The sequence below is a fragment of the Chelmon rostratus genome, chromosome 22 (genome assembly GCF_017976325.1).
Source record: "Chelmon rostratus isolate fCheRos1 chromosome 22, fCheRos1.pri, whole genome shotgun sequence".
Classification (NCBI taxonomy): domain Eukaryota; kingdom Metazoa; phylum Chordata; class Actinopteri; order Chaetodontiformes; family Chaetodontidae; genus Chelmon; species Chelmon rostratus.
In genome coordinates, this window is record NC_055679.1 from 1,702,610 (window position 1) to 1,916,156 (window position 213,547).

General features: G+C 41.8%; 11 protein-coding genes across 14 annotated transcripts; 4 read left to right on the forward strand and 7 right to left on the reverse strand.

The window, feature by feature from the left end:
- Positions 1-18,914: 18,914 nt before the first annotated feature.
- On the reverse strand, positions 18,915-29,027 carry dera (deoxyribose-phosphate aldolase (putative)). The gene is made up of 9 exons (XM_041964148.1): positions 28,894-29,027; positions 27,095-27,192; positions 26,313-26,460; positions 25,217-25,312; positions 24,920-25,054; positions 24,305-24,433; positions 21,844-21,956; positions 19,682-19,831; positions 18,915-19,595 (listed from the first exon to the last, which is right to left on the reverse strand). Exons 1-9 carry the CDS (start codon positions 28,922-28,924, stop codon positions 19,539-19,541), a joined length of 957 nt encoding a protein of 318 aa, XP_041820082.1. The 5' UTR covers positions 28,925-29,027; the 3' UTR covers positions 18,915-19,538.
- An 18,630-nt stretch (positions 29,028-47,657) lies between these two features.
- hmga2 (high mobility group AT-hook 2) lies at positions 47,658-93,039 on the reverse strand. Its single transcript, XM_041963994.1, has 5 exons — positions 92,945-93,039; positions 91,408-91,494; positions 78,189-78,239; positions 58,414-58,446; positions 47,658-53,502 (listed from the first exon to the last, which is right to left on the reverse strand). The coding sequence occupies exons 1-5, from the start codon at positions 93,035-93,037 to the stop codon at positions 53,443-53,445; spliced, it is 324 nt and encodes a 107-aa protein (XP_041819928.1). The 5' UTR covers positions 93,038-93,039; the 3' UTR covers positions 47,658-53,442.
- Positions 93,040-102,909: 9,870 nt separating this feature from the next.
- On the reverse strand, positions 102,910-114,145 carry msrb3 (methionine sulfoxide reductase B3). 3 transcript variants are annotated; one of them, XM_041964123.1, is made up of 7 exons: positions 113,971-114,109; positions 108,406-108,556; positions 106,963-107,071; positions 106,195-106,272; positions 105,969-105,997; positions 104,225-104,322; positions 102,910-103,796 (listed from the first exon to the last, which is right to left on the reverse strand). In XM_041964123.1, the coding sequence occupies exons 2-7, from the start codon at positions 108,479-108,481 to the stop codon at positions 103,617-103,619; spliced, it is 570 nt and encodes a 189-aa protein (XP_041820057.1). In that variant the 5' UTR covers positions 108,482-108,556; positions 113,971-114,109; the 3' UTR covers positions 102,910-103,616. The 3 variants fall into 3 exon arrangements, with proteins under 3 accessions (XP_041820057.1, XP_041820055.1, XP_041820056.1); XM_041964121.1 differs by lacking the exon at positions 108,406-108,556 and adding an exon at positions 111,561-111,676; XM_041964122.1 differs by lacking the exon at positions 108,406-108,556 and having other exon boundaries at positions 113,971-114,145.
- Positions 114,146-114,745: 600 nt separating this feature from the next.
- lemd3 (LEM domain containing 3) lies at positions 114,746-131,662 on the reverse strand. Its single transcript, XM_041964374.1, has 13 exons — positions 130,306-131,662; positions 127,659-127,699; positions 126,278-126,347; positions 125,285-125,358; positions 124,367-124,446; positions 124,138-124,283; positions 123,355-123,456; positions 120,828-120,930; positions 120,500-120,678; positions 120,056-120,137; positions 119,837-119,942; positions 119,669-119,747; positions 114,746-117,735 (listed from the first exon to the last, which is right to left on the reverse strand). Exons 1-13 carry the CDS (start codon positions 131,645-131,647, stop codon positions 117,557-117,559), a joined length of 2,583 nt encoding a protein of 860 aa, XP_041820308.1. The 5' UTR covers positions 131,648-131,662; the 3' UTR covers positions 114,746-117,556.
- A 5,119-nt stretch (positions 131,663-136,781) lies between these two features.
- tmbim4 (transmembrane BAX inhibitor motif containing 4) lies at positions 136,782-140,987 on the reverse strand. The gene is made up of 7 exons (XM_041963533.1): positions 140,814-140,987; positions 140,219-140,327; positions 139,595-139,700; positions 139,158-139,191; positions 138,954-139,071; positions 138,782-138,827; positions 136,782-138,289 (listed from the first exon to the last, which is right to left on the reverse strand). The coding sequence occupies exons 1-7, from the start codon at positions 140,902-140,904 to the stop codon at positions 138,083-138,085; spliced, it is 711 nt and encodes a 236-aa protein (XP_041819467.1). The 5' UTR covers positions 140,905-140,987; the 3' UTR covers positions 136,782-138,082.
- Positions 140,988-142,947: 1,960 nt separating this feature from the next.
- Positions 142,948-145,094, forward strand: LOC121625460 (beta-2-microglobulin-like). The gene is made up of 3 exons (XM_041963534.1): positions 142,948-143,115; positions 144,020-144,292; positions 144,620-145,094. The coding sequence occupies exons 1-3, from the start codon at positions 143,052-143,054 to the stop codon at positions 144,631-144,633; spliced, it is 351 nt and encodes a 116-aa protein (XP_041819468.1). The 5' UTR covers positions 142,948-143,051; the 3' UTR covers positions 144,634-145,094.
- A 535-nt stretch (positions 145,095-145,629) lies between these two features.
- On the forward strand, positions 145,630-148,392 carry LOC121625561 (beta-2-microglobulin-like). The gene is made up of 4 exons (XM_041963689.1): positions 145,630-145,823; positions 146,342-146,614; positions 147,787-147,830; positions 147,923-148,392. Exons 1-3 carry the CDS (start codon positions 145,757-145,759, stop codon positions 147,798-147,800), a joined length of 354 nt encoding a protein of 117 aa, XP_041819623.1. The 5' UTR covers positions 145,630-145,756; the 3' UTR covers positions 147,801-147,830; positions 147,923-148,392.
- A 2,617-nt stretch (positions 148,393-151,009) lies between these two features.
- On the forward strand, positions 151,010-159,166 carry hspa14 (heat shock protein 14). The gene is made up of 14 exons (XM_041964063.1): positions 151,010-151,113; positions 152,575-152,655; positions 153,933-154,015; positions 154,202-154,250; positions 154,416-154,521; positions 154,607-154,697; positions 154,791-154,895; positions 155,123-155,284; positions 155,851-156,006; positions 157,374-157,476; positions 157,664-157,879; positions 158,013-158,177; positions 158,829-158,896; positions 158,985-159,166. The coding sequence occupies exons 1-14, from the start codon at positions 151,018-151,020 to the stop codon at positions 159,061-159,063; spliced, it is 1,560 nt and encodes a 519-aa protein (XP_041819997.1). The 5' UTR covers positions 151,010-151,017; the 3' UTR covers positions 159,064-159,166.
- An 872-nt stretch (positions 159,167-160,038) lies between these two features.
- Positions 160,039-162,773, reverse strand: LOC121625997 (prolactin-like). Its single transcript, XM_041964336.1, has 5 exons — positions 162,752-162,773; positions 162,305-162,492; positions 161,474-161,581; positions 160,952-161,128; positions 160,039-160,233 (listed from the first exon to the last, which is right to left on the reverse strand). The coding sequence occupies exons 1-5, from the start codon at positions 162,771-162,773 to the stop codon at positions 160,039-160,041; spliced, it is 690 nt and encodes a 229-aa protein (XP_041820270.1).
- Positions 162,774-169,986: 7,213 nt separating this feature from the next.
- Positions 169,987-186,229, forward strand: rint1 (RAD50 interactor 1). The gene is made up of 15 exons (XM_041964210.1): positions 169,987-170,211; positions 171,197-171,322; positions 171,930-172,045; positions 172,966-173,139; positions 173,288-173,428; positions 174,355-174,538; positions 175,400-175,510; positions 176,800-177,025; positions 177,389-177,526; positions 178,617-178,711; positions 180,068-180,172; positions 180,541-180,761; positions 183,192-183,372; positions 184,103-184,221; positions 184,681-186,229. The coding sequence occupies exons 1-15, from the start codon at positions 169,987-169,989 to the stop codon at positions 184,892-184,894; spliced, it is 2,376 nt and encodes a 791-aa protein (XP_041820144.1). The 3' UTR covers positions 184,895-186,229.
- A 3,906-nt stretch (positions 186,230-190,135) lies between these two features.
- LOC121626068 (microtubule-associated protein futsch-like) lies at positions 190,136-202,092 on the reverse strand. Of its 2 annotated transcripts, XM_041964427.1 has the most exons (5): positions 201,843-202,092; positions 194,521-195,625; positions 190,999-194,127; positions 190,803-190,865; positions 190,136-190,659 (listed from the first exon to the last, which is right to left on the reverse strand). In XM_041964427.1, exons 2-5 carry the CDS (start codon positions 195,578-195,580, stop codon positions 190,646-190,648), a joined length of 4,266 nt encoding a protein of 1,421 aa, XP_041820361.1. In that variant the 5' UTR covers positions 195,581-195,625; positions 201,843-202,092; the 3' UTR covers positions 190,136-190,645. The 2 variants fall into 2 exon arrangements, with proteins under 2 accessions (XP_041820361.1, XP_041820360.1); XM_041964426.1 differs by having other exon boundaries at positions 190,999-195,625.
- Between the last annotated feature and the right edge of the window lie 11,455 nt (positions 202,093-213,547).

A 213,547-nucleotide genomic window follows, 5' to 3' on the forward strand; every position in this document is an offset into this window, starting at 1 on the left:
CGCTGATGAAATTAAAGAACTTCTTTTCTGTGAAATTTCTCCCACAGATTTCTCCCCAGATTTATGTGTCAGGGGAAGAAGAAAAGGAAAAGAAAAAGTGAAAGTCGAGAGAAACTTTTCCGTTTATTATAGGCTCCATAAATCCCCGCAGCTTTGATGGTGTGTGCATCCCTCACCTGGCCTCCAGCCAGAAAATCAAGCTCACATCAATTTAACACGAAGGTTGCATGTGAGCAAATGGTCATCGTCGTTATTGTATTTACATTATTCACAGTGACAAACCCGCCGTCGTGCTGTGGCGGAACATTATGTGCTCATTGTGTGGCTTCCGTCATCAGAGAGCATCACTCAACTTGACACTTAATTTGCTGTTCACACACATGCTGGTAAATATGCAGACATGTGTGTTATGGGCAGATCTTGGGAATCCAGGACAGGCCTTTTAACAAAACAGCGCACTTGATCATCGTGTACTGTCGGAGAGGAAGCAGGAGGAAGTCAGCCCTCACCCCTGCTGGAGAGAAACTGCAAACTTTGATCTCGAATCTGAATTCTTCCAACTTGTCTTAGTGTTTTTTAAAAAAGGGCTACTTAAATTATTTCTGAGATGCTGTTATGAGGCTCAGTGGCAAAGGTAAAGGCCTCCTGTGGATAAGAGGAGATAAAAGAGGAAAAACAAAAGACATCAATGCCTGAATGTTATAATATTTAGCATAAGCAGCGCCAAACATTTCTTCAAGGAATACACGTCTTGTGCTTTCTTTTAAAAAATTAACGTGGAGGAATTGGGACCCTGTTACCCGTTGTATCATTCAACAAAAGCGACTGAACAATCGCTTATGTCAAAGTTTGACAATGACAGAATTAGAGCAGGGTTTTCTCGGCTCCCTGTCCCCCACAGGGAACCTGGCACACGCAACTCAGAAAAGAAGTTTACTTTCATTGTCATTTGAAATTACACTCATTTGCATTTTCTGGGAGAATGGGGCCACATGAAAAACAACGATGCCACCAAGCGGGGTGTGAAGAGATGCGGCGCGTCTTTGAAATGGAACCTTGGAGCACTTCAAGAGGACGAGCTGTCTGGTGATCACCCCTGCAGGGTTTTAAAGAACCTGTGATTCAGGAGAAGGAGAAACTTCTCCAGATAGCTTCCAGCGTTCTGCCTTCCTCTACTGCTTCGCTGACACTAGCGAGGGAATGTGACCACTAATGTTCTCTCCACCCCCCTTCAGCCACTGGGTGCGTTTAGAAGTACTTGTAGCATTTTGGGAAATCCACTTATTATCTTTATTTCCATAAGTGAGATGAGCAGCAGGATGTCAGTCTCGCGTCTGTGTGTTGAGTGTGGGGCTGGAGTCAGTAAATGGTTAACCTAGCCTGGCATTAAGACTAGGAGTTCAGAGTCCAGGGTTCAAAAACACACCTACCAACACCTCTGAAGCTCACCGATTAACAAAATCTGTACAAGCAGAAGTTTAAAAAGCCCAGTTTGTGGTTTTGGAGGGAGTTTTGTCTTGAAACTATTTCTTGGCAAACCACAGCCGAGCACAGTGACTGTGCGCCGTTTCCTGGAGTCTTGTCATCACGGGGAGGTTGCCAGGTTTGGTGCTATCGTGCCCGTACAGAGACCAAAACCTGTGCTCATGAATCATATCTGCCCTATACCAGGAGACACTGCTCAGAAGTGCTGAGTAGATGGATACATTGTTCATCATGAAGAATATATAACTGCTGCTTGTTCAGAGGCGACGTCCTCTCCGGTCCTGTCAAGGCTGCGTTCTTGGGGCGAACATTATTTGTAGGGAGGTGGTTTAGGTGGATGGTGCGTGTGCGAAGCTCACGGCTTCGACATCACAGACCGGGACTGACGTTCGAGTTCCATGTATGGTTAGCTGTGGGCCACTTAAACACTCTGGTTAAGGTTCGGGAAGGGACCTGGTTCCACCTCCTGCTTCAAACTGTTTAGTGATTTCTGCTTCCTGGCAATTTGCAACACTGCAGAATGCACCTTTATTTTTTTAATGTGTTTTTCATGTATTACTTTATTTAGAAAAAGCATGTTTCAAACCCTAAAAACCAAACCCTGAATCTGAAGTGCTTTGAGTTACCTAAATTAACTGGAGAACATTAATCATGATTTAGCTGCCACCAGTCCCATTTATTAAAAATGTTTCCTTCTTTTTTTTTTTAACCTAGTTTTTAATTCAGTTTCATTCAGAACATTACGAAATAAAAATGAGGGCAGAGCTATAGTGACAGAAAGAAAAAATAATAAATGAAATACATCAGAATGGGATAGACAAAATACAATAAAATAAAAATATAGTAAAAAAATGATATATAGATATCAGATCAATAATATTGATCAATGGGTTCCTCACTATAACAGTATAACCATTGCAGGTCTCCACCTTCTAGTGAACATATCTTTTTGAAGTCTTAGGGAGTATGTTATTTGTTCCATTTGGTATACTTCCATTATTTTTCCAGTCCACATACTGTATGTCAGAGGGTCAGGCTTCAGCCACTTTACTGTGATGATGTTTCCTTCTTTTAAAGCAGAATTGCATTCTTCCAAAAACGTATTTGCTGTTGCAAATTATAGAATATAAACATAATGAATATGTAGGAAACAAGGTTGGAAAGTGTCATTGTATCGCATTACATATAGCAATGAATCCTCATATATACCCAAAGTGAGACATAAACTGACACTAAGACTACAGAAGCTTCTGTAATTCTTAATATGCGGCTTTCATCAGCTGCAGATTTGACTAAAAATCACACAGCTGTGGTGGAGCTGCAGAACTTTGCTCAGCGTGGATCACCTTTGAAAAGAAGAACATTTTAAAGAAGGGAAATGAAAGAAAATCAATGAGGGTGGATTTTTTTTGTTTCAGCAGGCAAGTGTGAAAAATACAGCGGAGCATTTCACATGCTGGCGAGCCTAATGCTGACCTCCATACAGCCGGCAGATCAATGGATAGGACGGAGGCCACCGGGGTATTGATTGATTAATCAAAGCTAATGTTCTTTTGATCCGGAGGGCTGCCCTATTAACCAGCGACGACAAAGTAAAGCAGCATGTTTTATTTAGTCATCCGGGGTCCCTTGTTGACTCCTACTGCCGACTTCAAACATGCTGTGACGATTCTGTCATAGCTGTGATTGATAGAAAAAGTTTCCCGGTATTCCCAGAGGGTTCATTCAGCCGTGTGGTTTTGTTTCATTTCTAAGCAGCTCGCTTTTTGTTCAAAAATCACATTTTTTCCATCAGTCTCGTTTTTAATATGTGCTGGTTTGTGTTGTGTACAGCTACAATACGCTGTCCATTTAATAGCATTTCCCTTCACCTTATTTGTTAGTATTTTGGTGATTTATATCTACAGATACACACACACTGAATTTCCACTAATACCTCATATCATAGCATTTATGGGCTATATTAAAATAAACACTCAGATAATAGAGAGGCTGTTTCTACAGATACTGTTGCTCTCTGATGGTCAGCTGATGTGTGGGGGACACACTTACTGTACACGTACTGTAAATGTTACATTAACACACTGACTCTGTCCATAAAGAGATCAGCAGCTGCATCGTCGCTCACTCTGACTCCTCAAATGTGGAGGGAAGACTGGCTCAGACAGAAACGGCTCATTCCACCACAAATCACTGCAGCTGTTGAAACCAGAAACTAAAGCATTAATTGAAATACATTTGATCGGCTTTGCAAGAAATGCCAGTGTTTCCCCGTTTCCAGTCTTTACGACGGGCGAGGCTGACCACGTTCTGACTCCAGCTCTGTATTTAACACACAGACAAGAGACTGACAGCCGTCTTTTAACCCCTCCCTCAGAAAGCAAAATCAAAAAACATGCTGAGTTATTGCTAAAAGTTTGGGATTTGACTAATATTTATTTAAATCATAGAGGTTTTAGTGAATTAATACACAAAAAACAACTGCATGTAACAGAAGAATTCGAAAAAAAATGCTCCTAGTCTAACTAATAAATAATGATAAAATAATGTAATAAAATATGACAATAGTTAAAATTAGATTGTTGCACTAGAGGCAACCACGAAGACTAATTTCCACTACAGGTTACGAAGTGAAATAAAAGTTAATTGCAAAAAGTTCTTGAATCAAGATGATTTGTTTTAGGCAATTTAAAGACAAAAAAACTGGTGAATCTTTTATTTGGCAATGTACCACATCATATAAGAGCGCTTGCAGTGCATGAAGCATTTCTAAACAAGCTTTGGTAGTATTTCTGAGGATGAATAAGGATTGCATCAAGGCCTCATTGAATCGTGGGCTATGGCTAAATAACACACTAGTTTAAGAGGGAAACAGAGAACAGGGTCATGCTTTTAAGGGCTACACCAGTCTTAATCAGCCTCCCAAATGTTTCTCCCAGCATGCACAGGGAGACAGAGCAGATTCCTGGCCACAACAAGGTAATCAGCATCGCACATTGTGAGGTGGGAGACCTCGGGCATTAAAGCATTTGATAACAAATTCAAGGTTTTTAATGTTTTCCAGAGTCTTTTCTCCTTTTTTTCTGTTGTGGTTTATAATGGAAACATGTTTCTCTCAGCTCCCAGCTCTGTTTTGTTATGCCAATGTGCCGCATTGAAGAGAATGACAAGGTCCTCTGCTGAATCTCTGCTGTTCAGACCACCTCACTCTCCCGCTCAGCAAGTTGTTTGCAACTTGTTTCATTTTTAATGATCTCCACAAGTGCAGATATTCAGGTCTTCATTCGCTTAAGGACCCCGTCCCCTTCCCCCCTCCCGCGCCTCAGTTTATTCTCACAAACTTGACGGCGTCTTGAAAGCGCTGCTTATAATTTCTGAGGTGAACTCCGTGTTTCTTCATTTGAGAGGCCCCTCATTCCCTCCCCGCCCTTGAGTTTCTCCAATGTCAGCGCTCACTTCAAAAGCCTCGGAATGAGCTCTGAGGACTCCATTGAGATTTCCCATTGCAAACAATTATTCTGTCCATGGTTCTTTGACAGAGATTTCTCTAGATTTATATTACTAGACCATGAATCAAATATCTCTCTGGCTCAGTGGTGCCTTGTGCTTCGTGGTTATGCTATTGACCCAAACCTTGAGCTGAATGTAGATTATTCTCTATAAAGGGATCCAGGAACAAATTTAATTCAAAACAGTTCAGTCAGGAGATTTGGAGAGCAGATTTAAGGGGAAGCAAAGGAAAAGAGTTTGGCTGTTGGAGATTTTGCCTCTTTGCTTTTTTGAGTTTTTGGATAGTCTTCTCACAACTGCCATGTAACTTATAACTCACTGTTTCTCCTTCCACCTTTCCCCTCTTTGCCTGAAATCCTACACCCTCCATGGCCTCTGTACCTGGGATATCCACCTGGGCTGGGGGGGTCTTTCATGGTGTGTGGCTGTATCATCCAAAATAGATAAGAAGGCCTTTCTGTTGCTACAGGAAGGCATTGTGAAGTCTCCCCAGCAGTGGTCTCAGCAAAGGCCCCACGCAAGCAACCGGTGAGAACAAGGGCTGGCGGTTTAAAAGAAGCTTCACTACAACACAGCGCACCTCCCTCAGGTAACCTCCCACGCTGAGACACACAGACGCTGCAGCCATGTCCTGAAGGAAAAATGAATCTGAGTAAACATGGCTGCATAAATAAATGCATCAACTTTCTTTATTCTGAATTTCAGATTATTGCTGGAGGACTCTCAGGTGAAGTTTGAAACCAATCCAGGCCCACCTGAGATATGTTGCATTACAGGCAATTGTTGCCAGGCAAGCAAGTTCATAAATCCAAACAGATTTGACTGCTTTTTGTTTCTGTGCGAGCGAAAGCTAAGCTTGTACCAGCAGTATGTTACTGTACGATTATGATCAAATGTTTCTTTTGTTTTTACTGCAGTATTCTAAGTATCTGAGTACCTTCCAGCCAATGGTTTCTATTCCCTGTACACAATGAAGATCATCTCGACTCCCATGATCCATCACAGTGAACGTTATATGTGCTTTTTTTGCTGTCAAAAGGGCATTATTATTATTTTAATCGCAGCTGTAAGGGTCAGGTGCTATTGTCTTATGTGTCTGTGTAAATAGTGAACAGCTGCGGAGGACAGCAGACAAACACAGCATTTCCTGGATTATCTGGTTTATGATGTAATGACACCTGACCTTAAGGTGGTAAGACAGTTCAGGCACTGTGAGTTTGCTTTTTATCATAGTGATTGTAATGTTTCCAATACAAACTGAGGATGCTTGGGTTTATCAAATATACTTATACTGTAGCAAAGCTCAGATAACATGTGTATCCCACATCTTACAGGTGTTCTTTTACCACATCCTGCTGCTGTCTAACCAAGATGCCCTCTAGTGGTCGGAAGTATTAATAACCCCTATTGGATTTGACAGCTGTCTTGTCGCACACTGTGCTGCAGCAACACAAAAATAACATAGCTATGTCTGCATTAAGAAAGGAAATGAAGGCGACATACAAAAGTAATGAAAAAGTTACTTTCCAGAGTAACTACTTACTTTTATGTGTAGTAATTGGTAAAGTAATTTAATTACTTTTGTGAGAAGTAACTAGTAACTAATTACCGATTTTCAGTAACATGAACAACACTGATTACCACACAGTAATACCAAAAGCAAGTTCCCATAGTCTACTTAAACGAAATCAGCCTGCGCCAAAAAAAGCCAAAAATGTTTACCAAAAAAAAAAAGACGTAAGAATGTTATGGGCACAAATGGGCGTGGCCTATATCAGTTAAACTGACATCATCCAATCTACACGGTGCAAATACTGCCGTGCTACGCCTCAAGAATTCATAAGTTATTAGCCAAAACACAAGAACCATAATAAATAACCACATGGTGGTGCTATTGGTACCATGTTGTGATATGATACGCATTTTCAGAATAATAACAATAATATTTAAGAATAGGGAATGAGCAATAGTGTGAGAGCTGAATCTGAACGTCTGTCCAACTTCACCTCTACCTCCCTCTTAACTTATTGTATTTGAGATATATTACCCCTCACTACACTCTGTGGTCACTAGTTTCAGTATTTTCTATCCTATCTTATACCCTACCACATGTGCCTTTGAGAGTCTTTCACATGTATGTTCCACATGCAGTACATTTGTATGTGCTTCTTAATCCAAAAAAAATAATGATAATAATCTGGACTGAATAAAGCATCACTACAGCATCAGTCTGTGTACAGTAGCTATCAGCTGCCAGTAAACTGTGTTATTTTTCCACAGTGCACAGCTGTGTCTTGGAGCTGGGCTGGATCAATGCTGATCAACTTCTATAATGAACGTGGGCTGTGAAAACTGTGTGCCAGTGTTTGTGGAGACAGGTGAGCCTGGACTGTTTTGATCTTTCAAACATGTATTCCATCTCTTCTCTCACCACAAGGGAGCATCCAACCAAGGTCAGCGCTCAAAGGCAGGGTGCACCATGGGAAATGAGCCTGAGCGAGTGTGTGCCAGCCTCACGCTTTTGTGGGATCAGCACGGCATCAGAAGGATCGGACTGACACTAGTGAAGTCCCCCGGTATCGCCTATCACTACCTGTTTCTGCCACAGAGGAAACCAAAGGCCTGCTCTAATTGTATCATTAATATCATTGCAGTCTGAGGGCCAATTATTCTCTCTTTGAGTTTCACCTGGCCCAACCTTGAATCAGACTTTGCTCGGATATTTGAGCACAGACTGGCTGTGTTAGTGATGAAGGAGCTTTTCAGCCATCTGTGATCAAAGCTGTGTGGATGCTGGATACTGGCCCGAAGACACAGCCAAATTCAACACACAGCAGTATACATGCTTTAAATGGCTTCTAATAAGGAAACAATTCAGTGTGATGTACAGTATCTTATGGTGTACATGCACATTCTGACCTCTCTCTCTGTCTGCAACTGCTGTCTGAACACACACCTTGTTTTCACATCATTTTTGAAACTCACATTCTGGATAACTTTACTGTACTATGTTTTATTAAAAAAAAAATATATATATATATATATACATATACATATATACGTATATATATATATATATATATATATATATATATACGTATATATATATATATATATATACATATATACGTATATATATATATATGTATATATATATATATATTTAAAACACTGTCTCCTCTACTAATTTCTGCATGTAATGCAATGCCTGTTAATGAACATATGTGAAAATATCATTAAATGCTCCCTGACAACCTGTTTAATTTGTGTTCCAGCAAAATATCCTGTCTTGCAGTACAATATGTGCTCATAGTGACTGCACCATTTTTCAGCTTTTTTATGATTGATGTTCATCATCAGGTGATGTGTGGGTACAGTTGATCTTAAAATCTTTTATAGTCTTTTTCAGGTCAAATCTAGCCCTTTTTAAAAAGAACTTTTTGCATACTTTAAGACTGATTGGATGTTCAGATTTTAAACAGATGCCACATTTCAGCTTTCAGTCTCACACTTTGATTTGAACATTTCAGCTGCTCCTCAGCTTCTTTTATGCACCTCTTGATTGACATCTCTGCTGTATTCACAACAAACGACACTTCAGCTGCTTTCAGGGTTGTCACTTCAACTTTGACTACGTTCCACACTAAGCCGTTGTCATGGTTGCTTAGTGTGGATGCTAATTATTAAAACACACAGACACATTGCGGTTGAGACCACTGCTCACAGTGAAACATGAGACAGCTGAACAATCGGAAATGGCTGAATCTAAACACATTATCTGACAAGAGCAGCAAAAATATAGATTAATGAAAACAGCTGTGTTGTGTGGTCGGCTATACTGATATACTGACACACAGTTGTTACATTTACAGACCCACAACGTGGCTTTTATGGATTACAAGTGTGTGTTTCTATTATTTCCTCAGAACAGCTCATTGAGGAAACACTGTCTGGGGAGGTAAATGCATACGAAAAAGATTTTTACTCTGGAAGGCACATACTTGATTTGACAAACTCAGACTGCTTCAACTGAACATCAGAATGTATTTGTGCTCAGAATGAGGCCTGTGGATTTTGACAACAATAGTGTAAACTTATTGCAAGTCACACTGTGTGAGATTGGACTAAAATCTTGGTGTCTGTTGTCGGATTGGGCGGCGAATGTGTGGTGAAATGTAGAGGTATGACAGAGATAAAAAAAAAAGGATATTAGTACAGAAGTGCGTCATCTGCTCTCGTCATCCAGCCGCACTGTTCTTGTGTTTTGAAAATGCAGCAGAGAAATTAGCAACCTTTGGACACAGTGCTGAAACTGACATGAATCAGAAGACCGTAAAAAGAAGAAGAGTAGTAAAATACAGTCTCCTTCTTCATTTTGGTTTGTTTTCTTCAAAGGTGACATGATGAAAATGTTGCGCTGGCCAGCGTGATCTGCATCATTTCATGGTGTATTCTGATGGGCTTGTTTGCAGCAGCCATCACTGTCTCTCACAGCACAATCTCAGACCACTGTTTTAGATTGAGGAGCAAAGATGTGTCTTGAAAAAGACTTGAGTGTGACTACAAACATGACCACGTGTTTGTGGTTAAGTGGACTGAACTTAAAAAAAGTTGGGCCAGCAGTATAAACTCAAACTGTCACTGAGTGATGAAGGTACAAAGTCTGTTCCTGACTGAGTGATGCATTCACACCAGTGGTTTTCCCAAGTTTCCCGATTGGCTGTTGCTCCTTTAAAAGGAACAAAATGGCACAAGACTAGCCAGAACATTTCATACAAGGAAATTTCACTGATTAAAACAGAAATCAAAGACTTCTTCTGCTTTTTTTTTTTTTTTTTTAATGATCTCCTCTGGCTCACGCAGAACATTACCCTCACATTGAAGGATTAATCGGACTTGGAGGCCTCTATTGGTCACTGCTACCATCAACAACACAACATGGACTACCAACTGTGGCAGCAACACATCGAGAGGTTGAGATCGAGGTCACTGTCCTGTGCAGCATTCATAAAAAGCTTGGAATTTGCCCACAATCACATCACATTAAACATCAAAAAAATTAAACAGCTTACAGTCATCCGGTAAAACTTGAACCAAAAGGGCACTTTACATGATGAAAACAGCTGCAAACAACTAGAGACAGCAGAAGCAAATCAACAAATCGACTACCATGATGATAAAGGAGATGGATTAAAAGCAGATTTAAATAGGGAGGTTATGAAAGCAGGGGAGTGAGGGTTGATGTCTGAGGTGTTGGGGAGAGAGAGTTGCAGGGGTGGGAGCAGTGCCATGCTGCTATGACCGGGTAACAGGGGTGAGGAGGTTGGCGTCAGCGGATCTGAGGTATCTGAGGATCTGAGGTATGTTGGAGGTCAGTGAGGTAGGAGGGGGCTGGGCTGTAGAAGGCTTCTTAGGCGAGGAGGAGAATTTTGAACTGGATTCTTTGTTGAATGTGGAGCCAGTGGAGGTTTTGAAGGGCTGCAGGAATGGGTGAACATACGGACACCGTAGTTTAGAGTGCGTTGTAGTTTGTTGAGGATTTTGGCGGATGTACCTGAGAGAATTCAGTTGCAGGTGATGAAAGCATGGATGAGTGTTTCATGTTTTTAAGAACAGTGGAGCCGTCAATGCAGAGGGACTTGATAAGGGATTTGGGGCCAATGATGAGGATTTCATTTGTTGCTGTTGAGTTTAAAGTTACTTGCATGCAGGATTTCATACCCGTGAGGTAGTTTGTGAGGGTGCTGTGAATGGTATCAGTAATGGATTTGGTAGAGGTGTAGAGCTGGGTGTTGTCAGGGTAACATTGGAGATGGAGGCTATGGTGGTATATGATGGGACCAAGGGGAAGCATGCAGAGGAGAGAGCATGAAGAGGAAGGGGCCAAGCATCGAACCTTGGGGGACTCCGTGAGACAGTGGGGCTGTGTTAGAGTTGGATTTATTGAAACTAATGACCCTGTAGCAGTCTGAAAGGTATGATGTGAACCATGAGAGGGCAGTGCCAGTGATACTGAGGGAGGATTCAAGGCGGGAGAGGAGGATAGATACATGGATGGTGCCGAAAGGAAGGAATAGGAGGGAATGGGCATCTGAGGAGGTCGTTGATGAGGGTGGTTTCAGCGTTGTGTTGGAATTTGAAACCATATTGCTTTGTAGAGTTGGTTGGAGTCCAGGCGGGTTTTGAGTTGAGAGGCGACAGCGTTACGAGTATCTTAGATAGAAGGGGAGATCAGAGATGGGTTAATCTTGCGGATGTCAGGGACGAGGCCAGGCTTTATGAGGGCTGCTTTTTGAGGAGTTTGAAGGCGGGGAGAGAAAATGAGTGGACAGACAGCAAGAAGACAATCTTGCTCCTTTATGTGGAGGGGATGTGGTCCAGGTTGCAGGAGGCAGTCCTTATGGCAGACAGATCAATCTTAGAACAGATTGTGGAGGACTTTGCAATGTCCAAGACTTGCAAAATGTCAATGTTCAATTCAATTGGATTTATATAGCTACAAATCACAACCGAAGCTGTCTCAGGACGCTTTCCATATAGAGCAGGAACAGACCAAACTCTTTATCTACAGAGACCCAACAATTCCTTCATGAGCGAGCACTTGGCGACAGACCAGTGAGTGCAGAATCACAACACATTCACTGAACTTGCTGTCCGAATGAGATCGTAACCAGAGTGTACCGTGCACCTCTCTTCTCGCTTTAGCATGTGTGCTTGTGTCTGCTGCTTTATATCAATTATACAGCTCCACCTCGTTGGCCTTGATGATGTACACTGTTGCTTCTTTAAGAAGTGTCAGGCTGTTTAATTTATGTGGCTTTATAATGCCTGTTGCACCCTTTGTGGTGTCCATGGACTTTTTATTTATTGCTGATCAATCTGTTTGTCTGAGTTTTGTCTGAGTTTCTGGTTGAAGGCCATTGTATATTTATAATTGATAATCAGTTGTCTGTCCAGGCTGTGAATGTTCGTCTGTTCTGTAGAAACATGTAGAAATGGAATTTATTGCTGGTCAGACCTGATTGTGCTCATATTCCACTTAACCCAAGTTTACATTTATTGCCTCTTTTATTGTAGCCAAAACATGTTCTTTAATTTGTCATATATTAGATGTGTCATGCATCAAACTGAGGGGCTCATGCCCCACCAGAAGATAATGTGGAGGTGAGTGAATAAGTGAGTGTCATTTTACAAAACCATGACAGCACAAATGATTGACATGAAAATATCTAAATAAGTGTACATTATTTACCCAAATATAAAGTAGGAGATTACAAAAATGCAAAATCTGATTTATTAAAGTTTTAAAATAATCCAGCTAAGTCTCTAAATATATATTTAAGGTCAAATTGCAAAAAAAATTTACAAAATTATTTTGGGTTTTTTTTTTGTAGTTTGTTTGTTTGTGCTAAAGGACCCCCACCCCCTCCACTCTAATTGTGATCCCCCATTCTGGCTTGCATGACGCCCCTGTCATATATCATCATAAAACACCTTTACTTCCCTGGTCTACAAGCATTTTTGACTCAAATGTATCTTAACCATGCCATGTGATATGCTACTTCAGCACACTTTAAAATCAAATGCTAGTGGTGCCGCTTCAGAAAATCGCAGATGAACATTTAATATCCAGGAATTGACATTTTAGACATTACATCCACTACTTATGTAGCAATTTGGCCTCAATGATATCTCTCTGAACACATCTGACTACAGGCCTGCTCAGTCCTGACCTGCCTGCTCCATACATCACAGCTGACTGCTGGACACATGATTTGATGATCATCAGTCTGCAGCATTAGCTGCCTTGTATATTTTCATCATGTTAACCTCTGTAACACCACCGGCTGCTCTCCTGGAGGTGGCTGATGAATTTATGGAGCCCGAAGACGAAATGCATGGCAAGATTTGAAGATGATTTATGCTTGTTGGCTGATTTGAACATTTTATATGAGAAGAATATTTAAAGTGGAACCACATGGATGGGACATTGGTTTACATATGCACTGACGTGCTATGGATTTGTTAAAAACAGCAGGATCTATTGATGCTCTGGGAAAATGAAAAAAGAAACAAATATCTCTTTAAGAGATCCTCATTATATGTCAAGTTCTTATGTAAGCATTTTATCATTTTTCCCCTAAATCAATACACACACACAAACACACACTTTTGACTAAATGTAAAATGATATTTCATCTGCTGGCCATGAGAAATATCATTTACACACACTGACATCACTCCTCGGCGGTGACGGCCAATAGCAGAGCTGCATCCTGGGATATTAATAAAAGCATGTACATGGTGTTTCTTCTGCAGCCACAAACAGCATGACAAATCAGAACTGTGGCTCATAATGGATAGCCAGGGGGACAGTGTCAGTGTCAACTACGTGTGGGGTGTCAACTACGTGTGGGGTGTCGGTGGCTCAGAAACTGTTGTTTTTCATACCTGCTTCGGGCTAAAGAAACACTGATGAATTAAACAACAGGAAACCAATCAATCTGAGCGAGCCGATTTGTCAGGTGTGAGCGACTGGATCACCGCCCGGTGACAAATTCAGCCCAGGCTGCTGCTGGGTGTTCATCCAAACCAATGGGAAGTGAAAGTGCAAACAGACCTGCACACTGTCTAATAACGCAGCGTCCAATTCATATCAAACACCCACCTCATGTTGTCCTACAAGCCACCCGGCAGCAGCTCCAAACCCGCGTGGCCGAAAATCCCTGCGTGTTCTAAATGTTTCTAGAAAATTGCATCAATTGGATCTGTGTTTTCACTGCAGTATGTGGCAGATTTCAAAAATGCGCTGCTTCAGTAGAACTGAGAACTAACTTTTTTCCTGTGTAATACAAAAATCCACATTTTAAGAAATAACTCTGGTTTTATTCGCTATTTCATTTTCAAAAGGTGCCTTTCTAGTTCTGATTAAATAATTGAGAAGGAAAAGATCCTTCCCACAAAGGTTTCTTATCAGTACTGAACATTAAAAACAAATGTATGCTCATCATAATCCTAAGAATAAATACAGACATGATGCATTTGAAACAATCTCATCTCATCATCATTTGTATTTCATTCCCACAGTTTTTATTTCAACGTGCCTTTTCCAAAGAGTGGTGAGTGTTTTATTTCATGATGCAGAGAGTCACACTCTTTTCTGTCAGTCACGACAAACAGGCCACAGCCAGCCTGTGACTGCTGGTTTCTTCAGGCTGAATGATCAGACAGACGATCACTGGTTCATATCTCAGGATAATGAGTTTTAAAAAAGCTCAGGTTCGTTCACAAAGTCGTGTTTATTTTACATTTATTTTGTCCCTGTTTATTCAGATGATCTATTTTCCACAGTAATGCATTTAATATTGAACACTTCAGGTCATGTTCTAAAAAACACAAACATGTTTTCTCAAGCATTCTGAAACCTCTTCTTGACTGCATGTATATTATAATCAGGGAATATGTTATCCATGTTATTCCATGTGTTTAATCATTTTAACAGTGGAGCTGTACGACACAGAAACACAGACAGTACTGGTTACTATGATCAGCTGATTGTTGGCTGTGATCTCTGGGGGTTTGTTGGTAGCAATAATTTTAAAAATACTGCATCCTTTAATACTTTAAACCTCATGTTTCTCTAATTTAAATGAATAAATATCTGCCAGCTGGAAGCATTTAACTTGAAATTCTGCAAAGCACCCTTCAATGCAAGAATTTCAGTAGCTCTTTCATGACTGAGAACAATTAGGAACAAGGCCATTTGTTATTTATTTGCTGAATAGGTTTGGAAAAAGAGGCGAATGCTTAAGATGTCAGTGCGCTTCAAATGGACTGCTCGCAGACAGCTGAAGCCTCCTCCTTCAACAGCCGAACCAGGAGGGCCACGAAGTCTGACGGTTTTTGTAACTTTCTGAAAAAACAATCTGACAATCCCACCTACGTTATGCAGTTTGAAAATAGACAGGATCTGAGCTTTTTTAATCTATATAAATTAATACATATATGTTACTAGGAAAATGCATTAGTGTACAGTGTTCAAAGCCTTTCCAGTTTTTCATACATGGAGATATGCAAATGTACTTACATCTGACTATATATATTTGAAATGCTTCCAGCAGTATTCCACACCAGTGTTCCCATGCAGGTGGTGCTGGATTTAGCCTCGTGAATTTTACTTGCCACCAGAAGGGCCTGCAGACGCTTTGTATCCCTCCTCTGTTTCAAAAACAAAAGATAAAGAGTCTAAAGGAGTAATGGAGTCTTGAATACCACACTTAATATTTTGTGAATGCAATTCAGACATAAACTCAGTTTGGGACAATCCCAGAATATACGGAAATGGTTTGCCTGCATTGAGCCATGTTGTCTTCAACTCAAATTCTTGTATTTTTCCTGGTGTGGGCTCTTAAATATCTTATAACATCTTTCCAGCAGTAGTTGAGGACCACTGAAAATTGAAATTTCCCCTCAAGCCTCTATAGAAACAAGAGTGCTGCTTGTTTTTCTCACCTTTCTTTAATGTGCAATGTGTTTTCATTTTTAATTTAAAAGAGAACATTGTCCACTGTAGACATGGACTTATTAGGTATTTCAGGATTTTCTGAAACTCACATTCTGCTGTTGATAAGTCTGTAGGTGTGCACTTCTGATTGAAATGATCATACTCAGACCATACATACATGGTCATACTCAGAGATATCTGAAAAAGTCATTTTGTTTGTCCTGCAAAGACTTTAGAGATGGGCTGTTAGTTAGTTTCCCTATCCAGGATTCAAATCTTTGATCTCCTCTGTTTGGAAGAAATTCTTTGTTATACGCACATCAGCTGAAAAGTTGTGGATTCTACATGATTTAACCACATTCTCCCTTATTTTTAATGTCAGATTTATTCCGTTTTTTTTTTTCTTTCAATTGGGCTGCAAGTTCTCTATCAGCAATTGTGGCCGTAGAGGAAAATTAGTCATTCCAAATTCTGATTCCTTCCTTTGGCCTTGTACTCCCAATTGCACCAATAAGGCAAAGAAGTTAGCTGTGAGGCGCAGAAGTAGTTTCTTAGACAAGGGAGTGCCATTCCTCCTCTCTCTTTTCCTAATGGTAAGATATTAAATTGGAATTTTGGTTTCTTTTGTTGCCAGATAAACCAGGAAATCCATTTGTCCCATTCCCTCAATCGATCATTATTGTCATGTTGGAGTCCAGTTTTTTTGGACTCTACTGGTCCAAAAATGTGTAGTAGTGTTGGGAGAATGATAATCTTGACTGCACTTATCCTTGAATTTAGAGTCAGAAAGCAGAAAAGATTCAATCTATGCATATCTAATTTTATCTTTGAAGATAATGGCCCATAATCTGCTTGTAATAATTCTGAAAGGTCTTTTGTCAGTTATTCCTAAATATTTTAATGCTTCAGCCTCCCACTGGAGGTTGTATTTGTCCTGCAGGTCCTTTTGGGCAGTGAAGTTGAGAGTCATAACCTGCTTTTTTCAGTATTCTGAGCTCATAGACAGCAGACTCTGTGCAGTGTCCTTTCATTGTGTACGACCGAGTGAAACAACATGAATGTTTGCTATCCCCACATGTACGATTCATGGTGTTGACACAATGAACACAGAGTTGTTGGAGAGAGATTGGGGACGCATGATGTAGCCAGGAGGAGGTTATGATGGCCTCACCCTGCGTTCACCCTGTGTGAGTGTGTGTGTGTGTGTTTGATAGGGATCTTTATGGATGGCCCAGGGAATCAATCAAGCAAAATCAAGTTCCAGCCTCTGTGCCTCTGTCTGATCAAGTGGCAGTGTGCTGACCGATGGTCCAGATTTGAGATGATCTACATGCCTTTACGTAAGTGGGACTAATCCATCAACAGCAGACCACAGACGCCCACTCCATCATCCCCGCTTACACACCTCACACTGAGGGGGAGTTTTTGTTTATCTCCCAGGAGGAAACAAAAACTATTTTTCTGCAAAGTCGTGGAACAGTTTGCATCATTTTTTGAACATCACAGATGGCATCATAAACTGTGTCGCTCTCAATAAATCACGCGGGTCAAACATCGGTGCAGTTTACAGGTGCGCTGAATTACATCTGACACCTGCACTAAAACTGAAAATGGAAAAAGTTAAAGGAAAAGTACAAATTAAAATTGGAAGAGAAAGGACAAGAAGTGTGCTTTCAGCTCCAAGAGGCTGCAGTGTTGACTTTTCTTCTCTAAAAAGTCTTGGCAGCAGCGTTTTAAGGCTAAAGGTTAATTCTGCTCTATTATAAAATAGATCCCGAGCATGAAAGTTGGAGACAATACTCTGAAACTGAAAGTCCACTTTCAACCACATCTCACAGTCTTGACCTGCTTTTACTGTGACCACAGGTCCGTATCCAGACCAACTTGTATTATTCTAATATCACAGTTTGTCCCATTCAAACCCACGTCATAACTGCTGACTCAGCCAAAACAACAACAACACCCAAGCCGAAACAACGAAAAAATTTTGCTTCTGTGGCATTGTGTTTGTGGTGATCTCCATGGCATCACACAGATGACACAACTTGTACAAGAAGGAGTTTGTCTTGGTGGTGGTGCTGAACGTCTCCAGCAAACAGCAAGGGAATCCAACCAGTCTGAGACACTGTCACAAACATGTTGTGGAGAGGGCTTTTTGACCTTGCACTGGCACTAAAGATGTCATCAAAATCATCAGCATTATGAATATAGACAGCAAATTTCTTGGCAATCTGGCCAACATTTGAATAAAAAGTGTTGCTCTGGATCAAAGTATTGAACAGACGAATGTAGGGTGAAACATATAGCAGCAGACAGCAAATTTATTTCAAGGCTTCAGGATATTTGTCCTATAATCTGTGTCGACAGCAGAGGCTTATCGACCAGATCTCTGCAGAATATTATTCAAAATTCTGTATCTGACCACGTCGAAGCACCACCTACAAGTCCTGACTGAGCATGGCCTCATTCCCAGCCTTTCCAGTGTCCTGAAGCCAACCCTCTCCCGTGAGTTTTCCATCAAATCCCACGTTTTCCTCCAAAAGCTCACACCCCCTTCCCTCCACAATTAATTCACTCATTTATCCTCTGTTGCAGTCAAGGTCAAGGCCTGTGATATCTTAATTAAAGAGGAAAAGGAAGAAGAAAGTTTTCTGTCTTCAAATGAAGCCTCAAATTTGTGAGCTGTTCAATCACATCTTTTAAACTCACTTAACCCCTGATTAATCCCCAGCGCTCCTCAGTTGGCCGAGCTTCCCGCTAATGAAATTAAGCAAAGGAAGCCTCCATAACAGATTCTGCACACATCGCTGGGACAGGTCGGAGACTTGACAAGCATCAGAATCGCACAGGCAGCATGAACCAGAGGCTTCATGGATGCGATGGGAGCTCTGTGGCTCTCAGGGCGTTCGCCTGCTCATCCTTTCCAGGGTTCTCACTTACCAACGCTGTGCATGCACAGACACTTAAACCGCTTGTACAAACTCGAAGCAATTCCAATTTAACAAATTGTTCTTAAATATGGAAAAACTAAGGTGTTTAAATTTAAGCACTGCTCTGAAAACACACAACATCTGTGTACTAAACGGTCAAATTACTATCAATTAAAAGGCAGACTGGTATCACGGAACAAACGAGCAAATTGGCAACATAAAAAATGCAAATACACCAATAACTTGGTGACATATTTTGCAGCACTGTAGGCTACTAATAGTTTTCTTACTGTCACTGAGGTGTGTCTGAATAACTGATAGCTGTACCATACACACAGAGGAAATGAAGATGAGCCACCTGATAAAACGTGTAAATCAAGCAGTGAGATGATGGGTCAGATGTTGGGACTAGTGCTGAGAGACGGCCTGTCCCCCCAGAGGGGAAAAAAAACAGTCCAAATAAAAGCTCATGAATTGCCACAAAGTCCTAAAATGATCGATCATTTGATCAGTTTATTAATAGCACTGATGGTACACACCCTTTCTCCTCCGTTCATGTTATACTAATTTACTTTGTCAGACTAGCTGGGAGGAAACAAAAAATTGTAATCCAGGTTGTAGTACTGTTCCTAATGTGAGTGATACAACTGCAATGTAATTCTGTGTAAAGACTGTACCACTGGGTAGAGGTGGCAAGAACAGGAGCTAGTTTTCTTTTTCCTCATGTATCTTTTCACATACATCTTTTAGCTTGTAAGATCAGCAAAGCCCAAAGTTAAGTCTGTCAGGAGATGAAGGATAAATATTCTCTTCTTTCTTTTTCCTGCTTCACGTGAAACCCAGCACATCCTTCACACAGACATGATAAGCTGCTTTATTATGTCTGTAAGAAAATACTGTGACAAAGTTTATTCCACTGTTTGTATTTCACATGTACACTGTCTGCATGGACAAGTTAGTGCACTGCTACAGATAAGACGTGCTTTCTCTGTGTCACAGACGTTGGTCCAAGTCTTGCATCAAAGCATCGAACATGAGTGTGGTTAACTGAAAAGACGAGTCAGTGTGCTGCCTGTGTGATTGGTCGCTAAAACAGGACGTCCACGGCTTCAGGCCATAGGCAGCTCATGATAGGCTGCATACTGTCCAGTAACGTGATGGTAGATCTGTGAAAACAAGGACAAATGAAAAAAAAAATACTAATATGCAGAAAATTAAGGTATGGAAAAAGTACCGTGTGTTGAGTTCCCACCTGCCTCTCGATGTCAGCCAATAAGCTGCTGGCTCCCAGGCGGAACAGGTGAGGGCTGAGCCAGTCATTGCCCAGCTCCTCTTTGATCAGCGTGAGCCACAGCAGAGACTCCTGAGCCGTCCGGATTCCTCCTGCCGGCTTAAAGCCCACCTGACGAAACACACACACACCTCTGTCAACAGGACACACACTTCATTTAAAGCTGGGGTTCTCAAACTTATCACTCAAAGGTCCACATGTGATTTTTTTTATGGAGATGGAAATAAGAAAAATAACATTAAATCAATGAATTAATGTGACATCTCTTGTGATCGGGCTAGCACAAAACCCCAGGCAGACACGAGTCAGACAGTTAGTCCTTATTTATTTCTGACTCAGACATACACATTCACACTAGTTGCAGAAATTGTGTACTACAGAAAACACACTTTAGACGACACATTCTGTATCTGTGATTTAGGAGCTGATGGCAAATTCTCTGGTGTAACGTTAATGTGTGAACTCAGCAACTTTCAAATAAAATAAAAAAAAATTAGGTCTAATTAATGTGTTAATGTTTAATATTTTCACTTTCTTAATATTATTAAGAAATGTTATTATTATTATTATTATTTATGTCATTTCAGACTCCTAAAAAACATGGAAAATCCATGATTAAAGTGCTCAGTATAAAACCCACAGTTCAACTACCGGTGAATGAGTCCTTATCTCAACAAAAAACTCCTCTTCAGGATCCCAGGACGCAAACAAAAATACTCAGTTTGAGACTCAATACAACAGCTGGCCAGCAAAAATAAACCCAAGTGCATCTGACAAACAAGCTCCATGAGTCTCTGTGAGTATCCTTTGAACGAATGAATTAAGAATTCCAGATATTTTGGCTCATCACCAGGGGTTGGTAAGCTAATCAACGATCACTCTCAGGACGGACTGGGCCTCTTCCACTGGTGAGTAACATTAGATTGGGTGCAATTTCTGAATTCATGAATATTCTGTGGGCTTAATGGGAAGCTTTGGAATAGGAATATGATTTCTAAAAAGCTTAAAAAATGTTGAAATGCACAAGCACAACAATAAATAATGAATAAGGCGGAAACGTCTCGCTACATAACGTGGCTAATGGTACACCTCTATAGACGCTTCACACCATGCATGCAGCCGGACTGGGTGTGTTCTACTTCAACAGATGTGGACTTTATTCTTCCCACCATATCAATCACCACTCTTGTCAACATACAGTTGACACCACAATGCAGTTAATGATGAAGCAATGAGCACACATTACAGGACCATTAATTCAATTCCAGAGACATTAGGTGATGATTAACATTTCTGTTGAAACCAGGTTAAATAAAGGCGTGTCCTTGTTAGGCAAGTAATGACATGAAAATGTATTAGAACAATTATCTTGCCTGATTTTGAAATACATTATTTAATCATATGAAATGCATGCATATGCTAAAAACAAAACACACGCTACTAAAAAGCATCACTGTATGTTTGCTGGTAGCCACACTGACGAGTCTTTGCCTTTGGCTGCTGGACTGAAGTATCAACATATTTCAGACCGTCCTCTGATGAAGGACACACTTCTGTTGACTCTTTTTGTGTCTGCCAAACAAACACTGCTTTAATCCACCTTCTGCCATGATAAATGCGTAAACCAGCACGCCGCCGTCTAGTCTACAGTGTGGGGAGTAGAGTGGAGCCCCTCGTTTGTCACTTATTGTAATAATGTTTTGAAAAAAAACGACTAAATAAATAAAAACTAGACTGTAAGTCTTTGTAATTTCATCGAGATGTATAGAATGATCCAGATTATTGTCCCATCCATAGCCTGTGTCCATTAATAACTGTGGAAGTTTATACGAGACATTTTGACACATTTCCAGGCTATACTGTGTGAGGCTTCTTATACTCACAGACGACACTGCCTGTGCTTGGTGTGCATCTAATTACTGAAATTACTGAGCAGATTTACAAGTTTCAAACCTTTAAAATCCATTGTCTGGTTACTGAATGGAACTAGCAAATTAGACAATTCAGCTAGTAGAGAAGACAAACTCCATGCAGGCGATCCACAGCGTCTGGCCCACTTTATCTTCTCCTCATTAATCAGGAAATATTCACAACGTACAGAAAGGCAGGAGTGAGCACTGTACCTTGTGGCCTGTACACAAGAAGTAGTCACGGATGGCCCTCACCATCACTATGGCGACAGGGTAGGTAGCGTTGACAGCCTCCTTTCCTGTGGAAGTCTTGATGAAGTCCGAGCCTGTCGGGTTTAAAAAGGTGACATGCAGTCTTCAGCACGGCAACACACGGAGGGCAGCATGTGATACAGTCATGTTGAGCTCATCCTTCATCTGTCGGTATGTTTGCTATTCAGCTGCTCCGCATTAAAAGCTGCACAGATTCAACACGCTGCCAAAGTAGGGGAGCAGAGTCAGCGACACGGCGTCGGTGTGGGGGTGCAGAGAGAGGATGGACAGGGCATTACTCTGACAGTCTGGCCTGGCCAGACAAGAACATATGCTGCTGCTGATGGCTAACAGAGGGCAGCTGCACGCTCATCAATAAAATCCTTCATTTTTCCTTCCCTTCCTTCACAGCCAATTATGTTTTATCAGCTTTCCTGATAAAAATAGAAGATGAAATGAAGCTCTTTAATAGATTACCCACAAACTGTGGGCTGCAGGAAAGAAAAAAAAAAAAACAGCCCTTCTGCCTCCCTGGTGTATAATGACTGTTCATTACTGAACAGAGCAAGATGAACATTTTCCAGTTCATTAAAGACATGTTCTATGTATTTTTCCAGACAGGTCTTTCAGCCTCTCTCCCCTCGTCCTCAAACTGGCATAATCCTTAAGATTCGTTATGGGGAGTCTTAATTACCAGATAATGGATAACGGTTATTAAATGCGGGTGGCGGTAATGAAGCTCTATTCATTTGCGTGGGCAGGGGGATACTGGCGGGGAACAGCAGAGTAAAATAGCCTGCATCAGAGATTAATAGGTGAAATTATCATTCAATTTCAGGAATCTCATACGCAATTCATAGGAACAAGGGGAGATTAAGGAGTGAGTGTGGTGACAAAAGCAATGCATTTTAATAATGATCTCTATCAGAGCCCCTGACAATTTGGTTCTGTAATCTGCTTATTATGTGATGGCTAGTTAAGCATACTGCATGTGTCTGTGTGTGTGTGCGTACGTGGTGTGTGTGGATGTGCGCGCATGCATGAGAGAGGGAGAGCTCCATTCATCAGGTTCGCCTCTTCAAAAGGGAAGAGAAAAAGATAAGCAGCAGTGCCACAAGCCGGATGATGGCAGGAACTGCACAAAGACTTCAAACTTTTATTGACTTGAGACTTTTTGGACTTTAGTGCCACATGAAAATCTGACCAATGTAATCACAAAACAAGAAAAAAGGCCTCCAGTTAACAGCTGAAACACGTGCGTGGTGGCATCTACAGGACTGCAGCCTGTCTCTATAATGTGAGGTTCAGTGGAGCTAATTTAATATATTAAGCTTTGTGTGTTGTTCCTCTATGAGCAATCTCATCCATCATGAACCTCATCACAGTTTAACAGAAGTTTATCCGTAACATTTGAGAGACCTCAGAGGTCCATCAGCCTGAAGACCAAGTATATTTACCTTCATCTACAGAGAAGAATCTGAGGAGAGACTTCAGTCCGACAGCTGAGAATAAGGAACTACACAGCGTCTCAACACAGGAGGCGCAGCGTGAGCAGCACGTTAGCAGAGCAGCAGCAGCAGCTTACATCCTCTGTCTATGTCTACACAGGCACAGTACTGAATGTAGGTCACCCATGTTTTGGAAGCACTCAGAACCCAATACACAATCAATGTAGTTATGTGTGTGAAACAGAAGAGACTCCAGTTACACTTTGGCTCACATGTATGACTGATTCATATAGAAATGCTGCTGTTAGACACACCCTTAGCATCTATTTCATTAAGTAGTGGACCATATTAAAGCAACTGTAATTCTGTGTGCATAAAATAACAGAACCTAAAATTGAAATATGTTATAATTATGTCAAATATATTCCATTACGCCAGAAGAACATCTGTTCTATCATTCAACACAAACACATCAGGTCTGCCACACTCAGCTCAGCAGTGTGGACCAGTGCAAACGGCAGAACACCCACTGCTGCAGTGGTGTAGGTGGTTAATGCCAGTTCACTGCTGTGAAACCAGATGTTCTTCAGCAGACCATCCAGTCCATGATTCCAGGATAGCCCACTTTACTTTCAGACCATTTCCAACTGACCAATCAGAGAATGTGTGGCAGGACTGGTTCCATTTTAAGACTTCTAAGAAAATAAATAAGATAAATTCAGACTTGTTCAGATTTGTCCAGGACTTGCAGACACCCTGCTGTTACATAGTGGTACGGTCACAGCAGGCGTTCTCAAGCTACCGTTCAGGTTCCAGCCTCTTTCTGCTCTGACTCCCTCATCCTACAGCAACAAAATGTTGACTGACACAAATGCCAGCTCCTCTTTTCAATGACCATGTTCGTTCTGTAGAAGAACATAAACTGTGACTATGACAGACACAGACGCAGGTTGTTGAGTTGTGCTAAGACTGACCAGCCATCATGGCGACCAGGCTGGCTTTGTAGACGTTGGTGAAGGTGCCCAGCTCTCCAATAGCCAGGATGGTCTTCATGTGGGCATCACCGCAGGCCTCCCGGAACTGACGGATCTCATTATACATGGCTGTAGAGGGGGACAGGAAACATTTACTAAACATTCTTTATACATGATCAGTTAAAAATAACCAGCACTTAAACAGCACTTGACATAAAAAAAAAGTAGCCATCTGATTCCAAACCAAATTTCTCAGTGAGGAAAAATGATTGAAACACTTTCAGTTTCTACTCTTCACAATTGACACATAATCTTGAAAACAGCAGTTGACAAAACAGTCTCCACTCATGGTCCTTCATCCACTGATGAAGACCATATAATATGATTGAAAGCTAATAAATAAGTGGGCCTTGAGTGGATATTGTCAGTTTTCAATTTCCTCTGCAATGATTGGCCATGAACATAAAATAACACAAAGAAATTTAAATGAATAGTATTTTGTTATTTCCTTGCTCTTGAGAAAAGAATATTAATGTAGAGTTTTTAACTTAAAGCAGGCGGTGGTTTGTGTGGAGCTACAGGCAACAGGAGGCGACAGAGGTGGTCACAGAGTACCTTCCCACTGTCCCGTGAGGGCAAGCGTCCGGTTGATGACGATGTCGATCTCGGTGGCACCATCAGCCACTGCCATGCGGACTTCCAGCAGGCGGGTCTCCAGCGGTGTCTGGCCCGCTGGGAAGCCAGTGGCCACTAAGAGAGGGGGGAGAACGCACTGTCAGTGAAACTCAAGTACAAGTTTTACTCATTTTCTATACGTGCACTGCACACACAGTCACACACACTTCAGCTCACCATTCATTTCACTCCTGCAGTGAAGGGTTACTGGGTGTGATTCAGTTTCAGGGGACTCACCTGAGGCTACAGGAAGGCTGGAGTTGGCTGCTTTTAGTGACTTGACGGCGTCAGCCACACGAGACGGATACACACACACTGCTGCTGTAGTCACTCCTGACACAGGACACAACACAGGCAGCAGACCACAGAATGTGAAATATACAGATTGACTGGTCTGTGTCGCCCTCTGCAGGCTGAATTCAGGTCTGAACAGACAGTCTAACATGCTGAACGTGTTTCAGAGCTGCTGACGGTAAAAAGTTTAGGTTTGCCTTCACTGTCTCGTCTAAAAGTTTGACTAACACTAACAACAAAAACCTGTGTGATTGTCTCACTGTTATATGGTCATCCTGCTCATGCTTCCTGACCTGCCTCACTTCTTTTTAGTGATAAGACCATGTTCCCATACACCTGCTATCAACTTATTGAGTACAATGTTATTATTACTGATTGAAACCTGTACTGTGTCTTTAGTTGACACAATAAGTCAATTAATCAGTCAATCAAAAGATTTAATGGCAGAATCTTAGATAATTGATCAAATGTTTAAATCATTTATTAAACAAAAATCAGTTCGCTGCTTTTCTGTTTTACTGTACTGTACTGTGGGAAACTGAATATTTTTGGGTTGTGGACTGTTTGTAGGACAACAGGAAACACTGATCTCATTTGACATCTCACAGACCAAAAAACAATCCATTAATCAAAAATGAGAAGTGTTTGTTAGTTGCAGGCTTGCTATAATCTTAATAAAATAATAGAATCTTAAACATTTCACTACTACATTCTCCCTGTAGTTAGCAAAATCACAGCAAATAAAAAGCAGCTTTTTGGAGCTTTTGTGCAGAGGTGTTTGTGAAAGAGTTCTCTGAATTGGTGAAGTTGGAAGGATGAATGAGCGAATCTCTGCACATCAGCCAATATGGAGTTAAAAGTAGTGCACCCACAGGTGCTTTCTATTGAAATGTTCCCACACCCTCTTAAAAAACTCGAACTATGACCATGTGCTCCAAACCTCATCAGTCACATTCCAAGTCATGTTTAACCAATATGCAAAAAGAGCTTTTTTTTTCTATGAATTTCATAATCATCATGCGTGGCGGCAGAAGCAGACCTTTATTGTGCATATCCATCTTCTTGAGCAGGTCGTATCGGACCGGCTGGATGGCTTTCAGACACAGCCGATGGACATTGGACGGCGTGTCATCTCCACTCAGAGTTGTCAGGTCGATACATGTGGCAGCCTTTAGCAGCCAGGCGGCCTGTAGGACACAACAAACAGAAATGGCACCCAGCATCAGAGTAAATAGTTTTACTTTGTCTCCATCGTCACAGCTAAATCTCACTGCTGTCAGATGCTTTGTCAAACAGTGTGGATATTAGTGAGACATCTGTTTTCTCAGATCATCTGTAGCGCTGGGCGACAGAACGACATACTGTGAGACAATCTACAACCGATTTTGTCAAACTGTTAGTATTGTGACATCCCCTTCATACTACAAACAATTGTGGACTATGTTTAAAATTTTCAATCTAGAACCAAAAAACAGACATTCCTGTCTGATTATTTCATCATCAAAGAGTTTCACTGATTTTCCAAAGATTTAGTATATCATGATTTACATCAAAACTCCTATATAAAATTACATGTACTGGGATTGATGATTGTAACACCCACTCCTAATTACTGTTGTTTTGTGACCACATTTTTTAATAAATGGGGTCACCACAGTTATGCTAGAATAAAGAAAATAGAGAAATCCAAGAATAGAGAAAAATAAACAATCATTAACATACATATGCATACAGGTGCAGACATATTAATGCATATTTATGTAATTATCTGTTGAAGCAGTGTGTAACACACACTGAATGCAGGTGTAAGGTGAGCTCTACCTGCCACTGTTTCTTGGGGATCTTTTGCCCTTGGATGTGCTGAGCTCTCTTCAGGACAGCTTGTGTGTTCACTCTCACTTTGGATATCCACTCCAGGTCTGACGGCCATAAAAAGGAAATGTAGAGGAAACAATTAATTACATGTGATTATATGTCAGCGCATAAAGGTTTTCGAAACAGCATTTATGACACCTTAAAACTTTCCACTGACCCTCTTTGCAATAATTGAACTATTTCATATTAAACAGCTTTTTAAAGGAGCTGTCTAACATCATAAGAAATGGTTATCATCTTGGTACATCTAATATAGACACACTTCCCTGGTGTGTTTAGCCTAGCTTAGCACAAAGCACAAATATACAACTTACAACACGTAAACACGAGACCTTTGGAGTAGTTGGAAGTTGTATTCTTTTCACTCCTGATTTCTTTGCTTCCAGTCTTTGTGCTAAACTGGGCCAAACAGTCCACATCTGTCATTCATCATTAACTTGAATAATACTGATTTTCTCATGTGACTGTCAAACAGGAGGACCCCCTCAAAGGGTGACACAATTTTGTCATGCATTGTGCCTTTAATGCATGTGCATTGAAATTACAGTCTTACACTCAGGATAGATGAATGTCTCCATAGCTGTCATCTGGTGCATTGCATATTGCATACGTGCTGATATTTAATGTTTAACATTCAGCATCTAGCCCAGTATAAACTAAAAACAAGCCAGTCTTTGACAGACGAAGACAGGAAAAGATGGCAAAGAAACTGATGTGAAATCAGTGTAAGACAGTCAAGACAGCTGCTGACATGTGTAAACCACGTCTTGTCCTCATCAGAGAATGTCAGGGGTGGTTTAACTGCACTAAAACTAATACTGAGCTTAAGAACAGTTCAACTTTCACTTCAGTCTGTGTACACTTTACAAATCAGTGAAAAAAAAAACAACAGCAGAAAATAAAACCCATTAAAAGTACACACAAAAACACACCATCACATGCGCGCACGCACACACACACACATATACACACACACACACACACACACACACACAGAGGTAATGTTAATATGACAACAAGGCTGAGGTTAGTCACTTAAACACAGAGATCACACTGCTGGGTTCAACTGGTCAGCTGAGCAGGGAGGTCTGGACTGTCATGAGTTCTCAATTACACCATCACCATCTGCCTGTCCTTACAGCAGCCGTGTCAAAGATTACTGAACAGTATGATGGACGTGTGTATGCAACAGTAAAAATGAATTTATTATGTACATATGACAGTTTCAGAAACACAACCAGGCCCTGTTGGGCCAAAGCTACAGATTACATACAACGTTATATTTCACTTACTAACTTCATCTTTGTTGCTATTGCTTTAGAAACCCTGTCAAACAGGCCCTGTAGGGTGTAAGATACAAATATTTCACACACTAATGTTTGTAATGTGTAATTTTCGCTGTACATGTTGGTTTAGGCTGTTACACTGGGTTACACAGTGACATCTGGACGCTCAGCAGGTCACTTACCTCTAACACGTTACTCATTAAACTGTTAGCCTTCGCCCAACTTTCTTCACTTTTTTTTTATAAACACACATATCTATTTAGCGGTGCAGAGAAAAAAGATGTGATGCGATACACCGAATTAGCAACTGTCACATAATGTCACATATAGCTGGTAAAATGGAAAGTTGTGGGATGGTAACGTTAACTCACAGCAAACCCGTGACAACCACACGTGTTTATTAGCATACGTACAGGTGCAGCTGAACGGGGATTTAGTTTTTAGCTTTTAGCCTCTTACCTAGCTCACTTCCTGGGTTCCTGGCCGACATGTCGAAGGACAGAGAGAAACGTTATTTATTCCTGTACAGACACTGACATGAAGAGCGGCAGCCAACACTAGCTGAGCTCTGCACTCCACTTCCTGACTGCTCGTTGGTGTTCAGGAAGAAGAATCCCTCCGCAGTAAAACGACAACCACAAAACTGCTCGAATTTCCGGTTTTCTTAGTACTACTTCCGGTCTGACTTCCGTAAGCTTGGTCACTCTCTTTTCCAGGTAATATAGATAAGACAGCATATTGTAAGCCGATGTCAGTCATGAACTGGTCTCGGTAGGTGGGTATACTGTGGTCTCAACCTCCATACCATCAAATTCTGCCGCCACATTGATGCATCAATAGGCTAGTACTAACTTTATAATATAGAGCCTGTTGTATAGTTGTACACATGGTCCCTGTGGGGACATGCTGAAGACAATGTTCAAATATGGTCAAAATGTCCCCAGCAGTATACATAGTAAAAAAAACTGGCTACCCCTTTATCGGCTGCGACATTAAATTAATGTACGTATGAATAGAACATTAGTTATAATTCAATAATGTAATATGCATTATCCTGAAATGAGCCATTGCGCATAATATCAGTGCTGTACACAAAACATTTTATAATATAATATATCCAAGGAGAGGGTAGATAAGCTTTCTTTTCAGTGGACTGTCTTTAAAGAAACTCATTGGATGTCCTACAGGGAGAGAAAGATGGCAGAAAAAATGGCCATTACATTCTTTCCCTACAACAGCAGGAAGAAAAGGAGATGTGGGCAGCTGACTGTGTGCACTCAGAGTGCTTCACTAGATGATCACTGCTCCAGACATCTCCAGACGCACACACAACAATCACAGATCAACTGCCGATCCATACAATGAGAGCAAAAACATTCAAACTACACACCACAAGTAATGTTACGGTCCTAAACCGAAAGGAGACTGGGTCCTGAGTTGAGTCGAAGAAGAAAAGAGATGAAACAATATGAAGGTTAATACACTGAGGGACATAAATACACATCGAAAAACACTGTTTCCCAAACATTTTCATGAGGTTGACATTACAGAAGTCACACTACACACCTACACTATACTTATTCAAGATTCAAGATTTCTTTATTGTCATTGAGCATGACATGTCAATGAAATTTGCATTGCATTATTTAAGTGTTGGCATGATTTCTGTTATTTTGTGTTTGTATTCTGTACAGAATCTGAAGTTAAATCATGACTATGGACTTCATGTGCAAACTTTCCTCTCAAATTTATGGGTATTTTCAAATGTATCAAGCGAACCTAATTTCAGAGGACCACAAGTTATTGGACAAGTTCCTAGAAACCTGAATAAAATGGTCACATATAGCACTGGGTTGCCGATTCTTAATGACCAAATAATAAAAGACAGCAGTGGTGTCTTGGTAGATGGGTATACACAACATGTCAGCAGTTTCCTCTGCGTGTGACCTCCACTAGGCAACACCATGCAGACAGATCTGCTGACAAGCAATCTCCCCAATAACTAAAGTAACAACAGAGAAACAATCCTTTCTACATGTTATGGGCCCATCACTGTGGAGATTTGAATTATATGTTTTAGCATCAAGGTCATAGTTGCTGGTGGTGATGTACTGTGCTGTATTATATTCAGGGCTTTTTACAATGTTCTTGAACATTAGACATTATTGTGAAAGACAAAAACTCATTATCCATCCATCCATCCATTATCTATACACCGCTGAATCCTTTGCAGGGTCACGGGGGGGGGGGGGGGGGGGGCTGGAGCCTATCCCAGCCGTCTCTCAGGCGAAGGCAGGGGACACAAAAACTCATTACTAATTCAAATTAAAAACTAATTTCTAATTCCTTTGCTGCTCAACCAAAATTTGTGGCCCATACTGGACATCATTTGACAGTGGATTAAGTAGGAAAACTGGGGCCAAATACTTGGAGATGTGACTATGGATGAAGTTAGACATCAATCAAAGCTTTCTGGTGACAGCCTAATTAACGCTCACAACCTGTACCAACAAGCTAAAATGAGATTAGCAGCATAGCATATGAAATATGAATTTAATGTATCTAACACATTCATTTCACAGTTATAACTGCTCTTCTACAACTGTACTTCAAGATCTACCAATTTCAGATACTGAAGGTTTTGATTCTGTTACACTGATCTGATTCAAGTGTCGACATGATGTTTAACAGGGAGACTCTTACAGCCACACATTGGTGTTACAGCCTGATGTGTCTTTTTATTCACAAACTTTTCCTGAACACAAACCCCAGCAGAGAGCACATTAAAAAGGCAACAGCAAACTGTTCATTTTAGTTAATCAGCTACAGTTGATCTAATCTGCCATCACTGTGGCAGGTTATATATTACACATCAGCAACTGCTGCCCCAACAGGACACTAATGTTTGCTTTAAATTATGTCTGCGTAACATGATTGTGTGCTAATGCAGTTTGAATGGTCATCAGTTGGTCAGATGAGTTAAAACATGAAAAAAAAAATCTTTGTCCTTAAATACTTTGGGCTGCACAGCACAGCTTGGTGTAATCCATGACTGAACTATGGCTTTGGCCAAAATCACAGACCACCACACACAGTACAGTAGACTTTTTCATTATCCATAATAATCCAATAAACAGGGTTATTATCAAACTAAAAGATTGACTCTTTTTTGTGACGAAAGCAAGGAAGACAAAGCTAAATGACTGTTTCAGTTTCATCAAGAATTATATTACAAGTCATTTGTTTTATTATCTGTCTTAATATTTCCAAGGACTAAGAAGAGAGGCCTCACGTTCAAGTTAAAGGGCTGACATGTACTGACAGGCACTCGCCCTGCAAGCAGTTAAAAGCCTGCAAGACCAGACCCCAGCACAGTTTTACATGCTTGAGTAATTGTTGCATACCAGACTTGTACAGAGGCACACATAGGATCTGTGGCTGGGAAAGCCCAGGCCTGAGCCAAATCCTGCCCAGTTACCATGGAGCTGCTGCATAATATTAGGGATACATATGTTAGTGAGGCCTTGTATTGGAGTTTTTCACAAGGACTCTATAAGCAGTAAACGCAACACTGAGGCCGCAGTATTCATTTTCAGCTTTGCTCTGCGGTGACTGCGCTGTACAGAAGAGGAGGTGTGACGCTCAGAAACAGCTTGTTTGTGTGTGGTCCAGCACCAGACATTTCACAAGCTCGGAGGCTACGCTTGTTTCATATCTGAAGGGTTTTTATTGTTACTATAATTCTTTTATGGAGTATTGTTGCAAATACCCCATGAAATTTAAGTTTAAATATCTTTTATACAGGGGTGGTTTAGGATTAATCTCAATTTAACTAGAGTTGAGAGTCAAAACTGGAAAACTTGTATACAATAAGATGTTGTTATTCTTTCTACAGCGCTACATTAGCTGCTAGATAGCGTCCTTTAAAAATAAGTACATGTGACAGTCTGTTTATCTTGAACTCAGGATGTCTAAGATGATCTGCAGATGACCTTAACAAAAGGACGTCCAATCCTAGAAACAGGAAAAATAATCTCATTTTATTGTTGCTTGATTGAAAAAAAGTGTTATGACTCAGTAACAGATAATCAGTAATGTTTTTTGTATTACAGGTTAACCGGCTTAATGCAGTGTTGACACAGTTTGATAGATGGTTGTTTCACTTGCTTTATTTCCATTGGTTATTGTTGCACCAAATGACAGAAACTTCATTATCAGTCTTCTGCAATAAGTTAAAGAACATGTGGATGAATCGATAATGCCCCTGAGCTTCCACTAGGTGTCAGTGCAGTGATGGATTTACAGCGTCCTTGAATGTTGTTTGAACTCAAGAAAAGAAGAGACAAAAGTCACATTTTTCACATTTTTCATACCAAATACATTAAATGTATGAGGCTGAACATGGTGAAATGTGTTCAGAATGAAGAAGGAGGAAAAAATGTTGATAAATACATGAATATAAGCATAATTAAAAAAATTAAGAGAACAAGAGAAGTTCAAAAGCAATACACAAATAATCCTAATAATCTTCTTCCTGTCATTGCTTTGCAATAAAATATGTGACAAAATACCAAACGGAAATTAATGAAAATGTAAAAAGGAGGGAAACAACGTACAACAGTAATGTGACAAAGAACACTGAAATAATAATGAACTAAAATAAAAGCCAAACAAAAATTCAGCAGCATCAAGTGGCAGTTCATAAACAGCCCAGGTTGGACATGTAATGAGAGTGAAGTTACTCACTACCTAATGACAGAGATTTGGCCTTGTGCCCTGACCCCTGACCCCTGCCCACGACGGCCAGGTCAGGAACCTTCTGACACCTTCAGGTCACCTTTGACACTTGTCCTTTTGATATGATGAGTACTGACTGAAGACTTGTTTCACAATAACTGTGTCATCTCTGTTACAGTTAAAATAGCCAGTATTTTTTCCTCTTGAGCTGGTTAAACTAGTTTTGGTTTTGGTTAGTTTGCCTTTAGTTACCAATAGCTTTGAATTTGGGACATATTGATCAGCAGTGTAGGTATTACAAGAGTTCCATAGCGCTACAAAGACTGTTAAAGTTGTTTTAGTAACTTGAGTATTGTCTATGAGTATGAGGTCTGCTACTAAGGTTAAGCTAATATTTGTTAGTGAATGTTGGATAGTTTGTTAGCTAGCTAGCAAATGTTGGCTGAGGCTGTGATCACATACAACGCAGTTAGAAGCGGTTCTGCGCCTTTTTTCAATGGTTTTCAGTGGTTTGGACTATCAGGCATGTCTACCAAGTGCCGCACTCCGCAGTCTGACGCATACTCAGGCCACACAGGGCGCACCGGGTTGAAATAGTGGCTGCTTTTGTTGCACGCTGCATGTCATCTGCCACTCCATGGACAACAACCAATCAAATCACTCGAGAAGAGGGACTATGACAACTATAGTTATTTGACTACATTTACCCCAGACAAGAGGTTCTTCAAGACTGATGGGCCTTCTAAAGTTTGTCATCTGCTTATAAATCACCGGTTTCACCACCTCGCCAAGCCAGCCATCTTCAAATGGGCACTATCCAGACAGAGCTCTATGGTCAGGTCTCCCAAAGAGGGTGTCATCTACCCACATCCTCTGTTTTGAAATGTTTTTCTTCCTCTCTTCAATGGCAAGAAGAGGAAACACAAACTTTCTCTTGCCCCATACATTTGTATTTGTAGCAGCAATTACAGTACAGGCACCTGAATGGAGGCTTTGATCCCTTATTGGCTGTATTGATTATGACTTCTATTCTGTGTCATGAAGGCGCCAGAAGGCATTTTATATTGTTCAGTGGCCACAGATGTATACATAGATCCTGCATTGGCCGCTGCTGTTCGTTGGAGTGACACATCAACACAGCGGCCATATTGGAACAATGAAGCCACACTTCCTGTGGTTGTGTTAATCTGTTCTAGTAAACTACACAGGTCCTCTGTTTATGTTTTTTGTCTGTAATAGCAATGCTGTAATAATCTCCAATATTATCACAGGAACTGTCAGTCCTAACAAGGATGTGCTGGAGCGGATGTTTGTTTGTCACTTGTCTTTCACAGCATGCTGTTAAAGCTGAACAGTGTACAGTAAATGATAAGCCAATAAGCCAATAAGAAATAATAATAAATAAATATCCTGTCATTCTGTATTTTCAACTGTGAGTGAAGGCTCTGTGTAGGTCAATTAACTTCTGTCAATGAGGAATATTGTTGATGTGGACATATGGCAGGATGTGTGTTTGTGTATTATGGCTGTGTGCTGCTTTCATAATTTTGTTTGCACCTATAAACACTTTTTGATCAGTGATCACTAACAATTGGTCTGTGATGCAGTACTGAACTGTGCAGTGTTGTTTGCTGTAATATTGTTAGCCTATTGTTTGTAACCGTCTCACTTGTGTTGCTGAGGTATTATTCTGAGGAGGTTTGGTATCTGTATTCAATTCAAAATATAGCGTGCAAACCTTCATTTGTTCAGGTGATACCAAGTGGTTAAACTATGACTAAATATTTAGTCATATTTTAGCATGACGCCTCCTTTTCTGATCTGTTTTTCCCTCTGAGGATTTGAAAAAACACTCAAAACTCCATAAACAAATGAAACACAACACTAATGTGTCTGGGGGTCCATACAAGTATAGATTCATAAATGCAGAGAAATTCCACATTCTTTTTGAGAAGAAATTAGGAAATATATTATTAGAGGATCAAGATGGCCTTTCCTGTGAAGCATCAGATGAAGCAATCTCCTTTTCTCATGATGGTGGCAACTGTAGAGACTTGATGAATTTGTGTCTGCACTCATGTGCACTGGTCTAATATTAATAAAGGCACTGGACTCATACAGCTGTCTTTGTGAGAACCAATTTAATTTTAGACCTCAGGATGAGGACAGTTTTGGAAAGAAAAGACACTTTGGACGTTTCTCGCTTTTGACCCTTTGAACAGATCTTCAAAGGGGCGTTTGAAGGTTGCACTGTAGGTTGTAGTGATCAGTGATTTAATCCGCTCTCCACTGAACCAATCTGAGTATAGAGTGACAACAGTTTCTGTGATTTTGGCTGATGTATGTCTGTGATTTGGTCTTAGTACTACTGTTCATTCGTAGAATTAACTAGCAGTAACGAGTTGCCATGATGAATCTTCTCCTGTGTGCAATTCTTGTGATTCCACTCTCCAATATTGTTCATTTTGGAGGCTTATTATTGATTGCCTCAAAATGTTAAATATCAGCAAGATTCATAAGGGTTAAGCAGGGTGCAACATTTTTCATTAATGTTAAAAATAAAACTAATTTTTTAACTGATTTAAATGTGGAAAATGGGGGAGATCATCAGAGCGGTTGAGAGTTCTTTGAGCTGAGCAATAGTTTGACTTCACTTGCTTTTCTCACTGTAGTAACTTGGGACTTGCTTGTGACGTGCACATGTGTGACTTCTGGTGCACCAGTGTGCCAGTTTATCCTGTAGCCCATCGTGTCTGTTGTTAGACATTGTGATTAAAAGAATCGAAATGCAATAAAACTTAATTTTTATCTTTTATTTTGCAAAACAAGATGTTGTTTTCTCGAAGCCATTTAGATCAAATGCTCCAAAAGGCTTCATTTGATCAGTAGATCAGTACAATATTATTCTGGGGGAGAATGCAACACAAAAATAATTCCCTTGTGATGGTCAACTGGTTACCATATTAGGTCGTCTGTTCTGTTCAGTTGGTTTGATGTCTGTCTACTAAATAGTTGAACTGGCACAGAAGGTGGCTGAATCACTTAATTTTGGTTGTATTGCCCTTATCAGCCAGTGCCTAGACAGTATTTTGTTTCCTACTCATTGAATCCCACAATATTAATTATTTTTGTCATTTTGTTTATTTGTATAAAACTTATTTTTATGAATGTGAACTTACAGAGATTGTGATACATCAGTAGGAAATAGGTGCCAGTAATGTTGTAAAAAGTCCAAAAGGCATAAAAAAAAAGTTTAATAAAAAGTATACGTAAAGAGCAAGTTAAATATTTGAACAGTTTCTGTCGCTTAAATTATACAGAAGTAGTAGTCATAACATAGGAATTTATAAAAAAAATGAATTGCTGAAAAAACAGAAGTCTAAAATTAATTACTTATTTTGGAATTTCAGCCTTCTCTGTTACCCCATAGTCTTTAATCTGTGGCTACCAGGTAAGCCCTCTTACCATCTAGGGTGTTTTGTTTTGAAAATCCAGTCTCCTTCTCCTCATCCAAAAGACACTCAGGTCCTTTAGAGTATGTAGAATACTGTTAAAAACATTTTATGACTCTGTCTTGACTCTTTTACGCAGTGGTCTGCTGGGGCTGTGGGAGCTCTGAGAGGGACAGAAAGAGACTGAACAAACTGCCCTCTGGACACCACTGAGGATGTAGATGAGAAGATGTATGTGTGTGTGTGTGTGTTTCCATATCCATACCAACCATGTGCATTTTTTGTGCTATTTTTCTATATTTCTCAATATTTTCATTGGCAATATATGTTTTTATAGTCTGTTGTATAAAATGTACATATATATAGTCAACTTCTTATTTTCCATTGCCTTGCTATTGCTATTTCTATTGCTGCTGCCTACCACACAGAATTTCCGGATTGATAAAGTTTATCTTATCTTAGTGCCCAGTGTCATCTCCTGTTACCATCAGGGGTGCTTTTATTAAGTCTGTGGCCACCTTTCATCTATGTCTGTCTTTCTTTACTGAGACTGATTGTCCATGCAGGTGTTCAATAAGCCAGCTTTTCACCTTTGCTGTATTCAAACCGTCTACTGTACCAGTAGTATGTACTGATTTGGCCAAAATGTAGCATGCATGTAGTGTGCAAACACAAACAAAATTTGCAGAATGCTGAAAATACCTAGATGCCGTGCTGACTCAGCAAAAAATGTCCAGAATGCATCAGATCAGTTTGTCTCACCTACTGCACAATGCAAGGAGCTGAAACCGTCACAACAACCAGCCAGGTCAAAAACGGCAAGATTATTACAATTTCATGTGTTATTCAATCACTCAATTCACTTCTGAAAATTGTTGAGCAAGAAATCAACTGTGTAGATTTTTAAAACTGGCAGTTTCATGAATTTTTTTTGCAGAACCGAAAATGTGCTCCACTGTTTTCGGAGTTGAGAGGTTCCATTAAGTGCCTGTGGGGGTAGCTAGCCGGCCAGCCCCACAGTCCCACAGACCACTGCAGCCACCACAGCAGAGGAGAGCCAGGACCTCAACTGAAAGGTATTTTTAATTTTCACACCGCTGATATTACATTAAAATTCTGACAAAAAAAGGCTCCCAGTTTGATTGAAGCAAGGATAACGAGCATAACATTACGCTTCCAAAGCAACAGACACACTGAGAGGATGAGCGCCAACTCCCATTACATTTGCAGTGGAGTTTAAAAAAAGTCAAAAAGAAAAAGTAAATTGTGTACTTTTTTGTGCTTTTTATAGATAGATAATAGTCAACTGTTTGGTAGTTGTGAATGAGGGGAATGAGAGGAAGAGAGAAACGAGGACATTGATTGTCTCACTGCCTCTTCTCTGGAGATGTCCGGAAGTAGCACTTCCTGACACAAGAAGTGAGATATTTAGGTTATTTACTCAAGAGGTCTGGGGAAGTGCCTGTCTGGAGTTCGTGTATGGTATGTGTTAGGGGAGGTGGACAGGGTGGTGTGGTATAGCCTACAAAGTTCGTTTATCATGGGGTGCCACTGCAAATCCTGCTCAGTGTTTGTCTGCTGTGACAGTGCTCACAGTCTGTACAGACTTTCTCTTTCTAACATGCTCAGTAGTCTAGACGGCCTCAAGATGACGCTACAACTTATTTGCACTGACTTGAGTACAAAAGCAACCCACAGTTTCTTTAAATATACTGATTCTACTGCAGTTGCCTTGATTTAGTAAAGGACATGAACACTCACACTAATAATTTTGTTGTGACTCTCGAGTTCTAAATCTCGATTCATGAATCTTGATTTGACAAAAATCTTTAACGATTTGCTTCTCGACTTGGACTCAAACACCAGTGACTCATGACTTAACTTGACTTAAAAAATGCATTTGAAAAAACTGTGCAACAAACCAACTCCTGACAATAAATACAATGACACTGCACAAGCAGGAGGGAATGGTGTGTCTGGCAGTGCACACCAGCACATGCACATTCACGCACAGCCTGAGCAAGAGGCCAGTCAGACATGTTTCAACTCAGCTAGACAGACTGGGAAGGACGTCCAGCAATACCTTTATGGAAGCAAAGGGCATTAGGTTATTTACTGAAAAGTGCAACAAAGCAAAATATGAATCAGAAAAGATTTAATCAATTTTATCATTTGTATATTTTTTACATGTTAATATTGCCTCTTATAATATGCCGTGTAATAACGTACCCTATTTAATCTGATTGTACACATTAGTATTTTTATGCGTTATTCAAATGCACCAGTTAAACTACCATTGATATCATAGCAATAGTTTAAACCTCCTATTGTCTTCGGGTCAATTTTGACCCGTTTTCAAGTGTTTGCATATCATATAGTAGATGGGAAGACAATACTAATTAAATAATAATTTAAAATCTTCTGTCATTCATCTCACTTTCTGCTTTTTCCTATGGATTGTGATCAATAATCAGAAAGTGTATGTAGATAAAAGTAGTTGATTTTTTTTTTATTTAGCACCTTTCTAGATCAGGTTTTTCACTATGAAAGGCAAAAGGCAGACAACCACCATTGAGAAATTCTACAAAACATAGAGATTAAAAAAGTAAGTAAAAATGTAAGAGTTCAGTTTTTCTAAAGGTTATTTAGAAGTAATAAATACACATTTTAAATTATTTATTATTTTTATATTAATTATTAGACTCAAAACTCAAAGGTTAGGACTTGGAGTTGACTTGCAACTTGTTGGTCATAACTTGGGACTTGACAATGTATTTGTTGGCCGATTCTTCCCCTTAGCCTTTAGACTCAACCTCCTCCACGACACACATAAACACACACACACTCACGCACATACACACTCACACTACACAATGAAAAGACTCACACACTTGCATAATGTTTCATAGCAGTATTAATCTGCTTTTTTATGTTTTTTGTCCATAAGAGATGATGATTGCAATAATATCTTTATTACAGTGATTTTCGGTGGTAAAACGAGATTTTGCAACTTTTTACATAAAGTGACTCTATTAATTATTACTATTAATGCAGCATGGTGCAGATCTGAGAGGGGCTTTAGACATTTGTTTTGTTTTATATGTGTTTTTTATGTTCTTATTGTACTATTGATCTGAGTAAACACACTGTCATTCTGCAGTGCACTCTTAATGTGCATGGTAATAATGATAATAAATGATAATAATGATAATAAAGTTTACCTTGTAGAGCAGTTTCCTTATGTTGAATGAAGTCAGTTTAGGTGGTTTGTGCATCTGATAAGGATCTAACCAGAGCATCTACCTGTAGAGTATTTTGTACACATTAAACTGGCCATACCCAGAAATGCTTCGGTGAGATAACATATTCCACCTAGCCTGGAAATGCCTTGGAATCCCATAGGAAGAGCTGGAGGATGTATGGGCATATGACATATGACATATGCTGCTTTGTTTAGCTTGCTACCACTGCCCCTGTAAAAAAAAAGAAAAGGGAAGGATGGATGAATGACCACCATGAAGTGACAGAATTGCTGTGTGGATAATGTTCACCAGCAATGTTTTTTTTAATCCAAGAAATCTGATATTCTTATTCTGTGTGAAGTCACAGGGGTGTCAGTTAGGTGGTTGGTTTGGTGTACAAAGCACAAGACTTTGACACTGGAGACCAGGGTTCATGTCCTGTGTCCCATGTGTTGTTATTTTTAAGCTAGTCAACATGCACCATTTTTCCTAAACCTGAACCAAGTGCTTCAACTCGTCAAAACATGAAATAAATTAAGACATATAACATAAGTGATATTTCTTGTGAAGCATTTGCACATCATTTCCAGTTATAGTGCCAAGTTTTGTGTCTCGAGCCTGTTCCAGCTAATCACAAAGTCAGCAAAAGTCTAACGTAGCATAAAATGATAGATTATAGACTATGCTCACACGCAACAAACAATATGACACTTCAGATTTTGCTTCATACTTGCGCCCAGAGTATGTGCACCAAAATTGGTGTACAGATGAAGTAAGTGCGATGAAGCCCTCCCTAAATTCCCTCTCTCCTCCCTCGAAATTGTTGCCCTGGTTTGACCAGAGTTCAAAGAGAGTGCCCCTACAGGCAATGAAATGGTGGAGGGCCATGAGAAAGGAGTCTGTGTCAAGACCACAAAGGAGATCCAGCTATTGAATAAAAAGCAGGCTTTTGCTGAAGAAGATCTATTGGAAGGTCTACCATACGAGGAACAACTGGTTTTTCATGCCACCATTAGCAGTTAACACAACCATGTTGACACTTCTGTATTGCATCACTCCCTTTCAAAATGCAGAACCACCTTGCAGAGCTCAGTGAATACCCTTTCGTTTCTTCTGATGCAAAAGTGAGCTGACAGAGACTAGTTGACTGTAGGGTTTCAATGTGATGGTTTTACAGGCAAGGTCAACAATTTCAACAATTTGAAAGGAAAGAAAATGCACAAAGACAGAACAACAAAACTTAACTTACAAAATAAAACAAGAAACCGACGAAGGAAAACACCAAAATCATAACAATCAGTCTCATCAATCAGTCAATCTGTGCCTGTCTCAGATACTTTATGTCTGTCTGACCAGCTGCTGTTGGGGTTAAATGAGCATCTGGAGAATGTTTCAACTAAACTGAAACATCAATGAGGGCTTGACAAGTTTTGCAGTGTCTGAAATATTGGACAGATCTGACAGTGGCAACTTCTCCCCAAAATTTCAAACTGATGATAATCTACATTATTGTTGGGGGCATCAGGAGCTCACAGCCAGGTGTCAGGAGAGTGGTACAGGAATAGAGGGTCTTGGCTCCACCAGTTTGACTGCTGGGTTGTTGGCTGCATTATCATACACCTCCAGTCTTTGTAGTTAGTAAGTTCTTGTATCTTGGACACTCTGATACCAAAAAAGACCTTAAAGTGGTATGAATCAGCCTTCAAAGGAGCGAATAAGGTGATTGAATCTGACCAAGCGATGGTATGTCTGATGGAAGGAGTCAGTTCTGATCGTGAAAGGGATAGGATACCCTACCATTCATAAAGGCTTGCCAGGACATCGTAAATTTACTGCATTGTTGTAGTGGATAATTCCACAGGTTGTCCCAAAGAGCAGGACCTGCCATTTGTAGATGGATGGAGCGGTGTCTTTCATCATATCCCACCAAAGAAAACATAGGCTTGTCTAAATAGTTTGGTCTGTACCTGCTCTATAAGGAAAACGTCCTGAGGCAACTTCGGTTGTGTTTTGGCGCTATATAAATTACATTCAATTTAGAATCTAGTGGTCAGTGTGATTGAGAGAGCTTGAGGCCTGTGCAATTCTATCTAGGCTGGCAACAGGACTCCATGGAAAGTCATTCAGAAAGGTTAGTTGGCATCTACCTGGGCTCTGTGAATGTGATGTTTAAAGCAGCTGACCTGTTCATTTGGGAATTTCTCTACTGCCTATCTACATGTTAGCCACAGAGAAGTTCAGCATTGCCTTGGTCAGCCGTAGTTGTTAAAGCCAGTGCTATCCAGTGCTCTGACTTGCAGGGCAAAGGAATCAAGGGCATGACCATCTCCGGGATGTACAAGAACATTGAGTGCCAACTCTTGTGGTTGGCCATAATATTTATCTAGCACCCTTAAAGGATAAATTTCGTTTTTTACAACCTGGACTTTATTTGTAGCATTAATTACGACCATTTAGACACCCCGACAACTTTGGTGGTGGACGATGACTTTGTTCACGATGGACGTAGTTACCGTTTTGAACCAGAGTACACGGTCGAGGAGCTCGTTGAATGGAGGACGCGGAGGCAGAGAGAGGAACAGCTGGCCAAACAACTACAAACGGCTGCGCGTCCACGAGTAGACGGTAACTGGTGGTGTTCTTGTGGACAATGTTCATCGATGACAACAGAGGAAGGCCTCTGTTGCTCAGAGTGGCGGCCAGGAGATATGCGTCTGGATGTGTCAATAAATGTCTGTATCACAACACTGGAGGATTTCCGCGCAATGATAAACTTCTGGCAAACAAAACCAAGGCAACTAAACAATCTATACATGTGTGTAAGCTACTTACTCAATCTAAAGTTGCCCATTTGGTCCTGCAGGCTTTGGCTGGGCAAAATGACGTCATCCACATCAGAGGTAGTTGTCTAGAGACACTGGATGTTGATAACATGCCACCACGGGCTCAGAGGGGAATAGCACCAGCATATCTTAACAAAATATTGGAATATGAATGAGTTTCGCTGCAGATTATGCGTTTATAGAGGCTACGCATGGGTGCCCCGATAACTCGCATTATACGGATATACGCGCCGCTCCTCTGGGGCTAATTTCTTCAAAACGACTCCAAATGCCACCAAAGTTGTCGGGGTGTCTAAATGGTCGTAATTAATGCTACAAATAAAGTCCAGGTTGTAAAAAACGAAAGTTATCCTTTAAGGCTTCTGTGAATGGGTGATATGCATATGAATGGGCTAAAGCCAGGTATCTGGCTTGTTACACCTTAAGATGGTCAAGAAGAATCTGAAACTTGAATTCTTCAGTTTCTTCTGGATAGACTAGGTTGGTCAGTGCCTGTGACAACATCCTGTATCGCACATCATCCTCTCTAGTGAAAGTGCCTGGGATGTTGTGTTGCTGCCTCTCTGGAGGGGTACAAGGATCTAGGTTGGGAGGAAAGAGGGGATGAGAAGATGGCAACTGATAAGAGACGAGAGGAATGGCATCATGTTGAAGGATGTGAAGGCAAAGGACTAGATGAATTGGGTAATGAAGAGGGACTTGAAGATGTGATTGCATGGGGGAAAGAGAGGCTGAAGGATGAAAAGACACGGGCAGATAATGAGCTGGATGATATGAGATAGATTGTTGATGAGCTAAAGGAGGAGGGAGATCTTGTGGGTTAAGAAGAGGGGCAACATGAGTGGGCTTTGCTCATACATTTCATTCATGTTCATGGCAAATAGCTGTTAGGACTGGAGGTGACCCAACTAGATTCTGATTGGGTTTACTAAGATGGTTGTCTCGTGCTGGGTGTGATATATTTTGGTGACAGGTCAAAGACGAATAGCTACTTTCTGCCCTGGAGTCTTTGTTTTGCTCCATCCGTTGCTGGAACATCTCCTCTTGTTGCTTTACCGTTTTCACTGTTTCAAAGGGCTGTTTAATGAGATCAGCTTGACTGAGCTCTGGAGTGCCGTCTTGCTCTCTAGAAGCAAGTGTAGAAGGTAGTTGGGTTCCACTAGTGCTGATGGGTGGTGTAACTCTATTCCCATAGTCATGTCATAGTCCTCTAGATGCTGAGGTGGACAGGTTTGGCACAGATGATGAAGAGCTCCATGGCTTAGAGCTGACTTCCATTCAGCTACAGAAATGTTCACAGCTCTGGTTCACAGGAGCCTGAGCATCACCATAATATATTGATAAGAATGTAGGAGGGACAATTGATTTTTCCTTTAAAGCCTTTTATTGCCATCATGCAGAATACATATACAGTATATATTTAGTCACTCCCTGTCTTCATATATGAACATCTGTTCTTCAGCCTGAATGTATTTATGTGTGAGTGTTTGGACCAAAGTTTCTTCACTGTGGTATAAATAAGCCATTATCATGCTTGTATGAAACAGAGTAGTCAACTTAAAAGGCGTATGAAGCTGCTCCACTCCACAAATAGTCACCCCCACCTCTCCACTCCACACACACGCGTGTACCCACCTCCTCCTCTCATGGGTCAATCGGGAAGAATTAGCACAAGGCTTTATGATGAGTGCTGGCACTAACAACAGGAGGTGGGGGACGAAGGGGGGCTGACTGCTGAGTGACGGGACCTGTCAAGGAATAGCAAGTCGGCCAGCTTTGATGTGAAGGAGGGAGCCCCCCGTTTTCACAGAAAAATCCCATTAAGGTCAGAGGTTTGGGTCTCCAAGGTGGTCATATCCTCCTGAGCCCCACAGAAAAAAGAAGGGAAGGAGGGAGGTGGAGAGGAATAGAGGGTCTGAAAGGATAGACAAGGTGCAGTGTGGCATGGGGGGCCCAAATCTTTAAAACTCTATTTAATCCTGTCCAGGGACACTGCTTAATTCACCTGTATTGTAACTGGATACATGTATGCTGAAAACCTCCTCCCAAATCCACCACAGTGTTCAGCTGTTTTACATTCTTGAGGGGTTTTTTTTAATTTAACTACACAGTATACTTGTGAGGCATTTGTAAAGATTTACGTCTTCAGTGGGAACCAATGGGTAGGAGTGCCACAGACAGGGTAGGGGAGTCAGAAAGTATTGAGAACACATTGCTGCTTTGGGAGTTTATTTTTAAAAGAAAGATTTATTACTACTAACTACACACACAATAACTGATGGACGTGGTGCAGCTTTGACAGCATTTTGAATTTTGATTTTTCTAACTCTAAAGCTAGAAATAAAGGCATTTAGCTGCAGACAGGGCTCAAGAGCTTTTAAGTCAATTGATTTAACTGGAGAGCAAAAGAAGCACAAACCAAAGAAACTTTGGCTTCCTCTTGCTTGTGGTCGTCTGTTGAGAGGTGTCCCATGGTGTCTGGTGTTGAGGTTTCTGCCTCCTAAAAGGCGCTATATAAATAAAATTGAATTGAATTGAATTGGTGTCAGTGGCGTAAACCTTCATCACATCTCCCTTTAACTCACGTTAGCTTGTCCTTTTTTGCCCCAATTTCTTTCTTAACGAATGAAGAACCTTTACTACGGATGTAGTTCCCCCATATTTACTTACAGAGGGATACCAAAACACCTTTATAAATAACAAAAGATCATCCTCAATGATAAATGAGTAGTATACAGTATCAACCCAGGTTTGCATGTCATCATTTAACAACCTCAGCCTGGGAGATATTATGGCTAATTCTGGCTCAACGGATTTGTTGTGCATGGTCCATTTTACATTAGCCCTCATCAGAGACGTGCTTTTTGCCAATGATGCAACAGTTGCAATCTATATTGAGTTCGAACTCCAGGCTGTGATCACTTTTCCCAGGCTTGCAAAGACTTTGGACTGATCACCAGCCTGAAGAAGATGAATGTCCTGGCACTGGACATTGGTGCTCTGCCAGTCATCACCATCGACAACTATGAACTGAATGTTGTCCACCAGTTTATACTGAACCCCAAATTTCTCCAAATGCCTGTGTCATGTCTGAATGGGGGAATGTTGATGTGTTATAAAGTACTTTGAGTGGTTGATGGACTAGAATAGTGATATATAAAAGTTCATTTTACATTTAGAAACAACCTTACCTTGGATACAGAGATCGATTGACAGGATTGGGAAGGCGGTAGCAACACTTGCCTGTCTCATGATTGTGGGACAACACTATGCTACTGTCAAGATGCTAAAGCTTTGTCTCTTGTCCTGATGGTTCACAACTCGCTCAGCTTCATCTGGTCCTTCCCAATTATTGACCAAACTATGATAGTCCTTACTGCAGGTTCCAGCAAGCCAAAGGCCAGTCCACCAACCTGAACACTTGTGGAAAGAGACCCTACTTGAGATAGCAAGTAGGGTCTCCCTTCTGGTCTCAACCAGTCACATCCAGAAGGGAAAAACTGAAAACTACCCAGAATGTCTGGCCGATGTGGCACCACAATCAGCTTCACCCCTTCCACCTGAACCCTTCAAAGAATTGGCTGGAGAAGAGTGGAAGGAGAGAATGCATAGAGCATCCCACCCCAGATTGTCAGTAGAGTGCAGTCAACAAAGTGCCAACTCTCTGGAAGCAAACAAGGTGAGTTGTTGTCAAATGATGTCTGTGGGCTTGCTCTTTTTGTTGTGGAGGCACTGGCCCGGATTTTGAAGATGAAGACAATGGCATTGCACTTCCAAGACAATACAGACCAGCAAATCGTTGAGGTAACTGAGGAGCCCTTACTGCCTCATGAGCTAGGACTAACATGGCATATATGGCTTTTTAGCTTTTATGAGACAGAACAGCTATAGAGAGACAGGAAGGGGGCAAGAGGGAGGAAGACACACAGCAAGAGGCCCTGTGGTGGAACTGAACCTGGGCCTCTGCTGAGGACTGAAGTGAACACTGTGCTAAGTGAGCTACCAGGGCACCCCACAAATCCCCCATTCTGCTCATGTTCCAGGTAATAGCAGGAGAAAAATGCTTGCAGCACTTCTGCATGTTGTGACATCATTACAGGATACCTATGACAAAACTGTGACCAGTAGCCAGATGGGTCATGGTAAACCCCATCTTCAGGTCTGCTCCCTGGGGGAGCTAACAGGGCTAACAAGGGAGAGTGGCTGGGTTCTGGGAATTGTCAGGAGTGAGGAGGTCACTTTGACGGTTTCTGAGCCTGGGTAGCAGGTTCTCCTAATTCTCTTACTGCTGGCTGATACGCCTACAAAAAGCCTCCAGCTGGGGCCTGACGTTACCTTGTCCACATGGGGGGCCTCTAGCAACAGCTGAGGCAAGGATTTTCTTATTCCCCTTGAGCCTGTGGTGCATCTAAGAAGGGTAGCAGGACAGTCTCTGTATTAACCAGATGGGTTTGTGTAGCCTCTGTGCAACTTAGTCAGCATGCCAGCCATAATCCTATAGTTCCTGCAATGGTAAGTGGCCTTGCCAAGAATAGAACAGTCAGATACCTGACTGGTATGCTGTGGGCCTAAAAATAGGGGGTGACAGGGGGACATGCCAGGGCCTTGAACAGTCCCCGATTTTCTTTCTGGCTTTACCCATTTCCCATTTAGTGCACTAATACAACTAGCAGACAGTTTTTATTAACTTCATCCAGAATTGGAAAGAGATTGGGAGAGAAGGAACGCGTCCTGTTCAAGACAATACAGGTTTAAACTCACCTTTAACATTAAACTGCAGTTAAGATAATGAAAGAGCAGCCTGGTATAGTTCAATCTGTATTTTCAACAAAACACAGGATTCATCTAGACTGTAAAAAACTTAAAGAGCAGAAATGAAAAATTAAAAGAAAGAAATCAAAAAATGCACACACATCTATGTGATGGATGCCATACTTTTTATTGTGCTGAATAAAATGCAGTGAATATCTATAAAGAGTTTTAGCAAGCAAGCAAAATTTGTAGTGAAATCAAACACAGTAATACTATGTGGATAAGGGGAAGCAATAAAAGTTAGATACTGTAGAAGACATGAAATGATACACAAGCAAGGCAGAGGGAGAGCTGGAAAATCTTTCAACTTCCCTCACAGCTAACTACAAAACATTGCATAAGGTAAGAAAATTCCTTTTCAAAGGTACATTTCCAGTCTTACCTAATGGTGACTGAGAGGCAGAGAAAAACAGTCTTATAAAATGTATCCCCCACAAAAATAAACTATATATATAAAATTTTAAGATGTTCTCCATATGCTCTCCGACACCTGAATTTTAAACAGTATTTAAGTTTGGAAACGAGGTAAAAGTAGGCCTTTCCGGAGGTAGTAATGTGTATTTGATTGTACTAGGACATGAAATCATGAAGAGAAACTTCATTAAGACTCCCAGAGCTGAAAGCTCATCAACAGCGGCTTCTACAATCATTCTGCTGAACAGCAAGGAAATGTCACTTCCAGAGAACATTAACTGGCATTTTATACTCTACTGAACAAGCCCACATCCCTGAAGGAAATGACAAACTTCAAAAGAAGCTTGGAGCTTGTTAAGTTCAGTGGTCAGTTAGACCCCATGTACACCTGGCATTATCATGTGATATGCCCGGTCACATGACTGCAGTGCATTCCGTGTGCATTAACATGCCTTTTCCTTTATTTGGATGCATACAGATGGCATGTTAATAGCAGGTCTACATGAGGTCTGTCTGGCTGATGGATGGTGTGGTGTTTAATGATTCTTCAAATGATGAAGCCTGTCTGTTTCAAAGCCATTCGTTCAAAGCTACTGATCAGCCTGCTTCAACAGGCTAGTCTGTTCAGTACTTCTCAGCTAGCTGGTTTAACAGCAGCTTGTGATTCTCTCTGTTTGGTTTGGTTAGATTGTTAGAAGTAACATGGCCTGCACAGTGTCTCAATACATTAATTATTGAAGGTAACAGAAATCTTTTACATTACTCGGCGAAATGTGTGGGCTACCAGCTCCTAAAATTAAGGGTACACTATATACAATGATGAGATATGCTTCATCTCTGTTTGTGTGGTGCAGAGATTTATTATATTTATTTTAGATTTAGAGTTTAGTTAATCATCACACACGAGTGTAACTCATGTGTTAATTCCTTATTATTAACTTATTAATTTTTTGGACCTGTGCTTTTCCCACTATGATTGACTAAAAATGACTAAGTTGGAAAAGGCCTACTGTTGTAGGAGCAGTAAGCTGATGGTACTGCTAAGCTCTGTTCAGACTGAACGTGCAACAGATTTTATGAGTCAACATGAGCAAAACTCAAATTTGCCCTGAGTGGTGTGATGTGAGGTGAAGACACACCTGCACAAGCTCAGAATGTTTCAACTTGAGCAAAAAAATTCACGCTTAGGGGCAATACACAACAGCAGCATGTAATGTAATGAATATGTTGCTACCTAGCTACCAGCTAGAGCTAACATCTGTACAGCTGTTACAATGGCTGTTTGTGATGAATAAACACAAACTGCACAAACAGTACAGGGGTCAGATTTGAATTTAGCAAGGTGAAAATAAAAAATGCTTTGCATTCAGGGCGGAAACACTGTGCAGACTGTTGGTAAGTGAGAGTTCATCACGAGCTCTGTTAAATTGCTGCTATTCCATACTGGTGTTGCTGGTGAAAGCAGATTGACTGGATCAGTGGAGCTCCTCTGAGGCTCTACCTCTGGCCCAATTCAAAATACCATGGTGACAGCTGAAAAAATGATATAATCCATCACTAAGTATGAAGCAATTCCATATACAAGTACAGGTCTGGTTTAACCATATCACAAGAAAAGAAAATCACATTTGTGTGTAAAGTACACAAAACAGCTAATCAAGTATACCGATATCTACTAATTAAAAACAAGAAAACATTCATGAATGCAATATACAAAATCCAAACATATCTGTTTCAAAACCTGAAAGTCACTTTGAAGGTTTGAAGGACTTCTGCAGTCCTGATATAGATCATATCATAAGACAATGTAATTGATATTGACAGTAAACCGGCAAAGTCATTCTTTGTAAAGACTGGAGGTAGGTATTTGTCAATTGATGAGTCCATTTTTATCTGTCTGTTTGAGGTACTGTACATATATAGGTAGTACATAACTCAGGAAAAACTAGCTATTCAGAGTAAAAAAAAAAAAAAAACATTTGTAGTTATATCATGTAATGTCATACAAACACTTGATCCTTATTAAACCACGGTGTAAATCAGTACAAAATAAATTCAAGTCAACAGTCTGTCAAAAAGAAGTCCCAGTTTGCAGAAAATGAAGAATATGTTCATTACAATGTTGAGATACAAATTAATATTAAGGTAAATGAAAAAAAAAACAGTACTTAATAGGTTAGCTGCTTTTGTGTTTTAAGTATAAAAACATACCACTGAATCCAGGCTTTTTGTGGGAGTCTCTAAAGAAAGAAAATGTCAGGGAAGTCAGAACCAAGTGCTCGAGTGCTGGTGGAGACAAACTCTAAAGACTGCATCCCAACAAGAACTTCACTTAATTCATATTAAATGTTACATTTATAACATATTAAAAAGGAGATACCCCTGCTTACCAAGAGTAACATATATAGTATTCTTCCCAAGTATTAAAATAAAATTAGACCATTCACATAAAAAAAAGCAATTTTAGGAGTTTCTGCGTTTAGTAAGACATTTTGTATGGAAACAACCACAGCAACAACAATTTGAAGCAGAAAATATGAACATATGGATAAGGAAACTGCAAATGTTGGCCTGCAGGCTCTAAAGTCTGTCTCCAACTGAAGATAAGTTTCTTTTTTTAACAGCCTGTGTCTTATTTTCATCGTTTTGACCACTGTGCCTGAAGGTTGTGATGACGTTTCAGCCACATTGCTAAGATCTGGCATCTTCACATTCTCGTGATAGTGTTTGTTCATTTCTTGAATGTTTTAACTATATTTCTGCCCATATCTTACACATGGCACCTTTAACCATGTGATCAATATCACTACACAGAACTCTTATCACCTTTTGTAGGAATAAATCCCAGCCGTGTCGTACGTTTCTTATGCAAAGTGGCTGCTGCAACTCTTGTAGTCTTGGCCACTTGTGGTTTCACACGACAATGGGCAGTTACACATTTTGTTGTCACTTTAAAAAATGTCATTCAGACAATGTGGTTGAAGCTGAAAAGTTATTTTAGTTTGAATATTGTAATGTTATGTCCATGAAGCATGTGCACTCCTTGTAACATCATAAAAGCACTTGTCCTGTCACAACCAACAGGAAAGATGGACACAAGTGAAAAAAATAAGGCTACTGCAGCATCTGACTTTTGCTTCTTCAGGATTGTGTAGGGTTCACCTGACTGAATCAAACAACACAGATGCAGACAAATACCGCCGTGACAAGACAACAACCCGCATGACCTCGCTTTAATGTACAGTAAAAAGTTACAACACATTATGAAATATCTGAACGCACACTGTTTCGGTGTGCATTGGTTTGTGTCTGCTGAGCAACAGCGTTCATGAGCTGGTTGTCCTGAGTCAGAGGTAGTTTGAAATTAGGACAAGATATTGCATATCAGTGACCAGAAAGCGCTGGCATACTATCAGGTTTCCACAAATGTAAGGCTCCCTGAAGTTACAGTGTGAGATGAGTCGTCTAATGTCACCCTGCTACTGAATCCAGGTATCAGTGTGTCATGAGGTAATCTGTGGTTTGTTCTTGTGGTTTTTGTTCTTGAGGTTGCAGTTGACATCAGCGATGGAATCAAGGTTTTAAAGCTATGCTGCACAAAGAACAAACTGGATAAAGCTATGCGAATGAGCTTGTTAAGGTTGATCTGAACAAATGGTTTACAGTAGTCTTGATGCAATGTCAAACAGTGTGGTAGCGGAGTACCGACGGGGTGTAGAGAGGTTCTGTCATTCTCTGGACCAATAGAAGAGGCATGTCAGTCCACCAACAACAGGGAGAGCAAAGCAGAGCTCTGTAGTGCTCTAATGTTCTGGTCTATCCAGCATCCTGGACCAAGTCAGGTGTATCAAAACTAAAACTGGAAAATCAGTAATCTAATTGTCCAATACAGTATCATAAAGTTCAGGCCGAGGCTGTGCACAATAAATTCTGATCAATAATTTGCCCTTCACTTTGAAATCGAAATTGAAATTTTGATAAACGAATGAGAGTTTAAGTAGGAGATTGAAGCTAATACACTGCTTTTTGCACCTTTACGTTGGCTTCATTCTCCAGCCCTGAAGGTTGCCCCCTCACCTGAAATAAACTGTTTCTCTGCTGCATGTTATCACAGAGAGAAGACGCAGGGAGATGGCCTTTCTGTAAATGTAAAGATGATGTATACACTCAGTGCTTAAGTTAAACCTGAGTCACTTCTAACAACTTCAGCAAGTTTTTTTGTCTAAATGGGTTTAAGCCGACATGATGGATGAACCACTGTGTCTCCCTGTCCTTGGTGGTCTAGCACCTGTTTGGGTTAGGGGTCGGCGGGTCAGGGGTTGGTTTGTTTTACAACTAACACTGATATATTGAACAGCTGCCATTTGTTCTACATTTCTGTATGACAGTACCAGCCTGTTCCAGTCCCTTGTCCTGTCTCAGTGTCTTGAGAATTATTTAACAATGACTGGGTGTGTGAAAGAGTGTGTGTGTTGTGTGTGTGTGTGTGCAGTGACACTGTGAGTGCATTTGATTTGCACTTTTTAGAATTTTTCAGATTTTCAGAATGATGAATGGGTGTTATATGTTGTACAGATTGTAAAGCCCCTTGAGAAAACTTGTGAGTTGTGATACCAGGCTATATAAAAAAACGCTGACTGGACTTGACCCCCTGCTAACGCTCTTACTCATTTGAAGATGATGATGCTCTGAGGATCCTGAACCACAAATCTCAACATTTGGGTTTTGGCCACACTAACTCATTGTGTCTGTCTCACCCCCTTTACAGCTTGCATTAAAGTGTGTTCTGGCAGATCGAATTGCAGTCAGATTGTCCCTGACCAAATTAAAGTACACATTTGACGGTGTCCACGTAGGTTCGACACCCAGTTTTCATCTGTAAAGGTCCCCTGTCCTCGCCCACCAGTCCAAACTGTGGTCCTGCATCCCGATCGCCCTCTGCACAGTGGTGCCACTGACCACAGCTGAATAAAAGCAGCTGCATAAAACGACTCTGCTTTGAAGAAGCGTCTTCCCCCCGTTTCTGGGTGTCAGAAGGAAGGAGATCAAGACAAAGAAGAGTGACTGGAGACACATATTAATACCAGGTGTAAACGTACAGTGATCACGTTCAATCATATCTGGATGCATTTTAATGCAAGCTGTAAAGGCGGTGTCTGAGTCTGTTTTTAGTTTGGAGTGTAAGTTTGTTGACCAGAGCTGATGACGTGTCTGTCTCTGCCTGATTTGTCTGTCCTGACAGGTAGAATGCCTGGAGAACTGCTAATTACTAAAAGTTCCTGTCTGATGTCTCCTGTGTTGCAGCATTCTGTGTGGTCTGTGTAAAAAATGTATCAAAGGAATTTAAAGACTTTAAAGATGCACACGTAAATTGAACCACACAATGATGTCGGAAATGAAACCAAGTGAAATAACACGTGGAAAAGTCAACAATAAGTGGTCACGGCAGTCTTTTCCCTTTGAAAGACCTGACAGCTGAATGAGGTAGAGGTTTCACGGTGCCAAGGCTTAGTCTTCCTCTGGGGACTCTGTGGCCTCTTCCTCTTCTTCCTCTTCTCCTTCTTCTTCCTGTGAATAGAAACGAGACAGTCTCGTGTCATTTGGGACGCATGATCCTGTGAGTTCACACTGTATGTTTTTGTTTTGTGTGTTTTTAATGTTGGCGTGTATGCTGCTTGAAGCGCTGTAGTGCTGCTATCTCGGCCACGGCTCCCTTAAAAAGAGAGAGGCTTACCTGGTTAAATGAAGGTCTAATAATAACTCACATTTTGCTCTTTCAGTTTTGTTATATGTGGAACGCCTATTACCACAACTACAGCTGCTCAGCCACTTGTTCAGAGGGTTAATGAAGCAGCTTCAATAAGGTCACGGGGTGAATGATTAATCTCTGAAAGGAAATGCTCATGCGCATGATGGGAGCGCAATCGCTGATAAAGAGCCATCATACTGTCACGGTCGTGAATCACAAGTTAAGCAGAGGCCACATTTCAGCCAGTTAATGCTAACACAAACTCACTTTGCCGTCTGCTCTTCCATTCCTTTAATTTACAGGCTGACTGCACAGTCAGAACTGTGCATGTCCTGCAGGCTACTTAATGCCTGAATACACTCACATGTGAATTAATAGTACTACATACTATACATACTATCCAGTGTATGATCTGAGAGGGTTTTCATGAACATATGTCACTATAAGAACACTTGGCCATATATTAGCTATTTGCCATATGCACCATTACAATCTGTCATCTGACCGCGGTCGCTAACACAGACCGCTGGTTAGCAGCAGCGGGGCGTTGGAGCTAGAGGTCCGGATCAGTTAGTGAGTGGCCTGTGGTGTGGTCTTCATGGTCCTAGTCCACCCTCTACCTTCTGTGGCTGTGTTGGCAATGCTGTTAGCCAAGCAAACGTCAGAGCTCCCAATCCTCTGTCTATTAAATGTACTCTGTTATTGATTATCTACACTGTATATTGCAGTTTGTGTGTTTATAACTAGAAAGGAATAATTGTATCTATGCTTCTGTATCTATCAATCTATAACGCCAGTTCTACAAAAACTGGGAAACTGGGAAAAACAAATACAACAGAATGTGATCATTTGCTGAGCCTCTTTGACATATTCTCAATTGAAAACAATACAAAGGCAATATATTTAATGTTTGACCTCATCTACTCTGAAGAGATGAGAATGGAATGAAAGGAGATTAAAACACAGATAAAGTCAATTGAAAACAACACAATGAACTTAAAACAGGAAATGGATGGGATGTTTACCAAGATGGATTAAAAGGGACTGGGATTGAAACTAAGAAAGGAGAGTACTGGAGTGGATCAGAGAAGAAGGTTTAGCAAATGCTCTCAAGAAACCTTAGATAAATATTGATACTGATCGCAGAGAATGGGCCAAAACCAGGAGAAGGGAAAGCCCAGGAAAGTTATAAATGTTTTTAGCTTTTCTTAAATGAAACTTAAGAGGAAACAGAGGCTGCGAGACTCAGGAGGAAAGAGCAGCTGGACGAATTGAAAGCTGCCTGAGAGAGGGGTGACGCAGCCAGCTAGAAGAACGATAAGATGGTCATTGTGCCTGGGAGTGGACATCCTCCAGCGCCAACTTAAAGCATCACAGGTTTCAACATTTCTTTTATTGCAGGATTTAACTTTTTTTAATGTGTCCAAATATTAACTTTGCAAAGGAAGGGTTTGGTTCGACCTTACTCAAACACATGCAGCCTCAGGAACAAGGTTCATGAGATGACCAGGATCTGCTCCTCTGATAATATTCATGTCTTTGTCACAAACACACCTGGAATTGATTAATTTAACAGGGATTAACAGGGACACTTGTTCTTGTTTTTGTTTATTTTTTGTGTGTTTGGGACAGTTGTGCTGTTGTTATATATATTTGATTTATCTTGCATATTTTGGTCTAATTGATGCTGTGATTTGAAATAGCATTTTTCTGTTCTTGTTGTTTCTGTGTGGACCGCGGGAAGAGTCGCGATCACTTTGTGGAAGCTAATGGAGGCTAATGGAGGTCCAGGTGAAGAGTAAAGAATACAGAACAAGCACATACTTACATAAATCAATGAAGTTGATGCGGTAAAGTATTAATTTGATTGTCTTTGTACTGTTTTCAGTTGAGCATATGTCAAAAAGGATGAGCAAATGATCACAGATGGGTTAAAAAGATACCAGTTAATCATTACCATAGTAATAATATTAACATGAACAGCCAATGTTCCTCCACTTGCAGTTAGGCTGCCTGTGAATGGCACCTTTACTAGAGTGGAAGTGCCAGTGATTGTAAGACAGTGAAACAGGGGTTAGCGGGGACAGACGGGATAAAATCAGTCTCATTCTGACACTTTCTGCAAAGCTGCATCAACCTCTGTGTTTTTGTCTGATAACCATAAATTGACTAAATATGATCAAAACAAACAACATCTGACATTTGGCACATGACTAAGAAGTCCAAACTCAGCTGACAAAATGAGCAGTGCTTAAAGGATCTCTCCTGAGTGGATACCAACAGCTCTGTCAGCAAAGTGTTGATTCCTCAGGAGGACAGTGGAGGTATTGTTTTGTTGTTATCTGCAGCGTCTGGAGCTGAGATTAGCAAGCAGAAATGATGGTGAAGAAAAAGGAGGTGTATCATGTTGTTCTGCCCTCTTTTTCTTTTCTCTGTCTCCAGCTTGTAAAAAAAAAAAATCTATGTTGCTTTGTACGTCATGATTCAGAGGGAGCAAAAGCTGATTATCATCCCAACATGAAGTTCATGTCAGGAGCTTCTGTACTTCATGATTGTGATTGCCTGGATAGTTTTTTGGTGCATGTTTATAATAAAATCTCTGCAACAACATGAGGGTAATACCACACTGCATCATTCTCTGGTTTGCAAACCAGAGAATTTTTTATATATTTTTTATATTGTGTTGCGTTTAGTGTGAATAGTGAACTTTTAACATCTGAATATGCTGGTGTGACTACAAATTTTCTACATCTTATGGCTGTTTAGTCCAGCAAAGGCTCCCAGGTGTATCTCTCTCCACATTCTCCAAGAAAAAGACATTCGCACATGTTCAGTCTGTTATATTAAGTAGTGTTTGCCAAACAGGAGCTCTGGCAGCTAGCAGCAGTTGAAACGGTGCCGCGTGTGAGGCCGCAGCTTCCGGCTGGGTCACGCACCCACCCCACCTCACCCAGAGCGCTGGACTGAAAGGGTTATGACATTTTGTACAGGCTGGCGGCGGCGGGATTGAGATAAAGCAGCCTATCAAATTGGGAGAGCCAAATGACATTTTTATGGCTTGCAGCTCCCAGGGCCTCGCAGCGCCTCCTCAGCCCCGTTCCCACACAGCCACAAATCAGAGCCGAGTTATGCATTCACAAAGAGGAAAGGGCCGCACCAGCGAGCAGAGAGGGGCTGCTGGATTCCTGGAGTGTGAGAGAATGCTGAGGTGGGGGTCCTGTGACTCGTTTCGCTCACTTATAACCATTCTGCTTTCATTCTGCCTCTGATGGACACAAGTAGGTGCTCACACCAACAACACAATATAACGTCTAATTATCCGCTGCATGTGGACAACAGTGGGGTGGAGAGGTGGGGGGCTGGCTTGTGGGGCTCCAGCCATGAATGTTTTCTCAAAAGCTCTGAATCTTTCAGGTTTTTAGAATGTCGGTCATGTTTCATTCATTCGTGTCACCTCAGTGAGCATGCTTAGACTACGGAAATAGGTAAGTTTTTAACGAGGAGTCATCCTCAGCCACCGTTCACAGACAGCTCAGCAGCTTCAGCAAGGGGATGAAAGAGACAGAGGGGAAAAGAATGGAGAAGGAAACAAGTTTGGAAACTTGTGGAGAAAGCAGGTAAAGAGGTAGAGAGGAAAATGTGTTGAGAAGAAAGGAGTGAAGAACAGAGGAGGAAGAAAGCAGAGGTGCAGCTACAGTAAGTTCTTCAGAGTCGAGCTGAGAGAGTGAGAGAAGATAAGAAGGAAAGGAAAGGAAAGGAAAGGAAAGGAAAGGAAATAAGAACAGAGTGATCAGGAGAAGTACCTGAAGATAATAATGTATGCCCATGTTGTTCATCCTACCACGCTTTTCCCCAAAGAAAGCTAAAATAACTTGGATAAATGTTCCTCTGTTGGCCTAATATTCAGACATTATTACATTTACTTACTTACTTTGATTTGCCATTAAAGCGGCCCACATTATTATGGCATTGCAGCTGATTTATCACCTGTTAGGACAGTAACATCTGACAATATTTGCCTCTTGAAAATGAGTCATCTTCACCATTTGTTGTGCTGTGGCTTGATGATGAAGACAGTTGGAGAATAATTCGATAGAAAACAGGACGCAGGCTCTACAGGATGATTTTTTTTTTCCTGGGCAACTATCATGTTTTTCCCAAATGATGTTCAGATTTTTCTGTTATTTCAAACGACTTGTCTGGCTTGTCTGCGTGTGAACACCGAGCATCAGAGCAAAAGCCACTCCTGTATTCACAGATGCTACTTTCACCACAGTTCTCATCTGGTCCAACTCTTCAGAAGTAGAAAAGTCAGCACTGGTGCGAGCTTTAGCTACAGGCAGAGCTACTACTGCAGCAGCTGCATGGATGTTTCAAGCCTCTGAGAAGCACGACAAGAACTATCACTCATTACCTAAACTGACGACAAAGCAAACACACTAGAGACCCGAAATACGAGACGCATACATCACCAACCATTAGAGAAAGAGCAGTAACAGCCTATATTTATCTGACAAAGGCTTCTTGTTGTCATTAGTGCTGGAAAAACTCTCTGAGAGGTGACAGCAGGAACATACTTTGCTGTTCAGTTTGGAGGACCTGTTTCAAAATACAAATAACACAATCAAATGAAAGTCCTGTCCTCCCCCACCCCGAGCTAATGTGCTACTGTGCTTTTTGTTCTGTTTGGTTTTTAAACTCACGATCATTGTTCGATTAGGTTCTCTTACCTGAGCAGACTTTTTCTGGACGACTTGCTGTGGCTGCAAGAGAGCAGAAATGAGAGGTTAGTGTCGTTTCTCCACATGTATTATTAACAAGAAGAACAGTTCTTAGCTGTCGTTTTCCAAAAAACATCACATGGTGAGAATGATTTATAACTGGAAATGAGCCTGTGCCAGTGAAAAAACAGAATTAGACAGGGGCCATATGGAATACACAGCGTAGGCCAGTAGGTACATCTGCAGTGATTGGTCAGCAGAGTATGATGAGAATGAAATTTCATAGCAGTGCAGTTATGTACACTCAGTGCACCATTGCACGGGTCTATTTGAACCTGGCCCACGCTGCAGATTTTATTAATTGAACCCGACTACTAGAGCAACATTTTAGACCTGAATCTGACCAGAGACACAAACCTATATTTTTGCTAAACTTTAGCCATTAATGACAGCTAGTTTTAAAAGCTAATGCAACATGTTGATTATGCCTCCACCCACCTATCAGAGCAGTAACTCACTACTGCCACTGCTGTAATGTAACAAGCTGCACTCTACAATCATGTTCATGTGTATCTGGTATTCAGGAAAGTCGAATTTTTGCTTGAAGTCCACACCACACCTGGCCAATCAGGTAAATCAATGTAAAGTGGACGCAGCTATCACATCGTCTGCTTTGGGAGATTTTCAGAATCTGGCCCCCCATTCTGTCACTGGAAAGGTGGTTTCCAATGCTGTGAGGTTTTGGAGTCTCCAATTCACCAAACCTGCATGTGCTTGTAATATGGGAGGACACAAGAGAACCAAGAAGAAACCCACAGACACAGAGAGAACATATAAACTGCACACGGAAAGGTGCCAGCTAACCCCAACCTGTTTGTCTTTGCATCTCTTGATAGAAATGTGTAGATCACTGCATGCAAGCATGCAGGATGCACCTTCTACTGCAGCTCTCCTACCACTTTAGCATCGTCGCCAATCACAAATGGAAGCAGGTGAAACAACAAGCGTCACAAACCAACATGAAATAAGAATTTGCGGCCACTGCTTGTGTGTGAGTATCTGGGTTGGTTGATATAAATAAATGATAAATAGCTTGGTATATACACATGCACATAACCTGAGCTTGCTTTGACTGAGGCCTTGTGGCCTATGTTGGCCTTTAGCAGCACACTAGCTGTGTCATGAAGAAGGTGCCTGCAGCTCTGGACCAGAGCTGAACAGCTGAGCGCTCCAATAGCTCTGAGAATGTAAAAAGATAATGTGGAGTCCCTGGTGCTTCTAAGTCTGGCCAGCTGCTGGCCCTAAGAAGAGAGGACCGTGTCCCTCACCCCCGACACCCACCCAAGATCAGCTCAAACAGCTGGTGCTTTCTATGCCAGCTCTTGCCGGCTGGAATGTCAGCCAGCTCAAACGCAGTAATGGAGTCCGTGTCGACTCTGTCCTGCATGAGATGTGCAGGCAGCAGTGATTGGAGACCAGTGCAGTGGTGGATGCAGGCCTGTGAGACACCCCAACAAGAGATGCCATGAACACTCTCCCCTCCTTTGTTTTTGAGCAGGTGGATGCCCGACCTCTCCTTTCCTCCCTGAAACTCCTCCTGATCAATGATCAATGGAGGATGTTGTTGCTCCTTATTAAAATTAAAAATCCCCTCCAGCCTTGGGGCCACGCTTGTTCATTCATGTACAGCTTTCCCATTATTTCCATTGCCATTTTCAATTTCATCTTTACAATTTAAGCATTCAGTGTGATCATTTCCATTTAAGCTTTTGCATTTCAAATTTCATTTCCATCAATCATTACAAACGTATCCTCCATAATGTGCCTCTCTAGTGTGAGGCACCATGTTGCCTCAGTGGTAAGTACTGTTGCCCTTCTAGGGCAGGACCTTCCTTTATGGAGTTCACATGTTCTCTCTCCTATGTTGGAATATAGGTGTGGGACGTAGGGATGCTGAGGGGGCTGCAGCACCCCCTAAAACCAGGCTAGAAACCATCTCTCTGGAAGCTGATTGCAGGTTGATTCACTAATAACAAAATAACAAAAATGATCTAATAATTGTGATTTAATTAATCATATTTCCAAAATACTAACTCACAACTTTACAGTTGTTACTTATCTAAAGTAACAACATGTACACAATATGATTTGGAATGTCAAACACGCTGAGTGTAGTTACAATGACTATTAGGACAAATCCTCTGTCTACAGACAAGAGGTAATAAAATAGTACAGCAGCTAACAGGCTAACAATAGCAACTAGCTATATTAGCTATTATTTGCAGGCGTGCATGACGTTACGTTGACACCTTGACCACTTCCAAACAATAAACAGGCAGTGTCGAGCCAAACACTGAGAGAAACCAATGGTCCTCCTGCACTGTCATATGGATCTGCCAGGTGAAGCAGACGTCTGATTTACCAAAGGATGCGCCAAAATGGATTCATGGATTCTGCTGGTCTCATTGGGTATTAACATGACAAAACATAATCTGTCTTCTGTGGAAAGATTAAATGATCACATTTTACACAGTAGTTCAGTGTTACAGCTACTCATCTGAAGTAAAACAGGAGGAAGGAGCTATGCCACAATGCCATGTTTCAGTATCTTAATACAATATATAAGCCTCCTCATTTCAGAAACATCTGAGCATCACCATAACCTCCAAGTACTGAATTAGACACACAGCAACAGGGAAACAGGGTCACGTATCACATCGAATCATGTTTATTGGTCACTTAGCTGTATTCCCAAATATAAAGGCGGGTGAAAGTCCTGTATGTTTGCTTTGCAAAATTACTTGTACCCCGGCCTAACTTTAGGATAATAAAACATTAAAATAAGTGGTCTTTAATAAACTATTGTAGCAGCAGAAGGTTCCTGCACCATGTCCCAAACCCTAGTCTCCTAGACAACAGCCAAAACAATCACGCCTCAGCGTGGATGTCAAATTATGGTGCAGTTCCTTGTCTCCTCTGGACTGCTCTATCGCGCTCACTGTGTCCCCCTGCTGTCCATCCGGTGCCTCTGCACCCCAGCTGTCTTAACCCCTCCCTCCAGCCTTTGGCCACGCCTCCTGATTTAAATCCAGCTCGAAAAGCCAAAAGTCAGATGGAAAATGTAGAAGATGACATTTAAAATGCCAAATGGTAAAGAGCAAATGCAAAAAAAGACTTTTTTCTATTTAAGCTTTAATTAAATACTTAAATTTAACCATTTAACATTTTCATTTCCCATTTTGGATTTCATATTTTTGATGTTTACTTTTTCTTATTTCCATTGCCATTTTCAATTCCATCTTCACAATTTCAGCTTTCAAGTTGAATATTTACATTTAAGCGCTGGCATTTGAAATTTCACTTTTTTCGCATTACATTTTCCAATTAACATTTTATATCTTACAAGTTCTTTTACTTTTCAAGTTTAATTATGGCCTGATTATTCCAAGGATTGTAGCAAAAGAGTTTTAAAGTTTTAATTTTAATCATGACCAAAAATATCCTCCACATCCTCTGCCTCTATAACAATCACAGCAGTGTCTTTGGCATGCGCCGCAGGTCTTTGATGTTGCTGAACACTATGGATCACTGATAGGCCACTGCAGCTGTTCAGCCCTACAAGTGATTTGGGAGGCTGCTTTTGGCTGAGTGTGAGGACAGCATGGGTGCTAGGTAAGTATGACTCAATGTATGAGTCCTGTGGTGGAGCAGAGTCTCTGCTGAAACCCAATCCCTCTGCTGCTACAAGAATGCAACGCTCCCGGCTCTTAGCTCCAGCGCCACTCAGCAGCCTCTTTTCAGACGTCCTCCTCTGATCAAAGAGAGAAATGCCTCTGCTCTACTGAGCACCTTGTACAGGCCACCATTCACAGAAGTGCCACCCATCAGGAGAGGTGAAGCGCTCACCCTGCTCTCTCCCTATCGCCACACTGGCTGTCCTCATCACTTCCCGCTGCGCCTGAAAGTGACTGACTGACTTTACTGGTTCCCCAACTGGTCATAAAAAAATGCCGCAGTCATGCCATCACTTCCAGTGCCTTAAAATAAAAATAGATGTGCACAAGCACTTTGAGTTGCTCTTGAGGCAGCTTGTAGACAGCTGGGTGTAATCACTTTTCTCTTGTTCAGCAGACTGCCCAGAGACAGGAACCTCTCCCTATTGATCAGCGAAACAGAACAGGGCAAAGTGTAAAGCAAGCTGTGCTCTGTCCCACAGAGTCTGCCATGATCAGTGTAGTCTCACCAACTAATAAACAACTCATACACAAACAGAGAGGCCTCAGTCAGTTATCAGAGCAAAACAAAGCCATTAAAACAGTGACAGCTGCATCAGCACCACGGACAGCACTATGCAAGACTACGACAGCGTGCAGCTTCCGGAACACTTTATCCTTCCCTCATATATCTACTCGAACATACACTGACAAAGACCCGAGTTTTAACCAACTCAAAGCTGGAAGACAATTCAGGTAAACAAGTTACACAAAATGATATGATTGTGGGCAACTTACGACACTTTGGTGGCTCATGATGGGCCCATTAAAGCTGCTAAAGCTGTTTCCCAATTGAATCTCCTCAGTCAACTGTTTTCCACCATGTCTTGCATTTCTTAGTTAGCTCCTTCTCAAAATCAAGTTGAATTAATTTAGCTTTCTGGGGGTGTGACATGCTTTTCAATGCTCAGTGGAAAGTGGGAAAAGAGTTCTTAGAGCCTTTCACTGTAAACATTCAATCGCCTTTCACAGAGCACTCAAGCCCGGGTTGGTTTTTGTCCTGTGCAGTAGCAAAAGTGCTTTTCTTCCCTGAGAAGAAAAATGATTGCTAATAGTTAAAGTAAGCTAGCCAGACACCTGGCTACAAACGAAAGGCTGACGTCACTCACGCCGTTACGCACAACTCAAACCCAGCCCAGCGGATCACCAGCAGAGGGCGTACTTAGACCATATTATCAGAAACAGAGCCAGTTCTTTCAGCCTTTCATCCCGACGTGAAAACATGACAATCCATACGCTAATGCTGCAAGATAGTGGAACACAAAAGAAACATTTGGACACAGCACAGATATCCAATAACAACCATAATGATAATAATAAACGTCAGCCCAAAAAATATCCTAATTAAAAATAATGCTGATAACAGTGATTTGTTTTTGATCTCAAATGACTTAACTATCTGGATCAGGTGCAGCTTCCCCATGCACCAGCAGCCCAGGTCTTCTTTGCATCCAACAGTGGCCATTAAAGGTCCAGAACATTGACACTGACTTCTTTCTGACACTTTCTTTTTTTTGACATGCACCCTTTTGTTAAAGTTTTTACAGTGACGTTGGCAGCACTGTGTCAAAGATAATACAATGTTGGCGTTACAGCCAAAAGCCAAAGTTTGAGCCACAGAACACTATGAATGCAAACAGCAATCAAAGACGTCCATGCAAAGAGCAGTGAGAGCAGTGTGTGGGTGCTGGCTGTTGCACAGTTCTATTCTTCATGTTTGTGCTCTCAGCTGAGCTTAGTAATATCTGGTCCCCGTAGTATCTTGATGACATGTAATGTGATGTCAGTGAGCATTTCGGCTGGCTGCTGCATGAAGCTGCTGCGACCACTTTCAAACTTACAGGGGACGAGATGGCTGAAGGCCATGCAGATAAAGCTACATGTGTGATGGCAGCCTCAGACGTACAAAAAGGTTATATTCATTCAGCAACACCACAAACAACACCTTCGAGTTCACTACAGCTTTGTTTGTATAGTATTGCATGTACAGGACTAATGAATGTTAAGTATCTGATATATCTGTTATGTGTACTTGATGTGTCTATATGCAGTGTGTGTGTGTGTGTGTGTATGTGCTGTAGGTGTTCCTGCTCTGCTCTGCTGTGAGTCTGATCATTAATTATCCCATAAGACAGGTGCTGCTGCTGTTTGTTCTGGTTAACCGTTACTGGGCCTGCTAACCTTTGGACCCCCTTTAAAGCCGAATGGATAATTTGACCAACCAGGTTCAACCCTTCATCCACAAACACAAGTCTGCATGGAGGAAAAGTCAGTCATGTTAGATAGGTTTAGATGAACTGCGGTGTAGAGTATGAGGGTGTTAAAACTTGAAATGCTAACCATTTTAATTGTTAAAATGTAACAACTGTGCCTAATGGCGCACTAAGATTGGTAAACATTTGACCAGCAGGTTTGGAAAACACTTGACAATCCACAGTCAGCTGCAGTGAGATGTCTGGGAAACTTTAGGTATACGAGTCAATATATTACAGAAGATATAGAGTACTACTGAGATATTCTAGACTTTAAATCTGTTAATTATAATCCGTTTCTAAAAACAAGCCATTAACTGATTAATTAAATTTACCAGATGCTATTTAGAGATAATTATTGGTAAAAGCAACCAAATTCACCAATTATTACGTATATGATCATATATAAATATACGTATATATAATTATTGCTATCGATATTTACAAAGGGGTATTAAATAAGTTAACATCCATCTCTCTACTGTCAGTCCAATGATCCAACAGTTTGCTCCAGACTGAATTATTTAAACAGTTATTGCATTTACCGGCATCAGATTTTGTAAAGACATTTGGCTTTCCACCATGTTCAGGCAAACTTTTCGATTTGTGCACACCTTGCACCTCCCAAAAGCAGATGACACCAACTGAATACATTCATGCCCCTTCAATTTTGATGACCTCATGAGCCAGCCTGAGGACACATTTGAGACTTTTTGTGCATAATATGTCAATTTAAGAGACCAGATCCTTGTGACATTCACTGAGCAAATCCAAACGTAGTAGTTTTTGCACCACAAGTCATAAAAATCGAAACTTTTCTGTTTTTGTTTGTCATTTAAACTTTGGTGTCATTAAATTATTTCGCTGTCCCTGATTAAAACACCAGTTCACCAAAGCATGGCAGCATGACACCTGCGTCTGACTCTGGTGAAGAGGAGGGTCACCTGACACACACATTGACTCATTCAGAAAGATTAAATGGCAGTGCTTCCCCTCCAACAACGCTGCTCCTTTTTTAATGCAATGAATCACACAAAAGGAGATCTCTCTCTCCTCTAAGACGCCATGGTGCCTACTTTCACACCTCAGCACACCTGACCACTTCACTACTTAATGTGAGCATGACTGTCAGATGGTCTGTTACTAACATTGTCAGATGTAGACCCCGTCGATTCCACTGCTGGAAAAGTTTAGGGAGAGGGGGTCTCAGATGCTATCACACAAGTTCATTGCATTACTTTTATATGGCCGACGCTATAAGCAACTTATAGTAAGTGCATTTAACCATAAGGATACAACCTCATATGCAAGAATCATGCAAATACATCCACTCCATTTAGAAACAATAAGAGATGGAGAAGAAGTTTTTTTGTTTCAGTCTGCAACGAAACATGTTTTGAGTTTCTGCTGTCCTGATGTCAGCGGGGAGCTCGTTCCACCGTTGTGGAGTCAGGACAGCAAACAGTCTGGATTTTGTTGGTAGGTGGGCCCTCTTTGTAGTAAAGACTGGCAAGCCATTTGGCAGTAGCAGAGGCCTTGAACTTGATCCCGTGAGACTTCCGTACATGAGTGGTCAACCACATTCATGGCTTGCGGCTCCCGAAAAAAGCAGAGGTTATTAAATATGATCCGGAAAACCGTGGTAGCCGCTCACATGCCTTCTGTGGGAGAGTCTGATTACAGCTTGTTGTTGTCTGGGTGTCTACAGAACAGGCACTCAAACCTGCTCAAACATGCAGGTTGTCTTCTAAAGATTGTCGTATTGTATTCAAAAGGTTATGTAGAGGTTTCATGGAAAGTTTGGGAATTTCTGTTGACTCACTCACTGCTTAACCCCAGAGAGTACACAGAAGAAAACAATCCAAGACAAAAGAACAAACATTCAATTGACCAGTGCAAATTACACCAACACGGCACTACTATGATAACGAACTGGGCCACCCAGTAGCATGCCTCTTCTGAACAGCCATCATTATCCTGGATAAGGCCATGTGTTTTGTTACCTGGACGGCAGGAGTGATGGAAATAAACCCCAGATCTTACAGCTTCAGGCGAGCAGCATTGGCCTCGTCATCGGCCTGAAATATTTCGCTATTTTTTTAGATTAGATAAGATCCAACAAGCAAGAGAACAAGTGCTGGGATGGCAAAATGCATTTCACCATCTAACCAGATGCTAAATGTATACAGTATTAACGGTACAGGAAAGTGCAGCACTGGCAGTCGGGAAAACAGCTTGAGGTATGGTATGAATACACTATTGATTAGAAATATACAGTATAGATCAGGGCTGCTAAAAAGTCTGGACCTTGTTTCACATTCCCAGCTCTTTTCAGTGATCGTTAACTCTTTAGTCAGCAATCGGTCCTGCACAATATTCATGAATTCAGAAAATGTGCCCATCTAACATCTCACCAGTGGAAGAGGCCCAGTCCATCCTGAGAGTGATCACTGATTAGTTTGCCAAACACGGGCTACAAGCCAAAAAGTCTCTAATTCTTAGTTCACCTGCTCTACACAAGCAGATTATTCTCCAGCTCCGTCCCCTCTACTCCGTGGACTCACCGTCAAACCACCCAGCTCCAAGCTGGTCATTCCCTGGAGCTGACAGCGGCCAGACAACCGGAGATAACTTAGAGTCCGGTCACACTAATAAAAAGTTCTATTGAGCAATAAATTGTTATTGATGTTGAATATACAGTGTAGCTGGAGATCATTCAAGTGATCCTGTCCCATGATGAAGGCGGTTTGCTCCTACATCACAGATACAGAATGTTTCTTCTCTCTCAAGAATTAGTGTAAATGTAGTTGTAAGAACATGTTTGAGTCAGAAATAAATATGGACGCACTGTCTGAGCCACCTCGTCTGCCTCAGTTTCGTGCTGATCCAATGACAAGAGGCGTTACGTTAATTCATTGATTAAATGTTATTTTGCTATCACCTCTGACCTTGAATGAAGCTCTGATGCAGACCTTTGTGTTCAGACTGAGACCTCCTGGTGTAGACAGTGGGATAAAAATGAATACACATAATTGATCTCTTGGAAGATCCTTAATGGAAGTTGCCCTTCTCGTCCACTGTGCAACACCTCCCCGAACCCCCCACCCCTCGTCCAGTCCGGGCCTACATCCCAGCCAATGCCCCAGCAGAGTTATGAATTGTATCTATCAGGGTCCAACTAAAGGGGGAATTAGGGGGAATTTGCCGAAGGGCCCTTTGTAGAGGAGAAAAATGTCTGCCGTTGCGAGGAATGTGGAAAATTCCTAGCAGACAAGCAGCCTTTTGTTGGGAGGGTTTTGCGGGGTGCTCTGAAAGGAAAGAAAGGCGCAGACAAATTGGATCTGCTCCATTTAGGAGCCTCTGCTGTTTGATGTGAAATCTGTTCCCAGAGTATCTCAAAGGAAAAGAGGAAGAAACGCAGAAAAAAAAGGCAATGCAATACATCTTCCTAGACTTTACAAATCTGTCTTTGCTTATTGTTTGCTTCACTGTATTCTGCATTTATAGAATCTAAGGATTAGCAAACATGTTTTTGTTTTGCTCGGTCCACGTTTTGTTTGCGAGCTTGGCGCTCTTCGGCGTCTCGGAGCCATCCGACTCAAATGCATGTGGCTGTTTCTCAGCGTGCATGCGTGGCTGCTTCGAAACAGGAAGGACTCTGTGCATGGCACTCAGCTCTGCCTTGTTTTCACAGAGCGTCGCAGATGTTATGAATTAACCTGTTGTGCCTGAAAGAGCTCACTTCCTGCCACATAATAGTGTTAGCAGAAATCCTCTAATGACATAAATGTCCATATCTATTTAAGGAATTTGAAAGAACGGCATTGTGAAAGGAAGAGAGAAAACTCCAAGCCATAGCTAAACAAACAGGCAGGACACCACAGGACAGCCGAGTAACTTCCTGAGTAAAGCAAACAGTGAGTGAGGGCTACTCTAAGTAAGTGCTCTACTTCGCTAACTGCCCTACAGATGTTTATCTTTAGATTTTATGAGCAAGTTTGCTCATTTCATCACAATGTACCTGCAGAAGGACTAAAATCACTTATCTTGAAGTTTCCACAAATTCCTCCAAAGACTAACTGTGATGGACATGATTTCAGTGTGAAATCGACAAATTTGTTTTTATCCTTAATTTTCCAGCAATGTGTGTTTTAAGGTAGCCACATATTTGTTTCCATTTAAAGAAACGAGCAACTTGAGATTACACTACGTGTGCAAGAATCCTCTCCCTGGCAATTTAAACGTTTTGCCAGGTTTGCCATTGTGGTTTATCATTGCTCACGCTAACTGCTCAGGGTTTCCTCTGTTTATTCCTGACAGAGTGGAAACACGATGTGTGTGCCAGAGGATTTCTGTCAGCTTTCATACTGAATCACTATTTTGCTGAGGCAATGAATCAATAAAGTAAAAGAGAGCTGTGCTAAAATGTTAAATTATCACGAGATGGTGTTGTATATTATGACGACTGAGTAATCCCACGTTGTGCAGAATGCGATCTCCGTAGCAACCTTAAAACCTCAAACCGTAAACTTCTTTTTACATCCTAATCTGTGCAGCAGCCCGCTGCCATGTTGTTGTAGTTGAAGACTCAGAGTGAAATGATTAAACTCTTCCAGAAGCTGCAGCAGGAAAAAAAGGGGGTGGGAGTTGGGGGAGGGAGGCATAGGTGACCTGTGGAAATCCGCTAAGGTCCCAGAGAACTCCGATGTTTGTAGAGTCCCTCTCTGAACAAAAGCCTCTAGTGGCTGGAATTCAGCCTTTTAGCCCGGCAGCAGCCGAGGCTGGAGGAAGGTGGGGGGTTGAGAATGTGGGGAATGAGGCAAAACTGCTGCCCACCCCCAACTCCTTTTGGTGTCTGTCTGTGGTCTCTTAGGTCTTTCTTTCTCTTGCTCTCAGAAACAGGCTGGGGAAGGAGCACGATAGCAGCAACCCAAATAAAACTAAAAGCACCTCACCCAGTCGAGCATACGCACAGTAAACAGAAGTCATAAATGTAATTAGCTGCAACCGCAACACAAGAATTCTGTCTCCTTCGTGCAAGAACAAATGATTGTGAGTCATGTGTGCAACATATGACTTGAATGAGCCTTTTGCACGAGCTTAATGTTGCTTGTGCTCAGCAGCACTGCTGCACATTTTTCATGTGATAAGATAACCAAAGTGATACCCAGCGTTTTCACTGATAAAACAATAGCATGTGGAGCATTTAAGGTCTTCAGATTTGCAGTTCCACGCACTCTATATTGGTTGGTACTGTGCTTTAGATCGGCAGCTTGTTTGGGGGTTGCTTTGAAGCAGGTAGCCAGAAGCAGCCAGTGGAGGGATGTTCTTGCTTCTATGTGATGAAGACATTTCCGGAAACAGTCTAATCTTTTAAATGTTTCTCTGAAAACAGAACTCAACCACAGATTTAAAGTGTTTATCTAAATTGAGGCTGGTGTTAAAGATAATACCAAGAGTCCCATCATGTGAGAAAGAATGAGAGCCAATTTGAGAATAAAATATTTGCACTGTCTGGACCCATGAGCTCTGTCTTATCACTATTTAGTTGGAGGAAATTCTGTCTGTAACAAGATTCTTCTCCCTCACGGTGCAAAGCAAAAGAAGGCAAGACTCATGTAGCTACAGTTAAACTCAGACTAGCATTGATACTATCCAGCATGGTCTTTGCATAATGGTCCTGTTAAGTTACTGGGGCATCCTACGATCCATATTTCACACACCTTTTCACATATGCCATGGCAATGCCGGAGCAGGTGGAGCAAGGGACCGTCTAGCAGATGGCGATAATACAAGACTGACCACTATAAACGACAGGGTGAGGCTGAATGTACGTGTAAACGGTGGAAGAGGGCTCTTATTATTTACAGGAACATGGTGGGCTGGGAGCTGTTTATGTTTGTAGTGTATTTAATATTCAGGTTTGTGAGACATGTTCTTTTTTCATGATCTACATCAGGCATCTCAAACCGGTTCCATAAAGGGCCGCGTGGCTGCAAGTTTTCATTCCAACCAAGGAGGAGCACACCAGGCTGGAATCAATTAATCAGCTGATCTCAGTCTTCAGCTGATAACTAAGTGATCCCTTGATGTTGATTGGTTGGCCTGATGTGCTCCTCCTGGGTTGGAATGAAAACCTGCAGCCACGCGGCCCTTTATGGAACCGGTTTGAGATGCCTGATCTACATGAATCAGAAACATTCAATATATTAAAATGAACATTAAAAGAACAGTGGATGCTTGAGGATTTAAATATGTCATCAGCAGAGTGATTTGGTCACTCCGTCTCTTCGGATGGACGTAACCCTTAACAAACCTTCTTCCTGAAATCTTACTGGGTGTTGAGGAGGGACTTTGGTGGAACAGATTTCCCTGAATATCGATCCCTGTTCTATTCACACATGACCCCATGTAGGAAACAGTTCAGGCACAGACTGCAGGTCTGAAAGGGGCCTCTTTCTCTCTCTAACACACACACACCTTATTCAGAGGCTTCCAAATGAATGGACATGTATTCCTCTTAGGCTCTTATTTTTGCCTAAAAATATCAGGTGTTATGTTATGGCAGGTTTGTGAAGCTGTTGTCTCTCATAAATGGTTTCAGATCAGTCTGCAAAAATCCTTGATGGAAGTCAATTGTGTGTAAACTTGGGTGAATTCTCTGGTTATTGATGGACTTCATGCTTATGTCTCTTGTCTGTCCAACCATTTGTGTCCTCAAGGTGTGTGTGTGTGTGTGTGTGTGTGTGTGTGTGTGTGTGTGTGTGTGTATGTGTGTGTGTGTGTGTGTGTGTGTGTGTTCCCTGATCAAAAATGAAGGAATCATCATGCTTGAAGTCTTGTTTTTTCAGGTCATTAAAAAGACGCACACGCGCACACACACACACACACACACACACACACCGGATGTGTTTTTGAATTAATACGAATGTGAAATATCTGCTATCACACAGATCTGTGGTTGATCTGGTGGAATATGGTGGAATGTGGCCAGTTCGGTCAGAGTAGACAGCAAACATATGCAAAACAATATAAAATCAGCTTCTGTAGCCATTCAGATCAGATAAATATGACAGCTGATGGATGAGCAGCCACACCCGCCGAAAGGTCTAGCATGTCAGAATTTTCTCGTTTTGTCACTCCTAGTGCGACATCTCCCACGATGTGTTCCTGAGCGCTTACCAATCAGCTATCATGGCGAAGAAGAAGAGGAGGAGGGATGCTGAGGTTGCTGCTGTCACATCGTTAAAGACAAAAAATATCATGTAGTATGATCCCAGTAAGGTGCCCAGGGAGAAGCTGGAGATCTCGAGTGAGATCAGGAGGAAGTAACAGAGCTGCAGAGCGAGCTGTGTTAATAGCACCGGTCACATTACTGTCAAGGAATATGTATGTAGCCCAGAGGTGGGTCTGCATCCCTATTATCTAAACTCACATGCTTGTTGCTGCTTACAGCCAGCATGGCATAGGGTTACGATGTCATCCACTTAGTCACCGTCAAACTCCAGACACAACACTCCAGTGCCTTCAGGGTGATCTCTGGACATTTTAACAGGACACGAGACTCTTACCAGCCCCCTGACACCCTGTTTGTGGAGTCCCCCAGCAGAAACAATAAAACACAGGATTTACTATGTGCTAATGTCAAAGAAGTACAGTCCACAGATACACCGTGCTGTCTGTCAGGGGGATCCTCAAAGCTTTGAAGTAATTTTCAGCAAATCACAGTATAAACACAAACACAGCTCTAAAGTTTGCCACCAAATTACACAACTTCTGCATGCCCCGTGTATTAATGGTCTTGTGATTGTGTAAAATTAGTGTGGACGTAGCCTGATAATGTCCCACCTCAGGCCCTTGTTCAGACCAGCACAGGAACCCTGCACCATGAGGGTGAGAGAAGCTAACACGACCAACAAGCTATTTAGAAAGGCCAGCTAACTGATTGAAGGAGAAGCTGAGCTGGAATATGGAGGGGGTGATGGAAAAGAGGTTGCTGCCAAAGTTGGTTAGCATCCTGAAAAACATCTAACACCCCACATCTGACATGCTGGTTGGGAAGAGAAGCATCTGGGATGTGTTCATGACAGCTATGAGAACAGGAAGGCGAGAGAAGACAAACCGGCCATACTCTGAGGACAGTAAGCAGTTCTCAGCAAACAACTCTGGTTCTATCTGGAGGGGTCTCAGCAGATCACCAAATACGAACCTAAAGCCATTTGAAAGAGGACAGTCCTGTCACCATCCCCCATGACTTCATCCACCAGCTCCAGCCCACCAGCAACATCTCTCCCACCACATCAGGGGTCTGGGCCTCTCCAAAGCTGCCCACTGAAGAGGCCCCCTCCTCCCCTCCCACTACGCTGATTCTCTCCATCCAGAGGAAAGACATCAACAGACTGTTCAAGAGGCAGAACCCCCACAAAGCAGCCAGACCAGACTGTCTCTCCTTCCACTCCTGCTGGAGACACGCCATGTGTGAGCCAGCTTCAAAACCTCCACCACCCCCATGCAGCCCCCCTGCAGTCTACCTGCTCTTTTCTTTATACTGACCATCTGTTGACTTGGTGCAGACAGAATGACTTGATGAAAGCTCTGAAAACAGTGGAGACTTGAGGAACCGCCCAGCCCCACGTGCCCCATCACCCTGTATGACTCAGTCCACATTGTGGAGTCCTTTTGCTTCCTGGGCACCGTCATCTTTGAGGACCTCAAGTGGCAGCTGAACATCAGCTCCATCACCAAGAAGCACAGGATGTACTTCCTGTGGTACCTGATGAAGTTCAGCTTGCCAGTCAGTGACAGTGCACCTTTGCACTGCCATCACTGAGTCCATCCTCACCTCCTCCATCATCTAACCAGATGGTGCCAATGGCTTCTGCCACTGCCAAGGACAAGGGAAGGCTGCAGCACATCAGTCACTCTGCTGAGAAGGTGCCTCCAGGATCCTGAGGCGAGCAGGAAAGACTGTGGCCGACCCCTCCCACCCTTAACACAAAATTCTTAAGACGCTGGCAGGAAGCTGCAGTCCATCAGGACCAAAACCTCATGCCACAACAGTTCCGTCCCAACTGCAGCTGACCTCATCATCAAGGCCTGGGAACCCCCGACACAGACTCGTACCCCCAGTGTTTTGCACATTCCTGCACTAAGCTGCAGAGTTCTTTGGTTTTTAAAACATACATTGAACAGATTTTTTTCTATATATGTCTTTCATATTTTTATTGCTAACTTTTCTTTCTCTCTTTATGTTTCTTGGCATTTGCAGTGCTTTCTTTTATCGCTTGTTTATTTTCTCTGACTATGTTCATTGTTATCTATCTATCTATCTAATTAGCACTAAACACAAAGTACAGCTGAGGCTGATGAGAATGTCATTAGGTTTGCAGGTATTTGTATTGGACCAATTCCAATGCATTGTTCAGTCCAAATACTGATTGGTGGGCTGTGTACTAATAATATTTTCATACATTATTAGTTATTTTCAGATTTTCAGCTGCATCTCACATTTGCTAAGTTGCCAAGTTGAGAATGAGAATGACAATCCCATCCTGGTTTAAGGCTAGGAAGACACTATTAAAGTGACAAGGGTGACCAGAAGCATGCCAGTGGGACTCCCTCGTACATGGCTGTACTGTCAGAACATCTTAGCAGAGTCAGAGTCCACTCTCCCAGGATCTGTTGCCCAGAAACACTGGGGGCAAACTTCTATATTTTCCCTGTGAGGCGTTCCAAGGCTATAAAAGTGTTTTAATATCTGACACTGATCACAATAGCACAATTACCCCTGCCGTTCACATACACTCATTCCGTGGGGAGGAGTTTTCTCTTGCTGCTAGTTTTCTGAATACTTTCCAGGCCTCCTCACCACTTTCACAAAGCTGCTGAACAAACACCTAATGGTGCTGCTCATCACCTCAGCCAGACTTTCCTACTTTTCTTCTCCCCTGAACTCTGACTCCACTGCTTGGCACCTGCCTCCAGTGTCTGACCCGAAGCCAAGAGCAGCAGAGCCTTGTGTGAGATGGAAGATAGAGCGCTCCCCTTCACACTACATCAGCTCCCCTTACATACACTCAAGCCACGCCACTTGTGCTTCCTTGCTCATACATGGAGTCATTTCCGCGCATTTAATGCATTAGTCTCACAGTAGTAGGGGTGTAGCGGTGCATTCATTGTTCCGTATTTAGCTCAGTTGTGGGGTCATTGTTGGTACAGCAGGAAAAACAGAAAAAGCAGCAAACAATATCTTTGAAATTTATTTTGGAAAATGGAATCATTTGGCAGAAGCTGGCCTTAATTCTTACAATAACAGTTAAAGGTCCAGCGTGTAGGATTTCACTGGTACTGGGAATTTCTTTCCAACGTATCTTTACTGTTGAACAGTCTGGAAGAAATTCAGCTACTGGCTGATAAAAACAAAGACTTTTCTTCATCTTCAATTTTGTGCTTCGTGTGGATCGATACCAGACTGCGCTGCAGCTGGCAGGCTTCCAGCTATTCAGACTGGATTATGACACAGAATTTTCAGGTGAGGAGTCTGTCTTCACACTGACAGAGGCTGTAATGATGTGAAAGTGATCCTACAGCACTGTTCTCCTGATCTGGATTCTATTTTATGTAGCATACATGGCAGTCGTAATTAGCGTTCATGGAAACGACTGTATATTGTTTTAAAGCATTGAGTAGTAAAGGAGAAGCTAAACTTTCTCACTCAGCGCCTTTTTATTTCTGGGTTTACATGCTTACTGTCTAACAAAATAAACCTGAAGCGCAATTATTGTTCATGACACACATTTCTTGGCCTTTAAAAAACTAATGTAAAGGATCCTTATCAATATTGTTTAGAATGTTTCTCCAGTCGTATAAAGCTGTTCACTTTGTGCATCTCTGAACATGCATGCGAAAACTCCACCTTTAACTGAGAAGTTTCAGAACAGTAGAAAACACAAAAGGCTCCAGGGACAAGTCCCCTACCAATAAGCCATCACTGTGGTGTTTCCTTCCATAAAACAAAGCACAATTTTTGTTTTTAGAATTGTCATGTTATTGCCATGACAAGAGGGAATTACATATAGGCAGCCAAATGCTGAGGATGCCAAAGTTTGACTGTAATAGGGCTGCAAACAGGGACAAAGACTTAAGCTTGCCTGTTGAGGAACCACCCCATAAAATCCAATGGACAGCAGCCATTTGGCAACAGAAAAGGGGAACTGCTGTGCACAACTGATGAATGTAATCTATTGGAGAGCAGACCCCCTTGAAGCTCTTACCAGCAGAGGAAGCTGGTCAGCTTGGCAGAGGTCTGTCTATCCATCTCAGCACCTGCACACAGAGGACAGGACCTGCAGCCAGGCAGCGGAGAGCGAGAAGACACAGCGATGAGGGGCAGACTCTGGATCAGTCAAGTCTGATTAACCCTAGCTGTTCCTGCCAGCTTTTTGGTACAGAGGTATAAGGTGGATTACGCTTAATAACCCAAATACAAACCCCATAGAGTCCCTCCACCAGCTGGCTCACCTAATGCTTACCAGATAACTGTTTATATATATTATGATATACAGTATTGATCTATCCATTATATATAGCTACCTATGCACCATGATATCCAGCATGTTAAGCCATTACAGTCAACATCATGTCTTGTTTAAAGCACAGTGAAATACAATTCAGGAAGTCCATCTGGAGCGACAGATTAATACATTTAAACACTAATCAGATGTTAACACACTGCACAATGGTTTGTATTACTCAAAGACAGAAAAGTTATCTGGAAAGCTATCACAGTGGCAACTGCACAACACAGGGTAAACCACAGAAATACAGCGTTCATGTTATAAAGTAATTTACCAGTGCTTCTACATACATATACATACACTTCTACATTTGATTGGCCAGCACAGCGAATCACGTCACATTCAGTAAAAGCAATTTTTTTGCTGGACAACCATGTGCTGTTTTTGCCGGAGCCCTCTGTGCCATCCCGCTGTCCTGACTGACCGGCCAAATTCAAATGAATGACAGAGCTGCATTTTTTTCTTAAGGTCATCATCAGTGTGCAACAACCTAAATGAACTTACATTTTTTTTATTACATTGGATGAAATAGCCAACGTAATCAAATCAATCAGCAGAGAGCATCAACAGATGATCTTACCGCTGGATCAAAGTACAAAGAAAAAAAATGCATACAATAAAAATACAAATACATTACCATACGGTGACACTAGAAAGGGATGTAGCTACACGCAGGCACCCTTTAGCAGTTTGTGAAGAGCACAAAAACCTTCCATTTTCTTCTATTACTTTTTGTTACTCCAACCCTTGAGACCACTCCTGTACATGACGAATGCAATCGTGTGTTGTGAATGAGGAAAGAGGAATGGAAGAACAGGTAAATATGACTTTGTTTTCATTATATCATGACTATTTTAAATAAATCTTCAAATTGTCCTGCCATTTTACATTTCACTTTCATCTTTACGCCTCTATTTTTCAATTAATATCCATGTTCATCACCTCCAATTTCAGCAATGTATTTTTGTTACATACATGACTCATATGGAGGACACTGAATGTTTCATGTTCTTATCTTGGCATGTGGTTGTTTATCTCAACAAGGAGACAAACTTTGACTGCAGTGTTTCTAGCTGCACACTGAAGTACTGGGTCAGTGTGCTGGATACCTGCACAGAGGGGTAATGAAAAAAGGAATGAAATTAAGTGTATCTGTTGGTACCATCCACAACTGCTGACAATGGAAATGCAAAAATAGCCATTCTAATGTGCAACAAGCTGAACTGAACCAGACAGCTTGGTGCAAACGTGGCTATAAAGTCTGCAGTGTCATCCAGGCAGCTGTGGCCTGTTGTTGAAGGAGGCCATAAAGGCTAAGAATTCAGCGTGCATGCATGTGCAGTTAATTTACTTGCTGCAGACTTTAAATCCACCGCATGGAGCTGATAAGTCTCAGCAAGTGCTCGCACCAGTGAACCAGCAGTGTGGACGGTAGAGAATATGCTAAATATGCTGTCAGTTGATTCTTGGAATGTACCATTCCTTCCAGGAAATTAAAATAATTACAAAATGTTGTCTTTATGACCCTCCAAATTTGTACTTGTAGGCTTGGATTTGCTTTTTTTCTCACCTTGACACATAAAACTATGATATATGCAGGAGAAAGTTCACATTCCGTCACCCTTCCTGGTGGCACCTCTGCCTTCTGCTTTTCACTGCACAATCAATCAGGCCTGTTACTTCAGAGCTGATAAACACTGAGGCCTTCAAGCTGTCAGTGGAATTATTTAAGTATTCCTGCAGTCAGCGTGGAGGGTAAACATTTTCTTTGACTGATAACGCGAGCATTTCGGAAAACTCCCTCAACACACGCAGACCAGCAACAACCCTGAGAGGAAACTCAATGAAAGCAAACGAAAGTAAACGATGGGACACAAAATGCTCGGACAGTGAAACAGTCCATCTCAATACGCACTAAAACCAGGGAACACACCCACTGAGAGAACTCTTCATGTACCAATGTACCAGAAAGCTCTTGAATGTGAAGTGTGTAATAATAAAATCATTTGTTCAAGTGTCTCTTTTTTCTGTTGGGCTTTCTCACGCACATTTACCTCCTGCCACAAATAGGTTTCATTTACTGGCACAACTCCTCATTCACAGTCCCTCCTTCGTGGTGGACAACATGTGTTCCAGTACCCAGCATGCCAGCAGCAGACACAAGCTCAGAACCACTGACTCACCCATTTCCTGGGTCGCCCCCTCGGTCTTTTCTCCCCGGTTGCCTCGGCTTTCTGTGAAGACATAGATTCAGGGCAATATGATCAGTCTTTATCCTTACTATCACTCCATGACATGAAAATTGATCAGCCAAGATAAAAAAAGCATAGCACTACATATGTATACATGTTCCAGGGTTTCTCGTTTTGCAGGCCATTAGAACACGAACGGAGCAGAAATAATATACTGCTACAGCACTTCCCAACTTTTATTCATGATTGAACCAAATGGATCAAATTCTGTTAATACAAAGAGGCACTTCAGGCTGAGCGCTATGCAAAAAAAGGTATTATTAATTTTACAGCCATTCCATTTGTACAGAATGTATATAATGTATATGTTTAAGGTCAAAAAGCCCTACTGTGGCTATGATATCAATATTCCCAGCACAGAACTGTTTCTGAGAGCCACATTTTTCATGTCTTCCATGCAGCCATTGTTGCAAGTCCAACGGGTCAAGAAGCACGGGCAGTGGGACAATCAGCCCAAACAGTTCATCCAGATTATCTAAACCAGTTCAGGTTAGCACTGCATGTGTATTAGTCTGTGCCTGAAAATAGTCCCCATGAAATGCACTGATTCCTCCGTTTCAGTGATGTTTGATCACAAAACTAGGTTGAAACCTAGCATATGGCTGCACTGTGTATGGTAATAATCAGGCTGGATTATTGTAATTCCTTACTGTTGGGCTGCCCCAAGATGTTGCTAAATACTCTCCAGCTGATCCAGAATGCTGCAGCACATCTTCTGACAAAAGCCAGGAAAAAAGATTCACCCATTTTAGCCTCTCTGCCTCCTTCTCCTTCTCCTTATCTACAAAGCCCTAAATGTTCAGGCATCATACCTTACAGAGCTCATAGTACCCTACTACACCACTAGAACACTGTGTCTGTAAAACCAGAATGGGAGCCAGAGCCTTTAGCTATCAAGCTCCTCACTGTGGAACCATACTCTAGTGGGAGGCAGGCACCCTCTCTACATGTAAGAGCAGGCTTAAAATGCTCCTTTCTGATAAAGCTTGCAGTTAAGGCTGGCTCAGGCTTGACTTGGACCAGCCCCTACTCATGCTGCTATAGGATTACCCTGCTGGGGGACTTTCTATGATACACCAAGCTCCCCCTGCCTGAGTCAAAACATTTTACAAAAGCAGTGCATAGAAGTCATGTCTTCACTTGTATCTTTATGTTTGATTTAAAAGTGAAAATGAGGCAGATGACACTCAGTAATAGTAAACGGTTGAGTTTATTAATTTGCCAGTATATTATACAGTTTACACAAGCTGAACATTAAGAACATGACATACGCACGTAAAGTTTACAGTATCTAGCTTTCAGTTTTTTATTGGAGCATGTCTAATTAAAGAATACATTACATATTGGTGTGTAGGTTGTATTATTTTATGGAATTGTTTCAGAGGTTCCTGTATTTTGGTCATACACTTCTGAGCTGTAAATAAGGAAGAAAAAAGCAGACAAGCACCAGCACCAAGCACCACCATACATGGAAACCAACCACGGCCTGTTATATGTTTTGCAATGTGCAAGCCAACTACACATGATGTATATTTTCATCACTTGAAACTTAACAATATAACCATGCTTTTTCTTGATTACTGATGTGACGTGTTATTGTTGTATTTCAGTCACTATTGGTGTTCGTGTTCATGTGTCATCCAATCTGTATCTTGTAGTAATGTACAAGTGCCACAAGATGGCAGTAGCTATGTGAAGTACTAAATGGGAACAACGCAAGTCACTGAATTTTCCACAACACGGTTATGCAAATGTGTCACCATGAAAGCCTTATGAGGAAATGAAAGGAGTCTACCCACTGAAACGCTATAGGGCTTTCAATCTGAAACAGATACAAGTGTTAAGCCTGTATTAGCAGCATAAAGCAGTAACAAACATTTAAGGGGGAAAGCAGGAGCAAATCAGAGAACAGGGAATACTGAAATACGACCAAAAATACTTATCAAACAGACAGAATTACAAATAAAGGCCTGTCTCCAATACAAGTCTGCTTCAAATAGACTGCTTCTCTCTGCAGTAGAGGTAAACAGACACCCCGGGCTCTATTTGAGAATCCCCAGTGTTTAGACCTTCTCTTCATAACCAAGGGTGAAAGTACATTGAAGTTCTTGCCAGTACTACTACCCCCTAATCCTTGCAGTGTCATCCTGGCAGCTATGGCCTGTATAAGCAAACGTACATATGGATACGCAGAGTTACACAGTCCAATCCTGTTCTTGTGAACACGATATCTCAGGAACACCTTGAGGAAATTTCTTCAAATTTGGCGCAAACGTTCACTTGGACTCAAGCATGAACTTATAAGAATTTGGTGGTCAAAGGTCAAGGTCAATGTGACCTCAAGTTAGTCCCATTCATGTGAACACGATATCTCAGGAATGCCTTCAGTGAATTTCTTCAAATTTGGCTGAGACATTCACTTGGACTCAAGGATGAACTAATTAGATTTTGCTAGTCTAACTGTTGTCCAAACACTATTAAAAACACATTAATGAGCCACAACGTTGCAGTGGGTGACAAGTTCCTTCATTACCATGAATATATAAATACTGTACACCATCCTGCGTCCTGCAAAATACTCATGACAGCATAAAATGTGGATTAATTCACACACAGTCCCCAACAAGTGCACTATTTTCTTGAAAAACATTTGTTTAAAAATAGAATATCCAGCTGTTTTAGGAAATTGCTGAGCCTTTTCATAAAAAATTTGATTTTAAAAGGTTTATGTCTTCAGTAGGAACCAATGGGCTTGGGGCTGAGTGTCGCAGACAGGGTAGGGAAGTCAGAAAGTACTGAGAGATGGACTAACACCTTGTTGGTTTTGGTCTTTTCGTGATAATAATAAAAAACAGAATAATGCCAGACCAATCCTTTAAAATGTTCACTCGACATAAAAGAGAAGAAAACAGAGAGCCACGTAACTAACACATTTATATAGTGGAACATGACCTCAAAAAGCATGGACAGGAAAATACAAATGCACATACAGCAAAGCACCAAAGCTCTGATATTGTACAAATAAAAGTATACATAAGTATTTATTGTCTTTGCAAATTGGCTTTCATATTGTACTGAAATGAACAGAAAGCAGTGACTGCCTGGAAGGCAAGGAGAAACACAATCAAACATATAACAATCAACACTATGCCATTTGATAGAAGATGGCTAAAAACAACAATGGCATGTGATTTGTACAGTAGCTGCAACAGCTGAAACACATTTTTAGTGGTTTCATGGTGACCTGACTGTATTCTACGCCTGTACTGTATCTCAGCATCAGTAGCATGTGCTGGGCTTCCCCCCACAGGTCTCGGCCTGCCACTTCCACCTTGGCAGAACTCCAACAATAATATGTCCCCTTATCGCAGGAGTATTAATTTTAATAACTGTATCTATGTCTTACTGAACACAGTTTATTTAACCATTGTCTTGTCTCCTATCCCCTTCATCTGTTTGAGTCTCTACCTGCTGCCTCTCTGAGCTCCAATTCAGTCATTCACAACTGTCAAAAGAATAAATAATAATATGTTACAAATAAATGTATTCACTCTAGGTGTTCTTCAAAAACTGTCTTTGGTCTGGTGTTATTTTAAATGATGGGCTGAAACAAAGAGAAAGCTTCAAATGTGTCCGAATTAGCTTGGACAGTGTGTATGTTTTTACAGAGCATTCCCTTACTGTGAAATGGACACCTCCAACTGGAATGTCCCTGTTTGTTTGGCTTGAGGGGAGGGAATTACCTTTCTTACAAAGATAACAGAATGATTAGACATTTGTGGGAATGAGAAGAGACTGAGCCCTGCAGACTGTCCAGTGCAGCCAGAAGGCCACAATTAACAAGACCAGACCAGCGTCAATAATTCATCTGATATGTCCAGGCTCCACGGCTCTAGTTGGCAGGAGTCAGGTGAAGTCAAATTGCCGAGCTGCGATGAATTTTGCAGACGATGACCAGCAAAAGGCCAGTATCAGTGATATGGTGGTGTTGGGGCTTGTGTGTGGCTTTCTGCAGCTACTTGGCTCAGTAAACAACACCAGCTCCTTTGTCAGCCTGACACGGAGCACAAGCCAGCCAGCTTGGTCACATGGCGGCAGGGACCCAGAGTCAAAAAAGACAAGTAGCAAGACATCTTAGACCATGTCCACATTAATGCAAAGACATTATTATCTGTTTTGGCCATCCACTCGACGTCCTGGCTCACACTGTGGTGTGCACAGGATAACTGGGCTTTTCAAAGAAGAAAAAACATACAATTACACTTGTTAACATCCCACAGGCATGGCAGGCTACGTTCACATAGCTGGAGTATTAAGAAGCCAACTTTTTTTGCCTCCAACTGTTTAGGATCCCCAGTGTTGTGTGTGTTGTGCATTGCTGTAATGATTATTAGTAAGAGGTAGTGCAAGGAATTACTAATTAAACTTCAGTAACTGTATTACGAGTCCCAATAACATTCTGTTCACTTGTTTGCCGTCTTGCCAGGTGTTGGATGGGATGATCAACATCAGCTCTCTGCACCTTCGGTGGACAGACTGGTCCAGGATGTGTGGCTTTAATGAGGAGGTGGAGGGATGTGGCAAGTGTTCTTGGACAGTGGAACAGTCTTCACAGTGAACAACCACTCTGCCTTTTGAACTTCATAAAACCTAAATATATTTTTGGGGGAATTTATCTCAACCCTTATGAAGTCTATTTTAGAATATTTATAGTTTACTGAGTGTTGTTTATCTTTGTTCTCTAGTATGGTTTATTATGAGATATCTTTATACTTGGCGGAGGTTGTCTGGAACCTTAGGGATGTAATCCTATTGTTTCTGTGTTTGGTTGATGTATTTCCTAAAGAAGGGGATCAGCCCCTTTAAACAGCAATGTCATCATTTAAAGAAAATAATTAGAAATCTGATATAAAGGGTCTCAAAGAGGTTTAGCGATTTAACCTTGGAAATGATGGAAGTTGGAAGTCTGATTTATAGGCTGTACCTTTAAAGCTGCGAGCGAGCCACAGTGTATCTAGGAAATCACCTTGGTTTGTTCAAATTTGCACTGTGATTTGGTCTGTTCTTCGTGGGTTCTGCATGTGGTGATTATAGGTCGTTAATGGTCAATAAAACCCCTAAATCCTAGACTCGCTGCTTGCACCATGTCTCAATTAAATTTCTACACATTAAATACAGAAGATACAGCGTCTGGGTAGGATGACATTGGAGTTGTTGGAGGGCATCTTTCTCTTTTTGTGCAATGACTTTTTCAGTGAGCATTAAGCAATAAGTAGTAAGCAGGTATACTGCAAGTTTGTTTTGTCATAACCTCCAACACTACAGAAACCATCTAAGCAAAGCATCTACGTACAACAACTTGTGATGTTATGTGCCAAGAAAACGTCCCTTTAACTGAGCTTGAAAAAAAACCAAGTGTGGCTGAAACTAACTGGAAGTTAGTGCCATCATCTTCTCTTCAATATATGTCATTGTTCAGACCCTTCCATTTAATAGAGTCTGAATTGAATTGAGCTACAATGTTAAGTTACAACCAAAATCTGTTGAAGTCTGTCATATTTAAATGTCTCTGATCATAATGTCCGGTGAAAACATTGTGGCTCTATATGCTAATTTCCCCCAGTGCTTCTCTGATGTCTGCCTTCTTTCCTGATATTTTCACATCTCACGTGCAAAATTAAGAGTTTATTCAAACCTAAATGGAGCTGGTGGTGATTGTTGCAACAGTGAAAAATGAACCAAGAAGCTTTTGGCGAGTTTTATTTTGTTTCTGTCAAGTTTGAATGAAATGTGTTTACAATGATAAAATTACTGTTTCTCTAAATGGAGTCTGGTGGCTTTGGCGAGAGCAATATAGCGGCAGTTTCTGGTTAAACAAAAAGGATCTTACGCTTAAACAAAAAGGCCTTTCACTGTAGGGATCCTTTCCATAATGGTGTCAGACACTTAGAATAACAATCTGAGCCTGTCAGTGGCAAAAACAAACACTTTTACAGTGGGCGTACAATGACAGTACACAAAGCCCAGAGGGACTACACTGCAACCCGTTTCTGTAGCATCAACCATGCACAAAGAGAGAGACTTCAACGGTCTATAAATTAAGTTTATGGTATAGGTAGCTTATTTCAGTTATTTCATTTGTTTTGTTTTTTTAAATAAAGACATAAAGGCATAACTGAACATCATTTCTAGCCAATTTTGACAGCACGACTTGTCATGTGCTGTTCATTGGCAAGTCTCTATCATGACACATCACAATGCTGGCGAGCCAATCTGTGCACTGTAATTCCAGTTCTCTGTTTGGGAAGATGCATTTTTAATGTGGAGATTTAATGGTCTGAAAGACAACACCCTGTTCAATTAATCATCAGTGTGTTTTATATGTCTGAGCAGAGACACAGCACGTCTGCAGCAGCCCTGAATATCCAGGGATCTGATGCCCCTTTCGTCGGAAGCCTTCCAAGACCATTACAGATCACCCTTGCAAGAAAATTGAGACCATTTCTTGACTGACCACCGCCGTGGTTAAAATTTGGGCAAAAAATGCCTTGTTTGAGCTGAGGGAAGGATTGTGCTTTGGGCTTGAAAAAATACTTAATGCTTCTCTGATGTCTGCCCTCGCTCCTCTCCTGGTGTCTTCAGACCTAACGCTGTAAATTAAAGGTTTATTTCAAACCACGGTTAGCGGTGATCGTTGGAACAGTGGAAAGATGAGTTTTATTTTCTTTATGTCAAGTTTGAACAAAGTGTGTTTTAGGATGATAAAATTACTGTTTCTGTAAATGGAGTCTGGTGGCTTTGGCATGAGCAATATAGCAGCTGTTTCTGGTTAAACAAAAAGGATTTTATTCTTTAACAAAAAGGTCTATCTCTTTTGGGATCATTTCCATAATGTTGTAAGACACTTACATGGCGGTGCGCAAACACCCGGAAGGATTATACTGCCGTTCTGCGGCAACTGGTCGCAGCATTCTTGGTCAATACTGGACCAGTTTCAAAATGTGTTATATGTAAACCTCAGTTTAATAGAATGACAAAATGAAAATGCCAAATTTCTGAACTGATCTGTAACTGGAGTTCTACCTTAAAAGCAAGTGCAGTTCCCAGGATTCTCTGGATAGTATATTTCCAGAATAGAAACTGTCTAATTATCAGGAAAAATATCAATCCTTTGTAACAGACAAAATATTACAATTCACACTGCCACTAAAGGTATTGTCTGTTAAACATAAGCATTCAGGCATGTAAACACACAACTGATGCTGTTGGTTTCTTGAAGGGGAAACCCAGAGTCTCTGGGTTTGAAAAAATACTTAATGCTTGAATTTTATCTTGGATTAGATTAGATTGGATGAAATTACATTAAAATCTATTAATATTACACAAAGTACAGATGCTGAGATAACAGGAATCCAGTTTAGCACTTGTCATACCATACTGTGATGCAGCTAGGATGCTCTGGATGGTCCTCAGAATCTGAGGGGACAAATGGACCTTCATCAGTCTCCTCAGGAAAAAGAGATGTCGATGAGCCTTCTTGAACAGGGCTGAAGTATTGAAGGTCCTACAGAAGTCTCCTGAGATGTAGACACCCAGAGACAACCTTCATCCCGTTAATGCGGATGGAGGTGTGTGTACCACTTTCTGTTTTTCTGAAGTCCACAGTGGGTTCTTTGGTGTTCTTGGTGTTGAGGCCCAGGCTGTTGCTGGAGCACCTCATTGCTAGTTGTTGGACCTCATCCCAGTCGGCTGACTCACTGTTTTTGACGATGTGTCATCTGCAAAATTGATAATGGTAATGGAACCATGTACATGGACGCAGTCGGAGGTGAAGAGGGACTAGAGGACAGCGACTGTTCAGGGTGAGGGTTGAGGAGGTGTGGGTGTCTAATCTTACATACTGGGGTCTGTTGGTTCGGAAGTCCAACATCCAGCTGCAGATGGAGGTGTTGATGCCAAGGTTGATGAGTTTGGACATCAGTTTGGAGGTGATGATGATAATGAACACTGAACTGTTGATGAACAGCATTCTCACATAGGTTTTGCAGGTGTAGCACAATGGGGATGGCATCCTCCCCACTGCTGTTTTGGTAGTAGGCGAATTAGAGGGGGTCCAGTATGTAGACAGGTTATGAGCTGAGCCAGGACCAGCCTCTCCAAACACTGACATGATGGTAGAAGTGAGTGCAACAGGTAATTTATGCTTGCCTTGGGGACACTGTCATCCATTTGAGGCTAATGATTGAGTCCAGACTGGAGGATGCAAATGAATCAATGTCCATGAGGGAGTCCAGGGTGGCCTGAGTGGCAAATGTTCTCCAGTCTGTGTGTTCAAACTGGTGCTGCAGTACAGCATCTGGTCTCCCTGGCCACACTTTAACCTACGTGGAGAGGCGAATGGCTGTGTATCTCTCAGCATGTTGATGTAAACATGGTCCAAGGTCTTGTCTCCTCTGATGGGGCAAGAGAGTACAGTCTTCAGATGGGTGTGGTTGAAGTCCAACAACAATAAAGGCTGCCTCTGGATGTATAGTCTGTTGTTTTGCTAATTGTAGCTTGCAGTTCTCTCATTGCAAGCTTAGCATTAGCATCCAGGTGCTGCAGTCACAACAGTATATGTAAATTCTCTGATCTAAACATTTTAGTTCAGATCCAACCTAACCCTTTAAAACAACAACGTCACAAAATACCACAAATTAACCAACTGAGGCAATTGTGTCCATTCAGAGCAGGTCAGATGCCATCTTGTAGGACCTTGTTTGACTGAAGCATACTGAAGCCTTGACACAAACAGCAATCCATTCACCTCTGCACCCTAATGTAAGTACCGACAAAACTGTCATTACTCACAAAGCCTTGTCAGAAAGTTATTTTAAGTGTTTAAACCAAGCATCAACCTCGTGGCTGACAAATGAAGCCAACACTGAGGGACCATAGCTGCAGTACCAGGAAGAGCCACTTGAGGCTGCCTCCAAAAGCGAGTCAATCCCCATAGACCCCCATATTAAAATGCCCAACTTTTTTGTCTCTATAGCTAATTTCCCCATTGATGACAACTGAACGCAATTGTTTGAAATCTTGTATAACTCACTCATTTCAACTAAATTGAGTCTTTAAGTCATGCATAATTATGGACATGGCTACTTGAGTGACAGCTAGCCACTAGGTTTCAGCAACCAGACTTCTTTCCCCTGCTCCACCTTTTTGCCCATTTTTGGATTAGTTTCACAATGGCTCCTCAGAAACCTTCGGGCCATGTCACAGAGACAATGTCCATGATTTATACAACATAAGGTTTAAATAACCAATCCTGCTGATTTGCTTTTAAAGTTCAGATTTTGCCAAGAATTAATTTCTCATTTCCATGTATTCAATATAAACATGACATGTTTTATAAATTGTTTTGTTGTTTTTTTCAGAATGGTGTAAAATCTAGTCTGTATGTTGAAGTCAGGTAAGTAATCATCAGGTCAAAGTGTGCTGATTGCTTCTTCTTACAAGCTGCCATGATATCTGTCAGAGATTGCAGAAGTGATTAATATTGGGAGGGGAAGTGAACTTTTTCAAAGTATATGCTGAAGGTGTGGGCTGATCCAGAACTCGTTTCATCTGGAAAGATTGATAACTTCACTGTTTATCATAACAACGCCAGATGAGATGAGACTGGATTACGGCGAGAGCAGAGTGGTTCACTTTTCAAAGTGCTGGGAATGTTTACAGTGGTTCATGGTGGCAATGGAGCACTAAGGCTGCTGTCATTATGAGCCTAACACAGCTTCATCTAACTAATGAATGAAGACACAGGGACTTGCCCCGGCCTCGCTGAAACGTACAGTATCACAACCCAAAAATTCCAAAGCTTTTCTCCGGATCAGTTTTTCTTTGCCACTTTAATCTTTTCTCATTCATCACCTCTATCTCTCATGCACACTGTCTCCTTCTCTCTGTGGAAATATGTACACAAGTGTGTGAGAGGGCTGTCACGGCTGCATGTTTCTACCAACAAGGATGCACAAATACGTCGGTCTGTTCCTCTGTTTTCATATGTGTCTATGCTTGCAATAGCATTTTACAGTGAAAGTGGATTCCTGTTATTGGAAGATCTTGTTTGTTGAAGTATTGAGGTTGCTTTTTAAAACTGGAACATGCTTCTGTGGGCTGCACATAAGCAAACTCATGTCAGGGCTCGTGTAATGTGGCTGTTTTTTCATACTTGTACAGAACGTGAACATGTTTTTTTCTGTAACCCACAAACACCCACTCTGCATAAATCCATAGACGTGTCTTTGTAGAAATACTTTTCCATCCCTAGACTCTACCTGATCTGTGCCCAACATTAACAGTCAATGGGTCAGGATACTACTGCTGGTACTGCTATCACAAAAATGATAATAATAAACTTTATATATATATAGCACCTTTCAAAACACAACAAAAAAAGTGATTTTCAATAAAACCAGAAGCCAAAGACTTAAAAAAGTAAAACAAAATGAAGATGTCAAAAAATAAATGGAATCACCAAAAAGCATTTAAAAAGAAAAGAGTAACCCTGATCTTCTCAGGCAGCCCTAACTGTCACCTTTAATCTGGACTTTAGAACAACCAGGAACGATCTCAGGGAGCAGGAAGGAATACAGGGCAATAAAATAACCTGGCCTCTCAGGGTTTTGTAAGGAATCAATAACAGCTTGAAATCAATTCTGAATGCATCAGGTAGCCAGTGTAAGGAAGCAAGGAGCAGTGAAATGTGACTGTGTTTCCTGGTCTGAGTAAAAATCCAGGCAGCAAAATTTTGGATGGGCTGGAGGAGGGGGAGCGATTTCTGATCTCTGAGCTAGGAATTACAGGAATCTAATCAATAATGGTTTTCAGTTTTTTTGGTGGAAAGAAATGTTGAGATGAGGTTTTAATCAGGAATTACACCAGGATTTCTGCAATATTGAGTTACTGGAGGAGACAGATAAATTCTGTTTGATAAAGGAGTATTTGCATCTCGTGCAGTTATGATCATTATCTCTGTCTTATTAGCACTCAGCTGCTGGCAATTCTGTGACCTCAACTTGTGGATGTCATGAAGGCAGCTAAGCAGGTTGACGGTGTTCTGAGAGTTGTTTGCAGGGTCACAGCTTAGACAGATCTGAGTATTGTCTGCATTAAAATGGAAATTAATGTTATGTCTACAAATACGGTAGCCAATAGGTAGCATGTAAATGGAAAGGGGATCTGACCCGGCACTGAGCCTTGGGGCACCCCACAGTGAACATCTGTGACACCAACACACAAAGGCCTAAACCACTGACGATACCCACCCACGTTCAAGAGGATATCTTGGTCAATGGCATCGAATGCCGTGCTTAGTACAAGAATGATTTATGGCCAGCATCTAATATCTGGCATTGTTTGTTAGAGATAAATGCATCTATTCATTTGACACCTGGAACCTTTATATCATGGGATAATACTTTGACTCTATGAGGTTTAAAAAGTCTAAGCCCAGCAGGTGATCAGGGCAGCAGGCATGAACATTAAAATCTCCTATCTTACCAAATCTAGTAACAACAGTAATTCACTGATTAAAACATATATAGTGATCGATAAAGAGTTTGGCCTGCATGAGCTCTATATGGAAAGTGTCCTGAGAAAACTTCGGTTGTGATTTGGCGCTATATATATATATATTTATTGAATTGATATATTATTAAGTACAGACAAAGAGATTTCAGGGAAGGAAGGGCTTCAAATGTGCTAAACAGACCCAGATCACTGCTAGAACATTTGTACTTTCTTTATATGAAATAGCAACTCCAGCACCCCTGCCCCTTATTCTGGACTGGTTTAAAAAGCATCAACCGGGAGGAGAACACGATCATTTGGTGATCAGATTATTTGAGATTTTGAGACGTGATCTCACATTAGGAAGAGCTGACTGCAGTTGCTTGGGCAGAGTTGACAAAGGATAGGAAATAACTGCGGCTGCCCTTTTTGCTGTGAGGAACCTTTTCGTCAGAGTGCAGTTGATCTATTTTATGCTATAAATCTCTCCGATTCCGAAATACATCACAATGATCAATAAAGCTAAAGCTGGTGGCAGAACACAGGTAGCAGAAATAACACTCTTTTACATTCCTTTTTCAGGACGATCAATATGTTTATCCACATAACTTTTTCCGTTGAACAAAAAAAGCCAAACTTTCTAAATTCTAAATGTGGTTTGCAGCAGTGCACAAACTAACAATGCTAAGATTCCTATTTAAATCAGACAGCGAACGATCAAAGGAAAAGTAAACACAACCACACATCTGAATAGACAGTCCATGCCAGGTCTCAGGACTGGACAGTTTTTGATACTCTTTGCTGAAAGGTCTTTCTAGTATTTATGTAATCCATCTCATTTACATACATGAGCAGAGCAAAAGAAACAAATATCTGCTAATATACTGCAGAGAAATCTATTAGATTGTACAGGTAAACCCAACAGGCTACTGAATCAGTTGTGTGTGTGTGTGTGTGTGTGTGTGTGTGTGTGTGCATGCTGTGGGGTGGGGTTTCAACCAGTTAAGGATGAATGAAACGCTTTGTGTTGTAATTGTCTCGTTTTATGACATTGATGTTGAGACAGGGTTTGCAGCTCAAACCAAAAGTAAAAGTAAAAGCTATTCGAAGGCTTTCACTCAAATAACACACAAAGCGCCGCAGCCACATCTTTCCAATGTAAACTATTCTCACTGACATGTAGAGAACATAAGCGTTGAATATAATTAGAGTCACACAAGGCAACCACACAAATCCTGCAAGAACCATCAAAACCAAAGAATATACTGCATTTGGCCAGAAAAAGGGAGAGAAACTAAGAAAAAATCACATGTGGGTGAAATGGTGTTTGAAGAAACAAGCAACAGGAACTGTGGAGAACTTCAGCTGAGCTGAATGACCACGCTCTCACTTATGGTGCACTAACACATTTTTTGCAATTCTTACGATCTCAATTGAAGAAGGAAAATCAATCTTAATGACAACAACCAGAACAGTTAGAACCAGACGGTCACTGATCCGCTCCTCATGCCATGCATCGATGTTGGAATGTGTCAATCAATGTGCCCAAAACTAAGAGCAAATGTGTGTGTGTCATTCAGGTGCCGAGACTCCTCACCTTCTGCACTGCCTTGGAGGGGCCCTTGTTCTTACTTCCTTTGGGGCGGCCCCTCGGTCGCTTGGGGACAGGCTCTCCACTGGGCTCCTGAAAAGGAGGGGGGACATGACATGGGTGTTGAGGACAGGAAACAAAGGATTGAAACCCCCCACTTGGTCATTGCTTTATGGTTCAAGTCCAGAAGAAGGGACAAAGGTTGCATGTGTGTGTGTGTGTTCTTGTACAGCTACCTGTGTGAGAACCAATTTAAGTTTTAGACTCTGGGAGTGAGGACATTTTTGAAAGTGAGGACATTTTGGTCAGTCCTCACTTTCATACAGACCGAAGGGCTGTTTGAGGGTTCAGACGTGGTTTTAAGGGATAAGTTAGAATTAGGTTTAGTCCAGGGTTAGAGTTAGGGTTAGAGTTAGGCATTCAGCAGTGATAGTTGAGATTAGGGTGAGGGGCTGGGAAATGCATTAGGTCATTAAAGGTCCACACATGTGGAAGTACAATCGTGCATGTGTGTGTACACACTTTGTGAGAACCAATTTGAGTTTTAGACCCTGGGAGTGAGGACATTTTGCTTAGTCCACACCTTCGACCTGTGTGTGTGTGTGTGTGTGTGTGTGTGTGTGTGTGTGTGTGTTCCATAGAGGAAATGAATGACAGTCAGTCTGATTCTGCTCTAAAACTTCCCACTGAACGCTGCACAGTTTGTCATCAATATTTCTACTCGTCTGCTATCCTAAATGCCGCCTGGTCGTGTCACTTCTTCATGTTTAGAGATGTAGGCGATCACGTGTGTTCTTCAGTCTAACTCTGCATAAAACCAGCAGCAGGCTGAGCTTCCTGAGAGAAACCCCCTCAAACACAGCCGCAGTGTCCGGTTTCCACCGCCCGCAGCAGCGCTGCAGCCTGGGGTGTCACTGGACGTGATTTTGGTGTGAAACCCCGGTGAGAATGTGACTCACCATGAATCACATCCACAAACACGCTGGAAGCCCTCAGTTGTCATGGCATCTGTGATTCAGCTCACGGAAGAGCTGCAGGATTCCGTGAATCACCATACTTGTCTCTTTACTCATGTCAATTAAAGACCCCGAGCGGAGCCACGAGCGGAGGCGCATTCCTCTGCGCGCCGCGGAAGTCCTCAGCTCTCATGCAGTGTGTTTGTCAATAGCAGCCGTAAACTGCGCTCCACCACACACACACACACTCACTTACACACAAACACACACACGCACACACAGACTGCGCTTAAGACGCGCTATTAGGTGCAGAAGAAGGGAAGAAGCTGCGGTGGATTGCACGCCCTGCTTCAGTGTCAACAGGAAACAATCAATTACACATCCAGCGCATTTTAAGGCAGAATGTGCTCGGCTGAATCAGATCCATCTGACTACCTCACTGCTGAAGTTTTACCTCAACTCTCCCACCAACCCAAAAAAAAGTGTCACTAAATGCACCATATCTCGGTCCCAGCGGCGCAGACGCGATCTGGACTTGACTCTTTGTGTCTGTGCGCAGAGCTTCTTCCATGAACAGCCGCACTTACTTTCTGGGGCTTCCTCGGTCTCCCCGGCCTCCTCTTCTGGGGCTCCGCCTGGGAGCCGGAGCTCTCCCCGGCCTCGTCACTGCGCCCGCTCATGGTTCCCGGTTCCTCCGTGGTCGTTGAGAAAAAAATGAGGAGGAAAAAAAAAAGGAAATAGGGGAGCCGATGAGGATCGTTTCAATGCCACATTAACAGGTCTGTAGTCCGCTTTTAAGTGTCCCACAGGCGGCTGTGAAGCTGCCGAAACAGCCCGGGGACTGGCTCAGTGAGCAGGGGACAGAAGACCGGGGACAGCGGAGCAGCTCCAACTGTCCAACACAGCGCGCCGCCGGGCAGGAGCATGCAGCAGCGAGGCGTGACAGCTCGGCACGGCTCGCCTGAGAAGTGTGGGCATAACAACCCAGTCCAAGACGAGGCTCCGCTGGATGAGGATGGGTTTAAAAAAAGAAAAAAAAAAAAAAAGGAGGAAAAAAAAATCACCTCTCCCGTGGGTGGATAAGGAGGGGTGGAGGTGGTGGGTGGGTGGGTGGGGGGGTTCTGGATGGGAGCCAGAGAAAACAGAGGAGACGGAATCCTGGCTGCGGGCCACACATGGCAGGCCGCATTTATGAATTAAATTCACATTTTCACACGTTTCAATGGAAACTGTGGGACACTGGACAGCCATTCAGAGTTCACCTCTGTGAAATATGAAGTGCTGCTTCGTGCTGGGGGGACAGCATCCTCCACACGGATTCAGAATGAGTTCAGCTGCTGCCACAGATACAGCTGCTGCAGCATCAGGGACTTTTTTTTAGCATTCAGCCATTCAGCAGCAAGCTTATTCAAGCTTATTCTTCAGCCTGCTTTGAGGAGTCACAACAAAGAGGCCGAACTCTCCTTTTTCTTGCTTTTGTTTATGTGAGATTGAAAAATCAACAGTTGTGAGTTTGCATTTTAAATTAGGAAATGTGTCCCACGCAAAAACACTTCTGAACCCTGACTATCATTCAGCTCATCTGTGAGTGATGTCTCTCTGCTTAGAACAACAGCTCAGCGTCAGCACGAGGATGTAAAAGTTAAAGCTGAATGATGAACGGTGTCTGACGGGTCCATGAAGAAGGACTCCAGCGTGTTTTCCCCTCTCCTCATCATGCAGAGGTCGTACAGCAGGCTCACTCTCCAGAGTTTCTGTCCTCATCTTGCATTGTTCAAACCCACATTACTTTAATCTAAATTCTAGTGGAGATCCGACATTTTTCAAGGAAATATGTCAGGCTGGGATTTGGGAAATGCCTATAAAATGATGCACAGGACATATTTTCACTTGGGGTGGAATGGTGCAGTCATAAAAAGTGTGGGGCTTTGAAGCACTGGGCCATGGACGTGGAGTGAGATCAATTACACAAGAACAACAGACACAAAGAATAAAGTGCCTTACGTGGAGGACCTTTCCCACGGTCCTGCAGCACTGCAAAAGCAGCTTAATGCTCAGAGAGTATCAGCCACATTCTCAGCCTTCTGAAATGTTGCAGCAGTATCATCAAAACGCACATTGTTGCACAAAACATTTATTTTCATAAGTGCCGAACTTCCCCCGCAGACACAGTGGATTTACCGAGAGTGTGTGTGGTTAATTCGTAGCTGGCATTCGCTTCATTCATAAAAAAAAAAAAGAAAAAAAGCAGCCCTTAGACCCCCCAAAGAAGGGGTTTCTGTGCAGACCCCTCCCCTTCAGACAGAGCGGCGTCAGCATCAAACCAATACAATCAATGGCTGCACAGATCCATTACCTCAGGCTGGTTTCATGCACACGTTTGTGCTGGGCACACAGCTCCGTTTGAGCCGGCTGAGGCACAATGACACGAGGAAATAAATGTGTTATTGCACTGAAATGGAAAGCTTTGTGTGTGTGTGTGTGTGTGGCAGAGTGAACATTCATTTCAGCAGCAGGGACACACAGAGCACTCTTGTTGCACTGCTTAAGACAGTGACCTTTCACCTTCTTTGGCTGACGCGTCCTTCCAGACCACACAGATACATCACAGTTAGCATCATAACTGGCAGCACTTGAATGATTGTTGTTCCTGTTGTTGTTGTCGGTGTTCTTGTAATTATTGTTGTGAGAAATCTTACAAAGCTCCTGTTCCACAAGCAGTGATGTCCTCATGTTCATGTTGAGTTGAGGCTCAGTGGTTCACTCTTGCCCAAGAAAACAGTAGACTGACAAAAAAAGTCTTGATTACGAGATTTCTCCCTGAACTTTAAGCATCACATCTCATGGCCTTCATCAGTGGGTGGTGTTTGCTTGTCAACTGAAGAAATGCTCGATATATAATCAGTACATTCTTTATTGAAACACATGATGCATGGGAGTACTGAAAAACAAATGGTTCATATTCATATTCTGTATTATTACAGCTGCGCTCTTGTCAATAATTCATTATCTGTTTATACACCAGTTACAGATGCTTCTGTGATGAAGCGTATAATTCAAACAACTACTGTTAAAATCTCAGTATATTTGCTTACTTTTGCAGCTACGCATGTTGTGAACATGTATTAATTCTTCATACACTGCTTAGAAAAAGACAAGCACTAAAATGTGTAATATTTGTGCAAATCTGTACCATTGTTCAGGTGTGCTGTTGCAGTAGTAGTAGTCAGTTTAACTGTAATACAGCACATTACAATATTAAGACTAAGACATTATTATTATTATTATTATTTATTTGCATATTTTGCCTTGCATGATCATTTTGATCTTGATTTAGTTTATGTAAAATAATGTGTATTAAGATTAATGGTCATATTTATTGCTTTTCTCTATTTCTTTGTTTTGTTTTGACAGAAGCACTAAGTATTCATGCTCATACCTACAACAAAAAGTGTTTAGTATTAATTTCATTCTACTGCAGCAGAGATTTTGGAGCTCATCATAGTGGGCTTATGTCTGTCTGGTCAGCTCTGGTCAGACAGACTGATTTTTCTAAATGAAACTTCATTGTGTGTTGCAAATTCTTTACAGTAACAGTTCTTCCCCCTCCAGAGAGTGTAAAGAGGCAGGAGCTTTTAAAGCAACAATGGATTCCTATTGAAGAGCTCTATATTATGTGGGTTTATATGTGAAAAAACTAAAATAAAATGATTTTTTACTGTATATTTTAATGATGACGCTTAACGTTCAGTTCAGTTGAATTAACCGTGAGCTGATAGTGCAGCCTATTATAAGAATGGCAAAGTATGCAAAAGTCGTGTAGTCCCACCAACTATTAAACTTGCAATTTACACACAAACAGAGAGGCCCAAGTCAGTTATTAGTGCAAAGTCACGAAAACAGTGACATTGTGACAGCTGCATCAGCACCATGGACAGCATGGCCGGATGCTTCTTTGGTGCTTAGTGAACACTTTTTCAATGATGAGTCCTCACATCATGCTGTAAACGTTAAATCCAGCGACACCCTCAGCTGTCTGCAAAGAAACGATATGTCTCATTTCAATCTATATTCACATAGACTTCTTCTTTTTATAAACTGTTCTTCATCAGCTTCTTCCGTGTACAAACTTTCCATTGACACTAAATTCTGTACATATTAAAGTGATGGGTTTTTTGGGTTCAGCATTCCATCGAATGATCATATTTTACATCTGATGAGCATCATTTTATGGACGTTTCTGCCAAATTCACATTGACACGTTAGGTGCCAATGTTGTAAATATTAGCTCTCCAAGACCACTGAAAATACAGTCCTGTTGGTTTAACTGATGCCTGACAGCACAACATGACTCAGAGATGAAGCCACCAACACATACAGAGTATTTAATGGTACAATGTGTTTTAAAACTAATGGTAATTGCATTTAAAACTGCATTCGTAGTCCTTTTAACTGTTGCTGTTTTGTCTTTTTGGGTTTTTTTTTTTTTTTGGCGGGACGAGGAATTGTCCACAGCACACTAACATATCTGAGTTTGAGCGTATCCTCTTTGCCACCCAGTCAGTTTTAACTGTTTGCCCCCCAGATATGTTCCCCCCAGCTCCATCAAAGCAGCAGCACATGTGTGATGCATTTATGGCGCACGACGCTAAAAGGGCGTCTGCCACACACCTCAGACTGTTTAAGGATTTCTATCATATCTACTCTCATATGACATTATTTTCCAGCAGATTTCCAGGGCACCGCACCACAGCGTCGTCCTTGAACCAACTAAACGTAAAGGACGCAGTTCCTCTCTCGTTCCTGGACGGTTTGCTGGTTACTGTAGTGAGAGTAGAGCTGTCTCTGCGCTCATCCCCACTCTCAGAGAGGAAATGAACAAATTAAATTTAGAAGCTGGGAGATAAAATAAGCCATGCACGCGGCTGTGTGTGTGTGTGTGTGTGTGTGTGTGTGTGTGTGTGTGTGTGTGTTTATATATGTCAGAGGTGACCATAAGCATGTACAGTGCTTATCCAGACAAGTTCTGATCTGTACTAGATGTATTCTTCCTTTCTCTCTGGTGGACAGTTAGAACACAAACAAAGGATGAGTATGGGGTTCTTGTGAACTCCAGGCTACTCTGCTCTATTAATAGTCTTTAGGTTTAGTACTGCAGCAGCTCCTACTGTAAACGGACCTGTTGAGCTATGCATGCTGTAGATGAGACTATACTCCTCCCCCTCCCAAATGAACTCTCCTGCTCGTCAGATCCACAACTAAAAGGGTCTTCCAGGTACCTCGCCATGTTTGACGAAATCCTTCAGTATTCGTGACCCAGGTGCATCTGATAGACATTAAACTGATGCCAATGGGAAAAGATTTTAAATCACTTATCAGAGCAAAACAGTTTATTAGATCCACATTCTTGTTTAGATTCAATAAGAAGTTCAGAATGTCTGTGAAGACATCTCAGGTCATGGTACTTCTACGTGCCTCCAAAGGCAACTGGACTGAAGATGTTTCACCTCTCATTCAAGAAGCTTCTTCAGTTCTGAACCAAAGTACTGGACTGCCTTTAGAAGCACTTTAGAAGAAGCTCAGAAAGAAAAAAACGCTTATAAAACTGTACATATCTGGCAAATTCTACAAAAGGCCCAGGCATTTATGGATTTTAAATTTTATTCAGCATATTGGACAAAACGTGCACCTAAAACTAAACTTATAAGTCGTGGCCTAGCAAAGGTTCAACCTGATTTGATGCATGTATGCAAACAGGGATCATGAAAACCAGACACCACCAACCAAACATTAGGATGTATCCAAAAAACCATTGCTACAACTTCAAGTTGCAGCTCTGCATTATTATGAGGTACTTTATCTTAGCTAGTTTTGTTAATTTTTCAACTGCTCTGATTGACCTTAAGGAGGTCTGGCCAATCCTTCTTCACACTGAACTTTTTTTGAATTTACAAGTTGTCTCCAATTACAATTCATTACTTGACTGGTCTTGCACTCAAGCGCCTTCTTTGCTTCCATGATATTCAAATTTGGCCTCATATAACCAGGCTGCTGTCTGGTGACACAGAGCTGATTGTGACATTGTGACCTGTGTTAGGTGGCGTGTGATGTCAGTGCTTTGACTGAAGCTTCGCGACTTTTCTCTCCACTGAAAGAGCAGCTCAGTTTGGGAGAAACTCAAACGCAGGAGAAGATGACAAGAATTCACGCAGCAAACCTCTTCACACCCACCATGCACCAGCACGATAATTTTTTGAACCACACAATAGTGATTCTCCTCTACCCAGCAGCACAGACACAAGTTTTCTGTCACAAAGTGGTGCTTTTACTTCCTGTGAGAGATACAGAGGAAGCCAACGGTAAAAAAAAAAAAAAAAAAAAAAAAAAAGACCTTTTAAGCAGTGCAGTTGAACTCCAGTGGATTTGCAGTGGAATCCAGCCACCACACCCACAGAGGTCAGGGATCACATTGCAACAAAGAAGTCTCTCCCAGCGGCTCTTTGTCAGCGCTCTGCAGAGACGGCTGCTAAAGACACTGTATGTTGCAGGGATCTCATCAGACTGAACAGTGGCTTCCGACAATGTTCAGATCAAAACCAGTCATTTACAAAACACTTCTGTTGTAAGATTCATTCAGTGCTGATGTTTTACGTACAAACACGATGCTCACCTCTTTTTCTAATCAGCTGTAAATAGAATAAATAGTCACTGAGCAGGACCTGTTCTTGGATTTCCTCTTTTGTTCACAGTAACAACCCGCCACCTCTCATAAGGCTCTCTCTGCAGCAGTGTCAGTGCTGGCAGGGAGAAGGCTCCATCTGCTGGTCTCCAGGCCTTCAGAGCATGAATGTGCATACAGAAGATCTGCACCAGGAGGACCAGCGATTATAAGACCGGTGTTCAGATCACACCAAAATATCAATCTGCTAGTGCTGCTTAAAGTTAGAGGAGCAACAAAGTGGTAAAGAAAGTGTCAGTAGTTGTTGTGGTGGACCAAGCAGCTGACCCACGGACAGAGCCTTCTGGAAGCTGGAGCCAGGGACACACTTTGAGGACAATCACATAAATGCAAGCACACGCTCCTGGTGGATTACATGAAAAGTGTTTACCTGACCGATGTTGCAACGGAGGATAAAAACACTGTAGACGAACTTCTGTTGAAATAGTAACACAATGCGTGTTTTCTCCAAACTCTGGGATGCTCTCAAACTGGACGGCTGGTTTGTTTGTAGATATTTCTGAAAGCCTGTTAAGAGTTGAAGTGTCTATCAGTTCCTGTGCTGCAGCCTTTGTATGTTTGTGTTGCGGTGAGGTGGAGGAAATAGACCCAAAGAGACATGACAGCCAGATAATGTGAAGTATGAAATGTGCTCACGTTCATAGTGCAGTTCTCTTCATATATATTATAATGAACTGATTATTTTAAAATGTCATCTTTAATGACTGGATTGTACAAGTTATGATATGATAAGCAAACAACTTTCTTTCTTTCTTTCTTTCTTCAGGAACATTTGTCCCTCTTCAAAACAAGAACAGCTGCTATTATCTTTACAAAACAAACAAAGTCATCCGGCTCTCAAGGAAACTTTTGCCGCCTCCTCAATCTGCCTCAGTGCCCAACCCTTCTTTTCAATATTTTCTTCTTATTGGGGAAGGATACCTAAAGCCAGACAGGAAATGTTGCTTATTCTATGGGGCAGACACACGAAAGTGACAGCAGCAGCTGCTGGAAGAGTCGGTCGGATGAACTTCATTTCAAAGCCGAAGGCTAGGTGTTTTTCTTTTCACATGTTCCAGGCCTGTCTCCACCAGCGGATGTTTGAATTTACTCTAATCCACATTAAGAGTGTTCAGGTCATTGGTGTCACTTTGGAACAACTCCTCCAGTCCTGCACACATACACACACACACAGACAGACAGACACACACACACACACACGTCCCTACCTACGTTAGTTACCATAACCTTGACCATCAGAGCATTGACTCTACAGGCCTAACCTTGGCTTCCATGCTGACCCTGTGGGGGACCAGACTGGCAGGTATGAGGCGTCACAGGTGGCTTCAGTGAGGATACTCAGTTCATTAAACACTCTGTGTCTTAACTGAGCTGCCTTTCTCAGTGCGTAGCGACACACTTGATCCTTCCTACCTGTTTCTACACTAACTTTCCTTTCTTTCTGATGCCTTCAAGGTACCATTACTGTAATAGGAAATTCCATTTACGTCCCAATGTATACAACATGCAACAAAGTTCTGGGCCCATAAAGGAGGTCAACTAAACAGAGCTAAAGTCAGGCTATAACTCAACAGACCCTGAATAAAACTGAACAGACTTAACAAAGACAAAACGGACCTCACAAACTGAGCAAAAACAGGGACAGTATATAATGGCTGATCAGTCCATTATCGAAACAAAAGGGGTCCAGAACAAACACCACTAACTAAACTACAAAAAAAGAAATTAGAGTAGCTTTGGATAAACGTAACTCTGACAAAGTGTTAACTAAATGTGTGCACCACAAATAGAGACTAATGGACTGCCAAAAATACTGAATATACTATGAGGTGGTTTATGAGGCAAAAGTCATTGTAACCCAGAGATTACTCTGATTCAGTGTTAATAGACACACTTTCTCTCTCAGAGTCATGACCGCAAGCACAGCTGTAGGGCTGTAGAGATCTCATGGAAATGTATCAACAAGAGATTTTATCACTTCACTGGGCTGAATGGTAAAGAGTAGAGAGGACCTAGCCAAGTGTTGCCAGACGTTTATTAAAGGAAGATTCATTCCAGTCCACGACTTGATTCTTTGCACTTCGGGTCCTTCAGCATGTACCAGAGGAGATATGGTCAACGCCTCCAGCAGTTTCATTTTTTTTAAGTATGTATTCTTGTTTTGCTCTTGTAAAAACACTCTGTTGTGAAGGACAAATGAGTCAGTCATTTATGGGGGAAATAAAACATGTCAACATGGTCAGGCAGTGCATGCAGGATTTCCAACTTGTGTCAGCTTCCATGTATAAACACCTCAGCTGGCGAGAGGCGACCAGTTTGTTTTCTTCTTGTCTGGTGTGAGGAACTTCTCCAATCATTCAGCAACAGCGATTCCATGTATTTCCCGTCCGGCTCTTTGCCAAACACATAAAGCCAGTGAAAGAAGTGAGGAACGGCGAGCACAAAACCACTGGTGTTGTTTTGGCAGGGTCCACGGTAGCAGCATGCAATAAACCACAGGCTTGTGAGTTTTTCCTAGAAGGTGAGTGTTTTTCCAAGAGAGAAAATATTTCCAGAGAGGCTGAGGTGTTCCTATCACGCTCGCACAGTGTTCTCTCTGCGTCTGTCACACACCAGCGCTCACATTTTATCAAACGCCGCTGGTCTCTGTGCCAGACAGAAGCAAAGAAGTCCCTTCTGCTCCCCAGTTAAACCTGACTGCGGGGCTCAGCAGTGACTTTATTTTGGCTTTTAAAAAAATGTTTTCATTGTATTGGAAAAGGTTGTACTGGCACTGGTTTTCAGTCTCATCTTTCTGTCAGTTTTGGCGTGGACAGGAGGGGCTTGAGGGGAGACACGAGAGTGTGATTTACTTATCTGCACATTAATAACAATAACCTAAGCTAATATCAGCTGTCATAGCTAATGCTAGCTAAAAGAGCTAACGTGTCAGCTAACATTAGCTAATGTCAGCTAACATTAGCTAGTGTCAGCTAACAGAGCTAATGTGTCAGCTAACGTTAGCTAGTGTCAGCTAACAAAGCTAACGTGTCAGCTAACATTAGCTAATGTCAGCTAACAGAGCTAACGTGTCAGCTAACATTAACTAATGTCAGCTAACAGAGCTAACATGTTAGCTTGTGTCAGCCAGTAGAACTAACATGTTCGCTTATGCCAGCTAACAGAGCTAACATGTCAGCTAAAGTTAGCTAATGTCAGCTGTCACAGCTAACATTAACTAACAGAGCTAACATTATCTAATGTTAGCTTTCATAGCTAACATAGGGAAAAAAGGGAAAATGATGAAACATGGCTGTTTATCACATCTGAAATAATTAATCCAAGTCACTGATCATTTATCACTCCATTTTTCATTTATCATCCATTTTTACCCCAATTTCTCAATTCACATGCCTTTTCATCTCCTACATTTTTAACAATTGATTTTTGTTACTTCCACCCCTCATTACTCCCGCTAAAATTATGTTGGTAAAATAATGCTAACCATACCATACTCCACTACAGCATGATCTTTAATTCAACTGCATTGTTGTGCGTTTTTTGGGCTGTTAACCAGCTGCTGGGCCTGGTCACAGCCCCCGACTCTTTTCTACTCCACAATTCACAACAGTTTCATGGGACTCTCTTCCCTCCAGATAAGCCTTGACATGTAGTGTTACAGCACATACACAAAAAAATGACCATGCTACAGTAACAACAGAAATTTTGCTACTTCCACATGTGAAAACTAACTATAGCAAGCTTATGAGCTGAGAGATGCGATAAAAGCTCCAAAGAAACTGTATGAAAAAAAAATGGATCAAAAGTCATACAGTGTTTCCAGATATTTTATTCACCCGTTAAATATTTTAATGCAAGCTGTGCACAAAAACCGAAAAGATTTCCTAATGTAAAGAACTAAAGAGGGGAAAAACAGAGGAAGTGACCTAAAGGCCACAGTGCATTACTTGTCCACAATAAAATGCTATCTGTCAGAGAATGGTCTGTTTCTGCCTGTCTCAATGCTGATAGGGGCTCTTGCATATTTCAATAAATCAATCAATCAATTTTCTCTGTGCAATATGTTGTTGTTTTTTTGTGATTGTTGCCTGTTTTTGTTACTGCTGGCTGTAGAGCAATTTGCCCCACGGGGACAATAAAGACTCCTTGAACCTTGAACCTTGAACAACCTCTCAGTATCAAATATCACTTCAAAAATATACTCTCAGAAAATATATTTTAGTGGGAATATCAAAAGTTTTATATATATATATATATATATATATATATATATATATAGTTTGTTTTGCAGCTTTGACTGTGGCTACACAATGAAGTGTACACTTCCATTGTGATAGATTAGACATCAGTGTATGTATCTGGTCTGTGTCTGAGGCCTGAGTGCCTTCATCCCTTTCGCAAAATAACCACTTCCTCCATCTTCACTCTGCAAATCAAAAACACAGAACCTATACTACCTATTTTATGCATGTGAACTCCCTACAGGCACAGACATCATGCAGTGGTTCTTGGTTTTTCTCTCAGAGCTCCGTCTTCCCGTCACTCGCTGAGCTGCTGGCAGCTCCACCCTCGGCAGCAGAGCCGGAGGCGGAGGAGGCTGTGTGTTTGGGCTGGAAAGCCAGCGAGGCCGAGTTAATGCAGTAGCGTTTTCCTGTGGGTCTTGGTCCATCATCAAACAGGTGACCCAGATGAGCTCCACACTGAAATACAATGGGAACGATTGATGAGCATCTCTTTGCCATTTTCGTAACAAGTTGTACATGTGAGTACACTGGTGAGCTGTTTGTGCCTCTTTAGGCAAGACTGGTGACAACAGAGCAGCTGAAGGCACTGTGTGTAGGACATTTGTTTCAGTATTGCATTATTCACATGATTTTGATACATACATCATACATTTTGTTGCATAAAAATGACACAGCTCAAGTGTCTCAAATCAGGAGACACACAGGGGTACCATGGAAGTAAAAGAAATTGATATCCAAAACATTTAGAAACGCCAACAGGGTCAACCTGGGTGATCATCTAGGGTGATTTCATCAACTAGTCTTCGGTTGTCTGTGAAATGCTGCACAGGTAAAGGAGTAAACATCTGGTGGTGTGAGGGTGTAATGGAGTGTTTGTAGTGTACCTGGCTGCAGGTAGTCTCCACTCTGTGCATCCCGTAGGAGAAATCATCTGACTGACTGATGGAGTCCTCCTTCATGAGGTCATAGAAGGATGGCCAACCTGAACACATGACGTGTCGTGTTAGGAAGGTGTTGGTACAAAGATGAGGTGACATGCAGAGGACAGTAATAATCCCTGGGACAGCATTGGTCATACTGTGTGTTTGATGTGGCAGAGTTGCAGAAAACAGGATGGTAGGTCTGTGTCCAGATGCTGAACGACTGACGGCTTCATCACATGGTGCAACAACAATCACCTGAAACTCATTATCAGCTAAACCAATGAGCTTCTGGTGGACGGCAATGCCTCAAATATGGATGTTGCTTCAAAGAAGCCACAAACTAAAAGAAGTGGCTGCTTCATACACATCGTCAAACAGGCAGCACGAAGATCTACACAATCACCACAGTGTCAAGGTGGACACTCAGGATTTTAGTCAACAACTCAGTATCTATAGTTATCTATAGTTATGTTTTGGGAATAATGGCCAGAAAAGTGTTGTTGTAGAACATTATGATGTCACACTGAAGCTGACCTTTGACCTTTTGGACATGAAATGTCATCACTTCATCATTTTATCCTATTAGACAATTGTTTGAAATTTGGTCATAATAAGCATCAAAATTATTGTGTTGTTTTCATAAAAATGTGTTTTATGTAGTCACAGTGGCGTTTGACCACGAAAAACGAATCAGTTCATCCTTGAGACCGAGTGGACACTTTGTCCCAGATGTAATGAAACACTCTCCAGGCCCTCCTGAGATATTGCATTGACATGAATGGGACGGACGTGAGGTCACGGTGACCTTAACCTTTAATCTTTGACTGCCAAAAATTAGTTCATCCTTGAGTCCAACCAGACTGTTGTGCCAGATTTGAAGAAATTTGCTCAAGGCGGTCATGAGAATGGCACGGACAGCGGCCTGAAAACGTCATGCCTCAGACCGCGGCTGTTACTGGCCGAGTTTGTAGCCATGGCCGTAGTGAAGTATATATGCATTCTTAAAGGATAACTTTCGTTTTTTACAACCTGGACCTTATTTGTAGCATTAAATACGCCCTTTTACTCACCCAGACAACTTTGGTGGCATTTGGAGTCGTTTTTAAGAAATTAGCCCCAGAGGAGCGGCGTGTATATCCATATATCATAACAAAATATTGGAATATGAACGAGTTTTGCCACAGATTATGAGTTATATAGAGGCTGCGCATGGATGCCCCGAGTACTCGCATTATACGGATATACGCGCCGCTCCTCTGGGGCTAATTTCTTCAAAACGACTCCAAATACCACCAAAGTTGTCTGGGTGAGTAAATGGTCGTATTTAATGCTACAAATAAGGTCCAGGTTGTAAAAAACAAAAGTTATCCTTTAATCTTAAATTCCATTGTTTGGTTACCTTGTGAAAGCACTGCAAGCAGCATGAAACCATGGCTGAACCTACATGAACTACAATAACAACACTGGCTGTTATTCTGGTAGGTGACAGGTGAAAGATTTCTACGACCAAATGCAGTGGTCCTTGATTCAAGGGCCACAAACAATTTGTCTTGCTGTATGGAGATAAAGATAAAGTCAACAATTTTAGATCAACAGTTAGCAAATATCAGCTTTTAGCTCTATTCAAAAAAGAATGAAAAAACCAGGGCAGAGCAGAGCTGCAGGTGAGAAACTGGACAGCTGGGGTTATAGTGATCAAACTTACCTGATCCTGAGTCAAATTTAGTGTTCGAGCTATAAAAGGAAAAAAAACAACAATTAGAAAAAATATTAATTTCATTTTTAAATAATACTGCTTTTCTTTTATATTGTTGCAGAGCATTATGGCTCCCAACATATAGCAGTAAATTCAGTTTTTCAATGGAAGTTAAAACACACACAGACAGTCGGGTGACGCACTTGTTCACACACAGAAACAGTGCAGCTCTTACTTGAACAGCGGGGCCCCGCAGACAACACAAGTGTAGGTCCCCTCATCTTTATGGTGTGCGAACTCTCCAGTGAAGGCACTGTTGAAAACGGCCGTTTTAGTAAAACTCCAAGCCTCAACATGAGTGTTACACTGCCAACATGGGCTTGTCAGTGTACGACAACAAATGCTGCATTCATGGGAACAACCTCATTCCTTCTTTGAAAATTGCTTTTTTATTTTTTAATGAAAGGTTGAGTTTCAGCCCAAAAGGATGGTTGAAATACAAATGTATGGCATTTGTGGCATGCAAATGTTTGTGTTTACTGTGAATAGATAAAGGATGACCTCATTTCCAAAATGTAAAGATGATACATTTTGTTAATATTTCAAACGAGTTTTTCGATTCCTTTTTGGGCGATTTTGGCCCATTCCTCCTTACAAATGGCTTCTAGCTCTGTGAGATTCTTGTGCCGTCTTGCATGAACTGCTCTTTCGATGTCTATCCACAGATTTTCGATGATGTTTAGGTCGGGGTACTGACAACCATGGCAAGACCTTCAGCTTGATCCTCTTGATGTGGTCCACTCTGTTGGTGGGTCACGCACATAACATCCTTGTCTCATCCTTTACTAACTGCTCCACCGACTTAAAGTTAGAACAACAATGCCCCAATCCCATGTTCATGCCTTTTATATCGGCAACACAATACTGTGTAGATTTCATGCAGAGTTCATTTTCATGACAAATATCTTGATGATGTGAGTGGTCAGTAAATAAACTGTCCTACCTCTCAGTTCCCCTCTCCTGGGTTACATGGTACTGCATCGGTGTGAGGCGCTTCCTCAGCTCCTCCTGAGGAAAGCTCACTGGCCATGTCTTCTTAGTCCTACATGCTCCTGAGGGGCAAGGCAGGGAGGACAAAAAATATTAACTAGATAGTATTAACTTTCTTCTGATGGCAACAGGAAGAGAGCTGTATGTCACTATTACACTATGCCTTAAATACAGCTATTCTATAAAACAATCTTCCTGGTCTCCTCTTAGCTTTCAGTGGAATAATGACAATGAAAACTAAACGCTATTAGACAATGGAAATGTGCAGTTTTGTCTGAGAATGGTGGACATTAATATATATGACCGCATGTTTATTCCATTATTATTATTCACCAACTGTGAAAATGTCATAATGTCATAAATGGTTTTGAAACACAGACTCTCACGAGGTTCATGAGGAGGGAGCGAACGAATGAGAGATGTGAGCCTTTTATCAGAGACGATGCTTCCCCGAGGTAACGAGCAGTCTAGCTGTGTGTGTGTGTTTGTCACTGCCACATGTTCTGGAAAACCTGGACAGTGCTATGTTCTTTAGGTTCTTTACTACATGTGATTTATGGTAATGTTTTCAGACATAAGTAGATCTTGAAGCAACTCCAGCATCAACTTCTGAACACCCTGCCCGAGGCTTTTTCTCCTCACATCTGAGAGTCATCACTGCTTCATCATGCAGACACTTAGTGTGCAAGGAGGCAACTGCGTGACGCAACACCCCCCCCCTAAAAAAAAAGCACTTGTTTTCGTCCACAAACAAAACACAAAAAGGTCATATGAGCAATAAAACCCTTTAACATTAAGTGGAAACACAACCAAAACCACTCCATGCATGCAAGCTGCAAGGAAGCCAAGCGGGAAATCATTTGATTATTCTGTTAGCACTTGGAATTTCAGCTGTGTGACAACTGCATGTGAGTATAGCTAAAGACTCAAAGGAGAAAGGAACCATTTTTAAAAACTACCCTGTGGATTTTTAACCATTAATGGTACTAATGTCATAATTTCAATTTAAATAATTTCTCAAATGAAAAGCAAATGTTAATAGGACTATTACTAAGCTCCTTGCCTTTAATAGCTGAAATAATTGTTTTTCATTATGACATTAATATTCCATGCTACATTAAAATCAAATTACAACATAGAAAACAAAGAGGTGTACTGAATTTCACTGTTGTCCTGCAGAGGGCAGCATAGACTCAAGCATATGTCACTGCAAACATTTGAGTGCCGTTCCCCGAAGGGACCGATCAAATCTTAAGAAAATAAGTGAAAGCAGTTCACATCATTCTGAACACACACACACAGAATGGGGCAGTAAAGACATGCTGACACACCAGCCAGGTGTTAAGGCTTTAAGAGAGGCAGAGCACACCAGGCACACAGCACCCAGTCAGTGGACCTGAGGGAAGACTGCAGGACCTCAGAGCTACAGGCTGGCTCTTGGTTATTAGATGCAGCAGATTGAAGCCCGACATGACTGCTGGAGAGAGGTACTCCACCCACCACAAGAACCAAACACCCCCTCAGTAGGGCTACAACCAAGGACTGGGCTGGATGAAGAGGAGCAGACAGATGGAGAAAACAACACAAGACAATACAGGTCAAGATCATGAACAGCATTAGAGGTGTGGAATAAAAGCGCTGTCATCAGGGTCGTTTGGGATTCCCACTGTTCATGCAGAGTTTGAAGGACATTGGTTAACAGGCATGACGATCATGGACACACACCTAGAAAAACAGATAACATTAATGCCTTTCCTGCGTGGGTGACTAATTCCTTCATTACAATCCACATATCCAGAGTAGTTTCTGACTTGGAGCTGATGATGACTAAAAATCACCATGACATTTTTAATAAGTTAACATTCTGAGAAATTCAATATCTAAAGATTTCAATAAAAGAAAACTTAAATCAATGAGCAGTAGCTTCTCTCTGACTGCAAACCATAAGGAAAAACTCAACCAACCAATAACACCACCACAGATTTCTGTTTGTGAAAACATGCAGACTCTCAGTGCATTGGTTTATACGTCTACATAATCTGCTGATTTTGTGCTTTGCTCCAAAGTTCAGTTTCAACCAAAAGCTAAACTTAATCAGAGATAACAGAAGCACCCTTCAGTGATGGTGATGATGAGACAGATGATTCATTCATTCATTCATTAAACTGTAATGACTGCACGCACACACGCGCACAAACACACAGTACATGGCACTAATACTGTCATGTTATTTGATGATATGATTCCAGTTTGGAAGATTTCATAGTTGGAGTAATTAAAACAACATGGTATATCTGTGTAAAACCTTACTTCATCTTATTTATTCCAATGCAAACGTTTCCACAAATTAACCAGTTGTTAGTACAGTAGTAGGAGAAGCAGCAGGAGTTGCAGCAACAGCAGTAGTGTTAAACAGAATATTGAAAATGTACGCTGACAGACATAGAGACAAATGAGAAAGAGAGACCATACAAGAAGATTTTTCCAAACCCTCTGTGCTTTGAAACTGGAATAATGATCTTCTGACAAAAACAAAGCATGACTACTTGTTCACTGTGATGGGTCACCTCTCACAGTTGGAGAGTTTTAGCAGTGTGACACTCTTTTGTAATTGGTTAAAGATCATCATCACCAGCCCCAGCTGAGCCCATCATGGACAGTTCACCTGCACCCCAGGTTGGAGTTGATGGTGCCATCACATACCTCCTGCAGCGTGCCCGCTGACATCTGGACAGAGAACTGTGAGGATCATGGGGTTTTTTTTGACCTCTCAAGTGCCTTCGACACAATCCAGCCCCAGCTGCTGAGTGAGAGGCTCCAGGAGAGGCAGGCAGATGCCTCCCCCATCTCCTGGATTACTGACTACCTGACAGACGGACTGCCGTCTGTGCTGCTGGAGCATTAGAGGTTTTGAGAAGAAAATGCTGCACCAACTGTTGGGCTTTACAGAAAACACCTCACATCCTTTCCTGGTCAAACAGTGGAGCACTTTCATAACAGACTGATCCAGCTCCGCTGTGGCAAGGACCGCTCCAGGAGGTCCTTCCTGCCAGTTGCTATCTATCTCCCTGTGCAACCAGTCCCCTCTGCATCAGGACCAGGAGGTGGAGCCTCACGCTTCCTCCTGTAGGAGGAAGACTAATACAAACACTCTCACCCTGGACTCATACACCTTTCAATTATCTGATCCATAACTGCATTACAGCATTACAGCATACTTCCATTTCATTAGAATAGATAAGACTTTATTCTAATGAAATGCAAGTATGCTGTAATGCAGTTATGGTTTATTTCATTTTGCACTGTGTCCACTTCACTGGGTTTTATTTGGCTACTGCTGCACTGCATGCACCATCTGCATATATACAGTAAAAATTCTCTCAAAAAATCTCAAAGAACTCTAAATTCACACACACACACACACACACACATTCATACACTGGTGGCAGAGGCTACCATGCAAGGTGCCACCTGCTCATCAGGAGTGATAACCATTAACACACACATTCACGTACTGATGGCAGACACTGATTAGTGAGCCAGTGAATGACCACTGTATACGCTGCCATAGCTGATGGTATCACATTACTTTCAGATAGATACTATACTTTGCTGACTTTGCTGCTGCTAATCACACCACAGCATTGCTACAATTCATCATTTTTAACACAACTTGCTCATGTCCCTGACTTTTACTGGACGTACTGACCACTTCAATATGATTACAGAAGGCTGTTATATTATTTTCTTTGTCCATTCACAGAAATTATCTAGTCTAAGGAGTTCTTCACATTTGATCAAAAGCCATTCAATCAAATATTCGGATTTCAGCTGACAACATCAGCTATTCAATATATCCTCACTAAAGTGTCTTCTCTTCAACTAGTAGTCCAAGTTCACCATCAGAAAACTTGACTTCATCACTTTCCAAATGCAACACATGTACAAACAACCTGAAATCAGGCCTAGCCCAAACCAGCAGACCCAGTCCACTATGAATCCTTCACCAAACTCTACAGGTGGCACTATACATGTAGACAGGCAGCATTCTCCAGCTATCTGCCAAACACATAGTCCATTACACTGCCAGACAGGGAAGCATTTATCATGACTGAACAACACTGCTCCACAGCCCAATAGCAATGCTCTCGGCATTGTGCATATTGATCTGAAACATGTATCTCAATCACTGTTTGATATGCCCATAAGCACCTGAAAAACAGCTCTTGTTCTGATGTTGTTTCCAGAGGCAGTTTGAAACACGACTAATGATGGTGGCACTTGAAAAAAAAGTGACTGAGCTCTTCAGTACAACTCATTTTACTGTAGCTTGCATGGCTGTATGCTTGATTTTATGCATCTTTCAGCACTAAATGGTGTCCACATATTCTTGGCCGCGTAGTGTACAGCAGGTGAACTACATGATAAGCTATGTTATGTTACGGGTATATCATGATTGTGGTAGATGGACTAAAACATGCAAAACACAGATATGTTCCTCTAAGAAGCTCTACAATGTCCTGTCGCGCTACAGTTAACAGGTTACTCTACCTAGAAGAGCAGCAGGCAGTGCAGGCTGGCAGACTGGGCCGCTGCATTGCCGAAGGGCATGATGCAGGGCGAAGAGCCCACGTCTGAGGAGGACAGCCATGAGACACACAGTCACACTGAAGAGGAAGAGGGAGTGAGCGAGAGAGAGAGACAGAGACAGAGAGAGAGAGAGCAGTTGGATTATTCTGTAACCACAAAAATATCCACTGCCGTGATTTATTGACTGTTCATTTGGCTGATTTATAAGTTAGATCATACTGAGGTACTCTGCCCACTTCTGTAAACAAATGTTTCTGACTCTAATTCCACATAGCACAAAGTTATTCCTTGAATAACAACCAACAAACAAGCCTATTTATGCCGGTTAAATGAGTGTTTTCAGTCCCAGTTAACACTGTCTGCACAGATGAAGGCTGGGCTGTATTTAATAGGTCTGGATCGATGCTTTGAAAATGAGAAAATGTTAATGTAACAAGACAACAAAGCCAATGTCAGGCAGCCAAATTCCAAGAGGAAAATCTCACGCTACGTGAGTGAGGTGCCTTTGATAAATGCCTCTACAAAGATGGCCTTATATAGCCGTGTTTTCAGCAGTGTGGGACTAATACTAACCTGCAGTAAAGCAGTATTCTTCCATCAGACGTACACAGCACTCGTTCAAAGGCCATAACACACCAAGCCAACCTCAACGAACGATGGGCAGCAAAGCCTGACCGATCAGATGCTTTGTATTGCCTTACATCACCACGCAAATTTTTAACTAATCACACCAGACAGACTCCAGTGAACAGCCAGCTGGATGTATGTCAGCTCAATACGTGTGTGAGAGGAAGTTACTGTTACTGTATCTGTACTCTCAAACATCAAGACAAGACGAACTGCACAACACTGAATCTGTTTAAATGGCCAGTCAGCCGATAACCCATGAGGCTACATGCACCAAAAAACAACACGTAAAGGTTATCTACAGGCACTGCTGGTTTGGCGTGAGAAGACTACCACTCAGAGGCATGCAATAAGGGTGGAAAAGTTAGGAAAAGCTGCATTAGTAGGCCAATAGTAACGATAATTCTGCTTGTTTTTCCCTCTTTAATTAGCACTGTTAAGCATTTTAACAACATTTTGGTAGTAAGATATAAAAAATACAAGTTTAATATACTGAATAAGTTCCCAACCTGTCAAAACATTTGCAAAGCCAGCACATTCTGCCTTCTGTATTTCCATCAGTTCCGTCTCCTCTGTCGTAGTTAATGACATTACTTGACACACTGTTATAATTTGATATTGCACATTGTCGCAAGCTGAAACACACAGTAACACTTAATCCAAGTTATGGATATTTAACTTGCAAGCAAATAAATGTGACTTACTAGCAGGCAAAGAATGCTGCCACCTCCACAGTGCTACAAAATCCCCAGTCAGCTTTGACCGCTGAGGAAGAAGTTCCCAGTGCTTCTGACAGGTTTTTCCACAGTCAGCGCTCGCTCGCTTTGGCTCTGTTGCAGAATGAGGTCAGCCAAACCACTCCGTACCAAACAATGAACAATTCTGCCACAGTGTCCTCTGGTGCAACTAAAGCCAGGAGGGGCAATCCACAGCGCTTTGGTATTTCATCACAACACGGCTTCCACAAACACTTTGCTCAACAGTGTGTGAGGCTCAAGGGGAATGTCACATACTGACCCCTCCTCTCGCAGGTGAAACAAACACATGAACGGTTTGCATTGTAACTGTATCGTAATATTACACCGTGTGCATGCTGATAAGACACATCTGGAACTAGCTCATCACCACACTGCTCTAAAGTCTGTTATCAAAGAGGTGGCGTAAAGCTGCTGTGACAGCCCACCGCCACTAGATGGCAGCTGGGTGCAGCAGTTTGGAATACCTTGTTTTGAGCTTCACCTCCTGCATAATAACTTTATGATAGGTTTCATTAAGATAGGATTAGCTAGAAAAACTGTAGATTAATTCAAGTGAAGAAACCGAACTGACTCCAGACATCTGCTGTCTGCCGTGAGCGCGGAGCGTGGGCAACAGGGCTGGAAAACCGTCAAACAGTCCCGGCTTATCTGGGCTCACCAGGCCCGCTACCGCCTGATAGCTGATCCTGGATCACCAGTGCGCCATATTGAAACACACTGAGTGGGGTGGCTGTCCCAGACAGGCAGCTCCATCCGTGTACGGGTGTAGCTTAGTCATCTAATGACACTTAGGTTGAGAAATGTCGAAGTTACAGTACATTGTACAACATTGCGTCACAGCACCCATTACGCTAGTCTGTATCTCATATGAGCTAGCATGAAAATTATAACCTACACACAACAAGTATTTGACTCAATTTCTGACAGGCTGCCAGTCCTTGCTTAATGTTGGTTAGTATCAAAAAATACAGAAGATACTCCCATACCGGTGAAAAGCAGCAGCAGAAGCGCGACGTTGACGGTGAAGTGCAACGTTGATGTTGCCAGCGATGATGTGCCGGTCGGTCGGCACATGAACTAAACAGACGCACAGGCTAACAGGCTAACAGGCTAACGCAGTCCGTCCCGTCGACCAACAGGCTGTGTGTGTGTGTGTGTGTGTGTGTGTGTGTGTATAGACTGACAGCGGACCTGCACATCTCCAATTATGGCAGGACCCCACTCAGCCTCGTCACAGCATGATGCAACAGGACTACAAAGCAAACAGCCAACTCATTCACTCACTCGCTTTGTTTAGCAGGTAAAACGTTTCCTCCAGCACGAATAAAGCCAGTGAATCATAATTTATGATTCTGTCTAGAAGACATAGCTCTTTGTGCTTTTTCACCTCAAATGTTAGTTCACAATAACAGAAAGAAGCAGGATAAAGTAACACCTGATGAACTGAGCCTAAAAATGTATTGGATTACTTCACAATCTCATGTTTCTGTAGTTTGTCTGTTATTTATATGAATATACATTTCATAGTGTCTTATTTAATATTGAACACTTGCTGCATACATTGGATGACCGAGCAATGCTGCCTCAGTGAATCAATCAGAGTGTATAAACGGGAGTTTGTCTGACTAGAATACAACAAAATATCACAGTGAGTCATGAAAAGGCGAAGCTTTAATGAGGTGAAGGAACTAAACCCGGAGCTTGATGGACTGTTCAAGGCATTTAAGACACTGAATGGAAGGTATTTAGGACTTTAACACCTATTACTTAAAAATGAAGACAAATCATTGATGGATTTCATTTTAAAAAAAACTGCAAGAGCCTCAACACAGATGAAAAGCTGAAAAGAAACAAAGAGAAGACTTCAGATGGTTCTGCCCCATGTGTGCAAATGACAGAAAAGCATGACACAGTTTAAAAACCCCTAATAAACCTTTAATTTTAGCTGTTTGTACAATTGACAAATTACATTAAAACATCTGTATCTTTTTAAATGTCTGTAGTATCGTTCACCTCCCCCCTCTGGCTAGCAGGTTAGGGATACTGGTAACTCCAAACATACAACGCAATGGAAATAAAGCTGCATATAATAGTACATATTACAGTTATATCAATGTACAGTGTTTACATAAAATACATCAGAGGAAAAGAATGCATCCAGAAGGATGCATGTAGAGGTGGAGCACAAGCCTGGAGAGGTGCCGTCACATCAAACCAACATTTACATGCAGCCTCATTACAGTCAGTGTGGGCTGAGACGCTGCAGGTGCACAATTCTGCTGGAGACATACAAAAATAGATTGCAGTGATGCACTATCAACTGGCTTATTTATGAAAGTGTTCACTTTATTTTGATTTACACATCCTGACATTGTTTGGAAGCGGATATAAGGTAGATGACTCGATGTCTTGATGAAAAAAAAAACAATATATATATGACACAAACCGATCAGCCACAACATTCAAACCACTGACAGGTGAAGTGAATGACATCGTTACAATGCAGGGAAACCTTGGGTCTTGGCATTGATGTGGAGGCCACCTTGATAGGCATGCCCCACCCAACACTGTTGCAGACCAAACACACCCCCTCGTGGCAACGGTACTCCCTGATGGCTGCAACGAGTTCAAGGTGTCGACCTGGCCCCCAAAGTCCCCAGATCCCAATACGATCAAGTCTCTGTGGGACGTGCCGGAACAACTCCGATCCATGGAGGCCTCGCCTCACGACCAACAGGACTGAAAGGATCCGCCGCCAGCCAGTACAGAGAAACCCCCAGAGGTCCTGTGTCCACGCCTTGATGGGTCAGGCTTAATGAGCGGGGCTGACACAGTATGACACAAGTCGTTTTCACGTAGTGGCTGATCGGTGTATGTAACAGGTCTAGTGACATTAAAATAGTACACCACGGCTGATTCTTAAAAATAATAATAAATAGAGAGAAGCATTTGGTTTAATATCAAAGGAAACCGCTACAAAACACCAAATTTGAAGATGTCAAACTCTACCAAAACTACATCTATGGCAGGCCTTACTCACCCTTTCAACTGTTTCAACATTTCTTAAATCCAGGACATTCTCCAGTAATGCAGTGCCAGTCTTAAAAAAGCACAAATTTAAGGCACAGTTGGGTTGTCTGCTGCAGCAGGGTTTGAACACTTGAAATGTGCATCATTTGTACAATTTCACACTGCAAATACTGAATCCAACTTTCAATTCACTGCATTAAAAATTAAATTAAGTCTGGCAACTCCTGGATTTTTAGCATTTTCTGAAAAAAAACAACACACAAGCAACAGGAATCCTTAAATTCAATACAGTCTCCTTACGGGGGTTGGAATAGTTGGGGGTCTTACAAATTGTCAACATCCCCACAGGACACCTTGTGACAAAAAGAGTGGCTGATATGATCAAAGACCAGTCCTGACATCATCAGATTCCATCATGACGGGAACCATCTGTGTGAGATGAGCACAGATTGTGAACTGGACATGAAACACCTCTGGTCTTTTGGTCACGTGCACAGAGCGTTGACAACACACACCACTTGTTCAGGTTTGAAAATACAAATCAATGAGGCGAATGCGCCAACAGTGAAAATGACCCAACTTGAAAAAGGTAAATAATAAAAATAACTAATAACAATAACTTGGGAATATATTGGGTTATATCTGGAGAGGAAAGCTGCAGGTGACTGTTAAAGGTACACTCCCTGATTCTGTTATATCGCTCAAGAGTGAAGAGTTCGGGAGCACTGCTGTATGCTATAACAAAATCGAGGACAAAGGGAAAGAAAAGGCCATACATGGAATACAGGGAGCAAACAACAAACACAGTGGCTGAGTCAACATCCTGTCGCCCTGTTCTATCAGCTGAACCAGGGGCAAACACCGCCCGCGAGGCTACAACAGAACGCATCTCAGGGAGTGTTTGCCTCCGGTTGTGGATGTGCTCTGCTGTGGTAAGTGAGCAGCAAGAAAATGTGAGCTTATGGTTTGCTTTTAATACAGAGGACGTGATAAAGCTTGTGCCACCATTCACATGTATTTACAGCACAGCCTCTACAAGTCTGTTCATGCCTTCCTCACTTGACTAAATAATAATAAGAAGAAGAAGAGTAACAAGGAGTACACTGAACATCTTCAGGAAATTAACACCCACACTGTGTTGTATTGAAAGCTTACATAGAGGCATACTCTGATACATGCAGCCATTTCCATACAGTGCCCAAATGAACTCCATCATGGCATCAGTTAGACTGTGGAAGAGAAGGAGGGAGGGTTAGAGTCTCTGCACACATCTTAAATATTCCAGAAGAACTTTGCTTCCTTGTTAAATCCATGACATGTCTAATACAAAGATTACAGAAAACAAACACTGCACCGCTGAACAGCTTCTCTTGCAAAGATCCTGTGTTGAAAAAAGAAAAACAAACGAGAAAAAAAAAAGCTCTCCAATGACACAGACTGAAGTCTTCCCCGTTATAAAGCAGTGAGGGCGCAGCAGCAGCCTGGTGCTGTCATGCTAGGAGGGCGCAGACGACAATGCTGAATCTATTGCTAATGCTGATCTCATGAGAAGCCCGAGCAGTTGGCTGAGCCGCGGTGCTGCAGGCGAGACGTAGTGTTCATGGTGCTTGTGGTGTTCAGGTGGGGGCTGGAGGCCTTCAGGGGCGTGCTGCAGCCCTGGGCCTGCGGGAAGCGCTGGTGGTATCGGTCCAAACGCAGATACTTCACGGTCACCAGCTTACCTGTCAAAGCAAAGGCAGGAGGCAGGAGCCAGTCACCGACCAATCACAACTGTGCTCGTCAATACATCACGTTAGAGTTTACAGTTTCCCCCGAGGCCAGAGTTCGGCTCTTTGTTGAGATAACACAAGGAGCTGTGTTGGTGTGTTGCTAAAATCCAGAAGCTGAAACACAATCCAGACAGTCCAGTTTGATCATCTACGAGTCTGAAGACTTGACCACAGAACACGAGACACCAAAGCTCTGAGCGGTGATGTCAGCATGAACGAGGCCTTCCAAACTCTGTGTGCTTACAGTGAAGAGTTGTGTTCTTCCAAAGACTCACATTTATCTTGCAGCTCTCTTCTTAACTCATGGTATTTGACGTAACTATTTCAATTACTTTTATCTTGTTTTATATCTTAGAGTTGTATGTTTAAATACATCATAGCCAAATACATTTAAACTTAATTTTTTACAACTCCTGACATTTAATCCTGGTAAACACTCCCTGTTTACATCAGTTAAGATCACTGCTTTATTTTAAGAAGGTGAAGTGTGAACTATAGTGGAGATGATGATTTATTTCAGCTCTTATTTCTTTCCTCACATTCCCAGAAGGTCAGATGTTTACATACCCTTAGTACTCAGTAGGATTGTCTTTAAACAATCTAAGTTGGTCTTTCAGAAGATTCTCACAAGTTACTGGAAGTTGGCTCATTCCCCCTGACAGAGCTGCTGTAACTCGTCAGGTTTGTAGACTCTACCGTTGGACTGAGGTCTCGGCTTTTTGAGGGACACTCAAACACCTTGGCTGTATTGTCCTGAAGTCATTCTGCCACAACTTTGGGAGTCTGCATGGGGTCACTGTCCATTTGGAAGACCCATTTGTAACCAAGCTGCAACTTCCTGACTGACTTTAGAATTTTTTTTATGTGTTTTTCACATATTTTGCTGTTTCTGATGCAACACTTCAAACTAAAAGCAGGCCTTTCTCACTTCTTGTATGAACAACCAAACTTCAGAGATTTGGTCTCAACACTCGTAACGACGCAACCTGTTAAGCAAACCTCCATCCTTGAAACAGCCAAGTGCAACATCATAAATGACTTCAAGCACAGACTTGCTGAAAGTGCTTTCTGTTCTCTCCATTTGTATGATTGACTGTATCTCGCTCTATGTCAGCAGGCTCCTCACCCCATGATCTAAACTTTCGATGTGTTGGGAGGCATAATTCTGCCTTTCTGCTGCCTGCAGACCACATGAAATTACTCAAACATAATGGTGTCAAGCTTAAAAAATTACAAAAAATTGCTCAGGAACGACTAAAAAAATACATTTCAAAATCCAGTGACTTTTAAAATATTGTGCGTCAGATTGTGAGTGAGCTGAGAGCACTAAGACCCAAGAAAACGTGAAAATTAATCAACTTTGGATGTTTTCAGCAGAGGAAAGGGAGGAAAAAAAGACCTGGTAGTTGTCAGTCATAATTAGGTTTGAAACATGGCGTAGCAGAGTTCTGGCTTTGGATGAAAAATGCTGAATTTGATTTTATTCTGCGATATGAGTCACTGTGTTCAGCAAGAAAATCAATGGAAATACACGATGTGGCAGCCCCTCATCAACTTAGCAACAAATGATTTAATCTATGCCTAAATACTGCACAGCAATGTCATTTAATTAAAAGTGGAAGTATTGTTGTTAATGAATAACTGTTATTGAGAAAAAAAAATGGCCCACCCGCCTGTGTCATGGCATTATAAACTGTTGCTCACTGTTTTTGTGACTGAGCCTTCAAATCTCATGGAGGAATCATTCCAACTGGACTTCCTGGATCATATATCATCATCTCCTCTGTACTTGTAGCAACACACCAACAAAAACACAGTCCCTTGTTTCATTTTCTTCTATAAGTGCTGTTGTGCTCTAAACAAAAGTGTCGAGTGTGTCATTTACCATCAAACCAGGAGCCATGAAGTGCCTTGAAGGCTTTCCCTGAGTGCTCTGCAGAGAGACACTTCACATAGACGCAGCCCTGTGGAGAGAGCAGGAAGCATCACTGCAGCTAACAGCATGGAGGTGTGACACGGACGTTTGCTTAATGCTCACTGAGAGCGGGCATACCTCTCGTGAGTTCTTGTCAACAGCGATGTGGACGATGCCGTCATTGTCGATGCACTTCTCCAGGATGGCCTCGTGGATGGCTAGATCCCAGTTCTCCCCAACCTCCCTGAAAACACAAATACAAAGAGGTTAGAAGCAGGAAGTCAAATCAGGCGAGAAAAAGGACTCGATCTGGTATTCCCTGACGGTGCACGGAACAGGCAGCAGAGAGGTACTCACATGACTGGATCAAACATGTTTCTGATCTTCAGACACGGAGTCAGGCTGTTGGGAGGTGAGTTCCTCCGGTCTAGAGGGAAAGCTGAAGAGAGAAAATCTCAATGTCACACAGCTGCTTCAGAACAGTCCAGTTAATGTGTCAGCTGGCAGGTAAGGTGGAATCATAGTGAGGGAGTCTGTTCTCCTGGATCTGAACAACACTGAATAAGTTGACTTTGCTTCTTTTGGTTCACACTCCCACACATATAGAGAGTTTGGGGGGGGTCATGCTTGGGTCACTGCACGCGGCATACTGGACATTTATTGCCAGGAAGTTTGGAGGAGCAGTGATGATGTGCTGTTGCCTCTCAGTTGTGTCTGTTTACCCACGATACCTGGCTTTTTCAGGTTTCTGACGAGTTTCTGACAGAGTCATTGCTACAATTTGAATGAATACTCTCTTACCTTTTCCCTGCCAGACTTTGGAGGGCATCAAGGAGAGCTTGTCACAACTGAGAGAAGGCTGGATCCACCTCCAGACCAGGAAGTCCGCTCCACCAATTCTCTGAGTCTCTGTTCGAATCCTTGACTCGTTGGCAGAGAGGAAGTTCACAGCCTTCTCCCAAATCTTCTTCATTTTCTTCCTGTAAAACATCAGACACGTCTTCCTCAATTGCTAAATTCTAAATTCTCCACAAAAAAACAACAGAAATCTGACTGAGGAACGTTTCTGCGACACTTGCAACATGAATGCAGCCATGTGCAGTTGCATGGCAGCGTCACGTGTACTGACCGGTCCTGAGGCTGAACCAGGGAGTCTCTGACATGAGGAATGGGCAGGTAGGGCTGCAGGTCCTGGTTCTCTTGGCAAGCCTCACTGTGGCTCCTCAACACATCTGAAAACAACACATTTAGGAGGAAAAAAGGATTGAAGCACAAGGATAAAATGTGAAATGACACAGGAAAACAGCTAATTCCACTAATTACTTGTCCTAATGAGCATCACCTGGCTTGCATGTGCATGTTGGCATGTACCCATCTCTGAATGCAAGTAAACAGATCATTTGTTAGCTGCCATGCATGAAACATCTCATGATGGTTAGTGGCAAAAAGCCTTCCAAAACCTTTGCAACAACATGAGACAGGTTTAGACAGATTTCTAAACTCTTAATGTTCCTATAAGCACCACTGGGGCCGATATCTACAGGTGGAAGGAACATCAATCCATCATCAACCAAGCACACACAGGAGATTTCCAACCCGGCAGTGAGAAAGACAGTCAGATGTCCAACAGCCAAGGAGCTACAGACAAGTTCAGAGGTGGAAGCATTATGGTATGGCGCTGATTGTCTTCTCATGGTACAGGTAGAATCAAGAACTGGTCTGTGTAAGAGTTCTGCAAGGCGTGTGTGTAAGACAGCACATCTTCTCTTTGTGATGTGAGGGTTTATGTGTTTGCTTGTGTGGTGTGAATCAAAGCCACATTGCTATTGTGGTTGGCAGTTTTCATTATTTCTAGGAGACCATACCATAATTTGAATGCAAACAGGTCTATGTGTTTGTGTGTGTATACACATTGGCTACTGCTGTTCACTGGAGTAATTTGTCATTGCGGCTACCTTATGGGTACAGCAAACCTAATGCACATACATCCATCAAGGTAGGATCTATCCAAAACTGACCCTTTGCTAAACCCCTCCTCTCAACAGCAACTGTCCAATCATAGTTTAGTAACTGTAACTGGCAGGCCTGTCAAACTTTGCATTTCTCTACGTGTTGATGTGGTGTACATGATAGAGGCGAACAAGAGCGATACTCTGGCGTCTTTTTTGTCACGTTTCAAAAACCTAAATCGTAAGAGCAAACATGCGAGGGATGGATTTAACTTTGTCTGCTCTCATGCAAGTTGCAAATGTTAGCATGTTGGGCTGACTCGCTTACTCCCCACAGCAGAAACCGAGCATCACGTCTAAAAGCATTGGGCATGTCTTTAGCTTTTTACATGACTTTGTTGGGTTACAGGTTACATTAGAAAAGTACCTGTTGTGTGATATACGAGTAATGACAGCAGCTCAGTCCTGCTCTCTGTTTGTTTCGGGTGTGCTCCAGCAACTCCAGCCAAACATGCGTTAGATACCACTACATTTGCCAAAGTCATGGCTTGTGCACATATTATCAAATCCTTCTCTCTTGTAAAAGTGAAGCTCATTGTGAACAACAATGACCTAAATCTGACGACTGTACTGCTCGCCCAAGTGCATTTTTCTTCTATAGTAAGCATCCAAACAATCCAAGCCATGTTAGATCAAATCATATTTTAATTAGACTACATTTTGGTATTTTGTTAACCATGCTACGGGAGAATTAGCTTGGATGGATCAACCACTGTGAGGATGCTGACATTATGCCTGGGACATCAGTCTCAGTGTTATATTGTTCATATATTTAAAACCATTCTTCAGGGTTCTCGTTTTGCAGTGTGCCAAATGGAAACGTCGGCTCAAGACCAACTCACAGACTTGAAGCTTTAGCATTAGCTAACTACACTAGCAGTAAGTTAGCTACGCTTATAAAATCTCCTCATGAAAGCAATCACATTAGAAGCTGAACTCCATGGTCGTCAGTTAGAAATGAGAAGGAGACATTTCCTTCTGTGAGGAATCAAAGACCTAGTGTTACTGCAAAAATTACTGCAAATTTCAATGGTGAATCTGTCACCATTAGCGATCACTGTAAACTTGACAGGCATAGCAACAGAAACTAGGCAGGAACACCAAATTTTGCCTTGGATGCAACGTTGATGTCCTTTGCCAGTCACATGCCTGCTGAAGTGATGGGCTGCACTACTTGTGGTTTGCTTTTAGATTTGGGTGAGAGACTTTTATTCACTAATCTTCCAACCCGCTGCATGCACAGATTACATCACTGGACTGAATATATTTATGATATTTCACTTATCCAGCAGATAGTAGCCTCATTAATCTATTTCCAATCACTCCTTCTTGTAAAATATATCATTTATAAATTAGTTGTTCACTTTAAACCCTAAGTTTGACTCACCATATAGCTCATTTCACATTGAATGTATCATGTGTCAACTAATTAGTTGATTTTTTTCACTTCTATTAGAAGGGTTTACAATTATGTCTGCTTAGAATACAATAGGTTTGTTTCTTTCTTCAAATGGCAAACAACCTGAGCAAATAAGCCACATAATTCCATTTTATTCCCACTACATTCCATTTAATTGGTTGATCCGGGAATTTTGCAACCCCATTGAGGACTGGACTCACACAGATGAGAGATAACTGGGTCCTTACCGATAATCCTCTCCACCATGTCGTACATCTCCCTGGTCTCCTCCTCTTCTCTCCTCCAGCGGTACTTCATGTAGCAGACCACACTCCACACACAGCCTACCACTGCAGGAGCACAAACAGGGTTCACAGGTTCAGACACAGCTGAAGAACACCACGTCTGCTGTCAACTGTGACCAAATAAGGATGCGAATTTTAACATAGCACCTTAATCAACAGGTGTGTTAGTGATTAATCATGTTTTTTCCTTACAGCCCTTTAGTGTAGGATTGGAACATTTCTGGCTTTGGTGACTTTTATTTTCTCCATTTCTTGAAATAATCATTGACCACTATTGTGTCTATGTTACTATCGACTGTTACTACTGCCCTGTCTGCATTAGCTGCTATCTCAACTTATTCCTCCTCTGATGGATTCGAGCGTGACCCTGATCAGGACACATTGTTTAGTGGATGGATGGATGGATTATCACGCTTTATAATTATTGCTTTACCAATACTTTAACAGACAAGCACAGCTCAGTCCCTTTTTGGTCCGTTCTTTGTGTGTTATTTTCTCTTGATGGAGAAAATGAAAGAAATCTCTAAAGGAAAACATGGTTGACATCGTAGCAGTTCTCATCTCTGATGTGTTCTTTTGAACTGTTCGGTCCTCATCAGTGGCACTGGCAGTGCGACTGTAAGCAGGCTGCAGTAATCAATCACTGGGCTTTGGGAACACGTTAATTAAATGTGATGTACACTGCACGTGTTTCGGGCCTGCTGGTGTTTCTGTGGTGCCGCTCACCGACTGCGATGAGAAAGACTCTGCTGATGACGGTGAGGAAAGCTCGGCGGAAGCGGCACGTGAAGGGCATGTTGGGATGTGTGGACTCCATCCGAGATATCTCAGACACGTCGGTCACTGGATCATCAGCGACCTGCCCAGTCAGCCTGCAACACACACACACACTCACAGTGAGTACAGATGTCACGTGCAAGGCTTGTGATCACCATGGGTACATGTCATGCATTACCTTATCCCAACATCCTGGCCTGTCCGGATGATCCACTCCAGAGAAGTATGAATGAAGTCTTGAAACTCCTGATTCTGAGCCTGAGCAAAAGACACATGGCACTGATGAGAGGAACATCGCTAATCATCTCTGTCTGTCTTGCTTCTGATAACTTGTCTAGCACTAATAAAAAAAAAGAAAAGTAACTGGCAAGTTGTCTAATTCAGGTGGGCGTGATGTCCAGCAGCAACATCAATCCACGCTTCAGCACCAGACAGTCATAGATACAGGACTTTAAAATGGAGAAGAGCTCTCTTTGATGGGAGTGTTATCCCTTCTGCCCTAGCAGACCTGAACAAACTGCCTGGCTGAACTCGACACTGTTGTATTGATCTAGACTAATCTGTGCGCATACAGGTCTGGACTGGGACACAGTCAGGGGCGTGGATGTATATGTGTACATGTGACCAGGTGTGTTTTTCATGTGTTGTGTATGTCAGTGTGTTGCTGTGTGTTTCTGTGTGGAATATGCATTGGCTATGAAATCAAATCTCCCTCTGGGATAAAAGACTTCGGGCGAGAGTTAAAACCAAAGTTTACTACTTTAAAAAGCTGCTCCACCCTCCAGAAAAATGAAACACACTCCCCTTCTGCTCCCCACTCTGATTCAGCATCACTCTCATATCCTGCTTTCAGACCGGACTCACAACATCTAATCCAAGAGAAACAGGAAAATGCACACTACTTGAACATGAACGTATCAAGGTCCCAAGTTACCCTGTCTGATACGTCAATTCAAAGAATTTTCTGGCCTTTTTGAACCACAAACGTTGTCAGGTGGTCTGAAATCGCTGCTTGTTGGAAAGATTCAGTAATGAAGCTGACAGACCCGGTCTCAGGTTTTGTTGAACAGGCAGTTATGTTAACGTGTGGACATACCAGTAAATACGCGGAGGCCTCGGCCATGGACAGACTCCTGTTCGGATGCTGCTGGTCTCCACAGTCGTGCTGACCTGCAACCACAATATCAACCCGTCACTGGTGGAGACGGACAGGCTCATTCAAACTGTGCAACAAGCTGCTGGATTCTGTTTGGATCATTCCAAAGGTAAACAGGTTGATTGGTAACAGGTGAGTAGTATCAGTCATTCACAAGCAAGGATGGAGTGAGGTTCACCACTTTGTGAACACATGACTCAGACACACTTAGTAAAACTGTTGTCGGTAAACAGAGTTCATTTTGTAAATGATTGCGATGAGCTTCTATTTACGTTTAAGAACGTCACAACCTTTTCTGAACAGCAATGTGTTCATCATGTCTGTCTAATGAGAACATTTTAAACACTTCCTGTATTGTCTGGACCTTGTGTGTGTTATCAGTATTCAGTAAAATGTGCCAAATACTTGGTCCGTTTTCCAAAGGAAACCCAGTATTCCTGTTGAATGATATCTGACCTATCATTTTTTCCTGCGTTGGCTATCAGCTTGTGTCGTCATAAAGGTGGAGGGCCCTCTGACATCTGCATCTAGCTACATCTGTCTCTGGTGATGTAACATACCTTTAAATTGCCTTCTCTCACTCAAGCAAAGAGCAGATGCTCAACAGCTTCACCCGACCTCATATCTGACAGCTGCTTAGCTTAAACTACATTAGCTGACCCCTCTGGCCTGACGGGCAGTTTCATCTGAATGCCAGTGAAAATCAATGAATGCATATTGATAGTTTGACCAAACGTACCAGCAGCTTAACAAAGACACAACATGTGCAGTGACAGAGTTGAGCTCATGAACATTATCAATGAAAGTAACAGAATCACTGCATAACTGTACTAACTGTAACTGTATGAACAGAGCAACAATCTGTACCAACAGAAACGTGTCTCTTTGCACAGTCAGTGGACACAGAGTGCAGTGCACAGTGTAAATAGCTACCTGCGATATGGGCCAGGTGGTTGTGTAGATTGAGCAGCAGCTTTAGGATCAGGTCCTTCTCCGGCTTGTTCTGCAAACAGCAAATACTTAGAGGACAGACTCTACCAACAGAACTGCATTTAATCATTAGTTCATTTGTAGACCCGGCTGATGACACCCTGATAGTTGAAAAAAAAAAGTCTGAAGCCCGATCAGGGTTTCTGGACCCAATCAGAGTCCTTTAACATCAGGTATCCTGCTGATCCTGAATCTGACACACCTGGTTTTTCTAGCAACTTGATCACAATACAGACGTCTGAGTTGAGAAATACTTAGTTTATAGGTTTAAATTATATATTTGACTCGATATGAATGAAAGTTGAACAGGGAGAACATGACTCGGACACTGACTTGATGTGATCTGATAGAGAGAAGACTTACTGCTGTTTGTGGATTTGTGGAGCTACAAAAACACTCTTCCACTCACAGTTAAACAGTCATGTTGGTGGAGCTTCCATCACAAATGACCAAATCTATTACAGACACTGACTGTAGCGAGTAATTTAGCCAAGCAACAGACAAGTCTATGGCCTGTTATCAGCTTACTCAAAGAATGAACAATCAGTGACAGCTGATATGATCTGTCACTGGCAGCGTTTCTCATTTTCACTGGTGAAAGTGGAGAAGCTGTTACTCGACTATTTTCTACACTCCTTTTGCTAAAGATAATTAACATCTGAGTGATCTTAGTGAATTTTTCCAACCTGTGTGGCAAATCATTTTTTACAGTTACACACTCTAATTTTCAGGTGCAAAGGCAGTGAAACACTGCACTGTAGAGCCAGCTGTGGTGTAGGGGTGCAGCTCTGAAGCAGAGTACAGTAAGGAAAGGATAGGAGTTTGATCAGCTTTACTGTAGCCAATACAGATCCGTTAAAATATTCCCAGACTGGCTCGGGACATCTCAACAAGCTAGACCCCAGGATTTAGTGAACTCCTGAAATGACTTTAGATCCTAGTGGGTGTTATTGGTAGCAGTTTAGGTAAACTGTTTTCACAACCTCAAGCTTTACTTTACCCTGGGGTGGGCAGAATATTTTGAACATCTTCTAGCAAGACAATTGGTACCCTCTAGTTTTCAAGGCAATGTACACCTCCCAACAAAGAGCAGAAGGTTGAAGGGTTGCACTGCATCTGCACCTCAGTGCAGCCGGGAGAGCAATTCATCACCATGCAGCACTTCAGCTGTGTTCACTGCTCACAGCCATCATTTCCAATCTCATTTCATCTTAAGTGGACAAATTGCACTTCCTGTGCTCTATATATTGAACAAAAACTTTACGACAGAACTTTGCTGCACGCAGAACTAAAAAGACGGGGTCAGAGAAAAATATCTACTTACATAAGTGGAGTCAAACTCGCTGCCAAAAGGGTGACTCTTAACTGCAACAAAGGAGAAAGAGATACAGTCAGGAGACAGACACGCTCGCTAAAACCCCCACGGTAAACCAGCGCCATGCAAAAGGCACAAGTTTGATTAGAAGGAAAAACTTGGTCTTTTACAATAAGACGGCGTGCTTGGAGACTGTGGAATGTGAGTGAAGTTCAGACATCACATAACACATGAGTCAGTGCACATGAAACTCAAGCCCTGAAACCTCACCACATCAGCCAGGCAGCTGGAGCACTGCCAGTTCACTACATTGACCATAATCACAGTAACAAAGTACTGTAAACTGAATTATACAGTACAGAGGAACTTTTTTTAAAGCTTAAATGTATTTTTACACCGGTGTGATGCTGTTAACACTCAGATGGGAAATTTAATCCCCACTTTCCCTGCAAAGCCCACTTATTGACATACTAACTATTCGAGAAAAATGTAGAATCACAAAATTTTAAAGTGATGAACAAACACTGTCGTGACGGACTCACAACTCAGTGAAGAATAACACTACTGATTATACACCAAGCGACCGTGAAAACAGGAATCTCTGTGTAATGTAAAGCAACCGGACAGTCATGTAGATTCTTTGGAAATGTGCATTTTTGAACTGCTGACACTGTGTTGGAGAGGTGTTGAAATCCATACTCATGCTTTAAATGAGATTAGACTAGCCTTTGTTTCCCTTAGAAGAAATCTGTCTTGGAAACTGCACAAACAAACATGCATCACACCCAGATCTACAAACACTAGAACATACACACTGAGAATACTGCACAGATGCCATACATTTAGAGACTGTGTGGTTTTTTTTATATTTCTGCCACAATGGAAATTCCTCTCACCTCCACTGCACTGCCTGGCTGTACAAGTTTCTAAGAGAACTTAAAATAAAACTGTAATTACGTGGTGCACAGCTAGACAATACTTTCCATAAATGGGAAACTCTGTCCTCTTGTGATCTAGGGCGAAACTGAGTATAGTTGAATAGGTTATCCAGGGAGGGTTGACCTGGATGACTAACAATCTTCACAGACAGTTACATTGGTTATTTAAAAGGTTTCACCAATAACAATATTTGTCCTCTGGCACATCAGGATCTCATTACATGATTTAGGGCATTTAAATGATTCATGATCACCCCCCAAAACAGACAAATCAATACTTTTTATGATATATTATTTGTCATGACAACATTCTGTAGTTATTTGCTGAACTTTCTCTTGGTTTTCAAAACAAGTCTGAGTTTATTTTCATATTAGGACAACTGTGGATTTTTTTTGTAAATGAACACAGTTGGTGCTGACGTTATTTGTTTCTCATCAAACCTCACTTTGTGCATCCTTGAGATCTAACAAACGTGCAGATTGCATTCACTGCCATTTGAAATGCCATTTTTTTCCCAAGTCTGAAACCAGCACTGTGGTGTGCATCCATATTTACTCTCTAGTAGTGTTCCCCATGCACGCCACCTGTGGATGGGTAGAATAGTGTGAAACCATGGGCAGGAATGTGTATCACGTCACCCGTGAGTGCATGAGGGGCGTCCTTGTGTGCATGCACAACATTTTTTGGTATCTGTGAAATCATTCAGAATTGTAAAGGATAAGAACTGCGACCCAAATGTGAATTAATATGTGAACCTTAATCTTTATTCTAGTTATGTGCGCATCATCATTTTTCTGTACTTGATGAATTGCAGATTTTGGCAACCCCTGGCAGTGACGGACTGCCTGTGAATTCATCCTTTAAGTCCAGCAGGGCAGGGAAGTCTGGACATTTGGATTCTTTCATAAATCAAGGAGGGCCAGTGAAAGTTTGGGCCAACACTGAGGCACTGCCTGTCAGAAACAACCATCTAGAGTCTGCTCGGAGCCAGGATTGGACCAACGTTTGCGCCAATATTTCTTAGAGGGGTTGGATTACGTTCCTGTCAGATGGCTAGCTGGATATTACAAAGTAAATCCAGTGACTGTACCTGCAGGAGGGACAGATCGAAAACAGGACAGTGCAGAGCGCACTGATCTGTGGTTTGCATTTGTTGACAAGACATTGTCGTGAGTCTGGAGAACAGTGTGTGGACACTACTTTGTTCAGTCTGTCCTTAGCAAAGCCAACTGCCTCAATAATCAGGCTGATGTCTCGCCAGTGAACACAAGCAGTATGAGCTGATAAGCAAGTCTGCAGTGTTTTTTTTTTTTTTCTATCTGTCTGTGCTGAAACTGATAAATTCAGGGGATGTCTGAGCTCTGCTTGGTCGCAGTGGTGACAGTTCATAGCTATATGAAATAGTCTGTTGAGCAACTGTTTTAGCATGTGTGCAGGAAAACAAAAACACTGTATAGCTCCCTAAGCATGGAAGACAGAAAAGAATAAATGTGTTTTTTGCACTTTCTCAATTACTGTCAAACAGTCACTATAGAGGGGGTGCCACATTTTTGGAACAAAGAATAAATACACAAAAATACCAACAAAAACCCACCACCAAGCAACCTGGGGATAAAATGCTGCCAAACATTGTATTTAAAATGGCAGTGGGCATGTTTTACACTCTATGGGGCTACATAATCAAAAGCTTCAATAGCACATCTGGTCTGATACTTACTGACTCCATCCACCTCAGAGGATCCAGAGCCCCTCATCCTCAGATACATGAGGCCCAGCAGCAGAAAGAAGAGGCAGGCTGCAGTGAGCAGGAACATGGACAGGTAGTGAGCGCTAAAGCTGCCAGACGAGGCCACCTCCTCCCTTTTGAACTGCTGGAGCAGCTCATCCTCCGGGACAGCCACCTTCTGCTTCAGCAGTGCCTGGCTGTATGAGTGGTTGGGAGCGTGGTTGGAGTGGTTGCCCCTGTAGGTCTGGGACAGGCTGCTGTAGTTGGAGAAGCGCGGTCTCAAGCCGATGCTGAACCTACTGGAGCTGCTGCTTCTGGAGGCTCCGTGATCCCCGTCGACGTGGTTGTTTTTGCCGGTCTCTCCTCCATGGTTCTCGGAGAGGGACACGTAGATGGGCTTCCTGGTAAAGTTGTGGCTCTGCAAGCCTCCCGATGAGTCCGATTCCCTTCTCTTTACCTCGTCTCCCTCCCCCTCCTCCCTCCGGCTCCCCACCATGTTTAGACTCTCGGGCGGGCTAACCTCCCTGGCTGCCCCTCCCGTCTGAGACCCTCGGCCGACTACGTGGGAAGGGAACGCGGCTTGCGGGTGGCTCCGTCTCGGCTGCAACCTATCCCGCTGTCGGTCTCCGGCACCATGACCCCCAGCCTCCTCCTCGTCCGAGTCTGAGTAATCCCCGGCTAACTTGCTAGTGTTCAAATGAGACGCCCCACAACCATTTAAAGAGCGAGAGTTCTTCTCCGTTCCCCCCTCATAATCGTCCTCGTCCCCCGATTCGTCGTAATCCCTCCCTTCCGCCCCAGGGCTGGATCTGGCACGAACTCCCCAGCCCAACGAGACACTTCTCTGTCCGTCCGGATCCGGGGAAGAATTGTTGCTATTCAGCGGACTCGTAGCGCCATACTGACTCTTGATGGCCACACTCGGTGTTGTAATGGGTCTGATCTTCGGTTGTGGTTGAAAACCAGGGCTTCGGTCCGTCCTGCCGCTGTGATTGAGGCCCTTTCTTTTCAATGGAGTTTCAGCGTCAGACTCGTCAGAGCTGAAGCCGAGGACGGAGGACTTCCGGCCCGGTCTCCTGCTGGAGCTCAGGTGCGTGACGTCATGGCTGGCTGGCCTGGATCCCGCCGTGTTGCCGCCGCCAGTGGTGCTGTTGATGGGCCCGCAGCTTCGGGTTTTACCCGGCCTGGAGCCCCGCTGCTGTTGCTCTTCGCGAAACTTCTTCAGTTTCTTCAAATATACCGGACGGGTGTTTTCGGTTACCGGGCCTGGAGTGAAACCAAAGCGCTTTAATTCGGAGAAAAGCTCCTCATCTGTTAACTGCGTTGACGCCATCTTGGACAAAACTCGGAGAAGGTTGTGTAACGGAAATGACGTCGGGGTGAAGTGGCAGCGGACCAACTGGGCTGCGTTCAAAATCCAGGGCGAGCTGTTTCTAAACGAGAGCTCACACGGTTTTAGTTACCAGGAACTTTCTTCACTCTTACTTTATACAAAAAATTAAAAAAAAGATAATCAGCGCTGTTCCTAGTGTGATTCTACAGCTGATGACTCTGAGCAGCAAGTGTTAAAAAGTCAGATTTACCTTCTATGTAAATTCATAAATGCATCAATACTCATTTTAATTAGTTTATTATTTAGTTTAGTTTAAATTAACATGAATCGTGTCTGCAGAATTAAAATGCAGAATCTAACATATAAAACATATTCTGGTTTGTTTAACCCTTTTTTATTTACTACATAATTCCATATGTGTTCCTTCAGAGTTCTTCATTATGAATCTACAACGTAGAAAGTAATAAAAATAAAGAAAAAACACAATGAGAAGGTGTGTCCAAACTTTTAGATTGGTAGCGTGTGTATATATATATATTGAATTTTGAAGTTACATCGAGTATGTTGAACTTATCAGTAATAAGAAATGTGTACATACAATTAGTCTGCCTCAGTTCTTCTAAATCATTTTGAATCTTTATAAAATCTATATTCAAATTTCTCAGATTCATTAAGCTCTAGTCAGAACATCAACATTTCACTGCTAAATTCAGTGGTGGTGGTAACAGTGGTTAAGATAGAATTTAAAAAAAATCAAGATTTTAATTTTTCTGGCTTTTCTTTGCCTCCACTCTTTATCATTCTCTCTTAAAAAGACTCTTCCTAATGAGCCAACTCTATGGGTAAGAGGCAAATGAATACAAATATGTCAATTATAGCACAAACTAAGAACATGTCTAAAAGGATTAGATATGCGAGATAAAGAATATATGCAAAAAAGGCATACTTAATGATCACAAATGTTTAGGTACTAGAGGAGATAAAAGAGGACTTTGTTTTGCTGACTCAGACTGCTTTGTCCAGTTCATTGGACTGTTCAGAGTCACTGTGTAGTTTGTATATTTTTTGAATGCTAATTGAAGCAATCACTGTTCAAATCTGGAGTATCAGCGTGCTTCTTGTCAGCATTCAGGACATTGTGATGTGAATGCACAGAGGAAGATCAAGGAGGACATTCACATCCAACACAGAGGGCATCTCTGAGCAGAGACAGAGCCTACAGTCCTCCCAGTATTCAACCATCTGCTATCACCTTCGGTCATGTGTTGACAAATGAACCATTTCTCCCAGAGAAATGAACAAATCTGCCCTCTGATGAAGGCTGTGTGCTTTAGTTGAAAGCTCAGGAAAGAGCTAGTGAAAGTTGAGCTAGGGAGTTTTTTTGAAACTGTTATTTCCAGGTCAAGAATGAACATTTCTGCTGTCGCACAGCAGTTGATGGTCCTGCAGATCTGGAGCATCAACAAGTCTTTCTTTACATTAGGTTACAGCATTGAATTTTCATTGTGTGAGAGATAAATACATTCCAACTTGTTCATCAGAGCTAAAAGCTCTCCATAACGCCACACTGGATCAAACATTACACCATACATTTGTGGAGATTTCCTAATTGCTGCTGGGTGCAATATCAGTTTCAGTGAGTGAAATCTTAATTGTTGAGTATATTTCCGTCCTTCTCATTCCTTGATATTTAATGTTTTTTCTTAATTTTTTTTTCTCACGAAATTCAAGAATCCAGCTCTTTAGTGTATGAAACACCTGTGGCTTTCCCCATGCAGGCTCAATATCAACCAACCGAGACTGAAGTGAATGCAATTATACATTTTCCTCTACACACTAAAAAAAAACACTGGGTTAAATAATGAGCCAGTATGAGATCAGTATTGCACAGACACAGTACTGGAATAACTTTACCCAGGACCAGTGTTATATTTACATTGCTGTTGGATTAGTGGATTGGAACAGCCCATTCTCTTGGGTGGTTTTCTACCCACTGCACCCTGTGTGGGTCCATTTTAGCCCAGTATTTTTAGTGTGTAGTGAACTGTAATTTGATCTATTTGCTCCTGTTCTCCTGTTATGTTTCTGTAAATATAATTTCTTTTGAACCTGTGTCATTTGCTGGCACATTAACAGGTACAGATTATTATTATTGAATTTGGTCCCAGATTTTTGTGATTGTTCACTTCTTGGTTACAAAAGTAATGAGACAGTGATTCATCTCTCATTTCAAAATACCTCTACATGCAAGAACAAGATTGTGGTACAGGATAAGACCAACAAGGATTAAGCAGCCCATGTCAGAATCCTGTTACATCCTGCAGGACTGTCCTACTGATCCTCTCTAGACAGTCAGCTGTCCAGTAGGGCACCTCAAAATTTCTTGCAGGACAACTAGTTGCAAAGGCACAATACCTGCACATTCACCACAGCTGTCCTTCACACCTGAAACATATCCCTGTGGTATGTATTTGTAAGGGATGCATAGACACTGTAAGGAAATATGGGGTACCAACATGGCTACGTGGCTACCCAAGCTTCTGAAAGCCTGCACCTCTCTCCATGTTTAACAGATGAATTTATTCCTCCAACCATCGATCTATTGCACAGCAGGATGGTTGGTGCCGGTTGCAGTTCTTTAATATAAGTCTTTTTCCTGGGAGACAGCCTGGATATTCTACACATATATCTCTATCACTAGGACTCATAACTGTACACAAAACACATTATAGTCCGCATCATGAATTAAATTCAGTTTTTATGGCGCAGCAAATCTTTTGTTTTATAGCAAGCAGCATTACAGGAACATTGCAATAATGTTAATGTGCCAGTAGCAACAACTAAGCGGATTAGTTGTTTGGTAAGATGTCACTTTACTTTACACTGACATTACAATGGCGACAGACACCAGGTTTACATAGCTGCTGAATAAGCAGCACCTAATGATGACCATGTTGTTATTATTATTATTATTATTGGTCTATACGTTACACGGCTGAGTTTATCCACCGACCCCACTATGACAGCATCAGATTTGTTGTTATACACCAGATGGACAACCTTCCTCTTGGTGCAGCAAGACATGTCTCTTGAGTGAGGACTGACCTTGGAATATTATGCAGTAAAAGTGAAAAAAATGAGTCTGGAGGAGAATAAACAACATTGCTGCAGTGGGAAGAATTCCAACAAGTATTTGTCTTAGAATGTTTTATTGTAGAGCAATGCAAACAGCGGCCAATCATTAAGTCCTTATTGATGGCATCGATGACACTTCAGTATGTGGTGCGACCCGTTTGCAGGGATGTCTTATTCTGTGCTCCAGTGTATCGCTTGGAAGAACTGACGCTGTGTGATAGATTCCATCCGTCCATTACCCACATCTGCATGTCTTCTGCAGGGTCACAGGACTGTGGATACATTCCTACACACATTAATGTCCAAACGTGTTGCTCTGTCTGGGCTTTCACTGCACTTAGTATGGACAAGTTCTAGTTTGGACATGTGCAATTTCCCCACTTGGAAGAGTATTGGTGTGTCAACACAAAGTTTGTAAAACTGGATTTCACTCAAAGCCCAGGCAGCTTTCCTTTTTCCTTTTATTTTTGGAATTTCAGGTTGCTCCATGTGACATTTTCCATTAGTGTAGGTATTCAGTCAGTTAGTTAACTAGTTAGGTCTAGGGTGAAAAACATTTAAGATAGAAAAGAAACACACATAACATTGCAAATGAATGAAAACAAAGAACAAAATAAACACCAACTTGAAAATACTGCAAACCACATCAAACATCCTCGAAAATCTCACAAACAAAGCCGACGCTCAATTCTACACATCTCTAATCATAATCAATAAACATATATATCCACATAAGCAATACTAAATCCATTCTGCACCTTTAAACCAACTCTCTCAGTCTAATGTACTGCTGGGAAAATACCCCAACAACAGGCATACTGAGGCGATGAGCAGTGGTGCCGCTGTCTCCAATTCTACACACTGTCCTGAATGACACTGACAGATATGCAGTGTGGAGCGTTGTATATTCAATGCTGACAGGTTTACTTGCACAAGGGTGAGTCATGTTGGTGAAATACAGCACTCCTCAGACGGGTCAAGGGTAGACAGGTCAGCAGACTGTGTGCACGGTGGTGCGCAGGCAGCCCTTTTGAGGAACAGCACCACCAGCCACTGTGAAACAGTTCACTGATGTTAAGCTCATGTCAGAGGGTTCTGCATTCAGGCATGTGATCGCAATCACAAACCTTTCATGGCCCGTTGAGGTCTAGTGCTTGAACACCTCCTGTCTGCAGAGAAAGGTTCTCTCTGCTGTCAACTGTGCACCAAAGTAAACCATGAGAAAAGATGTCAGCAGGTATCCCACTGTGCAAGACTGTGGTCTAAATGCATAGAAAGGAACAAAATGTTCATATATTCAAAGTGTAACACTGTAGATAAAACTCTGGTTAAGAGATGCCTAAATCAAGCGTGGGTATTCTGACTTACTGCACATCTTTTTGCCATTTCAAAACAACAGAGGTGACAAATTGTATGGTTGTTTAAGTAATTAAGCTTTCATTTAGATGCCTTTGCAATCATGGATGTTTTGCTTCATTCTAGCTTTGAATTAAAGATAATTGCATTTTTGTTATACACTAGCCAATCAGAAATACCAAGCAGTGATAAAAGCAGTGGAGCGTACTGCTTCTTTCCATCTTTCATACCTCAACATGGGGTCCTCAAACGCCTTATTAAAGGAATAAGAAACATCTTCACTGCATACAGAATGATCCTCAGACTCCAATGCAAGATTTTTTGGACACTGGTGTTCTCCACAAATTCATCTAAATTAAATACAAATAAAATACTAAATATCCAATTAAAAATATTCACCCACTTTACTCAGTATTTTATCTTTTTAAGCCCGTTCGTATTTAGCCTATATTCTCTTCAGAGAATAAGCTAAAATGAATCTGTGGTGGTATATTGCAAAAAGTCTCAGGTGTGTGAGGCTAAAGTTATTTCTCACAATAAAGCCATTTGTTTCTGCTATTGTATGTGTCTAAAAGATGTTCCAGCAGAATTCCAACAAATCAAAGGACGAGCAACTAATCAACAAACCCAAGAGTCAACTTCATAGACTTTCAGGTCCTTTTTATTAAATCATTTATTAAGAACAGTTAAAGCAAATGCCTTCATAATATATACCCATAACCTGATGCTTGAGATTACTCGAGGGATAGATTCGCGTCATATTTCTCTTCACTAACTTCAGCACTTCACGTTTCACAGGTTCAGCTCTTGATCGCAAAAACTGTACAGTTACATTTACACCATTAAAATATGTACAATCGCAGATATTCACAAAACCAGGCATGCACTTCATTAAAATGAGCATACAATGAGTCTTCTCGCTATTGTACATCATTATCAGACGTGGAACATGAGAGGGGTGCAGTGCAGCTCACTGATGGAATATAAAATACTCATTTCTGACAACAGTGAAAACATTCAACAATAAACTTCGTCTGAGAATAAACTGGTGGAATGATGGCTCTGAAAGCCCACTGAGAGATACTGCTAGAAAAATCTACTTTAAAAAAAATCCACTCCCGAAATTTGTTAGCGTCCACTAGTGCCTCATATCATGTCCTACCAGCTCACTCTTAATGTGGTTAATGTTCCCTCTCCAGGCCAGAGCATGTGTGCATCACAAGTCTATGACTCATCTCCAGAGCTCAGTGCACCAAACTGGTGAAGTGAAGCAATTTCCCTTTAAGACAATACATACAGTGCGTAATATATATATTATATTTTAAGGATAAGGCTGGTGATTTACTATATTCATCTAACTGTCAACAAATCCCCTTAAAACGCAAGCCTGATATATGTAATTTCTCTGTGTCAAAGAGCTCCACTGTAGTTTATTTTGACTCAACACATACATCGTCCTGTCTGAGATACTCACTGGAGCAGCAAAAGAAGATTCATTTGCTGGCAAACGTCTCGCCCGGACCAAAAACGAGTTAAGATCCAAGTAGGCCAGTTGGGGGTGCTAGAGGGCTGTACATCAGATCAGGTAGTGTACTTTTAACTGGCTGTCTTTTAGTATAATGATCACATTTTGGTTTCAGAACAAACACAAGTTACCTGAAATAAATCTACTTAACGCAATACAAAAGCACAATCAGCTAAAAACCAGTAGTTGGGTGAAAGACACAGAAGCACATAGCACAGCTACCTGTAGAGAGAGTTCACCAAATACAGACATGTGTTTCATTAAGGTAGATTCCTCTCTAAAATCCAGTTTTTGGTGGACTTCAGGACAGTAACACTCACACGAACACAAGGCAATCACAGAACAATCATATCTGTGGGTTTTCCAGCGAGGCCGTTGGAGTGAGCTGGGTAGAGCAGTGTGAAGTGGTACTGCGGCTCTCAGTGCTTCTTCATGGAGTCGAGGACACGCAGGATGTGCAGGAAGAGGTTGACGATGTCCAGGTAGAGGTTGATGGAGGCCAGGATGTGCTCCTCGGGAGAGAGCTGCTTCATCAGCAGGTGGGTGTCGAAGATGATGAAACCGCAGAACACCAGAGCCCCCGCTCCAGACAGGACCAGCTCTGTGCTGTCACTGTTGAAGAAGAACTGCAGGGAGACCAGAGTCAGCGTGAAGTGTGGATGAGGCTGAGGACTGCACTCCGTTTATGTTTTTTTTTCTGACATTATGTCTTTGTTTCAGTTTCTTTATTGCTACACCCTTTCGCTTTCTGTTCTTTGTTTACTTTGTTTTCTTTCTGTTTTCTATTTTATGACTTTGCTGGATCTTTTTCTTTCTGTTGTCTCTCTATTTACTCATTTCAACTGGTAGATTATCATGCTGTGAAATCCTTTCTCCTTGTATTAAAAGCCTTCAGACTCTTGGATCTGTTACTCACATCAGACTTCCTGGATCATAATTCACCTGTAGCAACATGCCACTCGAGCGCAGATTTCCCTCTGGCTGCAGGCTTCTTATTTGTTTTTATCTCTCTTCTTCTTTCACTCCTTCTGAATGGGATTTTCTCTTTTTTTATTTCTTGAAATAAATGAATTTATTTTTATGAAAAAAACACATTAATGTCAGGCAGTTCCACTCACCCTCATGAAGCCTGCAATGATGAGGATCCACAGGCAGGCGAACAGTCTGTAAGGACAAACAGATCAGATACTGTAAGTCTGACGGTGGCGCCCTCTAGAGGAGGAATACAGCAGCGTTGATAAAACCACTGTGGAGACAATCAGCAGTGAGCAGCAGTCACGACACACTCACCCTGCTCCCATTTTGCTGAAGTCTCTCTTGGATTGGAAGGTGTATGCTGTCAGCCCAGCAAACACAGCACAGGTGAGGAACAAGGCTTGCAGTACGGTGGAATACTCATAGAATGTCACTGTAGAGAGAAAACCTCTGCCGTCAGGACAATCTGCAACAGGCTTGAAGAATGATAACTAACAGACATCTTCAAAAGTTACTTACAAGCCGTGGCGACAGAAACAGCTTCCAGCAGAGTCTGAAAACAACACAACATTAGTGGCACACACTAACAAGCTAGGACCTCTTATCAAATGCTCAGCTACAGTAAAGGTTACAGTCACAAGATCTATTGTGGAAAAAAAAGCAGCAACGTCGCAGCAGCTGCAACAAAAGCACTGCATAAAGGACAGGAGTCACAAAACCAGCGTTTCTAATTACTTATCTTTTTTTAACCAGGCAAATCTGTTGAAGTTGGACATATTTAAATCTCTACAGACCATGTACAGACCATTTGCAACAGTGCTAGTCAGTGTAGGCTTTATTGTTGTGCTCCAGCTTAACAGATGTTAAATTAACCAACCAGCTCTTCTAACTGTTAAAGTTGCCAAACATTGAGCCAGTGAGATAAAACAATTAACTATGTAACAGCAAAGACTTACAAATACGATCAGCAGGTAGAGGTTGACTGGATGTTGGTGTCTGTACACGGCCAGGACCAGCAGAAGAACCAGAGAGCCCAGAGCCGAAATCAGAACCACAGCAGGACTGAGGAAGAAATCAGAGTCAAAACAGGACTACACAAACATACACAGTGTAAGTGTCTAGCTTTAGATTGTAAATTCAACCCAACTGTTAGGAGGTAGCAGCTCAGCTAAGACATCTCACAGTCTGAAAAGATGTGCACTGTTTGGTGTCACTGGAAATGAAATGACCCATTAACATGTATATGTTTGCATTTGGACATTGCATTTCAGTTGCTGTTCAGCAGATAATGTGTACTGTTATTAGTTGTCATGGTCACCATCAGAGACCTATAGAAAATTTCCAAACACATAGAGTGGTCTCCTCAATGGCTTATCTGGATAAGAGAAAGGTCACTTTCCAAAAATCAGTAAGACCATTCACTTTTACACAGGGTGTTATGGACACAGAAGGACAAGTTAATAAAGGAAACGTTCATGATTCCCAAGCTTTCCATGTAAAGCCGGTCATGAGGCTGTCATTTCTCATCCTGACACCTCGTGGCTTGTGTTTTGGTTAGATGATAATCAGACCATTCTCACCTTGCATGGACAAACTCCTTGATGGTTTGAGAGAACATGAAGAGGGCAGAGGTGGCTGTGGTCAGAATGATCTGCAAGCTCAGAAGGGTGTACACCTTCCTAAGGAAGTCTGATCAACAAGGAGAGCAGTGGAGACACAGCATTACAGCAACAATTAGCTGAACCTTCAGCTGGACGTGCACACAGAGCCAACGACTTGTGTGTTTGTGTAGGAAAATACTATCTGCTTGCTCTAACGTAACAGCTAGCTCAGTCTGAACTAGAGATAACAGTCACTTATGTGTGAACCAGCACTGACAGCTCGGCATGTTCGAGCAATGCTAATGCTGAATTTGGTCCGGTACGTAACAGTTATCAGTGGTAACAGCGTTGACATTGCAATGGTTTAACTAACTTAGCAGCTAGCGCTAGGTTTTAACCAGCGCTATCCAACCAACGTGCTTGGAACCGAGTTAATAAATGGTTATTAACGATTGTCATAACAACAGTACAGTGACAGCAGTCTATGTTATCTTTGCTGTAATTAACAAGAACTAGCGTTAGCTTAAGTGACCAGCTGCTGTTATCACTACGAGCCAAATATTATTTTACTTACCCATTCGTATCTGGACACTGGCTGTAGCAACATTTGTGCCATAGTTGAAGTCGTCTTCAATAGAAGACCTGGGGTATTTTTCACTACTCATCTTGTCGTGTTACTGGAACGTTTTCTCAGCTAACAAGCTAGGTAAAGAAATGTAGTTACTCGGGATCCGGAAGAATACGGAAGAGCAGTCGTCAACACGTCACTACGTCAGACGGAGCGCCGACGTAATGGCGTTAGTCAGAAAAAGTTACAAAAAATCTTTACGTTTACGGAACCAGAAAACAATTACTCTATGTTTTGAAATTAAATGCAATTTATTAATTCACAGCTTTATGAACTGCTCATGATTTAATAGTTGTAATAAACTAAAAAGAGAAGTGAATTAACATTCATTTATATGAAACGTAGGTTCATATAAAGCTAATGTTATCAATTTAGCTAATCTCAGAATTTAATCTATAACTACAACAAATAGATAAATTTGCTGTTCATGACATAAAGCAAGAACACCAATTACATTTATCAAATGCAATACACTTGCTTCAGTGGTCAACTTGCTGAAATGCCTCACATTCTCTTAGTCAGGAGACAAAGCAAAATAGAAACAAAAAACAGTTTCAGTTTGCACAGAAAACTGACTGACCATAAAGAACATAACACACTGATATCCTTCTTGAGTGTCTTACATGATAAAATGTGTGTAAGTATGTAAACATATCGTGGAAAAGGAAAAGAAACAGCATCTTTTTGAAATACACAATGTGTTGCTTTGTTTTTAACGATTGTAAAAAAAAAAAAACAAAAACAAAAAAAACAACAACAACAGAAAAAAAAAAACAGGATCTACCGCTCTGACAGATGATTCAGTGACACATGACAAAGAATCCAACGCCAATGCCAACAGAGCCTGTTTCCTGGAATTCAGGATTATGAAAAAAATAAGCAAGTAGTCTTAAAGCAAACATAAAGTTCTTAAAAAACATGGAGTCTTTGTGCTGTGCTAACAACAAGTGGGCTGGAAATCCAGACCCAATGTCTATCTATCTCCAATGTCAGCTACAGACTTTGCATTACTCATGAGAGCTCACGGTTATCCCGACTGTTCTGTTTCAGTTTGGTTTTCTTTTAATGCTCACGCACTCTCACTCCAACAAATATTTTTCAAATGGGCTTCCAGCCTTAAATCTATGTGTCTAATTACAGATGTGGCTGTTGGTGACTGTCGTTAATGTATTCTGACTAATTCACATGTTGGCAGGGGAAATCCAAAGTCATAAAAACAATGAACTGTGAAAGCTTGCAATAACAAGTTCTACATGCTCAGAGCAGCATGCGCAGTGTTGAGCCGGACTCTGCTCGAATGTTGTCAAAGGTTGTTTAGCAGTTTTGTGATAGTCATATAATTATATGATTATAATTTCGTTTTCAGACTTTAGAATATACACACATACAAAAGAGAGTGCAAACAGTTGCCCTCACTAACATAAATTAGAATAAAATAAAGCCAAATAAAACACACAACAATAAATATACAAAATAAACATAGATAACATAATATTCGAAAACTTAACCCACTGCTAGTGTCAAGAACACTGTGATTATACTTGACAGAATGTAAACACATGAGGAACACTGAGGGCAAGTTATTGCTCATGACCACAAAAAAAGTATATTTATTACACATTACAATTAGGTTACAGGAAGGAGGGCATGACAGATTTGAAGATGGAAAGAAATGAAGGAAAATGGAGGATGGAAAGAAGGAACAACAAGTAAAGAAAGTAAAGTGAATAAATAAGTGATGAAGGAACCGAGGCTCAGAGGGAGGGTCCAGCACAAGGGGACTGAGAATGGTCTCTACCAGTCCTTCTCTAAACTGTGGGGTCCTGTCCTGGGACTCTAGATGTCATACTGACTTGTTCTTAGCATTGTTACACAAAAGAGCTTAAAGAAAAATGCAGTTTTTCTCAAGTCTTATTAGAGTGGTCCATCTTTGTCTTCTGGGAGTTTCCACAAAGCCTTCGTGTCTGTTAGGAAGCAAACCTGCTTGGTCAAATCTTACCTAGTAACAGTATGATGGAAATTAATGATTGGCTGGGGTCATGAAGTGGGCAGTCCTAGAGCACTTATTATTCTGCTCTGCCCTACGCTTTCACTTTATTTCAGGTCTCTCAGGGAAGTGGGTGCGCTTCTCTCTGCCTCATTTGAGCTACTTTTAACCTACAAAAGGTGACAAAGAAGAGAAACATGAAGCTTCTCCTGTGTCTAGCAGCTCTGGTGGCTGTGTCCTACTCACAGAACGTCAAATACTGTAAGTATTTTTTTTTTTTTATCTGCCTTTTTTGACTTGAACCGTTACTGAAGAATTACCGGAAACTGTATCTCAAAATGGCCTTCATCCTTGATGGCCACAAGTACAGAAATGATTCCAAAAAAGCTGGGCGCCGTGTGAAGCATGAATAAAACAGAGTGTGGTTATTTGCAATATTTTCTTTTTTACATACATTGAATAGTGTTTTCATTACAAATGACCTCATCAGCTTCACAGATTTTTGTAAATATCTGCTTATTATGAATTTGATGCCAGCAATATGTTTCAAACAAGTTGGGCCAGGAGAAACAAAAGACAGAGGAAGTCTTAATAAAACAAAGGCTGTCTGCTTTTAATAATCAGCCTCGAGAATATGAGGTAGGCATGAGGGTGTAAATCTGTAGTAATGTGCTTGTGATCTCTTAGAAAGCCTGAGAGGTAAATGAAAGAGTTGATGTTGCTGTCAAATGTAAAAGAGAAACATGTTTTTAGTCGGCTGGAATTCCCCTCAACAGTCTGACTTTAGTTTCGATTTTCTGCAACAAGAACTGTCCTGTGACAGCACCCTCCACTGGCTTCAGTACGGCACATACAGATACTGATGATAAAATAAAATCTTAGTCAAATATCTCTCCTGTACTGACAAAAAAAACAAGGTGTGCATTGTGGAGAGCGCTGTCGGACCTGTCGCTACAAAATCTCATTATATATATAAACATTTTGAGGTGTTGCGACTTTACAAGCAAAGAAAATCCTTTAAGTCCTTTAATTTTCAGTGCGGCAGAATCAGTCGCTGTGGAAGACTGTGGTTGCGACAGTGTTTGTATTTCTAAGCTTCACATAACACAATGCACTTGTGTTTCATGGTAGTCTGACATCCGTTCCTTTTCCCTGTTGCCTCTAGCTCCACCCAAGGTTCAGGTCTACAGCAGTAAGCCAGGAGAGTTCGGGAAAGAAAATACGCTGATTTGCCATGTGAATGATTTCCACCCCCCTGACATCAACATCCAGCTGCTAAAGGATGGAGTGGAAATCCCGAATGCCACGCTGACTGACCTAGCCTTCGAAACAGGCTGGCACTTCCATCTGACCAGGAGTGTGGCCTTCACACCCCAGAAGGAACAAAAATACAGCTGCAGGGTCACTCATGGAACGACCACAAAGGATTATGCCTGGGGTGAGTAAGGATCAGCCACAAAGTGTGTGTAACCTTCTCATAACCAAAGGGTGGTCAGAAAAATAAACCTGCATCTAATGTAGTGAGAGCAGATACCTCTCACTACAATTTAATATAATGACACACATCTTCATGTAGGTCTGCAGCAAAGCCCACAGTGGTAGACAATTATAGACATGATGCATCGAGTCCTTTGCACCTGACTTGATACCCAAAAAAGGACTAATTGTAATGAAATGCAATGTGAATAATGTTGACCATAGGGATGCTGCTTCACCATCTTATGTGACTGATAAAACCTCTGTCTGTTTTTATTTTTTTTTACAGAGTCAAACATGTAAATCAACCGGCTTCAGCTACAGCGGGGTTTTTCTTCACATCTCCAATCAACAGCATCACATTTTCTCCCGACTTTCATCAGAACCATATCAAGGGGACTTTTCACCGACGATTTTAATATGAAAGAATGCATGGGCTGCATCTTATTTCGTCATTTTTGTGCTGCAGTTGCTTAGAATACTTGCAACAAATGTATGTGTTTTCCAGTCTTTGATACTGAAAGGTGTGTGTATAAAAATTAGCTGATAAAATGCTTCTGTTTATTAAACCAATAATATGTGTGTCTGTATACAAACTGTTGTTTGTTAAGTTTGACTTAAACTGTTTCCTGAATGAGGAGAATAGTGGTAATCGGTCAGATTAATTGTATATGAAAGGGGTGTTCTTCTTGGAATAGACAGATTTGATTTGCTGTTAAAGGTTTTTTCAATGTCCTCTCTTAAATAAAAGTTTCTGAAAATTCCTTGATGTCTGCCTCTTTTAAACACAAACCTCTCTAATACTTTTTTGAATTGATATTAATCAGTGTGTTGTTATAGCTTTATGAAGTAGGAAATGCTAACACTCACATTGTTCATCCATCTCACCTTGTTCATCCATCTAAAAAAGGTTTGCATTTAAAATCACAATGTACCAAGCAGACCTATGTCATTAGTAACCTATGTGTGTGTGTGTGTGTGTTTGAAAAATAACAAATAGAACAAATACACCATAAACAATATGAATTAGACTAACAACTCATCCGTCACTCATTTAACGTTAAACATGGAGGGATAGTCGATGAAACTGCGCAACAACAGGAGGCAACTTGTAGGACTAAACTCTACCTAGCAACACCTCCTCTTGATTTTTCTATTGGTGAAATTAAGAGCGTTGTAACCGCCTCCCGGAGACTCACTTGTAATGTAAACCTAAACGCTTCCTGTGGGCGGGGTTATCCGCCTGGTTTCCTGATTTGCGTTGAAACATTAACCCCGCCCAAGCGTTCCGTCGTTTATCAGTCAGCACCACACGGTACGAGGCCTTGTTACTTTCGTTTTGGATCGCTGTCCTTCCTTCCTTGACGCTCGTCTTTGAACATATGTACAAAAATTTCCAGTGAAAAGACCGACTGAAGGTGAAATCATGAAGGCATTCTGGGCATTTCTTCTTCTTCTGCTCTACGCCCTGGACCTTTCAGTGGCCAGCAACTGTAAGTAGTCGTCTGTAGCCTACCTGTGTATGTGCCAGTATATTTACAAATGGCGCTGTGTTGTTACATTGTAGGCCGAAAATGACGGGTAGGCCTCCGACTTGCCGTTCAGTTCACCGCCTACTTCCACACTAAATATGTAGAAATAACCCATGAACTGGTTCTCGTAAAAGTCAAGCAAAACGTTGGGAAAGTTAGTGTTAAGAATAGTCAGCACTTGTGGAGTTCAAAGGTCGAGGTAATGTCTTCGAAGATGGTGTGACGTCGTCAAAAACAACGAGGCTGTGACGGTCTGAAAAGCCTACCACAACCTGGAGGGGAAGCTTTTTGTTTCACGCATTTTACTGTCACATCATGATCACTCTGGTTGATAATACTGCTGCATCACAGCGTTGTAGATTAATAGTAAAAGAGGCACACAGGTAGACGTTGAAGAAAGTGGGTGAAATGTACAGTAATCTTTGGCCTTTATCATATCATCTCTGTACATGTGTGAAAGCTCTTCTGTCTCTTGGCAGCTCCACCCAAGGTTCAGGTGTACAGCCGAGCACCGGGAATGTTTGGGACACCCAACACCTTGATCTGTCATGTGAGTGGTTTCCACCCACCAGAAATCACCATCGACCTGATCAGGAATGGAGAGCAGATGGTCGGAACCCGCCAGACTGACCTGGCCTTCGAGGACAACTGGCAGTACCACCTGACCAGATCCGTGCCCTTCACTCCAAACAGCGGAGACAAGTTCGCCTGCAGAGTGACACATATGGGAGTGACCAAGGTGTTTATGTGGGGTATGTGTCTGCTCTCTGTCTTTGATTTCATATGATTTATTGCCAAGACAGTATTGGTCAATCAGGTTGCACAAAGTGTACAATCTAAGTATAATAATATAAATTAAATAGAAAAAATATTGATTTACACATTATCACACTATTCACATTGTACATGTACTTACACTGTGGAACTACATTACTATACTGTAAAGCCGAATGTAATGATTGAAAAACAAATCAGAATCAAATAATTAGAGATAAAAATGGAGGAAAAATATAGATATATCTTATAATCACAAATAAAAATATAGATTATATATAGATATCAATATACTGTATCACATCTATCATTTATGATGATTATTCATCTTTTTCTCATTCTGTCTCACCCCGTAGGTCCATGTTATGAGCAGTTTATTTTAGTACTTTCTTTTTAAGGAAAATTGATCACACCTATAACACACACAACAGTGTATATGAGTTACTACTAATGATAATCATAACTGTATTTTTTATAGGGCAGCTTAGATAGTTCTTCATAGAAGCACAAGAAAAAGAGACATAGCAATGTGAAGAAAAACCAGATGTGCTCACACCACCAACAAAGGAAACAAACTCATACAACAACATACAACATCGACAAACTATGCTTATGTTCACCCGTGGTGAGATCAGACTGGGTTTTGGGTTTTGTTTTTATCATCCTCTGAAAGATGAAACACAAATTTTCCATTTTTCATTCTCACGACAAAAAATAAATTCATCCAGTGTCAGTTTTCCAGACTTAAACTAATAAAACAAATAATGTTACAACTTTAATCACCATTTATTTTTATTAACTGAAGCAAAAATATTAAAATCAAAAATGCACTTAAAAAAGTAGACACAGACCTACAGAATTCGCTGAAAGAAATCCACAAGGCACCGTCCTCATGACGTAGAGGTTTAAGATTTGCAACATATAACCACAATGTTCAGTTCAGCCGGTCACTTAAACTGTCAATTAAAAGGAAAGATGCTGAAAAATAATTATATTCTTTGGGTTTACATTCTGTGTTTCTAAACCGTAACCAACCAATAACTGAATATATTTAGACCACTCCACATTTGCAGCATCTAAACTGTCAAGGTGTGAGGCAGTGGAAAGAGCAGGCTTTTAACATGTTTTTTTTTTTCATTTCTCTCAACAGAATCAGATATGTAAGTTCTACACTATCGCTTTGCCTTGCTGCCGGTATGTACCTCCTTCATTCTCAACGCTGTTTTCCCATTCAGTAAATAAGTACTTTGTGAAGTAACCGTGTAACCATTGTTTAACAACCACAGGTCTGCAATGCCTCAAGAATGCAAGAAGATTGGAATCTTCGATCGATGATTTTGGTTGCATTGGGAAGGTGTGAGCATGAGAATGACTGCACTTAGATTGTATGTTTTCAGAAATCAGAAATTAAAAATGGTAATAAAGCTTCATGAATGTGAGAGGGCTAAAACTCACAAGAACAAACCATTAACTTCTAGTTCATTAGGAAAACCACGTTTATAAAAGGAGCCAATTAATTCTGCTCACCCATCTCATATGCCAACTTTTTTTCTTTGTTTTGCCTCTGTGTCATGTGACCTGTGGAACAAGTGTTTTGCTGTCTCTGTTCCTGAACCTGCTTTCTCGCATCACGCTTAATGTCAGAGAGAATCAAAAACACAAAATCATTTGGTTTAAAAATCATTCATGGTGTCCTGGCAGAAGTCTGAAAGATGGATGGTCAATACTCGCAATCAATGGAGGAACTTTTTACAGACTCACAGTAGCTTTTTTTGTCTCAGCACGAAAAAAAAAAACAGTAGCAAGGCTGACTGTGCCACGCTGTCCGGGTCATGTAATACATCCAGGGTTTATTACAGAATGAAGTCTTAGTGGCTACATCTCAGCAAACACTGGATGTGTAGTCCAGCAGCAACATGGACGTGTGGCTTTATGGATTGCTTTTTTCAGTCTGCCGACCACTCAAAGCGCTTTACAACACGAGTCTTGTGACATTCACTGTAAGTGTTCCCATTATCAGACTGCTTAACATGCTCGTGTCATCTAGGTAGACTGAGCCGTGTGTTTGATTCAGAGGTAACTAACTAACTAACTGTGTAAAACCCAGTCAGTCTGTTAATGAGCAACCAGCCAGGAAAAGAGCATCAATACTTAGGTATAGAGTAAGTTTATAAATCATTTGAACATGAAATGACATCAATGTGTGAGTGCCTGCTCCATTTAATGCTCAAAAGTAAGGAGCATTATGGAGTCGTTATTTGATTCAACATTGTTATGAAAAACATTGCTTCATGGAGGTTTAAAATAACCATTTACACTGATGGAAGGAAATGTAAATGTTGGCATTTCTTTGTGTGTTTGATGCTTAATCTATATAGCCTCAAAGACTTTCTTCTGAACTGTTCTCATCACTTGATTCATGTGAATTGAATTCTTTATACACCATCTTGTGCACATTGTAGCTTATAAGATTTTGAAAAGATCAAGCTTATATTCCGGTGGAGATTTATTATGCAGAATGACTCCAAAACATAAGCACTTGCTTATATTGTTTTTAAGGTGTGTACACACTGGAATATTTCAGTATGACTCTGTAAATGTATTTTATACAATATGGTTGGGTAACTAAAGGGTTTCAACTTATTAAACTAATTTGCAAATAAATGTGGTAATGTGTTTTTGTCTGTGTGCTCTTATCAGAGGGCTAAGTTCCACTGAATGAACCCTAAAATGTCTTACTTTTACAGGTCTATGGAGGACCAAAACTGCCAAAAATTAGATAATAAATGAAGTAAATAAATGATTCAATAGATGAATTAATAAGCCATTAAATGCACCAAATGATATAAAAAATAAATGTAGGTATAAGTTTATACAGCTAGACAAGTTGATATTTCTGTTTTAATTTGCTTCTGTATTTCTTTACCTTTATAATTTTCCTATTTATTTAATTTCCCACTTCATTCATTCATTTATTAATGAATTTATAAATTGTTAAGCCTATTTTTTACTTTGCTCCATTTGCATTCCCCCCTATATATTTCCCCAAAACAATTTCATTCTCTATTTTCTATTTGCATTTCTTCATACATTTAATTTAAAAATGTCATTTCAGTTCGTAGTATAATATAGTATATGGCAGGGCTGCTCAATGTGCGGACCTCGGCCCTCACGTGGACCGAATGGCAAGTCAATCCAGACCCATGCCATATTGTCAACTGGCAGGTCACATCCAGCCTGCGGAATATTAATGAATTCAGAAATATTCTGAATCTGATTTTACTCACCGATGGAAAAGGTCCAGTCCGCCCTAAGAGTGATAGTTGATCAGCTTGTCAATAGTTTATAGCTCACTCACTCTGTGATTGTCATGGAGAATCACAAAGCTTGTCTATTAGACTCCAGAGGCTTAATTTGGGTTTATTTTTATTTTATTTTATTTTATTTTTTTGGCCAGCTGTCTCAAACAGAGTATTTTTGTTTCCTTCCTGGGATCCCGAGGAGGAGTTTTTTGTTGATATAAGGACTCATTCATTGTTCATTGAACTGTTGCTTTGGTCGAGATGGTCTCAAGTGTTCTGGTAAGAAGTAGCATATGAGTATCAGATCTGTACAGGATGATACTCTGAGACTGTCAACGGGACCTACTGTTTGCCAAGGCCACAGTCTGTAATGCAATGTCAAAATCAATAAATCCATTTAAATCAATTCAAACCAACTGAACAATACTCAACCATCTGCTGTCTTGCCAAAAACATCTTGTTTTGACATCTCATGGTTCTGTGTGATTTGGTCAACTTCAATTTTCGCCCCTTACTACTAGTTACAGCCCTTTCACATTACTTGAAATCTGCAGACCAACCTCTCTCAGACCCTTTTTGTAAGGTGCATGCTGTAAAACATAATGTTATGATCATCTGTGGCACAGGGTAGATGGGGTTTTGTATTGTATAGCGATATCATATTTAAAAAAAATGAACCTACAAATGAAATGAAATAAAATGAATTAGAATGGCATGTGCATCTTTTGCAGCAACAATGACACTCAATAACATCGATATCTGCACAGATATCAGATAATATATACTTAATGTATAAATGGTCCCCTGCTTCCACCCTCAGGGATGGTACAGTAACAGCAAGCAAGCTGGCTTATCCCAGACAGCAAGCACGAATGAACAGCCTTAACCTGTTATATATTTATACACACACACACACACACACACACACACATTGAACATACAATCATATAATAATCATATATTTTTAGTTTTATGTTTTCTCAGTTTCTGAGTACAGTTGGTACATAGACGTCACACGCTTTTATTCTGAAAAAAAAAAAGCTACCGGAAGTTGTTCCTGGGAGCGGAAGACGGGTCGCATGCGCATGGTTCAGCCCTTTCAGCTGAGAACTTCCAGCATGGCTGCCATAGGAGTTCACTTCGGATATACTTGCGCTTGTGTGGCGATATTTAAGGTGAGTTGGGCTCAGTTTCAGTGTACCGACCCTCCGCTCCTCTGACCGGTAAGAGCGGATTTGATCTCCGCTCCGCATCCCGCTGAAACAGCGCTGGCTGTTCATCTGCCAGTACTCTGTAGCGTTAACGTTACGTACGAAACCGGTGTATTAACGTCAGGTTATTTCATTTGGGATTGCTCCGTAACGTGAGTCAAAGTACAACTATAGATGTCTTTTAGGACATCAACCACTGCCAATCAGAGTTCTTCAAGCATTTTGATTGTTTCCGGTGCTTGCTGCTTTAATATTATTCATTCATTCCTTTGTTTTTAACTTGTAGCTGACAGAGACCCTTTCAAAATGTGAAGTTGTGCATCAGCTTGAGACACCCCTACAGCCTATATCTACCTCCGTATCACAGTATTGATGCTTCATATGTGTTCAGACTGCAACTGATCATTCCGCGTCAATTAATCTATCAATTATTTTTTAGCCATCCATCCATTTTCCGTCACTTGTCCAGGTCCAGGTGGCAGAGGCAGTAAGCAAAGCATGTTAACCCATACTTCCTTCTACCTCGCCCCACCTCCAGCTCTTCCCAGTGGTTCCAGGGGTTCCCAGGCCACAGGGCTCTCTTGTGGCTTCCCCCCATTCGGATGTGTCTGGAACACCTCCACAGGGAGGCCGGCAGGGTCCTGACCAGATGCTGAAGCATTCAGCTGAATCTTTTCTATGCGAAGTAGTCCAGTTACCCCGAGCTCCTCATGCTACCCCGAAGGGTGAGCCCAGCCTCTCTGCAAAGGAAACAGGTCCCTTAGATCTGAAATCTCATTCTTCCAGTTATTACCTAAAGCTTATGACCATCAGTGATGGTTGGAAGGTAGATCGACTACTCGGAAGGCTCAGCTCCCTCTTCACCAGGACGATCCCATACAGCATCTGAATTTCTGCTGGATTCGTTTGCCGATCTCATGCTCCATCTGACCATACTCATGACATTGAGATGCTTGACCCTTTGCAGCAACTCACTCCAAACCCAGAGTGATTTCCAGCAAGGTACCATCGCCTCAGACTCAGAGGTGCTGATTTTCACCCCTGCCACCGCACACCTGTCCACGAACTGTTCCAGTTCCTTTCTCCCGCTCCTAATCAATTGCTCTTAATCACGGATCAAACGTCTCGTAGTCACGGCCCTGAATCCCAGCGTCGCCCCCCACATGACACCCTGAGTGACACTGTCAGAAACGTCCAAAGTCCACAAAACACCTGAAGACTGGACTGTGCAAAATGTTTGAATTGATTTTCTGTATGTCACCTAATCAATTAATTAATTAGCTGTTTCTGCCCTAATGAGTATGTCGCCCAGCTCTTCTTACAGGAACAGAAAATGACTAGATAAATATGTGTGTGTGTGTGTGTGTGTGTGTGTGTGTGTGTGTGTGTGTGTGTGTGTGTGTGTGTGTGTGTGTGTGTGTTCAGGACGGGCGGGCTGATGTGGTGGCTAATGACGCAGGAGACCGAGTGACTCCAGCTGTGGTGGCCTACAGAGACACTGAGCAGGTAAAAGACAGGCTTTACTCCTCTTCATGTTGCTTCTCCTCAAGGGCCGCATGACCTCTGGGATGTTATGGGCGGGTCTGAAAAGCCAGGCCTGTTAGGAAAAGGCCTGTCTTGAATTAACCAACAACCTGAACCAGGATCAGTGTGTTTGAAGCTACTCTGAGCATTTTGTTTTGAAGCAAAAGAGAACCTTTGGCAGTATGTTGCAGGTCAGAAATCAAAATGATCTCAAATCAGCCGTCTCTGTTAGCTCAGTCTGTTGCTGTCCTTTGCTTGTGGTCACGACTACACGAGTGAGTGAATTTTCTTCATATGATTCCACTAAAAACTGCATAGATGTAGATATTCAAGATGCAACACACTATTAAACAACTTTGATAAGTCAAATAGGAGGAACCCAGTCAGGTGTTGAGTTTGTAGAAAGACAATAAGATCAGTCAGAGCTCAGATTTTGATTATGTAATGAAGTACATCCCATGGCAGTATGACCCTGTTTACACCTGGCATTAACATGCAGCAGCACTTAATACAAGTGTAAACGACCACCAAGACACATAGTTATCTGATCACTCAAGCCACATGTCGAGGTGGTCCGGGACGCATGTGACCACATAACATCAGTAGTGTAAACATGCTAATGCGTCCTGATGCATCCCTGACAAGGACATAACAGGAACACATCCCGTCATTGCAGGATGTGGTGGTTGTTATGACAGCACACCAACGCTTGAAAAAATGGAGAGGAGCACTGATGTACGTGGTCGTTGTCCTGCACTCTCTCTTGGAGCTGGAGATGCATGATAAACACAGGTGTGAACTGCGATGTGTCTCAGCTGTCCACTTGTGATCGGATCACCCAAGACAAACGTTAATGCCAGGTGTGAACAGATGTGGCAGAAATTGGAAACAAAGTCAGTTAGGCATGTACTGCGAACAGACTCTAGTCTTTGGGTTTCAGTCCGGCAGTTTTAGTCTGAATACGTCTCCATAGTGATTTAGGTCAGATTTAATCTCCTTTATGATACAGAATTTTATGGGAAAAGCATGAATTGTCTGGTTGTCTTTGCTTTATGCAGCTCCGCATAAGACGCAGGTAGACTTGGAATGTCCACGGCCGGTTCTCTGGTAAATCCCCCTCGAGACAGCTGGATTGTTATAACATTATTGACAGCAGCAGCGTGATGCAGCAGAAAGGCCTCCGTAGCTCCTTCAAAGAGCTGCAGGGCTAACATTTTGCCATTTGGGTCTGCTCGCTGACTGATTTCTCTTTTCTTCAGATTGTAGGTATCGCAGCAAAGCAAGGACGGGTTCGCAATGCCGCCAACACAGTTGTTAAAGTGAAACAAGTGCTGGGGAGGAGGTGACACACTTAATACTGTCTTATTTGAAAATCTTAACACTACAGTGTCATGACAGAGAGAGTGTTAAATGCATATGATCATGCAGTTCTAGACAGTGGACGGTTCGAGACATGCAGTATGTTACTGAACAAGTTGTTCAGAGTGACTGATTTTCATCATATGTGTCTCTGTCTCTCAATGGACAGCTTTGATGATCCGGAGACACAAGCTCACAAAACACAGACCAAGTGTCAGGTGAGTCCCTGTGTGCTGTCTGCACAGCACCAACAGCATCCACTACATAGGATGCTGTTGGTGCTGTCTCCAGTCAGAAGCATGCTGTCTGGTCTCTTAGTTTCAGTTTGGATCTGTCCTGTAAAGCAGTGAACGCTCAGTCTGAGACGTGATTGTTGTGTCCAGGTGGTCAAAAGAGAAGAGAAGCCGTATTACGAGATCACGGCAGGAGAACATCCGGAGTATGTGGCTCCAGAGGACGCTGCGAAGCTCATCTTCCACAAAATGAAAGGTAGTTTTTGGACAACACACACACACACACGCACGCTGAGATTCACACTTTGTTATTAACAGCACGTTCATTCCTGTTTTCACAGAAACAGCTCAGTCAGCTCTGGGCTCTGATGTCACAGAGGCGGTCATTACCGTCCCTTTTGAGTTTGCACATGCTCAGAAGCGTGCTCTGAGGTAGGCCACTGCAGCGGTTCTATTGTGTTGTGAGACAGAGAAATCTTCACATGTGAAGCTGTGCGTGTGACGCTCTGTGGGTGTTTTGCTCAGGGAGGCGGCTGAAGCTGCAGGGTTCCACGTACTGAGGCTGATCCACGAGCCTGCTGCTGCTCTGTTGGCCTACAACATCGGACAGGACTGTTCTTCTGGAAGGAGGTACAGCACTGACGCTGCAAACTGAACAAAATGAATGTATTATATCATATTTTAAGTAATCTCTGCAGATATTGATAGCTGGCACCTTTTATCCCTCCCAACATCATGCTTTTAGTTGAGTGGAGTACAGGCACATGTCTGGTTCACTTGTTATTTATATTATTTCCACTTTTAATGGAATAATTTCTTACTTTTTGCCCTCATATTGATGTGCACTGTGTCGACAGCCATGTCCTGGTGTATAAGCTGGGCGGGACGTCCCTAAGTGTGACAGTGCTGCAGGTCAATGGAGGAATATTCCGGGTTCTCAACACCCACACTGACCACAGCATCGGCGGGGAGAGCTTCACCCAGGCCTTGGCCCAGCACCTCGCCGCTGAGTTCAAACGGTAGATCCCGTGCTTTCTGCTGCTCCTTGAAGCTCTACAAGTAACTTCATGTTTTCCTCTACGTTACAGATGTGACAGTATCAAACATTCACACGACAGTTGTTATGGCCACAGTGAACAGTGTGATCACGATATTGCACCAAACTTTCCTCTAATAAATGAAGGTTGTAATGTTCAGTTAGTTGAACTTTATTGCAGTATACTGTCAGGTGTTTCTATTATTTTGTCCACTCTACTTATGTCAATGAGGCAAGGCCTCTGTTCCCTGTACCAGCACAGTGCCCAAGCTATAGCTCCCTGTATGCAGCCATAGACATCACCTGTCCCAGAGATCATGGAGTGATGGAGCTGTTCAGTATGCGTGTTTCAGCATGAGATCTGGGCTTTGTGTTTACTCTATAGATATTTGGAGAGACTCAGAAATCTTATCCTGAGCGTGTCCTGATCTGTGGTCCCTTTCCTTCTTGCCCACATATATCTGCACCTGTACAATGTGTTACATATGTACCTTTTCCATACCCGACCCTCCCAGCCACCCTCACGCTGTTTGTCTGTGCTTGTTGCAGCACCTTCAAGCATGATGTGAGCAGTAATGCTCGGGCAATGCTGAAGCTGATGAATGGAGCAGACATGGCCAAACACTCTCTGTCCTCATTGGGATCAGCCAACTGCTTTGTTGACTCGCTGCACGATGGCATTGACTTTGAATGCAACGTCTCTAGGTGAGCTGTTACGATGACACCAAAAAAAAGACCATAAAAGATGATTATGATGATGATTGTGATTGTTTTTTCTCTGTAGGATTCCAGCTTTAAAGGATAACTTTAGTTTTTTACAACCTGGACCTTATTTGTAACATTAAATACACCCATTTACTCACCCAGACAACTTTGGTGGCATTTGGAGTCGTTTTGAAGAAATTAGCCCCAGAGGAGCGGCGCATATATCCGTATAATGCGAGTACTCGGGGCATCCATGCGCAGCCTCTATATAACGCATAATCTGCGGCGAAACTCGTTCATATTCCAATATTTTGTTCTGATATGCTGGTGCTATTCCCCTCTGAGCCGGCGGTCGGACAGTTTAGCTGTAGTTTGGCACAGCTGTGGTTTGTTATTGCGTATTCGTAGCCGACCGCCGCAGAGTCAGCCGTGTTGTGGCTGGCTGCTCGCAGCGCCCGGCGTTCGGTAATGACATCATCCACATCAGAGGTAGTTGTCTAGAGATGCTGGATGTTGATAACATGCCACCACGGCATGTTATCAACATCCAGCAGAAACAAGATTGTAAGTTCAAACATTGTAGAAATCCATTCTAAAATCTAAAATGCTACAAATGCTACACATGTAAAACCAAAACATGCACAAAAGGTAAAAGGACAAACATCCTGATAAATTTGCTTCCAAACAGCTGCAGATACTGAAACCAGAAACAATGCTAAGTAATGAATGTGGCTCAAACTCTGCTTTGTTTAGAGCTGCATATTAAACATAGTGATGTTTTGCCTTTACGAGCAGGTTGGTTAAGCTTACACTCACCGGCCACTTCATTAGGTTCATCTGTACAATGTAATGCAGTCCAATACAGCAGCTCTACCATGAAAGGTAATAACTAAGGCTCAAACATCGAAAGGGGTTGTTTTTGCAAATTTGCATAAACTGAAAAACTGCAATGTGACATCGACTTTTTGGATTCTGACTGAATCCAAAATCAAACTTTGGTGGGGCAAAGCAGGAAAATGGCCCTCACACGTTAATGGTTTGTCCAGACATCATAAACCTGGGCACATATCTTCAGAGTGTGTTTGGGAGTAGGCCTACCAAAGATGATGGCCATAATATTATAAACACCTCTCAAAAACCTGCCTGACAGTATCAATCAAAGTTAGCATTGTTATCTTTGTTAAGGCACAATTAATGGCAGAGCTCTTGTATTGGATCACATTAGATTGAATAACCGGAGTGGTCAGTGAGTGTGTATTGTATTGTGCTACGGAGAATTTTTCTTCTCTATACATTCACCCTGGACAGAGTCAGGCTGGATAAATAGTTGTTACCAACATGACAACCTCAGTGTGCTGTTTTCTCAGAGCTCGGTTCGAGCTGCTCTGCTCCTCACTCTTCAACAAGAGCATCCAGCCAATCAAACCCCTGCTGGAGAAGGCGGGGCTCTCCACCAGCGACATTAACAAGGTACGTAAGTCTCCGCGGCCACGCATGCTTTCATTTATGCTTGAAATGATCCAACTGCAGTGATAGTTGAATGCTGTGGCTGAGAGTGACCTTTATTTGGATAGTGAATATGAGCTAAAGGAAATAAAAGCTTTGGCTCCATCAGTAATAAATGCCACATTCTTGTCACGTGATGGCTGGGTTTCAGGTGGTTCTTTGCGGTGGCTCAGCCAGGATCCCTCGTCTGCAGCAGATGATCCGGGAGATGTTTCCTGATGTGGAGCTTCTGAGCTCAGCACCTCCTGATGAAGTCATTGCTGTGGGAGCAGCCCTGGAAGCAGGCTTACTGGTTGGCAGAGATGGCCTCTCCCCCGAGGAAGAGTCTGTCACAGTGGATGTTTCTGCCTCGGACATACTAGTGAAGGTATACTGCTCAGTTAAAAACACATATTAAAGTATGATTTTCAGCAAAGACGGCACGTATCATTCCATCGTGTTTTGATTTGAAGATTTTCTAACATTCGTTGTGATCTTTTCCGTCTGGCTGGGTGGTGCAGGAGGTGGATGACTCCGGAGCCGAGGTGTTCACTGTGCTCCTCCCATCGGGCACGCCCCTGCCTGCTCGCAGACATCACATCCTGAGCGGAGGGGGGAAGCTGTCCTCGCTCTGCCTGGAGATTTACCAGAGATTTGTCACAGAGCAACCAGAGAAGCTCGCTAAGGTACAGAAAAGCACTCGCACCACATCAGATGTTGAGGAACATGCACTTCCTGACTTTGTCAGGTTGCCTCCGAGTTCACTGCTGGTGTTTTTATCCTCACATGTCAACTCTGGTACGATTCAGAATAAAAAATACAGAGTACAGTGTTGCACAGGCTGACAGGCATTTTAAGCACTCCTGGTAGTTTTGCTTTGTGTAAAAGGTCAGGTAGACGTTTGGAATCACCCACCAACAAAACTGGGACTCTGTGTAATTCAGAGAAATCTGTGCAGCCAGTTTCCCACCTCAACACCGAGTAACATTTCAGGGAAAACGAAGCTGTACACTCAAGTTAGAACAACTTCCTGTTTCATGGTGATTGATGCGTCATCATGGCAGCAGCTTTCCATGAGACGTCACAAGCTTCATTATTTGGCATCATCAAGGTCTAAAAACTTTGCTGAGCACATGAGGCGGATCTGGTTAACCTGCAAGGAGCAGTTAGCAAGAGTATAGGACTCTTGGTTCCTCAGAGATCCCTCAGAGATCCTCAATCCTCAGAGCAGAGACGGAGGAGTGAGAGAATATCAAAAAAAAGACTGGAGACTCGTTTGTATGTGGTACATGATGATTGGAATGAACCATTGGTCTGTTTGTGTGTATGATGTATAGATCATCTTGAGAGACCTGCAGCCCAGAGAGGAGAACCATGACATTGACACAGTGGTGACCATGAAAAGGTACCCCCCCCCCCCCCCCTTCTTCCAGGATGTGCACATGGCTCATTTGATAGGCCTGCTGTTAAATCATTGTTTCTGTGTGTTGCAGGGACGGTTCTGTTCATGTCTCCTGTGTAGAACAGAGCACCGGAAAGCCAGAGGTCATCACCATAGCAGCCACTTGCTGATCTGCAGTCCAGACGACGCACCTGCACACAGTGTCAGTGCGATGGATTGTTTTGTTTAGTTTCGTTTTTTTTATCCCGCGCAATAAACAGTATCAAACTCAGACCGCGTGCCCAGATTTATTACCTCCTGGACGCCAATCATGGAATAATGCAGAATGCACCATAGTCAAAGCTAATTGGTGGCAGTGTGCGCATACCGTCACACACACCACAAGTATCTAACATAAACTCTCACTTTCTGCTTATGAAACACTTGCTTTATTTTTTTAAGCACACTTCTAGTATCTTGTCTGTACAACTCAAAGTCTCTGCACACATCAAGTGCAGTAGATAGAAACGAAGACTCCATATATACATTGCTATTTCAAACCACTGCATATTGTTTGAGTCTATCTTTAATTAAATGAGCTCTTCTACCATGGCTACTTTGTAAGAGATGGGAGGGGATTTTGACCTTGCCCAGTCACAAGCAACTCAATGTGTACTGTTTTTAGACAAACATCAAAAAATGTGAACTGAACTAGCTGAACTTGCCTCACCAGAGCATCATGTGTGATCCCTTTCATCAGTCAGGATGCTCTGATGACGGCTCCAGCCTGAAAAGTGCAGCGTCTTGCAACACCAGAAATGAAATGACAAACAAAAAACATCCACGTTTCTTGAAATGTTTATATGGCATCATTATATTTACAGATGATGGCTGTTATACAGGAGTCTATCATAACATCTATTACACTCATTCCATCCTGTCCATAGTTTGTCCACATTCATATCAGGCGTGAAGCGCGGTTCCAGCAGCACTTCAGTCGTGATAGGTGTGAACATACCTGTGTGTCAGTAAACATCCCAAACCCTGCAGATAGAAAACACAACAAAAACTACACCTTTATCTGTGTAGTTTCTAAACGCAGCATTTTTCACTCCAATGTGCTGCTCTTTCCGGAAGATAAACACAGCCTCTTTGTTTTCTGGCCTTTAGCATCCGTATTCTGGAACAATGCGACACTTAAGGATCTTCAGGTAGTTCTGGACCTTGTTGGAATCTCGGCGGAAGCAGTAGAGGAGGTCGTAGTCTTTCATCGGGCGCCACTCGGCGCTGTCAGACGGAAACGAGGCCTCGGGGGCAGCCAGGCTGCTCACAGAGTTACTTATTATCCCCAACATCTGCATCTGGAGGAGAGAGGACACGCTTCAGCTCCACACAGTTATAACAAACCTGTTGACAAGACAGAAGCCAGAGCAGTGTTTCTCACTACACACCAATCTCACTGACTCTGCTAAAAATCCAAAACATCTTCCTGTTACCGAGAAGAGCAAAGAAAAACACGGCAAAAGCAGAGTCACGGTCTCGCTGACCATACATGATACTCATTAAATTCAATCCATACTTCTATTTTAAGATGCGATGCAGAGGTTATGATGTGATGAGTGTGCAGCCCTCTGTCACCCTCTGCTGAGTTATCTGGTAACTATGTTATTGTATCACATGTTGTTCCGTGAATCTGGGGAGGCCATCCGAGGGCGAGCGGTGGACTCTGAATTTGTCGTGTTGACGCAAGCACTCTGTCATCGGTGTTTCATCCTCATTTACTAAGATTACACAACCTGACGAGTAACTGCATGCCTGGAAGCTACATGAGACAGCAGCACAAGCATCTGCTGTGCTTATTGTCAAACTTTCATTACCATTTTATTGAGGTATGATGCATCGTGACAGAGTTATGCTGCAGCTTTGAATAGAAAACTCTTTGGTCCTAATTGTCTTTGAAGCTGAATTAGACATAATTGTGAACCTATAGAAAGGACTGGAACTGGGTGCTGTGAGGTTAAGATAAACTACCTCCCACACCATTTCACTTTCATTTCATTCATATAAAACAAACAGTACCTTCTCAGCCACCTTCTCTACACCTTTGCGCAGCTCGTGCACCATGTCGCTCATCTCGAGAGCTTTGTTCGAGCTGAAGTTGTTGAAGTCATGGTGAGCCATGCTTTGGTGGAAGTGCCACAGAGGATCCCTCCATGCCACCAGGAGCTTCAGAATCACCTCCGTCAGCTCCTCTCTCTGCAGTGACAGCAGGACACGTGGACCCATTAGATGTCATATATGTGTAGTTAGAATGGAAGTTCAATACTGAAAGCTTGGAATGATACAAAAATGAAAGTAAAAGGACAAAGAAAGAAAAAAAAACATTTTAAGTAACATAAATAATGCATGTAAACACTTGGAAATAAAAGAAATATATATAAATAACATGCATTAAAATATGGTTTAAACATCCATGTAGCAGTGTGTTGTCCAAGGGAAGGGAAATGCTATGAATGAATGAGAGAGCTTTATATTCTTATTGTAAATATGTAGACAGTGCATGCCAATGAGAGGAACTAGCTTTTATAAAGGTTAATTTACCGCCATCCTCTGAGCGTTCTCTTTGCCATTTGGGGTGAGGATTGTAGAGGTGTGACAGTTGCGGCTGACCCGGCCAATCTGATTCTTACTGGGTAGGAAGTACTGCTCCTGACAGGACAGACATGAATGCAAGAGTGAAATGTCAGAGGTCAGAAGTGGTCTAAATGTCAACTGTGGCTGGAGTACAGAAGTGATGAATGAAGTAGTAGAATGACCTGCTATTGCAAACAATCACAAATGGCAAAGGATGCATTACACACAGTATCTGTTTGTGTGTCTGTGTGTGTGTGTGTGCACTCAGTGGCCACTTTATTAGTCATATCTTGCTAAAACTAGTGCATCCTAATACAACGGTCCTACAGTAAATCCTCCCTCCATGAACGTTATCCTACTCCGGTAGGCTAAATAATAGAAACAGCATAATGCATCACAGTTCAACGGCACCTTCAATCCTCCAAAATGATCACACATGAATCAGCACCTCTCTGCAGCAGCTTCAACACAAACTGAACATCAGTCTTGATGACAGGAGGACTGTTATTTGCGACGTGTAAATAATAAAATGACCTCTGAGTGTTCATATGTCTGCAGTATCCTGGTTGAGCCATTTGTAAAGAAATGCTCCTTGTCTAATCAGTTAAATGATCAGAGATTAAATGTTTATAGAGCATCTATACAAGTTGTCTAGTTTAAGTTAGAATTTCTACACAGTCCAAATAAGACATTTAGCAATATGTTTGACCAAACCATTAGAAAATCCAGCTTCTTCATTAAACATTGTTTAAATAAAGCACTGTCAGACAACTTGCAGAGAACAAATTTCAGACTTACAAACTCGGAGTGAAGGTCATTTGAAATGCCGTGCATCCTGGCCGAGTGTTGGATGACCCGGTCAAACAGGTTAGCCAGGGAGAGGACGTGGCACCCGGCCTGGGCATTAGTGCAGATGGGTGCTGCCCCCACGTTGGTCAGTCTGCTGCAGAACAACAGACAGACCAACACCACCCACCCCGCGGAGACTAGGAGAGACCAAAGAACAAAGAAATTAGATAAAATACTGAGAAACTGAGAAAGTTTTAACCTTATTCTCAAGAATCTGGTATATGGTCATGTCTTTAAAACAAATAGGTATCTATGAGTTTTTAAAGATGTTTAAGAGAGACTAAAAAATCAAGGAGTGAATTAAATAAAGAGACAGAAACATGAAGAGAGCAGGATGGCATGCAGAGAGAGGACTGACCCTTCCTTTGGATTCCTTCATGCAAAAGTTTCAAATACCTGATCGGATGTTTCCAGGCATTCTGCAGAGCGTGGAGTCAGGGCGGAGGGTGCAGAAGCTCTTCTATTCAAAGACCCCCGCAGCTTCATATGAGGGTCCCTCACTGACCATCTCCCTCTTACACTTTAATATGAAAGGGAAAGACAGGGAGGGAGGGAGGGAGGCAGGGAGGGTGGAGGCAGGGAAAGGACAGTGATCAGACGCTACTGTCCTGTCAGTCACACGTAAGCACCACTACACAGTAACATCATGTGTATATATATTTATATATAAACCTGGTCCTTCACCGGACTTATTGTTCACACAAAGTGTTATTCATTTAATAATTTTTTAGGATCATGAACATTTCTGTTCTGCCGGCTACTTTTCAATTGCAGCCCCTTAGAAATATGCTCTAAAACAGTTGGTATTAACAAAATAAACTGCTTTCAGTATCTCATAGTAATTGTTTGTATTATTATCATTTCAGTAATATAATTGCTACTTAAGCAAGCTGAGCACTAAGGTCCCTTTATCTCTATGTCCTGTGTTTCTCATTTGTGTGTGTGTGTGTGTGTGTGAGTGAGACTATCATGTCTCATCAATGAAGTAACCTAAGGCGCTTTGCAAGAGCGCTGACATCATCTACGTAGGACGTCATTCCAACAAAGCATCATCTGACCGTCTGCACAACACATATCACTCGTCGACACACTCAGCAGGCCTCTCGGTACCTATGATGAACGTCTGCGTGCCCTCCAGCTCGAGGAAAATATACAGGCCGCTGAAAGGTCATTTAGAGCGCCGCGGGCATGAACAGGACGAGAAGAGGACGCTGATGAGTGAGCTTCATAGGTGCTCAATGACACCACAGGGCAGCAGCAAATGAATGTCATGTCGTTAGAAAGTCGGCTGAATGTCGTCAAGTATTTGTAACCTGGATCAGCTCCCCGCTGATGTGGGCAGCTGACTCACCTTCCTACGTGGTGATCGGGCATCATCAGCTGGCAAAAAGAAGCATTCTCATCCAAATGTAAAGATTACCATCTTTAAGATATAGACAGAAAATTATTTAGAGAATAAAAGCATTGACTGCAAGTAGACGTGTTGAAATGATCAGCAGCAGCAGTGGTTAAAGCAGGAATGAAAGTAATGGGAAACTGACTTAAGATGCAATAACAGAGCTTCCTTTCACGTTTTTCATGCTTTACTGATGGCAGTGTACTGACACGCCATTGGCTGAATTGTTGGCTTTACAAACTATTTTATATATTGTTTATATCTGTCAAATAAATCTGGATGGATCCAACACTGGATCCAACAAGCTATATTACTTCTTCCCACTGTTTTTCTCATTGTTTTCTAACATAGACACAAATATTTCTCAGCCATAGCTGTAGAGGTACACCATTCACACGAGTGGCCATAACCTCATGCTTTGAGGTACACCATTCACACAACGAGTGGCCATAACCTCATGCTTTGAGGTACACCATTCACACAACGAGTGGCCATAACCTCATGCTTTGAACCCCAGCAGCAATAATAATGCAAACGATGGTAATAATAATGAGTACTCCAAATTTCAAATGTAGTTTTCCAAAGACGTTGTATTTGTGAGGATATCCTCATTTTAAAATACCATAAGTTATTCCATAACACATTTCAATGCATTATTCACACTTCTGTTGTTTCAGTAACAATATTATTGTTGTTTTGTAGTGTGTACTATTTTATTGTAATAGCCATTTAAAAAAAGTTTTGGTAATTTGTTTTAAATTTGTCTACACTCAGTCCAAAACTGTCCCTCCTTTTATCAGTCCTCATCTTCTTCCTTTGTCCAATGGAGACGTTGTATCTAACATCTAACATCATCATCAACGCCACCTGTTCATTTAAGATTCTAACTTTGTGAAGTTAGAATGGAGGAGCAGTGGAGAAGGTTGCTTGATTCACTGCTCTGTGAGCTGTGGCCACCGTCTCCCAGTGCCACTCCCATCTTCAACAGGCTCTGTTTTTCAGGTCATGTGTCAAAAAGCAACGGACAAGTCAACCTAGTAGAGGTGCTAGATGTAAAGCCATGAGATTACCAGTCATTAAAATACAACCTGTAGGAAGTACAGATGAATGAATCACAGTAATCTATCTGGTAGTTAGTTAGGCAAGATGTTTCCCTCTGGACAAAGTGCATCTCTACAGCCTTACCTAACAGCTAATTAACCACATCATGTAATGAGGCATGGCAGGATTCTCCTATTGAGCACAGTGTGTTATTGTTTTAAATATGTATAGAAGTGTATGGGACTGCACAGTGGAGAGAAATCCACCTGACCATTCACCGGATTCACCATCTGATCTGTGATCAGGGAGATTCAAATAAATTTAACTAAGCAGGGCTTAGAAAAAATCATACAGACATCACAACATCCTTCACATATTCCAGGTCCTACAAACACCGACGTCACCTCTGTGCACATTAGGGAGCACCTCCAGACCATCCACACACACACACATAGTGTACACAGTCCAAAACTCATTCATTCACTCACTCATTCACAAGAAAACTCTTTCAAAGCACAAGTCTGTTTCTCAAAAACTGGACTCTACATACTATAATGACACTTTTTCATCACACATAGTATTAAAGCTGTTGTCTATTACAGACATATTGGTGTGTGTATGTGTACCTCTGCTGCCCCATGCTCACACAAGTAGGATATTTTTGTTGTTATGAAATATATAAAAGTTTGAGATAGTAATAATGAGAAAGTTATTGCACATACCACGACAGTATCTCGTTATAGTAAGAAAAAGATCTGTTTAAAAGAAGAATATTTTCTCGTCACTGAGACAAACTGAGCAGATGTTTTGTGGAGGGCAGGAACAGCGGTAACGCTGCCACACATGTTTCACTCACACACAATAAAAGTTTCAGTGATGACTAGATGCTGGTGCTCCACGTGACTCTGCTGCACGTTCACACACACACACACTCACATAATGCACTAGAACAGTGTTGTTGGGCAGACAGTCTCGTGTTGTCATATTCAGGCTGACCTGCGGAGTAACGGGGTGACATGCCCACGGGCCAGCACCCACACGGGCTCTGGCCTTTCACTCTGTTTTTGCAGCACAAGAACTTCTGTCCTGTGACGGCTGACCGGCAACTGAAGCCGCCATATTGAAAGAAAGTTTTGCTCATTAACGTCTGGTTTCTTTTCTTGTCATTTATACATGTGCTGGTAAGGTTGTAATGTATGTAATTGTCATTGTTCATTTAGTATAGTGTATTTTAGAGGAGATTCAGTTCAAGGATTCTCTTATTATAGTGAGGATAGGTGTGGCACCAAAGAGGAAAAACATTTTTGGTAATTGACTTTAAAAGGATTTTCAGTAATTCAGCTTAGACCAGCCAGACTCCTTGAACAATAGACCTGATTTTGATGGGAGTCTGAAGGCAGACTATGAATGGAGCCACTGGGGGCTGGACTGACATTTGCTATCATATTAAAACTACTGGCTGACATCACTACTGACATCACTGGGTGAGAATGGCAGACATGGATAACCAGATTAGGCTACTTATGTTCAATGCAAACACATCCTGAATACAACCAAAACCTGGATGCTGTGCAGTTATGTGTGCAGGTGCTCCCACAAAAAGTCATTAGTCATGTAGTTAATCAGTTAAACAAGTCAAAAAAAAAGATAGAATGATGAAAGTTGTAATAATCTACATCCTAAAATCCACTGGGCTATCAGTCTATGCCCCTGATTTATCTTCTCAGAGACAGGAAGCGCCTAATGTCCATCAGCTCCTCAAGGCCAAGTTATTGGGGGAAGCAGTAACCCTGATGCCTCTCCCACTGTGCTGGAAAAGAGAAAGGATGGCAAACATCTGTGTGTGGACTACCAGCTCTAGAACAGCAAGAACCCCAAGGACACATTTCCCTTGATCTGCATTGAACGGCCCTTGACATTCTTCAAGGTCCCGCTGGTTCTCAGCTCTGGACGTGGCTGCTGGGTACAACCAAGCACAATTCACAGAAAAGGACAAACTGAAGAGAGCATTCTGACTCCCTTTGGGCTGTTTGCAGACCTGGATGCCATGTGGACTGTGCGATGCTGCAAACATCATACTGAAATTAATCACAAAAATCTTTGAAGATCAGTTTTATGAATCATTGTTGCTGTGCTTGGATGATGTTGTTCTCTCTCCCTCCGTGGCAGAGTATGTAGGGTGTATGCTGTGCTGGGCTGCCTACAGCACAAGTGTCTCAGAGCAAATTGAAAAAGAGCTCCTTCTTCTGCCCAGAGGTGAGCTACTTTAACCACACTGTATCCAGGGATGATGTGTCTGCACGCCCTGGCAAAATACAAGTGGATTTGATTTGGCAGAGCTTTGAGGGTCTAAATGTAGGTTGGTGTTTCCTCCAGTCTTGGTCTATGCCAACTTAGCCTTCATTCTAGAGGTGGATGCCAGCTGCAGTGGAGTGGTACTGTGACTCTGTGAAACTGTAATTTAAGACAGATTCAAGAAAAATTCACCAAATGACACATCAGACCAGATCCAGCAATGTATCTCATTCAGATGCATTGATTAATCAATTAGTGGAAAGACAAAAGAACAAGTGGATGAAATCTGTAAGATTAAACAGTAAAATAAGACTTGAGGTGCTGTTCAGCAGCTAAGAGGGACGGGAAGCCAAAAGACATTATCTGGAGAAAAAAGATATCATAAATACATTGATGGGAAATCCTAAAATTTGATCAAACAGCAAGTATTCCTATGAAATCGATAGCATCAACCCAATACCACATGAAAAGTATCATGTTACTTATGATGAAGGAGAAAAGGATGTTCAGGTCGGGGTTCTTGGCCAGCTGGTCTGACTCTTTCTCACATCAGGAGCATACAGGAGCTCCTGAGCGAGCAGTCTGGATCCCACATAGCAACCTCAGCTGGAGCTGTCAGGCAGAAGGGTGGAAACCTCTTTACTCTGGGTGGTAGAAGCAAGCTGGTCTTTGGACAATGTGCCAGGGACAAGGCTCAAGAGCTTTTTCTGTGACTAGACTGAAGAGCAGAAGAGGTGCGAACTGAAGACACTTTTGCTTCTTCTTGCTTTGTAGTCTTCTGCAGGAAGACAGGAAGACAGGACAGTGTCAGGTGTTAGAGGTGCTACTCTTCACCACTCATCCCTCTAGATCTGTCTTGTCTTTTCTTTTGTTCCAATTTCTTTCCTATTTCTCAAGTTCATTACAAGTTTAAAACCTTGCAAACCTGTAAAAGCAGGTGAAAGACCTGGCAGTGAGTGCACCCAGTGCAGAAAGGCTGAGTCCTTACTGCAGAGGCCTGGGTTCCATTCCAACCTGGGGCGATTTTCTGAATGTCATCCTCTCTCTCTCTCTCTCCCCCACCCTTTACCTTAAAAAACCCTGAAAAAAGAATAATGTACAGTTTCACTGAGCAGAATGAGGAAGCCACGAGAGTCCATTCACAAAGACAGTCCATGGGAGAAGCAAAGTGCCACACTACCTCCTTCTGGCACCGCTGAAATGCTCATAGTATATTGTAAAGGAGACTTGTAGTCTTACCAAGAAGCAAGAACTTGCCATTATACTTCATATTACAATATTACTCTCACAGAAATAACATTCCCAAAATAAAAACCAACACAAAATTACAGAAAATGTGATGCACATTTAGTGTGCATCAGTTCCTGTAATATCACAAATCCATACAGGAATTCCATATTGTTAGTTCACAGTAATTCTACAGCAACATACTGCCACCACAGGCCTGAAACATAGGTCTCATCAGGCAAAATAAGTGAAACACCTTTGGATTTGGATCATTCGTGGAGGAAACATGATAAAATGTCCTTGCAGTGGAGAAGACGTGATGCAGTACCCTCTAGTGTGCCCTTCCAGTGGAGCAATGCTTTGCATGCAGCTGGTGCCCTTTTTATCTTCTTTGCTCCTGACCCTCAGACAGCCAGTCCACCTCTGCTCCTCACTGCTTGAGATAGCTTTGGTCCCTGCTGGATTTACCTCTGATGGCTCGCCATCCTTTCTGCTGGCGCTTGGCGCCCTCTTGTGGACTTTACGCCAAACTGCAACATTAATCCCACATTATAATTTAACTGAACGTCTGTTAAATGTATGTGGTTGCACCATAGGTTGTATAAGAAGACAACTAGCGTGCTAATTTATATACCTTTTTCTGACAGAAGCAGACCTGGTTATCAGGATAAACCGATTTCTCAAAAAAAAAAAAAAAAAAAACAGATAGACGGATGGACAGATGGTCAGAAAGTCCTGCATCTCTGTGCAAAGACAGTGCAAGAAATATCATTGTTTATAACCAAATCCAGTGTGTCTTTCACATGTTGCATGAGATCAAAAGTTTCACATAGAGCCATCCCTGGCAGTTTTGTCTTTGGGATGATCAGTGTGAATGTTAATATCGCCACTTATACCAAGATAGTCAGACAGCAGCTCAGTGAAGTTGTCCATTTTTCAGTGTAAAAAATGTAATTTTATTGGTGATATCATTCCGTAAAGGAATACAGATTTATCAAAATCTAAACCTTGATGACCTGATGACCTGAAATAAAATATTTTGTTTTATTGTACGAATATATTGTATTTCAACTACACAAATCTTTTATGATGTTATATGTGTACAACTTTTCATTGTCATCAAACCGGAATAATTCATGATCTTTGTTCTGCATTCCAACAGAGATGTCCTCAAGTTAGTTTAAAAAGGAACCTACAATAAAACTAAATGCGTCTTATTTGAGTCATGTCCCATGTCCCTTCGTACTGTTAAATCACTCACATCTGGAGGTCCCCATAGAGGTCCCGGGGTCATGACGTGTGGCCAGACGCTTTTCTATTAGACACTCCAGTGGCGACGTAAGCGTCTTTAGACAAGGGTGGCCTTGTTTTAATTCTCAGCACGCCCCGTTAACAGCACAGGGTTGGTGGAAAAAGCCTGGTAGGACCCAAGTTTCAACCCGTTTCTTGCGACACGTTTCAATAGACAGAGTAAACAAGACACAATAATCGATTTCTCTTTATTTGTGCTTATATGTGGATGAGGGGTATATAAAAACTTGGATATACAGTGCCACGTACCCACGCCTGACGGCAGCATGCATGACCTTCCGCGGGTCACGCAGAGAGAATAAACAAACGCCCCTCTCCCGCGCCGTCGTAGCAAGTTTGTTGACAGCGTAGAAGAGGAAAGATGGCGGCGCCCACAGCGGCAGAGCCAGCAATGAACAAACTGACATATGACGTTTTAAGCCCCGTTTACACCACCAGTCAAGACAGCGAGCCTTCTTCTGAAGATTCTGGGAAGCTACAGGACTATGTTGTAGATTTCCTCGAGAAAGAGGTCGGCGGCGACCTGAACAATGTTGGCGACCTGCTGGACAAACTGAGAGAGGAAAACGACGAACTGGAGGGGCAGGTGAATTAGCTAGCAGCTTAACACTCCTCCATGTGGAGCGAAACACTTCGACATGGACATTTCATAATTCTGCCCCTCCATAGGTTTTCAAGGGGAGCGTTGTGTTATTACAGTACAAACTGAATATACTGTATTCGAATAGAACAGTCAACAATCGAGCTGACCAACTCTGAGCAATACACAAAAAACACAAAGCTGCATTTAAACACGCACATAATAAAACTACACCAAGGCTGCTGGGTGAAATAAACTTCAAATATTCAGTCAGTTGCACTTAGATTGCAGGTGCATCAGCAGGTCTGGCCCTTATCTCTGAGTTTGCTTGTCAGGGGGGGTCAAAGCTATGCAGTAAACATACAGCTCTGTGCAGGCGGTTCCCTCAGGGCCAAGGGCTCCCACAAGAAGTGAGCTGATGACAGCTGAGTCTGTGGTCAATGACCAGCCCATCTTTGACCAAGTTTAAGAGACTTGTCCTTGTAGGTTAAAGTGCATGGACAACAACAAGATGAAGTTGGTGATTAAAGAAACGTGTATGGTATTTTTCTTTCAAGCTCCTACAAAAGATATGATATGTGGACACACTTACCTCAATAACGCTCTTTACCATCAGGAAGACTGCAGAAAGTACTCAGAAACTAGCTTTCTGTTAGCAGCTCATAGTCATTTTTCAGTTTTGATGGCTGTAGGGAAGATTCTCAAAGGTTCACAACATGACAGCCACCATCACCACAACACCATCAACATCAGTAATAATGCTATAAAGCATACTGAACAATGCTACAGTGATATATAGATATGTTACATGGAACCATATTAAGGCAAATACAGAACAGTGCAATCCAGTAAAGCAAGTGTTGTGTGGTCTGGTTGCAGGAAAGCAAAGACTGTTTACGGCTTAAGTTTGCAACTGACCACAATACCTGAGCAATCTATGTCCATTACTGTGTCAAGCATGAGCAGTGACTCTATAATTTGTGTCATTCAGGTTCTGACTGTGTCCAGTTCTGTGCCTCCCAAAGTTTCTGCAGCTCTGTCTGCTGCGGAGGAGGCGAGATGTTCCCTGGAGGACCTGCTGCAGAGAGAGCGACTTATCTCCAACATGCTGAACCAGGTAGAGATACCACCGAGAAGGCAGAGGGAAAAATACTGAGCAGTGATTTGAATGAACACACAAGGCAGCGGTGTCGTTACTCGCTGATAATTAATGGCATAAGGGATATCGCACGTGACTTGGATTAGATATGAACGCATTTTTTCATGAATGTCATGTTCCCAGACAGGATCTACACTTGACCTTCTACCTACCTGGATCAGATCTGAATATAATGCAGTCGCATTTACAGAAAGGCTCTAGCATGCACAAAATTAGAGTGATATTTAAAATTATTTAAAAGGAAATAAACTTTAGAACAAGAAAATTCTGTAAATGAACCATTCTTTGTAGTAAAAGAGATGATCTTCTAATGTCAAAATGTTAAAATAAGCATTAGTACCTCCCTCTCACACGCTAGATGCCAAATATTGTCTTAGTGTTGCAACTTAGTAATGGTCCTACTGAGAGTGACTCCCTGATGCTTTCATAGTGTTACTATAACAGAGAGATGAAGCAAGTAATACTCCAGATTCCATGACCGCCAGAGACGAGACAGTCCCTTCCCCTGTGACGCTCTGGGAGGTATAAACAGTTGTTTGTCATGGTTAATTGTTCTGTTTTCCAGCACCTACAGGGGGCCCAGCCTTGGATGGATAATCTTGGCCAGATGCTTAACCAAGTCGACACTATAGAGAGACACATGAAATACCTGCGGTGCCTTCAACATATAGAGGAACTCAGGTACTGTCAATGAGGTGGACGTGGACGCCGATGAGTTATCAAACACAAATGCAGAGTGACACAGCAGATATCCTGCTATAATAGACATGTGCTGACTGTGCTGTAATAGACATTTAGCATCCAGAATGAGGATTTGAAATGAATTACAGTCACTGCAGAGTGGAGGTCGTCAAGGGTCAACCTGGATCTGAGGACCCAAGACCCGACCTGGGACACGTATGGCTTCTGATAAGCCTTCTTAATGGTTCTAGTTTAATACTGCACGTTATGTATAATAGCTTAATACTGTGATCAGCGTGTATGTGTTTGTATGAGAGAGAGAGTGAAAGTGCAGGTCTGGAACTGAGGAGAAAAACACTCGTCTTGGGGAGCACAGATGATGGCAAATTAGCAATGCTAATGGTAACAAACGAGAAATAGTTATTACAGTTGAAAAGGGCAAACAGATAAAGTTATCTTTATTATGCTTGATGCAACAGAACTGCAAAGCTGATTCTAGTCATGTTTGTCACAGTCACCACGACTGAAAGTGGACTTTCAGGATGTAATAACGGTGTTGTTTCAATCAGCAAGAGAGGAATACAAATTGGATGTGTTGAACCAATTTTTTTGGCAAGGAGGATGGATTATGCATCATGAGCAGCTGCAGGGGAGAAAGCTATTAATGTTACATCAGGTAAGACACAAAGTTTTGTTTTAACAGCTCGGTTCTGAATGAGTCCGGCTCCCTGCCTGTAAATAACAGATGGATCTGGTTTGGTTCTAGTACATTTCTGGGTCTTTTGTGGTTTTGACACAACTTTTTGGACTGTGAGGACCTCTACTGCAGAGTGAAGAGTCATCAGTGGTCTCTTCAACATTGTCTGTCTGTCTGTCTGTCTGACTGAAGCACTAATGTGTGAAGTGTTGTGTTTCTGCAGCGCTGCAGTCCAGCAGTGTCTGATGACCAGCAGTGTCTGGGAGGCCATAAGAGCAGTGGACAGCATGGCTGCACTGGACACTGGACTAAACCAGTCTGGGTGTTCTCACCTCCAGGACTTCCTCCGAGAAACACTTCACTTCTGGCACAAGATCATCAAAGACAGACTGACCGGGTATACCTCCACCCAGTCCCCTCACACAGTGATCCCTGATGTCGCTCTAAATGTGGCCTGAGAAACGCAAATACGATGCACAGTATCACTCTATCATTGTTCTGTGTTCACTATTTGAGCTTAATCCTCCTCTTCGTCTCTTTCATAGTGAGTTTGATAAAGTATTGACTCAACTGCACTGGCCGATCATCTCCCCTCCTACTCAGTCTCTGACACCCACTGCCAACTATCAGGAGATCAACAGCCAGCTGGAGCTGCTGGTCACACAGCTGCTTGCCCTGCAGACCTCGTATCCTTCAGTGTGGGCTTCTACACACCCATGTTCTGCCCTCATCTATAGTTCATCTCTATGATTAACCTGGTTCTGGTCTTCCTCAGCCTCACTATTGGCTCTAGGGCAATATCTGTTGGGTGATCCGGAGTGAAATAGCTTAAGAAATGAATGGATGGTTTTGCATGAAATTTTGTACAGACATTCATGATCCTTACAAGATGAACCCCCCTGACTTTTGTGATCCCCTGACTTTTCATGTAGTGCCACTGGCAGGTCAGTGTTTTCAGTCATCCAGTGAATATTTTCACATCCGCCTGGTTGCTGTAAAACATGGTACATACGCTGCATATCCCAGTGACTTTGATGATTAAAAGTCAGGGGGACTATTCACTGAGTGCCACCTGCAAGGTTGACAGTTTTAGTTTATGACATGGTTTGGATGTGTTGCCATGAAATAAATTAGAAAAGATTGTGGCTATTTATGGTTGATCAAAACATCAGATCTTTAGAAACAAGAACTAGACTTGTTTTTAACTTAACTACTGTTTATTTTGGGAGTTATCCACTTGTTTGACAAGACACTGAAGCCCACATTGCTCTCGATGGTCAGATCAGCCCGCTGCTGTTGGTGTGTGAGTGAATGAATGCTCTGGAGAAAAATACAATATAAATGTAGTCTATTTATTTAGCTTTTAATTGATGTTTTTAAAGATTAGCTGCAAACAGTAGCTAAACACATATATATGACATACATGGATCTTCCAACTTTTAAGGCATGAGTATTAGTGTGTCGGTGAGTAAATTAATGACACTGCATAGAAAGTAGAGGGTGACAGGGTAATGACATGGAACAGGTCCCCTGCAGGACTCAAACCGAGGATGTTGTGGGATCAAAAAGTGCAGGGGCTCCAGTGTTTGGCTTCTTTAACGTCCCCTGACAGTGATGACCTGTTATCCCAGAGGGCTTTGGCCTCCTCTGTACCCTCCACGCAGCCTGTTTCTTCAGCCACGCTTGAGTCCCAAGCTGCCCCCCTCTGTCTTCCCATCCAGATCATGCTGCTGCCGCTCAGCAAGAGGTTCAGATACCACTTCTATGGGAATCGACAGACCAACTCCCTCAGCAAGGTCTCCCACACACACACAGAACATGCATATAAACACATGTACTAACAGGCCAGATCTGCAGTCTCAAGTATACTCATTCACATCTTCAGTCTATGTGTATCATCCTTGTAAGGTTAGACACATACACAGATAATTCACTAATGAACAATTTTAATGATATGCAGAATTCAAGCACTACTGCAGCTTATACTAAAGTTGTCAAATAGACCAAGTTTGGTCTTTTTTGAGTATATTTCAATTAGTCTGGTTGTTTCATTATTATGACCTTCTAAATGGATAGAATCACTTTTCAGTCCCAGAGTAGATGCCCATACTCTGTCAGAAATGTTTGCAAGTGGAAAGCACTGTGCATTCTAGGGCCTAGTACACAGAATTAAACATCCAACATTTACGGCCACTTGAAGCAGTGCTTGGTTCACTGTGCAGAGGTGACATAGAAGCCAAGGTCTGAACTAGTCTCTCGACCTCTCTTTCCATTCTTTACACAACTATTTCTGCCACTTTTCACATCAAAAACCAAGTGGCATATTTGAACCAACTCTTCAGTATCTTTATGACAGCCGTTCATGAACACTGCTTGACCACTTGTTTTTTTTTAGCATACCCCGACTCTTATTTATTGCAGTTCTTACACATACATTGCTTACTGTTCGGCAAGCTGTGCAGCAACCTTAAATTTTTGGTCCTTGCTTAGATGATGGCCTTATATAATTTTTTTTATAAGGACAGAGAGCTGGATCAGAGAGAGACTAGTTGTCCCCACAAAGGATACAAATAGTAAAAATGTCATCAGTCAAAAAATGGTATTCTTTGGCAAAGCTTTAGAACCTCAAACTCCTTCTCTGTCTGTGCTTTTTTCAGCCAGAGTGGTACCTCACACAGGTTCTGATGTGGATGAGCAACAGCTCAACGTTCATGGAGGAAAAGATCCAGCCTATCCTGGACCGAGCTGGGGCCACCATCAGTGCCAGGGTAAGCTGTCTACAATAGACTCTACTTGACTGCTTTGATCCCCTTTTCAGTCTGATTTGATCTAGACCAAAAGTACTGTCTTCCTTTTTCTCAAGAACATAGAATAACTTAATAAATCTTTGCTTTGGATGCGAGCCACATGTGTGCTGTGTAAGAGGTTTTATGAATGCATGTGTGGGAAAAAAGGGACCCAAGCCTGGGCCAGATGAGTTCAGGTCCACTTACACATCAATAGAATCACTCTCATAACTACCAGTAGTCATAGGAGATGTGATAGGTGTACTGTGTGTTCCCAAAATGTGCACAATAAGCCGAGCTGGTCCCGAGAGCAGCTGAATCAAAAACAGAAATCAATCTAACTCCTCCCAGTGTGGACCTTCAATCCAACTTCCCATCCCAATAATTGCTTTTGGCTGGCCAAGATGTTTTTGTTTAAATGTTGGTGCTTTCCAGCGTGCATCACTACCCTGTGGAGTTTATTGCTCTTTTCATTAACTGAATATACAGAGAATATCAGCATGCTCCCGTGGTACCAGGTACCTGACATCATTCTCATTCACTGATGTCTTCCATTATTATCAACTGATATCATGGGAATAGACATTAAACACATCCTTGTTCACCATTATATTTTCAGGCACACACACCTTCAGACTTCCCTCATTCTGTTAGCATTAAATTCTGCAGGTCACTAAAGGTCACAAAAAATAAAAAATATTTAATGACATAATGATGATGGTAAATGTATACTAAATGTGATCAAATAAATATTGATTGAACATAGGATACGTATTTCTTACACATGCTTGTGGAAAAACTGTATCATTTAATTTCATTCCTCATCTCAGGAAGGCTGATTCAAAGCTCTATTTTTAGTAGCTTAATGTAATTTAAGAGCAAAAATTTCCTTTTCACTTTTTTTAAATGTAAAATTTGTGTCACTAATGTGACGTGCAGTCATACAGCCTAAGATAACTGTAGCTTGAGCATGTGACCACAAATTTAATACCTCACATTTCATCAAGGACTTAAAACCCCTGCATTCTTGACGATGTGTTTATTAGAGCATGTCACGGCATAACACAAACCTGATTTCAAAAAAAGTTGTGATGCCAGGTAAACCATGAATAAAACAAAATGTGATAATCCTTTTTGACATGAACTCAATGGAAAAAATAAATAAATAAAATTTTAGAATCAGGGTTGTATCTTCTAAAAATCACACCAAGAAGTGTCAGTGCCTGCTGTCAGCTGGGTACAGTAATTGTTGTGTATGTGTGTGTGTGCAGGTGGAGCTGTGTCGAGGCCTGTTATCTCTAGTCCAGGAGAAGGTGGCCAGTGACGCCTCCAGGCTGCTGTATGATGATATGCTCTTCTGTCACTTGGTGGAGGAGGTGCTGCAGTTTGAGAAGGAGCTGCGAAGCAACCAGTCATACCCAGCAGCGCTGCCCGGCCTGCTTCACCTCCTGCTGGAGGACGCAATCCTCCAGAAGTGGCTCACTGTGGAAAAGAAGAGTAGGTTGTCAAGTGTGAGCCGCTTGAGTTCCCACCAGAGAACAAGCTGCAGCTAGAAAAACTCTGCTCCGATCATCTAAAGTGTGGGAGTATTTTTGAGATAACATGGCGCTCTGTAATCTCTGCAATTTGAAGATTGTGTACATCTGCTATGCACACACAAGACGGCAGCCACAGTCAGACTCTACTTTTTGTCCCTACCCAGGCGTGATAGATTTGCATTGACATGTTTCTGTTGGAAGTCCGCCCCCCATGCTAAAACAAACCTAAACTGCAAATTACTCCAGTGATGATATAAATCCATGTCACAACCATTTGAAGTTTAAAGAGAATGTGACCTGACCGTACCTTCTCTATGTACAGTGGCAGTGGAGAAGATGGATGCCATGCTGTCAGCTGAAGGAGCCTGGAGCTCTCAGTACAAAGATATCAGTGATATGGATGAGCTGAAGGCCCCAGATTGTGCTGAGACTTTCATGACTCTGCTACAGGTCATCACTGGTAAGACTTTTCACTGCAACAATTCTTTTAAAAATCACTGTCAGTGTGTTTTCTTATTTGGAAAAGCATTAAACATATGCACGCTTGTTTTGAGTTTAGGTAAAAGTAAATGAACTGTACAGAGCCACGAAAGGTCACAATGGGAGCATTTTTCTGAACAGTTTTTGTGTTACCTTGCAATATATTTTGCATTCTTATTGACTGACAGGAAGATGGCGCCGGGGATGACTGCTGCAGAGTGTTAGTGCGCATTGCTTTGTTATGTTTTGTATGTAAATTCAGTTTTCTGCTGTGGTACCTGGAGCTCTCTCTGCAGAGCAGAGCTCAGGCACATGTGGGAAACGACACCTGCTCACTCTTGTTATCAGTTTGACATTCTGGTCGAAGTGTGTTCACTTTTGTCCATGCTGTGAAACGCCAGAAGAGTGGCAAACTTGCCGGTGTGCGTCTCCACCGCCATTGGCCCTCCACTGGCACTGGAAATATTTCTTTCCAATGTGTGTTCAGTGTGTAACAGTGGTGTACTGGCCGCCTCGCGTCACGGAACAAATCCCAGTGGGCTGTCCAAAAGTCCATAAAGGGCCCCTGTCTGTCACTGCAGGCCCTCTCTGTGTGCCTGTCATTCAGGGCAGCATGAGAGCCTGCAGGTGATTCAGTTTAGCTTCACATGTCTCAGACTCCTGGGCCATCAGCACCAGATCCTCTGCTCTTCTCCCTGTATAGCAGCAGCAGATACACTTCCTGCCAAAAATTTTGATTTAACCTTTAAGTTAAGTTAATTACCCCCCTTGTAAAACTTGACATGAGGAACATTGACTTGACTTGGCACATTGCTGTGTTTCTTGGTGCATTACCACAACCAGATGTTGATGGAATAGTGGGAAACCACTGATAGGAATATATATGATGTCAAGCTCCCAAATATGAATGTTTCCTCGTGTGCATGCACGAGATACAAACAGAGGGGGACACACTTGAAACAAAATTAATCCATAGCACCACAGGTGGTCAAAAATGTATGTAGTACTGCATGTTGTTAGAGAATAAAAAACATTTAGATAAAAGTGTTCTGTCATCCTGCTGCCCTCAGAGCGGTACCGGGCCTTACCCTGTCCATCTGCACAGCTGAAGTTTCTGGGGCTGCAGAGAGAACTGGTGGATGACTTCCGCATACGACTCACCCAGGTAACAATGACACTGGTATTAATGAAGAGCAAAACTCAAGTCATGAAAGAAAGATGCGTCTGTCCTTGTCTTACTCTCAGAAGGAGACGCAAAAACCAAGATTCCCCTCAGTTCCCATCATTACAGTGGACTCTCCATTAATGCTTTTTACTGGACAGGAATGTTGGAACAATGAGAAACATTTGTTTCAAGAGTTCCTCTTTATCACCAGGATCTGGTTGAAAGCTTGCCGTCAGTTTGATGGGGATATTGTAAATGTTTGCCTGCTGTTAGATCTAACTTTAATGCGGTTTTGTATTGTGAGAATGGTAGGCATAACAAGCTGGATTTTCAGCCTACACGTTTTTGCTCAGTGAAAACTCTTTTATGCACGTGTTGTTCTGTTGTTCTCCATCATTCTGTCCAGTGTATCTGCCTTTTTATTATTCTGACTGATTGTATAACTATACACAGACTGAAATCAGTTTCAATTTCAAAAAGATGAAGGGTGAGGGGAAAATGAATGAGACTTTCATGTGGTTTTATGCTGCCTTGTCACAGACCAGATTCTGACTGGATCAGGTGCAAAATACGTTTCTCTGCCTTATTCTTGAACCTGAACTGCTTCACTTTTATCTTAAAAATTCTAAGTCTCAGAAGGAGTCAGCTTTTCTTCAGAAAAAGTCTGGAATGAGAGTCAGAGTCCAGAAGAGTTGAGTCCAGGGAGCTTTATTCTCTTTACAGATCACAAAACACGAGTAAGCTCTGCCGAACAAACTTAATTTCACTGTGGAAACTTCACCTTTTATGCTATTAGTGGGGTGTGTGGCTACATGGTCAGGCCACGCCCCTTTACTACTTTTTTACCTCTTTTTTTCTCTTAAATCTAATGGGGTCTTGTCAGCTGGGTTTACCCCTGGTTTTCCCCTGGCATCCCCGGCTTCTTGATCTATTTGAATCTGGGGATTTCCAGACAACCCCCTATGTGTGAGCGCTCACGCTTTTAGTGTTTTTATTGGTGTCTGGGCAGTCCCTGGGTCATTTTATAAAAATAGAACAAAACAGAGAGATCAAACACACCCTGACAGAAAAATGACTCATTAAGTAAACAGAGATATGACTCACATATATGACTCACTAGGTAAACAGAGATATGACTCACTAGGTAAACAGAGATATGACTCACTAGGTAAAGAAGTGACTCACCATGACTCACTAAAACAGACATAAGTGTTTACACCTTTTTCTAGTCAGACTCAAGTTTCCTCTTCATGCAGCCGTCTTCCCCATGCTCATGAGCACAAAGCAGACAAACGTAATCTAGTCCTCAGATTGACACTACAACAGAGCTGATAATGATGTTTTTTCTCTTTCCAGGTGATGAAGGAGGAGTCTCGCTGCCCGCTGGGTGCTCGTTATTGTGCCATCCTTAATGCTGTCAACTACATTTGCACCATCCTGGGAGACTGGGGAGACAATGTGGTGTGTGGAGTTTACTCAATGCATTTATGTTATTTACCCATTTTTGCCACAGCACCATCATAGACATTGTCATAAACATTCAGGCTTGTTTCCATGTTGTGTTCTGCTTGTAGTAAGCCACAGTTATTCCATAAATACCTTATATAAAAGATAGAAGCCAACCCAAATCTTGACCGATCAAGGGGGAGTTTATTAAAGTTCTTCTCATGTGGTTTTTATTATGTGTCAAGGTTGGAAAGCTTTGGTGGGCCTGGTGACGATCACGGCCTTAGAGGGTGAAGCCTGGCTTTGAATAATATAAACACATCTGTAAATGGTTTCTCTACATTTTTTTTGTTTAATTAAAGAGACCTTCATCCTTTCTTCAGTTCTTCCTGCAGCTGCAGCAGGCAGCGGTTTCACTGGGTGAGGAAGCGGTCCTGGGAGGCCTGGGGGTGATGGAGGTGGGTCGCCTGGCTTCTCTGGAGGGCTCTCTGTTTGAGGGTCTGTTGGCATTGCTGGACCGACTTAAAGGGGACATGATGGGAAGACTTCTGGAATGGACCATGAGAGAAATCACAGAAAAAGCCAAACCATACTGCCAAGACAGGTGAGACATGAGCCTGTTGATGAGGTCAGGTATCAACTCACTCCAAGGGACTGAAACAACTCCAGCTGCAGCTGGGTTTGGGTTGGCACATTACTCTTCATACTAGTTCCTCTTTTTATCCAAATGTATATTCTTTGTACAGGCCTGCTTTGAAACAAGAGGGTGGACCATGTACAGACATTGTGCTATATTGTGGTAGTTTCTATAATGTGTTCATCTGCAGATGTATTGACTGCTGTTTGGGACTGGTCTGCTTTGCTGCAGTCAGTATTTCACCGTATTTTGAGTTTGAACTTTTTACCTCATTGGCACATGTTGGATGTACAGTTCAACATAAAGCGCAGAGACTGATAAAGACTGTGTGCCAGAGACAATGTGCGCCCCAGTGCACAGTTCCAGTGTCAGAGATTTGTTGCTGGTTGACATGAAAACCAACATGAAGCAGTGAGCATCCAGTGTGTTCTGGAGTCTGTTTAACGCTGAATATTGAATGGAGATATTAGCTTTCCTTTAGCTTTTGGAGGCATTTGATTGGTCAGTACAAATATTGAGTGGGACAAATGTCCATGTTTTATATATTGGCAACATTAGAGGGCCATTTGTTAAAAATGCTCTATTTATTTTCATTAAGAAACCCCAGTGAGGGAACCATAGCATTCTGAAGGGTCTCAGTATCATTCTGTGAATGGTCCTTCAATTGGACCACTTACATGCCAGCCCCAGCCAGCCTCTGTGGGTGGGAGGTGGCAGGACAGGTTTAGCTGCAAAATAGTTCACTGCACACATTTGGATCCTGAGAAAGATTGTGTTTCAACAAAAAAGTAAGACCAAACCGAATGTGTTACACAGGAAGGAACACAGACTGGAATAATTATATACAAGGTATAACACACTAACTAAATCCACACAGGTGACACGGAAAACAAGCCGGAAATGAAATAGAACATGACACATGAGAGTGGACTTTTCAAAATAAAACAGGAAATAGACTAAGCACATGATTAGGATTTTCTGATGCCCCTTCAGTCTGAAATGAGAGTCGGAGTCCTGAAGAGTCGAGTCCAGAGAGCTTTATTCTCTTTACAGATCATAAAGCTTGAGTAAACTCTGCAGAACAAACTGAAATTCACTGTGAAACTTCACCTTTTATACTATTATCAGGGGTGTGGCTACATGGTCAGGCCACGTCCCCGTACTACTTTTTTACCTCTTTTTTTCTCTCAATTGTAATGCTGTTTCGTCAGCTGGGTTTTTTCCCTGGTTTCCCCCTGGCATCCCTCGCTTCTCGATCTATTTGAATGTGGGGATTTCGAGACAGACAAGATATGTGTGAGCGCTCTCGCTTTTGGTGTTTTTATTGGTGTCTGGGCCGTCCCTGGGTCATTTTCTAAAAACAGAACAAAACAGAGAGATCAAAACACATCCTGACAGAAAAATGACTCATTAAGTAAACAGACAAGTGACTCACTAAAACAGAGCTAAGTGTTTGCACTTTTTTCTAGTCAGCAGACTCTATTTACAATAGAGTCTTCCCCATGCTCATGAGCACAGGGCAGACAAATGCAGTCTTGTCCTCAGATTGACACTACACACACCCCAAAACCAACAGCAATGTTGGCAAAATAGGAAACCGCTCCTTCTGTCAGGAACAGTCCAGGGTAAATGGACTACAAAAAGAAAACACACATGGTGGGGGATTGTATATTAGACAGTATCATTATATTAGACAGTATGCAGGACAAGGCAGAGTTTGCACAGAATAAGATACAACGCAGCAGCAGAGCTCATGAGCTCTACACTTAGCAATGTGAAAATCAGAACAGTGAAGTCTGTTTGCCAAAACAAATCTGTTCCATCTCGGCAACATGAAGCATCTCGTTGAGCCACCTCCTGAAACTTGAGGAGTCGTCCAGTTTTGAAATGTTAATTTTCTTTTCATCAGATGATTGGAGTTCGGATCTGAGAGAAGTAAATCATATACAGACGAATCTCTGATGAGAATCCTATAGTGAATTGTGTGGGATATCTCATACTGTGTGATTTGTAGGTTGCCGGTTTTATCATGAAGTAGATGTTTTTGCAAGTTTGGTTTCAGAAACAGGCATCAGGTGTGAAAGAAAAATATAATTTCTATTTCATTGATGGTATGGATAGCCATAAGTTACAGAAGTGTTTTAGGAACTAGGCTTTGTCCCAGATGCTGACTGCCTTAAATCACGAGGAAGCTTCCAGAAGGAGACTGTTTGTTTTTTACTATGCAGAAAGATTGCTGCGATTTAGCAGAAAGAGGTAGAGGAGATTTGAAAGAGGTGATATTGCCTTTGCCTGCTATTTCAGTGCTCAATTTCAGGGTGGACACAGACTAGGTTTGGCACCGATTTATTCTCTCTCTTGCTTTTACTCTTTTATCTGTCTTTTACTTTCCTTTAGGTGGTTATCCCTACCATCCCAGCATGACCAGTCCACCATGTCCCTGTCCAGCTCAGCATGTCCCATGATGCTATGTGTGAGGGACAGATTGTTGAACCTTCATCAGGTCCTGAGTCTTTCTCTGTTCCAACTGGCCTGGCAGGGCCTGGCTGAGAGGCTTGACAACTTTCTGTACCAGGATGTAAGAGATTAATACTCACTAAAACTCCAGCATACTGTTAGTGTTTCATCACTGTTTGTGGGACTGTATAGAAAAAACAAACTACAAAGTAGACAAGATATAGTTAGGCTACTTGGACATGATCTATCAGCTTTTAAGGTAATAATAATAAGCTGAATTGAATATAAGTAGAATTAAGGCCTAAACTCTGTTCCCTCGAGCACAGTTTCTATATATGTTGGTCAGGACTGGGCACTTAACAGAAAATGTACACAGAACACATTATACATCTCTCACCAACCTATTTTAAACCCTTCACTAAGCCCTGATTCCTTAGTTACTGTTTTACTTTTTTGCATTCTCACACTGCACACACAGCCTTTACTGCGATGATTGTGGCAGATTTACCGTCGAAGTTTGCTGCAATGGCTCGGGGATGGACAGAAATCACAGTATTGATAGATTTCTAGCTATATGAGGTACATATGGCATTATACAGTATATACATATGTGATATATTTATGTATGTGATGTATTCACATATTCATAGCAGATAGTATAAGAACATGATACAGCACTATTGATCTAATAATCTTTCTGTCTTTGTGCTGTATTCAATGGAATGTAGGTCGTAAAGGATTTGCAAATGACTGTATTCTGTGTATTTACGTTTTACCCAGCATCCCAACTCTTTTGGAATGCGGGTCATATAATTAAACAGATTCAACATATCCATGTCTCTCTGTGCCAGGTGATCCTGTTTAATCATTTCAGTGATGGCGGGGCAGCTCAGCTTCAGTTCGACATGACCAGAAACCTATTTCCTCTGTTTGGTCACTACTGCAAAAGACCTGAGAACTTCTTTAAGCAGTAAGTGGTGTGTGTGTGTGTGTGTGCGTGCATGCATGCATGCAGGTGGGTGTGTGATGATCAACTAATGTGGATGCCAGTCATTGTCCAGTATGCAACTTACACAGCACACATAAAGCTGAGAATAGACTTCTCAGTGAAGTAACACCTTGCATCTAGCGGTTAAACGTTTGAAACAGAAACAAGCTGCGTATACGTACATTTCCCAGTATGAAGAGAACTATGAACTATTTCTTGTCTTCATTTTCATACCACTCATGTAACAGTTCATGCTTTTCTCAGGACATGTGGGATTGTAGTGATCATAAGACAAAGAGCTAAGTTAAAAAAAAGATGTGAACAAAACACCTTGCCACTAAAACTACAGTATGAGGAGTGTGAGGGAGGCAATTGAAGATGAAGAGCGGAGTGAACAGGATAACTGTTGTTGTCTCGTCTGCTCTGTCTGTCTCTCCACAGTGTTAAGGAAGCGTGTATCATCTTGTGTCTAAACGTCGGCTCTGCTATTCTGCTAAGAGATCTCCTTAAAGAGTCAGAGGACGAGACGAGAGATTGGACAGGTGCAGAGGATCCTCCGCCAGAGTCTGCATTGCACGAGTTGGGGGTTTACTGCTTGGCATCCTGTGATGTGCTGATTCTTCTCAACCTCAGAGCCTCCTGGCCTGGACAGTAACAGTTCTCTCTGGCAATATCTGTTGGTGTGGAGTGTGTATCAGATTGAGTCCAACTTTTTCTTCTTACATTTATTAGCTTCACTCTTTTTATAACCAAGACAGGTGATGTTTGTCAAGCTAGGACTGTTCACATGGCGGTTAGTAAGTTGATACTATGGAATTGTCATCATCATGTGAGCTATTACTTACCCGTCACCTCAGTCAACTGCAGTATACCACAACAATGCATTGTGTAATAAACTCCGCTGACCTGCAACACTCAAGCCTGCAAGCCTTCAGTTGCTTAATGAGTTTCTTAATTTGTATCACTTTATATGACACCTACGTCTATAACGCATTATAAAAATACTTCTAATTTGGTATAATCCAGCAAATTAGTATACTGTATAATTGTAGTTATACAAATAATGACACATTGTGAACAATTTGACTTATTGGGTGAAGTGTTGTGACACTATATATCTACCTATCTATATATCTATCTCTATATATATAGAGAGAAAGATACTGTTTAACCATGTGGAGATTCTGTCAATAGACCTCTTTTAACCTTCTTTAATGGAGAAACAGCATTTAAAGCAGATGACATGGTATTGTTGAAATGGTCAACCATGTCATTTAAAGAGCAGTCATAGCTGTGTGATCTCATAACATTACAGAACTTTTCTTCAGCCTTGCCATCAAAGAATCTTCTTTGAATCAGAAATTTGGCATCAGAAAAAACACACAGTGATGGTCAGGAATAGATAATTCTAATACTGTCTGCTCCATGCTCCAGAGCATGAGGAAGACAGGTGCATGAAGAGGATCCTTGTAAATAGAGACTACTAGAGTCTACTAACACTACTCTCAGTTAGTGAGTCACCTCTGTTTTGTTCTGAGTCACATCTCTATTTACCCAATGAGTCATGTCAATGTTTACTTAAGAAATATCTCTGTTTGCTTAAGGGATCATATTTCTGTTTACTTGGTGAGTCATTGCCTATCTCTGTTTTGCATGGCCCTCTGCCTGGCCCTCTATTTTGTTCTGTTTTTTTTATTACCTAAGAATTGGCTGGACACCAATAAGAACACTAGAAGTGAGATAACTCACTCCTGCCAAGTATGAACCAGGTAATCCCCAGACTCCAATAGATATGGATGCCAGGGGAAAACCCCAGATGACGAAACCAATAGAAATGAGAGAACAGGTAAAAGGGTAATATAGGGATGTGGCCGGACCTCACGCCAATAACAGTATAAAAGGTGAAGTTTCCACAATGAACTTCAGTTTGTTTGGCAGAACTTACTCTGGCTTTGTGATCTGTAAAGAGAATAAAGCTCTCTGGACTCAACTCTTCAGGACTCCGACTCTTCTTCTGGACTCTGTGGACTTTCTGAGGAAAAGCTGACTTCTCCTGAGACTTAAATTTTAAGATTAAAGTGATGCAGTTACGACTTAAGAATAAGGCAGAGAATCATAACTTGAACCTGATCCAGTCAGAATCTGATGCAGAGGATGTTGGATGATTAGCAGGGTTAATCCTTGCTTCTTTATCATGACGACATCATCGTCTTTTCATCCTCGTCCGAGTGGCTGGAAGTCGTACTGGGTTGGCTCCAAAAGGAAGGTCTAAAAGTGCATGTTTTTTCAATGGGAGGTTGGCTATTATAGTATGGCTCGGGGCATATCATCTCCACTGAGGGAGTATCCGCAGACCCCACAAAAATCAAAGCTGTGTCTAAGTGGCAGTGTTACCACTATGTTTCGCTCCTTTTTGCGTGTTGCCAGCTACTACTGTCACTTTGTGGAGGGCTTTACCAAGCTGGCAGACCCTCTGCACCAGTTGGTGGCTGAGCTGGCAGGCACCAAGTCCAAAAAGGGGTCAGGCCCTGGGTGCTGCATGGACATCTCAGTGTGAGGAAAGTGTAAAGGCTTTAAAGGCGACACTGGTTTCAGCTCCTGTGCAGACCTATGCCAACTTTTCGTGCCCATACATTTTAGATCGATCTTTTTTTAGATCGATCTTTTTTTAGATCGATGCCAGGCATAGTGGCCTGGGGCCCATCTTCTCACAGAAAACAGACAGTGGAGTTAGACCTGTGGCTTATGCCAACAGTGGTCTTCGGCCCACTGAGCGCAAAATGCTCTATGAAGCTGGAATTCCTTGCGCTCAAATGGACCATGGTGTTCCAGGAGTACCTTCTGGGGCATGGGTGCCTTGTCTACACTGGCGACAACCCATTGAGCTATCTCCAGTCTGCCAAACTGGGGGCCACTGAGCACAGATGGGCTGCTCAACTTGCGACCTTTGACTTTGATATCAAGAATTGCTCAGGCCGCAGCAACAGGAACAGTTTCACATTCCTTGCCTGGCACTGCTGTCCTTGTCAGCCTCTAGGAAGACACAGGCCAAGCTCTCGTGGCAGCAGCAACTCAGTCCTTGGTTTTGGTTCTTCCATCCTGCTCTGCTTCTGACATCTGTTCCTTGCAGGAGCCCTCCTGCGGGACATCCTTGTGTTTTGGTGGCGGAAGGCTCCGCCTACACGAGTTGAAAGGCATCAGCTTCCCAGGTCTGCCATGGCACTTTTGCACCAGTGGGATCACCTAGTAGAGAGAAAAATTGAGTCCCTTTCCACCAGGTCTTTTGTCCAGATGGGGGAGAAGAGTTGCCCCAGCTAATCTTGCCTGCTGCCCTCAAACAGGAGACTTTGAACCAGCTACACCAAGAACATACACTGCTTTATGTCTTTGGACATAAACACACAGACACACATAAACATACACTGCTTTATGCCTTTGTACTTTATGTCTTTGGACATAAAGTGGCGGGTCCAAGGGTGTGAGCGCGACCAAATTGCTAAAGACTCTGGACATGTGCCACATAGTTTTATTGGCCACTTGCATCCTTCTAGGTCAAACGAGATCATGGCCATAGACTTACACTGCTGGAGCCTTCCCAGGACGGGTTTGAGAATGTTCTGTTCATGATGGACCTAGCTGTCCCTACTGAAGGTTATTAAGTTCTATTTTGGGTCGCTGGGTTTATTGGAATGGGAAAACATGTTTGAACATAACCAGTTTGGGGGTCACAAAGATAGACAATTTATCAGACACAGCAGAAAAAGATGTGGTAATACCAGATCGTCTGATTTGTAGGGAAACAGAAGTAGGGGTAGAAGTGAAACTGTCAACATGATGTGTGTGTTGGAGCAAGATGCATTTTCAGAGCATAAGAAAGATAACCACCTTATAAGGTGCATTTTCAGAGCGGGGAAGGCACACCAGGACAATATAAGAAGATTGTATTCGCTTTTAGTTTGAGATCCTCTGAGCAGTGTAATACTTAGACATTCTCTGTAAGGAGTGATCTCCACTTTTTGCAAACAGCGTATTAAAGGCTTTTGATTCAACTATCATCTTCTGAGTACTCTTTTCTGCATCAACCAACTCGGGGAAGCAACAAAACACTGCTTCAACACTACCTGGGATCAGCGGGCCTCTACTGTGGCTCAGGTCATGCTTTCTGAGTGGTTTTACAAGTTTGGTGTTCTGAGCTGCCCGACTCAGACCAAGGAAGGAGTTTCAAGAGTTCTTTGATTCACCCGCTCTGCTGTCTGTACGAAGAAAGTTTCATACTACCCCATACCACCCTGCGGGTAACGGTCAGGACCCAGTACCAGGTATTACATTTCAATTCTTAATCATCCTTATTCCTATAATTTCATTTCATAATTGATGACAATAACAGCAGCTCAATTTAATCATCAATTTAATCATCAAATCAATAACTTGTCATTTCACAAAAGCTTAGCATACTAGGAATGCATGATAAAGTCCTTTACTCACAGTGTATGTTTGTCAGGGGAATAGAAATCTCAACTTCCTTGACATGGAGAACTTAATGTATTTTCACAAATTTAGGTGCCTTTGATGTTTTTTTCTGCATGATTCAATAGGGTTTTTAACCTTGACACCTCTTTACTTCATGCAGAACATACAGAATGTAGCAAGGGGGGGTGTGTGGGTGGAGGCCACCAGAACCTGACAACCTGATGCCACCTGCAGAGTTTCATCCCAGTAAATATCTTATGAAAATCTGAAGACCTCAATTACTTGACAGACAACACACGTTCATTTAACTGAGACAAGACAGAGACGTGGTGACAAAATAAAGCCAAACTAATTAATGGCAACTGGCAATCACTGCAAATGGTGCTCCACTGCAAACCGTGTCCTGGTGAACTTTAACACTACAGTGAGGGGAACCAATGTACTGTGCCTAGCCTCCGCTGTAAGCCGACTAATGCCACCAAAAAAAAGGGTTAACATAATTAAGGAAAACAATTAAAAATACACCAGTTGGTCCCGGCTAACATGCAAGGAATGTATGGGAAAAGCAGATCATTAATAAAGGCAAACACGAGAGCAGGGCAAAACAGCAGCTGACAATGACTTATAATTCAAAAAGGTCACGTTAAAGACATGGACTGGGGTCAGTCCTGTAAAATTTATGAAGTCACAAGGCCAAAGTTCTTCAAACTAAATTTGAAGTAACTGAAGTAAAAATTTACATAATTCCAATGCACAAACTCTGGGGTGAATTTCATGCTCTCTTGTTATTTTTAAGTTTCGTGCAGTCTGCACCCCTTAATGCACACAAACCAACCCATTAATAGCTACTTAGTGTGTTAGATATCCAGTGCATACTTACCATTTTATGATTTCACTGTTGTCAAAATAAGCACAACAGATAAGTGGTCTGGTTTTTGGCGTCTGTGTGCATTATGGTTCTTCAAGATGGACATGAATTCAACATTGTCTCCTTACTTGCTGTATATTGTTTCATCATCATATCTTACAGCCATTTCACAGAATCCACCAGACATTGAGATGCAAGATGGTCAATTATTGATGAAAAGACAGATGGACTGACCAAGTATTGATAGATGAGGTATTTAGTCTGATCAGCACCAGTTTCTGCTATCACAGCTGTATGTATGACACAATAAGATGGAACCCCAATTTCCCAGCTGCCAAGTTAACATGTAATCATGGTGAGAGTAACAATACAGGTACTGCCACTACTGATAATGTTCAGATGACAGAGTTCACAGTATATGGTTTAACACAGGCAAAAGTGTGCATAATTAAAATGGAGACCAACAATTAAGTGTAATATATATTGGAATGTCTTCCTCTAGAGGTGAAAAAGTACACATGAGCCAAACATTCATTAAATATTGTATATTTTCAACATCAACTATTTAAAGACAAATGTGACATTACCCATAAGAAATCAGTGCTGAGTTTTCAAAGAATAAAAACAATGAACAATAAAGAACTTAAAAAGAAGAATGACGATGACACACACACACACTTATATATATATATATATATATATATACATACATACATAAAAAAATCTGAAATGTTTAGACTGTATTCTGAAACTTTGCATGCAAGAGCTTAATGTTGCATTTTCACACACTGAGGTAGCTGGTAAAAAAAATACAAACCGCTCATATTAATATCTTTACAGTATGTCTATATACATGCAGTTAAAATACAGAATATTCAGTTTTAGGATATAGGTACAAGGTGTCCGTCATGGAACTATACACAAATGCTTTGGAAAATCAAAGCTAGAATCAACTACAACAACAGGAACAGCTGGTTTCAGGCATGGAACACCTGACCCTCTGGGAGTGAAACACAGGCACCTTTTCCCTCAAAGATGGGGTCTTGGAGGGGTCATACATTTCTTCCCCTACCTGTCGGAACCTACAATACAAAATGTCGAGGAACAAGAGAAGAGAGGATTAAACCTATATCCCACAAACCAGAAAACCTGGTGAAACTGCATGGTGTATTGGAGGGTAGGCTGTAAGACAAGTGTTATTAAACAGGAACATGTTAAGTGTCACCTTTTGTTGGCTTAGCCACTGTTGGCTTCTCTGACCACTTGTAACCATCACCCACAGAGTACCCTGTGGTAAGAAATAGGGTTAGGAACATGCTTTCATATCAGATACATTAAAAATAACTTTTGATTTGACTCATATAAGAATTTATGAAGGATCATTAAAAAAAATACATTTTAGAGACTTTAAAATAACACACATTGTTTCCTTGGAGCATCCCGAATTCTGGCCCTTGTCAATTCTACGGCAACAGGCTTGGTCTTCCTCATCAGGGGGGCTGCAGTATTGTGGGAGTTGTGTCTCTGTCTGGGTGCCCTGTCACAGTGACTAGGTCCTTGTCTAGCATCACTCCTTGAATCATAATGACTGGTTCTCAAGTCCTCCAGGTTACTTTTTCTGTCTCTCCTGGTTGGGAAAAAGCTGTTCTTCCAGTTATTGTTCACATGTTCCCTTGCAGATGACTGCATGGTTGCAGAAGATGTTGGGCCTTTTGGGTGAGTGCAAGAATAATTTAGTGTTGGGGGGTTGCTCAAAGAGCGGGACAGCTGCAGCTTGGATGAGGACAAATGTGGTCTGGGAGTAGATGTGCTCTGCTTTGACTTAGGAAGGCCACAAGGTTTGGAGGTTTCTCCAGACTGAGACATGCCTCCAGACTGAGACATACGGGAGGCAGAGATTAGTCTGGCTTCAGAAGTTTGTCCACTTGTGGAAGACAAGCTACCGATGGAAGTGGATGGGCCTTCCTGGCAAGGCAACAAGTGTTGTCTTGAAATCAGTCCTGGTTCTACTGCACTGGTCTGAATCATATTCTTTGTAGAACGATGTCTACCATTTGCAGGTTTTGGCTTGGACATAAACATTCTTTTTCCATTTCTATGCAAATGTTGTGTATTCTTTTCACAGACAGTATTTTTGGTGGTTCCTGTTGGGGTCTTTGGAGCCTGAGTTTCATCATTAACCTGCACGTGGACTCTAGGTTCTTTTACAAGTTTTATGTATTCAGTGGGTCGAGAGGACTTCACAACAATAAGGCGAGGAATCACAGGATTAGAATTTAAAGAGGAGTCTGTCTCCTTGCCCACAGACTGGGGTGGCTTCTTTGGCAAGTCTTCAGATGACAGTCTGGGGCTTTTAGTCTTTCTGTTGGCAGTTTGTTCAGCACTTTCAAATTCATTGTCCACAGATTCAGGTGAATTTATCTTTTGGTGACCACATGAGACACCATCTGCTGACGCTGAAGAGAACTGTCTCTTCTGGTTAGCCTTTTTGTAGCTTTGGTCAACGTCATCCTCTGTGTCAGAGTCAATGATTATTACACTTTCTGTGGTTGACATCTTTTGTCTGCTATGCTGAACATGCTCAGAGTCCCCTTTGGTTTCAATCAGTTGTCCACTCTTTTCTGAACTGTGTGACCACTCAGAGAGTACATCCTGCATCACTTCTTTAAAACGCGTGTCGTGAAGTGTCAACTGTTGCTGTGGCACTGGTGCGTCTGCAGGTGTCAGTCTGTCTTTTTCAAACTGTTCTTTAACAGTCCCACGCGCACTGTCCACAGTTTCAGGTGAACGTCTCTTTTTTTGATAACATTTGGCTTCTCCACTGCCGTCCGAGCCTGAAGAGAATGACCTCTTCCTTTTTGCCTTCTCTTTGCTGTTTTGCTCACTTTCATCCTCGGTGTCAGAATCGAGGATAATTATTTCATCCTTTTTTGACATATTTTGGCCGTTGGTCTTATGTTGAACATGCTTTGAGGCAGCATTGTCTTGAATCAGCTGTCTAAGTTTCTGCAAGCCCGACTTTTTCAGGCTCCTGGTTTGACCTTTTTGCACATTGGCAACCTCATTTTCATCCTCTTTAGACACAGACTCATCTGTCTCTGGGGGCAGAGTTGCTGGCCTCTTCAACAACTGCCTGGGCACAGTCAAATAGTTGCGTTCTGATCCAGATGAGTAATCACAACTGTCCTCAGTTTCACAGCTGTCTTCAGTGTCGGAGTATGACTCTCTCCGGTTTTGAGGTGTATGTGGTTCTCCCTTAGAGTCTAGTTCATGTTCGGTTGTGCTCCAGCCTGATGCCACCTCAAATCTATTCTTAAGTTGTACATTTTTTGCTTGTAGAAAGCTCTCGATTGTGTCAAACACCTCCATCTGGGAAGAAGGAGAAGCTGGTACTTGATATGTGTGACACTGTGTTTGCTTGTCTTCAGTTTCACCATCATCTGGGACAACATTTTCTGGGCGGTCCTGCTCCTCATCTTCTGGTTCAAATTTAAGGTCAGACATGCTTAAAGGAATGACTAGCCAGTCATCATCCACCTGATCATCAGTCTCATCTTTCAAAGGACTACATGAATTGGAGTGGTTTGTTTGCCATCTCACATGTCTCTGACCCTGTACATGCCCACGGCTTTCCAATGGTCTAAATGATAACTGTTTATCATTTGTTTCAGGTACTTGTGTCAGTGAAGGCCTCTCCACAGCCACATTCTCAATCTCAATCTGTGGATTTTCATCTTCACTTATATCTTCATACTGAAATTCTTCAAAATATGATGAAAAATGTAATTCCTTGTGCTCTGTGTCTGGGAGTTTTGCGGACAGCTGTGGCCTGTCTTCATCATCTGAAATGTCTTCATATTGTGGATTTTTTACAATGTTCACAGAGAGTGCTTCCCCGCCCTTACTTTTACACAGTGCTGCCTCTTCTTTGTCTTTTGTAGAAATTGCTACACTTACATCAGTTTGTAAATGTACAGAACCCACGTCATCCTTCACACATTCAACAATTGTGTGGTTGCACAGACGTTCACTTTGATTTGTAGGAGTTGAGACCACGTTACGAACCTGCTTGGAATGTGCGGCCACTTCCTTACGGGTAACACTGCATTGCTGTGCTTCAATGTTTTTTACTTGTTTTGTATTTCCATCTTGACTTTCAGTGAGTGATGTGTGTTCAAATGTTTTCTTTCTAGGTACAACTGAACTTGACTTGGATTGATGAATCTCTGAGACATCAGTCACACCTTCCACATTGTTCAACCCTCCTGCCTCCACTGGTTTTAGGCTCGTATCTCCTTTTCCCCTCTCTGTTGTGTGTTTGAGAGCCAAAGAAACACCAGGCATTTGGTCTGTGTGATCCAAATTCTTGTTCATATGTAACCAAAGAGAATTATATTCTTCTTGTGATGAGCTGCAGTTGAGCGATGAACGGGAGTACTTCTCAGTCAGTTCATCCAAGGTCATTCCAGACACTGCGGTGAGAACCACTGGACTCTCATCTTCATTCTTTGTGCAAGTGGCAGCAACTTTCCCCATAATTTGTGGATATTCTGCAGATTCAAAAAGATGAATGTTATCTATATCCCCATTCCAATATTGCTGCACTATGACTTTAGGAAAATTATCCATCTCTGCAATGGTCTCTACATTCTCCAGAGAAGCAATCAGCTCCTTCAGTGCAGTTAACGAATAACAAAGAGTGGTTACACCACTCTTTGTTAAGTTCTTATCACGCCATTTACTATAGAACATTTCACCATTGCTACAGACAAATGTTTTATTTTCACAGTCACCTGAATAAACATGTCTGACATCCTCATTTGCAGACATAGTCACATCCAAGTGTTCTTTTACTGACAATTCAAAATCTACCAATGCCCTCTTGTCAAAAGATTCAGTCTTAGGAGCATGTTTTGAGTTTCTTATATCAGAGGCAAGTGTACCTGTTGAAGGTTTCTTTGATGTAAATGTAGCACAATCACTGGTCTCTTTAGAACTCGGAGTTAACTCTGCATTTGCTCTGCTGCCCCTTGAACTGTCCTCTTTAAGTGCTTGTCCAAGTGTAGCAGTGCACCGTTTAACCACAGCACAACTGAGACTTTGCCTCTTCACAACTCTGTCTGAGGCAGAGGTTGTCGGGAAATGAGCAACACTATTCGACTGGATGGAGTCAGACTGGGGTGTAGAGTCCCTGATATTAGCGGAAAAATCCCATCCCTCACCGGTGAATGTGTGTCCATCATTTCTGTTTTGCTGGGTTAAACTGGCCCGAAAATGGGCAACCTTTTTTGCAATATGGTTCTGTATTTGGTCATCTGTAGGTGGTACCATTTCTCCAACTGGCAAGACTTTGTCTGTGGATGGCTGCCTGCTGAGAGAGGAAGAGGAGACCTGCTGCTGCTGGGGGTTGGCATGAGTTCCTCCTAAATGATGCAGATTTTGTGTTCTAGTCTTTCCACCATTACGCACAGCTGGTGGACTTCTCACTTGCTGACTCTTGCAGTGTATTTCACCTGACAAATTAGTACAAGTACTTGTTTCTTCTGAAGAAGATGAGGGGTTAGTAAAACAGGATTCAAACTCTTGATAATTTCCTTCCAGTAAGGCAACCAGCAATGAGCGAGATCTCTGCTTTTTGTTCTCAGACGCAGCATTAGTATTTGCTTTTCTCCTTATTTTGTAGAGACTGTTCTGAGGGCTCCTGGGTTTTGGGTACTGGAATTCAGTGCTTGTTATGCTTGACTGTGTCTCCATTTGGCGGAGTCCCTGGAGATTTTGTTGCAGTTGTGTTTTGCCTTGATGCCACTGACCAGGAATGTAAGACACTCTGAGGTCCCAAGGATATTGAGTGGCTACTATGTTTTTTTGTATTCCATTTGCAGGGTCAATCACTGGTACAGGTGTGGTGTTGTTGTCCTGAGGTGATGCGAGAGCACCATCATCACTCTGGTGCTGGAATGCAGGATAGGCTCCTGCTTCGCTGTAGGGACATCCAGATCGCATTGCATGTGGAGCTATCTTTGGACTTCAGTTAAGCACTTGTCAGGTCTAGGAAACAAAAACAAACAAAAAAATTAATAAAAAAGGAAAGTGGTTGGGTGGTTTCACATTCAATATGACATAAAGGCCTTTTCAACAATGGGAATTTTATGCGCATCCTCTGGTTCTCTTTTTGTTTCCATTGTACTGTCCCCACTTTGGGTGTGAAATCCTGAACCTAAATTTGGAGGTGGTGCTAAATCCAAGTTCCAGGTATTCTCAAGGGAAGAAATGAAACAGCTGGTCTGCAACACAACAAACAAACAACTAATAACACAGAAATGTGGTTAGATAAGAATTACAAGGAAGTTTTTTTTTCAATATACAGGCAATGCTCTGTACCTGAAACAATCCGCACCTCTAAGTTAAAGGGGGCCTACAAAAACTAGTATTTGTCCCATGTGGACAAATTTCTTTTTGCTTACTTTTATCATTCCCCTCTGGCTTGCGCTATCTGTGCTGCAAAACAAATTTTTTACTTCCTTTTAGCATTGGTTTCAGATCGGTTCCATTTTGGATCCAGCTTCAATTTGGTAAAACAACAGTGTTCTACCAAGATATATACTACATTCAAGTTATGATTAAAATGTGACAGCCACAATGGTCGATATGGTAAATTTTTTTACATAAGCCCATCGAATTCCAACTTGTCTGCAAGCAGCCCAAATTTTATGGAGGACTACATGCTTGGGCAGTATTGACCAAAAACACATTCATAATCAAGCCCCATTATACCTCGCCTGTGTAGCAAATGAGCATGTCAACTGCAGTTGCAGAACTCCATTACTGCCAGCGCTGGATCTGTTCAGCCACAGTCCTTTTGCCAACTTTACACATTTTGACAGCACTAAAAAAATTGATGCACAATCATAGCAGTTACAGTGGCATGTAGAAGTTTGGCCACCCCTGGTCAAAATGTATGTTACTGTGAATAGTTACATTAATTTAGTGGAAGATGAAGTGACAGAAGGCATAAAGTTAAAGATTAAATATTATTTTCAACATTTTAAGCAAGATTAGCATATTATTTTGCACATAACTGCACAAGTATGACCATGGAAGAGTCGTTAGAGGAAAATCTTTCCTGCATCCTCACCATAAAATTCAGCATCAGAAGAAACATCTAAAGAAGCCAGATGCTTTTTGGAAATAAATCCTATGGACTGATAAAGTTAAAATCCAACATTTTGGTCACACTAAGCAAAGGTATCTTTGGAGGACAAAAGGGGAATATTTCACACTGATGGCAAGAAATGGATTTGATTAAAGGGGCAAAACTGTCAGTTGTCAACCGGGAGAAAATCATCAAATTTAATGATTAAATGCATGAAACTGGCCTACCCAAAGAGAAAATTGAAAGGTCTGCTTAACTGAAAAATGAACTATTTACCCACAAATTGTAGTAACAGAACAAAAATAATAGGCATTTATAAACTGCACAAAAGACAAACTCATCCCTAAAGCCAAAAAGACAAAACACAACAACAAAGCATATTTTGTAAAATTAACAGTAGTGTGCTGTCAATTATTATTACAGTCTTCGATTGCATTTTGGGTAATCAATTTTCAGGCACAGCAAGTAGAAAAAAAATCCCTTTCCACTAACTCCTTCACTCTGAAAATAACAAGAAGCAACACAAAACATTACACTGCAACATCTAGAACTACTTTTAAGATACTATTGCAGCCTTTCCACGTAAACATCAGGGGTTAAATTCAAACCAACCTAATATACCATATCAGGTACTGGCTGTACAGATTACAACGACCAGCTGCCACTCTAAATTACTGCCCAAGCGTTTATTTCCGAGACTTGAATGTTCAGGTCACACTGACACTTGATAAATGACATACAAATCCTGCAAGAAAACAATCTTGCAAGAGCTCTGTCACTCCAGCCTTAATAATTGTGACCTAAATATTTATTGTTCTTGGACTTCCAACTAAAGAATTGGGCTAACAAATTTGGTGCCATGACCTAGATCGGCTGACTCTGAGGCCGCATCCTATTGAAGTACTCTGGAGTCGATCACTGACCCTTGACAAATGATTTTTGGCAGGGGGTAGTTTCCAGAGGGAGATGAGTCAAGACACACGCTACCTTACTTTAACTGTGACCTAAATAAATTCTATATCTGTGTACTGAAGAGTTCTCCAGTTTGTTCTTGGGCTTCCAACTAAAGAATCGGGCTAACAGCAGTTCTAACCAATTACAACAAACAGAGTCTGTGAACCAGAAACAAAACCAGTTGTTTGGCAACTGTTATTGAATACCTAAGATGTTTTTCCATGGAAGAGACCAAAGAAGAATTCTCATTGGTCCACCTCTCGTATTCCTTGTTCCAACAAGCCAGGATCTTGGGCATTATGGGATTTTTTTTTTCTATGCTCCAACTTTTCTTCATTACTGCTTTAGACATTAGGACAGGGGTCGGCAACCTCAAAGAGCCAGTTGGACCTGTTTCCCACGGTAAAGAAAACACTGGGAGCCGCAAAACCCTTTTGACATTTAAAATGAAATAACATATAGCATTTTTTTTTTTGCCTTTATGCTATGTATAAACAATCTAATCTGTTGCATTTATGAAAACAATGAACGACTGCAGAGATAACGAAATTACATTTCTGCATGCAATAAAAAACATTTTGAACTCTGAAAAAAGTAAAAGTAAAATACTCCATGTCTATTTGAGTCCTTCTTGTATTTATGACACCTAACGCCTAACTTAAATTATCCACTGGCAGCAAATTAAAAATGCCATCCTCTGTCTGTGTGCCATCATCCTTTTACTGGCGCATTCAGTCAGCTGTCAACCTGAATAATAAAAGAACTATTTCACTGAAAAGTAAAAAAAAAAAAACATGACTATATGCAAAATAATGGGCAATTAAAATATTCATCAAACTTGGTTAATGTGATTTCACAGGTTGGCGACCCCTGCTTTAGGAGATCTGTAGACAGCAAGCAGTTTTCAACTGTCCTAAGAGAGTCCTACCAGAGGATAAAGGATCTAACGGTTGTGGTACCTGGGTTCAGAAAATGGGACTTCTGCTCTATGGACCCAGTGGCCATTGACTGGTCAGAGACTCGGTTGCATGCAAGTCCAACCTCTGTACAGGGCAGTCCCAGCCCAAGAAGATAACTGAACCACACCCAGAAATCAGGGCTCCTTCTGACTGAGATCCTGCAAGAGCTCTGTCACTCCGAGCCCAGCGCTGCCTTAAAGGATATCTTTCGTTTTTTTACAACCTGGACCTTATTTCTAGCATTAAATACGACCATTTACTCACCCAGGCAACATTGGTGGCATTTGGAGTCGTTTTGACGAAATGAGCCCTAGAGGAGCAGCGCGTAGATACGTATAATGCGAGTACTCGGGGCACCCAAGCGCAGCCTCTATATAACGCATAATCTGCGGGGAAACTCGTTCATATTCCAATATTTTGTTATGATATTCTGGTGCTATTCTGCTCCGAGCCCGTGGTGGCATTTTGGGACTTTTGGGACACGAAAAAAAGTCTCCACCACTGCCCGGTTTATCATTGCGCGGAAATCCTCCAGTGTTGTGATACAGACGTTTATTGACACATCCAGACGCGTATCTCCTGGCCGCAAGTCCCACTCTGAACATTGTCCACAAGAACACCACCAGTTACCGTCTACTCGTGGATGTGCAGCCGTTTGTTGTTGTTTGGCCAGCTGTTCCTCTCTCTGCCTGCGCATCCTCTTTCAACGAGCTCCTCGTCCGTGTACTCTGGCTCAAAACGGTAAGGACGTCCATCATAAACAAAGTCATCGTCCACCACCTCAGAGTCGGAAAAATATTCATCCATTTTGTAAAAAATAACAGTCGCAAACTACAGCTAAACTAGCCGACCGCCGCAGAGTTAGCCGTGTTGTGGCTGGCTGCTCGACACGCGCAGCGTTCGGAAATGACATCATCCGCATCAGAGGCAGTTGCCTAGATGCCTAAAAATGTCGCAGGATTGCAAATCTGCCTCTTTGGGGTCGGTGTTAGCTAAAAAAAAATATTAAGACGGCAGAAAGGTTTTTGGCAGACTGTCAATGTTTTATGGGGACACAGCGACCTGAACAAAAAAAATGAGACGGCACCTGACCAAACGCCCACGGCTCCCCCTCCTCCATACGCAGTAGCACATGCTATGATGGAGGCCCTCGAACACCATATGCTACTGACAAAGCCTGTTACATGTGAGAGAGCTATGGCAGGACAGAACAGGTGGAGACCCAGCCACAAGTGAGACCACTGAAATGTTTTTTAGGCGGGGTGAAGAAGCTTCATTGTCCCCCACTGTACAAACATCACTGAAGAATGTGGTGGGATTGTCCAGTATGGCTTACACAGTCTGGGCCACACATGTCACTCAGTACATTGACAATGAACTAGAGCAACAGTAACAGGAGAAGAAAGACCTGGCTACTCTCCAGGCACAATTAGCAAAACCACAGTCCCCTGTTCTGTTTTATTTAAAAAAAAATGACTGGAGAGTTGGACGGACACCAATAAAACACCAGAAGCGAGATAACTCGCTAGAACCAGTACAACCCAGAAATCTGGAAAGTCCCTAAGATCCCAATAGATAGTGGTGCCAGGGGCATCTCAGTGGAAAATCCCCAGACAACGAAACACCAATAGAATCAAGAGTAAAAGGTAAACTGATAGTAGAGGGACGCGGCCAAACCATATGGCCATGCCCCCACTAATAATATAAAAGGTGATGCTCTGCACTCTGTGCTTTTTCTGAAGAAAAGCTGACTTCTCCTGAGACTTTGAATTTTTTCTTAGCTGAGGCTGAATGAATAATCAGAGAGAGGGAGAGAGACTGTTTTCTCTCTCTTCTTGCTGAGGAATGGAATCTTGACAAAAACTCATGACCCTATCCAATAAGTCTAAGTCCTATCCTTGTAGTAGCAGAGTGAATGGAAATAACTCCATTTTAAAATCCAAAGTCAGTTGGAAATAGTCTGAAGTGGATTTTCCGATGCCCATTCACAGACCAGATTCTGACTGGATCAGGTTCAAATTGTGTTTCTCTACCTGATTCTCAAGTCTTAACTGTTTCACTTTTATCTTAAAAAGTCTAAGTCTACGACAGTCAGCTTTTCTTCAGAAAATGCACAGAGTCTGATATTAGAGTCAGAGTCCAGACGAGTTGAGTCCAGGGAGCTTTATTCTTTTCACAGACAAAAAAGCCAGAGTCTGCTCTGCTGAACAAACTGAAATTCACTGTGGAAACTTCACCTTTTATACTATTATCAGGGCCGTGGCTACATGGTCAGGCCACATCCCTGTACTACTTTTTTCTCTCTCAATTCTAACGCTGTCTCGTCAGCTGGGTTTTTTCCCCTGGTTTTGTCCTGGCATCTCTATCTATTGGAATCTGGGGATTTCCTGACACTATGACTCACTAGGCAACCAGAGATATGACTCACAGAGAAGTGACTCACTAAAACAGAGATAAGTGTTAACACCTTTTTCTAGTCAGCAGACTCAAGTAGATGCACGTTTGCATAATTACACAATTGAATTTGTCAGCGAGCATTTTGCAAGTGATTGAAGTGAGAGTTTAGCAGGTGGTGGTGTACACTCAGCCTTTACTGCATAATTTACAGTTGCAAAAGTTGTCGTATTTTGAAGGAAGGAAGTATGGCAGATACAGCATCACCGCAGACCGCATCCTTTTACCGACCCTGGTTAAGTCAGAGCTGAAGTAATTTATTAAAAACCACATTCGGTTAGAAAGAGTAACTTTGAGTGAAATTTCATAGAGCGTTAGGAGAAAAGTGAGGGCAGAAAGAAACGGCTAGCATCATACAAACAGCATTATGCATGTGCGGTGACGATGTTGTTGTCCAGCTGCAGCCAATCCATCATCGACGAGGGGGGGGTGGCGCTTCAACTTTCTCTGATTCGCTTAAGTTTCGTTTTAGCCCCCGGGTGAAATGAAGGATTTAGCGTCATTAGTTGTCCTGCCAGTCGTGCTGACTACAAACGTCGTCAATACAAGCAAAGAGACAAGCGGCTACAATACCTCACATAGCAACAGCGCTACTTTCACTGCACTGAAAACGCTAACGTCAGATTTAATATGCGTAAGACTGAGAAGTATTCTGTCCCACGCATGAAAAAGTACATCCTTGGTAAATACAAACGTGTGTATGTGGACACGTGTAATGTGTCCACTAACGTTCATCGTTACTCACCGGGTCTCCACATTTCGCCTTGTTTAACGCGTTTCTCAACACCGCCAAAGCCTCCTCCAAAGCGGCGTAAAGGTCCTCCGTTATTCCCCTGCGGTGACTTTTCACGGCGTAAAACTCCAGTAAGACACTCAAATGAAACAAATCCCACTGAGAAATCCGACTGGTGTGGTTGTTATCCATCAACGTCCATGTGCCAAAGGAAAAAAATTAAGGGTTTTCCATGTCCAGTCTGCCTCCTCACCAACCTGCTTCAACTTTATCAAGTCAGTCGAGGGATTGGAAGCGACCGTTTATAAAAGTTCAGCGTGAGCTCTGATTGGTGGGTTTTTTGAAAGGGGTGTGTCTCATTGGGCAAAGACGACTTCGCAATGACACGAACTGCCCACCGCATACTACCCCGGTATGGACTGCATATTAGACTGCAGGATGAAACTTTTAAATCGTTTTTTTCTTTGTAGGGTGCTAGACCAGACACAGCTGGTTTCTGTTTCTGAAAAGCGGAAGTACACAAAAAACACTGCTAGGGCCACAGCACCACTATAGTGTGGTGGATTTTTTGTTTGTATTTTGTATATTTTTGTATATAAAGACTCTTGATTCTCTTGAATTTGTCTGTATTTTAATTACATTTTTGGAACTGGGTGAGCTCAGACATTACGGAAAACATCATCAAACAGACAGGTGGCCAAAAGGAGGTGCATGGCAACAAGCAAAATATGGACTTTGAGCAGAATATAGTGGTGGAAACCCCCAGAATATGATACAATTAAAAAAAGTTTATAAAGCAGCCTCAGTTTTGCTGTATTGCATGCTTATACAGTAAAATCTATAGAATTGTGCCAGACTCTGCTTGACTCCTTGTCTTGTCTTCGTCTGAATTGAGTTGAATTATTAATATGTGGAGAAGATCTGAAGACTGACTGGCCCATCTGAAGATTTTCCACAACACGACTCTGTGCTTTTGAACCCCCCACCTCTGTTAGGGCTCCTAACAGAAATACACAGAACAGCCACCAACAAATAAAGATCACAGAAATCTTTGCAATCTAATTGCTTAATTTATACTGTGGGCTAATTTAGCTCCCTCAAGTGAAAAAAAAGATGGTGCAGTAGCATGAAAACACGATGTGTGTGTCTGTGTATTTTGTGCACGTTTTCACATAGTGGAGAGACCCCATGAGTGATAATTCATAATCTCACATGTACACCTGAAGCAAGAGGCAGGAACATCAGTTAGTACCGCGCGTGGAATAAGAGGACCTCCACGGACCGACAATGGCCAATCGATGGTACCTTGCTTGCTGTGAGGAGGTAGAAGCCAGTATCAAGCACCATAAAGCTGCAGACACCAGTGATACAAGATTGGGAAAAGACAGAAAGAGAAAGAAGTGCTGGCATGATTCATGCAAGAAAGTGACAATTATCATCAGTCCATCAGGGAATTGAGAAAAATAGTAAACACAGAAGTGACAGAGACCAGTGAGAAGTGGGAATGAACCAATAGGGAGCAGAGGCCAGGCACACACTGCAGACGCCCTGACTGGATAGCCAGGAGAAAATAATCCATTCAAGTGTGGGCAGTATCCACAAAATGCAGTGAGAGAAGGATGAGGCAAAGTGCCAAGATTTGAACGTGACTAACAGGGGAATTCCAAGTGCCTAAAAGTAATGGGAAATATGCACAAGATGCATTGTCACACTTATGACCCTGCTACACAGAGTCATGCATGGAGGAGGCACAGACAACGTATGAGGACAGACCCCAAGAGGAGGAGGAGCCAGCAGTGACATATTTCACACCCCTTAAAGAAGATCTGGTCACACCTGGTCACATCCACAAACACTCCAACAACCAATTCGAGTTGATCCGGAAGAAACACGTCAGCCTGCTGACCCAGTCATCCTAAAGGCATCCTAAAGAAGAACCTACCATATCAGTAACCACCCATGAGAAACAACATAGGCTTATGATAGACTCAGGTGCAACATTTTCCTGTATTGGAAGTGAAGGCTCTTACGTCCCCATGTCACCGTTATCCATGAAAACAATCAGCTTCTCTGGGAAGAAACAAGTGACACCTTTAACAGATCCTGTACCTATGATGATCGAAGTTTGATGCTGAACAGACTGATACAAAATACCAGGAATGCTGAGATAAGCTGATTCTATTGATCAAGTCCTGACTGCCTGGGGTGTAAACACATAACAGATGTAAGGCTGGTAATATCAGCACAGCAAGTCAAAGTCACTGTGAAAATAGGTGCAAGATTACTCAGTCAAAGCCATTACCCTCTTGTAGGAGCCATGAAGGCGAGGTAAAGGTTTGATTATGCTCTTGATTTGTTTTGGTATTTTTTTGTTGCGATTGGTGGCAGTGATTTGTGGAATCTGGGTCACGGGAATATGGGCAGTGTCACTTAGTTGATTTAAGCACCTGTTCACCTGTGTTCACGAGGGAAACGGTTTGAGCGGGTCGCCGTATTTTTTGTTGACCGCACCATACACGTTAAGTCCATTGATCGCTGTTTGTTAAGTTGGTACGTGGTTTAAGTTGATTATCTTTTTTATTAAAGCACGTTTTTCTCAGTTATTTCTGTGTAGGCGGATCATTGCAGAAGCGCGTCAGACAAATAGACCATAGGCCCGTATCTCATCCTCTAAGCGGCATCCTGGTTCCTGAGGTCGCTACACCTCTCTGACCGCAAGCAATAGCTAGCATCAAACACACAATGGGTTATTGGAGGCAGGTGTTTTGGTTAGAACAAAGAGCCCATGCAATTCCCTGATTTTCCCATTTAAGAATTCCCATTCCAATAATAACAGGATGACTTAAGAATTGTAAACACTGTAGTCAGTGCAGAAACGCCAATTGTACTACACTCATACACATCAAACATACCACAAGACACACAGAGGTATACAGTAATTGATTTGTGTTCTGCCCTCTTCAGTGTACCATCCAGAGTCCCTATACTTGTTTGATTTGAAAAAATTGCACATGGTTGGTATGGATAAGTTCAGTAGTATTTAAATAAAATAAAAGAATGTAATATTGCACAAGGTATAGAATGTATGAGATAGAAGGATGTTAAACAACAGCAGTGCAAAAAAACAGTGTTACATTATACAATGCCAGAATTGAATAATCTGACGGCTGTTGGAATGAAGGACCTGTGGTAGTGTTCCTTCTCACAGAGTGGATGCAGCAGTCTGTAGCTGAAGAAGCTGCTGAGGGCTCCCATGGTCTCACGCAGGGGGTGGGAGGGATTGTCGATGATAGATGTCAGTTTGGCAAAATCCTCCCTCTCAGAGCTTCCACAGCCCCAGCAGACCACTGCGTAGATGCAACCACTGAGTCATAAAAAGTTTTTAACAGTGTCCTTCATACTCCAAAGGACCTCAGTCTTCTCAGCAGATGGAGACAACTTTGGCCCTTCCTGTTCAGGGCATCTGTGTTGATGGTTCAGTCCAGTTTGCTGTTGAGGTGAACACCCAGGTACTTGTACTCACCCACGCTCTCAATGTCCAAACCCTGGATGCTCACCAGTGTGATCTGTAACACCATCCTGCGGAAGTCAATCACCATCTTCTTGATCTTGCTGGCATTGATGTGCAGGTGGTGCAGTTCACACCAGTCGACAGAGTTAGTGATGACTTCCCTGTACTCCAGTTCATTCCACTGTGATACACGTCTAACAATGGCTGCATCATCAGAACTTCTGGAGGCAGCTGTCACTGTTGTGTCTGTAGTCCGATGTGTAGAGGGCAGAGAAAAGGAGAGAGCACGGTACCATGTGGAGCCCCTGTGCTGCAAACTTAAAAGAAGTGCAGCAGTGCATAAGAGTGAGGCAAAACACAAAGGTTTCAGACCGGCAAAGCTAATGTGAAGAGATAAGTTTTTAGCTTTTAGTTTGTGAAGAGATTCTTCTAAACTTTCTTTTGAAAATATTCAGCAAGCTGCTTCCTTGATAACTGTTGATAGTGTGCTCCAGAGCTTTGGGGTGTAATGGACAAAAGCTGCATCCCCAATTTTCTGTTGTCCTGTTGCTGGAAACCTCCAGTAGACCAGCAGCAGATGATCACAGTGTTCCTGAAGGCAAATAATAATCGGCAGAGTTAGTGATATAGCTTGGTCCCAGTCCATTCAGGGCTCTGTATACAAGGAGGAGGACCTTAAAATCAACTCTGAATGTTACAGGAAGGCAGTGCAGAGCAGCTGAAACTGGACTAATGTGCTCTCTCCTCATGGTTCCGGTTAATAGCTGAGCTGAGTTTTGAATGACCTGAAGTCTCTCCGTCTTTTTTTCTTTTTCTTTTTTTTTTTTTTGGGAGGCCAGTAAATAGTACATTACAGTAATCTAGAAATTTTTCATCACCTTGTTGATGTGGGACTTGAAACTTTCCCCAGATATTAAACTCATATCTCTTTTTGTTGTTGGGCCAACTAGTAGGATTTCAGTTTTGTCTTCATTTAACTTCAAGAAATTATTGCTCGACCATTTATTTATTGCCAAACAATAGTTAGTAATGGAGTCTATAGCTGCAGCAGTGTTGCTGCAGCAGTGTTGTGTGTCATCTGCATAACTATGGAAACATACATTGTGCTTTCATCAGTGTCACCAAGTGGCAGGATGTATAGTGAGAACATTAGGTGACCAAGGCAGCTGCCTTGTGCAACCGCAAAATAAATGTCATGCTCACTTCACAACTCCACTCCAAATCACAGACCACCGACACCTCCCCCCACCTAACTCAACAGCAGCCACACCTCAGCTCCCCACCGCTGTGGGAGTTCTGAGAGGGACAGAAGGAGAGCTGGCTCTGTCCTGGACTGCCCTCTGGACACCATTAAGCACGTAGGTGAGAGGAGGATATTAGCCAAGCTGACATCTATCATTGACAACCTCTCCCACTCCCTCAGCAGCTCCTTCAGCAACAGACTGCTGCATCCACTCTGTGAGAACGAACGCTACCGCAGGTCCTTCATACCAACAGTCCAACAGGAGGTTGAGGTATATGATCAGATGAATCAAATATCAAACATTTGTTAGATTAATCATGATAAGAGGTAAACTGCAAGGCTAAATGTGTGTTGACAGATAAAATGTTGATTTGAGTTTGAATGATTAACATGTTTTTGAGATTCTTAATGATTCGATTTTGAAACAGTTTGTAAGATTTTTGCTGAATGTTGGAAATGATTATTCTACCGAATGATTATTTGCTTATTTGTTAATGCAATTTGTACAACAAGATCTATAAGACACTGAACCCCTATTTCCTTCTCTTCTTTTTCTTTCTCTATTCGGCTGTTGGGTGTGATACTCCAAAAAGAGAGGGAGGATTGGATCTGAATCTGGATCTTCCAAGGGAGAGTTGAGCATCAATTGAGGCTTGTTGGTGATGGCACGTGCGAGTACCTGCATCCAAGCAGAGCAAGGCCAGTGCGATTTATCCACAAACTCTTTGAATAAGCATCTGCATTTGTATTTGTACTGATAAATGTATATACAGATAGTGTTGCTGATTTATGCCTGTGAATATTCTCATTCATCCAGGTCATTGTAAGCTTTTGGGCATTCAATCGTTCGCAACTGGACCTCGTCAGTCTTAGAAGACGTTTCGCCTCTCATCCGAACAGGCTTCATCAGTTCATGCGCACCAGACTAGATAGGACCGCTCTAGTCCAATGCAGTGGTGTTAGGTTCAAGTATTTATCCCCTGAGTGAGGCCAAAACCCAAAACCAAGAATGTCAACGACAGTTGTTTGCCTCGTTAGTGTCCCATTGTTGTCATTGGGAGGCTCCTGGAGCCATGTGTGAATGGCTTTGTTGTTTATTTTCAGAGGCTAAATCTTTGACTCTCTTAGGGAGAGATGAAAGGACAGCATTGTATGTGGGAGATAGGTGGTGTCTCAGACCTCCCCCTCTGTTCAGAGATGGTTTTTCAACCTTGATGGCTTCTCTTACTCCTCTTTCAAACCATCTGTCTTCTTTGTCCAAGATATGCACATTTTTATCCTCAAAGGAATGTGCTTTCTCCTTGAGATGCAAGTAAACAGCTGAGTCTAGACCTGAAGAGTTAGCCCTTCTGTGTTGTGCCATGCGTCTGCTCAGTGGCTATTTGGTTTCCCCAATATACAAGTCTGTGCAGTGATGCTATATTAGACTTTGCCAGAAAATGTGACAATAGGAAATTTCCAAGATATTTGGTGGATTTGTAATGATAAGGCATACATATTTCTACCGTATGGGTGGATAGGATGCTGCTATATGGAAACATCGAAACTCTCATATGAGGTTTTAGCTATTCAAAAGGGACATGCACCTGAGGAGGATAAATCTAATGAGGTCCCTGGAAGTAGAAAGAAAAGAGAACTGGCACAGTTTCATAATCTGGAGTCCTATCATTGGAGGATAAGTCTAGGAGAAAAATGGGTAATTGGAATATTCCCATGGTATGGAGTGACATTTTTGGCTGATCATCACTTCCTGTTTTATTGTGAAACCCTAACTCTCCTCTCGTTTCAGACCCTGACTTCCTGGTGTGTTTTCCCGCCTGTCTGATTGTCGACCCCGCCCTGATTGTGTCCACCTGTTCATTGTTACCTCATGTGTATATATAGTCGGCGTCTCCCCTTGTCCTGTGCCAGATTGTCATGTGCCTTGTCTCACGTCAGTCCAGCGTTTACCATAGCCATTGTCTTGTCATTGAGAGTTTTGTTTTGCCTTGCCTTTTAAGAACTAAAAACCTTAGCGTCCTTGTTTTGTATTTTTTGAGCCGTTCGCCTTTTGTTCCACCTTTTGTAAATATCACTTTTGTTATTAAAACTTCTACTCCCATCCTGTCTGTGTGCATTTTGAGTCCCGACTCTCGTGCCTGGGAAATTGTGTCAATGACTAGTGTAATAAATGCATTAAAACTCATAAGGGATGTATTTGGTCCATCAGAAGGAGTTAGAGGGTCAGCTAATTCTTGGCTGCAAGAAAAATTAGGACCATTGGGAGCTGTATTAGTTCAAATTTTGGTAGCAGTTATTCTTTTCCCTTTCAATTAGGAATGAACCAGATGAGGATGATGAAGAAGTGAAAATAGACGAGGAGATGATTGAGAAGTATCCATTCTGAATGTCTAACTTCACTATGGTTTGATCATTTGGTTTGGTGATGTTTTAATTATTTTTATTGTAATTTCTTTGTTGATTTGAATATTTTATCTGCACTTGTTCATCTGACTTTGTTATATTGTAATGGAATTAGTATGTAAATGTGTAACCACAGAGGGATGAGTGATTTGTAACAGCAGTGTTGCCTGGAAGAGAGGCGGGAGTCAGAATGGATAAAAGGGGGGAAATGGATAATATAAATTTATAAATTGGGAAAAGAAAAACCAAGATAATAAAAGGAATTCTGACTGAGTGTCATTTGATCTGTTTTGGGGGTGAAAATAGTACATATAGTTGATTCCAGAGTCAGACTTTGGACATATCTGATCTATAATCACAGAATCACAGATGATGTTTAAATATAGTGAATTATTTTGTATCTGATGTTTTTGCAAGATACTGGTTGGTGTTCTCTATCTTTCCAGGACAACGCTGGGGGGACCAAGTAGAGAGTGATTGGATGTTCAGGGACCCCTGTGTTCTAAATGGATTCAGAGACTCAAACAGGGACAGCAAAAATGGACGGTGGCCCCGAACAAAGGACATTGCAGTAGTGTATATTCTGTTTCAGGATATCAAGGACTGTGAACTACATTTAGGAAGCTTTTAGGGGTTAGGATGACATGTTGATGATGTGTAATGGTTGATACATGAAGTTGATTTATTTTGACATTGATGGATATTTGGGTCATATTCCTATACTTTAATAAGTTTGATTACACACATATATTCTGCTAATAGTTAGATTGCATGCACATGCTTATATTAATGATAAATGATGATTAATGGTGATTCTGATATGTTGATCTTATTCATATTTTCTGCTGATGGATTGTGTGACTGAATAATCAACAGAAATTCTACTTCTCCTGGTTAAGTTTTTCCTTTATTATTCATAGAAGTGATTTAGACGAGGAGTGATTCTTTGTGTGCAAAATATATCTAAGGCCAGTGTGACCTAGAACAGGAGGTTTTGAGATAGAGGCCTGGCATGGGAGACATCTTGGGGCCCTCGACTTAAGATAGAACAGGTTGGCGTCAGGGATAAGGTTGTCTCTCTAGATTTGTCCTTGCAAACAGGTTGCTGGGCCGTTGACGTTGGATTCTTGAAGATGAGCAAGCAGAGGAGAGAGCGCGCCCGACGGCAACGAGGAGGAGCCAACGTCTGTTTCAGCATTTCCTCATGTTCTGTCTATAAAATACTGGGTCAGGGAGAGGTAGTGTGTCAGACTTTGTGAACTGACCCGACTCTGTTGTGGATCAGGGAAAGGTTAAGTCGAGACCCAGAGCTCTGTAACCTTGCACATTCTACTGATGTTAAAATAAAACTGATTTTTTGGGACTCAACAGCTTCTCCTATTGCTTCATTAAAAGAACCCAGAGGACCAGAGATTTTTGAGACTGTCCTCGATAATACACAAAGTTTATATATTTTGATATTTTCTATATATATCTTCTAGTTTGTTTGATGTTTTTATAATATGTGAACATTTATGCATTTATGATATTTTGTAATCGTTTGTTATACATTAACGGTTAAGAGAGGGTCTTTATTATTATTAGTTTTTATCCCTGCATGAGAAATATGTAAGCTTATGTTACTCTAATAGTAGATATTTGTGAAGTTTAATGACCGATTGGCATGGGGTCATCAAACTAGTAAGTGTTTGATAATTGTTAATTTTAAGGAAGTTTCCTTGTCCTGATTGGCTTGAGGGTGAGGTTTCTCTGTTTTGGATTTAGTAAGGCTTCCTGGTCTTTTTCCTACCTTTTAGGAAGGGTGGTTTTTCTGACTGGGAGGTAGCAGCTGATCAGTGGGTTCCCTTGCTGCTACACCAGCAGAGTTACAAGTTGGTGATTTTGGTTATTGAATCCATAGGATGAAGTGTATTTTCCAGTGTTTGCTGGAAAAGAGTGTGGCTGCAAGGAGATCTGCAGATGAGGCTAAGAGTCGCCAAATCAGAACCTAATTCTTTAAGGATTACTTTATCTAGTCTGAAATAGCCTAAAGTAATGTGCATTTAGGACTTAAAATAGGAACTTAGTGATTAGCTGATCCCACAAATGAAGATTTTAAAATAGGTATTAATAGATTTCACAGTTGGATATAGAAGGGGTTGAGGAGAAGTTTGACAATCAAGCAAATGTGATTAAGATCAACAACGGAAACCATGAATGAATCTGTTAGTACTCTTTTTGTCGGCACTCTGAGACATCCCGAAGGGGGGAACTGAGATATATGATCAGATGAACCAAATATCACACATATGTTAGATTAAGCATGATAAGAGGTAAACTGATGTTTAAACTGCAAGACACTCTCAGTCGTGGTCTGTGAGATGACACAGGACAGGCCAGCAAGAGGGAGTCCTGATGTGGAAATGTATACTTAGGGGACTGTTCAGATGTGAATCCCCAATAGAGGTGGACATATATGGGTGAGAGTGGAGGAATGCAGTCCTCAGTAAGACACTGTACAGAACATGGCCTATTAACATTTCTTATTCGTGAGTTAGGTAAGATATGGGTGGAATAGGACAAACCATTATGCTATATATTGTATTGTCTTTATGATAACGGCAGAGTTTTTCTGATCTGACCCCGAAACTCTCTCAGATGGCCGGCATCTGTTCTGATACTGCTTGTTATTAAAGTTCTCTTCAACTCAAGCTTGTATCAACAGAGTCCTTTCTACATCATCATCACACCACTGCTCAGCAGGACCTGGCTGATAAACATCAAGGTGGACGAATTAGGCTCAGCGTCAGTCTTGCAGTTAATGCAGAAGAAATTCTCCCATAGTTACATCTTTTCTACAGGGTTTACTGAGCTCATCTGTGTTCACATCAGCAGATATTCTGGCTCTGATTGAGGTTATTTATAAGTTGTAACACCTCTGTTGATGGGGAAAAGTGGTGACTCTTCAGAGGTGGATCAGGTGCATCAGGAGGTAGCCTTAATGTTGGCAAAGTGATGTAATCCCATTATCAAACTGTAACTGTAAACTGTGAACACCATTAAGGAAGGCAGGTGATTAGGGGGAGGTGCATGGTGAGGTATATGATCAGCTCAACTAAATATCAAATATATGTCAGATTAAGCATAATCAGGGTAAACTGATGTTTAAATGTAGACCACTTTTAGTTGTGGTATGTGAGGCCACATAGGGTCAGATCAGGGAAAGGGACACCAGAGGTGGTGAAGTTTATAGAGGGGCTATTAGGATGTAAACCTCTCAAAGAGGTAGATATAGCTTGTCGCAAAGGAAAACATTCCTCAGTGGCACATATGCCCAGAACATGATCTGGTTTTTGAATTAGGAAAGATATGGGTGGAGTAAGACAAAAAGCCATGCTATATATTGTGTTGTCTGTATGTTAAGGGCAGAGTCTTCTGATCTGACCCTGAAGCTCTCTCGGATGGCCGGCATCTGTTCTGATACTGCTTGTTAATAAAGGTCTCTTCAACTCAAGCTTGTATCAGCGGAGTTTTTCCTACATCATCATCATACCACTGCTTGGCAGGACCTGGCTCATAAACATCAATGGCAACAGGCCAAACATGGACTCTGAACAGAATGGTAGAAATCCCCAGAATAGGAATCATTAAAAAGGTCAGCAGGGAGGACCCTGAAACTAAGCTCCACCTGGAAGAGGCACAGCAGAGGTATATAATACCTGAGAATCTGCTTGTACCTCTATTTCTGTGTTCATGAACCAGCCTCAGTTTTGCTGTATTGCATGAGTATATAATAAAACCTATAAAATTGCACCAGTCTCAGCATCAGTCTTTGTCTTATTTTTTTTTTATCCTAGTTGAAACCGAGTTGAACTATTAATAATCAGTGAAAAGCAATTTGACAGTTACATGTTGTGGTGAAGATCTACTGGCCCATCTGAAGATTTTCCACGACAGCTTCGAAGTCAAGGAAGAGGTATGCTCATTGATTCAAGTTAAATATAGTAATATAATCTATTGCAGTGTGATAGTACTACTACCCCTACCTTCAACGAGAATGTTATGCTGTTGCCTAAGCCAGAATGGGGTGAGGCCAGCAGTGATAACTATGCAACCTACCTTTCAATCACGAGTTCCATCTCAGACCTTTCTTCTGATGATGAAGAACTGAAATAGGATATAACGGCCAGCCTTGAGAGTAATGTGTAAGCGATTAGGCAGTATGACATTGTTAAATGAGTACAGTAGATGCAGATGTGACAGGAACAGGGTAAGCATAATTTGAACCCTGATTCCAAAGAGGTTAGGAAGCTGTAAAATGTAAATAAAAACAGAATGCAGTTAATTCCAAATTAACTGAAAAACAACAGTGTTTTACAAGTGTTCCTAAACCCATATCGTAATATCCTTCATACAAGCATGTGTTCCCCTTTCATACCCAATCATGATACTATCACCTGTTACCAATCAGCCTGTTTACCTGTGGAATGATCCAAACAGGTGTTTTTGGAGCGTTCCACATCTTTCCCAGCCTTTAGTTGCTCCTGTCCCAACTTGTTTGAAACATGTTGCTGCATCAAA

Coding starts and splice junctions, on each gene's coding strand:
- dera (XM_041964148.1), bottom strand. CDS start 28,924: ATGTCGGCCAGGAACCCAGGAAGTGAGCTAG. Junction 25,313..26,312: donor GATGGATATGCACAATAAAG/GTCTGCTTCTGC, acceptor GTCCTGTGTCAG/GAGTGACTACAGCAGCAGTG. Junction 19,832..21,843: donor TCTTGTGTACAGGCCACAAG/GTACAGTGCTCA, acceptor GTGTTTCGTCAG/GTGGGCTTTAAGCCGGCAGG.
- hmga2 (XM_041963994.1), bottom strand. CDS start 93,037: ATGAGCGGGCGCAGTGACGAGGCCGGGGAGAGCTCCGGCTCCCAGGCG. Junction 58,447..78,188: donor GGGGGCGACCCAGGAAATGG/GTGAGTCAGTGG, acceptor GCTCTCTTGCAG/CCACAGCAAGTCGTCCAGAA. Junction 53,503..58,413: donor TCCAGAAAAAGTCTGCTCAG/GTAAGAGAACCT, acceptor TTCTATTCACAG/GAAGAAGAAGGAGAAGAGGA.
- msrb3 (XM_041964121.1), bottom strand. CDS start 111,660: ATGGCTGTCCTCCTCAGACGTGGGCTCTTCGCCCTGCATCATGCCCTT. Junction 104,323..105,968: donor TAAATTTGACTCAGGATCAG/GTAAGTTTGATC, acceptor TCATGTGTTCAG/GTTGGCCATCCTTCTATGAC. Junction 103,797..104,224: donor TGGAGACTACCTGCAGCCAG/GTACACTACAAA, acceptor ATTGTATTTCAG/TGTGGAGCTCATCTGGGTCA.
- lemd3 (XM_041964374.1), bottom strand. CDS start 131,647: ATGGCGTCAACGCAGTTAACAGATGAGGAGCTTTTCTCCGAATTAAAG. Junction 123,457..124,137: donor AGTCTTTCTCATCGCAGTCG/GTGAGCGGCACC, acceptor GTGCTCCTGCAG/TGGTAGGCTGTGTGTGGAGT. Junction 120,931..123,354: donor CATGGTGGAGAGGATTATCG/GTAAGGACCCAG, acceptor TGTTGTTTTCAG/ATGTGTTGAGGAGCCACAGT.
- tmbim4 (XM_041963533.1), bottom strand. CDS start 140,904: ATGAGTAGTGAAAAATACCCCAGGTCTTCTATTGAAGACGACTTCAAC. Junction 139,192..139,594: donor TCTACCTGCTGATCGTATTT/GTAAGTCTTTGC, acceptor TGTTGTTTTCAG/ACTCTGCTGGAAGCTGTTTC. Junction 138,290..138,781: donor TCATTGCAGGCTTCATGAGG/GTGAGTGGAACT, acceptor GTCTCCCTGCAG/TTCTTCTTCAACAGTGACAG.
- LOC121625460 (XM_041963534.1), top strand. CDS start 143,052: ATGAAGCTTCTCCTGTGTCTAGCAGCTCTGGTGGCTGTGTCCTACTCA. Junction 143,116..144,019: donor CTCACAGAACGTCAAATACT/GTAAGTATTTTT, acceptor TGTTGCCTCTAG/CTCCACCCAAGGTTCAGGTC.
- LOC121625561 (XM_041963689.1), top strand. CDS start 145,757: ATGAAGGCATTCTGGGCATTTCTTCTTCTTCTGCTCTACGCCCTGGAC. Junction 145,824..146,341: donor CCTTTCAGTGGCCAGCAACT/GTAAGTAGTCGT, acceptor GTCTCTTGGCAG/CTCCACCCAAGGTTCAGGTG.
- hspa14 (XM_041964063.1), top strand. CDS start 151,018: ATGCGCATGGTTCAGCCCTTTCAGCTGAGAACTTCCAGCATGGCTGCC. Junction 154,522..154,606: donor CATCTTCCACAAAATGAAAG/GTAGTTTTTGGA, acceptor CTGTTTTCACAG/AAACAGCTCAGTCAGCTCTG. Junction 158,178..158,828: donor AACCAGAGAAGCTCGCTAAG/GTACAGAAAAGC, acceptor TATGATGTATAG/ATCATCTTGAGAGACCTGCA.
- LOC121625997 (XM_041964336.1), bottom strand. CDS start 162,773: ATGCCTGGAAACATCCGATCAG. Junction 161,129..161,473: donor AGAACGCTCAGAGGATGGCG/GTAAATTAACCT, acceptor CTGTCACTGCAG/AGAGAGGAGCTGACGGAGGT. Junction 160,234..160,951: donor TAGAGAAGGTGGCTGAGAAG/GTACTGTTTGTT, acceptor TCTCTCCTCCAG/ATGCAGATGTTGGGGATAAT.
- rint1 (XM_041964210.1), top strand. CDS start 169,987: ATGGCGGCGCCCACAGCGGCAGAGCCAGCAATGAACAAACTGACATAT. Junction 173,140..173,287: donor ATCAAAGACAGACTGACCGG/GTATACCTCCAC, acceptor TCTCTTTCATAG/TGAGTTTGATAAAGTATTGA. Junction 177,026..177,388: donor GCTCACTGTGGAAAAGAAGA/GTAGGTTGTCAA, acceptor CTCTATGTACAG/TGGCAGTGGAGAAGATGGAT.
- LOC121626068 (XM_041964426.1), bottom strand. CDS start 195,580: ATGCGATCTGGATGTCCCTACAGCGAAGCAGGAGCCTATCCTGCATTC. Junction 190,866..190,998: donor GGATGCTCCAAGGAAACAAT/GTGTGTTATTTT, acceptor TTCTTACCACAG/GGTACTCTGTGGGTGATGGT.